The sequence below is a fragment of the Tinamus guttatus genome, unplaced genomic scaffold (assembly GCF_059628265.1).
Source record: "Tinamus guttatus ecotype Peru unplaced genomic scaffold, ASM5962826v1 Tinamus_guttatus_pri_ptg000610l, whole genome shotgun sequence".
Lineage (NCBI taxonomy): Eukaryota > Metazoa > Chordata > Aves > Tinamiformes > Tinamidae > Tinamus > Tinamus guttatus.
The window spans coordinates 59875-324322 of record NW_028289144.1 but is presented as its reverse complement, the minus strand read 5'-3'; the positions used below and the strand labels follow the sequence as shown (position 1 = coordinate 324322).

At 62.3% G+C, this 264448-nt stretch overlaps 22 protein-coding genes across 27 annotated transcripts in view; 11 read left to right on the top strand and 11 right to left on the bottom strand.

Moving 5' to 3' along the window:
- Positions 1-1373, top strand: part of RAX2 (retina and anterior neural fold homeobox 2) — a 1665-nt gene extending 292 nt beyond the window's left edge. The window contains exon 2 of the mRNA XM_010221773.2: positions 930-1373. Coding sequence (XP_010220075.1) covers positions 930-1373 — 444 coding nt within the window. The remainder of the gene's footprint in view (positions 1-929) is intronic.
- Positions 1374-4143: 2770 nt separating this feature from the next.
- Positions 4144-9766, bottom strand: LOC104574517 (mucosa-associated lymphoid tissue lymphoma translocation protein 1). The gene is made up of 16 exons (XM_088535055.1): positions 9622-9766; positions 9249-9415; positions 8594-8724; positions 8214-8367; positions 7688-7866; positions 7514-7610; positions 7119-7166; positions 6983-7018; positions 6523-6726; positions 6139-6316; positions 5891-5965; positions 5284-5411; positions 5064-5213; positions 4804-4961; positions 4568-4702; positions 4144-4434 (listed from the first exon to the last, which is right to left on the bottom strand). Exons 1-16 carry the CDS (start codon positions 9756-9758, stop codon positions 4144-4146), a joined length of 2268 nt encoding a protein of 755 aa, XP_088391181.1. The 5' UTR covers positions 9759-9766.
- Positions 9767-11227: 1461 nt separating this feature from the next.
- Positions 11228-12346, bottom strand: MRPL54 (mitochondrial ribosomal protein L54). Its single transcript, XM_010221778.2, has 3 exons — positions 12262-12346; positions 11764-11920; positions 11228-11381 (listed from the first exon to the last, which is right to left on the bottom strand). The coding sequence occupies exons 1-3, from the start codon at positions 12344-12346 to the stop codon at positions 11249-11251; spliced, it is 375 nt and encodes a 124-aa protein (XP_010220080.2). The 3' UTR covers positions 11228-11248.
- Positions 12347-13093: 747 nt separating this feature from the next.
- APBA3 (amyloid beta precursor protein binding family A member 3) lies at positions 13094-18332 on the top strand. The gene is made up of 10 exons (XM_010221779.2): positions 13094-14116; positions 14469-14508; positions 14818-14963; positions 15133-15219; positions 15816-15974; positions 16318-16497; positions 16728-16940; positions 17041-17160; positions 17857-17997; positions 18240-18332. The coding sequence occupies exons 1-10, from the start codon at positions 13094-13096 to the stop codon at positions 18309-18311; spliced, it is 2181 nt and encodes a 726-aa protein (XP_010220081.2). The 3' UTR covers positions 18312-18332.
- A 1060-nt stretch (positions 18333-19392) lies between these two features.
- TJP3 (tight junction protein 3) lies at positions 19393-28852 on the bottom strand. Of its 2 annotated transcripts, none has more exons than XM_088535060.1 (20): positions 28766-28852; positions 26309-26365; positions 26085-26209; positions 25872-25974; positions 25000-25453; positions 24654-24757; positions 23619-23781; positions 23456-23546; positions 23098-23156; positions 22911-22989; positions 22658-22814; positions 22425-22533; positions 21787-22006; positions 21346-21542; positions 21094-21189; positions 20782-20852; positions 20352-20663; positions 20013-20255; positions 19793-19845; positions 19393-19560 (listed from the first exon to the last, which is right to left on the bottom strand). In XM_088535060.1, exons 2-20 carry the CDS (start codon positions 26354-26356, stop codon positions 19461-19463), a joined length of 2784 nt encoding a protein of 927 aa, XP_088391186.1. In that variant the 5' UTR covers positions 26357-26365; positions 28766-28852; the 3' UTR covers positions 19393-19460. The 2 variants fall into 2 exon arrangements, with proteins under 2 accessions (XP_088391186.1, XP_088391187.1); XM_088535061.1 differs by having other exon boundaries at positions 20031-20255; positions 22911-23017; positions 23120-23156; positions 28766-28851.
- Positions 28853-45962: 17110 nt separating this feature from the next.
- PIP5K1C (phosphatidylinositol-4-phosphate 5-kinase type 1 gamma) lies at positions 45963-65404 on the top strand. Its single transcript, XM_088535059.1, has 18 exons — positions 45963-45986; positions 47533-47619; positions 47960-48090; positions 48696-48813; positions 50635-50787; positions 52174-52473; positions 52993-53198; positions 54137-54220; positions 54723-54771; positions 55735-55819; positions 56075-56236; positions 56396-56425; positions 57230-57371; positions 57666-57698; positions 59688-59792; positions 60057-60186; positions 64202-64285; positions 64641-65404. The coding sequence occupies exons 1-18, from the start codon at positions 45984-45986 to the stop codon at positions 64641-64643; spliced, it is 1905 nt and encodes a 634-aa protein (XP_088391185.1). The 5' UTR covers positions 45963-45983; the 3' UTR covers positions 64644-65404.
- A 3180-nt stretch (positions 65405-68584) lies between these two features.
- Positions 68585-73538, top strand: CACTIN (cactin, spliceosome C complex subunit). The gene is made up of 10 exons (XM_088535052.1): positions 68585-68817; positions 69169-69640; positions 70087-70182; positions 70602-70747; positions 70824-70986; positions 71106-71223; positions 71480-71672; positions 72003-72125; positions 72291-72583; positions 73024-73538. Exons 1-10 carry the CDS (start codon positions 68585-68587, stop codon positions 73512-73514), a joined length of 2328 nt encoding a protein of 775 aa, XP_088391178.1. The 3' UTR covers positions 73515-73538.
- Positions 73539-80436: 6898 nt separating this feature from the next.
- TBXA2R (thromboxane A2 receptor) lies at positions 80437-81772 on the top strand. Its single transcript, XM_010221783.2, has 2 exons — positions 80437-81266; positions 81487-81772. Exons 1-2 carry the CDS (start codon positions 80442-80444, stop codon positions 81754-81756), a joined length of 1095 nt encoding a protein of 364 aa, XP_010220085.2. The 5' UTR covers positions 80437-80441; the 3' UTR covers positions 81757-81772.
- Positions 81773-82352: 580 nt separating this feature from the next.
- On the bottom strand, positions 82353-84790 carry GIPC3 (GIPC PDZ domain containing family member 3). Its single transcript, XM_010221784.2, has 6 exons — positions 84533-84790; positions 83975-84160; positions 83373-83553; positions 82844-82956; positions 82565-82646; positions 82353-82492 (listed from the first exon to the last, which is right to left on the bottom strand). Exons 1-6 carry the CDS (start codon positions 84785-84787, stop codon positions 82353-82355), a joined length of 957 nt encoding a protein of 318 aa, XP_010220086.2. The 5' UTR covers positions 84788-84790.
- Positions 84791-86613: 1823 nt separating this feature from the next.
- Positions 86614-91128, bottom strand: HMG20B (high mobility group 20B). Its single transcript, XM_088535069.1, has 7 exons — positions 91091-91128; positions 88918-89023; positions 88367-88570; positions 87937-88110; positions 87685-87760; positions 87139-87354; positions 86614-86750 (listed from the first exon to the last, which is right to left on the bottom strand). Exons 1-7 carry the CDS (start codon positions 91126-91128, stop codon positions 86614-86616), a joined length of 951 nt encoding a protein of 316 aa, XP_088391195.1.
- Positions 91129-96131: 5003 nt separating this feature from the next.
- Positions 96132-104360, top strand: MFSD12 (major facilitator superfamily domain containing 12). The gene is made up of 10 exons (XM_088535058.1): positions 96132-96471; positions 100612-100822; positions 101665-101788; positions 102002-102199; positions 102301-102393; positions 102494-102586; positions 102700-102870; positions 103055-103149; positions 103494-103624; positions 104275-104360. The coding sequence occupies exons 1-10, from the start codon at positions 96132-96134 to the stop codon at positions 104358-104360; spliced, it is 1542 nt and encodes a 513-aa protein (XP_088391184.1).
- Positions 104361-106831: 2471 nt separating this feature from the next.
- LOC148592412 (GRAM domain-containing protein 2A-like) lies at positions 106832-109465 on the top strand. Its single transcript, XM_088535051.1, has 11 exons — positions 106832-106938; positions 107056-107149; positions 107448-107517; positions 107584-107687; positions 107762-107860; positions 108078-108149; positions 108218-108292; positions 108603-108666; positions 108841-108903; positions 109075-109165; positions 109354-109465. The coding sequence occupies exons 1-11, from the start codon at positions 106832-106834 to the stop codon at positions 109463-109465; spliced, it is 951 nt and encodes a 316-aa protein (XP_088391177.1).
- Positions 109466-110158: 693 nt separating this feature from the next.
- Positions 110159-111019, bottom strand: TEKTIP1 (tektin bundle interacting protein 1). The gene is made up of 4 exons (XM_088535050.1): positions 110946-111019; positions 110670-110856; positions 110389-110581; positions 110159-110313 (listed from the first exon to the last, which is right to left on the bottom strand). The coding sequence occupies exons 1-4, from the start codon at positions 111017-111019 to the stop codon at positions 110159-110161; spliced, it is 609 nt and encodes a 202-aa protein (XP_088391176.1).
- A 2525-nt stretch (positions 111020-113544) lies between these two features.
- On the bottom strand, positions 113545-121919 carry FZR1 (fizzy and cell division cycle 20 related 1). Its single transcript, XM_010212770.2, has 13 exons — positions 121747-121919; positions 120210-120335; positions 119876-119939; positions 119424-119551; positions 118865-118947; positions 118323-118506; positions 118056-118121; positions 117238-117340; positions 116442-116626; positions 115378-115611; positions 115196-115300; positions 114297-114389; positions 113545-113746 (listed from the first exon to the last, which is right to left on the bottom strand). Exons 1-13 carry the CDS (start codon positions 121813-121815, stop codon positions 113705-113707), a joined length of 1482 nt encoding a protein of 493 aa, XP_010211072.2. The 5' UTR covers positions 121816-121919; the 3' UTR covers positions 113545-113704.
- An 8546-nt stretch (positions 121920-130465) lies between these two features.
- Positions 130466-133043, top strand: LOC148592410 (uncharacterized). Its single transcript, XM_088535048.1, has 2 exons — positions 130466-130621; positions 131925-133043. The coding sequence occupies exons 1-2, from the start codon at positions 130466-130468 to the stop codon at positions 133041-133043; spliced, it is 1275 nt and encodes a 424-aa protein (XP_088391174.1).
- A 2732-nt stretch (positions 133044-135775) lies between these two features.
- Positions 135776-137958, top strand: DOHH (deoxyhypusine hydroxylase). Its single transcript, XM_088535046.1, has 4 exons — positions 135776-136096; positions 136442-136518; positions 136719-136956; positions 137641-137958. The coding sequence occupies exons 1-4, from the start codon at positions 135823-135825 to the stop codon at positions 137955-137957; spliced, it is 906 nt and encodes a 301-aa protein (XP_088391172.1). The 5' UTR covers positions 135776-135822; the 3' UTR covers position 137958.
- Positions 137959-139256: 1298 nt separating this feature from the next.
- SMIM44 (small integral membrane protein 44) lies at positions 139257-139998 on the top strand. The gene is made up of 2 exons (XM_088535047.1): positions 139257-139545; positions 139775-139998. The coding sequence occupies exons 1-2, from the start codon at positions 139257-139259 to the stop codon at positions 139996-139998; spliced, it is 513 nt and encodes a 170-aa protein (XP_088391173.1).
- Positions 139999-148677: 8679 nt separating this feature from the next.
- Positions 148678-187209, bottom strand: NFIC (nuclear factor I C). Of its 4 annotated transcripts, none has more exons than XM_088535064.1 (11): positions 187067-187209; positions 170693-171224; positions 157819-157890; positions 156794-156868; positions 156538-156661; positions 156069-156193; positions 153499-153627; positions 153209-153393; positions 152172-152331; positions 150278-150363; positions 148685-148785 (listed from the first exon to the last, which is right to left on the bottom strand). In XM_088535064.1, the coding sequence occupies exons 1-11, from the start codon at positions 187067-187069 to the stop codon at positions 148768-148770; spliced, it is 1509 nt and encodes a 502-aa protein (XP_088391190.1). In that variant the 5' UTR covers positions 187070-187209; the 3' UTR covers positions 148685-148767. The 4 variants fall into 4 exon arrangements, with proteins under 4 accessions (XP_088391192.1, XP_088391190.1, XP_088391189.1 ...); XM_088535063.1 differs by lacking the exon at positions 187067-187209 and adding an exon at positions 183954-184224; XM_088535066.1 differs by lacking the exons at positions 150278-150363; positions 152172-152331; positions 187067-187209 and adding an exon at positions 183954-184224 and having other exon boundaries at positions 148678-148785.
- Positions 187210-201875: 14666 nt separating this feature from the next.
- UNC13A (unc-13 homolog A) lies at positions 201876-227783 on the top strand. Its single transcript, XM_088535067.1, has 46 exons — positions 201876-201975; positions 204731-204760; positions 204978-205077; positions 205328-205445; positions 205594-205717; positions 205839-205912; positions 205991-206045; positions 206149-206184; positions 206387-206597; positions 206929-207054; positions 208252-208815; positions 209431-209521; positions 210413-210462; positions 211282-211369; positions 212332-212337; positions 212464-212535; positions 212640-212859; positions 213102-213329; positions 213658-213799; positions 213943-214112; positions 214205-214320; positions 214404-214567; positions 214661-214823; positions 216453-216521; positions 216653-216742; positions 216893-217027; positions 217163-217296; positions 217585-217670; positions 217925-218051; positions 218140-218236; positions 218359-218502; positions 218671-218754; positions 219030-219107; positions 219373-219461; positions 219557-219709; positions 219861-219984; positions 221459-221464; positions 222804-222842; positions 223717-223746; positions 224398-224454; positions 224541-224621; positions 224737-224884; positions 225471-225527; positions 226807-226899; positions 226976-227135; positions 227486-227783. Exons 1-46 carry the CDS (start codon positions 201954-201956, stop codon positions 227772-227774), a joined length of 5340 nt encoding a protein of 1779 aa, XP_088391193.1. The 5' UTR covers positions 201876-201953; the 3' UTR covers positions 227775-227783.
- A 3401-nt stretch (positions 227784-231184) lies between these two features.
- On the bottom strand, positions 231185-246467 carry LOC104570800 (unconventional myosin-Vb). Its single transcript, XM_088535062.1, has 37 exons — positions 246441-246467; positions 244224-244334; positions 243948-244110; positions 243716-243860; positions 243369-243525; positions 242778-242918; positions 242392-242473; positions 242044-242151; positions 241691-241803; positions 241254-241519; positions 240946-241027; positions 240481-240621; positions 240279-240401; positions 240053-240136; positions 239563-239712; positions 239221-239318; positions 239004-239090; positions 238820-238931; positions 238376-238587; positions 238108-238264; positions 237469-237708; positions 236594-236803; positions 236252-236345; positions 235920-236065; positions 235644-235757; positions 235270-235503; positions 235100-235197; positions 234250-234436; positions 234023-234120; positions 233514-233644; positions 233277-233428; positions 232877-232966; positions 232539-232689; positions 231888-232158; positions 231622-231796; positions 231426-231506; positions 231185-231343 (listed from the first exon to the last, which is right to left on the bottom strand). The coding sequence occupies exons 1-37, from the start codon at positions 246465-246467 to the stop codon at positions 231185-231187; spliced, it is 5190 nt and encodes a 1729-aa protein (XP_088391188.1).
- A 2033-nt stretch (positions 246468-248500) lies between these two features.
- Positions 248501-254798, bottom strand: MEX3D (mex-3 RNA binding family member D). The gene is made up of 2 exons (XM_088535053.1): positions 254390-254798; positions 248501-249709 (listed from the first exon to the last, which is right to left on the bottom strand). Exons 1-2 carry the CDS (start codon positions 254796-254798, stop codon positions 248508-248510), a joined length of 1611 nt encoding a protein of 536 aa, XP_088391179.1. The 3' UTR covers positions 248501-248507.
- Positions 254799-260840: 6042 nt separating this feature from the next.
- The window catches only part of MBD3 (methyl-CpG binding domain protein 3), a 12624-nt gene continuing 9016 nt past the window's right edge, over positions 260841-264448 (bottom strand). For both annotated transcript variants that reach the window (XM_088535056.1, XM_088535057.1), the window contains exons 4-7: positions 263589-263679; positions 263019-263196; positions 262620-262817; positions 260841-261455 (exon numbers count right to left, since the gene is read on the bottom strand). In XM_088535056.1, the coding sequence (XP_088391182.1) occupies positions 262625-262817; positions 263019-263196; positions 263589-263679 (462 nt within the window). In that variant the 3' untranslated portion in view covers positions 260841-261455; positions 262620-262624. The remainder of the gene's footprint in view (positions 261456-262619; positions 262818-263018; positions 263197-263588; positions 263680-264448) is intronic.

Here is a 264448-nt window from a genome sequence, read left to right as displayed (position 1 = left end):
ACCTCTGCTGGGCAAGGGCTTTCTCAGCACTGAGAATGAACAGAGATGGAACCCTGATGGAGACAGAGGAGTTAGAGGCCGGAGGTGGTTTCTCTCTTCCTGAGTTGCCAGGATCATCCTTTGGCCAAGGGGACACAGGGAGGTGAGGTTGTAAAGCCCCTGATCCCTCCTGCCATGGGATGGGAAGCCACGAGGACAGGGACAGGCTGGTAGCTGCCTGTGAAGCCAGAGCAGCTCATGGTGCTCAGGTTGGACAGATGAAGGGCGGAAGGAAAATGGAAGGAAAGGGAAAGGAAATTGAAGAATGACTGGGAGAAGGACAAAGAATTGATCTCCTTACAAATGCACTGAGTCTTCTAGGCCTCAACCTCATCCCTTCTGGCATCCACCTGGGAGGTCCAACAGGGTCTCCTCCATGGAGCAATCTGAGCAACAATCAGTTTGCACCAGTGAATCCCAGTACCTGTGATCTGCCTGTGGGAGATAGCCCCCACCTCTACCCAGTGGTTGATATTTCCTGTCTATTTGCATTACGGGATGGAGGACACCTCTCCCCTTGCTTGACCTCGGCTCCACGTCCCTGTGGGCTCTGGGGATGCGGTGGCCAGCACATGTCCTGCTGGTGGCCCCATGTGGTCTTTGGGCTCCAGCTCTCTCTATTCCTTTCCCTGCAGGAGGTCGGATCCCTCAGGGATCCCCGCTAGGAGCCAGGAGTATGAAGGCGGAGCAATGTCATGACAAGTGTCATAATAGCACAGGGGACACCTGATGTAGGGGCACCCTCCAGCGAACACCCTGTATGGGCCACCCTGCATGGGGTGAGGGACAGTTCACAGAGCGGGGGACACTGTGCCTGGGCCACTGCACACAGGGCACACTGAGTACAGTGCTGCCTCCCCTATGTCACCGTCCCCGCTCTGCCTTTGCAGGTCTGGTTCCAGAACAGGAGAGCCAAGTGGCGGCGGCAGGAGAAGATGGAGGCAACTTCCATGAAGCTCCATGACACCCCCGTGCTCTCTTTCAACCGACCGCCCATGACGGCCAACGTGGGCCCCATGAGCAACTCGCTGCCGCTGGACCCGTGGCTCACATCGCCCATCGCCGGGGCCACCTCGGTACACAGCATTCCTGGGTTTATGGGTGCCCCGCAGGCGCTGCAGCCACCCTATGGCCCCCACTCCTTCCTCAACGCCCCACCAGGCATGGCGCAGGGCATGGCACCCGTGGCCCCCACCGCCTACCAGTGCGGCCCCCCCTTTGTGGACAAGTACCCGCTGGAGGATGTCGACCAGCGCAGCTCCAGCATCGCCGCGCTGCGCATGAAAGCCAAGGAGCACATTCAGACCATTGACAAAACCTGGCAGCCCATTTGATGAACGTTCCCTTCCGCCCTGTGTGGCCTGACCCGGTCCCCCACCCACCCAGCCTCTGGTCCCTGCCATCTGCTGTGGGTCACCCCCAGGGTGGACCAGGCGGGTGACGTCAGGATGGCCACGCGGGACAGTGCTGAGGGCAGAGATACTGTCACCAGCAGCGACAGGGAGGCCAAAGGCTGGAGACACCCTGGCAGCCTTCCAAAGCCCCTCGGTGGAGCCTCTGGGCTCCTTGGACCGTGCTGGAGGGTGCCGAAAGCATCCGGAGCCAGAATGACGGCCCCATCTGTGGACCAGTGACACCTTCTATCCGAGTGTGTCCCCCTCCCCGGCCACCAGTAGTGAGGGAACAGCACTGATCTGGCTCAGCCCTCCTGGAGCCACTAGGAAGGGCGGGATTTTTCCCTTCCCCCTCCCTTTATTATTAATTTTCTTTTTTTTTATGCCGCAGATTTCAACAAAAAATGAATGAGAAATGCTCTAGTTTCATAGGGAATCCGGGGCAGGTGGTGGCAGTGGGGGTTATTATTTTTTTTAGCAGTGTCGGGGCCGGTAGAAGCAACGGCCCCGCGGTATCGATTGTATCCAGAGTAAAGAGCTGAGAGGATCCACCCCGCGTCTCTGCGCCGGGGCCACCGGAGCCGGAGCTCCCGGCGGGGGGGATGGTGAACCCCGGCGTCCCCCCCATGTCGCGGCGGGGGGGACGCGCCAGCTGCGGGGCGCGGGGGCCACCGCGGGAGTCACTGCGACGGGTGAGGGGGGCGCTGACGGGAGGGGTCACTCTGCAGCACCCAGTGTCCCCCCCCCGCCCCGGCTCAGCAAGGTCCCTCCCGCCTCCGCGCTGGGGGCGATGGCGGCTGGGGGGGAACATGGGGGTGGCCTTGTCGTGGCCGCTGTCACCTCGCCGGCTGCTTGTCAAGGAGAATCTGCCCGACCGTCACTCTAGGGCGGCGCGGGGGGAGCTCTGCCCTCCCTAATTGCTGCGCGCTGTAATTACTCCGGGACCCAGCTGGGGCGGCTGGAGGGGCCCCGCTGCCATTGGGGCGGGGGATGAGGGAAAAGCCCGACGAGACACGACTGTTACGGAGCGAAATGCAACGTTGCCCCCCGTAAAATTTTCCAACTCAGCACCCAAGGACTTGCCAGCTCTGCACGGCCCCCCGCCTCCATGGGTTTCACCCCTATCTCTCACCCTGAGGAGGCGGGGACCCAAATCCCGGTGGCCTCGGGGTCGGGCAGGAGAGCCAGAATGCCACCAGGTCTGGCACGCCACTGACCCCAGTGAGACCCGGCTCCTCGTCCCTTATGTGCCCCGCCTCCCCCGTCCCCGTCCACCCCCCCGCTGGTGTTCGTCTGCTTCGTTAGTGACAATTAAACCCTTAACAAGTCATTAGACGCATAATCGATGGTCGCCCTGCTCGACAGAGCTTGGCGGGGCTGCGGCAAGAGGCGCGCGGCAGCGGTGGCAGCAGGGACATAATGCAGCAAAGGCCGCGGAAGTAATGGGGTCTGGGGCAAGCAGGGGCCGCGCTCGGGGGAGGCTGCCGCCTTCACAGGCCATAATTGGAGCGGCCGGCGCCGGACAGGGCGCCCCTCGGCCGCCAACAAAAGCCGCACAGCGCAGGGACCCCCTCCCCGCATCCCTGCCCCCATTAATTGGTGCCTAATTGGGGCCGTGGACCCCCCCGGCCCAACCCAAGGGCACAGGGTTGCACATGGGGGAGCGCAGGGATGCAGCTCCCGCCGTGCCTCTTGGCAGGTTGGGGGTTTATGCAAATTATTCAAATGAGCTAATTTGCATGGGGCAGAGCAGGGGTGGTGGCAAAGTCATACTAGGGTGGGGGAAGCCTGGCTAGGGTGACATCGGAGACGTCCCATCGCCACCATCCTCGCACAAGGCTGGAATCACTGTAACGTCAGGTCCTCCAGAGGAGCTAATTAGTGCAGTCATTAGCAGCTCCGAGATGCATCCTCTTAATGGGGGTGCCCCAATGTGACAGATAGGGCCACATGTACCCCTGTCCCAGGGACAGCCCAGCTCGGTGCAGAGACCTTCATTCTCTTCCATGGCAATAAAAGAAGTTTCTTGCTCCGGGGTATGAAGCCAAGTGTCCTGCAGCAGTCTTGTTTGCTGGTGGGGGCACCCACTCCCTTCCCAGTCCCCACAGAGCTGAGCTGTCTGCCTTGCACTTTTATTGACATTCTTCCCCATTTTGGCGCCAAGTAAGCAGCCCCCAGGCCCTTTGCAACATGCTGGCACAGACGCACGTGTCTCGTTCCTAGGCGGGGAGGGCACGCACTTGAGGAAACCCAACCCCAAATACTTTTTTTTTTTTCCCTTGCATTCTGCCCTGGCCCAGTCCTGCCGTCAGGGTCTTACTGGGAGCTCTGGGGTGTCTGACACCTCTCCCAGCCTCAGCTGCTGGCATCGTGCACTCACAGGGCAGGAGCCTCCCCGCTCCCACCCCCTTAATCCCCTCCCTTGGGTTTTGCCCCCTAATCTGATTATTTCTCTCTATTTCTCCTAGGCCTTAAAGACCCCAGTCTCGCCCCAGCGTGGCGCCTCATGCGCCGCTGAGCTGCTGTGCTTGGGCACTCTGTCCCGCTGCACCCACAGGGACGGTCCTGTGTCCTCAGCTGCCCACCCACCTGCAGGAGCCCTGTGTCACCTATGCCATGTGGTGCTAGGGGACGCGGGGCTGCAGATGTCCCATGCACGGGGCTGACACTGGCCTGAGCGTCACCGTGGGGTGGGGGACATGCTGTCCTTCTACAGGGAGTGCACGCCGGGGGTGTCGGGGCTCGGGGTCTCCTCAGGGGTGTTCAGCCAGTGAGCACCAGTGGCCACCCAGCTTCCTGGGAGTGAGTCGGACAGGGGGCTGCCGGAGGCCTCGGAGCCCAGCGGTGAGACGGATGCATCCCGGGCAGCGTCCCCATCCCCAAGCCGCAGGTTGAGCTTGGCGATGAGTGGCTTGCCCACATTCACCATCCGCCTCTCCTCCACAAAGTCCTCCATGCCACAATACCGGTACTGCAGGCACACGGTGAACGCCAGCTCCTGCTGCAGAGCACCAGTGGCACGGAGCTTGTGGGGACAATGTGGCCCTGACACTGCCACCAGGGCTGGGACAGTGTGAGGACTGGCAGAGGACAGTGACCAGGCGGTGGCAGTGTCACTGTCTCCCAGCCCTTACCCGCAGTTTCTGCAGACCGCAGAGCCGGCTGTAGAGGCAGCAGGAGGGGACATTGTGGCTCCAGGTTGGGGACAGCGGGCTACCCACCTCCTCAGGGCTCTCCTTGTTGGTGAACTTGAGATCCGCGTCCAGCTCCTGCCGCAGACAAGGGTTGGCCGTTACAACCACTGAGGGACAATGGGGCCCTGTCCAACACCATCAGTGGACAGCCACGTGGTTCGGAAGGGAGCTCCCACCTCCGGCATGTCCGTGAGCTTGGCCTCGCACTTGGCGATCTCCTTCGGGGTGGCCACGATGCGAGTGTAGATGATCATAATGTTGGAGAACTCAGCAGCAAAGCCCAGCTGGACAGTGATGCCACAGTCGAAGCGGAGGTGTCGGCTTTCTGGCAGGACTGCAGAGACGCCAAGCGTGGGGCCAGGACCTCCAGGGATGCTCACGGAGACCTCGTGGCTCCCGGCTGCACACACTGGGGCGAGGTGGCTATGACACTCACCGTGGGCCTTGGCCCACTGCAGATTCCTGACGGAGGACTCGTCCTGGCCCTCAGCTGGCCGGATGGGGTCCGTGAGGGCCCGTCTCTCCGAGAGGTTGCTGCGCAGCTCCAGGGCTTGCCGGCCCCGCGTGATCTCCAGTGTGCCCATGTCTGCAGGGGGAGGAGACAGTTGGAGGGGCCATGAGCCTTGCCGGTTGCTCCCCCATCTCTTGCCACTCACCCTCGGCCACCTTGTCCAGCAGCACTGTGATCTTCTCATCTTCCATCAGCCAGCGCTTCAGGAAGCTCACGAAGATGCCGTTGGAGAGCTCGCCCTGGCTGAGCTCGTAAGCTTCGGCATCAGCGCAGCTGGGAGAGCAGTGAGCAGGTGCAACTTCCATCACTGGGGCCCTCCTGTCCCCATGACATTACCCAAGGAACCAACCCTTGATCCGGAGCTGCGTCCCCAGCATGAGGCTGGATCCAGACTCAAGCCCCAGAGCTGGACACATCACATCCAACAGCCAAGCCAGGATGAGGTGGGAGCCTTGGCTGGATGGTGGACACTTACAGCACTGTCAACCCAAATCCTTATGCTCCAGAGGACCCTCGCTACTGAGATTCCCTTGGACACCATCAACCCAAGCACCACTGTGAGCTTCTCCCTTCCTACTAAGAAATTTCGGGCCAAGACTTTCCCTCACCCATCCTAGAGTCAATGCTCTGACCAGAAGGGAGCCAGTATGACCTGGAGCACAGAGGATCATGTCCCACCAGCCTCAAAACAAGGCAGGACCCAAGGAAAGCTGCCTGGACTCAGGTATCCTCGGGGGATGGAGGAGACCTACGTGGCATAGCCGAAGACAATGTTGGCCGTGACTTGCAGCGCCCCGACCTGTGGGATGATGTCGTCATTGAGGTTCCTGGAAGAGACAGGCTGCTGAGACTCACACAGTGGGTGGTGAGACACCAGGGGCATCTACAGCCCCTGGATGCAGCAGGGCAGTCCCTTGCTGGCTAAAGCAAACCCCAGGACAGGCTCTCATTTGCCTCTCATTTGTCCTGCCCAGGTGCCCCCGCAGGCAGGACGCGTCACCTCTTGCGGCACATGTCGAGCAGGAAGATGTTGAGGGCTGTGTGGCGCTGCTGCATGCTCCGCAGCACACGCTGCACGCACAGGCAGTGAGCTGACGTGTAGGAACTGGGCGCGTCGATGGGCACCATGAAGCTGTTGCCGAAGTTCTCGTAGCCATGCCCGGCATAGTAAAGCAAACCTGGCAGAAGGACAAGAACCTGTTTGTTACCCTCACTCCTCTCATGTCCCCATTTTTCAGGACCTCCTTCAAAGGCCTGATGCCACCACATATCTCAGCAAACCACTCTGCGATGCCATCCCTGTTCCCATTCCATTATCATGGAAGAGTAACGTCCATCTACCCCGAGCCCTTGCCCCTACGGTATGGTTCAGGAGCCACCATACCGTAGACGCCCTTGTCCAGGAGCAGGAGGAACTCGTTGACGGCCATCTGCATCTCAGCCTTGCACAGGTCCAGCAGCGAGACCACCTTGAAGTCGAGCTGCCGGAGGAGGTTGCTCAGGGCGTGCACGTCCACCATGGGTGCCTTCAGGTGCTTGTGGTGCACGTAGTGCATGTTGCCGATCAGCAGTGCCACTTTGTCGGTGGCTGGCAGGGCAGGAGAGGGACACGTGGGGGACAGAGTCAGGGAGATTCCCTTGTCCCTGCCAAAGTGACACCTTGTTCTGTCTGGTACCCCTGTACACGGCTCTCTGTTCGGGTCTCCCCAGGGTGCTACACCCAAAGCTCTGCATGCCCAAGCCCAGATGAGCAGATGAGACCCTGCAGCATGGGCAGGACAGTGACAGCCCCAGCATCACCAAACCACTTGGGATTGGTCGTTTCCTGGAAGAATTTCTTTTACCATACAGCTGGCCAGGGTTACAGTGCTCCGGAGCACCTGGAAAGACAGAACCATGGGTGACACCGCATCCTTGGGGGCTCTCCTGGAGGGGACAACCATCCGAAGATGAACCAGCAGGGCCAGAGCCTGCGCCTACCTCCATCCCCATCCGGCCAGGACCCTCCGGAGGTGAAGAGCCGCGGGCCTGTGGTGATGCAAAGCGGGAAGTCAGGGAGTGTTGAGGGGCCGAGGGGCACTGAGGAGGCCGGTGGATTTTGGGCAGACCTCGACACTGCATGGGGATGTGCTGGAGCAATTCCGGCACTGCACTGTGCATGGTGACCGTCATGTCCCCAAGCGCGGCTGGAGCCCCTCACTGAATGCAGAGCACCCAGGGGAGGCACTGGGGGAGCTTTGCAGGGACATGGGGCGAGCTCGGCCAGGCACACGGCCAGCATGTTGGAACAGGAGGGGATGGAGGTTGTCACTTCTCAGAGGGGGCTGTCACCCCGCTGGGAGCCTGCCCTGGCTGTGACCGTGCTGAGCCCTCACCGATCTCCACCTCCACCTCCCGGCTCCACACCTCGTGGAAGAGGTTGAAAACGCGGCACGAGTAGCTGCCCCTCTCAGCCGTCGTCACCAGTTTCACCTGCCAGAGCAGACAGAGCTGGGGCCCTCCGACTGCAGGGCACAGCCCAGGGTGGGCAGGGGGCTCTGCAGGGGTACCTGGAGCTGGGGCGCCCGTGCACCCTCCACAGGCTGCCGGTTCCTGAACCACTGGTACTGGGGGGGCGGATTGCCCATGGCTCTGCACTCCAGCAACAGCGTGTCCCCTTCGGCCAAGCGGCACGGCTGGGGCTGCCACAGGATCTGCAGCCCCACCATGGTCGGGCAGTAGCCACTCACTGGAGAGGAGATGAGGCACCAAATCAATCACTCGGGCACAGACGGGCACAATGGAGTCCTTGGGGTGTGCTGGGCTCCCTGGCTTGGTGCAAGGATGCTCAGCGTGTGAGGCAGAGCCTCGGGCTGAAATGCTGGGGCACGTCCATTCAGGCTCCAAACGCCACCCAGGGGTGTTGGGACATGCCATGCCAGGGCTGGCCACAAGTCAGTTGGCACTAGGAGGACATAGGACGCAGCACAACCAGCTCCACCATGGCACCACCGTCCCATCAAGCCCCATGGCTGGGGCTTGGCATCAAGCAATGCCCACCGGGAAACACATGGAGACGGAGATCTCAGGACCCACCTGAGCTGGGGCTGCTGCTCCTCTCAACCTGGACGTGGGCCCACCTGGAGAAGGTGTAGTTGACCCCACAGTTGACACGGCAGATGTACCAGCCGGGCTGGCCTTGCGGGGTGCCCGTGTCAACCACTAGCTCTGGGGCTGTGGCTCCGGGCAACTAGAAGACACCAAGGAGACACCAGGGACTAAGAATTTAGACAGCTCCGGTCAGGTGCTCTATCCCACCCATCCATCCATCCTGTCAGAAGCTGGTCAAGAGAAGACTGAGGAGCCTTTCCTGTAGCTTGGGCCCAGGATCCCCGGGGGAACTTGCCCAAAGGCACTGTGTGTGCCAAGAGTGAGGTTGAGCCTGTCCCGGTGTCCCCAGCCCCGGGCGGCCTCACCTCCTGCTTCCCGCAGAACCACTGGTAACTGAGCCCTGGGGGGCCGCTCGCCCAGCACATCAGAGCCACCCGCGTCCCCTCTGCCACCGTGTGCGACTCCGGCTGCACTGTGATGCGGATTGTGTCTTGGACTGTGGGAGAGGAGAGGAGCATCTAGGCTGGCTGAGAGCTCTGCACCATCCCACGCCATCCTGTCACCTGCTGCCCCATCCCAGCTCATCCTGGGGTCGGACTTGGCCACCTTGCCTGGGACTAGATGATCCCTAGAGAACCCTTCTAATCTCAACCATTCTGTGATTCTGTAATCCTGTCCCACCCCATCCTGTCCCATCCTCTTGTACTCCATCCGATCCCAGTCATCTCATCCTATGCTATCCCATCCTGTCCCATCGTGTCCTGTCCACATGTCCTCCTTGTCCTATCTTCATCTCATCCCATCCTGCCCCATCCCATATTTTCCCATCCCATCTCACCCTGACCCATTCCAACCATCCTATCACACTCTGTCCCACCCCACCCCATCCCAATCCCACCCCGTCCCACCCCAGCGAGGGCCCCATCAGCAGGAAGAGCTGCCCCTCCTCTATCCATCTTTCTTCTGCCAAAGCCCCATCCCCACGTCCAGGCTCCATGAGGCCCCACGAGCTGTCCATACCAGCACTGCTGAGGACCTGGCAGGCCTGTGTGTGCCCCATCTTGTCGAGGCAGCCCAGCAGGTACTTGAGGCTGCAGTCCCGCTCGGCCAGCAGCTGCAGGAGACACTGTGTGGGGCTGCCGCGGGGCTCCAGCACCTTCAGCGAGCACATCTCCAGCTCCTCCTCACTGCAAAGCCCCAGCAATCAGCACCCACGGGCCCACACAGGCACCTGGGCAGGATGGGACCCTCCATGGGGTCCAGCAATGCACACACACTGTTTTTTGCATTTTGCCACATGGAGCTGGGACAGGCTGGAGTCCCCAAGCCATCCACGAGATGTCACTCGTGCAGGGATGGACCTGGCTGCTGCCCATGGTCCCCGTGGCCCTACCTGCATTTGAAGCGCTTCTCGGCCCCGGCCACCTCTGCCAGCTTGCGCCAGCCCCGGCTGGCAGTGTCCAGGAGCTCACAGAGCCGGGCCACCACGTCCTCGCCCAGCGAGCCCACGGACATGCTCCAATCAGCCATCTCGGCAGGTACCCTGCTCCAGCACCACGTGGCACACCAGCCACCGGCTGCCTACGGCTGCAGAGGGAATCATGACCAGGATAACGTGACGGGCACCTTCACCCTTCCTACATGGAAACCACCCTGCTTGGCCCCAGCTTGGGGGTGGCACCGGGGACTGGGTTCCTTCCTGCCCCTGGGTCCCTTTCTCCCTCCCCACCCACACATGCTGGTGGTGGCAGGTGGCGTTGGAGCCAGGGAGCAGCAGGGGCTTGATCAGGAGGGCAGAGACTCACTTGCCACCCAGCACAGTGCTTTAGTGGCCCAGGGGGAGAAAAGGCCTGGGCGCGGGGGTGGGGGTAGCAAGGGACGGGCGAGCAACAGCCCAGGGACAGAGGGGACAGCGGACTCACCGGTGGACACAGCCTGGTCCGAACCTGCAGGGCAGATCCCAGTGGAGCCTGTCTGGAGCTGCAGCGCGGTGTGGGCCGAGCCCCGTGCAAAGGAAATGAAGGTTAAAAGCAAAAGTGTCCCCCCCCGCCACCGCGCGGCACTTCTGCTTTCGGGAGCCACTTCCTGCGCTGCAGCGCGTGGGCGTCCGCCTGCTGCCACCAGCCTCCCGTGGACCTGGGGGAGCTGCCGCCTCTGGCCACCCCCAGACCAGGACACCCTGCTGAGACCACGGGCCACGCTGTGGCTCCAGCAGCCCTTACTCGTTGAAAGGGGACATGGCTCCTTCTCAACCTTCTGCACACACCAGGCCCAAGATTGCGAGTGGGAGAGGGTCTCAGGGAAGCCCGTGGGCTTTGCTGGGTGGGGACACGCAAGGACAGGGCAGCCACAAAGGCCTCGGTGCCTCTGGGGGAGATGTGGCCAGGGACGTTGCTGTAACCACACAAAGGCAAGCTGGGAACCCCGAGGGTCCCGGTCACCGCAGTCCCCCGTAGCCCCAAGACGTCCCCTTCGCCACCAGGGCCACGCAGCGCTGGCGGCGATGGGGGTACCTCCACCATCAGCCCCGTTTTGGGAGGCTGAGTGGGAGAAGTGGGAGCGGGGGGCAATAGCACCAAGAGTCCTGGGGAGAGAGCCCATGACCCCACCAGCAGGGACCACAATGTGCCTCATCGCTGCCCCCACAAGGCACCAGATCCCAGGGAAGGAAATGCTCCTGGGACCACCAGCACTGGCAGACACAGCGATGCCACAACACCCGGAGCTTGTGGCCTACAGGTAACCCACAGCAAGGGACCCCATCAGCTAGTGGCAAATGCCATCAGCTGATCCTCAGTGCAGGATGCGACGCACACGCCAGGGGCAGGCACCGGACACTGAGGTGGGACACGCAGGACACTCGCAGGGTGTCTGCACTCGCCCCAGCTGCCGGAGGGAACAGACATCAGCACAGCCACAGATTTATTCTGTTTTTAGAAAGAATAAGAGACTGAGAGCAGGGGAAGGCAGCTCAGCCCGGTGCCATCCACGCAGCTCCCAGGGGATGGCTGGGCCCAGGCCTAGAACTTCCTGCCCTTCCTGAGCTTGTTGCGGCGCCACGTGTCGTACTTCCGCAGGCGCCTCCAGTATTCCAGCGATTCGGGGTCCATCTCCTCCAGCTTCTTGGGGGGATTCAGGTTGATCTTAAAGAGCCTGGGAGTGAACAAAGAATGAGTGACATTGGAAGGGGACAGGCAGAGGACAAAGTCATGACTGTGCGCGATGAGGTGCCCAGGGTCCACCACAGCACAACTTGCTCCTCCTCTTCGCATCCTCCTCCTGGGATGGGGAGCAGCTCCCATCTCCTACACCCGCCTGCGTCTCCAGGCCTGGAACGGTGCCGCCTTGCCCAGAAACTCACCTGCATGGCTACAGAGGACACTTTGCAGGATGAGCACCCCAGCAAGCCACTTATGGGACCTTCTAAGAGCATGGTGTCTTGCAGAGATGACCCTTCAGGCCAGCACCAGGACATCCAGGTCCATCAGCTGCTGGCCATCCCAGCTCCAGGTCTGGGTGCCCTTCCAGGACTCACCAGTCGGGATACTCGGAGTCGGGCTTCAGAGCCACCTCGGGGCCCTCCTTGTAGATGTTGACGCCCATGGCATAGGTGGTGAGCAGCACGGGGTCAGTGCACACGGGAGGGCCTGTCACCTCCTCCTTGGCCATGCTCTTGCCTTTGGTCTTGCCAGCTGCGGGGACAAGGAAAGGGTCAGGGACAGGAGCGGGGTCAGCCATGGGGCCGGCCATGGGGGACACGGCTGAGCAGGACACAGGGGACCCTGGGGCAAAGCAGAGTGGGGCACAGGAGACACAGGGGACAAAGCGGAGGGAGACATAGGGGACAAAATGGAGAGGGACATGGGGGACAAGGTGAAGCGGGGCATGGGGGACATTGGGAGGGCACAAAGAAGCAGGACACAAGGGACAAGGTGGAGCACAGACATGGGGGACACGGGGGAGACCGGGACGAGTGGCCTGGGGCGAGCCCGGGCCGGGCGCCGGTGCCGGTGTCGGGGCTGGCCGCGCTCACCCGGTTTCTTGGCGTAGCCGCGGGCCGGGCCGGGCGCGGGGCGCAGCGCGGGGCGCAGCGCGCGGAGCAGCGCGCGGGCGGCCATGGCGGCGCGGGGCGGTGCGGCGCGTGCGCGGCGGCGGCGCCCGGAAGCGCCGGCGCTGCCCGGCAGCGAGACCCCCCGGCCCAGCGCGGCCCGGTCCGCTGCGGCCTGGTCCGGCACGGCGCGGCACGGCCCGGTACAGCGCGGTACAGCCTCGTGCAGCCCGGTACAGGGCGGCACGGCACGGTGCGGCGCGGCGCAGCCCGGGACAGCCCGGTACAGTGCGGCACAGCCCCGTGCAGCTCGGCACAGCGCGGCACGGCCCGGCGCGGCGCGGTGCGGTGCGGTGCGGTGCAGCCCGGGGGGCCAGGTCGCGTCCTGGGTCCCTCCGCTCGCCGCCACCCCCGCCGTGGTCCCCGCCGGTCCTCGGCTTCCCCGCGCCCCCTGCCCCGCCCCCAGCCCCGTTTTAACTCCCGCAGCCCTCCGTGTTCAGCCCCTCGCTGCTTCCCAGCCCCACTTCAACCCCCACCTCCCCCGCAGCCCCCCCCCGGCTCTCCCTGCACGCCCCGGACCCTCTGTGGCTCCCTGGCTGCTCTGCAGCCCACTGCTCTGGTCCTCTGCACCCCCTTAACCTGCTCTAGCCCCTCCAGTGCCTTTTCAGTCCCTCCAGCCCGTCTGCAACCCCCCTCAGGTCTCCCTTCACCAGCCCCTCTTCACTCCCCACTTAGTCCCCTCTTCACCCCCCCAGCTCCTCTTTGCCCCCCCCTGCAGCCCCTCTGTCCCCCCAGGGCAGCGCAGCCCGCCCAGGCCATGGAGAGCACCATGGATTTCCAAGTGGACGCCCCAGTGGCCCCCAGTTTCAGCAGCGATGACACCATGGAGCCGCCAGCCATGGACACGGAGGAGGACAGGCCCACGGCACGGCCCAGTGTCCCCAAGTGTGACACGCAGCCGGGGGAACCCCCCTTGAGCACCCTCTGTCCCGGCTCCGAGCGGGACCAGCCTCTCCCCAAGACTGAGCAGAGGGACTCGGGGACAATCCTGGTGGCTCTGGATCCTGCAGGTGGTGGGGATGCACAAGTGGAGCTTTGCTGGGATTTGGGAAGAGAGACAGAAGAGGCGGATGGCTGGAAGTCGCGTGCAGGGAGCACCTCGCAGCACACGGAGCCTCCCTGCGCCCCCAGCAGCGGCGACCTGGCGGGCATGGAGCTGGACAAGGAGAACGCGGAGGACGAGCCCTCGGAGCTGCAGGGCCTGCTGGCCCAGCTACGGACCCTCGACACGAGCCCGCGCGCCGCCTCAGAGCAGGGAGCGCCGCTCTCCTCAGCCGCCGCTCCAACGGACACACGGAGCCCGCGAGGCTACCGGCAGTGCCGCGGCAAGTGCCGGCCCTGCCCGCTGCACGTGGCCACGGGCAGGGGCCTGGAGACGCGGCCCTGCTGCGCTCAGCACACGGCCTGTTCCCGGCCTTGCCATGGGCTGCTCTTTGCCGAGGCCGAGCGGGAGGACTTGCTGAGCCTCCTGCGCTATGATGGGGGGCTGCCGGAGGCCCCTTCCGAGACACCCCTGGCCCACTCTGATGTCCTGGCTGGCACCAACCTGGACAGACTGCAGGATCTGGAGAAACCGGCCACTCTGGATGCCCCTGAAGTGCCGGGCAGGCTGCGGAGCTCGGAGGAAGGGTGTTCTGCGGACTGGTGTTATGGAGAGGGGCTCTGCGAGGTCAGCTCCACCTGCGAGGACGACCAGGACGGCTGCCCGGAGCCAGCGTGGGTGGCCCTGTCCCCTGCCCCTGCCCAGGAGGCAGAGCAGCTGCCCCAAGGCAGCCCGGCCGTGAGTGCGGGGACGCGGGGTGGCAGCAAGCTGGGACGTGTCCCTGCGCTCTGCGTGGGGCAGAGGGCAGCAAGGGTCCTCCTGGGCCTTGCACTGCTGGGCAGGGGGGCCCATCGAAGATCCCCAGTACTGGCTGCAGGATGCAGCTGCTCCAGGGGTGCTGGATGCACTCGCATTCCCATGCGATCTTTGCATCCTTTGGGAAACAGACCAGGCCCTGGTCACTGTGTGGCTCAGGAGTCTGGTCACAGCAGTGCCAGGGCTTGGCACCTTCACCCAAACACCCTGGTTGGAGGCTGAAAATGTCCAGGCTCCCCTCCAGGCTCTCACCTACCCTCCTGTTGCTTTGCAGAATAAGGAATTCCTATCCTCTCGTCCAGCCTTCAGAGACGGTGAGTTGTTTCTCTGCTAGAATAAGAAACAGAAATAGAAATCGTGACCCCTCCTGCCCCTGCTCTGAGTGTTAGTCTCAGGGGTGGCTGGTGTCCGGGATCCCCAGCAGGGAGGGAGCGCCCAGCTCTCCAGCCAGGCTGGAAAAGGGGCTTCTCTAGGGGCAGAGGAGCTACTTCTTTGGGGGGCAGGAGGGGCTGCCCGCTCCAGAGGCTGGTTCAAACCCCACTCCTGCTTTGTGGGGTGTATGGCAGGGATCCAGGTGTGCCCTGAGGGCATTTTCCACTGCTTAATCCCTCCTGATGCCTCAGTTCCAGGCCCCTGTGACCCGGAGGATCTGCTGGATGGTGTGATCTTCGGGGCAAAGTACCTGGGCTCCACACAGCTTGTCTCAGAGAGGAACCCCCCCACCACTGTCCGCATGGCACAGGCCCAAGAGGCTGTGGACAGGATCAAGGTGAGGTTGGTTGCCACAGCTCAGCCACAGCTCAGCCCCTTGTGGGCATCAGGCAGCGTTCAGGCCTGGGGGCTGCAGGGAGGGCTTTTCCCAGCTCTCTGCAGAAGTGGAGCAGGAGCCCAGGACTTCTGCAGCAGCAGTAACCTTGCCTGGACACTTCACCCTGCAGGCACCAGAGGGGGAGTCCCAGCCCATGACGGAGGTGGACTTGTTTGTCTCCACACAAAGGATCAAGGTGCTCACAGCTGACACCCAGGTGAGCGGGAGCAAGGGTAGCTGTGTTGCGCTGGGGCTGCTGAAACCTTTCTGTGGACCTGGGTACTTCACCCTGGTGCCCATGTGGGCCCACGCAGGTGGGTCATGGCCCGTGGGCAAGGGCAGTAAGCCAGGAGCAGATGTGTCACTGCAGGCCTCCCGCCTGTGCAGGTGTTTTGTGCGTCCTTTGGCTATCCTCGTGGCTGCGTGGCCCTTTTCGTTCAAGCTGAACCATGCAGGCACAGCTAGGCTGCCAGGTCCAGCTCAGGGGAAGCTAATCTTGACGTTTCTGCAGGTTTGTCTGTGCAGAATAAATTTATTCTTTACAGTAAGAGGTAAAGGCTCTATTGTCCCCTGGCAGAGATGCAGATGAGCCATCGGTTGAAGGAGCTGCTTGTGTCTTAACACAGACATGGTTTCTCCCAGGAGTGTGCTCCGCATTTGTGCGGAGTTGTTCGCTGGTAGAGCCGGCATTTGAATCAGACTGAACACAAACTCTTCCCTGTTTGCAGAGTGCCTGGCCGGCTCTTGGGCTGCCCATGATGCCCGTCAAGCCAGGAGGGTTGGACATTGTTCCATCCTTGTCCCCCTTGCCAGGAGGCCATGATGGATCACTCCCTGCAGACCATCTCCTACATCGCTGACATCGGCTCCCTTGTAGTGCTCATGGCGCGACGGAAACTGCCCCGGCAGGTGGAGGCTGCGGAGCAGAAGCGGCTCTACAAGATGATCTGCCATGTCTTCCACTCCGCTGATGTGAGGCCGCACTTGAGCCCGCGGGAGGGGGCGGTGGGGTCCTGCTCTGCTATAGCAGTGTCCTAACTGGGAGCCCCGGGTCTCTGCGGAGGCAGCTGGGCTACCCTGTGCCGACACCGCACCCAGGGGATGGGCACAAGGAAGGGGAAGGTGCCCTCACAGACACCCTATCCACATAGAGGGCTCAGCTGGAGAAGGGGGATCTGTGCATGGAGAGGCCTGGCCAGGTAGGGAAGGAGCTGGGAGTTTCCAGACTATTCCATCCATCCAGCTGCTTCTGCATTGAATTTGGCCACGGCACCCTGATCCAGAGCCATTGGCACAAACGCCTTCTCCTCCCTAGGCGCAGGTTATCGCACAGGCCATTGGCCAGGCCTTCGGCGTGGCCTACCAGCGCTTCCTGGAGGCCAACAGCATCGACCCAAGCGAGCTGAGCCCTCGGCAGTACAGCCATGCCCTGGAGGACCAGGAGCACTACAACGCGGAGCTCACCCACTTCTCCAGGCAGGAGAACTGCAAGGATGTAAGAGCAGCTTTGGAGGGGTGGGTTGGCATGGGCACAGGACAGTGCCTGCCAGGTCCTCCCTGTCTCCCCACGTGGCTCTTTGAGCAACTGTGGTGGCTGCCGACTGAGTACCTGGGTTCCCAATCCCAGCTGGCTTGGGGCACAGGACCCCCATGTGGAAGCCGGGACAGATGGCCAAGGCCCAGGCTGCTCCTGCTGGCGCCTGTGACATGTCTGTGTCCTGCCAGGTCTGCATCCGGAAGCAAAAGGGGGAGGTCCTGGGCATTGCCATCGTGGAGTCAGGCTGGGGCTCCATCGTGCCCACCGTGGTCATCGCCAACCTCATGCACGGGGGCCCTGCGGAGAAGTCCGGCGAACTGAGCATCGGGGACCGCCTCATGTCCGTCAACGGGACGAGTCTGGTGGGGCTGCCCCTCACCACCTGCCAGAGCATCATCCGGGTGAGCAGGGGCCATCAGCCACCCCTCCTGTGAGCAGCGTCACCGCGTCGCCCCCCTGCAGCCTCCCCAGGCTCTCATGCTCGTCCTTCCTCCTTCTTAGGAGCTGAAGCACCAGACAGAGGTGACACTGAACATAGTACACTGTCCCCCTGTCACCACAGCTGTTATCCGGCGCCCCGACTCCAAGTACCAGCTGGGCTTCTGCGTCGAGAATGGCGTGGTAAGCGCCTGGGGCGGACAGGCCATGGCCAGAGCGGGGTTGCCAGGGGCTTGAGCGGTTGCTTTGACAGAGGGAGATGCGGTCCTGGCTAGCGGTGCCAGGACAAGCCAGCTGCTTCCGTGCTCCTCGCTCTTCCGTGGCCGTCCTGGCACCGAGCTGAGTCCTGGCAAAGGGCCCTCGTAGCTCTCCTGCAGTCAGGTTTATCTCCCCGGTCCTGCTTAGCTGTTTGCCTTGGGGGTGGGGAATTTCTTTGTTGTGTTTGGGTGTCCTTAGTGACATTTGTCACTGTCCCAGCACCACTCCCTGCTCTGGGCTCTGCAGTGACTGCTTTGGACAAGCCCAGGAAAGGCGGAGGAAGAAGGTTCTGGGCATGAGTGGAGGAGACGGTGGGTGGGAGCGGAAGACACTGCTGCGCAGGGCACCCATTGGTGCCAGCTGTGCCATGGGAGACATCATTTTACTCCAAAGACACGTGGGACCCGCTGCTGTCCTCAAGGGCTAGATGAGGGGAACTGCGCAGGGTGTGAGCAGGGTGGGTTCCCCACTTGTGCTGGGCGCCTTGGGCTGGAGGAGGTGGCCCCTGTGCCCAGAGCTCTTGAAAGGAGCCTGCCTGGGTGCCGGGGCTCCTGCGGCGGCTGAGCGCAGCCCTGGACTGCGGGAATTGCTTGGCTCTCAGCAGCTTGCCCTGCTCTCCAGATCTGCAGCCTGATGCGCGGTGGCATCGCGGAAAAAGGTGGCATACGCGTGGGGCACCGCATCATCGAGATCAATGGGCAGAGCGTGGTGGCAACGCCACATGAGAAGATCATCCAGATCCTCACTCAGGCTGTCAGCGAGGTGAGCAGGGCCCAGGCTGGGCGGCAGCTGGGGCTCCTGTGTCCCTGTGTTCCCTGCGACTGCCCCCACGGCATCCAGGGACACCTGGACACGCTCGCACCCTTGTCCATGTTGCCAGCGTGGGGATGTTTGGGCTGGATCAGCCTGTCTGCAAAACCTGCTTTAGGGCGAGGGACGTTCCGCCTGCCCGAACCCCGGGGTAGCAGGTGGTGCTTGGGGCTAAGCTGGTGCCTCTACCTTAGGTGCACATCAAGACGATGCCGGCCTCCACGTACCGCCTGCTGACGGGGCAGGAGCAGCCCGTCTTCCTGTGAGCCGCTGCCGGCGCCGTGGCAGCCCTGCCCGCATCCGGCCAGGAGGGAGTGTGGGGCCGTGCGGGTAGCGCCGCCCCTGGCAGGGCCCAGTCCTGTCCCTCTCTGTTTTACTCAGGACTGGGTGGGAGGCTTGGAGAGCCCGAGGCCCGAGCGGGGTTTGGGCCCGTGTCCCTTCTCCCCCGCCTGCCTTCGCCCCTCCTGCAGCCGCCCGGCGCCTGGCCCACTGCTCTGCGCTGCCCTCCCCTCAGCGCGGGCACAAGGCGAGGGGCACCCGGCAGGACGCGCTACCCTCGCCCCCCCGGGCTCTGCTCTCACCGATGGTGCCTTTCCCGGTAAAGGGACGGTGCTGGGCACAACTCCTGCAGCTCATCAGGGCCTGGTGCCACGCACGGGCACCCCCAGCTTGGCTCTCCAGAGCTGCAGCCTGATGCACAAGCTGGTACTTCTCACCCTCAGCCTTACCTGGAGCAGGGCCCCAGCCTCTGCGTCCCCTCCCCACTAGATCTGTTGTACTGAGCTGGAAAACTACCTCTGCCTCCCTGGCCATGCCTTCAACCCCTCTGCACCACAGCCTGGTGCCCCCAGTGCCACCCTCGGGGCTGTCCCTCCGCGCAGTGAGAGGGACGGGGGCACTGCTCTTGTCCCAGAGGGTGACGTGAGTCCCCTGCCAAGGCCACCTCTTCCCTGGCTCTTTCCCTGGACCTGTGTTGCTGGGGCAGTGCTGCCCCCGCCGCTTTGCGCGGGTGCTTGGTTGATGCAAAAATAAAAGTCTGGGGAGATGCTGCTGGAGACTGCGTTTGTGGACCAGGCGGAGGCAGGGAGGAAGCTCCGCATGGCAGCAGATGCAGCCCCGGTTCTCCATGAGCCCAGGTGCCAGCTCCCCTGCCTGCTGCCACCCAGCACACGAGGAAGGAGCCAAGGAGCCTGTGCTAGTGGAAATGGCCTCTTTATTGCAGCAGCAGAGGCAGAGCTGGGGCTGGAAAGGACAGAGGCACTCGGAGGTGCTGGGTGGTTATCGCTGCAGCAGTTGCAGGAGGGCAGGTGACACCGCCTGGGTTGTCACTTGAACAGGCTCCCCAGGCTGCTGCAGGGCTGCCCAAGGGGCCCAGTGCCCATCGGAGGTCGCAGAGTGGTGCTTGGCCTGCCCTGCTACACGTCTGTAGCCGGGCCCCACTCGTAGCCATCGTCCTCGTCCGAGTCATCCCGGGCCCGTGTGAACCTCTTCCTGACGGCATCGCGCTCGTATTCCCTAGGGAAATAGGGTGAGAAACTCCCGTGATGCCACTGCAGCCTGAGCAGGACGGGGGCAGCCCCTGTCCCCACAGCACAGGCTAGGCTGGGCAGAGCAGGAGCCAACAGCTCCCGGAGCTGGGGGCAGGACCATGCCAGGCCCAGCAATGTCCCCTCCCTAGGTGCCACCAGGGATGCTGCAGGGGCAGGAGGGGCACATTAACTCCCGGGCGTCCTGGCACACAGGGTACCTGATGCTGTCGTAGTGCTGTCTCCGCTGGCCCTGTGGCTGCTCCTCTATGAACTGTTGAAGACAGGAGAGACTGGGATTGGAGGCAGTGGAGCTGAGCTCTGGAGAGGTAGCGGCGCTGGGCACAGCTGGCCCTGCTCCTCTCTGTGCCCCCACAGGATAGAAATTGCCTCTGTAGCAGAGCTCAGGGCCACCCTCTGTCCCTCCCCAGCCCCTCGTACTGGCGCAGGGAGATGCGCCTGCTCCATCAGGCTGTTTGCTTGGAATGGCTCCGCTGGCTCGGAGGAGCGGGCTAGCGCGGGCTGGTCATAGTCATCCTCTGCCTCGCCATCAGTGTAGGGGCCTGTCTCGCCGTCCGTGTCGTCGTAGTCGCTGGTGGCGTGGCTGTCACAGGTCAGGTAGCCAGAGGTGGCTGCACTCGACGGATTCAGCATGTCCAGGCTCTCTTCTACTCCCACGTCCACCTGCAGGAGGGAGACGAGCAGAAACCAGGACCTTGGGCGCCGTGGGGACAGACCCTGCCCCACAGGCCTCGCCCCAGCGTCCCCACTGCCACATACCTGCTCCTCCGCCGTCCATATGGGCTGGTTCTGCTGCATCTTGATGATGTCCTTGAGCTCTTGGTACCAAGCGTTGCCGCTGCCGCGGAGGGCGATGGTGGCGGTGAAGAGGTGGCTGCAGTACTTCCTCATCTTGCTGGCCTGCGCGCAGAGGCGCCGCGAGCTCTTCTTGGAGTCGGGCGCCAGCCACTGGCGCATGGCCTTGATGCCCTGGCGGCTCTCGGGCTCGCAGAACACCACCACGGGGTAATACTGCACGTAGTTGAGGCGCTCCACGGCTGAGGGGGTGATGTCCAGCAGCGCGTGCTTGCCCTGGGGCAGGGGAGCAGCCCCGTTGTGAGCAGGGACGGAGGCAGCATTCCCTAGAGGTCCGCCCCACGCCGGGCCTGTTTGGCGCCCGGAACGCCACGAGGCGCGCTCAGGCTCTCACCTTTTCTGCAATCAGCCGCACCGAGTCCAGCTTGATGACCTTGGACGATGCCCCATCCCGGGGCACGCTCTCTGTGGGATAAGGAGATGTGGCATGAGGGGCTGCAGCAGATGTGACATCCCCCATGGCCCTGGGCTGGATCTGGCCATGCCCAGGCCCAAGGAAGTGCAGAGAGGGAAAACAAGGAGGGGGGTTCTGGGGAGACGCTGAGGAAAGAGCAGGACAGGGCCCTCAGTAAAGAGGCACCTGCAGGCCTGGGCATGGGAGCTCCAGCCTCTGAAGAGGTGTCACCCCACAGCGGAGGGCACTTACGAGCAATCTCAAATAGCTGGGGGCACTCTGTGCTCAGCTTCTGCATGGCAATGTCTGTGATGGGGCCCAGAATCACCACGGGCCGCTTGAAACTGGCTGTGGAGAGAACAGAGGCTGTCTTGGGGGAATAGGGGCAGGGTTTGCACCACACCGGTGGCTGGGCCTCCACCCCGAGGTGCCCGTAGGACTGCAGTCGCTCACAGCACAGGAGGATGAGGACAGAGGCACTGGTGCCCTTGGACGGCCACTCACCTTCCTTCATGACCACCCGCTCGTACGGGGGGTAGCGGCCCTGCTTCGTGAGGGCAGACAAGTCCTCCCGGCTCTTCTGCAGCATCTTCTTGGCTCCCCGCAGACCCCGCAGCTTCCAAAACTCAGCGCGTGCTCCGGAGGGATTGGCACCAGCCGTGGCTTTCAGTGCGGGTTCCAGGCTGGCGATCTGCTCAGCCCTGGGATGGGAGAGGGCTCAGGGCCCTGGGCCTCTGCATTTATCCCTACTGCATTTCTCCCCAGGGAGCAGGGCAGTGGAATTGCCCTGTCTCCCTCTGGGCGCTGAGAAGGGATTTTACCAGCTCACACTTCCAGCTGCAACTCCACCTTAGTGGAGCCCTACACCTTAGTGGGACCATCACCTGGGTCCCTGCCCAGCACTGAGGAGCCTTTCCCTGCCTCTGCTCCTGGCTGCTTCCCTACCTGCTCTGGTTGGGGATGATGCCCTTGTCCAGCTCCTGCAGGTCCTTGCCCATGCGCACAGCCAGCCAGTTGCCCAGCTTGCCCCGGTACATGGTGTCTAGCACATGGAAGACATCACCGCGGACGAAGCTGAGCCCCGACGGAGTGTCCTTCTCGAAGTCAAAGTGGGTCCGGATGTAGAACGAGTCGCCCACGTTGGATGAGATCATCTTCCTGTAAACTGGAGCCCAAGGAACCATTAGGGGAAGAGGTGGCTCGGGAGGAATTTGGGGGTGCTGGAAGGATTTGGATAGAAGCTGAGCTGGCCAGAAGCCTCCAGAGCAGCCCTCACTGCAAGGAGGGTGTTGGAGGCTCCATTTCCTCCCCGCCTTGCTGGTAGCAGCAGAATTCAACCCCCCTCCCCAGCACACATGGGTGGCTCCAGGCTGAGCCGGGGGTGCCAGGAAGCCCCATGCTACAGGACTCAAGGCATAATCAGCCCTGGGAGGGCCTGGTTCCCTCCCATCACCTCTCAGGAGGAAGAGGAGGGTGTAGGGAAGAAGGACCATGTTTGCAGGGAAGGAAGAGTCCTGGGGAATTCAGCAGGTCCGATGCTTGTCGGGAGAGACGGAGGACAGAGACACAGCTCAGTCACTCACTGTCCTGCTTCCTCTGGGTTTGCAGCGTGACCTCTTCGCCCGGGGGCAGGCTCACGAGATACTGCACAGCCTCCTCGCGCGTCACGTTCTGGAACCGCACGTCGTTCACCTGCCCGGGAGGAAAGCACTCGCAGAGCAGCAGGGCAGCAGCAGCCCCAGGACGGCAGCGCCCAGGGAACCCTCGCAGCAGGGCAGGAGAGGGAACCGCTGCCACGGGGCCCTGCTGCAGGTACCTGCAGGATCTGGTCCCCTTCCTGGATGCCCTGGCTGTCAGACGGGCTGCCCTCCTGCACGCCCGACACAAAGATGCCCACGTCGTTGCCACCAGCCAGGCGCAGCCCGATGCTCTTTGCCTTCACAAAGCGCACGACCCTGGCGTCGGGACTGTACCTGCCAGTGGGAAGGCCATGCTCAGCCTGGCAGCGAGGCAGTGGCAGCAGCTCCACGAGCCCAGCCTGTCCCTGCCACCCCTTGCGGGGCCGTTACCCCTCCGTGCTGGCAGCCCGGGCAGCAGGGCTGGTGTAGTGGCTGTGGGGACCATCCTCCTCCGCAGCGCCCAGCAGGTCTGTGGTGAGACAGGGTTGGCTGTGCCACTCACTGGGCAGAGACCTACACAGCCCTGGCGGGTGTATTTGGAGAGGGGCTCCACACAACTCGATCAGGATTCACTTACCAGGGTCTGGCGCATCGGCTGCATTTGTGTCAGGGTCCCTCTTTGTCCGTCTCCTTTCTCTGGAACAAAGTCAGGACAGCGTTAGGTAGATCACAGGTGGTGGCTCAGCACAGACAGGCTGTGCCTGCAGTGCCAGGAGCAGGGACAGCAGGGCCAGTTAGTGCCCAGCAGCTCCAGCTTCGGCTGGGCACCGAAACGCAGTCCCACTTCCAGCGTGAACCAGCTCTGGCCACCAGCAGAGGGGAACCCCGGGGAAGCGTCGCCTCCAGACTGGCAGGAAGCACGGGGGGACTCGGTGATCGATGGGGAGAAGGCAAGTTCATGGGCAAGCAGAGGGGCAGGACGCAAGGCAGCTTACGGTGGTGAATTCATCCTGGTGGCAGCTGCAGGTGGTGGGGAGCTCACAGGAGATGGTGGATGGGACAGTTCAGAGCCGATGTCAGAAATGTCTGCGGTGATGAGACACGTTAGTCCCCTGTGCTGTGTATTGGGCTCTGGGCCTCGTTGCCGTGTGCCCTTACCATCCATGTGGGAGCTGCCACTGTGGCTGTCTGCCAGGTCAGGAATGTTGACCAGGAACTGCCGGTGGTCCCGGAGGACGAGCAGGGTCAGGATCCCCTCCGTGCACTCAATGAGTTGCTGGGTATCAGCCAGGGACATGTTCTCACTGGCCACCCCGTTGATCTGGAGAGGAGGACACAGGAGGGTGTTTGCTCATGGGGAAGCTGTCTCTTGGGAATAACTCTGCTCATCCAGGAGCTGCCGTGGCAGGACCCTCAGCTGCAGCTCAGCAGGTCCCGTCTGTGCCCTCCTGCCTCCCGCTCCCCTGGCTCTGCACGTTGGGATCTGTCCCCTTTCCCAGCTGCCTCCCTGCGAGGCCTCATCCGTGTGCAAACAGAAACCAACGGAGCAAGGTCGCTGAATCCCCTCATTTGGCCAGATGGCACCACATGGGGACAGGAGCCGCAGGGCCCTGCTCGGATGCTATTTTAAGCTCAGTTTTACTTTAACCTTTGCTCAGTGCTGTTTTTCCAACGCACTGAACTAGTGCCAGTGAGAGTCAGGCTCACATGGGTGGGGGGGTCCTGGTCTCCCCGAGTTGCCCCTAGGTTCTTTCAGTTGGGCTGGGCCAGAGTGTAATCCCTGTCAGCCTGAGCCCCTTCGGTCCCTGCTCCCACATGGCCATGGGGCCACCTGGCCCATTCGTGCGCAGCCCTCTGTTTTATCTTCCCCAAATACCTTTCATCTAATCACTGGCCTGACACACCCTGAACATCCGAGCTCCTCTCGTCAGCTGCTCCGCGCATGCTGCGACGGGACCCCGTGGGAGCCGGCGCAGCTGAGCAGCTCCCCAAGGCCCCCGTGCAGCCACAGATGCGGGCACCAGATGGGGAGTCCTCCAGGTAAGCTGGCATTCCAGCCGAGGAAAACAGCCCTTTGGCCCATCCTTTCCTTCCCTGCTCGCTGCTCAGCCCGAGAGCTCCACCGAGCTGCCAGCAAGGGTCGGGAGAGGCCGATATCCCCCCGCCAACACTGGCCCCGCCAGGCGCTGGTACCTTCAGGATGAGGTCTCCCTCCCGCAGGCCGCCGCGCTCGGCCGCCAGCCCATCCTCGGAGATGTGCTTGATGAAGAGCTGGCTCCCCAGCTTCAGGCCGTACTCTGCAGCAGAGAGAGCCCATGACGGAGCCAGGCGGACACGGCCCCTCCTCACCACCATGGAGCCCGACGCGGCTCCTGCCAAGGCGCTCGCGGCCCCGAAGTTGAGCTCTGGGCTGAGGCCGGGGGGGCTTGGGGCGCACAGCGCCCTACGCTGCCCCCTGACGCTGGGCACAGCCACCACCCCCTCCCCAGGGAACACAGGGGCCACGACTCAGGCGGCAGAGGGAAAGGGAAGGCCCTACCCTCACTCTGCCTCCGTTTCACCAGCACTGACGTGACTGGCTTCGGCAGCACCTCCTGGCGCGGCAGCCGCTTGAAGCCGGACACCAGGGCCAGCCCGTCGGTGTCCTCGTCGGGGCTGAAGCCATTCGTGGAGCGGTGCCTGTGGTCACCCCCATGATCTGAGCCGCTGTCCGGACTCTGCCTCCAATGGCTGCTGTCCTGGCTTCGCCGCCGGCTCCGGGACATCGATTTGGAATGGCGCCGCTCATGCCGGTGGTGGCCGGAACTCTCGCTGGAGGAGTCCCCGTCATAGCCCTGGCTGTGGCGCAGGTCGTCCCGGGAGTGCTGGGTGCCGGACACGCGTGGGGCCGCCTCGGCGCCATGGCCCTCGTCATGCTCCTCATCCGAGTCACCCCGCGGGGCCTCGCGGCTCTTGCTCACGGGCAGCTGGACCTTCCTGGGCCTCTTGAGTGTCTGCGGGTGGAAAGGAGCAGAGCAGCGGGTGAATAAAGCTGCCTCTGCCAGGAGATGTTTCTGCGGCTTTTTCCAGGCCCATGATGGGAATCAGGGCTGAGGGGGAGCAGAGGGACGTCTGAAGCTGCTCAAGAAGGGACCCAGTCCTGAGACCCACGGAGCCCCTCTCAGTAGGCGCAGCCCCCTGTGCTCCAAGGAGGTGCCATGGCCAGACCAGGGAAGGGGGGTTCCCATCCTGGAAAATCCCATCTGGAAGCTGTTCCTCCAATAACCAGTGTCAGTCACCCTTAACGTGGCCCAACGGTGGAGCTGCTCAATCAGGCACCCTGAAGATGTCCACGGGAGACGAGCACGGACACGGCAGAATGGAAGGGAGCAGACAACGCCATGTGCGATGCCCCGCTACAGCCACACTCACGATGTTGGCGATCTTGCCGCAGGTCTTAAGCGTCTGGATGGCGAAAGAGGAAGCAACATTCTCCATGGAAAGGCCATTCACCATCACGATGTGATCCTTCAGCCTGCGGGGGAAAACGCGGCCTGGCCTGGACCCAAACGGGAACAATTTGCTGCCCGTCCTACGCCCAGTTGCTGGGAGCGATCCCGCTCTCCCTGCATCCTGCACACTCACTGGAGCCGGCCGGCCGCCGGTCCCCCAGACACCACATCCGAAACGAACACGGCTGTGTCCCCTGTCGTCTTGCTGGGACGGTCCCGGCCTCCGGAGACAGCGAAGCCAAAGCCTCGCTGAGAGTCCTGGCACAGACAGGCAGAGAGGCGTGAGGGGGAGCGGGAGCCGGGCAGAGCTGGAGAGGGAGCCGCAGCCCCTGGCGCAGCCGCGGCCACCGTGCTCACCTTGCTTAGCGTCACCGTGTGCTGCTCCCAGATCGTCATCTCCTCCATGGCTGCGACCTGCCGGGGAACGGGGAGGTCAAGGAGAACGCGAGGAGGGATGCGGGATCCCCACGCTGGGCTGCAGCGGGTGCCTTGCCCAGAGCCGCCCTCGGGCTTGGGCACAGACCTTGACCACATTAATAAAGCTGTGGAGCCCGCGCGGGGCGGGGACGAGCGTGGCTGCCGCTTTATGGCCTCTATCGCAAGGGTTGTCTGGGCACGGGGAGAACAGGCCGCGCGAGGGAGGCCGCTGCGGTGGCGGGTCAAGCCGAGCCCAGCCAGCCCCGGCCCCGCAACACAGCCCAGCCCAACAGCGGGAAGGGGCCCAGCACAGCCCGTGGGGCAGGGGCGGCACAGGGGGAAGGGGCCAGCAGCAGGGACACGGGAAGGGTCCTGTTTTATCCGTGCATGTGTGGAGGGAATCCCGGCGCAGCCATGAAGTTGCCGCTGGGAAGGGGCCGGGAAGACGACGGGCTCAGCGCAATGCCACTAACGCCTCCAGGTCCTCCCCTGTGGGGAGGTGACGGGACAGGGAGGACGGCGCTGGGTGGCACAACCACCGCTCACTGCCCGCAGCGGCCACGGCAGGTGCAAAGACCCCAGAAGCTGCAGAGCCCCAAGCAAAGGGGCTTCAGTGCCAGCAAGAGACCCTGCAGCAGCACGAGCCACCCGAGCAAGCAGAGGGGGACGCGGGTGCCCCACGACACCGGCCGCGGAGGAGCAAGGGGGCCCCGGGGTGGCCTTCAGCCTCGCTGCAAGGGGCCTGTGCCCCAGGCGCTTTTGTCCCGTACTTCCTGCTCCCCTGGGACCCCATCCCGTGGCCCTTGCAGCTGCCGCGGCAGCGAGCTGGGGACCCCGGCGCGCAGCGGAGCCCCTGAGGAGGCCATGGGGCTGGGGCTGGTGACGCACCTGGAAGCGCACGGCCATGACCGGCGGGGACGCGGGGCCGGGCCCGGCGGCAGCGCGGGGCAGCTGCCGCTTTGTCTGGCGCCCGGCTCTGGGGCTTCCTCCTGGTGGTGACGGTGGCAGCAGCCGTGGCCCTACCTGGCGTCCCGCCCCCGGGCCAGCCCCACCTCCGCGAGGCACCTGCCCTGCCCTGGTTCCCCTGGGCGCCAGAAGGTCCCACACACCCGTTCCTGGGTGTTTGGGAAGAGGTTGGCCCAGGCAGCGCCCAGCTGCCCCTAGGGACCTCCCAACCGGGGCCTGGGAGCTGGCTTTGACTCGGGCCAGTGAACAGGAGAGCCCTCACGGAAGTGGGTCAGGTTGGGGCAGATCAGGCAGCTGAGGTGGCCAGTGCTGCCGCAGCGCCAGTGCCAGCCCAGGCTCATGGGGTGCCTGGGCACCTCCAGACCACAAAGAGGAGCCACGGGTTGGAGCAGCCCCTGGGCATCCCCCAGGGTGATGGCTCAGCTGCTGCCCCCACGTGCCGGCTCCCACTGCAACCCCGTCACAACCCCCTGCGCTGCCGCCTCGCGGGGCTCCGAGCCCTGCAGCAGGGACGAGGTACAGGCCACGGCAGTCCCGCGCGGCTGCCCCCGCTCTCCCCGAGGCGGCCGGAGGAGCCGGCTCAGCCGGTTTCCCCGCAGAAACCAGCGCCCGCCGCAATGGCCCCACCAGGAGAGGGCAGCCCCGGGGCCGCGTTCCCTGCCGTGCCCGGCACCTGCAGGGCTGCTCTGTGAGTGCCAGGCTGCGCAGGGGTCGCGATGGGCCTGGGACAAATGGCCGGGGTGACCTCACTGCGTCGCGGGTGACCTGTGGCCACGCCGGGGACTGGGGGTTTATTGGGGCACCAGCAGCCTCTGCCCCACGGCCAATGCAGCACCAGGACCTCCTGCCCAGGGCCGCCAGGGGGGACTCGGCTGCTGCGTGAGCGGTTCCATGGCAATGTCCCCACGTCCCAGCGCGGAGTGTCCCCCGTGCGGTCCCTGCCACGCTGGGTGGAGCCCCCGCTTCCTTGAACAGTCCCCGGCATCTCCACCAAGCCACCCCACTGCGCCCCACCAAGCCATGCCGGCCTCCCCGGGGCCTCCGCGCTCCGGGAAGGGGAGCCGGGAAGGTGGGAGCCATCCCGGGTGCGGATGTGCCAGGACAGAGGCCCATCCTGCAGCCCCAGGCACCTGGGCAGGGCAGTGGCCCCAGCCCCGGGTCCCCAAGCCCAGGGTGACGCCGCTCGTTCCCAGCATCACCCCGAGCGGGGCTGTGCCCTGGCCCTCCTCAGGGGCCCCAGTACCAGCCCTCGGGCTCTGCCCCACGGTCCTTGCCCCTGCTCAGTCCCTGCAACGGGGACAGGAGGGTCCCCGAGCCACCTTGTCCCTGCAGACCATGCTGGGGAGCGATGAACCGCAGCCAGTTCCCTAGGGGAATCAGGCTTTTGTCTCCGTCCCTGTCCCCAAACAGAGCCTGGAGGTCGGCACTCACCGAGTCGTGGCCGAACCCGGCCGGGATCGCACCAGGAAGGAGCCAAGCGCCAGGGCTGGTGGCAGCCGTGTCACTCCCGGGCACTTTGCGTAACCCTTTGCGGGCCGGGCGCCACCTGCCAGGAGGGAACAAGTGGGAGGACACAAGGCCCTGGGCAGCCTCCCAGGCACAGGGGGGTCCCGGGTGACTGTCCCTGTCCCCCCAGCGCTGGCCGTGACCCCTCTCAGCCTGCGGGCTGCGCCGCAAGTGCAGTGAGTCCTGCCCCAGCCTGGTCCCAGGACCCTGTCCCCTTCCCGTGCCCGTCCCTGTGCTCCTGGGCCCCTCCGCTCTGCCCTCGCACCTCAGCTCCAGCCCAGGGCCATTCCTCTTTCGGCCAGGCTGCCTTGCCACAGGTTTGGTGACCGGAATCAACTCCACGCGTCGGGTCCTGGTCCGAGCCGCTTCCGGGCGAGGCCGGTACCGGGACCACAGGAGGTCCCCAAAGCCGCACGCACGGGAGCGGTGGGGGCACCACGTCCTCCTGAACCTCCCGCCAAACAGCCTCCATCGCATAGCCGGAGACATGAGCACGCGGGGCGCCGATTCTGCCACCGCTCTGCTGAGACGGAGTCATGGAGCCTCCCCGAGGCCCGGCGGTAGGCTCCAGCCGCCTTGTCTGCCTCATCCTGGCTGCAGGGCACATGCTGCCCGCCCCAGCACGTGGCCTCCAGCGCCCCGGGGGCAGTGAACGCACCCTCATTATCGTTCCTGGACGTGCTGAGGCCGAGGCCAAACCCTTCCCAGAGCCCCGCTCAGGACATGCTCGTGTCCCCCATCCCCTCGGGTCACCCGTGTCACTGGGGTCCCCCCACACCTCTGCCCAGGGCCCGGACCCTGTCCCGGGGCACGGCGCCCCGCACACACTCGGCGGCCCCCGCGGCAGGGTCGTGGTCGCCCCGGGGGCGCCTCAAGGCCCGCGGCCTCCGCCGCGAGGCGGCGCCCGGGGCCTCCGCCGGGCTGAGCGCTGCCATGGCAACGGCCAGGCCCCGCCCCCGTGGCTCTATGGTGCCTCCGAGTCGCCTAGAGAGGACGCGGTGAAGCGGCCGCTCTATCCCCCGTGAGGCGCCACTCGCTGCTCCGCGCCGTTCCCCTCCTCCCCCCGCCGCCGGCCATGGCGCCGCTTAGTCCCTGCGCGGCGGCCAGGTTCCGACGGAAGCGGCCGTGCGTCACTTCCGTCGACGGGCGCACTGGGGAGTGTCTAGGCGCGGTTCCTCCCGCGCTCTATGGTGCCGGCGGCTCGGCGCGGTTCCCAGGCTCCTCCACGGCGGCGGCGGCGGCATCGGGCGGCGGGCGCGACCGGGGCCGGGGCCGCGGCCGCCGGCGCCTCCTGGGCGGCCATGGAGCTGGACGTGCCGGAGGAGGCGGCGGGCCCGGCGGCGGCGGCGGGCGCGGGGGCCCTCAGCCCGGAGGCTGATGCGGACGCGGCGGGAGGTAAAAGGGGCGGCCCGGTTTGGGGGGGCGGTTTGGGGAAACGGCAGTCCGGACTCCGCCACCGCGGGCGCCGCCGCCCGCCGTGACCCCCCGCGTCTCTCGGGGTCTCGGGGAGCCCCCCCACCGCACCCCGCGGTGGTAGCGGCCACCGGCTCCAACGACTTCCGCCCTCCCCGGTACCGGCGCCGTTCTGTCCAGCAGGGCCGTCCCGGCGGGATCCCGGTCCCGCCCCCAGGGGCGGCCCTGCCCCGGGCCCCGCGGGTGCCCCCAGCCCCGGGGCCGTGTCCTGCCCCCTGCCGGCGCCGCCGCTCGCGGGGGCGCGATGGGGGTCACCTCAGTGTCCCCTGTCCCCACCCCGGGACCTGCAGCGCCCCCGGCCGCGCCTCCATCCGCATCCCCGCTCTGGACCCTCCATCCATCCGTCCATCCTTATTCCCGCTGCCCGCCTCAGTCTCCCTGCAGCCAAGCCCCGTGTCGTCGTCCCTCCTCCTGTCCCCACCCCGAGTTCGAAGCTGGTTCCCCCCGTGCTGGGCACCGACCAGGAGGGACGTCCCGGCTGCCCCAGCCCAGCTGCCCGCTCCACAGGGCTGCTCCGAGCTCCGGAGCGCCCGGGGCCCCATGGCAGTGCCAGGGAGGTGCCGCTGCCGCGTCAAGCCGGGAGAGGCCGGTGCGGAGCAAGCGAGCCCCAGAGGCGGTGGGACGGTGCGGCCAGGGGCGTTGGGCTCCTCCATTGGCAGGATGGGGCTTGGGGGGCCTCTGCCTGCACCGACTATTTTGTAGCTTTTTTTTTGTTTTTGTAGCTAATTGTGGCTAATTTATAGCTTGTTAACAGCCTCCAAATTGCCAGCTTGGGGGACAAGGTGGCCCCGCTCTGTCATTGGGGTGACAAGTTTCATTGTGGGCCTGATTCAAGCTCCCGAGCAGGAAAGGGGTTTGGAGCCGCGTCCCGCCTGTGTGGCGACAGGGCTCTCCTTGGCTTCGCGCCTTTAAATTAGGCTCCTGCAACACTTTTTTGTTATTATTTTTATTTCTTTGAGAGCCCAACAAATGACAGGGGAAACAGGGATGCTCTCAGAGATGTCACTCACCGCCTTCAAGGGGCCCCGTGTGACCTGCGGTCTCTTTGGAAGCTGCTGAGATTTAGAGGAGCAGGGAGCCATCCCCGCGCTCTCTGGGTCAGCTCCTCGGTGCTGCAAGGAAAACGGAGGGGGCAGCTGCATCCTGATGGCTGCTTGCGGGGCTCTCCCGCCAACCCCCTTTTTTGGGTTGCACGGAGCACTTCTTGCCCATGAGCAATTTAATTAGTGTTTTCTCTTCTGCTTTCTATGTCACCTTTCTGGTTTTGTGGGAGTAGAGGGAGCTGGTTGATGCTGGGAACAAAAGAAGGTGGCGAGCGCTGCTCAGACGGGCCTGAAACCATGAGCCGGTGTTTTCCTTCCGCGCTGCAAGGAAATCCGGATTTGGGAACCCGTAGGCTGCCTTACCTGCTGTGCATAACCCGAGATGAAACGAGCCAATAATCTGGCTGCCGCCTCCATTCCCTGAGGCCAGTTGCTCACTCCTCATCGCTTATGTGGCCTCGGTTGCAACTGTGCCGGCACCGGGGCTGCCGGGAGCGCTGCGGCTGGCGCGGAGGACAACGCGGGAGCGATTCCCGAGGGAAACCCAACCCGACACTGATGGAGGTGCCCTGGGTGGCTGCGCCCGGGGGCGGGGGGGTTGTGCTGAATTTCCTCCTGCCCGGTCAATGCTTTCTAAGCCTAAACGTTGTTTGAGGGAGGCACCGCACGCAGCACCGGTGCTTTCAGCGCTCCTTGGAGCGGTGGTGCAGGCCGCGGGGCGAAAGGCTCGTGATGCCGCTGCGCAGGTGCCCGGGGCTTGCACCCCTGGGGCGGGATTAGCGGCACAGCTCCAAAATCCGCGTTCTGGCTCCGTGCCGCGGAGCGGGGACGGCCATGCTAAGCGAATCCGACGAGGTTAATCCGGCCTCTCGGCCGGGTCAGCACAGGCCTTTCCAAAGAGCGCGCAGGGAAATGCCGCGGCGTAAACAGCAGCAAGGGAGGGAGCCGGTGAGGCCAGCACCAGGAGTAAAACAGAAATTTCTGGGTGCAGGAGGCGGACCGAGAGTCAGGGAACTGTCCCAGCAGCAGCGACGCATAAGGTGTGGTGATTTCCCTAAGGGAGCTTTCCAGGGTCTCCCGAGATGTTCCTGGGCAGAAAAGCTTGATGGGGTCCTGCAGGGCTACCTCATTCGTGAACACACTGCCCAAATTCTCTCACTTTGGGAGGCTTTAAGGTTTTTAAATGTTTTGCAGCCCCCGTGGTTGAAATGGGAGTTTCAGAATCTTCTACGTCCACACTCACTTACCGGTGTCCCCAGAAATGGCTGGGTGACGAGAGAGCATCACGTCCCTCTGGGCCCTTTTCATCACCAGGGCCCAAGTTACGGGGCAGCCCTCAGTGAAAGCTGGAGAGTGAAGGCTGGTTTCCAGCCTCCTTTTGCAAACTCGAGGTCAGGAAATCCTGAAGCCCAGCAGCAAAACAGGGGCAGCTGATGCTCTGCCTCCATTCCTGACGTCTCCTCTCATACATGCCCCTGGTTTCTGGCTCGCAGCCTAAGCAGAGGCCTCCAGCGCGTTCTTCAGGACTGGATCCTGCCCTTCAGGGAGCAGAAACGCTTTAGCAGAAGTGTCTTATACTCGTTCAATACTTGTGCCATCGTGCCCAGAGCTGGGTGTCTCCAGAGCAGATCTCAGTCCTGGCATGGGACTGTGTGATTGCAACGGATAGAGAACAGCGTCCTTCTTCCTCCCTCCTTGCAGTGGTGACTTCCAAAGTGGCTTTTGGAGGGTTGCTGAAAGCTTTTTTGTCTTTTTTTTTTTTTTTCCCCCAGTGAGCAGATTAGAGATAAGAGAAGAATTCCAGCCCGCGGGGCACAAGCAGCTCGATCCATCCCACCATGCTGGAGAGGGAGATTGGAGAGAGCTTATCAGCTTGAGGAAAACTCAAACACAACCAGCGTCCCTGGCGTGCTTATGGGCCCCAGCTTTGTTGCGCATCGTGTGTCCCTTTCCCAGGAACGGTGGTAGGGAAGGTGGTGACAGAAGGAGTCAGCACCCACAAAAACACCCCATGCCTTGAACTTCTACAGACCCCGCAGTTGCTTCACGGTCAATAAGTCGCAGTGCAGCCATGGGGAGGTAGGGAGGCACCAAAAATAGAACTTGGGCTGCTCCAGCAAATTAGCTCTCCTTTAAGGAATAAGTAGGGAAGCTGCACTTAAAAGGGGTTGGGAGCCGAGGACAGGCAGTGGGAATGTGTAGCATGGGGTGTTTTAGCCCTGGAAGAGGTTGAGCCCGTTGCTGTTGGTGTCAGGACAGCCTGGAAACGAGTGCCCGAGAGCCAGGCGAGAGGGATCCGTCTCGTCTTGGTTAAGCAGCTCTTGGCCTGGACCCTGCGGAGCCGCCTGGGGCGGCGCGGCTGCATCGGGCGGGGGCAGAGCTGCAGCCAGCAGCTCCCCTCTCTGGAAGGGCCCCTTGGGGAGCAACCTGAATGGTTTGGTACAAGCAGGGTGTAATTTGGGAACGATTATTAAAGTGATTCGCTGACATGACCATTATGGGCTCTTGCCAGATGCGCAATCTTATTAAATATGATTTTCCCATCTAGGGTGGTTACCGGCTGGACGCAGAAGCAGGATTTCCAGGACAAGTTTCTTCAAGAACACTGGTAGAGTCCACAAATAGGTCTGCACAAGCTGACCTGGGCGCGGGGAGCTGGTCTCATCACGTGCCACCAACATCTCGGTCGCGTTTTCTTATTCCTGTCCATCTCTTAGGGCTGCCAAGCGGATTCCTTTAGACCAGGATGAATCTCCTGACGTTGCCGGTACCTGCCCGCTTTGGCAGACCCGCTCATGCCTATGCAACCTGCACGGGCAGCGTGGCCTGGCGAGCTGCCGTTGTCAGAAATCACTGTGTTGTTGGCAGTCTTGCCCCTTTTTTTGAGGCCTCCTCTTTAGACTCTGGTGAGTTTGGAAGTTCCCTGGTATCTCCTTTGCTTGAGGACGTGTGTATAGGCAGGGCTGAGGTTTGGTTATGTTTGAACACATGAATAGTAGCAGAACAGCAGAAAAAGTATTAAGTGGGTTTCATTTTTTTTCCATAAAGTCTTCTTGGGTCTGTAAGAAAATGCTGCTAGTCTCCTTTAAATTGATTCTTTATTAAATAATCCAGTTGACAGTAGTGCGCTCTCTCACATATTTCCCTAGGCTTACTTCCTAGGCTCGCATGTGAATGTGCCCAAGAAGGGAATTTCTCCGTCTTGCTCACGCCGGGCAGAACTTCTCCGATTCCATGTGTGGGGCTGCGCAAGGACGGGTGTTTGACGGTGTCGGGCTGGTGCAGAGCCCTGAGTACTTGGTGCAGGTTGCAGATGAGCAGCTCCTGTGGGGAGCAACACCTCCGTAGGCTGTTTCCCCATTTCTTAATCCATCTGTGGCTGCTGCAGCCACTCAAAGGGGCAAAATTTTCTCTAAGTCTTTTTCTACAAGGCGGCGCGCTTGTGGCGGTGGAACAGCCACAGTGGGCAGAGGGATCAGTGCAGACCGAGCGAGTGACCGAGAGCCAAGGGGCGTTTGATGCTGACGTGATAGCTCAAGAAGGGAGAGGGTCACATAAAACATCTGAGCAAGGTGAGCGTTGTGTGGGGCCGTGTTGCCGCCGAGGGTCTGTGTGCTGAGCGCCTGGGCTGCGTCTCCTGGGCTTTTCATCTCCTTTTGGGATAAATAGCAGCCTCGGGCCCTGGAAGGGGTGCCTGGCCTCTCTGGCAGCCCTAAGAGAGCCAATGATAACAAGATGATGTTGTGTTTTTTCCCTCTTTAGGTAGATCTCAGAAATACTCCGTTCCTCTGCAGCCTGGCACTTGTTTGTTTGAGTTTTCCAGCGTTGCCAGTAGCCAAGTTAATCCTGGGACTTTCTGAGGAACATTTTCCACAATTATAAAGCTATAAAAGTGATTGGAACAACTATTCTATCTACCCATCCCTTCTCACCCACGTATCTAAGCAGAAACTCTTGTGTCATCCCCTAGTTACGCGGTGCTGTCTCCCGTCGCGTGCTCCTGCGGCTTCCCCAGCTCACGTGTGGGTTTCGCCCCGGCTTGCGGTGAGTAACCCGGGCTGAGTCAGAGCGAGCGCCGTGGGGAGATCTGGAGGCCTCGATGTGTTCCCTTGTCCCAGTAGTTAACACCGTGTCCAGCAACACCCGGTCCGACAAGTCCCGGTGCCGGGAGCGCCATGGGCTGGTTGTTGGTTTTCCAGGAGAATTCGCCTCTCTGTTTCTCTCCGTGCATTCTTTGAGTGAAGTGAAATGGCTGTTTTCTTTAATTCTATTTAGATTAAAGTTGTTCCTGGTATGAAATAAATGGCTTAAAGGTGTTGCCAGGTATTTTTTAAGACAGGGTTCTTGGTTTGTCAGTGGAACTGATCTTGTGTAAAGGGTAAGTGTAAGCATCCCGTGTTGGATATTTACTCGTTTTTTCTCCAGTGAAGATGGGATGGCAGCACAGTTACTGTGATGCTTCAGCTGGTATATGAATGGCTGGATAAACGTCTTTCTAATACCAGTCCTTTCAGCCTTCCAGTAATTAGAGGTTAGTTTAGGAAGGCTGCGTGTGGATTATCATTTGGGGCCCTGCGAGCTCAGGTAATTAAGGTCACTTAACGCCAATTTGTGCAATTTGAGCATTAGGAACGATTCTGCTTGGCGCGTCCACAGAGCTCGTGAGGGGTTTTGAACATTTGAGACATTTTCATGTAATTGGCAGGTTTTAAGAGATGCGTCTGGAGCTCTGGAGAGATTTCACAAGTCCTGCGCAGCCCACGTACTTTATCAACGTGCATTTTAGCCATGGAAATGATTATATCACTAATGCTCTGGGGTGCTCACTTGCTGTGTTGACAGAAGCAATAGGATCGTGTGGTTACAGCGGCGGAGAGGAGATGCTGCCGGGAAGATGGAGCTGCTCTTGGACCCTTCTGGGCAGCTTCTGGCCATGGTGATGCTGACACGTCGCTGAATTTAGCCTCCGGCATCAGTTGGTGCAGGATTTTATGGGAAAAACCCTTGTGCTTTGTGTAAGGCCTAGAAAACAGGTCTCTATTTTGCAAAGAAAAACGAAGGTGATCAGCTGGAGTCTCTGGCTGCTTTCACTCAGGTGGCCTGGTTTCATTTTGCAAAATCCTTGACTGTCTCTTAGGTACAGGGTTGGGAACCGAAGTTCACGCTTTCCTCGCACTGTTTGTGGGCTTTACTGCATTAGTTAAATGTGTCACAAGGACAGGCTCTGATGTGAGGCAGTAGCGACTGTGCTTTGCTGTTCCCCTTCAAGGACAGGGAGAACTTGTCTGTTCTTGAGCTCTCGTGTTGTGTTAGGGGCTTTCTATGGCCCGGGCACTAGCACGCACAGAATGTTTTTGATGTCTCTAGTGAGGGCAGGATGCAGGAGCTTGTGGCAGCGACGCTGCAGGAACTTTCTTTCTCTGTTTTATAGGTGCAGAACTACTCACTTGGGCTCCTGGGTGTCTTGCAGAATTAAGTTGTGGAAGAAAACTAGAAAGTAAAGAGAAGGTCAACATTTCCTAGTGAGTTTGGTTGTTCGTGCTGGGATGATGTGAAAAAAAAAAACCTGATTTCTAGATCTCTACCACCCTATTTTCTGGTAGTGCATCCCAACCACCAGCTCCAGGCAGTGGCTGCAGGATGGGAGCGTGGCACCGCTGCCGCTTGGGGAGAGGCTGCTCTGCAGCACGTGCTTGGATCTTGCTCCTCTGTAGTCTCCCCGCGTCGTGGGCTGAATCTGAGGGACTTTCGTAGCAGGTTGTGGTGCTGCAGGGGAAGCGGCTGGCGAGCGTGGTGCGGCTGGGCGCTCCAGCCCTGCTTCCGTCACTCCCTTTCGATGCTCAAGCGCTTTTTGCCTCTTGGGTTGCTCGGTCTTGCAGTCCTGCCCCGTCCCGCTGCTCTATGGCGGGTCCATCCCGTGCAGCGACGGCCCAGGATGGTCCTCAAAGAGGAAGAGGTAACGTGGTCAGAAATCCTGTGTGTTCTCAAGGGGGCAGAGGCCATCCCTGCAGCTGCGATCTCCTTAAATGTCACTTTTAAACTGGCATCTTTTAATGGCAGTTTTCCTTTCTGTATGTGCTCGACGATGCTCTCGCCATCTGTCTGGCTGCATGTTTGATGGGGGCAGAGTACAAAACCAAATAGAATTTGCTGGCGAAAATGCAGCTTGTGCAAATGTAAAATATTCCCCGGTTTCAAAGCTGGAACGGAGGCAAGAGGGATAACGACACCTTCCTGGAACCAAAGCTGTCGGAGTTCAGTGACGTGCCCTCTGGTCACAGAGCAAACACCTGCCTAGGCGGAATGCAGAAATAAGGGTAATTTTTTTTTCCCTCTACTCAACAGCTGATTCTTTGGAGGGTTTAAACACCATGTGTTATTGGATAATTCCAGTCTTGGTGTTCATTAGGACTGGCTGTTCAGGGATCAAAACCGAAATCTGGAAGTCTTACAGTTGCCATTGCTTCATTTATTACTCTTTTGCCTGTAATGCCAACTCATATGGTGCAAGATAATTAAGTTCTTCTAGGGGATGCAAATTCGTATAATTTGTGTGTTTCGTGTGTGTGTGTGTATATATGTATGTTTCTTGTGTGTGTGTGTGTGTGTATATGTTTCGTGTGTGTGTGTATATGTTTCGCGTGTGTGTGTATGTATTAAAACTCTGCTTGGGAGAAGTTGAAAAATTAATTCTCCCATTAAAGATGCTGTTTTGATACGCTTACTGTTTTTTTTTTTTGATTCCAGGCTACTTCCCCTCAAACAAGGCATCTCTTTGGGCTGAAATTAATTTTGATGGAAGGAAACCGATGACACAGTCTTTCTCCACCTTAGTCCCCAAGGGTTGGATGTTTGTTTTTCATTTCAGTCTTAAGAAGAAGTCACTGGTGGATTAACTATCTAGGACACCCTTTCTCAAAAGAGGCTTCTAGGCTGGTAATGCCAGAAAGTGCTTATTAAAGAAAATGAGAAGCCGAAGGAGCAAACATCCTAAAATTGCTAATTGCTTTTTGCGGCTTCTTCGCTCACCAGCCGCCTGCGTTCGTTAACGTAAAGCTGTAGTCACCTCTTTGCTGCGGATCCCTTGCAAAAGGCCTCCGAAGTCCTGACGAACCCAGGCCTGCACCCCTAAAAGGGAACCAAAAGGCAGGGTGTGATCGGACGCGACTCTTCTCTTCCTTAAAGAAAGGAACTGCGATAACTGTTTTGCTTCGGTACAGCAGGAAGCCTAGTTTATTGTGGAGCAGATATAGAGATGGCCCAGAAATAGTATTAAAGACACCACAAGGTGGTTCTTGAAGCTTTTTGGCAGCCTTTCGAGCTGCTCTGAACTGCCTGCTCTGGAGCTGGAAGCCAGCGGAAAAGCTACCCAAGCCGAGCTGCTTCTGCCCTGTGCCCTTCCCTAATTCAGGAGCTTTTGGGAGCTTTGGGATGACTGGTATGCAGGTGCTTCGGTTCTGCTGGGGTGGCACTTTGAGAGCGGGGGTGCATTTTGCTCCCCTTCTTTTGCGTCTTTGGTTTGGACACGTATCTGCCCGCAGTCTGGAGGGGCCCTTGTTCTCTCACCGAGCGGCTCTTCGCTGAGCAGGAGCATGGAACAACCTGCCCTGGCATCTGAGTGAGAATCCTGCAGCCTGGGCAGGAGCAGGCTGCTCTGGTGCCCTGGCTTTGGGCTGAGCTGCAGGTCTGTGCTGGAAAGAGCCTGTTCTTCCGCCTGTTCCTCTGCCTGTTCTTCCGCTGCAGTCGCCTGCAGTGGAAGGGATGTCCGTGGTCTTCGGTGCAGCCCGGCTGGCCCGTCCGTGTAGCCCAGCACGGGCACCGGCTGTTCCTGCCGTCCAACGCTTGTCTCGCCTGTTGGTGGTTTCTACTTGTAGCTCTAGCAGCAACTATAAACATCTCATTGATTTTTTTTTTTTTTTTTTTTTAGTGACTTATTTCAGCTAATAGCTGAGTCACCAGCTGCCACTCTGCAGCCAGGATTCCAGGGGGAGAGGAGCCTTTTTGCTGAGCCTTTCGTGTTTGAATTACATTTTTTGGCAACACAGTTAATTTTGGAGTTTATTCGGACCTGGCTTGTTTGGTTCCAGCTGTTCGGGGGGTCTCGCTACAGCAGAACAAGAGTGTAAGTCAAAACCTCTCTAGTCTCAAAGAGCAGAAATGGCCTTCGTGAGGCTTAATGAGGAAGGGAACATAGGGATGAGTGTTATTTAAACTTATTTGTTATCTCTCGCCCTCCTCCCAGGGCTTGCAGCAGGGTTTTGTGGCCTTGGAGGTTATAATGTGTGTTGTGAAACCAAGTACATGGCCTGACTGAAGCAGGGCTCGTAGCTGAGGTTTGTCACTCGTGAAGGACTAAGGAAGGGGAGATCAGAGAGTTGCTACTGCTCCGGGTCCAGCCTCTTGGACTGGGGGAAGAACGGGTGGTGTTGACAAGTCTAGGAACAGGTGAGATCCCCTTGGAAAGGGTTTCCCGTTAGCTGGGATGGACTGAGCGGAGTTGGCCCGTGAGGAGCTGGTTGCCCCCAGCACGGCTTGCTGTAGGGTGCAGATGGGTTGTGCTGAGTCTGGGCCCTTTCTCCAGGGGCAAATCCCACCCAGAGCCGCTCCTCTGCCACACGCGACTCGGGGTAGTTAATTTTGAATGAGAGCAGGAAGTTGCCGAGAGCTCCGTGTCCTGACGAGCTCGGCTGAGGCGCGCGCGCAGCCAGGGGGTAGCGATCGCCCGTGTGGCAGCAGCCCAAGCGCCGGCTCCTTCGGAGGTGGCTCCCTCGGCTGGGGCGCACTGCAGGCCCTGTCCCTGGCGTTGCGGGGCCGGCTCCGCGCGCACCCGCTGTGGCGGCGTCTCCAAGGGGCGTCTGCTCCGCCTGGCGCTGCCTGGCGGAGGGACCTTTATCCGGTGACGCACGTTGTGCTCGGCCCCACTCCCAAATCCGCTTCTCGTCCTCGGTGTTTGAGCACCCAAGGAAAATCTCTCTGTCAAGTGATATTAGCAAGAGCAGAATTAAATCTTAGAGGATTTAGCCGAGCAGCTTTGACTGCAGAGTAAATGGAGAAACGCGCTGCTCCTTGTGGATCCCGGTGTGTGAGGGGTGGTCGTTAGGAAACTGCTTTTGCTTCGGTCTGGGGCCTCTCCGCCTTGGCCGTGTGCTCTTAGGTGGGGTGGGATGTTGGCTCTCATGTTCCTACTTGATTTCCTTGACTTGGCCTCGTGCAGCTGAACCAGGCCCTGTGTATGCAGGGGAGAGTCACTGCTCCGGGATGGAATCCGCAGGCTAGATACGGTTAGTTTGCGGAGCTGAATCAGCTCAGATTTCTTTCCCTTTATTAGTGGTACTGGAAGCGAAGGGTACGAGAGGATGCAACTGAGCGTCTGTTCCCGGCACGGAGATAGGATGTTGCACCGTTAAAGCTGCTGCATCCTGCTCCGAGGCAGCAGTGCGTAGGCAGGGAGATGGGAGATTAGAAAATCAAGGAGGGAAGGGAATTCTGAGGTGAGCCTTCGCGATGGGGCCTCGTATGTGACTTCTCTGAGGGAAATGGCTCCCCGGGGCCCTGTGGCAGTGGCAAACTCCAGCTGGAAAATCAAAATGAGTCCCCGTGGCTGTTCTGGTGAGCAGTGCCGTTCCATTGGGATGTCCTGGTGGGGCGCGAGGACCAAATCTTGCCCTGGAGCAAAGGAAGGGGGCAATCAGATGTGGCTGTGGCTGTTCCGAAGGATCGTGAGGAATGCAGCTCCGAGTCCTCCAGCCTTTTATGGCCTCGCTCTAAAGGAGCGTCGTGGTTTTAGCGCGGCGCCTGGGTATCGTCACAGGCGGGAGGAGCTGCCTCTGGCCCGAGCGGGCCCCGCGCTCTCATTAATCCCAACCAAGCCTCGCTTGGAGTCTCGCAGACCGACCAGGTGCGAAGGTTGTAATAGAGAGAGAGGCCGGGCCGAGGAGGGGGCTCACCCTGGTGGCAGCGCCGGCGTGGCCGACCTTGGCCACGTCACCTCGCTGCTCCGTGCGCGAGGCAGAGGCTGCCCGGCCGGGAGCGCTGTACTTCCCTCCGCAACCCTGTGGCCAGCGGCAGGGGAAAGGAACGCTGTGTTCGGAGTAGACGGCACCTTTCCCCATCCAGCAGCTGTTCTTCTGCACATCCCCCCGGACCGCAGAATTCCGGAGCTGAGCGGCTGCAGCGCGTTCCACTCCTGGCTGTCAGCTATTGCGTGCGCCGCTTGATTAGATTTTTGGTTTGTTTTTTGGTTACGTGTCATCCAGGTCGGGCTAAGCTCTCTAAAATTGTCTTACATGTGTATATATATACATTTTTTTTTTTTCCCCTACACGCAGCTGTTGTGCAACAAGGCAGCGAATCAGCCCTTTCCCAGGTTCCTCCCGCTGGGCTCGTTCTGCTCCGTCCGCGCTGTGACTGGGCCCCGCTGCCGCGAGCACGTTTCTTTTCGGGCTGGTCGTCAAGGCGACGTTTCCAGCGCCCCACGTCTCCGCACCCGAGGCAGAAGGAGCTTCACCAGTAAAAGCTTAGATAGCTTTTACCGCGGAATCACCCCGATTGCAGCAGTTCTTTGCAGCAGTGGCGGCCCTCAGTGAGGGGGCCGTACCAGAATTCTGGACTGCCCCCATGTACAAGTGCATCAGGAGGTGGTTTTGGCTGTTTTGTGTTTAAATCAGCGTGAGTTTTTGTGTAGATGACCCCAAAAATCTTTCACTCTGCAAATGCTCCAGGGGGGAAAATGGATTCATTCCAGCATCAAAAGTTTGTGCTGCTCTTCAAAAGCTCTTCTAGAGGCTCTGGGTAACGTGCAGAGTTTAGCTGGGCTTGCTTTATTTCCCTGTGATTTCTGCAGCTCTCCGCCGGCAGAAGCAGCTGGCAGGGCCCAGGGAGCGGAGCAGGCGGCTGCGTCTCCCTGCAGAGAGATGCTGCATTTTAAATCCAAGCCAACACAAAACCCTCCCTCTGTGTTTAGGATGGCGTCTTAGCTGCTGTTTCCCATCCCAATCGAGCCGAGTTGCTTTGTGGGCAGAAATTCAGCTTCCTAACGAGAAGTAGGTCACCCTGCGTGCCCACGCGGGCAGGTCGCTCGAGCTCCTTCCCCGGGAGGCTGCTCCTGAGTGCCGGTGCTGCTCCCTGGTCCTTGTCCTTGTCCCTCGTCCCGGCTGGGCGCTCGCAGGGAGCCGCGGAGCTCGGGAGGCTCCGTGGAGCTCGGGAGGCTCTGCTCTCCGGAGCGGCCTTCCTGTTGCTGCTCCCGCTGCCGGGGCCGCTACAACGCAGCTGCTCCGCTCAGACACGGTTTCTGGCATCTTCTCCCAGTGCCCTTTTATTTTTTTCCCCTTAATTTATTTTTATTATCAGTCCCTTGCAGAAAATAACAGCTGTCTCTTTTGACTGATATGGTTCATTTCCAGCCTTTCTCTCCGTGTTTCTCCTGCAGCATCTGCTAAGCGTGCGGAGCCATTGCCTTTTACAGCTCGTGCCTCCGCGCTCCGCTCTTCCCTAACACTTCTGATCGTCACATATTGACCAGAGCAGGCAGCGCTCAGGGCTGTCGGATCGAGCAATAAATCGTAGCATTCCCATTGAGGTCTTGGCCTCCTCTTTGTTTTTTCCACCCAAATGGGTGAGGGGACATAGGTGGCTACTCAGGAATATTGTGTCTTGATCAAGTAATTGTAAAATTGGGTCCAGACCTGCTTCAGTGAGTGTACGCACAACCAGCTCCATTTTCACAGCTTTCCAGCACGTTACAGGGGTTTCATATTAAATATCTGTGTTGCAAAGGCTGCCATCGTGCTGGTAGGTTAAAAACAAATAACCCCCCTAAGCAGTGAACTCAGATTGTCCCAGTGTTTCAGGAGGTTGACTTGGAAAACTAGCCGTGTCCCATTGCAAGAGCGACGGTCCTGTGGGGAGGTCGGGGCAAATTGCAAGAGGTCTTTAGCGCGTTGTGTTTTTTGGAGGGGTCCTGTTGGTACAGAGCTTACGTGATGTTTAAGTACTCCTGTATTTTTAGTCCCAAGAGAATTATGTAACTCTTGATGAGCCTTTAATAGAGGAAGCTTTTATGAATGGCGCAGCAATTCTGCAGGTGAGATTGGTGAAAGGAGCCGAGGATCTGCTCCGGCTGCTTCTCCAGAGCACAGTAAAGGATTTGGTGCTGCATTTGTATTTTTGTACATGTGCACGTGCAAGCACATCCCGCACACCAGAGCTCTTCGTCAAGTCTTACATAAGACTTCTGCAGGATGGGCCTTAGCTTTCCTAGGAAATTCCTTCTCAGTAGATGGAACCTCTCGCGGCTTGTCCAGGTTTACAGGGAAGGCTTTTTGCTCGTCAGCTTTTTAGCTGATTTTGAGAGCTTGAAGCATCTTTTTTCTTGTTTAGATTTTTAGATTTATTCTTTGCACGTAGTTTGAAACCCAGGTTTCGAAGCTGTGGGCAGCAAGGGCACCTTCTGGGCGGCAGGATATTTATTTTTAAGCCCAAAGCATCAATGGGTTTGGGCACTTCCTAACTTGGCTGTTCGCGCGTCGCCGCAGCAGGACCTCGGGAGCTGGGGGGGTCCTCGCACAAGAGACCCATGCCCAGTCGCTGCTTCTGCCCTACAAAAGACTGGCGTGACCTCTTAAACTCACCTCAGAAAATAAGTACCAAAAAATGTGAAATTCCAGGCACCTTCCAAACCTAGAGCTTCAAATTTGCTAAGGAGACAGGGGAAGCTGGTGGAGATGAGGGGTTTCTTTGCAAACCCGAGGCCTCCTGCCTGCGTGTTGGCAGCAGGGATGGTTTTGTGCCGTGCATGCACAAGTGGGGACTCGGGTGGGGCCTACAAAAATCTGAGCGTCGATTTGTTTGACGTGTCGTGTTGCATAAGAGGAGAAACGGGTTATCTAATGTGCAGGTTTGCGCTCCTTCGAAGCGGCAGAGCTAAAACCAGAAGCTAAACTGGAGAATCCTCGTGTGCTTCGGACAGCAAATGTGCCCGGGGTGGCTGGGGATAAATCCGTGCCCGTCCCACCCTGCGCGGAGCCCACGGGCAGGGCTCATCCCACTGCTCCTGGGGCCCTTGGGCGCCTTCGCGGCGCTGCCGCGTCCGAGCCGTGCCCAAGCGGGGAGGAATTGCCCCCAGGAGCGCGGTGGGGATTGGGACCTGCCAGCGCAGGGCCGCGAGCCCCAGCGCCGCCTCCCGCGGCTGCGGCGCCCCGAAGCCGGAGCTCACAGGCTTCTCCCAAGGCCATCAGTCCCCTCGCTCAAGACGAGCAGCCGGGGGGGCATCTATATGTTTTGCCGAGACAAGTCGATTTGCTAGCATGGGATTTCGGAGGAGGCTTTGCTGGCGATGCTCCCGCGCATCCCAAAGCATCGTTCTCCCCCGGAGCGCTGTGGCTCCTTGAGCACCGTCGCTCCGAGCAGGCAGCAGTGGCGATTCTATGGCTGCTACGTGCACAGCAGCAGGCACTGGAATGCCGAGAATGAAAGCAGCTTGGGGTAATTATCAGAAAATTAAAGCTAATCTCCTGCTCTGGAATCGGGACAGGGTGCAGAGGAGAGATGAGCGCGACTCGTCCCGGCTACGCCGCATTCCTGGCGCTTCCCAGTGCTGAATACGGAGCAAATCTTGTCCCTTCGCGTTCCTCGGGCTTCATGGACTCACTGCGGAGCATCACAGGCTGGAAGGGCTCCGCAGCCAAACGTTCACTCATGCCATCGCTGCTGTAGCCACAGCCATCGCCATGTCTTTTTGTTGAATGATCATAAAATTGTGTTCTCTTATAGCAGAGAACTGATTTTTCAGCTCAACCCTGAGTGTGCATGTTTGTGGGATGTGGTGTTTGAGCTGTTAATGGCCTCCTAGCAGCAGTGCAGTGTTTTCTGGTCTGAATGGTGGAATTGTTTGTGTGAGCCCCATAACTTCATGAAGACTGGGCAAAAGTGGCTGCTTTGAAGACTTTTCTGCTTACTTGAGTTAGGCTCTTCTGTGGATTTTTTTTTTTTATCTTGTGTCCCTATTTGTCCTCATGTTCTCCCCTTCTCTCCTCAGGTCTGGCACTGAAGAAGGCAGCAATCACTGAGGTGAGATGTGTAAAGTTGGTCTAAGAAATCGGGTGCTGAGAGATGAGAACGCAGAGCCCTGGGAGATGCTTCAGTACGACCTTCTGAACAGAACTAGGTTTTAAAATACACTTAACACTACTGAAAATTTGGTATCATTTTCTTGGGAGAATGAAAATTAGCAGCAGCTCTCCAGAGTCTTTGTCCTGGTGTGACCAGAGCCATGAAGGGGATGTGGAGGGATTTTGCCCCTTGTGTGGCCAGGTTTAGCTCCACGATGTCTTTTGGCAGCAGGTGGATCGTGCCCAACACGCCGTGTCCGACTGTCCTCAGGTGATGGCGTGGAGGAGGTTCGTGGTTTGCAGCAGGGCCCGTGGGCACCCCCTGAGCTCTGTTCTGGGTCTCACCCACTTCTGAGAGAGGGTCGAGGTGGCTGTGATTTGTGAAGCCCTAAAATGGGGGCATCTCCAGGGCGTTTCCTTCTTTCACCCCTCATCCACGTTGCAGAATTCCTCGCTGTTGGTGGCAGGAAATCTGGGAGGAGGGTCTGTGCCTGAAAGCTGCTGCTGAAGCCCACGCTCATGGTTAGGGCACCGTGTTCAAATGATCTCTTTTCATCTAATTTTCTGACTTATCCATTTCTATTACTCACCCGGGATGATGAACATTCCTACATACAAATAGTAACATCTTTCCATAAAGCTGCCCGAGGTTTGACACTTGAACCGTTTTGCCTCCCCAGGAATTTGCATAGTTAGAAAACTCCAAAGTTCTGTAAGAGCTAATTGCACAAATAACCCAACCTATTCTTGCCCCAGGAACAGTTATGGTTAGTTAAGGAATAGAGTTGTGGGTTTTTTTGGTGGTGTTGTTTTTTTTTTTTTTTTTTTTGATTTTGATATGATAGCAATCTGTCTCGCAAATACCTGCATCTGCTAATCACTTCATGAGAAGTCGATGAGCCTCATGGAGGCGCGGGGCTGTCCAGATGGAATTTGCTTGTCATAGGATACAGCCTCCTAGTAAGAAGGTGCAAGGGGAGGATAAACGATACAGCTAGTCACGACTGCTTGGAGAAAGACTGCTTGGAAGCAAGCTCAGCTGTGCTCATGTTTAAAACAGAGTGAGAAGTAAGAGGCTTTTTTGGAGGGAAAAATCAGACAGCCTTAGATCCAGAAGTTCAAGCCCCTTGACCAGAAATAGCTACAAGCTCTTGATTAAAAACTAAAGCACTAAGAACTTCTGTAGTCTGAACAAAATTAGATATTGTCTGCTCCAGACATCAGTTCTGAGAGAAGGCCCTGCCTGCGGGAGCCGGTGATAAAATATTGTCGCTTGGGAAGTGACCTTGGGACTCTCTGCACGCTGCTAAGGAAGCATCCAAAGCCTGGCTGTTGGAGACTGCAGCAAAGCCCAGATTTAGTTGGTTGTTCCTCAGCATCAGCAGCTGGGGAGCAGGTGGAAGTGCCCCCCTGTGCACAGGGCTGCAGGAGGAGGTATCTCAAACTGCGTCATACAGGGCTGGCTTCCCTTGTAAAAGGGTGTGTTCCCGTTCCTCATAACTCTTGGATCAGCAGCGAAGACCCGGAACAGCTTAGGAGGGGAAGAAATGGCTTAAGGAGTAGATTTGCTCCCTCTCTGAAGGTCCTATAGCATTTCTGCAAAATTTTGCCAGAGCTGAGGAAGAGCTGTTATTGCAGTTCACCCTGCGTGGGCTTATTCGTTGAATTGTTATCAAATGAGATCTTGCTTAAATGGATTAGCTCCATGTGAGCACAGGCGTGGGGTTGTGTTATCCGCGTTATGTGTCTCTGATTTCTTCAGAGAAGTGTGAGGTATTGCTGTGAAACCGGAGGGCATGGGCTTTTCAAAAATAGGCTTCTCCCTGTTTGATTTAATAGCTCTCTATTTGTAATCAATGAGAACCCAAGGTTAAGCACCTGGGGGGATATGGCAGCAAACCTATCTTTCCTGCCATCTTTACTGCTGGCTCTGCTTTTTAGTGCTGTGAGTTTTGAGTGGAGAGGCTGGGAATCCTCAAACTTGCAGGGTGGATGTGTTATCCAAATTGCCTTGGTAAAACTCATTGGTGCCAGTTAGAACCATTTTCACCATGTTTTTCCATTGTAGGGACCATCGCTTCCAGGACAGCCTGGCCAAGGAAAGAAGATAGGCCATCGAGGAGTTGATGCTTCTGGGGAAACCACCTACAAAAAGGTTTGTTTTGGGGGTGCGGGGTCCAGTAGGCAGCAGACCGAGAAGAGAAGCCAGGTCCCAGGATTGGTTCCAGCACTGCTGAACTTCCCTGGGTTAGTTTGCAAATGTGCTGCCAATCACATTTAGATTTTATGCGGTATACTCTTGTATAACCTTGCTGTTTGCAAACCTCCTGGAAGCCTAAATCCATGTATCCAGCAGCTGGTTGAACTTGTTTAGCAGAACATCGTGTCCTGAGCAACTCCTTAAGAGTCTCAGCGGGGCTGTGCTGTAGTGCAGGGAGTGTATTTGCAGCAACCTGCTGTGCAATGCTTGTTGGCTGCTCTTTTATTTCCACCAGACTACTTCGTCCACCCTGAAGGGAGCCATCCAGCTAGGGATTGGATACACGGTCGGCAATCTGAGCTCCAAGCCAGAGAGGGATGTCCTGATGCAGGACTTCTATGTGGTGGAGAGCATCTTCTTCCCAAGGTAAAGAGGACTGGGAAACAAAATGAAAGGATGAGTTAATTCTCCTCTCACCAGTTTTTCAAGAGAGCTTCCATCTGTCTGTGGATCACAGTGATGGATGCTCTGAATGTTTTAAATATGCATCTATTTCATAGAAAAATACAACAGTGGGAAGTGTTAGATTCTGCAGTGTGCTGGCTGGCGAGGAAGTACAATGTGAGATGCAGAACTGTATCCCTGGGTTTTTTAGGTGTGTTTCTTCCTGCCGGTCTGCCTAACTTTTTTTCTAGAAACTACACCCCATTTGAGATGGAGAAAACTCTTTCCGGAAGCTCCCTGATCATGGGGGTAAACAAAGCTCATAAAACCCATGTTTTGTGGTTAAATACACTCAGCTTGGCAAAAGCTATTCCTTGCACCCTTTGGATATAGATTACTGGATTAATACTCTATTTCCATGTCTTCCTGTCACAAGGGAAAAAAGAAAAACACAAAGGTTGTTTTGTTCCTAAGATATTTTTGCAAGGCTCAGTTTATCCGTAATACGCAGCAGTCTTGATGTGAATGTGTAAATTTGGTGGAGGTTGACACAGGAGCCGTCCTCATCTAGTGTCTGTTCTGTGCAGCGAAGGAAGCAACCTCACTCCGGCTCACCATTATGCAGACTTCAGATTCAAAACCTACGCGCCGGTGGCTTTCCGATACTTCCGAGAGCTCTTTGGGATTCGTCCGGATGACTACTTGGTATGGATATACTCCTGGATTTCTGTCTTCCCTGCTTTGAGTTGGTCGGGGGTACCACTAAATCAAGGCTGTTAGCTAATCTTGCTGAAAAGAGGACAGGGAAGAGTCCGTAGCTCTGATCCCAGCAAGGAGTGGGAACAAGCTGTGGCTTTAGAGCCTCTGCTCCTGTTTGGAGGGCTTCCAGTGACAGTCCCAGCAGGACTGTCACCTGGAACCAAAATCCTCATTTCCAAAGAGGTAACTGCTAGCTTTCGCTGGGGGGAAAGGAAATCTGCTGTAAGGGAATGCAATCTGCATTACATTACAGGGTTCCCTCTCTGTTGCTTGTGGTGACAATAACTTGCTTTGTTTACAAGCCAAAGGAGCCTTGTTCTGCGGTGCAACCCTGTAATGTCCACTGGGCCTCTGAGGACAAAGATGGGAATTTTTCCTCACTCAAGAACTATGTGCATGTAGGTTAGTTAATCATCTTACGAAGCCGGAATAGAGTCTAGCCTGTTGTAGCACCCAGGAGGTTCTCCAGAGCTAGGAAGGCTGTTTTAAGCATAGCCAATAGGAAGGGTGAGGAGACTTGGGATACTCCAGCATCGAATTTTGTCCCTTGAATATCCACGTGCGCGCACCCCTTTTCAATAGCCCTTTATTTTTCTGACCCCATCTGTACCCAGGGGTGGCTGTGACTGAAAACATGTGAGTTCAAAGGGGTCTGTCCATGGTGGCAGTGCCCCATCCGCCACCCCAGATAATGTTGCCTCAAAACGTGCGTGAGGCAGAGCCAGCCTCGCTTCCAAAGGTCACAGCTCTGATTTGTTGCTGCTTCCCCTGATTCTCTCTTGCCTGCCACAGCAGCAAATGCCTTTAATTATGCATGAGATAATTAACTTGATAAAGTCTTGGATCATTAATCTGTGCAGTGCTGAAAGCCGTTTTCAGTACGTAATGATGAGCATTTAATTTATTGCTCTGATTATGTCCGTTACACATCCCACCACCCTTCTCCCTGTCTCACCTCTTTGGTGGCAGCTCCAGCACAAAACTGCCGTGAACCCCCTTGACATCTGCAAATATTTCGGGGTCGGTACCTAGCTGCAAGGTGTTGTGCACTCATGTGCATGCGTGTGCATTCTCTCTCTGCTGCCAGGCATGCCCAAGGATCTGCTGTTTGGATCCTGATGTCTATAAATGGCCTTCCAGGCTAAAGCCACATAAAATACACCTTGCTGCTCTAGATTCCCCTCCTCGTGTTTGGGGACCCAGTCTGATGCTTTCCACGTGCTCCTAACAGTGCTGAGGAGCCGGGACGTGGCTATAGAGCAGGTATCTAACCGGGGAGCTCGAGGCCAGTGGCGGCTGCTACAGAGAGCCTGTGCATTTTGTCCCCCCCGGCACGGTGATCTGCAGTACCCCGAGCAGCCTGGCAGATCTCGAAAAATCCGAGCTTTCCGCCAGCGCCGGCGGTAACATGCTGGAAGAAGCCCAAATGTGAGCCGTGTCCCCACACAACGGGGAAGGATCAGATGTCGCTATGCGGGTGTCATTATGCGTCTCAGATGTTGCTGGAAGCAGAAGATTAACTTGATTCTAAGCAGTTGGGATGCTCTGAACTGTAATCTCGCTCTCTAATTGTAAACTGTCCATCAGCTGTGCTGCTTAGACCTAACCTATAATGAAAATAATTCTCATTTAAGCTTTGCTGCCTCTTAAGATCTTGCAGAGAGATTGCATGCTGAGGAAGGCCTTGAAGGAGGTGGAGCTTGGTATGCAATGACTTGGGGCTAAAGACACTTTCTTTTTTTTTTTTTCTCCCCTTTTTGTCCTTAGTATTCGTTATGTAACGAGCCTCTGATAGAGCTGTCGAACCCTGGTGCCAGTGGCTCCCTCTTCTATGTCACCAGTGACGATGAGTTCATCATAAAAACTGTGATGCACAAGGAAGCGGAATTCCTACAGAAGCTCCTTCCTGGCTACTACATGGTATGTATCATCCTGCAGCTTGGAGCCGGCTTGGCTTTGTAGTGCCGGTGTTTCTGTACTCAGCTTTGCATAGGGCATGTCACCCACATGGCACTCTGGTGGCCTGTTGCCCTGTCCCTTGACTACATTAACAGTGTGTCATGAAGCGTGTCCCAGAAGCACAAATGCTGCCGATTATTTGTAAATCTAAGGCAGATAATTGTGTCGTAGCTTGTGGATATGTTCTGGCCTGAAAAAAGACTTCCCAGGTGTCTATTTTGAGGGTCCTGAGATGACAAATAGTAAATCAAAATACAACTCCAGTGCCTAGAAAGGTGTATGAACCAGCACCTGTGTCTCTGCATAATTATGTCAAAGAATCCAGCTCTATAAATGTGGGCGTTGAAATCTAGTTAGGGCTACCCTGAGCACCAGGAAAGTGATACCTGCTCCAGCGTTCAGAGTGTAGCACCCCAGTGACTCACATGTCACCTCTCTGCTGCTTTTGGGAAACTCATCAGTGTAAAATGAGCTAGTGAAAAGGAAGCAGGATGGTTATGTCCTTAGTTAAGCTGGAAGTGGCCTTTGCTTTTGGTCTTGGCTGCCACTGTGAGGCTTTTAGTTCATGCCGTGTTCAGCAGCGCACAACGAGCGCTCACTCGTGTGCCCAGTTAGGCAAGGTGAGATGAGGGGCGTGAAATTTTAATGCAGTTTTGCTTCTGACGCTTGTCAGAGGATCTGTCAGTTCTGTCCTTTCTTTTATAGCATGCAGGGATGTTTTGTTTCCTTCCTAAACTTCCCCAAAGCTGAACAAGCAAATCACGCCTGTCATGTCATTTCTAATAATACAACTGCCTAAAAAAGGACTTGATGGCAGAGCAGGATATCTGTGCTCTCTGGCCAGTTGTGTTTTGTAAGATGACTCTAAAAGAAGGGGAAACTTGGTGGTGGTTTGTTAGGAATATTGTAGCCCTGGTTTATTCTGGGGCACAGAACAGCTCTTGATTTTGGACACTCCTAAATGGATGAAGATAGCTGCTATTTTTAAACTTGAAGTTCCCACTTATTTGTATTTATTTCTCTTTCAGTTTACTTGTCCATTTTTAGCTGCTATTGATGGGAAAAGCAGGGAATTTCCGGACTTGGTTATTTGCCCAGAGAGATCTGAACATCTGATTGCATATATTGAAGGCATAGTGGTATTTTCAGGTCCTAAAGCCACTGAAAGGCAAAAATTTGTCATATTTATGCAGTGAAATTTCCTACAAAGTTCAGAAAAATCTCTAGTTGAAGAACCCCTAATCTGCTGACAGTTCCAAGATCCATTAACATTGACTCTTTATTGAACACAACAGGAGTCTTCTGCCAAAATGACCTTTTCCTGATGCTTTTCCAACCCTGCTGCAGAACCTGAACCAGAACCCACGGACGCTGCTGCCAAAGTTTTATGGACTCTATTGTGTGCAGTCAGGGGGCAAAAACATCCGTGTGGTCGTGATGAACAATATTTTGCCTCGTGTGGTGAAAATGCACCTGAAATTTGACCTGAAAGGCTCGACCTACAAACGCCGGGCATCCAAGAAGGAAAAAGAAAAGTCCAGCCCCACGTACAAGGACCTGGACTTCATACAAGACATGCCCGAGGGCCTGATGCTGGATGCAGACACCTTCAGCGCACTGGTGAAGACGTTGCAACGAGACTGCCTGGTAAGGAGGGGTCTGTTTGGGAGCAGGGTAAGAAGTTCATGGCTCTTGAGCACAAGGAATTGCTGATGACTGAGGCCCTTGCTAGCCTGCTAGCCCTGAAGCAGGGATAAGCCCCTGCAGTGCTCCTCCCTCTAAAAGCAGAGCACTGAAGTTGAGTCTCATGGTAGTGTCTGAGAATTAAGGTCGTTCATTCCTCTGATGCATCCAGTTGTGGCAATCTGCCCCCCCCCCCGCTTTTTTTTTTAAATCTGGGCTGTTTGGGTTAAAACCAAACTATTTGATGTGCAAGAGATGCCTGGTGCAACTGTGTTACTTGTGAGCCCTCAGCCCTGTGGGTTGTGGGCTGGCTAAAATCGAGCTTGAGCGAGTCCAGAATCGCTGTAGCTCTGTCGAAGGCGCTGCTCACCTGAATGTGGAGGAGCAGCTCCAGGCTTTGGGGTCTGTGCTGCGTTGGAAGATGCTCGTGAGCAATTGCTGGCCTGATTTGTCTTTGTTCTTAAACTCAATACTAACCTGTAGGTGTTAGAAAGTTTTAAAATCATGGACTACAGCCTCCTGCTTGGGGTCCACAACATAGACCAGCAAGAACGGGAGCGACAGCAGGAGGGAGCGCACAGCACGTCGGATGAGAAGCGTCCAGTGGGGCAGAAGGCCCTTTACTCCACGGCCATGGAGTCCATCCAGGGTGGAGCTGCCCGCGGGGAGTCCATAGACACAGACGACACGTGGGTGAAAATCTCCTCCTTTGCGCTGCTGGGAAGGGTGGAAGTGGAGGCCGGAGTAGTAGGTCCCTAATTGTGGCTGATGTGGGAACGGGGCAGCTCTCGGGGAGAGCCGCTGCCGGTGACGCAGCGCGTCGTGGAAGCTGCACGTGGCACTCGCGACCGTCCCTCTGGCTCCACAGACCAGGCTGGATAATAAATGCTGGCATTTGCCACCGGCAGCCGTGCTGCCTGAAAGCAACTGCTCCAGGTCCAAAGGAGAACAGTGTGGCTGGGGCTAGGAAATACTTTGGTGCTCCCAGTCTTTCCGATAGCTCCGTAATTGCAGTGGTCAAACGCCCACAGGCTCCTGAGCTGTTCTGGCACTAGCTCCATCCTGGTGCTCCGTCCACAGGATTGTGGATTGTGCGGATGGCCGTGGAAATACCCTCATCCTTAAAGATTTGCTGCCCTCGTAGGCAGCCGGCTCATGCTGACTTGATAAATAGTCTGGTCCCCAGGATGAAATAGGATTTTATGCTCCAGGAATCTCGGATACCCAGCGCAGAGAAACTGCTAATGTCTGGTGCAGGGAGCAGCTTTGGTGTGTGATAGGAGCTACCACCCAGGTCTGGTCCTTAGGTACCATCTTTGTAAACTGCCCTGGGACACGTTCCCCTCCCAACTGTATTTTAAGTATTTTATGGTGCTTTTGCTGTGAGACTGACTTGAGCCTCAAGCTTGCACTCATGTCCTGGAACCAGGAAAATCCATGCAATGCTTTTCTGGTCCAGGTAGGACTATTGCCATGCAACATGTGTCCTTGTCCTGCTGTTTTGTGTTTGGCGATCCAGGGAGGCAGTCGCTTCAGTTACACCTTGCCGAGATGGTCTGGGTCAGCCTGGGGGACTTGCCAGGCTCTGCACAAGGCTTTTCTCACTGGGGTTTTGTCTCACCCACAGAATGGGAGGAATCCCAGCAGTGAACGGCAAAGGAGAGCGTCTCCTGCTACACGTAGGAATTATAGATATCCTTCAGTCATACAGGTGAGAGCTTTGCAGTCCTCTGTCCTCTAAGTCTCTTAACATCTGTTTTAATGCTGGATGAAAGCAGGAAGGTTTTCCTCTCCTGAAGAGTTTGGTAATGAGTACGCAGGCTGCCTAAAGCAGCGTCCAATGCATGTCGGGGCTGTGAATTTTTATCTTGTCCTTAGAACAGCTGCTGGCACAGAGCCGTTTTTCTAAGGTATAATGAGTTGCTCATAAAGTAGTTCCCTACGTCTGAGCCTAGAATGAGTAGCGTTTCCCCAGGGCCGGGAGACGCTTCTCTGCCCCCATGCAGGCGGGCTGCTCGTTGCCGGTGGCAGTGCTGACCTGCGCTGCTGCCTGCACAGCTGCCCCTTCCTGGCCGGAGGGAAGCTCTGCTCCGCACGAAGGAGGGACTGTCATCAACTCTGTGCCCTATCCTGTGCAGGGCATGAAAAGTGGCTTGGATATTGAGGGCAGACCTGAGTCTAATTCTTTCTCTCCGCTTCTCCTCTGAGATTAGGTTCATCAAGAAGCTGGAACATACCTGGAAGGCCCTTGTCCATGATGGGGTGAGTCTGTACAGAGGAAAGAATTGTGGCGGCCTTGGCGTCTTCTATACTAGCTGGTGCCAATTATGTCACTGTTGTTAGTGCTGCAGCTGGCTGAAGTTGATGAAAGGAGTAGTTCTTACCCCTGATTCCTGCACAGTGGTGCAGTGCCACCGATTTCCAATGAGGTTTTCTTGTTTACGCCCCCTCCTCGCATGTTTAGCTGCCGTGCGACCGCCTTTCCTCCCCTGCTCCCATCTGTCACCCCGCTCCTCCCCGTGCCACCTGGAGCTGTACACAGTCCTGCGCCTCCCGCGTGTGCCGCGGAGCCCTGTCTGGGCTCTCTTTGGTGGCTGACTGTGTTTCCACCTCATCACTAGGCTATTTGTTAGCAACTCCCTCTCAATGTTCCTCTGCGGTCTGGTCTCCCGCAGCAGCCAGGTGCATCTGTAAAAGAGCAACTTCAGATGTGGAAGCTATTTTTTTCCTCCAGTAATTCATATCCTAGCTCCTTTTAAATAACAAGGTAAGGGAAATGTGTTGCTGCCAAGCCATAGTAGCACAGTAGAACATCAGAAGAGCTTTAAACTGAAAGCACAGAACACTCAAAGACCCTTGGCTAAATTCTGGTGCCCATGTCAAATGCAGATATATCCAGAGGTGCTTTGAATGGCAGCCAGCAAAACGGGAGGAAATTTGACAGGTGTGATCATGCCAATATTCCAAATATCTGGGAGGCCTATAAAGGATTAAAATTGCCAAAATCCATTATAAAATTGTAGTGAGAATGTAATCAAATGCAATCAAATCAGCAGCAACGCTTCAGGTTTATATATAGTATTAATCAGATCATTTCAGTTAAGCCTTTCCATTTTAAGGATCTATCAGTGCTAAATGCTGCTATACAGGTTGTATTGATTTGTTACAGAAATTCTGTCTTGGGGGATGAGTTTTAAATGAGCCATTTGCTTCTTGCCTTTGCAGGACACGGTGTCAGTACACAGACCAAGCTTTTATGCAGAGAGATTCTTCAAGTTCATGACCAACACGGTGTTTCGAAAGAATTCCTGTGAGTGTCCATGGTCCAAGAAGAAATAAAAGCTGGGGAACTGTAAAGCCCCGGGGTTGTCGCAGCTTAATTTGTCCTGCTCAGACTGTGGCCTGAAGCTCCCTGTGCAGGCTCGCGGGAGATGGAGCCTGCAGAGCACACACGCATGTCACAGGGCAGAGACCTCTCCCTGCCCAGGGGAGGCTGCATCACAGAACAAAGTGAAGGTAGTTGCTAGGGGTGGTAACTTCTTCCTTGTTCCCTCTTCTCGTCTAGCTCTAAAATCATCCCCCTCGAAGAAAGGGCGCAGTGCCTTGCTAGCTGTCAAGACATCTGGTCCCACCGCTGCATTTTCGGCTAGCCAGCTTCCCTCGGAGAAGGATGAAACCCAGTATGATCTTCGTGCAGCCAGGAGTTACCCCACGCTCGATGACGAAGGTAACGATCTCATTTGGTGGCTGATGACAGTGTGATTCCCCTCTCTCTCCTAGCAGTTCCTTAGGTCCTCCCCTGTTCTCGTTCAGTTCCCCACTGTGCACCAAACACACATCATCTTTGATGGATATTCTTCATTCCATGTCTTGCTGTGCTTTGCAGGTGCTAAACTTAACCAGGGCAGGGGAGAAGGTAAGAGTATGTTGTTTTGTCACAGCACTGGCAGTTAGTCTCTGCATTGTGGGGAGGTGGGAAAAAAAAAAAGAAAAAGCAAATCTCTTCTCTGCAACACTGTGTAGTTCTGCAGTAAAAATGGGTGTTTGCACTACAGCTGCAAGGCAGCTGCTGCCAACTGGCACCAGCCTTCATAGCCCAGATGCAGGCAGAAAGTTGGTTCACTGAATTTTCCACCCTTAGAGAAGGGGGCCTGGGAGCTGCAGGACTCTAATGTCGGTGTTTGGGTAGTTATAAGGGGCTAAGGTCTTGTCTTCGCAAAAAGGCAAAGTGGTTTGCTGCTTTGCTGTCTTGTCATCACTTCCATCTGCGCTGGATTTGCAGATGAGTGGTGAGAGGCGAGGTCCTTGAGTGTGTAAGTGTTAGATTTCTACCTGTGCAAAGCAGTGAGCACTCAGTTCATCTCTTAATTCACTTGGATATTTATCTCTGGCAGCCCAAGCCTTTAATCCAACTTTGGTTACCAGTGAGATGTTTTCCTTGGCCTTATGTTTCCAGTAGCGTTTTTAAGCTCCTCCCCAAGGGTAACCTGCTGTCTGTCGGGCAGGACATGGTGCTTAGTGGCCACCTCTGGAGGAAGCCTGTTGTCCTAACCCGCTGTGGGACAATCTGCTGCAGTCCTGAACCCAGCGACACTTCCTTTGTGTTTGTAGTTTAAGTGGCCGGTGACAGTGCAGTGGCCCAGGCTGTAGTTAAGGTGTTGGCGTTTGACTACTGATTTTCTTCCATCCTGCACCTCTCCCTGCCCTCTGCTTGGGCCAGCAGGCAGGCCAGACCTGCTACCCTGCACGCCACCTTCCTTCGAAGAAGCTACCACGGCCTCCATAGCCACAACGCTGTCTTCAACATCCCTCTCCGTTCCCGAGCGATCCCCCTCGGAGACGTCTGAGCAGCCCCGGTACAGGTGAGGACGGCGCCCGCGTCCCGCTCCCACCACAGCCGTGCGGGCGCCACTTGTCTTCACGCCGCGGATCTCGGCAGGCTGCCCTGTGCTCTGCAAGGCTAATGACCGCTTTTAATTAAATCTCTCCTGGGAGCAAGCAGACACAGCTTTGATGGGATTAATTATTGCTGTGAGAAGTGTCAGCTGTTAAGTAGAACATCTCCCTCATGGGGTGAGGAATTAGATTTGGGGGCACTGTAGGATTTCTCTCTTAAATTGCTCCTCAAACTCCACTGTTTTGCTTTCTTTCTGCAGGAGGCGCACGCACTCCTCGGGGCAGGATGGCAGGTGAGAAAAGTCACATTTCCTCTTAAACTACTGCACAGAGACCTCATGTTTGTCCCTGTGCAAAGGACAAGGAAGACTTGGAAGGCTGAGTGTGAATCTGTGCAGATCCAGGACTGGGGTGGTCCTCTATGGCATGATGAGATTCATGCCAGCAAATGTTCCCATTTTTTATGCGGAGTTTTCCTCATGTGCAGGTCTCTGAGATCACCTGTAATAGGTGGCTTCAACACAGCACCAAAGAGTGACAAAAATTATAGAGGTGTCTGGATTTAGAAGCGCACGTCATATAATTAGCTTGTATAATTTTGCACCAGTAAAACTGATTCCATTACCTGTGTATCAGAGGAATCTGAATGAGGACCCTGCATTTTTTTCCCTGATTTATTTTTTTTTCCCTGATTTTTTTTCCCTGATTTTTTTTTTTTTGGCCATGGCTTCCTAGGATATCTTGTAGATCCTATAGATCCAGGTTTTGAAATGCGCTCCAGAGACTCTTTTGGGGGCTATGCCATAGCCAGAGGAGCTGCTGGGCAGACTCAGATCCTCTTTCTGCAATCCGTGTCTGGTGCGTTAGAGAAACAGCGGCTTGCAGCACCTTGCAGACACGTCATTCTCGTTTTTAATGCGGCCCATGATGTTTTTCACCTCCTGCACAATTCATTGCCTGCAAGTACTGCAAATTGGAGGCTTAAACTCAGGCATCTGTGACGGGACCTGCCAGGCAAAAAGCAGCAACTTCATCTGAGTCACCCCGTGCTCCCTTTGTGCTTAATGGAGGAGTCGCTGTCGGACGCAACTGCTCACCCCAAAATAGGCCAGGTGAATCGTGTCCTACAAGTACTTGTCCCTGGACAGTACAGGGAGGTGGGTGATTTCCTCGGGGGCAGATGTCTCTGTCACAGACTTGCCGACTTGCCACAATAACAGCCCCCTTGGGGATGTGCATTTTTTTTGGAGGGGGGGGGGTTGATTTTTTTTCCCCTGTGTCTTAATTTCTGGTGCTTTTCACTTTCTTTTTCCCCTAGAAATTTCACTTTTAGGGGAGCAGAGACCTGCATATTTGTAAAGAGCTTCATGATCCCCTGTGAAAGCCCCTGCAAGAACAAAGCTATTAACACACACGATTTGTGGGGAATTTACATTCCTGAGCTGCAATGAAAAAGCCCTTATCCAATTTTCTCAAGCCTGGAATGTGTCACACCTCGGAATGATTCTAATCTGCCGGGGAATTCCCTGCGGGCTTCTGAAAGCCGCCACCGCAAGAGGTGGCAGGCGGCGCTGAGCAGGGCTGCCGCCTGCTGGCCCCGGCCCCACAGCTCCTTCCCCTGGGTTGTGCCCTTGGCTTGGCAAACGCCAGGTCCTCCTTCCCATGGGGAAGCTCTAAAACCAGCCCCACTAACATCAGCAATTACTTTAATAGCCTGGGATATTAAAATGAAGGCAAACAGCTCCTGAGCACGCAGAAAAATCTTGCATTAGTGCTGGAGCAGCTCGATGTGGTAGGAGCTTCAGAAGAGGTCAGAGGCTTTGGTCCTTGCATTGCTGATGGACACCAGGATATCTCTGGGCAGGGAGGTTTTTCCCAGAGACCAATTCTCTCTTTTCCTCCCGTGTCCAATTTGACATTACCCATCTTTTCTGCAGCACTGGCAACCTAATCCCTTTCTTCTTGTCCTCTTTTTCTCCCTCTGTGGTTTCGAGAGCTGCAGTTTGAAAGGACTGGCCCTTTTGTCTGGGAATTTGGGTCATCTGAAATCTCAGCTCTGGGAAGTCCTGAGCTTCAGTCAGAGGCTCGGTCCCTGCCGTGGGCATCGTGCTACGAGCGGCTGCCGTGCACTGAGCAAAGCAGCACAGCACGCGCCTGCGGTCAGCTGCGGCGTGAGAGTTTCAGGGATGATTTATCCTGACCTAAAATTGAGAACTGTGCACGAGTAGAGGTGGCATAGTGCCAAACTGAGCAATTGGGCCTGTGTGTCTTCGGCTTTCCAGGTCTCAGGAGGAGGTGCGGGTTGAAGAAGAGCTTCAGCAGATCAGCGTCGAGCTGGAACCCAAGTGTGACGTGGAGATCGTAGCTCCCGAGGATGAAGAGAAAGAGTGAGTGAGGGTTTGACAGCAATGCAGAGCCCTGCCTTGTCATGTAATCTGGGGGTTTTGTGCTGGGAGCCGGCTTGGCTTTGTAGGCTGCCACCTTTCCTGCGCAGAGCAGTGCTCTTCTAGACTGCCGAGCACTGCTGCTTCTGGCCTGTCCTCATCCAATCCTTCTGGATGTGGAAATGGGCCATCCGTGTACTAAATCGGTCTTGCCTGCTGCTTTTTTTGATCACAATGACTGAACTCTGTCATTTCTTCCCCCTCCAGAGAGGCAGCGTCAGCCTGTGCCATTGTCACTTGCGCAGCTACAATAGAGGTGGAGACGGCCAGCCAGGCCTCCGAACCGGCCAGCCAGGCCTCCGATGAAGATGACGTGCCAGTCACAGATATATACTTTGTAAGATACCTTCTCTGCCTGGTTATTAGGGGCGTAATGAATGATTGGTCTGAATTCAGCAGGCGAGCAAGGGCAGTAACTGCCCTGCGCCATCCTTGTGTCGAGCACCTCAAGATTTTAATGCTGGACAGGATTTTGAACCCAGGGAACTGGATTAGTCCTTGAAGAACTGAAAGCAGCAAGTCATGGTGCCCAAAGGGGTGGCTCTGCTGATGCAGATGAAGCAAGACGTGCTCCGCACCAGCACGGACAGGCTTCACTAGGCCAGCGTGTTCACCCTGGGTGAGCCAGGGTGCATCTCCTTCCCTCCCTAGGCAGAGCGCCCTGCTGCGGTCCCGCACGCAGCGGGACCTAGAGCCAGGACGGAGGCTGTTGCAGCGTCGTTGACCTCGGGCTCTGGTGAACTTTGGCTTTTCCTTTCCCTGCAGGCAGATGCATTAGATGATGCAGTGGAAATCTAGTACAGGGAGTAAGTGAGGTTGGTTGGCAGCAGAGTGCGGTGGAGCCTGGGGCTGGGTTCCTCAGTCAGCGCCCGCAATGTCCGAGCAGCTTCTGCAGCCTGGAGAGTTGCTCAGCAACGTGAGCCTGTCCCCTGGGCTCCAGACCCTGCGGGGTTGAGGGCTGTCCTGCGGCAGCTCTTCCCCTGTGTCCTGACACTGGGACCTTCTCCCTAAGAGCTGGTCAGCTCCTCCCTGCTCCAGCCCATTGCTGTCAGATACGTGGCAGCAGAGCAGAGCCGAACCCTGTGATAAGCTCCTTCAGGCTAACCTAAAAACAGCAACATTTGGCTTGCCCTGCGCTTGCATGGCTCTGCTGCAGAGCTGCTCACTCATTGCCGAGTCGTTTAGAGGCTCGTGGGAGCTGTGGAGGGAATCGGCACCATTTTAAGAGCTTGTCTGTTTTGGGTTTTATGCATGCTGTTCAAAATGCAAACAGCTCCCTCTAACACTGGCTGCTCTTTCTTTGCCTGTGGACGGCAGTTGTGTGCAAGCTGCCTGCAGATACTGCCTGCTCCACTGGCAAGTGTCTTCTAGCAAGGGCCAGCTCCTCTCCCTCCTGTCCCTGGGCATATGGACTCCTCCTGACTTTCCAGGGCTGCTGTTTTTCTGGAGGAAGCCGTCTGTGCACAGTGTGTGCTCATAGAGAGCATGACTGACTGCTCATCAGCATTTCATACTTCATCTGAGCCCTTGAATTTTGCATTAAATGTGTGTCGTGTGCTGTGGACTGTTTCCCCCGCTGCTGGGATGAAGGGAAAAGCTGATTTGGGTTCCCTGTCTTTGGAAAATCACTTGAACTGCCACTCAAGTGAAGCTGCAGCCGAGTGCAGTGGGGCTTGGACCACAGCCGCTCTATCAGAGCCTTCCAGGAGCAATGACGAGAGGCTGCGTGCCGAGAATTTGGCAAGTCCCAGGGGACTGGGGTCTCTGGAAATCCGCTTCGGAAGGGGAAGCGCTTCACCCTGCTGCTCACCCGGGGGGCATGCGGGAGTGAGCCTGTGCGGGGCCCGGGGCTGCTCTCCCCACGCACGGCTTTCCTGCCTGCCCATCCTTCCAGGCCTGGAGCTGCCCAGCCCCTCGTTTTGCTTTCTCTTTCATCCTCTCTTTCACATCACCCTTTTCTCCTCTGTTTCCTTTCTCACCTCACTTGCCCTCGGGCCATTCCAGTTCACAGATGGGAGGTACTGGATTTACTCTCCCCGCCAGCGCAGACTCCGAACCACCTCGCTTTCCTCCGGGACTGTAAGTGAACATGCTAGCACATAGGGGAGCAGAGCTGCAGCTTTGAAACACTGGGGCTGACAGCTCCACGTCCTCTGGATGTCCTGGCTCTGGGTTGGGTGGATAGGAACCAGCCCAGTGAAAATGGGAAGCAGAGGAAAAAAGTCCACAAGTGGATCTCGAGTAGGATCTTGAAGAAATGAGAACTCTACCCCACTTGTCTTCAGGCCAGCGACACAGTTCCTGGCATGGGATGGTATAGTATCATCATATATACCAGATATAGATGATGTAGGGTCATCTAGCCCGTGGGCAAACTTGCTGGCACCAGACCTGGCCAGAAGGTGAGAGGCCTCTCTATGTTTGAGGTAATGTTAGGTTTAGCTCCCTTAGCCCAGGAAGCCAAATTGAGCTCCAGGGGGACCTGCAAGATGTTTTGTAGAAAAAAACTGTGATTACAAATACGACCTTTTAGGTCTCTGGCTGGTCTTTTTTCTTCTGCTTTCTGGGACCCTGACCAGCTTTTAAAGCCCAAGGAGCTGAGAGAGACACTTGGATTAGGGAAGGTTTGTGCTCCCCAGCCCTCGCCAGGGTGGTACTCCTGCTCCCTCCTCTGCAGGTTTTCTGCAGGCTCTAAGGATTTTCCTTTGCCCCTGAAAGATGCAGGGAGGAAGTTTAGCACTTAAGGGCCCGAATCCAGAGCTCAGGCTGCTCTGTGTTATATTTCTCTTCACAATTTTGCAGAGAGATGATACCTTCCTTGGTGGGTAATGACAGTATTATCAGGGCCTCAGCACAAGATGTGTGTTCTGTGGTCCTGTCACTCCCTCCTGTCTGGAACCATGGGGTGGGCAGGGTGCACGGGAAGCAGGGCAAAGCTCAGAACTACTTCCCAGCTTGGCTGATGCCTTGAGAAAAGCGTCGTCCCCAGGTGGGCAAACAGCCTCTCCTTGCAGCTCCTCCTGCCCTCGCCTGCTGGGCTTGGCTGCCCCAGCACCGGGAGGGTCATTTCCAAGTCCTGGATGTCATTTAGTTCCATGCTGGGTTTGCAGCTCTTGCTCTGCCTGCATCTAGGCTGCCCAAAGCCTCTGGAAGAGCCTGGCTGGAGCATGGAGCTCAGAGTGAGTGGAAACAGGGTGCACCATGGGCTCAGTGCAGGGCCAAGTGCTCCTCCGTCTCTAACAGAGCCCTAGAAGCTTCAGGCAAGGGTTTCTTTTCCTTCCTTTCTCCCAGCTGCCAACGCAGTTACAATTATTGTTAGGGTTCAGCATGTGGAGCCTAGTGCTTCAAAGCTCCTCTGGCTTCTTGTAGTTTCTTGTCCATCCTAGACAGCTACTGTTGGTTCCTGGGCTGGGAACCTTCCCAGCTGCTTCCAAGTATCCCCCAGTCCTTTCCTTTGCAAGCCTGGGTTCAGTCAAAGGGGAGATTTCCTCTCCCCTCCTGACCTGTGCCCACCTCTAGAGCAGCCAGAACTTCTCCACAGTGGAAGTAGATTCCCTTGGGAAACACTGGACCCCAAGCCTTGGCCCTGCCTGGGTTTCTGCGTTGTTGGAAGTGTTTTGTCATGTGTTGTGAGAGCTGGCTCCCCAGGGGCACATCACCCTTCCCTCCTATCCACGAGTCACCTGTTTTCGCCTCCTTCGTTGTACCCATTCCCATGTCGCCACCAGTCTCATTGCTGACCGACCGGCTCCTCTCTGACCACCGTCCTCGGTGATCCCGTGTGCCGCCCTGCCCGGGCTGCAGGGAAGGTGCCGCAAGGCGGGTTCCTCCCTGAAGCCCTCTTGGACCCTCAGGAGCTGAGAGCTCGTGCCCTGTAAGGGCTCAGGGAAGGGACTTGGTAGCTGGGACGGGCTTGGGGGGCAGGAGCCGAGCCCTCCGTCGCAGCCCTTGGGTAAGTCGCTAGCGCCCGCTCTGTCTTGCCCCCTCTGAATGAGGGTGAGGAGGTGGCAGGGAGCTCTCCTGCTTTCTCTGTCAACTCCAGAGCCCCAAAATCTGCCCTGATAGGTGCCGGGGGAAGGTTGTGCTGCTCCCGCTGTAGCCGGAGCAGGATCTGCTGCCCAAACTGCTGTCCGAGCTGGTGGGAGCAGGGACGTCCCAAGGCTGAGGAAGGCTCCTTGCTGACGCCTGGTGCTGAGCTTGGTTCTCTCCCTCCAGGTGGATAGCTGTTCTTACTGTGTTGTTTCCTGCTCTTTTTGTTTTTCTCCTTTTATTTTCTCCTCTTCTCTCCTTTGCTCCCTGCTCTGCTGCTGCTCTCCTTGCATTCTCCCCGCCGTCTCTGGCCACTCTGGCAGCCGACAGACGAGAGGAGTTGGGTTTACTCCCCGCTCCACTATAGCGCCCAGCTCCACTCTGTCTCCGATGAGGAGAGCGATACAGTAAGTGTCTGAGCAACGTGTGCCGGGTGCCCGGGGTCCCGTTTGCAGCTCGAGGGATGTGGCCGGCGCGGCGGGGGCTCTCGCATGGCTGCGGCAGAGCCTGCTGCCCCTCCGCTCAGGGAGGCTGCGGGCGAGACCCCAGCTCAGCTCAGCGGCGCTTGTGGCTCGTCCTGAACCGTTCAGTGCAATGAGAGCTTGGGCGTCCGCAGTGCTCCGCTCGTGCCATCCTTACCGGAGGGTGCAAAACAAGCAGGCTTCTCTCTCCACGTTCGTTTTGATTCGGGGATTTAGCTGGGCTTGGATCTGGCTGACCACAGAGCTCAGGCACTGACTGTCTCCTCTCTGCCTCTTGCAGTAATCTCTATGCAGACACAGAAGCCCCGGAGAGCAGCGATTCCCTCTGCAGGTCAATGTGTTCCCTTTTCGTTGATGCAGCCGTTCCAGCGGGATGGGGAAGAGCTTCCTGACACCAGTACTGCTGCACTGCAGGATCCCAGGCACTGCATTTCAGAACGGAGCAAAACTAACTGTGTATTTCTACTTACCCCAGACGTGGGCAGCAAAGAAACCACCCACTCCCCCGCAACTCCCAGCGGAGACGTCCAGCTGCATGTCGAGAATCCTGGGTAGTAACACAGTGTTTTCCAAGCGTGCACTACCGTAGCTACCTATCCATGTGTGATACTGTGAACCTTTTTAATTTTTTAATCATGTATTTATTTCTTTTATCTTTGCACAGAGACAGCACAAATGTGCTTTTTTAAATATTTAGTTTACTGCACTTTTTTTTTTCTTTTTTTTGGGTTGTCACGTATTTGTGCATCAGAAGGGAGCGTGAGACCTCACTGGAGAATTGGTAGAAGCACGATGCTGGGGAGGGCAGGGACCGGAGCGGCCTCCTTGGAGCGTGGCCTAACCAAGCACTGGAGTCGGGAGCGTTAAGGCTGTCCAGGCTGCGCCGCGGTTTGGCCAAGTGACCCGAGGCAAGTCACGTAACCGCTCTGTGCCTCCGTTTCCCCCGTGCTAAGGGGTGTGCGGTACCCGCTTCCGTTAAAGCACTTACACCCTGGGATGAAAGGTGCTATGTAAATGCAATGTATTAAAGGCCATTGAATAGAATCGCTCCCATGTTACGAGTCCAAAGCAGCCCTGCCACTTTACTTGGATTCCAGAATTGCTAATGACTTCTCGTGTCTGTGACACCGTGTGGGGGAAGCCGATGGCTCCTGGTTCTCGGACGTGGTGGCCCCAGCCGTCGCGATGGCTTCTGCCTTCAGCAGCCACTGCTCTGCGTCGCCCTGGCCCCCGCGCTCGCAGCGCTCGCTTCAGCCTGCGCCCACCGCACCGACATCTCCCCACGCATGGACAGAGGAGAACTGGGTGTCCCTATGGAGCAGCGTCGCCACACGGAGGATTCCCGAGTTTGCCCGGATGCTGCATTCGCCGGAGCCACTTGGCACCATGCGCGTTCACGAGCGGATCCAATGGACGAGTAATCGGGATCACAGGACACTGGGTGCGCTCGTATCCTCCCTCCCGCAGGGCGCCAGGGAGATGCGCACGCGTCCGTGCGCTGGAGGCTCTGACGGAAGCACGGCCCCGGATTGCACCAGGCTCCGTTGTGTTCACGGACTCTCTGTTGGACAAAAAGCTGGGAGACTCGTGCTGCCTGTTGGAAAACTGCTGCTTTGGATGTCTGTGTGGTGGAGGGTTTGCTGTGAGGGGCATGGAGACAAGAAGTGGGTGTCACCCAGCAGGATAAGCCTAGTCCCAATGCTGCCGGGTGCAGATGTTCTGACAGCGTCTTCAGTTCCGCACCGACCCCCTTCTCTTCCCTGAGGGAAGAGGAATCCTTTAGAGCCGCGGGAGCGAGTTGGGGTGTGCATGTAGGCCTTCCTCCAGAGAGGCTGGCAATGGTCTCTCCATTCCCATCCTTCCCTCTTCAATCCATCCCCAGGATTCCTTGTGGAGGAGTGTGGAAGGGGAATGCTGCTCTAGGGGCTCTATCCCCTCTCATCTGTCCTCTACTCGGGCCTGGTTAATCGGGTCCCGGAAGGACAGGGCTGAGAGGAAGCTCTTCCCCTCTGTGCGCTGTGGTGAATGCGGCGGGGTTCTCCGTGGTGTCTTACCCAGCAAGGGGGACCGAGTGTAGCCCCCCGCGCCTGCCGGTGCCCGAGCCCAGGGGCTGCGCTGCTCTCGAGGACAGGCTGCCCTTAGAGCTAATCCTTTATTTACCAGACTGGTCCATCAAAAATCTAAGGAAACTCCCTGTTCAATAGCTACTTGCCAGCTCATTCGTGTCCCGAGGAGCGTTGCTCCAGGATCGCCCCGTTGGCAGGCTGGGAAAGAGCCCGTAAACCGGCACGTCTTGTGGTAGTGGTGAGGGACCAAGGCGCTGTGGAGACCGGGATCTGTACGGAGTCCCTCGCCCTGGGGCTGCGAGCAGGAGGCTTCCAACAATGTGAAAAATGTTGTTCGTCTTTTCCTCCGGAAGCGCAGAGCAGCCACCGGGAGGAAAGAGGCCAGGGGGAGCTGCATCCCGAAACGCCGCTCTCGGGCTCTGCACAGGAACAACCGCAGTTCTGGGGAGGAGGCCAGGACTGGCTGAATTCTGCGGTCCCCCTGCCCGGCTACACCACAATCATGGTGTGGGCTTCTGCCTCAGCTGAAACTGAGCGTCTCTCATCGTTTAAGAGCAGGGACTGAAACTTTATCCCTTCCCTTATTCCAGGCTGTCTGAATATGCTTGGCCTTGGTGCAGGAAGCAAAGGGTGTCGGTGGATGAGCGTTGCAGGGTGGAGCTGTGCTTGGTCCCCAACGCAGTGGGAAGCCCAGGCCATTTTATTTCATTTTGATTTTTTGCAGTATGTTCATCCCCAATGTTACCCCTTGGCAGGCGTCCTGGCTTTTCGAGACAATCCTTGCACGGGTGGTTTTGTAATGCTGAGCACTTTGCAACGAGGCTGCCGGATCCACGAGCTCTCGGCCTCACGTTGGTCCGGTGCAAGGATGTGCAAAGGGACTAGGACAGCTCTGCCAGTGTGAGGGGACCTTCCTAGGAGCTTCCTTCACGGAGCTCCTCTCTGAAATGACAACTGCCCTTTCCAGGCCCGCACACGCGGTTATCTCTGTGCTAAGGAACTGCCAAAGCTCCGCGTCCCGTAGAGGCTGAACAGCAGAGCTGGACGCTTGTTCTTTGTCCGTCGCTCGGCCTTTGGCTCCTTACTGCCCCGATGGAGCAGGGTGACAGCTCCAGCGAGCCTGGGGCCAGCTCCTACCTGCTGCAGCTGCCCTGGGCAGCCCAGGGCAGAACGGGAGGAGGGAAGGGCTGGGGAAGAGCCCCCAGGAAGCGGCATCAAGCCTGGCCGGCGCTTGGGCTGCGCGTGGCTCCTGCCCTCGGTCGGCAGCGCTGCCCCTGCTCCTCCGCTCGCCCCGGGAGCCGCCGCCAGCCCCGCTGTGCGGGGATACCCCATCCCGCGCGCGGGGTCGGGCCCGGGCCTGGCTCCCTGCTCAGGCCGGGGGCTCTACGCTTGGGCTGGTGACAGCGGAGCAGCCGTGGGGCCCGGGGGACAGGGCCGGAGGGGTCCGGCCACCACGCGGGGGGCTCGGGCGCCCTCGCCCGGCCCCTGCGCACGGCCAGAGCTTCTTGTCATCCTCCTCGTCCACCTCCTCCTCCTCCCGGGCAGCTCCCCCTTCCCGCGAGGCAAGGGCAAGGGCGGGGGGTGGCAGGAGTGGCCCTGTCCCCTCTGTGTCACCCGCGCGCCCTGTAACGAGTGTCCAGGGCCGGGAGGCACCTGCTGCCCGCAGGGCTGGGGTCGTGGTTCTCGCTTTTTTTTTTTTTTTTCCCTTCTTTTTTTTTGGGGGGGGGGGGGAGGGGGAAATGTCGTGAAAAGTTTTGCCCTTTTTTTTTTTCCCCTTTTTTTTATTCCTGTGGGGAGCCCGTTTTTCCAGAGAACTGTAACTCGATGCTCTGTGTCCTCGCGCCGTGATAAAGCTGTGTGCTACCCGCGCCGGAGCCCGAGCCTGCCTCGTGCCTTCAGCGCGCTCCCGCCGCCGCTGCCCCGGGCTCGGCGCCAAGCGGGGCTGCGACCTGGAACCGGGACCGGGAACCGCGATCGCGACCGGGGCCGCGCGGGGCCCCGCGCCCTCTCCCCCGCCCCCTGCGGGCCCTGGGGCCCTCGTGCCGGGGCTGCCTGCGCGGCCGCCTGCACCGCCCGCCCGTTTGCGCCTGCGCAGGGCAGGCGGCGCCGGGGCAGCCCGTGACGCGCCGGGCGGCGGTGGAGGCCCCCAGCGGTGCCCATGGGCTCGCGGTCGCGCAGCCCCGCGCGGCGGCACCGGGAGCGGAGCCGGGACCGGGGTCAGGACCGGAGCCGGGACCGGTACCGGGATCGAGACCGAGACCGGAGTCGGGAACGGGAGCGGGATCGAGACCGGAGCCGGGAGCGGGATCGAGACCGGAGCCGGGAGCGGGGCCGCTCGCGCTCCGCGTCCGGCAGCGATGAGAGGCGGCGGCGCCGGGAGCCGAGCACCGGGTGAGTGTGGGGGGAGGGAACGGGAACCGGGTCGCGGTTTGGCCCAGGCTGCCGGGGCGGGGGGTGGAGGCCCCGCTGCGAACGGTCCTTTCCCGGCTTCGGCGGCCCCAGAGCTCAAGCGGTTCCTGGTGCGAACGGGGCTCCCGGGCCAGCGTCCCGCACGGGGCAGCTCCTGACGCCGCCCCGGACCCGCGGCAGCTCCTGCCGCTTCCAAACCGGCCGCTGGGCTAGACCTACCGATCCTGGCCGAGCAAGCGGCGCCTTCACCGGGAGCCGCCCTGGCGCGCCCGGCCAGGACCCACTCCTGTCTGGCTCCGAACCCGGGCGTTACTTTTAATCCCCTCCCCCCAGCTCTGACTCGGGAGATGAGAGGCAAAAATGGAAGAAGAAGAAGAGTAAAAGCCGGGAGCGGCACCGTAACGGCCGGAGGAAGCATCGCTCGCGCTCCCGGGGCCGCTCTTCCAGCTCGAGCTCGGAGATGGAGTGCAGCAGGAGGAGAGCGCGCAGGCAGAGGGGTGGCTCCGCTTCCTCCGTGTCCTCGGTCACGTCCCCGTCCCCGCCGCGGTCGCAGGGCAGGGAGGAGCCGCCGCAGCTGAGCCTGCAGGAGCGCCTGAGGCTGAAGGAGGAGAAGAAGAAACAGGCTGCGCTCCTGAAAGCCTTGGAAACGCCCGAGGAGAAGCGCGCCCGGCGCCTGGCCAAGAAAGAAGCCAAGGAGAGGAAGAAGCGGGAGAAGATGGGGTGGGGAGAGGAGTACATGGGCTACACCAACACCGACAACCCCTTCGGGGACAACAACCTGCTGGGCACCTTCATCTGGAGCAAGGTGAGCCCTCCCCCACACACTGTCCTCCTGGGGGACACTGTCACTGCGCGGTCCTGGGCAGGGACATTTCGCAAGCGGGAGCACTGGAAAGGCTAAAAGCAGTGACACAGGGGTAAAGGTGTCACCTGGGGCGGTTGGTTCTGCTTGTTCAATACGTTTTGTTCCTCTGACTTTTTTTAAAGAGTTATGTCGCAGGTGAGGGCAGAGGGTTCCGAAGCCACGGGTCGCCAAGGGGCGATCAGTGGGTTACCCCGCGTCAGGTGCACGGCGAGATTCGGTTCTGCTTGGGATTGGTTCTGTCGAGAGGCCGTGGGAGCAGCACTGGAGCGAGGGAGCTCCGAGCTTCCCACCGCAGCGGGGACGGTGGCTGTGGTGGCGTTTGCCACCCTGTGCGAGGCCGCAGAGGCTGCTCTGTTTCATGGTTTCTCTTGACCGTTCGGTTTCAGGCGCTGGAGAAGAAGGGGATCAGCCACCTGGATGAGAAGGACCTGAAGGAAAGGAACAAGCGAATCCAGGAGGACAATCGCCTGGAGCTGCAGAAGGTGGGGATGGACACTGTGCTCCCTCCCATGGACAGCCCGATTTTCCCGGTCCAACACATGGGAGTCACCTCCTCCTTCTCAGAGGGGTTGCTTGCAGGCTGTAGGATGGGCATGGGGGTGCCACACTTGTGGCCTCCGCAGGGAAGCTCTTTTCTTGGGGCTGAATCCAGCTAGGGAGGTGCTGAGGGAGGGCATGTGCCAGGCCACGAGTGGCCTGAGGGCAAGGGCTGAGGCTCTTTGTCATGCCTGTCCCCTGCAACGAGTGCCCAGCCCCCACCTAGCCCCACTCTGGGGAGCCTGGGGCCAATTCCAGGGGCTGAAGCAGCTTGACAAGGATGTTCAAGGCCACCTTCTGGGGCATGTGTCCTTCGTGGGTGTCACAGCCTCTGCGGCCTCACGCTTTGTGCTGTCCTGAGCAGGTGAAGCAGCTGCGGCTCGAGCGGGAGCGAGAGAAGGCCATGCGGGAGCAGGAGCTGGAGATGCTGCAGCGGGAGAAAGAGGCAGAGCACTTCAAAACGTGGGAAGAGCAGGAGGACAACTTCCACCTGCAGCAGGCCAAGCTGCGGTAGGCGCCGGCTCGCGGGCGTGCTGGGCAGCCGAGCACCGCGGGCACCACTCACCCTCCCTCTCCTCTCACCCAGCTCCAAGATCCGGATTCGGGATGGGAGGGCCAAACCCATTGACCTTCTGGCCAAGTACATCAGCGCAGAGGACGACGACCTGGCCGTGGAGATGCACGAGCCCTACACCTTCCTGAACGGCCTGACCGTGTCCGACATGGAGGACCTGGTGGAGGATATCCAGGTGCCAGGCGGCTGTGCCCAGACTCTCTGCCTCATCCTTGTCTCTCTCTGCACTCCCTCGCCCTTGGTGGAGCTCGGCCTATGTTCCACATGCCTGATGTCCTGTTTCCCTGCCTGCAGGTTTACATGGAGCTGGAGCAAGGCAAAAATGTGGATTTCTGGAGGGACATGACCATCATCACAGAGGATGAGATAGCCAAGCTCCGCAAACTGGAGGCCTCGGGGAAAGGAGGAGCTGGTGAGCGGGAGGCTAGAGCCCACAGCACCGAGGGGATGCGGGAGGCTGTGGGAGGAGTGGTTAAAACAGGGCACAGGGTTTGTCCTCTGCTTTCAGCCTGGGATAGGTTCCCTGATTGCTCCTGGAGGAAGTGTTGGATAGAGGATGTGGATCTGGGAGCTGTTTTCTGCTGGGGTCCAACCTCGCGCTGTTCAGTGCGAGCCAGGACCCGCTGGGTGAGCGTAGGCTGACCAGCTGTCCATGCCCTTGTGCGCAGGGGAGCGTCGCGACGGCGTCAATGCCTCCGTCAGCTCGGACGTGCAGTCTGTGTTCAAGGGCAAGACGTACAACCAGCTGCAAGTGCTCTACCAAGGCATCGAGAGCAAGATCCGCGCGGGGGGCCCCAATCTCGATATCGGCTACTGGGAGAGCCTGCTGCAGCAGCTGAAGGCCTATATGGCCCGGGCCAGGTGAGAGCAAGGGCTCGTCCCTCAGCCAGGGGCCTGGCCGGGAGCGGTGCCGACCTGCCAGGAGCAGCATGGGGTGACAGTCCTAGAGTTGCTGATGGAGGTTTTTCTAAGCTGGCGGTTTACTCCAGGAGAAAAGCCTGGCTGGACACTCCGTTCCTCCTCGAAGGGTTATGTTTGCAGCGAGGTCTCTGTAGGGGAGGGTTACTGAGCCCAGTCACCCTACAAAACCCAACCAGCTTCTCTCTGCTGCAGAGGCTGACACGGTGCTGGGCACTGTCTGGGCACAGAGCGCTCTGGCCAGGCCTGACCCGGCAGCTCTTCTCCCCACAGGCTGCGGGAGCGGCACCAGGACGTGCTGCGCCAGAAGCTCTACAAGCTGAAGCAGGAGCAGGGCGTGGAGAGTGAGCCGCTCTTCCCCATCATCAAGAGGGAGCCGTCTTCCCCCAGCGACAGGTACCCAGCCCCTGCCAGGGGCAGCACGGCCAGCCCTGTGGACACCGGGTGTCTCCTGGCCTTAGATCCTCCCAGACCAGGAGGGCAAATGCAGCCTGGTGCTCCCATCCCCCCTGAGACAAACCTCACGGGGGCAGAGAACTGCAGGTACCATCTCCGTCCTAGGTATCTCTTCGCTCTTGCCCCCAGGCTGGAGCCAGAGGAGACCCTGGCAGTGCAGCCAGGACCATCCTCGGAGGCGGAGGCCGAGCCCGAGGCAGAGGCCAAGGGGGACGCAGAGGGGGAGGCCGTGCTCATGGAGGAGGACCTGATCCAGCAGAGCCTGGACGATTACGACGCGGGCAAGTACAGCCCCCGGCTGATGGGCACCAGCGAGCTGCCCTTCGATGCCCACGTGCTGGAGGCCGAGGAGGATCTGCAGCGGCTGCTGCTGCTGCGCCAGCAGCTCCAGGTCACGGGTGAGTCGTGCAGCCGGGCTCTGCTCCTGCTCCGGGGTTGTGGGGCTGGAGTGGGGAGCTCTACGAGAGCCAGCTCTGCAGTGCCCGTCCACAGCGAGCCGAGCACAGGGGTCCCCAGGTGGCCAAGGGGGCCGTGGCCTGGCCTGGGAGCACGGAAGGCGCCTCAGGCTGCTACTTCCTTCGCCACTTCCTTGCCGAAGCGGGGACTTCCCCGTTCCCAGCACTACCACAAAGCCCTTCCAGAGGGCTGTGCACAAGTAGGAGGTGTTTTGGCCGAGTGCCCCAGCGTAACTCACTGCAGTGCCCACCACGAGGGCACGAGCGTGTCCCCCATCTCCCTGCCCCTGCCCAGTGCCCGCTGGTGCCCTCCGAGAGCCGCATCCCCGGTGGCCGGTCCCGGCCGGCGCTGCAGGAGCGGCCCTCGCTTCTCCTCCCTGCAGGCGATGCCACTGAGAGTACCGACGACATCTTCTTCCGCAAGGCCAAGGAGGGCATGGGCGCAGACGAGGCGCAGTTCAGCGTGGAAATGCCCCTCACGGGCAAGGCCTATCTGTGGGCTGACAAGTACCGGCCCCGCAAGCCCCGTTTCTTCAACCGCGTGCACACAGGCTTCGAGTGGAACAAGTACAACCAGACCCACTATGACTTTGACAACCCCCCGCCCAAGATTGTGCAGGGCTACAAGTTCAACATCTTCTACCCTGACCTCATCGACAAGCGCTCAACGCCTGAGTACTTCTTGGAGGCCTGCCAGGACAACAAGGACTTCGCCATCCTGCGCTTCCATGCCGGGCCACCCTACGAGGACATTGCCTTCAAGATCGTCAACCGGGAGTGGGAGTATTCCCACCGGCACGGCTTCCGCTGCCAGTTTGCCAATGGGATTTTCCAGCTCTGGTTTCACTTCAAGCGTTATCGCTACCGGAGATGAGGGGCTGCTGCTGCGCTTCCCTCTGGACCGCTGCCGTAGAGGGGAGAAGGGGGGGCCTGTTCCCTGTTCAGACGTCCCCAGGACCTCCCCTGGCCCGGGCCCTGTGCACAGGCTCCCGCTGAGGCTTTTCCCTCTTCTCCTTCCTTTTATTCTAAGGGACCCTGGGACTTGGGCACAAATAAACAAGGGTTATTTAAGCCATGGTGGGCACTGCAGCAGCCCCTTGGGGCAGTCCTAGACAGGGTTGGCAACAGTTACTCCCTATTTTTGTCCCTCCTCCTCTGGGCTCTGTGAGGGGTGAGGGTGGCCTCCTTGTCACCCCTGCAGGCGCTGTCACCCTTTCCCGCTGCTGTCACCTGCCCTCCCAGTGTTCCCACCAGCCGTGCCAGACCCTTCCCTGCGGGATGTTCCCCAGCTGGAGCTGCGCGCTGGCCTAGGCCCTGCATGCTCCCTCGGGAGCTCATTTCTGGCAGGTCCATGCTGGGATCTGGCTGCCTCCGGCTGGGAGCACAGCCCTGGCCCTGACCCTGGCTGCGGGATGAAAGGGAGCGTGGCCGGCAGGGCGTCAGCCTCGTTGGCAAGCCACAAGCGGGCGTCAGATGGGACTAGGACGTCACTTCACAGAGCAAAATCCCTTCCCCTTGGCCGGCAGCATCGCCCCGGGGGCCCGAGCGGCTTTTGCTCCTGGGTGTGTGGGGCCGGGCTGAGCTGGGAGACTCCCTGACGCTGGGAGCAGGAGCTCAGGGTCTCGGTGAGGACAGGGCCGGGCTCCAGCGCGCAGGGAGAAGCCGGTAATGGCTCCGAGCGGAGCCCCCATGAAGCCTTGTCTGAGGGTGCAGCCACGAGGGAGTTTCCTCCTCACCAGCCTCGCTGGATCTGTCAGGATTCGGCCCCGCTGCTGCCCACGAGGGGAATCGCGCACAGGGGCATCCCCATCCACACGGCCCCGGGCGCTCGGCCTGGCTGCAGGTGCCAGCGCTGGGACACAGCGAGCGGCGAGACCCCCACCAGGGCCCCCACGTGTCCCCGTCTCCATCCTGCCGGACATCCCCAGGCTGGAGTGGAGGCTGTGACAGGCCGTATCCCGCAGCCTCCCCTTCCTGCGCGTTTCATGGAGCCGTTTGCCTGGGGTTATTTTGAGGTGCCGGAGGGCGGCGCAAGGAAGCGGTGAAGGCCGGGCCAGAGCCGCCTGCGGGGCCGGAAAGACAAAAACAGCTGAAATGGGGGCTGCAGTGCCCTCCCCGCAGGTCCCCCCTCACGCCTGCTGCGCGGGTGCCGCTGGTCCCCAGCCCTCGTGCGCACCGCGAGGCTGAGCAGGTCCCACAGCCACCCCCTGCGTCCCCGCAAGTGACAGGCTCTCCCAGAGCAGCCCAGCTGGAGCTCCCGGTGGTGCCGGAGCTCAGGGCCTCAGATGGGGCTTCCCAGGGCGGGAGATGGGGCTGGTTCCCGGTCCCTGAGGGGCTCTGTGTCCCCTCCTCCAAGCCGCGGGTGACCCTTGCGCCCACATCCCCCTGCGCAGTGGCAGAGAGGGACAGGGACACCTGGGTGGCACCCACATAAGAGTGCCTGGAGGCCACTCCAGCAGCTCCTCAGCTGCGTTCCCACCTCCTCCCGGCCCTTCAGCAGCATCCTCTGCTCTGGAGCAAGGGGAGAACAAACTGGATGTGCGGCCAGGCAGCTCCCACCTCCCGCTCCAGCTTCCCCAGCGTCGCTGCCCCGGGCTCGCTGGTGGGAGAGGGGATACCGGGATGTTCCCATGTGCCAGAGTCCCAAGGATGCACCATACCACATGAGTCCAGCATGGTAACAACATGGCGACAATGCGGTGAGACTCCGGACATGCCGGACTGGGAAAGCCCCTGGATACACCCGGGGCAGGTCGTATCCTCTGGGATGACCAGTTGGCTCCGGGGATTTTGGGGACATCTCTGGCCAAAGGAGTCCCCCCACCCAAGGAGGCTGCTGGGGGGGCACCCGCTCGCTCCCGCCCGGTCAACACACCCTTCCCCAGCCTTTTCCTGGGAATCTCTTCTCCCACACACTGTGGGTTTGAGTGCAAATGTTCCCAGGCCCCGAGATGCCGGGCAGCGCTTGGGGTGGGGACAGCAGTGACGTCCCCTGTCGCTGGGTCTAGCACACGGGTGGCCAAGGCGGGAGCTGTGAGCCTGGCCCGTCTGTGCCGGTCCCCCGGGATGGCGGCATCGGAGGCACGGCAGGAATGACCCCCCCTCCGGCTGCTGGAATCCAGCTCCATAAACAAGTGAGTAACCCGGATAAGAGCCCGGCCCCGCTAAATATAGCGGCGGGCAGGCTGGGGCGCGGGGCGTCCACGCAGCCCGCGCTCCGGCGGCCGCTCCGGTGCAGGTGAGGCTGGCGGAGGCGTCCGGCTCATCCCGGGCCTCCCGTCAGATCCAGACTCGGAACCGTCCCCTCGGGCTCGGCAGCGCTGACTCAGCGCGGGCTGATACTGCTCTGGAGGCGGAAACCGGGGCTCCCCCCCGCCCCGAGCCGCAGGGCTGCCGTGGGGACGCGGGGGGAAGCGGCTCCCGAGCGGCCGGGCCAGGGGGTCGGGGCCGGGCCGGGCCGGGCCGGGCAGGGCAGGGGGGTCGAGGCGGTTCTGCCCCCCGGGGGGCGGGTTCGGGCGGAGCCGCGCGGAGCGAGTGGAGCCGAGCGGAGCGGCGCTGCCCCCGGCGCCCCTCGGCCCCACGGCGGCCTCGGCGCGGTAGGTCCCGGGGCGGTGCGGGGGGAACGGGCCGGGGGGAGCCGCGGGGGCGGCGGGGAGCGGCCGGAGTGGCCCCTCGACGGGCTGGGCCGGGGGTGGCGACGGGGGGAGATGGGGGGGGTGAAAGGAGGCAGCGACGGGGAGGTGGATGGAGCGGCCGGGAGCGCTCGGGCGGCGCCGGGGCTGGGATGGAGCCTGGGAAGGAGGGACGGGAGGGCCGGGCGGCAGCGAAGGCCGGCGGCGCTGAGTGCCGCGGGCCCCCCTCGCTCCCGCCTGGGTCGCACCAGAGACCCCAGAGCTGAGGCCTTGCGGGGGGCGATGCCGCCGGTGCCTGCGGGAGCAGCCGGTACCGCAGCCGGAGCCGGGAGGCCCCCGGGGCAGAGCCAGGATCGGGGCTGGGCTGCCCCCCACTTCACTCCGTCTTTTCGGGGGGCTGCAGCCAAGCTTGAGCTGCGGGTCTCAAGCCGGGAGGTTCTCTGACCGCAACTTTCTTTCCACCCTTCCTCTTGGGCCAGGATTTACCCCAATTTTTATCCCGGTTCTGCTGGCATGTCCCCCCCCCCCAGCAGCCCCTATCCTCCCCCATGCTGGTGTCACTGCAAACGTTGTCCCTGCCCAAGAGCTGCTGCTGGGAAGGGCTGGGAAAGGGGCTGTTTTGACTGGGTGAGTGGGCGGCCGCTCTGAAGATGGGGGATGCTCCAATGCTCCATCTGAGGGCATCGGGCCAGGCAGCAGCTGAGACACAGGGGGACAGGGCGGTGACACCAGCAGTGTCCCCCGGCCATTTGCATTCGCACAGGGCACCCTCTGCTGCCTCTGCTCCCAGGACCCTGGGGACAAGATGAGACAGGGAAGGTGGCCCAGGCTCTGGGAGTTTGGGGGCTGCAGTCCCCAGCCGTGGCAGGGACAGACAGGGACAGCCAGCACATCTAGCCAACACAGTCCCTGGTGGTCTGTCACCACAGATGTCCTCTTTCCTGGCTGTCCCATGGATTTCCCCCGCCAGGCAGTGCCAGCTACCCTGGCAGCAGATCCTTCTGTCTGCTGAGCTCCTTGGGTCCCACCATGTCCCTGTCCCCATGACGTGGCCGCTGCTCTTCCTGCCGGAGCCATTGTCCTTGAGCCCATCTGCCGTGCGGAGAGCGAGGTGGCTGCGCCGGGCTGCGTGTCCCCATGGGACATTGGGTGGGAGGGTGGGATGGGGGCACTAGGACATGGGCATGGGGCTGCCCTTGTTCCCACACAGCGCTATCCCGTCAGGAAGCGGCAGCTCCAGAGCAGGATCCGGTCTGATAAGGAGCCGCAACTGGGGCAGCTCCAGTGCAGGCGGCCAGGACATCGGAGCGTGCGCGGCCTGGCGCCCTCCCCATCACCCTTTTCCTTTCCAGCCTCGGAAGCGGCGAGGGCAGGAAGCAGCTTCCAATGGGGGAAGCACAGTACGGGCAGGATGAGCTGCCAGGGAGCCCCTTAGGCACCGAGCGCAGGCGCCTCATGCGCCCCGATGCCGCGCGCGGGAGCTGCCGCCTCCTCCAGGCCTCGGGCTCGGCAGCGACGCCCCTTGTGTTCCATCCGCATCCCCCTTTGGGGGTCTCCCTGGGGGAGGCTCTGTGGAACCAAACCCGGGTCCTGTCGCATGCCAGGAGCCATCGCCATCCTGGGGGCTCAGAGTGTCGCTTCTGCAGGTTCTGCTGCTGCATCCCCACGCGAGGGCAGCGCTGGATGGGAGCGAGACGAACCTCTCCCCCCACCCCAGCCAGGGGCCTCGGCCGCCCATGAGTTTCTTCCCGTAAGCGGCCGCATGGTTCGGCTCTGAGTGCGCCCTGTTTAATATTTCATGCGGTTCTTGATATTTCTTTAATATTTGATTCTCTCTAAGTGCTGTGCAGCCCCCACAGCGGGAGCCAGCTCCTGTGTGCGGCATCCGGCTGGTTGGAGGGGCGGGATTGCCACGGAGCCGGGAGGAGCCCGGGCGCATCCTGTGGGTCCAGAAGCGCCTGGTGCCCGGCTCCAGGCACAGTGAGGACGCGGGCCTGTCTCTGGCCGTGTGACAAGGTGCGTGGCCAGCACTTTCCCAGCCCGGAGCAGCTCCCGGCATCTCCAAGAAAAACAGTGAATTCTTCAGCACAGTCGGCCGGGCACTCCGGTCTCCCCGCGCAGGGCTGGGTGATGGGCACTGTGGCCAGGGAGGGACCCTGCAGCGTCCCAGGTGCTTCCGACAGCTCCTGGGGCTGCTTGTGCCACTGGGTCGGGTCCTGCGTGCCGCCCCCCGCTGCCCGGGAGCCGCTCCGGGGCATCTGGCAGCCTTGAACCCAACAGGCAGTGGATGCAGCAGGACTGTGCTGCCCCCGCCCCCCCGCCCCCAGCTTCGTCCCCTCCGCAGGGCATTCAACATCCAACCCCTCCAGGAGCTGCCGCCTCTCGGGATTCCCCCCTGGATCCAGGTGGATTTGGATGGGGGGGAACACGTTCAGCTCCGGTGGGGACAGTGCCCCCCCCCCCCTTGTTCCGCTTTGGGAGCCCCTGGAAGCAGAGTTCTCGGCTGCAGCCGGGGGCCGACGAGGGCCAGGCTGGCTCCTCCACGTGAGTCGCTCCGGCCCCACGGAGTTGCTCTGGCCCCCGCCAGGGCCCGGCACAGGGGTGTCCCCACCAATGCCCCCGCAAGAGCTGCTGCCTTGGGGACATGGGGCTCCTCTCGGGGCGCTGCGGGTAGGGAGGGGACAGCCAGGCCCTGGCTGGTGTCTCCCGAGGCCTTGAGCTAGGCTGGCGCTGCAGCCGGGAAGACCCAACTCCTGTCCCGAAAGCGCCCGCGACGCCTTCCCGGCGTGCTTGGGCCGCTCCTGGCGGGCTCCCTCCTGGTTCCGTGTGTGCTCCCCGCTCAGGCCCATCTCATTCTCCACCTGTTCCCGGTGCGCTCCGCACTCGCATCCCACAGACTCCCTCTCTCTCTCCCATCTTCCTCCCCACTCGCTCAAGCCTGGCCGTAGACCCAGCCCAGGGTTTTGCAATCCCTGGCCCCGTCCCAGTGCTGGAATCAGCCTCAGGGAGCAGTTCTGGGCGCTGATGAGTGCCAGGGCCCGCTGGCCTGTGCTGCAGAGGGCCACAAAGGGGGTGGCCGGCCCGGCCCTTGCAGCTCCATGACGTTGAGGCCGGTGCCGGAGGCAAAGGGGATCTGGATGCTCTGGCAGCTGCTGCGTTCACCACCGACCAGGGCTTGAGGTGGGAGCTCGTGCGGGGGACAGGGACCCCCCCCATTGCCAAGGGTGAAGTCCTGGGGGTTGTCCCCAGGCTGGGTGCAAGAGGCAGTTGCACAGGGGACCCGCGCAGGGACACAGGGTGTCCTGAAGAAACAGCTGGAGCTGAGAAAGCTACTGCAGGTGGCTGCGGGTGCCAGTGTCCCCTGCCCCGTGGGGTGTCCTGGCTGCAGAGGACACCACGCACAGGACCATGTCCCCCAGCAGCACGGGGACAGGCAGGGACATGCTCGTCCTGGAGAGATAGGTGCCGTGGGGGGGGCTTGGTGACGCCAGGTTGATGCCCCCCGCTGCCTGCTCCCCCGAGCTGCTCGGCCACCATCCCCATCCCAAAGACGGCAGTTTTTCCCCGGTGCTTTTGGCGGCGTCAAGGCCCCCCAGCCCAGGGCCTGGCTTGGAACGGAGCTGCCACCACGGCTCTTCTTTAAACAGTGGCCGAGGGGGATTAGGGCCTCGTGGCAACAGCCCCGGGCGGCGCCGCGCCGGGTGACGCGGGAGCCGGGAACGGTTAATCCCAGCCAGCTGCAGCCCATCCATCCGGCCCTCTATCCTTGGGCCGGGTACCACGGATGTGTCCGTGGGAGCGTCCGGCACCAAATCAGGGCGAGAGGGGCAGGGATGGAGGAAGGGATGGAGAAAGGAATGGAGGACGGGATAGAGACAGGAAAAAAGAAAGGGATGGAGGAAGGGATGGACAAAGGGATGGAGACAAGAAAAAAGAAAAGGATAGAGGAAGGGATGGAGACAAGGCTGGCTGTTTGGGCAGGCCGGGCTGGGAGGGGGCAATGGGAGACAGAGGACTTTGCCATGAGGCCCGGTCCTGAACCTGTCCCTTCCCCGCCAGGCCCAGAGGGACACGTGCTGGGCAGCAGGGCCGGGGGCAGGAGCGCCCACAGGCAGGACCCGCCATGGAGCCGAGCCGGGAGGGTGCCTGAAGCCACCGCGGGGACCACAATGGGGCTGGGAACTGCGGGGCCCCTCAACGGGAGCAGGGGCGCCTGGCCGGGCTCCTGCTTCGGGGCCTTCAACAGCAGTGCCAGCCTCAACGAGACGCGGCCCAGAGCCATCGCCTCACCCTGGTTCTCCACGGCCTTCGGCCTCATCGGCCTCTGCTCCAACCTCTTTGCGCTGTGCGTGTTGCTGAGCTCCTCACGCCAGCTCTCCAGCCGGGCCCGCTCTTCCTTCCTCGTCTTCCTCTGTGGGCTCGTGGTCACGGACTTCATGGGGCTGCTGGTGACAGCCTCCGTCATCATCCCCTACCACTTCATCAAGTTCAACTGGGCCGAGGTGGACGCCGGCTGCCACCTCTGCAACTTCCTCGGATTCTCCATGGTCTTCTTCGGGCAGTGCCCGCTGCTGCTGGGGGCCACCATGGCCGGCGAGAGATTTGTGGGCATCAACCGGCCCTTCTCGCGCTCCAGCAGTGTGTCCAAGCGCCGCGCGTGGGCCATCGTGGGCACCGTGTGGGCCTTCTGCTGCCTGCTGGGGTTGCTGCCCGTGCTGGGGCTGGGCCGCTACACGCTGCAGTTCCCCGGCTCCTGGTGCTTCCTCACGCTCCTGCCTGACACGGGCAACATTGTCTTCTGCCTGCTCTTCGCCCTGCTCGGCGTCTTCTCGGTGCTGCTCTCCTTCGTGTTCAACACGGTGAGCGTGGTGACGCTCTGCCGCGTCTACCACGACCGCGAGTCCGTGCAGCGGCGCCGTGACAGCGAGGTGGAGATGATGGTGCAGCTCGTGGGCATCATGATCATCGCCACCATCTGCTGGATGCCCCTCCTGGTGAGGCCCCCGCACCCTCACTGCCCCCCTGCCCACAGGTGACAGCCCCAGTGGGACTCAACCCTCCAAATGGGGGGAGGGAAGCAGGGAGGTTTGGGGACATCTAGGAGCCTCCAAGCTGGGCCCAGCCCCACTGGGCTCCCATCTCCAAGGGTGCTGGGCAGCCCTGGCTGTGGTGCCTCCTCAAGGCCCTGCTGATCCCCTGTCCCCCTCTCTGCAGATCTTCATCATCCAGACGGTCCTGCAGCAGCTGTGGGCGCCCGAGCGGCTCCTGATGCTGCCCACGGAGACACAGCAGCTGCTGCTCATTTACATCCGCATGGTCACATGGAACCAGATCCTGGACCCCTGGGTGTACATCCTGTTCCGACGGGCCGTGCTGCGGCGCGTCTACCCCAGCCTGCGCGCACGCCCCTCCATCGTCTCCCTCTACCCCGCGCTCAACCCCTCGCTGCGCCGCAAGCTCACACAGGAGTCGGTGCTGCAGTAGCGCCCGGGCGCCCAGACCCCGGCCAGGGCAGCTCTAAGGAGTGGGTTGGGGGGACCAGCCACAGCTGGGACATGGGAGGCAAAATGGGACTCCCTCAGCTCAGGCACAACCGGTGTCCCTGTCCCCAAGGGGTGGCATCACCCTGGTGCCCAGGACTGCAATGCCAAAGATGGGGGTGGTTATTGAATTGGTACAAGGTGCACCCAGGGCTGTGCCCTTCACTGCCCCCTCACCTTAGCAGCTCTCAGGGAGCTGGGTGGGATGGGAGGGTGCCAGGGCCTGCTGGCACTGTGGGGGTTGGTGGGTGTCACCGAGATGCTCCCAGCCGCCGTCTAGGAGCCCCTGCAATAAAAAGCTGCTTGTGCTGCCATGGGAGCCAGTTTGCTGGGGGGTCCGTGTCGGTCCGCACACCCAAGGAATGACTCTCTGTGTCTGCTCTGCGCTTTAATGAGTTGCTGCGCGCGGTGCCCAGTGCGGTGCCTGGCATCAGCCAAGCCTGGGGCGTGCAAGGACCCCACCCGGGCCCGCGGCTGTTCCCGAGGGCGAGGAGGGGACGGCACTGGCACGGGGCGGGGGGACAGTGTGGCTGCCCCCAGCTACTCGTGGCGCCCCGCGGCCGCCCACAGCTGGGCCACGAACTCCTCAGGGAAGGCGAAGTCGCCCAGCAGCGTGGCCAGCCCGGTGGCCAGCGCTGCAGCGCTGCCCGCGCCCCTCGCCGTCTCCACCATGCTCGAGGCTGCGGGGACAGCGGGGCTCAGCGGGCAGCTGCCACCAAGGGGTTGCCACCCGTTGGTCCCCACACGCTCACCCAACTCGCCGTCGCGGATGCCCATGTAGCTCTCGAGCAGGTCATCCACACGCCGGGCGGCCGTCTCCTCCGCCGCGCTGGGCTGCGGGCGAGAGGCACTGTCAGCCCCACGGGGCACCCGGGGCTTCGGGGTAGAGCCGCATCCCGAGCGGGACGGGGATGCCTGGCTCTGCCCTTGGAACATGCTCGGCACTCCGTGGCGGATGCAGGGATGGTCCAGGGGACTGTGTCCCACCCACCCTCAGGGGGTGCGGGGCGGGCGGCCCCGGTGTCCCTTACCCCCTCCTCGAGGGTGGCAGCGCTCGTCGCCCGCAGACGCAGCGTCTCCTTCCCGCTGGCCACCCGGCCCTCGGCCGCGCACTTGCTGGTCCGCGTCCTCTGCCCGATCATGTCTGCGCCCCGGCGGGGACAGGGATGGGGTGATGAGGGTGCAGGTTGGGCGTCCACCCACCCGCCCCGCGTCACCGCCCACGCCCAGGACACAGCAACCCGGGGCCCAGAGCAGGGAGGTCCAAGGGACACGGGGACCTCACATGCAAAGAGAGAGGACACCACGTGCAAAGAGGGTGGCTCAAGGGAAAGGCAGGCGCAAGGGACACCCATGGGTGCAGGGTGGAGGTGCACAGAGGTGCAGGGATGGCGCGCTGGGGAGTGATGGGGATGCTCAGTCCTAGGGATGAGCTCACAGCACCCATTCATTGCTGGGGGCAGCATCAGGATCCCAGCGCCCTCCAGCCCCGGGGTGAAAGTGGTGGCACCCAGGGGTGACACGTGGCCGGGGTGACATGGAGCCAGCGCTGCTACTCACCAAAGGCCTTTTTGGGCTGCACCAGGCGGAGGGTGAAGGGCTGCGCACGGGGCAGCTCGCGCAGCATTCGGGCCACCTCATAATGGCGGCAGCCCACGATGGTCTGGTCGTTGATGGCCTCAATGCTGTCGCCCACGCACACCGTCTCGATGCGGTTGATGATGCTCCCCTCCTTGATGCGCTGGGGACAGCAGGGACACGGTCACACCGGTGGGGGGGATCACATAGAGCTCCTCATCCCCATGGGAAGGGTGGACAGGTGCAGCCCTCACCCTGTGCCACACGCGGACACCTCCGTGGTCCAGTTTCCCCAGCACCATCTCAAGCAGGTGAGGCTGGGAGCTGCTGGTCAGGCACATCCAGACCAGCTTCCACCCTTGGGGTGAGGGGTTTGGAGGTGGAAGGAAGGGGGGAGCCCCCCCCCAAGCACAGCAACCACTTCCTCCTCCTCCTCCTCCTCCACAGTGCAAGAAGGGCCACAGTTTCGGCTAGGGTGACAGGGGGCTGTGCAGCAGGGCAAGGGTCTGGAACCACCAGCGGTGGCAGGATGGGCTCCCGCCCCGCATGTGTCCTGGGTGTCCCCATGTCCCTGCGGCCCTCACCTTGATGAAGGCATAGCCAGCGCCGTTGTCCGTGATGGTGAGTCCCAGTGCATCCTCCGTCTTTGTCACCTCCACCTCCTTGGTCTCGCCGCGCACGTGGGCGAAGATGAAGTCCTCGAGGCCGATCTGCCCCCCCAGCAGCTTCTGCATGTCCACTTTGTGCGTGTTGAGCGTGCAGAAGAGGATCTGCCCCAGGCAGCCCTGTCATTGCCAGCCCGGCGCTAGGGACACCGCGCGGGGGGCACCGCGCGGGGGGCACGGCGCGAGGGGGGACACCTATGCGCGGCCCCAGCGCCCAGTCCGCAGCTCTGGGCTGGCCAAGCCCTCAGCATCACCCGCGATCCCTTTGCCAGCTCGCGGTTGCACAGGGCGGGGAAAGTGAGGCACGAGCAGCCCGAACCCGCTGCAGGGGAGCGAACGCCCCTCAAGGTGCCTTTAGGGAGCACATTCGGGGACACGCAGCGGGGCCAGGACACGGTTGGTGCCACAGGGCCGGCGTTGAGGCGCAGGGTGGCAGAGGCAACGCAGAGCAGGGCCCCCTCCCCGGCAGCCCCTCACCTCGGTGGGCGAGATGCCGAAGACCTCGGCGATTTTGGCGTAGAGCTCCCTGACGTTGGTGAAGCCCTCGATGCGGCCCGTGGGGCTGCCGTGGGCCAGCTGCGTGTGAAAGACCAGGCGGGGGCGGGCGCGGGGGGGCCGCGCCGCCGCCTCCGGAGCCTCCGGAGCTCCCGCGGCCCCCGGCTCCTGCCCCCCACCGTTCTCCATGGGCCCGTCCTCCGGGGGCTGCCTGCGGCGCCCGCCCGCCCGCCGCATCCTCCCGCTGGCCCCACTGAATTATAGATGGGGGACGGCTCCCCGTGCGCCCGTAAGGCGATGCCGGCGCGTGGGAACCCGATCCGGCGGCGCAGGGCGCAGGATGGGGATCGGATGAGCGCAGGCGGCGCTGGCAGAGCCCGAGGAGGAGCTGGCAGGGGCAGCCCCCCGCGCCGCAGAAGCTCCGCGGGCCCCCTCGGCAGCAGGACGCGGCCACCAGGCAGCCCTCGGCAGGAGCGGGCACAGGAGCACAGACCGTGGGGCCGACAGAGCAGCTCCAAGCCCCAGCTGAAGCCCCCGAGGTGCCCGCGGCCCCCGCGGGCAGCACTCCCACACACACACACACGGAGGCCAAGCTGCTCCTTGCTCCCGAGTTTATTTGCTCCCATCTCCCGCCGAGGCCAAGCAGGCACCACGCGAGGGTGGCAGAACCTGCGCTGGGGTCAGGCGGAGCGAGTAAGAAAATAAGACTCTAATTAAAACAATCTGAGATTAGCGGGAGGCAGCCGCAGGGGGTCCGGCCCCGCAGAGCACCGCGAGGACACGGCTGCCTGCACAGTGGTCCCACAAGGCAGGGGGGACCCCAGGACCCAACGGTCCACCCTGCGGGAAGGGCTTGGTCCCTGTGCCACCCCCAGCAGCACCAGGATTTTGTCCTGCTGCCAGCATAGGGAATGGGTGGCTCCCAGGCTGGGCGAGAGGGACACGTGGGGACAGCGGGGGCTGAAGGCACCTGCTCGGGTGCTCGGGAGTGGTGAAGGGAACGGGCAGGATTCAATACAACAGGCCAGGAAGGAAAACTGCCAACTCGCCCCCCTGGAACCGAGAGGGCTCCCAACCTGACCAAGGGGTAGGCTGGGCACAGAGGCACCTGCAGAGTGCCCTGGAGCACCCCGCTGTCCCCCACCGTCAGCAGTGTCCCCTCATCCAGGCCTCACTCAGTGAGGGACAGGGCAAAGGGACAGGAGCCTTGAGCTCAACATTTTGAAAGGCTGCTTTAAAATGAGGTCACATCCCTCCTGACAGCGAGGGAAGAGGCTGAAGGAAGGCTGGGGCGGGGGGGGGGGTGGTCAACATCCTGTTTTTTTTCCTTAAAGGCCTTTTATAGCTGCCGGGCAGCCTGGCCATGGCCGTGGAAGAGGCCGGTTTGCTCCCAGGCCCTGGTGCCTCACTTGGCATCAGGTGCCCTTGGGAGGATCCGGATCCGTGAGCAGGAGCTGCCAAGTGAGGCCCGGCCAAGGCCGCAGGCGCTGGGGAGCTGCGGCCCCTCTCCACGCCGGGCACTGGCTCCCCCGGCTGCGGCTCCGCTCCGTCCTCGGGGACGCGGCCCCGGGAAAGGCCAGGAGCAGCTGCCCAGTCACTGCTCCAGGCAGACGCGTGCCGGGGGGCCGGGGAGGCAGCCGGACCCCCTGCGGAGACTGTCCCTCGTGGGAGCTCCAAGGGACAGGGCCGTGGTCCGGCCGGCCCCAGGCTCCGGGAAGGGCTGGTCCTCTTCACAAGTGCTCGCTGGGCAGGAAGGAGAGCAAGGCCGAGTGAGGTCTCTCACGCAAGGAGAGCACAGACACCAAATCCCGGCCCGAGATGCAGCCCAGCCTCCCCACTCCTGCTCCCACACCTGGGAGCACCAAGGGCACCTTGGTGTCACCTGAGGAGACACGGCCACCCCCCAGGCCCATGAGGAGACCCCAGACAATCCCCAGAGCTGCAGCAACAGCTCCAAGCCCTTCTCTGCACCCTCTTTGCTCCCTTCAGCCCCCGGGTGGGCGCTCACCAGGCCCCAAGGCCCCCAGGCTGCCCGAGTGAGCTGCAGGGCTCTCCCTCCCGGCTTACCTGGCTATCCGAGACAGGATCTCCTTGATGCGAACCACCAGCTTCTCGTGCTGCAGCGGGTTGCTCTCGATGGCGCTGTGCAATTTGGCCATGTAGAAATCCAGGGTGCTCAGTGTGGGGGTCTCCCCGGTGCCTACAGGGCAGCAGCCCCGTCAGCCACAGGCAGGGCCCACGGGGCACAGAGCTCCAGCCCTGCATGTGAGGCTGGAGGCTGGGAAAAAGACCCTGGACTCCGCAGCAGGGCCCAGACCACACCAGTAAAACCCCAGGAATCAAAGGACTTGGGATAATCTCTGCTTTGCAGGTGCATCTGCGACTATGGCTGGACACTAGGAGACTTCCCAGCCTGTCCTATCCCAGCCATGGAAAATCATCTGGTTGGTGAGCTCCCAAAACGCTCCAGGAGCCTTTTCCACCAGTGGAGGGGCAGATGTGACCATTACACGCCCGAAACATCCCCGTCTGCACCAGGTTTAGCCACGCGCAGATCCCGAGTCACCCCAGGGCTGCCCGGGACTCACCGGGGATAGGGAGGGAGGCGAAGCTGGTGGCGAGCGCCTGCCGCACGGACTGGAGCTGCTGCTGCAGGGCCAGCGTCTGCCGCTCCTCTTGGGCCAGCTCCTGCTCCAGCTTCTCCTTGGCGCAGTTCATGCTCTCCGTGTGCTTCTGCAGGATGGCATTCTGCTCCTCGAACTCCGTGTTCATCTTGCGCAGGCGCCGCAGCTCGGCCTCCCGCGCTGCCCGGCACGCAGCGGGGTCAGCACAGGCCGTGAGGGCGATTCCTTCCCTGCCCCATCCCAGACTCAGCCCCTTCCCAACTCCTGCTTCTCCAAGAGAGGCTCCACGTCACCAACCCCTACGCTGCAGGCAGGATCTACACCCTAAACCCATCTTCAGCAGGGACGTGGCACAGCTTGCGTGTGGCACCCCGCGACAGCCCTGCTGCCGCCTTCCCGGCTGCTCCAGCAACCGCCCCGCTTATTGCGGTGCTCCCCAAGGGCCAGGGCCCCCTGCAAGAGAAGCTGCTCTGCTGGCAACGGCCCCTTCCCGGCTGCTCAGCCCCTCACCTTTATTCTGGTCCAGAAACTCCTCCGTGAAGATGGGGACATCGAAGGTGGAGAAGGTGTCGCTGCACTCACCAGCCTGGCAGAGGACAGAGAGGGAGAGGACAGATGGGGCAGCCCACACCAGCCCAGCGCGACAACGTGTCCCCGCCCCCCAGCTCGGGGCTGCGAGGCCCTTACCTTGTGTGGGTGCCCGTTCAGCAGCGTGTTCACCGCTGCCGCGGTAGCATCCTCTGCAGGGGAGAAGCAGGTCACCCCTGGAGCTGCCCAGGACCCCCCCGCGCCGCCGAGCCGCCGCTGGCACCTGCCTTTTTTGATCTTCTTCTCCTGGATCTTCTCCGTGCACATCTTGTAGGCCTCCGATTGCTGGTATTCCCGCAGCTCCTTCATGTACTGCTGCTTCTCCCGCTCCGCTTCATCCAGGTACCGCTACAGGCACAGCGGGGTGCTCAGCCCAGCTCAGCCCCAGCCCCCTGGGTGCTGCAGAGCCCTCCCGCCCCTCAGGCTCCAGCTTCTCACCGACCCACCAGCGCTGGGACAAACTCTTGACAACCACCATCGTTTCGGGGCCCTGACCCTGCCCACAGCAAAGGTCTTGTCTGCCACAGCACCAAGGTCTCCCACGCAGCCAGGCTGCCTGCGAGCCCAAGCGGGAGGAATGAAGGTCCCTCCAAGGAGCTGCTACCTGTTTCTCCGAGAGCTGCAGTTTGCTCCACTCAGCCCCCAGCATCTTGGTGATCTCCGGGAAGGGCAGGTCCGGGTGCTGCATGCGGATCTGCTCGCGCCGCTCGTTCAGGAATCGGACGTAGCCGGTCACAGGGGCTTTGGGGCCATTGGGAAGGATCTTCTTCCTTTTCTTGCCCTTGGGCCAGCCCCTCTTCTTCACCGGCTGGCACCAAGAGAAGGAGAAGGGACAGTCCAGCACGAATCGCAGCACGTGATGCCATTGCAGGGAGGGAAGCCACGCACAGACCCACCTGGGCCTCACATCCCTTGGGAGAGAGGAGGGCTTGGCCTTTCCTCAGGCCACAGCGGTAGCCACAAGTTGGCCCAATTCTGTGGCACCGCTGGGCTCGGGATACCGAAGGGCAAGCGGAGGGAAAACCCCTAGACAAGGCCTAAATATTACGAGAGCAGCCCTGTGACACACGTGTGGCGCAAGGGGGACAGGGACGGACAAGAGCCGCCTGCTGCCACGCGGCAGCCGACGCGCGGGGCCCACGCGGCCACTCTCACCTCCTCCTCGCCCGGCGCCTTCTCGCCGCTCGCCCGGGCGCCCTCGCCCTTCTCCTGCTTCACAGCCACCAGGAAGCCGCCGTGCTGGGCTTTGCCTGCGGCGTGTCTGCAACACAAAGCTCCCGTCAGGCCCAGGAAGCTCCTGGGATTGTTCTGGGAATGCCCCCCGGGACGGCAGCTCTGTGCTTGCCGGAGCCCCTGCTCCTGCTCCACAGCAGCCTTCAAACCGCCCACAGCAGCAGGGGAGCCGGGTTGAACCCCAGGCAGGCCCGGCTGCCCAGTCCCGCCTGGCGCAGATCACTCCGTGTATCCCATGGGAGACATTTGCCTTCTTCCGGGGTATCCAAAGCCGGATTCACCCACCCACAGCAACAGCTGCCAGGACAGCACTAACATATGGGAAGCAGCCGCGCGGAGGAGAGAAATCCGAGCAGGGAAATGTCCGCAGAGCAGCTCGGCAGCTACGGAGCATCCGGGAGCACTGCGACGCTCCCGCGGGACAGGGCGGCCACAGGGACGAGGGCCCTGAACCCGCAGCCGCTGCGCCAGGAGCCCGGCCCTTCCCTTCAAACCGGGGCCAGGGCAAAGCACGGGCTGAGCGGGACACAACCGCGCGCGAAGGCTGCTCCGGGGCGCCGCGATCAATCCCGGCCTTTCAGGGACTTTCTGGGCTGCTCCCCGCGCCCTTCCTGGGGTGACTGCAGCGTCCTCGAGCACCTCCAGGAAAGCAGAGAGGCCCAGGAGGGCCCAGAGCGACCCCCTCCCCGCCAGGGCCGTGTCCCAGGGGCAGGAGCACAGCCCGGGATAACAAAACGCCGCAGGCCACGAGACGGGGCAGGGCGGCCACACGGCTATTAGGGCCCTGCTAGACTCGCTGGGCCCTCCCCGGCCCCAGTGACAACCGCTCCGGCAGGTTCCCGCCGCCCGCGGGGCTGCGCGGGGCCGTGCGCCGGGCGGCCTCCCCGTCCAACGTCTCATGTGCGCAGGGCGGCGTCGGGCTGGAGCGGACAACGCGGCCCCCCGGCTCCCACCAACACCTGCAGCCGAAGGGCAGCGGCTCCGCGGGGCTCCTGCCCCCACGATCACCCGCCGGCTCCATCTGGAAAGCCCCATCCCGGCGACCGCCTTGATCCCGGGCGCGGGGCCCGGCTCCCGCTCCCTGGCTGGTGCCCAGCAGGTCACACACGCGGCCACACCGCGTCCCTGGACCGCGACTCGCACGAACACGCCGAGTTTTGGAGCAAACTTCATTAGTTTGAGCTTTCATCAAGGTCACAAGACGCCTCAAGCAGCGACAGGGCCCACAGAGCTCGATAAAGCAAACACCATTTCCCTGCACACTAAGAGCCAGACAGACCTTGACTCACTTGGGGCACACGCATAGACTTCACATCACGTGCTATTTCTCACACCACAGATTTGGTGCAAAATCACCTTAGAAACCCCAGCCTAGCGCTATCCTGTGATTAATTGTGCTGGCCGCGCTCGTAATTCATTTGTCTGGCTCCCTTTCCGCAAGGACACCACGTACCGCCGTGTTTTGGCCGTTAACGCAGCAGTGCCCGGCCTGGGCTCTTGCTTTGGGCTCCAGGTTAACCAGCCCCCCAGCACTGCCGCCAGCGCCTCGGGAAGGCGGGAGCCCCCCTTTCCTCCAGCCTGCCGGGACCGGAGTTCCCGGGGCTGCACAAGAGCACGGCCCCGCCGGCCCCTCTCCCTCCGTGCAGGCGGAACCGCTCATGGCGCGGCGGGATCAGCCCATGGCGACGTCCCCCTCCGCAGCAACGGCCCGGGATGAAGGCCACGGCCTGGGCTCCTCTCCGGCCCAAGCACAGCTATTTGAGGCAGGATTCTGCTTATCTTAACCACCCTTAAGCAGCTCATCCTGACGCTCCCTCCCCTTTCCGCACAAGCGTTTCCATTACAGGCAGCCCTGCAGGATTTCGCTGCCTGGCACCCATCAGCCTCGACAGGAGCCCTCACTTCAGCTCAACCGAACGTCCTTCCCCGTCCCCGCGCAGGGTCCGTGTCCTGCGCTTAAGTTAACAACTGAGCAGCGCAAATAACCGCTGGAGGCCGCGGCGAGGGGACGGCCTCCGCAGAGGACCGGGGAGGCCTCTAGGATTCCTCAGAGGAAAGGGGGAGCTGGGCCGAGGCGGCGCCGGGCGGCACTTACAGCATCGCCGCGGGCAGCGGCTTCGCGCTCTGGGCCATGGCGGCTCCCGCGGAACTGCGGCGCCGTCGCCGCCCGCGCCGGGACCCTGCAGCGCAAGGGGGGCCACTGGGGCCATCAGCAACGGGGGTGGCGGCAGCCCGGGGACACCCCAAGCCGGGCGGGAGCGGGATCACCCCAGGAGCGGCTGCCCGCCCGGGGAAACCGAGGGGCAGCTCAACTGCCCCCAGCAACTCCCAGCGACCCCCATAACCCCCCCCAGCCCCACAGGGATCCCCATAATACCCACAGCGACCCCCATAGCCCCCCCAGTCCCACAGGGACCCCGATAACCCCACAGCGACCCCCATAGCCCCCCCCCAGCCCCACAGGGACCCCCATAACTCCACAGCGACCCCCACAGCCCCACAGGGACCCCCGTAACACCCACAGCGATCCCTAGAGCCCCCCCCCAGCCCCACAGGGACCCTTGTAGGCCTCCCAGCTCCATAGCAACCCCCATAACACCATAGCGACCCCCGTAATCCCCCCAGCCCCACAGGGACCCCCCCCATAACCCCATAGCGACCTCCATAACCCCCCAGCAACTCCCATAACGCCCCCAGCCCCACAGAGACTCCCGTAACTCCCCAGCGACCCCCATAGCCCTCCCAGTCCCACAGGGACCCCCCATAACCCCATAGCGACCCCCGTAACACCCCGCCCCCTGCCCCGCCCTCCCTCAAGGGGGCCCCTCCCGGCCCCATGGCGCCCTTCACCCCTCCAGAGCCCTCCCGCCCCGCCCCATGGCGCCCCCCGCGCCCCATGGCGCCCCCGCCCCCACCTTCCCCGGCGCCGCTGGCGGCCGCTCCACCACCCGTCCCCGCCTGGCCACGCCCCTCTATTATTATGCAAATCGAGAACCCGCCACGGGCGCTCCCGATTGGCCTTCGCCCGGCGGGTCGCGCGGCGACGATTGGCTGCAGAGGAGACGCGTCAGAGGGACGCGCGCCGCCAGGGGGCGGGGCGAGGGAGATGGGCGGGGCCGGCAGCCGTCGCGCTCCGCCGTGCGCCGAGCTCGGCGCGCGCCGCTGCCCGCGCGGCCAATCAGAAGGCGGCGCGGGGGCGGGGCGGCCGCGGGGAGGGGGCGGAGCTTTAAAGGGGGCAACGACAGATTTTGGGGGGACACGACACGACACGACACGACACGACACGACACACCTGTCGACACTGCCACGACACTGCCACGACACTGCCACCCCCGATCCCGGAGCCGTCCGGAAAGAGCTGCTGTGGCCCGCAACGTCCCGGGCGCCGGGGGACGGGACCCGCCGGGCGGCGGAGCGGGGTTTATCCCGGAGGGGACCGCCCGCCCCGGGCTCCCGGGGCCGCGCGGATCGCAGCCCCGCACCGCGAGGTCTCCGCCGCGATGCGGTTGGAGCATCTCGGGCCATTGGGCCCTTTCCGAGCGGGGCAGCTGCCGGCGCTGCGGGCGCCACTTTCCACCTTCGGGAAGAGAGATGGAAGCCAGAGCTCTGGAGCGGGTGCCGGGAGCGCCTCGGTGCAGCTCCGCAACGCGCCAGGCTCCCGACCCGCTGCCGTCACTGCTGTGCAACAGCGAAACCGGCAAAGTGAGAACATGGGATACACGCGGCCAGCAGCACCTGGCCCCGCCGAGGGCGTCGCTTGAGCACCAAATGGGCCCTGGGGTCAAAGTCGGGTTTTCTTGGTAAAACGGCGTGTTTTTTGCGGCTCCAAAGCCTGTGGAGGCTCCTGCACACAACTGGTGCTCTGGGCAAGGGAAGGGAGCTGGACTTGCTGGGCAAGCTGGCTCGGGAGGTCGGTGTGCCTCCTTCCGTGAAAAGATGCCCGGGAATTCACGGATTCAACCCCAGCCTCAGCCCCTTCCTTGTGCATGGGGTATCCCCAGGGCACACAGTGCATCACGTACTGAATCCCCAGGGTGCAGGATGCCCAAAGTGCAGCATGCCCAGGAGGCAGGAGACCCGGGACACACGTGATGCCCAGCGCACAGGGTCCCCAAGGTGCAGGGTCCCCAGGGCACACCATGCCAGGCGCACACCATGCCTAGGGTGCAGGGTCCTGAAAATGCTGGATATCCAGTGTATAGGATCCCCAGAGCGCAGGATGCGGGATACCCAAGGCACACAGTGCCCAGGGTGCAGGATCCCCGGGCGCACGATCCCGGTTCAGCTGAGCTGCCCAGTGCCGGGCAGACATTCCCAGGACCCCTGCTCACCCCGTGGGCACTGGAGCCCCCATCCCCAGCAGTGGGGCTCCCCACGGCGCCGACGTCAGGGCAGCGTGACGGGTGGCGCCGCAGCAGCGATCTGGGCCTGGCAGCAGGAGGCAACGCGCTGGCAGGTGCCCTCGCCCGCCCTGGCAGGTGGTCCGGTCACCAAGGGAGATGTTTTGCAGAAGCAGCTTCTCCAGGCAAACCAGGCAGGTGCTTCTGCCCCTCGGAAACCGCCGGTGCTTTCACAGCTCGTCACTGCAGACACGAGCCGGGGGTGACGGGGACCCGCGCACAGCCCTGTCCGCTGGTTCGGAGCTTCTCCTGCAGACGGACCCGCCGCTTTTCCCTCCCGCCCTTCGCAGAGGCCTCTCCAGCTCTGTTTGTCCAAGCACCGTTTTTGTTTTCGCTTCCTCTCCGCTTCACTGATTCACCCACTCTGCCTCACATGACGGGGAGGAAACTCGGCTGGGTGATGCAAGGGCCCTGGCCTCCCCTGCAGCCTCAGGGACTTTCGGCAGAAATCACAAGACTCTGCGATAATGCAAATTGTTTGCTTGGAGCATCCCGGAGCGGGGCTCATTTGGCCGCTCCAGACATCCTAGCGGATGCATTGACGGGCATTTCCCTCCCAGTTGCCACAGCAGAGGGTACCGGAGGCCAAGGCCAGCTGCATGGTGTGATATGGGAAAAGCTTCAGGATGGAGCATCCCTGGAGTGGAGGCCTCAGCATCCATGGCCTCTTGCACCATGGGCTTTGCCTGGTCGATCTCCATGAAGGTGGGAACATGCCAGGGCCCCTCCTTCTCCGCATCCCGCCTGTCCTGGGAGCGCAGCCCTATCCCAGGTGGCACCAGTGCCCAGGGTTGCACCAAGGCACCAAGAACAGGACCCGGTGGGCACCACGGCTCAGGGTGCTGAGCAGGCGGCACAAGGCCCTGTCTACCGAAGGGTATTTAGGCAACCAAGAGCATCGCCCAGGACACCCCGAATTCCCACTCGGGTGCCAACCGCCGTCCCAGAGGAAGCAGGGCCAGGCAGGGACTGGCGTCAGCCCCAGTCTCCAGCCTCTGATCAGCCAAGCGCAGCCTGTCCCCATTGGCATCCCGGGGGGGCTCCGGATACCGGGGCAGGAGGCCACCGGAGGAGGTTTATCCCGCTGCCCACACAGGGGAAGCACAAGGAGAGATCAGAGTCCACCAAGAATCCGCTTTAATCAGCTCGATGGCTTTGAACTTCCCTGTGATCACCAAAAACCTCCCCCCAAGGCCTCTTTCTCCCCAGCCTCTGCTGCGGGATGGGGCTAAGGGGCCAGCTCTGCCCCAGGACAGCCTTGGCGCTACGTGATCACCCATATCCTGTTTCCAGGCTAGAAACCCCCATCACCAGCAATTCCCACACACGGGCAGGCAGGGGGATGGGGCTTCGGAGCCAGCAGCCGCCCGGAGCACATCCTGCTGCCCAGAGATGCCCCAGAGGAGCCATGCCAGGCTCTGCATGGATGAACATCCCAGCAGTGCTGCGGGAGAGCCAGGGGTGCCCTGAGTGCCTCTGCAGCCCCCAGAGTGCAGGGACGTGAGCTGGTGCAGAATGGAGCTGCTGTCCCTGCGCCCCCACGGCTCCCCATTAATAATCCCCCGGGGACATGGTGACTCCCGCGTGTCCCCGGATCCTGTGCGTAGATCCGGGCACCCGAGGGCCCCGGCCCGCATGGGCAGGAGGGAGGCCCGGGGGGCCCCGGACACTCGCTGCTGGGGCGCTCTGGACATATCCGTGGGGCTGCTCTGCTTGCAGGGGCATGATTAGCAGGTTTGCACCGTGCTCAGGCAGCATTTGGGTGCCCCAAGGCACACAGGAACATGGGGTGGAAGCAGCGGGCACACTGATCTGCGGGGGATACCCAGGGTAGCCCCTGCAATGTTCCCTGCAAATCCCTGTGCCCGGAGCAGCCGCGAGGAGTTCCCCAACATCCCCCCTCTCCACAGGGCTGTGCACGGGGGAGCGAGGCCAGCAGTGCCAGGGCTTGGAGCTGGGTGTCCCAGCACTGGGCTGCCGCACCGGGCCGTACCGCCAGCACCGGTCTGGGTCTGGCCGGGCGATGCTGCCCTGGCCCTGGGCTCTGAGCCCGGCCTGGCCGCGCTGACCCTGGTGGCACTGGGGGAACTGGGCTGGGCTGCTTGGGTGGAAGCAGAAGCACGAGGCAGGTCGGGATATCCTGGCAGTGCCAGGGAATTGGGCCGCCCTGGGCAGTTCCAGGGCACCAGGCTACCCCAGTAGGTACCAGGGATCCAGGCTGGGCCACCACAATTAGTACCAGGAATTGGGCTGTCCTGGGAGAACTGGGATTTGGGCTGCCCTGGGCAGTACCGGGGAGGATGGGTCACCCTGGGCAGCACTGAGGAGCCAGATGGGCCACCCCGGGCAGCACAAGGACTTGGGGCTGTCCTGGGTAGCACTGGGATTTGGGCTGCCCCGGGCAGCACCGGAATTTGGGCTGCTCCGGGCAATACTGGGGATTTGGGCCGCTCCAGGCAGTATCGGGACTTGGGCCGCTCCAGGCAGTACCGGGTCGCCGCCGCCCTCGGCGCTCTGGAGGCGCCGCCGGGACGGTCCCAGCGGGCCGGGCCAGGCCGAGCAGCGGGGCGGGGGGGTTCGGGCCAGGCCCGCCCCGCTCCGTGTCCGTCCGGTCCGGGCAGCGCCATTGGCCGCGGCGCGGGGCCCGGCCCCGGGGCGGGCGGCGGCGGCGGGGCTATAAGCGGGGCTATAAGCAGGGCTATAAGCGGCGCTGCAAGCGGCGCGGCCGGGCCGGCCATGGCGGAGCCGCGGCCCGCGCGGGAGGCGGCGGGCAGCAGCAGCAGCAGCAGCAGCAGCAGCAGCAGCGAGGTCCCCGGCGCGGTGCCGCCGCTGTCGCTGCGGGAGCGGCTGAGCTTCGCGGCCGGGCACTTCCTGAACGACCTGTGCGCCTCGCTGTGGTTCACGTACCTGCTGCTCTTCCTGCACTCCGTGCTGCGCTACGGGCACGCGCTGGCCGGGGCGCTGCTGCTGGCCGGGCAGCTCGCGGACGGGCTCTGCACCCCCCTGCTCGGCATCGCGGCCGACCGCGCCGCCCCCCGCGCCTGCTACGGGCCCAGGAAGGGCTGGCACCTCGTGGGTACGGAGCGGGGCCGCGTGGGGAACTCCCGGGGATGCGGGTGTGGGGCGCGCCCCATAGGAAGTGGGAATTCTCGGCGGTGCAGGTGTGTGATGCTCCCCGTAGGAAGTGGGAATTCTCGGCGGTGCAGGTGTGTGATGCTCCCCGTAGGAAGTGGGAATTCTCGGCGGTGCAGGTGTGTGATGCTCCCCGTAGGAAGTGGGAATTCTCGGCGGTGCAGGTGTGTGATGCTCCCCGTAGGAAGTGGGAATTCTCGGCGGTGCAGGTGTGTGATGCTCCCCGTAGGAAGTGGGAATTCTCGGCGGTGCAGGTGTGGGATGCTCCCCGTAGGAAGTGGGAATTCTCGGCGGTGCAGGTGTGGGATGCTCCCCGTAGGAAGTGGGAATTCTCGGCGGTGCAGGTGTGGGATGCTCCCCATAGGAAGTGGGAATTTCCGGCGGTGCAGGTGTAGGGTGCTCCCCATAGGAAGTGGGAATTCTCGGCGGTGCAGGTGTGGGATGCTCCCTAAACTGATAGAGAAGGCCTGGGAATGTGCTGTGGGATGCTCCCCATATGGAGAGAAGCCCTGGGGAGGTGCGGTGGGATGCTCTCTATATTGTGGGGGAGAAGCCCTAGGGATGCAGGGGTAGGATGCTCCCCATGTGCAGGGGGACAGCCCTGGGGAGGTGGGTGTAGGATGCTCCCGGAATTGATGGAGAAGCCCTGGGGATGTGCTGTGGGATGCCCTCCGTAAGGGAGGAGGGGAGCGCTGGGGATGCGGGTGTGGGGTGCCCCCCATGTGGAGGGGGGAATTCCTAGGGATGCACTTGTGGGATGCTCCCTGTATTGTGGGGGAGAAGCCCCAGGGATGCAGATGTGGGATGCTCCCCATGCAGAGGGGGCAGTCCTGGAGTTTTGGTGTAGGATGCTCCCCATATGGAGTGGAAATTCTTGAGGATGCAGTTGTGGGATGCTCCCCATGCGGAGGGGCACAGTGCTGGAGATGCATTTTTGGGGTGTTCCCCATAGCAGGGGACCACCCTGAGCAGGAGGCTGGGGTGCCCCATAGGGAGGGGGGTGGCTCTGGGTGCTGAGGTGCCCTGCGAAGATGCACCCAGGAGCAGCCCCAGCACAGCTGAGATGCCCCATATCGATGGGCAGCAGCCCCTGTGGGGACACCCTGGGGTGCCCTGCACAGAGGGGGACAGCCCTGGGGACAGCGATCTGTGATGCCCTGGGGGCTGGCTCGGAGGAAGAGGGTGCCCTGGGGCAGGGGACAGCCCAGGCTGGAGGGGAAGGAACGCTGTGACAACCCTGTGCTGGTGGCAGGGGCTGCCTGGGCAGTGCCAGCCCTGTGCCCAGCAGTGAGTGGTGGCTTTGTGGTCCCTTGGGCTCCCTGCATGGTGCTGTGGGGGGGCCCTGCACCCCCAGGATGTGTGACATGTGGCACTGGGCTGGGGGAAGAGGTGGTTGTTGAGCTGGGTGGCGCTGCAGCAAAATGAGCCCTCGAGTGGAGCCCGGGCTTTCCCCGGAGCCGGGGCTCTCCCTGGGACTCGCTGGGGCTGGTGTGGCCCTGGCTGCGGGCGACCTTGCTCCCCGCTGCCAGGCATGGGGTTCGTTGCGCCCTGGGGACCGTCTCTGGCGTGTGGGGACCGAGCAGCTTGGGCGGCGCTGGCTGCTGCGGGTCGCACTTGTCCCCAGGCCACCTTTGCAGCGGCTCTTTTCTCGGTGGCAGCAGCATCCCCGGAGCAGCGGGGCCAGCGCCGCGTGGCACCTCCCTGGCGCGTGGCCGGCTGCAGGCCGGAGGAGGCCCCGGCTCTGCGTGAATTATTAACAGTGCCGCGGAGTCCACAAGAGAGGAAACGCTGGGGCTGGCGGCGCGCCTGTGTCCTGACAGTGCCCTGTGCCTCCCGGAGGGCACAGCGCCCTGCAAGGGTCCCCGGAGCCGTGGGGAGGCCCAGGGCTCTGCCCTGTCTCACGTCCTCCTGCACTGCCGGTGTCTCAAGCGGGGGACAGGGCAGTTACTGTTGAGAAACATCTATCGGCAGCCCCAGATAAGGGCCCGAGATGCTTCCCCAATAGCAGTTCAGTGATGGGAGAGTGCTGGCCCCTGTGGCAGGAGAAGGGGACCTCTGCACAGTGGAGGCCGTTATCTTGATACCGAATTTATCTCGGCCAACCGCTTCATGTAACCGAAATATAGTTGAGGGCTGATAAGGCAGCTGATTTCTCAGCGTTTTGTGCCTTATGGGCTTTCAAGCTGCAGTTGCCTCGGGGAAGGTCTCATTTTCAGTGCCGAGACCCCAGCCGGGGCTGTGCTCAAGGCTTCAGGAAGTGCGGAGGCCGGGCCGGCTCTCCCAGCCCCACCGTCTGCTCCAGCCGCCTGCGCTCGGGCGGCTGAAAGGGGAAGTTCTGAATCACTCCTTGAAATGGGGCCGCGGCGGCGCCTGCTTCGCTCGGCTGCTGCTGCACAAGGGCCCGACCGAGGGGCTCTGCTCCGGCCCTCAATCCCATCCCGCCCTCTCCAGGGAGAGGGATGGAGGCCGGAGGTGCAGCTGGGCTCTGCTTCCCAGCGCCAGCTACAGACAGGACTCTTGTCACCCGCTGCCGCCTCGTCCAACCGCAGCGCGGCCGTGCGGGGAGCGGGGTGACAAACCAGCCCCGGAGCCGGCGCTGCGGCTGCGTCCCCCTGCGGCAGCGGGGCCCGTCTGGCAGCGGCCCACGCTGCGCTCGGCGGAAACGCTGTGGAACCGCAGCCCGGCGGAGCCACCGCGAGCTGCTATCGCAGCATCTCCCCTCCGCGGCGGCGGCCGGGCTCGCTGCAGAGCTGCCGGGGCCGCCGCTGCTCCGTGGGTGCCGCTGCCTGTCCTTGTGCCTGTCCCAAACTCCTGTCTGCAGCCCCTGTGCTGGGCTCGTCCCTGCCAGCCTTGTGGCCCTTTCGTAGGAGGCTTGGTGGCTTCGGGGACACAAGGCTGCGAGATGAGAGCTTGGGCCCAGGGATGTCTTCCTGGGGGGCTCCAGGAGTCCTGTGCAGGATTTGGGGTGTCACCTTCCTGGGGGGCTCCAGGAGTCCTGTGCAGGGTTGCAGTGTCACCCTAGCAAAGAGGCTGGCTTTGTCCCTGGCTGGGGACAACCAGGCTGGGCTCTGGGCCTCCTCCCCGTGGCGGAGGAGCCACCCTGGCCGTGCCCTGGGGGGACAACTTCCTTCTGGCGCCAGCAGCTGGGGCGGCCAGCGCTTCTCCAGCTTCCTCCCTGGCTGGAAGCGGCATGGAGGAATTTGCCGTTTGGGGGCGGTGAAGGGAGAAGCAGCTCCCGAAGGAGGATTGTGCAGCCCACGGAGAGGGGACCTCGCGGGGCTGCAGGGTCCCCGGGCTCCGGCTGCTGCAGCGGGGGACACGGTGCCCAGGGCACCCCCCGCCTGGGCCTTGGCAGGGGGGCAGCATCTGGCTGGAGGTGACGCGTGACCTTGAGGGCGCAGAACGCGTCCCCACGCGCGGGGAGCCGCCACATTCGGTTTCGCTGCCTCGGCCGGGAGCTTCCCGGGGCTCCTGACGCTGGCAGTGGAGCCGCGCGTGGCGCCGGCACCGCGGCGTCCCGGCAGCCGCAGCACGAGCAGGGCTGCTCCGGGACGGAGGCCAAGCTGCCAGCGGGGACCAGCACCGGCCAGGGTGCTGGTGACAACTCCTGCAGGAGGAGGGACGCGGGGACCCGTCCCAATCCGCGAGGCCCTTATCACCCGCAGGCAGGCGGAGGGACCCGCGTGTCCTTGGGACTGATAACGTGCAGGCCCCGACAGGGAGAGAGAAGCCCTTGGTCGTGCTGGGGAGCCCCTGCTCGCAGCGGTGGCAGAGGGACAGTGCCCTGGCAGTTTGTGGGGCAGAGGCGAGGTGGTCTGGGGGGTTTGGGGTGCTCTTGCCTGGGCAAGGTCACTGACGAGCGTCTGTTTGTGCCATGTTGCTGGCTGCTAAAGGGAGAGGGTGAGGGGAGCATGAGGGTTCCCTGTGGTTCACGCGGCCTGAGGAAGGTGCCGGCCTTCCTCCCAGCCTCTGGGGGTGGCAGGGGGCTGTGGCCGTCCACCTGCCCTTGGGATGGGACGTGGGTGCAGGAGGCACCGGGGTGCCAGCACTGGCAGCCTCTCACTGCCCGTCTCTGCCTCGCTAGGTACCACCTGCGTCATCCTGTCCTTCCCCTTCATCTTTAACCCCTGCCTGGGCTGCAAGGAGAACACCCCGCCGTGGGCCGTCTTCATCTACTACCTCCCCTTCATCGTCATCTTCCAGTTTGGCTGGGCAGCCACGCAGGTCTCTCACCTGTCCCTCATCCCCGAGCTGGTGACCAACGACCACGAGAAGGTGGAGCTCACAGCCTTCAGGTGAGCGCCCCATGCTGAGGGTGTCCCCGGGCCGAGGACAGCGCCGGCTCCCCTGTGCATGTGGCAGGGAGCCCCGCGCTGCCCCACGTCTGGTGCTGCCCTGCCCCGGGTGCAGCGGACGGGCATCCCGCAGGATGAGTCCTAGCGATGCTGCTCGTGTGGGTCCACGGCCCAAACTGCTTGGGATTGGGCAAGAAGGTGCCAGCGATCCTGGTGGTGCAGCCATCACCAGGCTGTGCCGAATGTCATTCAGTGCTGTCAGAAGGAGACCTGGAATCATTCTGATTCCAGAGGGGTCTGTCATGAGGTGCTGGTGGGAGAACCGGGGCTGTCTGAGAGCTCCCTTCCCAGCCTGGGCTATGGGGATGCCCTGGGAGACCTGGCTGGGGGGACAGGTCCAGCCCTCTGCATAGACCCGGGGGTGCATTCAGGCACGAGCCCATTCTGCGCTGTGCCCTGCTGCTGGCTGTACTGGGCAGTGCCCACCTGGCACTACTGTGAGCAGGGGACGCCTCTTTGGGACTGGAGAGTGATGGTCACCGAGGAGGAAGCACCTCCTGGAGGGACACCAGGAGGTGGAAACACCTCAAGGGACAGGAGCACTGGGCTGGGCAAGGGACAAGCACTGAGGCGCCACCCTGGCTGTCCCCTCAGTGGGAATGGCCCCTGGGGACAGGCCGTGACGGGATGCATGGAGTGACCCCGAGGAAGGGGGGGCTTCATCCCAGGCTTGCCCCAAGGCTTGGCTGGAGGAAGCCGGGAGGAGTCCCGGGCCAGGGCTGCCGCTTTGGGGCTGCTGTTGTGCCCAGCCCCGGCGTCACCAGGCCACCCTGCCCCTCCAGGTACGCCTTCACCGTCATGGCCAATATCACCGTCTATGGCCTGGCCTGGCTGCTGCTGAACCTGCAGGTGGAGCAGCCCGAGAGCATGGAGCACCTGGGCATGCAGGATGTCCCTGTATTCCGGGTGAGTGGCAGGGCCCTTCCCTGAGCAGGACGGGGCTGAATTCAGGGCGTCGTAGTGGGTGCTCCGAGATCCTCCCGGCCGCGTTGGACAGGGGCAGCATCAGCCTCCCCCAGGGCTTTAGGGACCTGTTTTTCCTCCCCTGATCTTCTGGATGGGGCGGGTGGTGCAGAGGAAGGGGCACCCTTTGCTCTGCTCAGCTGCTGTCCTCATCAGAACCTGTCGCTCGTCGTGGTGGGCCTGGGCGCCATGTTCTCCCTCATCTTCCACGTGGGCACCAAGGAGAAGCCGCGCGTGCTGGACGGGCCGCCCCAGGTGGACGAGAGCAGCCCGCTGCTGCGCAAGGAGCCTGCGAGCGCCGCGCGGCCCCTGCTGCGCTGGAGGAACTGGCTGCGGGAGCCCTCCTTCTACCAGGTGCGCAGGGACGGCAGCGCCCATCTGGGGGCGCCGCCCGGCCCGGGGGCCGGGGCTGGGACCTCCTCCGGCCCGGGGACATCTGTGCTGTCCCTCTGCAGGTGGCAGTGCTCTACATGGCCACCCGCCTCATCGTCAACCTGTCCCAGACCTACATCGCCATGTACCTGACCAACTCGCTGCTGCTGCCCAAGGTGGGCGCAGGGCACGTTCCCACCCGCATGCCAAAGTTGCTTGGGCACGGGGCTCGTGCTGGTGGCCTAGAGCTGATCTCTGTGTCCTCACCTCTCCCAGAAATACATTGCCACCATCCCGCTGATGATGTACATCAGTGGATTCATGTCCTCCTTCCTCATGAAGCCCGTGAATAAGTGGATAGGCCGGAATGTGAGTGCTGGGGCTGGGGCTGGCCCCAGCGCGGCCTCACCGCGTGTGGCTGCGCGTGGAGCGCGAGCAGCCCGCCCTGAGCTCTGCCCTCTCCCTGCGCCACCGCGGAGCAGCTCACCTACTTCGTGGGCATCCTGGTGATCTTGGCCTTTGCCTCCTGGGTGGCCCTGACCAGGCGGATGGGAGTGGAGATCTATGCGGCAGCTCTGCTGCTCGGCGCCGGCTCGGCCACCATCCTGGTGACGTCCCTCTCCATGACAGCCGATCTCATCGGGAGCAACACGGTACGTCGTCCCGAGGCGGGTGGCACGTCTGTGGAGATGCGCCTTGGGATCCAGTCCCGGGTGCCAAAGCCCTGCTGCTCGTGGGCTCTGCTGCAATGTGGGCTCTGCCCATGAGAGGGCACAAGGCTCTTGCTCTCCGCGTGCTCCGGAGCGCGTGGCACAGGCGCTGTCCCTCCCCTTGCAGCACAGCAGCGCGTTCGTCTACGGAGCAATGAGCTTCACGGACAAGATGGCCAACGGGCTGGCTGTCATGGTGATCCAGAACATGCATCCCTGCCCGTAAGTGTCCCCGCAGAGCGGGAACCTTCCTGGCGACATCTTCAGCCAGGTCTGCTCGAGAGCATGAGTTCATGTTCCTTGTTTGGAGCATGCACTTACACCCGTAGTGAGAAGCACCAGCAAAAGCCAGCTCTAATTTTTCTCAGCTCCTCCTTGACTTCTATTTTGGCCCCAAAAGCTAGGAGATGGGGGGTCAGGATGCCTAGGGTGCTGCCCCGCTCCTTGCTCTGGACCTGGCCCCCGTGTCCAGGTGTGAACTAGCCCTTGTCTGCACCGCAGAACCGTTTGGGACAGCGGGCAGGCCGTGTGAGGGGGTCACGGCCGCTGCGCTCCTCTCCCTGCAGGACTGAGCTCTGCTGTCCTGCCTGTGTTGGCTTCTACCACTGGGTGATGGTGGTGGTGACTGGCGGCATTGGTGTGGCGGCCACGCTGGCGCTGTGCTGCATCATGATCTGGCCCATCCGCGTGCGCTTCCGTGAGTGTCACTGGGGCTGGGGGCACTGGGAGGGGGCAGGCGTGGGGCTGGGGTCCCTGGGAGTCCCCTTCCCCATCCCCTGCCAGTTTGGGATAAAGGGAGAGTGTCTTTCCAGATGGCCCTGGCTGCAGTGAGGTGCCGGGAGCTTTATCCCGGTGGGAAGTGCCGGGGCTGCAAGGAAGCTCTCGGTCCCGCCCGCTGGGAGCTGGGTGACCTGCATGGTAGGCGCACAGGCCGGCCCAGCTCTCTGTGCTCTTGCTTGTGCTGTCCTTGTCGCAGAGGTGGCGCTGTCCTGGGCTGTGCCAGGGCTGGCGGCTGTGCCTGCTTGGTGCCCTCGCAGCGGGGACAGGATCTGTGCGAGGGCTGCGCCGAGCCCTGCGGCCCCGGCTGGGCAGGGAGGGCCCGTTAGCTGTCCCAGGCAGTAGCCAGCGGTGAGGGGCTGGGGATGCGGTGCCCTGCGCCGTGCCTAGCACCCGGCAGCCGGGGATGGTGTCAGCCCGTGAGCCGCATCGCTGCCCTGTGGGGTGCCCGGGTCTCGCTGTGCTCCTGGGCGAGCGGGAAGCACCGAGCTGGCTCCACGGCACTCGCCAGCCTTGCACCGTCCCCGCGCAGCTCCAGCGGCTCCTAACCCCTCCCTTGTGTCCCCACAGACGACGTGTCCCTGCGGGGGCTGAACGGAGAGGGCGCTGGGGCGAGCGAGACGGACACAAAGAGCCGGAGCAACGCAGTGAACTGAGCTGGGCAGGGGGACACCCTGCTGCATGGGGCAGCGCGGCCGGCACGGCGCACCCACGGCTGCGCCACGGCCCCGCGTGGGACCGGCCCCGCGGGAGCCGGCGCAGCACGGCCGGCGCTTGCACGAGCATCACTAACACTAGGAGGCCGGCGCCGGGCTCGCCCGGCCCTCGGTTTTAACTTGCTTTCCTAAGGCCAGTGTCTTCATTGAGCACTTTTTTAAAAAACAAGAAAAAGGAGAAAAAAAAAAGAAAAGAAAGAAAGAAATAAAGAAAGAAAAGGAGGAGAAAAGAACCCCCCACACATACTTGAATAAAGGTTGTTGGTGTCAAGGCTGCTTTGGCCTTTGGTCCCCTTCCTGCTCTGGGGTGATGGTGGCCTGAGCGGGGCTGTTCTCCTCCCTCCCCTTCCCCCCGCCGGGTGTCAGCCCCTGCCGGCTCCTCGGATCACGTTTTTTTGACCCAAAACCCTGCCCGGGTACGGGGAGGGGAGGGGAGGCCAGAGAGGGCGCTGCCCTCAGCAAAGATGGCGGCCACGGCCTGGTCCGCCGCGGGCTGTGCCCACGAAGAAAATGGCTGCCGCGCTCTTCGTTTGATTGGCTCCTATTCCGCTGTATCCCACCCATGAGGGGAGAGCAGCCAATGAGAGCTGTCGCCCCCCTTCCTGCCCCTGCAGCCACGAGGCTGATTTTGCGCCGCGGGCCGGGCCGGGCATGGCCCTGGGGGCCGCGACATGGGGTCCGTGGGGACAGGGAGCCGGGGGGTCCCGGCGGGTCCCGGGGGCGGCGGCGCTTTGCACGGACGGCCGTGCCGTAGCCCGGGGTTTATGGCCGGGCCCTCGTGACGGTGGGAAAGGCCGCGGGTCCAGAGGGCGCGGGCAGAGGCGCCCTTGGACCTGCCCCGGTGCCCGCGCGGCGCCGCCTCTGGGCGGCGCTTGGGGACTGTTATTATATATATATATGTGTATATATAAATATATATATATAATAACACTTTTTTTTTTTCCCCTTGCTTTGACTCTTTTCCTTGCCTAAGGAAGCCAGGGGGGTCACACACACCACGTCGGCCTTGCCCGCCCGCCCCAGTTTCCCTGCTCCCTGCATCCCGAATTCCCAGCCCTGCACGAGGCTGCAGAGCCAGAGGGCCCATCCCGGAGCCCCAGGGCTGATCCTGGAGATGTCCCGCGTCGTGGCCACGCTCCGCGCTCCCGAGTGGGAGCCTCTGGGGCCACGCGGAACCCCGTAGCCCCGTGCGCGGGCACCGAGTGGAGCTCCCTGTCCCTCCCGGGGGCCTGGCTGTCCCCTCTGTGTCCGCCGAGACAGAGTGTGGGCAAGCAGAGCAGACATGGGCATGTGGGTCGGGATCCTGCTCCTGCGGGATCCAGGGATTCAGCTGCTGGCGCCAGCACTTGGCGAGGCCGAGCGCGGCGCGGGGGAGCGGCGCTGCCGGGCACTGCCTTTCCCGACGCCTCCCCAAAGGGCTTGCTGAGGCTGGGCGGCTGCCCGCCCTTCCTCGCCAGGAGGAGGAGGCGGCAGCGGGCGAGAGGCAGGTCTCGGATCGCGTGCGAGGGAGCCGGGCTGGCCATGGAGCGCAGCGGAGCCGGGTGGGAGCAGGACCCCGACGCGGGCCGGGGGCACCGGGCTGAGAGGTAGCGACAGGCACGCGGGAGCCGGCCTCGGGGGAGCCTCCGGCTCTGTGAACCTTGAGCTCCCGCCTGCCCTGCCCGTCTCCTGCGGGAGACACCGGGCACCCACGCGGGCCTGGAGGGACCCGTCTGCCTCCCCACGCTGCTCGGGCCCCCGTGGGATATGGGGGGGGTCTCCTGGCATTGCAGCCGCAGAGCAGGAGCTGGGCAGGGAGCTGGGGGTCCTGTTGCCCGCTTGGCTGTGGGTGCCGCGTCCCAGCCGGCTGCTCGTGGGGGCCCAGGTGTCCTGTCCCACTCCCTGCGCGCGCCGGAGGGGCGGCGGGAAGGGGATGGCCGTGAGGGCGGCCGCGGGCAGGGAGGCAATGGGGCAGGAGCCCGCGGCCGGAGCCCTGGGTGCGGCTTCTCCTGTAAACGCTCCGCGTGCGAGAGCGCTGCCGCGCTTGGGGCGCCCTGCGCGGGCGCAGCAGGGCTGCTGAGGGGCAGCGGGAGGCTCCCTCTGCCCCAGCCTGCCCGGATTTCACATTCCCAGGTCAGTTTTGGGGCTCCTTGAGTACCCTGGCAGTCGTCTCGCTGCTGCGGTGCTGCCTCTGTCCCAAGCGAGCAAGCCTTGGGGACCGCAGAGCATCCCTAGGGATCCTGCTCGCGTGGCACGGAGCCAGGCACAGGGAGCCAGCATCTGTCCCGCCATCTTCGTCCTCCGCGGGGAGCCTGGGGAAGAGCCGGGCTCCTGCTCGGGGATGGGGACGGGGACAAGGACTCGTGGCTCAGGGCTCGCAGAGGGCTCAAGCCGCCCTCCTGTCCTGCAGCCACCCTGCGTCCCCGTCCTCCATGGCCGGGAGGCGCAAGAAGAGCAGCAAGAAGATGCTGGAGAGGAGATGGCAGAGCCTGGAGGAGCCGGGCAGCATGGGCGCGCGGAGGCTCCCGGCGCTCACCAGGTGGGCGCCGCGCACCTTGGCCTTGGGGTGCCGCACAGGCAGCCCCAGGGCTCCGCGGGGCTGGGGCACAGCGCGGTGCGGAGCAGCCCCCACTCAGCACCGCCACCCTCGCGCCAGGTCCAGGACCTGCGACGCCACCTTCTGCGAGGAGGGCGACGAGGAGGCCGCCGCGGAGGCCGCCGCGGGCAGCCAGGGAGGCCCGGCCTCCGCGGTGAGTCCGTGGGAGCCCTGGGCGGCCGGGGCCGCAGCACCGTGGCACTGGCAGCAAGGACAGATTCCCCCGGGCACGGGTGGCGCTTTACGGGCGCTTGGGCACATCCTGGGGCCGGGGCAGATGGAGCAGGGGGTGCGGGGAGCCCTCTGGGCACAGACCGAAACATGGGAGGGTCGGTCCATGATGAGGAAGCCTTGGCGCAGAGCCTGGTGCGTTTCCTCCTCTGGAGACACCCGAAAGCCGTCTGGGTGCCGCCCTGGACCCCAAAGGCCCAACCGCCCGGTGCTCTCCGCAGCTCGGCCGGCGCGCTGCCAGCTTCCACAAGCTCTTCGGGAGCGTCGCCGCCCGGGAGGCACTGCTGGCCTGTGAGTGCCCTCGTGCCCCGTGCCCGCGGCCCACGCGGCCCCCACTGAGCCCCTGCTGCCGCCCAGGTTTCTCCTGCGCCTGGCAGAAGGAGGTGCCCTATCCCGGGCGCCTCTACATCTCCGCGGGATATGTCTGCTTCCACTGCAGCCTCCTGCTCAAGGACATCAAGGTGGGTCCTGGCGGGCGGCGCGGGGGGCGCGGGGCGGGCGGCGCCGGGCCCATGGTGGCTCTGCCCTTGGCCAGGCGGTTGTCCCCGTCCTGTCCATCTCGGCGCTCAAGAAGACCAACACGGCGCTGCTGGTGCCCAACGCGCTCAGCATCCGCACGGCCAGCGGGGAGAAGGTGAGCGGAGAGTGGGGATGCGGGATGAGGAGACGGGAGCCTCGTCCCGGGATATGGAGGCAGCCGGAGCGGGTGCCGAGGCGGAGCAGCATCAGCTCCCTCTGGGGGCTGACCCTGTGCTGCCACTGCCCCAAACGACCCCCAAGGGACAGGCAGGCCCCGAGCAGCCCCAGGGCGCTGTGGGGGCTCCAGGCCGACCCCTTTCCCGCTCCGGCAGTTCCTGTTCGTGTCGCTGCGCCGGCGCGAGGCCGCGTTCCGGCTGCTGCAGTCGCTGTGCAGGCACCTGCAGGTGGGTGCCGCGCCGCGGCCGGGGCACCAGCGCCCACGCCGCCCCATCCCGCTCCTCTCCTCGTCCAGGATAACGGCCCGGCCGGCGGCCCCCCGGCCTCTCCCCTCAGCAGCAGCGTCCGGCAAGTCCTCAAGAAGCCGCTGGTAAAGAGGGGCCATTGCTGGCGCGGGGTCTGGGCTGAGGGACGCGGGGCTGCCGCGGTCCCCGTCACCCTCCGGCAGGGCCGGGCAGGAGCCACGCATGGGGCCTGGCTCTGCCTTGGCAAACGGGGGGGGGGGGTGGCAGCTCTGCCCCAGGCGGGTGGGCACCGGGGAGGCCCTTTGGGGCAGGGGGAGGATGTGGGGTTCAAACGTCCCAACCTTCATCTCAGCCGAGTGTTTGTGGCTCCCGCGCGTCACCCGAGGGGCAGGGGGCAAAGTGGGGGCTCTGCAACTGGCATCTCTCCCATTCCAGACCTGGAGCCAGGCGGAGCTGGAGCAGAGCACCCTGGAGCTCAGCAGCCTCCCGGCGGTGCCCGGTGAGCAGCGGCCCTGCAGCCAGGGCCCCGCCATGCGGTCCCTGCGCGGGCGCTCGGAGCCCTCCCCAGCGCCTCCTGCGGCACCGGGCAGCGCGGGATCCTCCTGCTGCATCACCGGGACCCGCGTTCCCCGTGTCCTGGGGTGCTCGCTGAACGTGTCCCCGCTCTGTGCAGATGGACTGAGCCGGAGGCCAAGCCAAGCGGAGGATGGTGACGAGGTGCCCGCACCAGGCACAGGTGACTTTGGACCCAGCAGAGCCGCATGCAGCCCCGGGTGGACGAGTGGGACAAGGGACAGGAGACCCTGCCCAGGCTCGGGCCTGGCTCCAGGAGCTGTCCCCGCTGTCCCCGCTGCCAGCACAGGTCAGAGCCAGCCTGGCTGGCACTGACAGCGCCTCATCCTGCCAGGGGGACCCTGCACCGCAGCGCACACGACCGTGAGGGACTCGCTGTCCCAGATGAGCTTCCTCAACACCATCATCATCATCTACCTGCTGCTGTGAGTGCCCTGCGTGTCACCAGGCCCTGGCACAGGCTGCTCTGCAGGGTGGCCCTGGCTCCTCCACCAGCCCTTGGGCATCCGCCCCCATCACTCCCGCCCCGGCCTCCCCACGGGAGCGACCGGGAGCCCTGGCGCTGGCAGCGTGTCCCAGGTCCTGCCCCTGCCTGACACTGCCGTGTCCCCAGCATGGTGGCCCTGCTGCTGTCCTCGGGCTACATCGGCCTGCGCATCGCGGCGCTGGAGCGGCAGCTGACGGCCCTGGGCGCCTGGCCCGAATGCAGCTGGCAGCACCCGTGAGGCGCAGGGACAGCGGGGACAGGGGCGATGGCACCGGCGCGGAGCTGCCCTTGCTCCTGCTGGGGCTGGGAGCAGCCGCTGCATCCTCACCCCGGCTCCCCTCGGCCCCTCGAGGTACAAGAAAACATGAGGCCAGCGGGGACATCAGCAGGAGGACAGGGGCCACACGGAGCCCTTTCACGGGGGACAGCAGGACACGGGTGACACAGGGGCTCAGCCCCCAAGCATCCTCCAGCCCCGGGACGGTGCAGCGGGACCGGCAGTGCCGCCGCTCCTGCCCCACGGAGCCCTCGTGGCCCTGCGCAGCAGCGGGAGCAGCCAGGGCCACTCTGTGCCCGTGGCACCAGGAGGGCGGCGCGTGGCCGCGCCGCCGTCTGGCCGCGGTGGCACCATCGTGGTGGCACCACCACTGCCAGTGGCGCCATGGCGACCCGAGCCCGGGCCCCAGGGGTGCCGCGGGGTCTGCGCGGGGCAGGGATGAGGGGCCAAACTGTTTTTATGAATAAAAATCCATACCTGGACACTTGGGACCCTCTTGGGTGGTGCGGCCCACCCCAGCTTGTCCCCTGAGGACTCGAGGGCCATGGGGAGCAAGGAAGGGCAGCTAGAGCCACCCCTCTGTGTCCCGCTTGTCCCCGCTGCCGCATCCCCTGTCCCCAAGAACCGCACGAGGGGCGACCTGCAGGGCAGCCTTTACTGCAGGGCAGGGGGCGGGTGGCGGAGGTGGCTCCAGGCGGCGACGTCCCGGGCGGTGAAGGGTGGGCGGCAGAAGGAGAGGCCGGGGACGTAGCCGGAGCCGGAGCCTGGGCTGCCCCCCGGCTCCTTGGGGCTCCGCGTGCGGGTGACAACTGCAGGGCAGAGGGCGGAGGGTGAGGGCAGGCGGCGCCGGAGCCCGCGGCCACGCGGCCGCCCCCAGCGCTCACCGAACTCGCGTTCACGGCGGGGCCTCTCCCGCCACAGGAAGGCTCCCCCGTGGGCTGGGCGCGGGGCGGGCAGCGCGGGCGCCCACCCCGCCCCGTCACGCAGGTGCTGGGCAGGCGCTGGGGGCAGTGAGCGGAGCCGGCGGGATGGGGGAGGCAGCGCCGGGGCCCCCCAGCCGGGCCCCAGCGCAGCCCCCTGGCCCCGGCGTCCCGGGGCGGCTGCAGGGCCCTCCTGCCACCCCCCAGCCCCGCTCCTTACCTGGGGGCAGCCGCTCGCGCCCGGCCTGGCCCTGCTGCCAGCGCTGCAGCGGGCGCCCGGCGGGGCCCGGCTCGCAGGGGGCCGCGCAGGGGCTCAGCCCCGTGGGCCAGAGCCGGCCCCGGGCCTGGCGGCCCATGGGGGTGAACGCCCAGCGCAGGGCCTGCTGCAGCACCGGGGGGCAGTGGGGGCCGCGTAGCATCACATACTGGTCACTGCACACAGGGGACAGGGGACAAGCGCGTCCAGGCGCTGGGGACGGCCCCACCAGGGCCCGGTCCCTGGCGCGGCCGCGGGCTCCCACCTGCACAGGGGCTGGGGGAAGTCGCTCTCCAGGGTGCCCTGCGGGACATAGGGCCGGTGCCACTCCAGCTCCATGGCCGCCTGGGGCCACTGGGCCCTGCGCTTGCGGCGCCGGAACCAGAACGCGGTGACGGCCCTGGCAACGGGCAGGGGCTCCAGTGCGGAGGCACCCACGTGCCCTCCCGGCTGCCCCTTCCCGGTTTTCCAGCTGCAGGAAGGGCCCACGGGCACCGGCGGCAGCGGGGAAGGGGGCACAGCCACAACGGGCGCCCGAGCCAGGGCCAAAGCAGCTCCTCGTGTCCTGTGTGGGCAGTTTTGCCGCGGGGACCCTGGGGCTCTAGAGCAGCCGGAGGCTCCGTGGTGGAAAGGGAAGCTCCACGGCAGGAGCCGTCACCGCTCGCGCGAGGACCCCGCCGTCCCCTCCCTGCACCAGCCCTCCCACAGACGCCATTTGCAGACAGCAGCAGCCTTAAATTCACAACGTGTTTAATGCCAGTTAAATCGCTTTACAGGGAAAAAACAGTTACACCGCTCTATATTTTCTCCACCATACGACGCCTTTGATATATAACAAATGCCACGAGGTCGCAGACTTCAGCACAGAAACGCCGGGAGGAGCCAGGGCTCGACCCACCTGCCTGGGGCAGCGCTTACAGATCACACACGAACAGGGAAGAAATAACAACAATAATCACAAGTGCGCAGGAGCGCGGCCCTTCCGCGGGCTGCGCCGGAGCAGAGCGAGGGCTGAGCGTGGGGCTCCCCGTCCTGCTCCCCGCAGCAGCCCTGGCGCCTCCGGCTCCGCGGAGGCCCCTGCCTGGGGATGCCCTCAAGGAGGGAGCGGCGGCTCCGCACGTGGCCCAGGACACAGCCCAAGCAGCCCCGCTGCAGCAGCCGCCATCCCCCGGGTTAAACCGGCCCCTTCCTGGCCCTGATGGGCCAACTGGGGGGATTTGCAGGGGACAGGCCCTGCCGCCGGCCCGGCTCAAGGCCACTTGCCCAACTCAGTGATCCCACTTAATTCCCAGCCTCTCAGTGCTTTCCCGTGGCCCTTCCGTGCTATAGGGACTGCCACCACCCGTGAACGCAGTGAGAGGAGCGGCGAGGCCGCAGAACCAAGGGGAAGGAGCCTCGTGCTCCCGTGGGGATCGTGCCGAAGTCGTGGTCAGAAGTTACCCTCAAAGGGGGTGACAGAGGCGTGGGGAAAAGGGGGGGGTCAAGGCCACTCTGGGGACTCTGCCCCGTGCCAAGGGGGGCCACGGCAACCCCGCGGCACAACCAACCCCCCACAGCGACCGCGGGCGGCCTCAGGCGGCACCGGGAGCATCAGGCGGCACCAGGCCCGCACCGCCCTCCTCCCGCTCCTGGCTCCCCGCGAGGGCCAGCACCGGGGAGAGGCGGCTGCGCTGCCACCTCCGTGCGCTCCCATTGCAAAAGAAATCAGGGAAAAGCAGCGCTGACTCTACAGCAAAGGGCTATATACAGAGCAGGGCGAGGCGAAGGGAAGGACGTTCCCGTCCGCAGGCAGGCGGGCAGCGCTGGCACCTGTACACAGTGAGGCAGGAAGGGGCTGCTGCGAGCAGAGCAGCTTCTCTTTAAATTAAAAGCAAAAACACACACACAAGCGGGGGGCAGGCACCCGGGCAGCCACCCTCCTCCCATACGGCTTTAAAAATACAAAAACAAAACAAACAAAAACGCGGCAGGTCCCTGGCGTCAACCTGGAAGAGAGAAAAAAGCAACACTCCTTCCTGGCGTCGAAAAGAACCCCCCTCGCCCAGCCACAGAGCTTCCCCCTTCCAGCTCGCCTGGAAATAACAGGTCCACGGTAGCGGTTTCACCACATCTCAACTGCTTTATCCTCAGAAACACTCCAGCTTGCAATGAACTGCACGGGGGGAAAGCTCCCAAGAGATTTTTTTTTTTTTTTAAAGACATTGTTTTTCCTCTTCGCTAACTAAAAGCTTGGAGATCAGCCTGGAACATGCAATAGCAATTTGGAAAGTCTTTGAACAGGCTCCCCCAAAGGTGGAGCCTCTTAAGTCACCTTGAAAGTTCAGAGCCCAAAAATGTTTTGGGTGGGAGCCAGTTGCTAAACGCGCCAACATTACTGTCTTACGGGAATGAGCGTGCCGAGCACCGCAGTACCTGCTTTATTTGGAAAGAACGCAAAGAAAAACAGGCAGTTCTCCAGTTTCCTCATGGAATGGACATCCCGGGCTATCGCCACTGCCCCTGGCTCTCAGGAGAGGCTCCCGGCCAGGCTGGAGTGCAGTCCTTGCCCAGCTGCACTGGGCAGCCTGGCTGGCTCCTACCTCCAAAGATGTCCATCCCAGGACAGAGGGGCCCCGCGCAGCACGTTAGGGCTCTGCTCGCAAAGGCGCTCGTCCCTCCTAAGAGGGGGCAACACAGCAGCTGGGATGGCCTCGCTCCGCTCTGAACTGTCCGTATCCCACGTGTTTTCTCCAGCACATGGAACGAGGGGCGCAGGGCGCTGTGTTGACATCTCTTGTACCCATTCCCCTTTGCAAAGGAAAAGTCCGTAAACCTTTGGCAAGGCCCGGCCCTCCCAAGCCCATCCCAAGTACTGTCCAGTGTGGTTCACAAGCACATATTTAATTAGCATCTGTTAGATCCATCCTCAGCTCCACGGACACTCACTCCCCTCCTGGCTGATCGTTTGGGGTTCCATGCACACCAAGTTAGTGGTTTTATCCTGGTACGTCGGACTGTGGCCTCCTGGGTGGTAATACAGAGGGTTTATCGTATCCTGGTGAAGAGGTTTAAAACGGATACGGACTCCTGAAAAGGAAGGCAAATAGTAAGTCCGGAGCTCCCTCAAGGTGAGCCCTAGCAGAATCCCATTCTCCGCCGCCTCTGAGATGTCCAAGAAGCTCACGGAATTTCTGGCACCTGCTGTCACCACGAGCAAGTTTTTAGGGGTCCTTCCCAGGGCATCCCCACCCGAGCCACCACTCTCAGCGGTTACGGAAGGACCTGAGGATAATTATCCTCAAGGACCCCGGCAGCTGGGAGCAGGATGCCGGCAGGGAAGGCGGCAGGCGGAGGGGGCTCCCCGTGACGCTCCCTCTGGAGCGCCCGGCGCTTCCATTGCTGGGGTTAGTGGCCCCGCACCAGGCAGGAGAGCGGCGCTCTGCCCGCTCCGCGGGGCAGCCTTTTCTGTCGTTTGATGGCTGAACACCCCCTTCTAGCTCAGTGAGGCTTAACCCTTCCCTGCAAACGTCCCTCAGCCCTGGGAGGGAGTGGAGAGCTCTGCAGAGGAGCAGAGCAAGCCCAGGACAAACCCCCACGCGAAGGCGGCGCCGGCCTGCGGAGCATCCCCGTTCCTCACCTTCGTTGAGCGCGTTTTGCTGAAGACGTTCCAGAACCGCAAGGTTTCATCTCCGGCTCCCGTGACTATGGCCTCCCCATCAGGGGACATCGCCTAAGGCCGAGACAGAACAGCCTTGAACGACTGCTGCGATGTTAAGGGTGGAAACCTCCAGGGAAGATTTATAGCTCTCCTTCCCACTTGGCTGGCGGTGAGAAACCAGACAGCTACCTCTGCTTTCATGTGCCTTATTCACAGCCTCAGTAGGTGCCAATCCGAGCACTTGCTTCTTATTTATGCAGTTATGGAACACATGGGTGGAATTAACATAAAGAGGATTCCTGCGCTAGGGAATCCAAGCCAGTTGCAACTGAGGCTATTCCTCCCTGGATTATAAATATGTTCTAAGACAGGAAGCGTGAGGGAGCTGGCAAACGCCAGCAGCATTAGTCACTTACACTGGAACCCACTCACAGATGATAAATACGCTGATACTATTTTGTAACGACACCCCTCCAAGCCCCACGTAATGGTAACAAAGCCACATTTTAATGCCACATTGGGAAGGCTGAAAGTGTCAGATTCTTCCCCTGCATGCAATCTCACCAATGAAAAAAACAGTGCAAAAATCTTGAGAGAATAAGAAGATGCTTGTGTTTCCTCAGAAGAGTTTTGGCAGGCTTTGCTATTCATTACCAAAGCCTCACATTTCCATAGCAGCAAATCAAAGTATCCCTCGCAGGCAGGAAAACCAGATACAGGGTTTTTTCACTGCTCGCAGGGCAACATTCTGATCTCTGCCTAGACAACAGGCAGCTCACGGTGCCACCGTGCGGTGCTCCAAGCCTCTTCCCGGCACGCGGGCACGGGACAAATCCACGGCTACGAGAGTCACCTGTGGAGACGCGGCCAGGGCTTACCAGGTATAAGACTCGGTATGAGTGTCCCGTTAGCTTTGCCACTTGTGTTAGCGAGGGGTATTTCCAGACGAGGATCTGGTTCTGTGAGTATCCATGCGTACTCACCTGGAAGGAGAGAAGGGGATGGGAATGCTGCTCCCTCACCCAGGGAGTGCGGCGGCGCACTGAGAGCGGGAACTCACCAGCTCGTTGGCGTGCTTGGACCAGGCCAGGTTGCACACCTGGGAGCCAGTGTCGATGCACTGCAGCGGCTGCCCTGTGAGCGTGTTCCAGAAGCGGATGCAGCGGTCGGCGGTCCCGCCACCGGAGGCGAGGAGGCCGTGCTGGTGCGGGGACCAGGCGATGGCCTTCACGGCTGCCAGGTGCTCCGTGTACTGCTGGACAGGGCTCAGGCTGGAGTGGTTCCAGACAAGAAGCTGGCGGAGAGGGGAGACGGGCTTGAGCTCGCGCTGCCGTCACGCGTGCTCAGCGCCTGCAGACCGCGTCGGCGCGGCCGGCGGCGCTTGTGCAACGCGCAGCTTCCCGCAGCTCTGCCTGAGCGCGGGTATCGCGGGGAGCCGGGCCCTCCCTGTCACCACGCTGCCGAGGGGCCACTGGACCGCTGGCTAATAAGGAAACAAAACAGCTCCTCGGCTAAGCGTACAAAGGCACGGGGTCACCGAACACGTAGCCAAGACTTTCTTTTGTCTTTGGGACTGGATTATTCCAGCACACATTTGGAAATGTGTTTGAGTTTATTAGAAGATATTCTGAGCAGGAAGAACTGTCTACAGCTGTCACTGAAACCTCGGGCAAGTTCACTACCTAGCAACCCCCTCCGAAGGGCTCCGAGCACTGCTGCTTCACAGCAGGTGCTTCTTCCATATGGGATTCAAGAACTACAAGCCTGAGTTATAGGTATTAAAACTTATAAAGGCTTTTAAATTCAATTTGCTTCCACTCACATGAGCGCTATTACGACCGAGCTGGTTATACATTACCTAAGGTCAGGAAGTACAGTTCGGTTGGGCTCAAAACCTTATAGTTTCAATTAGCCAAATATGGAAGCAAAATTAAAAATGTCTTTTGATTTAAAGAGGGAGATAAGAATGAAGAGAAGTTTAGCAAGACCAATGGTAGGGAACAGCCTAGGGATTGGAACAGTGGCTCTTTCAGGGAGACTGGCTCTCTCTGGAGGGAGAGCGCGGCCTTTGCTGGTGACGCCTGGGGACGCTGCGCCACGCACGACCCGCGGCAGCTACCGCACCTTGTTGTCGTTGCCCCCAGACGCCAGGAGCTGGTGGTCCGTGGACCACTTGAGCCCACAGACTTCCTGCCTGTGGCCCTGGAGCCGGCGCTCGGACTGCAGCGGAGGGGTCCGGATGTCCCTCTGGAGGATCATCCTGTCGCGGCTGCCGGAGGAGAGCTGGTCGGCGTTCCACGCCAGGGCACCTGCGCAGACACAGCCAGAGCGTCGGGGACGTGCGGAGGGAGCGGCAGAGCCGCCACCACCGCGGGGGACAGTGGCGGAAAGCAAGTGCCCGGGCGCTCCCTCCTTCCCACTGGGAGGTCCTGAAACCACGCGGAAGACCAAGCCCCACGTTGCCTCTAATCCCCTTCCGCAGTGCAGGAAAGTGCCGAAATGGAACGGGGAAAGTGTCTCGACTTCCCCAACCTAACTGCAGCCATCAGAGCACCATCACCCCAAGCAAAACAAACAGTTCCTGAAAAACGAGGGAACCGAAAATCTCAGTGTGAAGCAGCCTGTCTGGAGGCTGAAAGCAGAAGGCAGCAGCAGGGAAGAGATGCTGTAACCAAGCCCAAAGCGCCCGAGACCGGAGGAAGCACCTGCAGCGGCGCCGCAACCACCGCGCCCAAGAACAAAACACAGCGGCTACCAAGGGATAACATTTCCAAAGAGTGCCCAAAACGCAGCCGGGGATAAATGTCAATCACTGCAATTTTGGAATGCTGCTATTTCAAGCAGACCCTCCTTTACAGGAGGAAAAAAAAGTCACTTTTGAAGGCAAGACACACTCGAGCCCTCCTGCTCATCTCCTTACCAACTCTAGCCGTGTGGCCCTCCAGCATGGAAAGCTTTTTTCCTGCAGCTGCATCCCAGATCTGTACAAAGCCCTTGTGCGTGCCAACTGCCACCAAGTTCCCCTACACAAACAGAAAACCCATGATCAGTAGAGACATTAAGTGGAGGTGGACACAAAACAAAAGCCACATGTGGAGAATAAAACCCACAAATTTTTATATATATAATATATATTATAATTTTTATATATTATATAATATATATATCAATCTTATAAATTAAATTATATATTATATAAAAATATATAAAAATAAATCTTGTGGGAGATTGAAAAATGGGAGATTATATATAATATATATAAACTATATTACATTTACACTTATACATTTATTACATTTTATACATTTTGCATTTACATTATATACATTTTATTACATATATTATATATTATATATTATATATAATATATGTAATATTATTTTTCAATCTCCAATTTTTCCCCTGCTGGGGGAACCAACCAGTTTAGCTAGGACATGTTTACATGGTATTTTCTTGTCCAGAGCTGGATAAGTGAACTGTTTCTTTCCCCTTCTCTTACATCTTACCAAATGCCTACAGAACCTCCAGCTGGAAGGTCACCCTCCATCCCCTCCCAATCAGCAGAGAAGAAATAAGCGCAGACAAGCAAATACATTTGCTCAAAAATGTGCAGAGAGTTTGGAGGAAGACAGAAAAAAGACCCAGGAAGTCACAATTCCTTAGAAAGGCTTATACAGCTCCAGTGATAGCATCTGGATTAAGTCCTTCAGTTCTTATGGTTGACAATCTTGTACTGACCCGTTCTGACCAGCCCACGGACGTTACGGAATCTCCTTCCACAGACAGATCGCACAGCCGGGTTACCTGGAAAATAAGACATTGCAAAGGAAGAAACATCTGTGAGCATCATACCACATTATTAGCTGCCTGACAAACTAAACACTTGGGACAGAGCATTACAAGTGCTGAATTCCCTCACACAGGAAATTCCACTGTTCGGAAGGACGTTACGGCTGGGAAAGCACCGACAACTGCTACTTCCCTCTCTGGACAGGAGTCGTTTACCTGGCTAGTGCAGGCGCTCCATAGGTAAACACAAGTCCCAAGGCCAACACTGAGGACATTCAGAGAGGACCAGTCGACCAGGTTCAGGTAGAAGTCATCCTGCAGCTCCGGGGCATCCAGCACTTTGAAAGGAATCTTGGAGATTTTCCGCGTTGGTTTTCGAGGTGATCTGAGCAGCTTCTGGCTGTTTACAAGAGGAAACGCAGAAACAACTACAGGCTTTTACCTACTGCAGACGGCTGTACAGACTGCTGTAGCCACTCCTCAAAGCAGCACCGCATTTCTACAGAAACACACAAACAGAAAGTGCAAAATTCCTTCCAACGAGTAAGACTGGAAGGAATTAGATTTGTTGAAGATTGTTCGAAAAGCATTAGGTATCTATGTGAGATCCTTAGAGAGATTAATTGTCCCTACTCCAGCCCCCAAGACTTCCAGGACTAATTCGAATTGCTATTTTTGGTTGCCATAGAACCCCCAGAGAATGTCAACCCTCTGTCCCAACACTTCTCTCCACCCAGCTTGTTATGAATCTTTATTACCTTTTGTTGCTGACGGGAGACAAGGAATACGGCGACACTTCATTGCCATCGTCCGGGCTGGAGCGCTTTGTGCTGAGGGAATACTGGGGAAGAAAACCCATGGAATAAGAACCTGAGCACGGCTGGGACCTAGGAGGTCACTTGCAACACAGCAGCTGGCAGCCACTGCCTAACTAAACCCAGATTTAGTTTTTGGATTTGGGATTTTTTTAGATTTTTTTTTCTTTTGGGCAGATTTCCTAACCTTTTCCATTCCTTCCTTTTCCAGGTATTTCAAAACAATACTAAAATTCTCCTTAAACCTTGAGGTAGTCACTTAAGCACAGTTTTAGGGCGCCCAAAGGGCTTAGTTCCAACTCAGCTTCACTGCCAGCATAAGAAAAAGGAAGTGTGCAGCCATTCATCATCATTCTACAGGCCACCAGATTTTCTTATCACAGTTCACATTAACAGAGTGACAACAATAACTCTCTTGCACTAGCAACGTGACAGAGCTCCAGGCTTTTTCCTCATGACATTAGCAAGTCTCATTGATTCGAGTGCAACGCGCTTGGCTTACGGTGAAGAGGGACTTCTTCTCCGGGGTGGACGGCTGCAGCCTCCTGTCCTCCGTCTGCGGGTCCTGAACTTTCTCAATCCCTGCTCCCAAGAGCTCGTTCTTCAGCAGGGCAGAGTAAGCGAGGCCATCTGTGAACCCAAGCAAGCGTTTGGGCAGAGAACTCCAATTATTAGATCGTTAGCTTGGATTGGCAACAAGTTTCCCCTCCTTCCGCTCAATCAGAAAAAGCCTTTCCATGACATAATACCTCAAGGGTAGAAGTAAACTCTTGCTTTCCGGTTGCTCAGCCAGCAGCTTGCTGAGATGAGCACTCCTGGATGGGATCATTTACCTCACAAACCCTTTTTGCACAAGTACAGAAGTGTGAGGGTTCACATCTGCTTTCCAGCTTTGCACCAGGCTGAAACAAAAAGCTGTAGGCACTTCACAGCGTAGTGGAAAGAGGGTCTCACCTTTGCCACTGTCAGATGTGGCATCCTTTGCTTTCCTGTTTTGACTTGGTGATTTTTCATTTTCCTGAAAGGAAGAAACATGGTATCACCATATAGAAAGCTCTCAATATATATACAAAATTCCAAAGTGAGAAGCCTGCCTGCAGGCTGCCCCTGCGGGCCAGGACAGGCACATTCAGAATAACTCTTCCAGGACAGGGAAGACCCCGATACAAAAAATAAGCAGAACAATTGTGCTAGGCACATGGAAATGCACCATTGCCTCCATTCCAAGCCTTTGAGCTTTAAGAGACAGGAGAGAGAAAGGAAAAAAAATCCAAAAAATAAAACTTACATTTATTCTGTGGAAGTTAATGCTCCAGTTGGCCCCAGCTCTTGAGGGAATAAATCTGTCTCCATGTTTACTAGGAGAAGACATTGGAGAATTGGAAGGCGTCAGTGTTCTTCTCATCTCTGCTACCTAAATTGAAGAATAAAAGACATGCAAGAACAAATGGTGATCACAGTGGGGGTCTGAAAAACATCAAACTGGCTCTGTCCAAGCTCAATAAGGCTAGAAGAGCCAATATGGGCTTATTCCCCTAACAGGGCTAATGAGCATGCCATATTTCAACAATTGCCAGATCTTTTGGCAAAATAAAGAGCAAATTAAGCAACCTCTTTCTCACCAACCCTTCTCGAGTGAGAACTGTCGATACCTGGAAGCCTTGACCTGGGGGGGCTCCTTCAAGGTAAGCTGCACGTTTCTTGACTGTGGTCAATTTATTTTTCTTTGATAGATTAAATTACGTGGAAAGGACCTTTTCTCGGAACAAGGCTGATTTAAAGCTAGATTAAGGGGGGCAGCTTCCCCGGCTGAGTCTGCAGTATCGCCAAGGATGGAGACTCCTCAAGCTCCAGGATGCCACCTTGGTGGCCTCTGCTGGGCTTGCTCTACCTTGTCACTCTCGTACTGTGGAACCCAAAGCAACACACAGTACTCCAGAACACTCCAGAAAATACTCTAGAGTACTCCAGAAGTCACCTCACGGGGAGGACGGGAATCGTTACCTTCCTTGGATTGCTGGCTAACCGTCACGAAAGCAGCGTGACACAGATAAGCCTCCTGGCCACAGGGACACCCCGCTGACTCACAGCCACGCTGCCACCACTCCTCTTCCACAAAGCTGTTTTATGAATACTCGGTAACAGCCTGATTTGCTGCACAGGATCATTCTGCCCAGGGTGTGGGACTCGTGTTTGTCCTGCCTGAGCCCAACAGGCAGCTCCCGAACCGCTGCCCACTGCCACGGGCCCTGCCCGATTCTCACCCACCCTTCGTTTGGCTGCAGGGATAGCGGGTAAGACTGGCAAAAGCCTGGCTAAAAATCAGTGGAACCAACACCTCTCTCCACGCCTTTAGCTAATCAGCTGTCTCAGCAGGCTGATTTGCCCTTGGTGACTCTGTGCTGACTGCTCCCAAACACCTTCATATCCTCCACGTGTCCTGAAGTGGCTTCCAGGAGGTTTTGCTCCATAACCTTCATAGGGAACAAGATACATTATCTTCCCTTCTCTTTAAAGCTTCCTCTCTGGATACTTTATTCTCCAATTTTGAAGCTAGTTTCTTTGTTAGCCTCCAACTCTGCGTTCCATGTGTACTGGGACACCACTACAGATTAAGATTAAGTTATTTCAAGTCCAATAAAGCTTTCAAGCACAAACTCAGTTTAAGCTGCAGAAGCTGCATGAAGTTATCGTCAGGAACCCAGTCACAGCCCCAAGGTTTGCACAGACAAGGCTCTACGCCCTTCAACTGCTCAAGTTAAAAACACACAGGACAGACAACAACTTAATAGGTAGGCCAAGAACCCCGACACATTTGTACTCACGCAAGGCATCGTGTTTTCATTCTGTATATTGATTTGGCGCAGGAGACGTCTCTCGTAATCCTGGTCCATGGTGGAAAGGACAGGGGAGTTGGGGAGGTCAGCAGGCCCAGGAATTTATCTTCATGAAGCCCAGACAGTAACTAGTCTGCTGCAAGAGTGAGAAGGAAGTTACCAAAATATCACACCTTTGCACGAAGAAGCCACTCTCTAGCAGCTCTTTTTCTACCGCTGACCAGAGAGGTTCAAGGTGCTTTTCAGATGGTCAGTGAATGAAAGCACAGCAGAAGAGCAGCACTGCAGCACAGCAGGTTTTCCCTTGCAGCCCTTCAGCCCCTCTGCCCATTTTGCAAGTTGCCCACACGCACAAACAAGTGCTGGAATCTCAAAACAGAAATCTAAGGCCGTTCTTCAAAGCTGAGACCACCTGCAAGAGCAGCGGTACCAAAGTTACGTGGCAAAACCCAGCAGCAGGCTGCTGCTGAGGGCGTTTCTCTGCATTGCTGCCCTTGGCCGTTGATTCACACGCACAGGTCATTGGCATTTTGTGTCCAGAGGACCCAGGCTTACGAGACCCACACAGGAGCACACACACACACACATATATATATACACGTATATACACACACATATACACACACACACCCCTTAACCTTTGCCTAGAAGGGGGGAGACCTGACAAACAGAGCGGACAGAGGGCAGCTTCATCCGTGTAAGCACCTTGGCTGCATCCAACCCCAAAACTCGAGAGAACAGAGGGGACCCTAAGCATGGTGCCAACTGCCTTGATGCAAAAGGCACCACCGGAACGGGCACGCCGGGTAGGCATCTCCGAAGGGAAAGGTGGAATCTAGCAAGCATTCCGGAGAGACAACCGCAACACAGAGGCGGGAGCAGAGCACGATCTCCGCTCGCTGCTGCTCTATAAACGTTTAGTGCAGTTGGCTGGAGTCCCAGCAACACAAAGGAAGTTGCCTCGAGACACAAACTTGTGGCAAAAGCAGGGAGGCAACTGCGCTTCGAGAGCCGTCCCAGGAGCAGAGCACACAGGAACGGGCTACACTGCCACGTACAGGGCCCGCAGCGGAACTGCCTGCCGCTCCCAACGGGATTTGCTGCGGAAAGCGCCACCTCCCACAGCGCAAACCCTGCCCAAGGGTCTCCCTCCAAATTGGGCACCTACTGCCGAGGCAGAGGGGTCGCAGCAACATGCGAGGCAGGGGGACGCGAGTCAGCACTGCGGCGTTTGCAAAGTTAGAACAAAAGCAAGACGAGAAGACACAAGAAGTCAGGGCCACAGGCAGCTACTGGCTAGCAGAGCTGCTTTATTTTTATCAAGCTGCTTGTCAGTAGTGGATCTTGAACACTTCAGAGCTGCTGAAACTTAGTGCTCTTTGGTTTTCTTGCCATAAAATGTGCTAACACTTCCACAGGAGCATTCCTTAAATAGCTAATGCCAAGCTGCTTCCGAGCACACCTGCTTACACCTCTCCCACCCTCCTCCCCAACTATCATTTGTAATTTAGGCGCTGTCTCCCGTATGCTCTTTCGGAGGCAAGACTGGAGAGAGCTGCTAAATTTGATGGCAATCGGTTTCTACCGAATAAAACGAGATGTTGGAGATGGGGCATATGGAGAGTAAAGAGTGCGAGAAGAGAGACTGCAAAAGCAGAACACAAAAATAATACTAATAAGCCCCAAACAACCCTTTACAGGCTCCAAGTGCTTCCAAATACAGCATCAACAGAGCATTAATTGTGTTTGAATTATACCAAGATTTCCTCCACTCCCTTCAGGCCCATTTTAATGTAGGAATATACTGTACCCATAGTCCAGCTGCCTTTGGCTTTCCTCCGGATCCCAGATCCGGATCCTGAGGTCTCCAAGCAGCATCTTCTGTGTTTAACATCTCCACTAAGGACCTGTCCGACTCTTGACTTGCTTGGGCAGATCACACCAAGACACAAGGGCTCAGTGAAGATGGAAAACCCTCATGTGAGGCCACAACTTCAAGCCTAGCAAATCTGATGAATCCAAACTGGTCCAGGTCGCCCCTCCAATGGCAAGCAAACAATTTGCGGGATAACTGCATCCATTTCCCTGCCCACCGCCCATCATTCTGCAAGCGGTTTATTAAAAGCAGCTCCATCCTGTGAAAAACACATTTATGTATTTGAATACGTTAAAGTTGGGGCAATAAAACGAACAAAACGCACTTTGATTCGGCACCCCCACTCAGCACAGAATTATTGTTCTGCAAGAAATGCTAGCTATGATAAAATCCAGCCAACCCCAAGATAAGCCTTAAGCTACCTAAGAAAACAGTAAAAGTCACAATACTCAAGTTCTTCTGCGGGAGTTAAAAAGCCTTTCCCCTCCACGCATAAGCCAGCTGGTTAATTAGTAACAAAATATGTATTCCAGAAGAACACCCGACTGCCTCGGCTCCTTGAGATCCTTTGTTTCCTCCAGATAACTTGACTGTTCTTGAGAGAAGGGGGCGTTTCTTTTTTCTCCTCTTTCTGACTTCCAGAGGAATTAAAACCCATCCACTTCCATACCTGAGCGTAAGAATGGCAAGAGCCCACCCCGAGCCCGGGAGGCTGCCTGCTCTTTGGGCTGACACCTAACAGCAGCCAGTGCTACCCTGGAGAGAAAACACTTCATTACTGAGCTAAAAACCCACAGGAAGAACCCCATAATTCACCAAGGGGAAGAGGCTGGAGAAAGTAAATCACATAGGGTTTGACATCTCAGTTTGGCTCACTAAAATCACAGAAAGTTAACTCAGCCCAAAAGAGCAGAAGTTTTGCTGGTTCAGTCAGTTGGATCCACTCACCGAGGGCTGGCACGGGGGAGCAGGGAGGAGAGCAGCCAGGAATGGCCCTTCCCGGCAGGAGAAGCTGCTGGATCAGGGAGCTCCTGCTGCCTCACCCGCAGCATCGCACGGCATTGCCAGGTGTTACAGAATCTCTCATTTTCTAGAGCTTTGAATAGGTATTTTGGACTTTCTTGCAGCTAAAATACAGCCCAAAGCAAGTCTGCTACAAATACATGCTGAACATTAAAAACATTTTGCTGACATTAACTTCTGGAAGGAGCAAGACACCCTGCTCCTGGCCAGCGCGGAGGAGAGCTGCTCCGAAGGGAAGGAACGGTCACAGCATTCACCCATCACGCCAAACCACCATTTCCAGGCAACCAACCTTCTCTCAGCAGCACAAAAAGCTAAAGCTCTGTGTAAATTTTACCAGTGTTTACCTTCTAAAAAATCATTACGCAATCTCTTGTCCAATGATTTACAAAGGTATGCAGTAAAAAATAAATAAATTTACAGAAGTAAGCCTTATATGTAAGCAGCAGATTAAGCATTTTTTTTATTATGTCAAAATAAAACACAAGCTTCACTGCCTCAAACAAGACAGTTCTCTACGCGGAGGTACTACCAAGAGACTGTAGCATTGAAAATATTGCTGTATGCTGGTGACGTTCAAGATCTGCCCCCTTGCTTTGCTAGCCGGCGCTCTCGGAGGCCGCGGAGACTCCCCGTTCCGCAGATACGGCAGGACCTCGCGCTAGCGCCAACCCCGTCCCATCGCACGGGTGTTTCGGAGCGTAACACGCAGCGACGCATCCTCCTTCCCGCAGGCTGCTGTGAGGATCCACAGTGTTTCTGCCTTTGCGAGGGCTGCACAAGGCCAAGCACTCTGGGCAGAGCCTCGTCCTCCACGGGGAGCTAACAGCCCTCCTGCGCAGTCACCACCATGGACTCCACAAGGTTCAAATCCCCCCAAAAGGCAGCTCTTAGGCGGCCGAACAGGCTGGGGAGAAATCCGAGCTCCAGCTGAAAGGCGAAGCGACTCAAAGGACTTTTCCATCTCCCGCCTAGACCCGCCCTCCCGATTCATTTGGGGAGGGCAGAAACTCATGCTGCTACCCCGCAGCACCAAGCCCAAAGATCAATGACACCCGCAGCTCTTCATGCTTTCTTTGGCCTCCAGTGTTATAAAAACACCATCCCTTCACGCAGGCAAGGGCCCAACCTGTAATTCAGACCGCAGGCGACAAATCTGCAACTTTAATTCATTCTGCCACTCTGCTCAAAGTGCGAGCGTGTTTTCCGCTCTCCCAGCCATGCTCCAAACCTCCCGCAAAGCTCCGCGGCGCAGCCGAGGCCGGCAGGACACACAGAGCCCGCGGCGCGCACGGCAGCCCGGCCCCCGGCTGCAGGATGCCCAAGTTTGCTTCAAGCTCCGGGTAATAAATTAAGCACGTTGTATGTTTGTCACTCTGTCTTCAGGGATCGCCTTCGCATTCAACACACATCTCAATGCAGCTGGCAACGGTCTATCAGGAGTGCGGTCTCTATCTGAGCAGACAAGTCGTGACAATCAGGCAATCAGCAGGTGATCTCTCAAGAGCATCACCATTAAACCCTTTTTATTGCCTACATATAGCGATTATTTCTGCTTTTCTCCTTTTTTCCGCAACTCCCCTCCATAAATCAGAGGGATGCCTGTTCCCAAGGAAGTTGAAATAGGGAACAAAGTCTTCAGCAGGACAGGAACCCCTCGCTGGGAAACACGCACGGTGCCGCAATGTAAACACACTCGGGGCTGGGGCACTGCTGTGCTGGCTCTCGCCCGTGGGTCAAAAGGCAATTTCGGCGCCTAATTAAGAGGCAGCCTCATGACGGGCTCATATATTATGAGGACAAAACAATAACAGGCAGCCCATAAAAAGCCCTCCCCAGTTTTAGGGGCACGTTATTTAGCAAACGTGCCTTGCTTGGACAACGAGCAACTCCCCCTTTCCTGGCTGCTGCTCAGGCTTAATTAAAGTTCTGAAGGTTGAATTAAAAATCAGGTTCAAGGCGGGCAGATGATGCTCTGGAGATACCGAGGCCCAACCAGGTTGTTCCCTCATCTGCTCCGTGGCTGCTGCTGTAATGGAACAAGTCACGGCTGCCAGGGCTTCTGTGCTAGGGCAAGACAGGTATGAAATGCAGGCGGCAAAGGATATTCCCAATGGATATTCCCAAAGGCCAGGTAGGGAAGCGGGAATGATTGCCTCAGATTACAGGGGAGTAGGGGATGCGAGTTAATCTCGCAGCATTTTGGGATCTCACCCCAGTCCCTGTGGCAGGCGGGTAAGGCTGGACGCTGCTTCCCGGTGTCCCACAGGCAGAACCTGCCCCGTTTCCGTACGTTCCCCCAGTGCCGCATCCTTACGGAGACACAAAGGCTGAGCTATAGCAGCCTCTGCACCTGCAGCCTTTGGCTTCTGGCAGAGCAGAGGACCCCGTACGCCCCGAGCGACCTCGAGTTGTCACCTGAGGGTCACTTTGCCCACATAAATACAGGTTTTGGGAAAGCTGCTGGACAGCTGGGGGAAATAAGGGGATTTACTGCGGCTGGAAGAGTCCACAAGCGTATGGTCATGTTCACTTTGGTGACTCCCTAGAAGATATTGAGTATCTCCTGTGTTTACTGCACGTACCACAAGCCACACAGCGGGGTAGGGATGCAAGGAGGGCAGTACTGAAGCTTCAGGGGTAACTCAACCAGGTAAGGGGGCAGAACTGCCACGTTAAACGTTCTAGGCTCCGAAAAAACTTACGTAACAGCAAACAAAAGCATCAAAGAATGTACCCTGCACGTATTTCATAAAATTTTACAGAATCTTTAGGGTTTTGTTTTGTTTTCCTTTCGGTAGTTTGTGTACTCTGCCCTACTGCGCATCAGGCTTTGATAAGCAGAGGAAAAGCAAGAGCATCTTCGAAGCACGGCGCAGGAGACGCCCCCTCTCCACGGAGCCGTCTCCCAGCCGGCACGTTCCCGACACGGAGCTGCCCTGCGCTCGGAGCCGCTCCAGAGCCCGTTCTCCATCCGTGTGCCAGCACCAACCCTCGTGGCAAAGGCTCCTTCCACAGAGACACAAGGCCCCACGAAGCACCCTTGTCTGCGTATTCTTCCTAATGACTCAAACCAGCTGTTAGGAGCATCAGCTCGAGATAGGAGGTCCGCTTTACTGCAAGTCTTATCGGAAGGCACTGCGCTATGAGGCAAGATTAAGAATTCGCCAGCAGCTCTGCCTGCGGAGCTTTACCGGCCACGCCAGGCCTTTCCAAAGGCCCGGGCTTTATCAGGAGCTTTAAGCTACCGAGGATGCGATGGCACCCACAGCCAGGTCACAAAAAAACCCTAAGTCAGAGAATCTCCAAACTGTGGGGAGCTCCCCAAGCAGTCCACAAAAATTCCGCTTGTGTGTTAAAAATAAAAATGGTCTTTTATACAAAATGAGCTCGGGGAGGAGGCCGAGGCGCAGAGCTCCAGGCTGGCGTCGTCGGTCACAGCAGCCCGAGGAAACCCGGCGCTTGCCGGGCCGGCACGGAGCGACCCCGGGAGCCGCGGGGCACCCCCGCGCCGGACACGTCTGGGCTGTGCCCGGGGTCCCCGCGGCTCCCCGGCCGCACCTGCCGCTATCTCGCAGCCGGACGTCCAGAACGGCCGGGCCAAAGGCACGGGAGCACGGCGGGCCCGGGGACAACGGGCGGCCCGAGCTGGCCCCTGCAGCGCGGCCGCCGCCTGCGTCACGGCAGCGCCCGGGGCCGGCGGCTCCTGCGGACCCGCGGCGGCGCGGGGCTCACGGGGCCCCGCGCGAGGCGGCCGCGGCACCGGGAACGGGATGAAGGGGAGGCGGGGGCAGGGAGCGCCCGGGGCTGCGGGTCACGGCGAGAGGATGGGAGGGAGCCGGCGGCCGCACCGGGAGGAGATCCGGCCCCAGCCGACCCGCGGCCGCGGCCCCGGTGCCCGTCGCCCTCCTCACCTGCGCGGCTCGGTTCGGCTCGGTTCCGCTTAGGTCCGCTCGGCTCGGCTGGGCCCCGCTCCGCCTCCGCCGCCTCCTGTCACTGCGGGCCGGCCGCGGCGCTGCCCAATATGGCGGCCGCCTGCGAGCGGGCGGGCCCCGCCCCCGCGCGGGGCACCACGGGAGCGCCCGCTCCGGCGCGTTCGAATCAATACAGGAAGCGGCGGCTGCGCCGGGCCGGGCCGGGCCGGGCCGAACCGAGACCGGGACCGGGACCGCGACCGCGAATCGGCACCTGGCCCTGGCCGGGACCGGAACCCTGATCCTGCCCCCAGCCCCACCCCCTCGGGCTCCATAGGAACCCGTGGAGCGAGATGCAGCACCAAGAGGACGGGGCTGGGCAGGGGCAAAACAAGCTCGCGGGCCTGAAAAATAATGATTATTATTATTATTTTAATCAAAATATTTCAGGAAATCAAGCATCTGAAGCCCCTTTTTTCTTTTTCTTTCTTTTTTTTTTTCTCTTGGCCAGGGGGCTGGCTCCGATTCCCAGACATCACCTAGGAACTCGGGAATAGGGAAATCCCCTTGCTCAGTCCAAAACCCTTTTGAGGCACAAACGCACTTTTTATTTTTTTCCCCTAGTAGCTCAGCCCATTTCTCCAATCTCTCCTGCACACGCAGTCAATTAATTGCAATGGGCCACACAACAGGCAGGGCAGCATCCGCGCACGGGGACATCCCTGCGCTGCAAAGCAGAGGGGTGTAAATAAAGTCAGTGCGGACGGAAATAACAGAGCGGGCGTGGGGGAGATGTAAATAAATGAGCGGGGTGTAAATAAATGAGGGGTGAGGGGAGGTGCAGGGGACACCAGGCTGGTGTCACCTCCCCTTGTCCCAGGTGGAGACCTGTGCGTGGCCACGGGGGGCAGGAAGCAGCCAGGGAGGGATGGGGATTTGGGAAGGTTTCCTGCCAGGGAGCAGGACACGGGCTCAGCTGGAGCTGTGGGACAGCAGCGCTTGTCCGGAGGGAACGTCCCGGCTGTGGCTCCGGCTGATCCCGGCTGATCCCGGGGCTGCGGCCAGCCAGGCTATGCCAGGATGGGGCCCGGTGCTGAGCTGAGCTGGGTCCAGACAGGCCCTGGGCTGAACGAGGCCAGTTCGAGCCAATCTGGTCCAGTTCAGGCCGAGCCGGGCTGATCTGAACTGGTCAAATCCAGTCTGATCCAAGCCAGTCCAAACTGGTTCTATTCGGGCTGAACTGGTCTGCTCCAAGGCAGGTTGAGCCAGTCCGATCTGGTCTAATCTGGGCCAATCTGGTTTGGGCCAATCCAGGTTGGTCTGAGCCAGGCTGAGCCAAGCCAGTCTAACCTGGTTCAATACAGGCTGATCTGGGCCAATCCAGTCTGGACTGATCTGCTGCGGTCGGGGCCAATCCAAACCTGTTCGGGCCAATCAGGTCTTATCTGGGCCAATCTGAGCTTGGTCCAATCCAATCCAGACTAAGCCAGTTCAAACTAGTTCTATCTGGGCCAATCCAGTCCAGTCTGAGCCAAACTGATCTGACCTGATTTGGGCCAATCTGGGCCAATCCAATCCATTTGGGCCGATCTGGGCCAGTCTGAGTCAAGCCAAACTGGTCCGACCCAGTCTGATCTGGGCCAAACTGAGCTGGGCCAATGTGATATGGTTTGGGCCGAGCCGGCCCGATGTGACATGGTTTGGGTCAGGCTGGGCTGATATGATGCAGGCCAGACCGATGTGATGTGGGCCGAGCCGGGCCGGGCCGGGCCGGGCCGAGTCAGGCCGATGTGATGTGGTTTGGGCCGGGTCGGGCCGGGCCCCTCGAGGCGGTTCGCTCCGCCCCGCGCGGCCCCGGCGGCGCCTCCCCTTCCCGGCAGCTCCCGGTTCGAAAATGCCGGGGCCGGCGGCGCCGCCGCTGCTGCTGCTCCCCGCGCTGCTGCGGCGGCGCGCGGGCGCGCGCGCGGACATGGCGGCGCGCGGGCACGAGGCGCAGCGCGCGGCCTGGCTGCGCCTCTACTACGCGCAGCGCCAGAAGCGCCTCATGACGGTGACGGCACCGGGACCGGGCGGGCCGCGGCGGCGCGGGGAGCGCGGAGGACACGGGGGGGGACAGCGGGGCGGGGTCCTGGGGGAGAAAGGACACAGGGACACGGGAGGGTGGCGAGGGGCACGGGGGGACATGAAGCATATGGGGACATGGGGAGGTGACGAGGGACACGGGGAGACACAAAGGATACAGGGACATGAGGGATGGTGAGGGACAGAGGCACACGGTGGGTGGGGACAAAGGGCGTGGGGACACGGCGGGGATGGTGAGGGACACGAGCGGGATGCAAAAGACATGGGGACATGGTGGGGGTGGCAACAGAGGGACACAGGGAGACACAAAAGATATAGGGACAGGGAGAGGGACAGAGGGACATGCTGGGGGACAAAGGATATGGGGACACGGGGATGACAACAGATATGGGGACACAAAGGACATGGGGACATGGAGAGTGACAAGCGACAGAGGGATATGGGGACACAGAGGACATGGGGGCATGGTGGGGGTCACAGCAGACACAGGGGGGGCACAAAGGACATGAGGACATTGGGGATTGCAAGGGACAGAGGGACATGGGGGGGCTGTTGTAGGATGGAGGGACATGGGTGGCAAAGGACAGGGTGTATGGGGACATGAAAGACAAAATGTAGGGGCATCGTGGGGACAGGAGGGACTCGGGACGTGGGGCAAAGCAAAGGAGGGATGGGGACGTGGGGGGCATGGGGACAGAGTAAATAAGATCTGGGGGACATAAAGGGCATGGGGATTCTGGCAACACAAAAGGACATGGCAGGGGACAAGGGGATACAAAGGACAGGGAACACAGTGTATAGGGACATGGAGGAAAGATCTGGGGACAGAGGGAGACACAAAGAATGGGGGGTGGATGGGCATGGCAGGGACATGGGCGCCACGGTCCCACAGGACATGAAAAATACAGGGAGAGAGGGGACACAAAGGACATGGGAGATGGAGGACAGACACAAAGGATGAGGGGTGACAAAGGCCACAGGGAACACAAGGAACAAGGGCCACAGGACCATGATGGACAGGGGGATGTGAAGGACGTGGGCAGCCTGCAAGTGGGGTGACAAGGTGGACACGGCAGGTCCATGGAGGGACACGAAGGGCAGAAGGAAACAAGGGACGGGGATGTGGGGTTTGTGGGTGGCAGACACGGAGGACAGGGGACAGGAGGGACCTCGGGGACCCGGCTGGGGATGGGAGCTTGGCTCTGTGGGTGGCGCTGGGGGGTCTCGCGGGCGCCGCCTCACGCCCGGCCCGGCCCCCCGCGCGCCCGCAGCTCCTCATCGCTCGCCGGAGAAGAACCAGCTGCTACTTCTACCCTCGTGCGTGGCCCAGCCTCCGTGGCGCGGACTGGTGGGAACGGGTGGTCCTGAAGGAATTCGGGCCCCAGGACTGGCTGGAGAAGTTTCGCATGTCCAAGGAGACCTTTTTCTACGTGTGCAACCGGCTGCGGCCGGGGCTGGCGCCGCACGGCGCCCACTTCCACGCCGCGCTGCCCCTGGAGAAGAGGGTGGCCGTGGCCCTGTGGCACCTGGCCACCAACGTGGAGTATCAGACCGTGGGCCCGTTGCTGGGCGTGGGGCCCGCCACGGTGCAGGCGTGCGTGCGGGAGGTGAGCTACGCCGTGGTGCTGCTGCTCAAGCCGCTCTACCTGCGGCTGCCCGGCGAGAAGGAGCTGGACACCATGGTGCGCGTGTTCCGCACGCGCTGGGGCTTCCCGCACTGCATCGGCGCCCTGGACAGCCTGCACATCCCCATCCACCCGCCGCTGCGCCTCGGCGCCGACTACTGCAACGGCCAGGGCTGGCACTCCATGCTCACGCAGGCCACCGTGGACGGCCTGGGGCAGTTCTGGGACGTCTCCACCGCCTTCCCCGGCAGCATGGAGAACAGCGCCGTGCTGGAGAGCTCCAGCCTGTGGGTGCTGGCCAAGGAGGGCCGGCTGTGCCCCAACCCGCCCAAACCCTTCATGGGGAAGGCCCAGAAGTACGTGCTGCTGGGTGATGCCACCTACCCCTTGCAGGACTGGATCCTCAAGCCCTACCAGGAGGACGACAACCTCACGCAGCGGCAGCTGCAGTTCAATTACCGCCTCAAGCGGGCGCACAGCGTGATCGAGAACGCCTTCCTGCGCCTCAAGGCTCGCTGGCAGATCCTGCTCAAGTGTGACGACTGCAGCCTGGAGCTGCTGCCCACCCTCGTGCTGGCCTGCTGCATCCTGCACAACGTGTGCGAGGCTCACGACAACCCCTTCAACGAGGAGTGGCTGGAGGGCACGGAGCCCAGCGAGCTGCCCAAGCCGTGCCAGCCCGCGCCCGCCGCCATGGAGGACGGCCGGGCCGAGCAGGTGCGCGAGCTCATGTGCCAGTATTTCGAGACGTGCGGGGAGGGCTGAGCTCACCGCCGTGCACGCCGGTGAGCAGTGATCCCGAGGACAAGGACCCGGATGGACAGGGACCCCATCCCCTTGCCCCCGAGCACTGCCGGCAGAGCCGGCACGGCTATTGCAGGGGTGGATGGAGCAGCCTTGCCGGCTCGGAGGAGGCCGCCTGCGTCCTGCCCATGCCAGTTTTGCCGCGGTGGTTCAAGGCAGGGGAATGTACTTCATGCCTGTGTTCTCTGCCAGGATTTCAACACTCCCGTGATGTGTTCTGTGCTGGGTAAATAAAACGGGGCTCTCGATTCGGCTTGGCGGCCTGGCGGGTTTTCCCTTTGCAGGATAAATGCGGGTCTGCAGAGTGCAGGGCGCACGCAGCTGTGATGGAGCTGTCACCACTGGGTCCCCGCGGCCTCAAGGAAGGAGCAGCCAGAAGCCAGATCTGCCTCAGGTGCCCAAGGCGCTTCTGTCGTGGGACGTGCCTGGACTGCCAGCGCGTTGGGCACACGGAGGTGCTGAGGCAAAGGGCCAGGGGCTGGCAGCCGTTGGTCACGTCGCAGCACCGCTGCACAGCCGCGCTGAGCTCCACAGCTCGCCGCAACGCGCTGAGGAAGGTTTTGTCCCAAGGGTGCTCTGCTCAGACCCAAAAGAAGGGAAAAACTCCTCTGGGGACACGAAACGTGTGAACGCGTCTGAGAGGGCAAGAGAAGCTGCCTGGGGCGGACACTGGCATTGGGCGTGAAATCCCCCCTGCAAACTGCTGCTCCGGAACCTGGCCCAGAGCGTCCCTGCCCGGCAGCGCCTCCGAGCTCCCGCGGGCGCCATTCCGGCAGCGGGAGAGACGGGAGCGGGGGCGGCTGCGGGAGGGGCAGGACCCCACGGGGTGGCCCCGTCAGCCCTGGGCCCGGATGGAGCCTCGGCTGGAAGCCCCAGTCTCCAGCCCTCCGGCAAAAGGTGTCGGAGTGGCCGGGCGCGCGCGGGCCTGTGCCGCCTGCCTGCTCCGCACGCCCGCGCTGGCATTCCCTGTGCTGCTCTCCTGAATCCAGTGCTTCCCTCTGCTTTGCATCCCATGGAAAACGAAGGTGCCACGTTGCCCGGAAGACCTGGTGGTGCCGGCGGCGTGGGAAGGCGCCGGGCCCCACGGCAAAGGGCGCCGTGGGCACCACGCGCAGCCGCTTCCAGCCCAGTGGCACCGCCTCGGGCAGCCTGTGCAGGCGCTTCTGGGACCAGCCGTTGATTTTTAAACATAACCATGGTTTTTCTTTTTCTTTTTTTTTTTCTGTTTTTCTTGGTTTTTCTTCCCTCCCTGGCTTCCTCCCACACTGCCAGGTGGGTGCCCTGCCATCATTGCACAGAACAAGGCAGTTCACAGCTTGCCACAAGCTCCAGCAGGGCCTTCCCAAAGCTCCCAACTCCCTTCCCTGGTCCAGAGAAAGAGATAAGGGCTCCCTGGAGCTGGGAATTGCCCAGCCCCCGCCTCATTCTGGCTGCATGCTGGTGAAAATTGCCAAGTCGGGGAGAGCGCAGTGGAAAATCGGGATCACCAGGAGCGGAGCGGGCAGGAAGGAGCAGCCAGGAATGCGTTCCATTCCCATTTGCAGCCTCAGGGGTGACAGAGCAGCCTTGGGGGGCAATGGAGCAGACTTGGGGGAAAATGGGCCAGTTTTGGAAAACACTTCGGTAACTCTGAGGCCAACGGGGCAGCCTGGGGGGCGGTGGGGCAGTTTTGGGGGGCAATAGGACAACTCTGAGGGCAATGGGGCTGCCCTTGGAGGCCATGGGGAAGCCTGGGAGCAACCGGGCACTTCTGGGGGTCAGTGGAGCAGCCTGATGGGAAGCAGAATAACTTCGGGGGGTGACGGAGCGGCCTGGGCGTGATGGGCGCCCATGAGCAGCCGCGGGAACGCGGGGCCGCCCACCATCACCGCAGCAACCCGGGCCTGGCCCGCGCCAGGACTGCGCACGCGCCGGAGGGGAACGCCAGCACTGCGCACGCGTGCGGGGGGGGGGGGGGAAGCACGCCAGCACTGCGCACGCGTCAAGACCGCGCCAGGACTGCGCACGCTCTGGAGGAGGGGCCGCGCCAGCCCTGCGCACGCTCCGGAGGGGCCGCGCCAGCCCTGCGCACTGCGCACGCGCCGGGGCCGCTCTCCGCGGCAGCGCGGGGGGCGGTGCCCGGCCCGGGCCGCTCCCACTCGGCGGCGGCGGCGGGGGGGGCTCCCACGTGGGCGCGCGGCCCCGCCCGCCCCGGAGCCGCGATGGTTTGGGCCGGCGCGGTCACGTGGCAGCGGCGGTGATGGCGGCGCCCGGTGAGCGCGGCGGGGCGCGGGGCTCGGGGCTCGGGAGGGGGGTGTCGCTCCGCGCCCGCTCGTGGCCCGTCCGGAACGCCGGGCCTGGGGTTCCCGGTTTTCCCTGTCCGGGGCTCTGCAGGGACGCGGCTCGGTCCGTCCGGCCCGGCCGCCTGGAAGGGGCCGGGTCCCGTTCAGCCTGGCCCGGTGCCGGGAGCCGTTTGGCCTCGCTTGAGTCGGACCCGGTGTCGCGGGCCCCGCCTGGCTCCATGTGGGCTCCGCTCCCTCCCGTTCCCGGCGGTGGCTCCATCTCCGCGCCCCGCCCGGGGCTCCCCGAGGGGAGGCGGGGGCCGCGCGGGGGCTTATCCCGTTTCCCCGTCGCGGGGACGCTCCCTGCCTGCGCCCGGCCCTTCCGTGACCCCCTTCCCCTCGCAGGTGGCCGCAGAGCGTGACCGGAGGAGCTTCCCCCAGAGGAGCTTCCCGCGCGGCAGCCCCGCGCCGCCGGGAGCATGGTGACGGAGCAGGAGGTGGAGGCCGTGGGGCGAGCGCTGCTGGACGTGGCGCAGCCGCTGCCCGCCCGCTTCCGTGCGCTCTTCACGCTGCGCGGCCTGGGCGGCGCCGCCGCCGTGCGCTGGATCAGCCGCGGCTTCGATGACAGCTCTGCGCTGCTCAAGCACGAGCTCGCCTACTGCCTGGGCCAGATGCGCGAGGCCGCCGCCATCCCCGTGCTGCTGCGCGTGCTGCAGGACCCGCGCCAGGAGCCCATGGTCAGGCACGAGGCGGGTACGTGGCGGCCGGCGGGGCCTGCTTTGGGCCCTGGCGCCGAGAGGGAGCTGGGAGGCACCTCGGAACCTCCATTCAAGCAGAGGCCGGGGCCTGCGGAACGTCACGGGGAACGTCACGGCTTGGGAAACCCTAACGGGTGTCAAGAGCCCCCAGGCTGAGCAGCCCTACTGCCCCCGCCGTGCGCGAGGGCCTGGCCGTGCCCCGCGAGAGCTGTCCGGGCCGGGGCCGTCACCGATCCCGAGCAGCAGGAGGCCTGGCTGGAGCAGGTCCCCGCTTCCCTCAGTGAGGACGGGCCCCCGCCTCCTTAGGTACCTTCACAATGTCCTGACGTCCTTCCTTAAGGTGAAGCCTTGGGTGCTATTGGGAATCCGGAGGTGCTGGATGTCCTGAAACGCTATTCGGAAGACCCCGTGGTCGAGGTGAGGCTCCCTGCGGGTGCTCTCCTATGGGATTCGGTGCTGGGGGGGTCGGTGCAGAGCAGCATCCGTGCTGGGCGCCAGCACCGCGTCCTGCGGCCGGGACTGTCCTGCGTGGGCGGCAGCTCCTGGAGCCGAGGGCCAAAGCGGGGAAGCGCGTGGAGCCCGGTTGCCCACGGAGCAGCCCGGACCGGTCCCCGCAGGTGGCCGAGACCTGCCAGCTGGCCGTGCGGAGGCTGCAGTGGCTGCAGGAGCACGGGGAGGAGGCGGGCGGCAGCCCCTACTCGTCCGTGGATCCTGCTCCGCCCGCGGAGGAGACGGACGTGGCCCAGCTCCGCGAGGCCCTCCTGGACGAGTCGCGCCCGCTCTTCGACCGCTACCGGGCCATGTTCGCCCTGCGCAACGTGGGGGGCCGCGAGGCAGCGCTGGCGCTCGTCGAAGGTAAGGGCAGCCCCACAGAGCCCCGCGGAGCCACGGGGCAGGCGCTGCCATGCAGGGCCCCGCTTAGAGCTGCCCTCCTGGCGCTCGGGAAGAGCTCGCTGCTCCCCAGGGCCCTTTCTTGAGCAGCGGAGCATCTCCCATCCTTTCCGGTGTTTCACAGCACCCTTTTTCAGTCCTTTCCCCATGGCTCCTGCTGGGAGAGGCCCTGGCCCATCCCATCAGGGTTGGATTTCCTAGGGGGACCCGTGGGTTTGTGCCATGGCCCCTCGATGCCACAGGGGTTTCTCTGCGACCCCTGGGGCCTGTGCTGCCTTCTGTGCCTTAAGCTCCTAGGAGGTGGCCCAGGGGTCCCACCGTAGGCACGAGGGGGCTGTCACTGTCCCCCACGCTCATGGGGGCTGTCACCTGCACCGTGGCATGGAGCAGTGCCGCAGGCACCCACTCGCAATGACGGGGGCTGCTGGCCCCTGCAGGCCTGGGTGTCCCGCTGAGACGTGGACTGGGAGGGAGCAGTGTGGGGTGGGCACCCTGGGGGACAGCACGTCCTGTCCCCAAGGCCCTGGCGTGTCCCCAAGCCCCTGTGCTCGGCCACCAAGCCCTTTTCACCGCCGCCACTGGGGCGCGGAGGCTCTGCTGGGCGTCCCCGCGGGTCCCCACGGCGTCACCGTGGCCCCCTCCCCGCAGGGCTGCGCGGCGGCAGCGCCCTCTTCCGCCACGAGATCGGCTTCGTGCTGGGCCAGCTGCGGCACGAGGCGAGCGTGCCGGGGCTGGTGGCTGCGCTGCGCAGCCGTGCCGAGAGCCCCATGGTGCGGCACGAGTGCGCCGAGGCGCTGGGCGCCATCGCCTGCGAGGGCTGCCTGGAGCCGCTGCGCGCCGGCGCGCGCGACGACGAGCGCGTTGTGCGCGAGAGCTGCGAGGTGGCGCTCGACATGTACGACTACGAGTGCGGCCCGCAATTCCAGTACGCCGACGGGCTCGCCAAGCTGCAGGCGTCCGCCTGAGCCCCGCGGGCGCCAGGAAGCAGCTTTTGCTCCATCCCGACCCGTCTGCTCCTCCTGAGCCCGGCTGAGCTGCTCCATGACCTCCGGGCCGGGGCCGGGGGGCTCCTCTCGGGGCTCGCGGCAGTTGCAGCTCCGCAGCGCCTGGAAGCGGCTCCCTCGGCACCACGGCTGCTCCGGCCTCCTTGGCCCTGTGCGGAGGTTATTCCGGAGCCAAGCCCAGCGGATTTGCCCGTGGATTTTCTTTCCGCAGGGACCCGCTCCGTGAGTCGGAGGGGGAGGCAGGGCCTGCCCGGACCTCCCAGGGCCCCCGCGGTGCCCGTAATAAAGCCCCGTCCTTGAGCGCTGCCAACCGAGTTGAGCTGTGATTTCACCCTTGGCGCTGTGGGCACAGGGGCCCTCGATGGCCCTGGGGCAGAGACCTCTCCCTGCAGGGCAGCTGCCCAAGGGGGCTCACGGCTCAGGTGGTGGGAGGGTCACTGTGGTGGAGTGGCCGCCTTGGCGTCCCCAGGGCTCTGGGCACAGGGCTGCTCCTGGCCCAGGTCTCACGTGGGATCTCAGGGGAGAGGGTGACGGGAAACAGTGTTTTTAGTGACTGTCCCCCCTGCCAGAGCCTCGGCGCAGGGGCCCGAGCACAGGGCGCTCCACCCCGGCTTCCCCCCATTGCAGATTGCCTCCTTCACGCTCCTTTGGGCCCGAATTGGAGCAAACCCAGCATTTCTGGGGCTGCTATGTGGCTGGGGCAGGGGCAGTGCCGCAGAGCCCCCACCGCCTGCAGCCCCAGCACAGGGATCCCGGCATGGTGATCCAGGCACAGGGATCCCAGCACAAGGATCCTGGCACGGTGATCCCAGGACAGGGGTCCCAGCACGGCGATCTGGGCGCAGGGATCCCAGCACGGCGATCCTGGCCCCGGAGTGGATTCTGTCGCTGTTGTTTCCCCGTGGTCACTGGGGCAGGGGGGACCCAGGACGTCATCCTGGTGACATCAGGGCTCGACTCGGAGGCGGCTGCAGCGCTGCGGGCTCCGGGGCCGGGGCTCCCTCATCGCAGGGGCGACGCCAGGCCCGGCGGTGCCGCCCGGGGCTGCTGCGCCCCTCGCACGGGCTCCCGGCGCGGCGGGTGGCCGCCGTCCTTGGAGCAGGGGACAGAGCGACCCGGATTTGGCGCCATCTGCTCGGGGCACTCAGGGCCACGCGAGGGATTTATGCGGGGCCGGGGGGGCTCCGCGCCCTCCCCGTCCCCATGCGCGGCTCAGTGGGATCCGCTCCCGGCCCGCCCCGCTCGCCACCCAGGGCCCCGATGTCCCCGGTGCCCCACGGGGCCGTCGCAGCAGCGGGGCCGGGGGCCGCCCGGCCGTGCCCATGGCCCCGGCGGGGGACAACGCGCCGCTGCTTCGCGCCGCGCCGCCTCCTGCAGTCGCCGGCGGCCGGGGACGGGCTGCTCTACGTGGACTACAGACCGCCGGCGCTGGACAGCATCCGCCTGCCCCGCTACGTCCTCTACCTGGTGATGGCCGCTGCGCTCGTGCTCGTCGTCGCCTATGCCATCGTGGGCCACCTCATCAAGGACCTGGTGCACGACTTTGCCGGTGAGTGGCAAGCGAGTCTGGGGACCGCAGTGGGGACCGCAGCGGGGTTGAGCTTTTGGACTCCCTGTGGCACTGGAGAGCTGCGGGGGGCCCCCTGTCTGATGGGTGGCCCTTTTTCAAGGGTCCCTCGCAGGGAGGTGGCAGGAAATGCTGGGGACGGGGACAGGGATGGGGTCAGGGATGGGGACAGGGACGTCCCTGTCTCAGGGCCTCATCTCCTCCCTCGCAGACTGGGCGTTCGGGCCCAAGCCCGAGGAGGAGAAGGCTGTGATGGCCGACGACAGTGGCAGCGTCCTGGAGCTGGAGTGGCCCGAGGAGGAGGGCGCTGCGGTGGCGCACGAGGCCGAAGGCTCCGGGGCTCTGCCGGGCATGGAGACCCCCCCGGCGCTGCCGTGCGCCACCCCCCGCAGCTCCGTCTCCTTCGCCGGCTCCCACAAGAAGAGGCTCTTCTAGCGCGGGCCATCCCCAGCGCGTGTCCCGGTGTCCCCTGTCCTCCTGGCATCTCAGCTGGCCCGAGCTGAGGTGGCCCCAGCTGGAACCCCTCAATAAAGCGCTCTGGCTGTGCCCCGCTCCTTGTCCCCTGTGTGAGCAGCTGCATGTGGCCGTGCCACCTCCCGGGGACAACCAGGTTCACCATGCCCTGCGCTGGTGGCAGCAGCACCGGGGAGCCCCGATCCCTGCAGGATGCGGCCCCCGATGTCCCTGATCCCTGCAGGATGTGACCCCTGAGGTGCCCTGAGCCCCGATCCCTGCAGGATGCGGCCCCCGATGACCCCGATCCTTGCAGGATGCGGCCCCTGACATGTCCCTGCTCGCTGGGCACCAGTGTTGCTGGCTCACGCGTGTGCACACACATGTGCGTGGCCATGCACCCACGGACAGGCACCCTCACCCCCATGGGAGCGATGCACAGCCCCGGGCACACATGTGTGCGAGCGCACGGGCACAGAAGCGCACAGGAAAGCGCACGGAAGCACAGATACATGCACGCGCACGGCACGCGCGCCCGTGCGCACAGTACACGTGACACACGTGCACGAACAGCCGCCTGCTTGGCGTGCACACACATGCACGCAGATGCTCGCGCGTGCGCACACGCTGCCAACCCTGCCTGGCACGGCGTCGCCAGCTCCCCGCTCGCTCTGCCAAGGCCTTGCTGATAGCGCTATTAATATTTAGCTCTTTACAGGCACCTGGCACTCCCCGGGCAGGTGATGGGCAGAGGCACCCGCTGGGTGAGAGCTCTTGGGGGGGCCGCATTGCCCTGCCAGGGCCTGGGGCAGGGGCACTGGGCAGGGCGAACACTTCCCATCTCCGTTCATCCCTCCCTCCATCCCTCCATCCATGTCTCCACCCACCCATTTATACACCCATCTGTTCTCTCACCATCCCTCCATCCATCCCTCCAACCATCCACCCACTCGCCACCCACCGCAGAAGGCTACAGGTCCCCATGGCCCCCTTCGGTCTCCATGGTCCCTCTCAGTGCCCAAGGCCAGGCCTGAGAACCTGCGAGATGCAGCTGAGCTGCAGAAGAGACCCGAGCCCCCAGCAGCAGCAAGTCCTGCTCCCCTGGGGCCAAGGGAGACCACCAGCTGGTTTCCCAGGAAAAAAAAAAAAAAAAAAAGAAAAAGAAAAAAGAAAGAAAGAGGAGGAACCCCAAATCTCTCTCCTCTGGCTCCAAACCACATGGCTCCCAAGCAAGGGGCATCTCCTGGTGGCCGCATCCCCCTTCCCAAAGGACCCGGTGCAGCCCGTGCTGCCTGGGGGCCTGAGCCCGCTGGGAGGAGCTGCCACCTCCCCTGGCTCAGGGAGCCCCGTTGCCATGGCACTTGGTGGCACTGGGTGGCACTTGCCCTCCTGAGCCCAATAAAAGCGCCCGTTGGCCCCACGGTGCTGCACGCAGTGGGGACCAACCCTCCTCGGGGTCCAGGGTCCATCCGTGCCCGCCCGCCCGTCTGTCCATCTGTCTGTGCTCCTCTCCAAGCCTCGCACAGCCCAAAATGCGGAGGCTGGAGCCCCGCACGGTGCCGCTGCCCCTCGTGCTGCTGCTTGTCCTCACGGCCACCGCGCAGGGACAACAAGGTAGGTGCTACCAGGGTCCCCCCATGTGCCCGCACCCTGGGGACCAGCCCGTCCTGCCTCATGGAAATGATCCCGGTAGGACCAGCCCTTGCCAGTGCCCACAGGGTAGCACCCAAACAAGCATTTTGGGGTCAGATCAGCAAGATCTGGGCACCCCATGGTGCCCCCCATGCCACACAGCCCCCCGTGACAGACCCTGGTCCCACAGGGACAGGGGACAGCAGTGGCAGCACCAGCGGTGGCTCTGGCACCCAAGGAACAGTGCAGCAATGGGTGGCCACCGATGTCCCCCAGTGTCCCCTGTGCCCCTTCCCCCTGTGTCCCTTGCAGGATGGCACCCCTCAACTTGTCCCCGTTCCCCTGCCTTGCAGCCACCGGTTCCAGGGAGCTGCAGCCCTGGCTCATCGGCCTCACGGCCGTCGTCGTCTTCCTCTTCATTGTCTTCGTGGTCCTGCTGGCCAACCGGCTCTGGCGGAACCGGGAGCGCAGGTGGGTCCGTGCGGCCGGACCACGAAGGATGTGGGGACAACCGGGAGGCACATGGCACCCTGGGGGACGTGGCCTGGCTGTGCTGCCAGCGCGTGTCCATGGGGCGAGTGGGCAGGGGACAGGGCTGCCACCCGGCACCGTTCAGCCCCTTCTCTCCCGCAGGAAGCGCGACAAGTTCCAGGACATCCAGGAAATCCACAGGTAGCGCATGCCCCCCTGCGCGCTCCCTGCCTCCGCTCCCCAGGGCCGGGTCCTGCCAGGCCGGACGCACGTGCCCAGGGCCATGGGTGGATGCCCGGGGCATGGAGATGGGGTTGCCCAGGTCCCGCTGATGCCCCCCCCGTCTCGGCAGGGTGGAGAAGGCCTCGTACGACAACCCAGCACAGGAAAAGGATGAGCCGAAGAGCAGAGCCACATCCCTGTGACCCGCTGCCACACGGCCCTGCCACCGCGCGGGGACACCCCGCGTGGCTGCGCTGTCCCAGGGTCCCCACCGCTCCCCCTGCTGGGCCGGGTCCCCCCGGGTCTTCCCCACGGGGCGCCCTGCGTGCTGCGGTGTCCCCAGGGCTCGCCCCGCTCCAGCCCGGGCGGGCAGGAATCCAGTCCGGGTTTTGCCGCTGCGGGCAGCAGGTGAAGCGCCAACGGCGGCGCCTACGGCTGCCAGCAAGACCCGGGGTGGAGTTTTGGTGCCCGCTGGAAGGGATCGGGGAGGGCAAAGGTTGGGGCGAGACAAAGGTCGCGGGGGGGGCTCTGTCCCCCCCCGCCGGCGCCCCCGCCCCGCCGGGCACCGGGACGCGGCCGCGGGTCCCGCTGCCGGGAGGGCCCGGGCGGGGTTGGGGGGCCCTGGGGACCGTCCCCGCGCTGTACTCGCGGCCGCCAGTAAAGGTCTGCGCAGGGTGAAGCGTCTGCGGCTGCCGGCGACACGTCGGGGCGGGGGGTCCCTTGGGGCCAGCACCGGGGTCCCAGGCGTCCTGCCCCGCGGGGACGCCCAGGGAGGGTGACAGGGCCTCACGCTGCGGGGGGCGGGGAGGAGGGTTTGGGGGGACACTCGCCCCCCAGCCCTGGCTCCCTTCGCTGTGTCCCTTGTCCCATGTCCTCCCGTCCGTGTCCTCTGACCCGTGTTCCGCTGTCCCATGGGCACTGCCCCATGTCCTCCTTCCCCTGTGCTCCCTTGTCACCTGCCCCATGTCCCCTTGCCCGTGTCCCCCTGTCCTCCTGCCCCGTGTCTCCACGCCCCACATCCACCGCCCCGCATCCCCTGCCCTGTGTCCCCAAGCCCTCTTGCCCCATGCCCCTTGTCCCCCTCCCCAGGGCTCCCTTGTCACCTGCCCCATGTCCCCTTGTCCCATGCCGGGGAGGGGGAGCTGTCCCATTCTGCCCCCCGTTCTGTGGGTGTCCCCGTGTCACCGCACGCGTCCCTGTGCCCGTGTCCCTGCCACGACGCATCCCCCTGCCCTGCGTTGGGGGCAGCCCCCGTCCCGCCGCGGCGTCACCGCGGGCACGCGAAGGAGGCGGACGCGGCGTGGAGTTGAAGCATAGCTTGTTTAATTTTTATACATTTTTCTTATTTTTTTTCTTTTCTTTTTTGTCTTTTTTTTTTCTGTCCTGTAGTTTTTTTCCTTTTTCCTTTTTTTTAAATTTTTTTTTCCTTTTCTTTTTCTTTTTTCTTTTTTTTTTTGCATAGGGAGGGGGGGAGGGGGGAAAAGAACAACAACAACAACAAAAAGAAAACAAAACAGAGAAAATAAAAATAAAAATAAAATCCGTAGGCGCGTTCAGTACACGGTACGTGGCAGGCGGGAGCGGCGGCTAATGGGCATCGGCTGCGTACAACGTTATATCGAGTATCGTGATGCGCCAGGGCGAGCGGGGCGGGACGGGGTGGCATGCGGGGGGGCGGGTTTTGGGGCGGGACGCGGGATTTTGCTCAGTTTTGCCGAGAAAGGCACTGTCCGGGGGGGTCCCGCAGCCCTGGCGCTCCTAGGTCTGTGTTTAATGAGCGAAGCGCGAAGCGAGGGGCAGTAACTATGGCCCTAATGTAAAATATAACCGGGGGGGGGGGGGGGCGCTTCTCCGCGCGGGGCGGGGGGGGGGGGGCTGGGAAGAATGGGGTGAAAAAGGAAAAAAAAAAAAAGCAAAAAAGGAGTAAAAGCCAAGGCGAAGCCAGGCGGGGCCGGGGCCTTCGTCCCGGGGTCACTGCGTGTCCCCCCCAGAAAAAGAAAAATAAAAAAAGCGGCGGGGGCAGCCGGCGCGAGAGGCACTGCGGCGGCGGCGTTTTTGGTATCGACGTGGTCGTGGTCCCGCCGGCTGCTCCGGCGCCGCTTTTTTTTGTTGGATTTCTTGGATTTCTGCCCTTCCCCCCCCCCCCCCCCACCAAATTTCGCTTCGTTCAGCGCCCGGCCCGAGGAAGAGGATGGAGGAGCCGGGCCCCCCCCCACATCGATATGTGAGTCAGAGAGAACAGAAAGCAGCAACTTCAAACTCAGAGTACAAAAGAAATTACATACATATATATATAAATATATATATATATATATGCGTTCGGGGGGATATATATATATATATATTCCTTACTTTGCGATTTAAAGTACCTTAACTGTGGTGGCCCGCGGGACGCGCCGCCCCTGCCCCTGCAGCGCCATATATATATATATGTGGATATATATATATATATATATGTACAGGTTATTTAGTTTTATTTATTTATAGGACGCGAGGACGCTCTTTTTTTTTTCTTTTTTTCTTTTTTTTTTAACCTCTTTTACGCTTTTCTTCTCAAGAATCGACGACAACAACGACAACGACAACGACGACGACAGCGACGACGACAACGCAAACCGCCACCCCCCCTGGGGAAACTGTAGTGCATGAGAGCCCCAAGCGAGCGCGGGATTGTCACCCCCCGTGTCACCCCCCGGGGTCGCTGCTGCCCGGCCTGATTGTCTGGGGGCGGTGGCGGGACCCCCCCCCCAATTGCGTGGCCCTTGGGGGGGGCCTGGGGATGGCGGGGGGGACCCGCTGCGGGCGGCGCTGATTGCGGGACCAAATCACGGCGGGTGGTTAAAAAAAATCTGTAGAATGACTGGAAATGCCCCCCCCCCCCAAATAAAAAAAACGAGGGGGGGTGCATATTCCCTGCAGGGGGGCGTTTTGGGGGGGCGATGCCCGGGGCGGGGGGGCTGCGGCCGGGAGCATCCAGTGCAAATAGCGGGGGGCCCCCCCGCGGCTGGGACCCCCCCACGGGGCCCGGGGCGCTCCGTGACTCCCGCGGGACTTTTCTGCCGTCTCTAAGGTGCTTTTCTTGCCGAGGGCGGGCGGTTTGGCTGCACTTTGACCGAATCGGGCGCTTTTCGGGGCTGTTTCGCAGAGCCGGCCGGGCCGGGGGGGCGCGCCCGGCCCACCCCCACGCGCGGTCCTTGTCCCAGGCCCGAGAGGCGCCAGCGCCCCTCGCCCCTCCGCGCGCCTCGTGCGTGAAAACTTCCGTTTTTTTGCTTTAAGCTGAATCTTTTCTATTCTTTTTTTGCAGTTTTTTTTTATCTTCTTTCCTTTTTTCCCCCACTTTTTTCCCCCCGTGCTGCAGTGTCCTGGCGGAAAGAATCCCGCTCCCTGCGCGGAGCGGCTTCTTCCAAGGACCCCCCCTTACCCCCTCCTCCCCAAAACAGCCTCCCCCCCCCAAAAAAAAAATATACTCCCCCCGGAACTCCTTGTTCCCAGCCCCGTTGGAGCGGGAAACGCACAATCAGCATCGGAAAAAAAACAAATGGGGGGTTTTGTCACCGGGAGGGGGGACAAAGAGGGGATGTCCCCCCCGCCCTCCCCCCCGCCCGCCACCGGGGAGCGGACGACAACGACGGGTCCCGTCAGAGGGGCAGCCACTGGCACCGGGGGGGCACCCGGGAACGGGGGCGGCTCCAGGCCACGTTCGAAGCAAAAAGAGGCTTTTTTCGTATGGCCGGGAGGGCGCCGGGAAGCTGGAGTTTTTAAGGCAAAAGTCCCGGGTTTGGAGCGGCCTTTTTGCCCCGGTGCTTTAAGGGCCAAGGGCCGCCCCCCCCCCCAACCCCGGGCACCCCCGCGGGGGGGCGCAAAGGGCTTCTCCGCCCAAGCCGGACGCCTGGGCCCCCCCGGGCGGCCCCGAGCGCGACGCGGGGCAGCGGAGAAGCGGCGGGAGCGGCCTGGCCCCCCCGCCACGGACACGTATTGCATATTGGCGTGGGCAACTCCCGCGGGCCGCGCTCGGGATCGACGCCTGGAAGACGGTTACGAGGGGGAACTGCCAAAAAAAAAAAAAAAAAAAAAAAGGAAAAAAAAAAGAAAAAAAAAACGAGAGAAAAAACCAAAACGGGGGACGTCTGCGGCGCCCCCGCGGGGACATCTCCGACATGCTGCCACCACGGCCACTGTCCCCACGTCCCGGCCTGGCGCCCGGTGCACGCGGTGACACGGGGGAGGGGGGGGGGGGCGGCCGGCGCGGTTCCGTTTTCCTTATTTTTTTTTGTCCCTATTCCGGTAATACTTGAGTCTTCGAAGGCAAGGCACATCATGTGGTAAAAAACGTTCGTGCAAATTAGGAAAACATGGATTTTTCTTTTTCTTTTTCTTTTTTTTTTCTCCTTGTGTTTTCATGTTTTTTTTCTTTTTTTTTCCTTTTGTACAGCTTTTTTGTGTGTTTTTTTTTTGTCCGTTTTTTGTGTTTTCTCTCTCTTTCCATAGGGCAGGGGCCGGGGGGGACGGTTAATACAGTCTGCCATGCACAGCATCAGCCATCACTGATGGGTCGAGCCAGGTCACGAGATCCTGTTAAAGCACCATGCAGTTTGTCTTTTTTTTCTGTGTATTTTGTTCTTTTTTGTCTTTTTTTTTGTCTTTTTTCATATTTTTTTTCTTAAAAAAATGTTTCCCTCTCCGCCAAGCGCTTTTGTTTTCTTCTCTTTTTTTTCCATATGTGGGTTTTTTCGCTCTCTTTTTTTGTCCTTTTTTTCCTCCTGCGTCAGCCCTTTCTTGTCCCCCCGCCGTCTCCGGTGCCGCTCCCGACGTGCCGGGCATGGAGCGGGATGCGGCCCAGAGCTCCGCTCGGCTTCACTGCTCCCATTGGGGAGCATGAGGTGGCAGCGAGGAGGGACGAGGCGGTGGCAGCCGCAACCCCTGGGACAGCGACTCCGGGTGGCCTGGCCTCTGTCCGGTGTCTCCGGTGGGGACAGCGTCTGGAGGGTCCCCTCTGCCCCGTGGGGACGGCGACCGGAGCATCCCGGTGTCCAGGGTGTCCCGGCTCTCCGCTGGGGACGTGTCCTGGCTATCTGCCGGGAACGGCTTCCGGAGCAGCCCGGCCTCCTCTGCCTCCGGATCCCGCGGCCTCTCCGGGCGGCTTGTCCCCATCCCGACGCCTCAGCAGCGATGTCCCCGTCGTGCGCCCGGCTTCTCTCCGGCTCCATCCTCCCGCGCTCCCCACGTGCCTCCGGAGCCTCCCACTTCGTCCCGCACCGCAGCCGGCCGCGCGGCTGCTCCGCAGGCCCCCAAGGCCCCGCAGCTCCAGCGCCGCTCCGGGCGGGATGCGGTCTCGCTCCAGGTGCCCTTCCCGGGCCTCCTGCCGGCGCCGTCCCAGCCGCCGCTCAATTCAGGCACTTGAAGCAGCGGCTGCTCTGCCCTGGGAGCGGGAGCTGCCGGGGGCTCTGCTCTTCCTCCTCCTCCTCCTCCTCCTCCGCTGCCTTTTGCCTTCTCCTCGTGTGGGGTTTTCAATTAAAAAAGACAATCCAAACGGGCCGCCCCGACAAGCCAGTGCCGGGGGCTCCTGCTTCCTCCTCCTCCTCGTCTTCCTTTTTTTTTGTGTGTGTGTGTGATTTTTTTTCCCCTCTCTCTCTTTTTTTTTTTTTTTTTTTTTTAGGATTCCCTCCGAAAAGTGCATTTCCTACAAAATGTGCAACACAGGCGAAGCGCCCCGGGCCGCGCGCCCCCGCGGTACCTGTCCACAGGAATGCATAGCTGGATGCGCGGGCGCGCTCCCCGTGCCGCCTCACGCGGCGTCCCTGGCCCGCGGCGGCGGCGGCGCTCGGGGCGTCACGGAGCGGCGGCGGCACCGGGGGGGCTCCGCGCCCTCCCCCCGCCAGGCTTAGCTTGCAGGATCGCGGCCCCCCCGGCGCGAGCGCGCTCTGCCCCGCGGCGCGGGGTGTCCCCTGGGCGCGCGGAGGGACGGGGACGCGCTGGGGGGGTGCGGGGGGGTTTGTTCTGTTCTACTCACACAGAGGCAAGAGCGACCGAGCGGGGACAGTTCTGCGCACGGAGCCCAGGGCGGCCATCGCTGCCACGAGCTGGGTCGGGTCTCCCGCGCGGGCTCGGCCGACGGGGCAGATAGTGTTTTTTGTTTTTTTTCTGTTTTGTTTTCCGGCAAATTGGCCGCGTCGCCTCGGCGGTGTGGGGGGGGGGAAGGTCTTTGTAGTTTGTGTTTTGTTTTCTTCTTTTTTAAAAACAAGCAAACAAACAGAAAACGAACCAAGCTGGAATCTTCTCCTTCTTCCTCTCGCTGTCTGTCGCCCGGGGGTGTCGTTGTCGTGGTCGGGGGCCGCGCGGGGGCTCAGGGACGGGGGGCGGCTGCTTTGTCCTCTCGGGGCGCCTAAAGCAGAGGAGGAGGGAGGCGAAGGGCCGGCCCGGCTGCGGCTATCCCAGGTACCAGGACTGCGGAGAGAAGGGGAGAGGCGCCGTGAGGGCCCTGCAGGGTCAACGCGTGGCGCGGTGCGGCGCGTCCCCTCCCGCGCGGGAGCAGCCGGTGGCACCGCAGCGTCCCCGGGCAGCGGGCACTGCTCTGAGCCCCGTGTCACCAGCGCGTGGCCGCGCCGTGTCCCCCCCGACGGTGTCACCTGAATCGGCGCACGGCTGCGGTGCCGGGACCCCCCGCGCCCCCAACGTGTCCCCAGCCCAGACCCCCATGTCGGCAGCGTTCGCGGAGGCCGGGAGAGCCCGAAACGGCGCCCCGGGCCTGGCAGGGACGGGGACGCGGTGGCGGCCGGGTCCCGCACGCAGCGCAGGGCGACGGCACCACGGCGGGGCCCGCGGCGGCCCCCCCACGTCCAAGTTCATCCCACGATGACCTCATGTCTGGTTTCCGCTGGCAACCAGACAGCGGGGCCGCCCCGCCCCCGGCCCGCGCTTCCCTTAACCCCGGCGCCGCCGCGAGCGCGGCCCCGCGTTGAGCTCCCCACACGTGCCCCGAGCGCGCCGGGTCTCAGCCACATAGGTGGCATCAGCGGCTGCGCCCTGTTGACCCCCCACACATGCCCTGAGCGCGCCAGGTCTCAGCTGCGCAGGTGGCACCAGCGGCTGTGCCCCTTTCAGTCCCCCACACGTGCCCCGAGCGCGCCAGGTCTCAGCCGCAGAGGTGGCACCGGCAGCTGCCCCCGTTGAGCTCTCCACACATGCCCTGAGCGCGCCAGGTCTTGGCCACGCTGTCCCCATGGGCACATCCCGTGGCCCCCAGCACCGCTCAGGCCCCCCCAGGTCCTCATCCCCAGCACAGCCCCGCGTGCCCCCCGCCAGCTCGTGGTACCCAGGTGCCCCCCCAGCGCAGCGCAGCACCCCAGGGTGCCCCCGGCGCCCCTGGGCAAAGAGCCCCCTCCCCGGCACCCGCAATGGGGCCATGTTCCCCCGGCTGCTGCGGCCCTCGAAGCGCCTCGTGCCCCTGTGCTCGGCAGGGGACGGATTCCCACGCGGGCAGTGCCCGGCGCCATCCCCTCCAGCGGGGACCCCATCCCCGGGGGCCTCCTGCTGTCCCCGCTGCAGTGCTGGCTGAGGCCGGAGCACTCGTGACGCATGTGAGGAGCCGCTGGCAGGAGCCACGCGCCAGCCGGGCACTCGGGGCCATGGAGCAGATTTCCAGGCCTGTTAGCTGGGGTGGGGGATTCCCAGAGCAAGGGCCGCGCAGACGACGTTCCCGAAATGCGGAGAGCCCCCGCAGCACCAGGAGAGACGGCGGCTGCTCCGCGCCTGGCGGCACCGGCCGCCTCTGTCCCCATGCCCTCCTGGCAGGTGCCCCCGGCGCAGCCCGGCAGAGCCGGGGATGCCCCGCGGTGCCCGAGGCGACGCTGCGGCCCTCCCGGCCCCGCGCGGGGCGGCGGCGGCGGCGGCAGCTCCGGGCCCCGCTCGCTGCCCCTGCAGCATCCCCGGCTCTCACCTGTGCCTGGTAGATGCTGCCGGGGTCCCGGGCTCCTAATCCCACGAAGGGGCGGCTCGCAGGGGGCGTGCCTGGTGCAGAGTAGGCTGGGGAACAAACGAGAGGCCGTTAGGGAGCGGGGCTGCGGCGCCAGCGCCACGGGCACCGCGGGCACCGGCGGCACCGCGGGCACCGGCAGCGCCACGGGAACGGCGGCGCCACAGACTCAGCTGGCACCGCGGGCACGGCCAGCAGCACAGCGACAGGCAGCACCACCTGCACAGGCGGCACCGCGGGTACAGGCGGCACCATGGGCACAGGCGGCACCACGGACACAGGCAGCACCACAGGTACAGGCAGCAGTGCAGGTACAGGCAGCACCGTGGGCACAGTTGGCACCACAGGCACAGCCGCCACTGCAGGCAGAGCCGGCACTACGAACAGAGCTGGCACCATGGGCACAGTCGGCACCACGGGCACAGCCGGCACTGCGGGCACAGGCGGCACCGTGGGCACAGGCGGCACCGTGGGCATAGGCAGTACCACAGGCACAGTCAGAACCATGGGCACAGCCGGCATCACAGGCACAGGCGGCACCGCGTGCACAGGCAGCACTGCAGGTACAGGCAGCACTGTGGGCAGAGTTGGCACCGTGGGCACAACCAGCACCATGGGCACAATCAGCACCACAGGCACAGCCGGCATCACAGGCACAGGCAGCACCGTGGGCACAACCAGCACTGCAGGCACAGGCGGCACCACGGGCACAGGCGGCACTGCGGGCACAGGCGGCGCGGGGCACTCGGCGCAGTGGGGGCGCCAGGACGAGCGTGTCGGGAGCCGCGGGCAGCGCCGGTGCCCGGTCCCATGGCCGACACGGCGGGGTCCAGCCGCGGGACCCCTCCGGCTGAGCCGGGCGCTGCTCCATGTCCCTGCGGGCACTGGCCCTGGGGCCCCCCTCCTCCTCCGTCCTCTGTGCAGCCTCCTCAGCCTCCCACGTGGCCCAGCCCGGCCTCGCTGTTCCCAGCCACTTCCTTATGGATCCAATGCCTCCCGGTGCTCTCCAGCCCTGCTGGTGCCCACAGGGCAGCTTCTGCCACCTCGGTGGCGTTTGGGACCAGTGGCCTCAAGGAGGCACAGCTGGCAGTGGCCAAGGGCACTACCCGGTACCCGGCAGCGCCTGGGCCCCTCCTTGGGACTCATCCCTTGGGACAAGGGCCTGAATGCTGGGGACCAGGACGTCCCCCCGGTGCTGCAGCAGTGGCACCGCGTCCCTCCCTGCAGCTCCGCGCCAGCCCCAGCCAGTGGGCACCCTGCAAGGCCCCAGCACCGGGCTCTGCCCTCCGTGGGGTCGGGTGCCCCGAAGCGTCACCCTGTGCCACGTGTTAAAGCCACGCAAGGCAGCGCGGAGGGGACGAGTCCGTCATGGCCGCCGCCACCTACCAAGTCCCTGCCAGGCGTCACCCCAAGCCTCCCGGGCCTGGCGCTCGCTCCATTTCACAGGTGCCCCGAGCAGGTCCCAGGCCCCTTGGCTGCCCCGAGCCCTCCTGGCACCGTCGTCACCACGTGTCCTTGTACCCTGCCTGCGCTGGCTGGTCCTTGAGGACATGGGCCCGTGGGCTCTGCCCTTCGCCACGTGGGACTGGGGGACGAAGCCGCCACGCGGAGCGTCCAGCCGGCCCCGCTCCCGCTGCTCCAGCCGTCTCCGAGGCACCGGGGCTCCGGCCGGTCCGTGGGACCGGCCCGTGGGCCCTCCGTGCCGCCCAAGAGGGCAGGAGCCCAGCAGCGGGCGCTGCCGCCCCGACCGCCGCAGCCCCAGCAAAGCCGTGGGCGGCCGCTGCCGCCGCTGGTGCCGGTGCCACAGCCCCGCGGCGGGAGGAGGCCGCGCCAGCGGGTGGGCGCCGCGGGTGCTTACTGGGTGACGTCGGCGAGGTCGTCCCTCCCTCGGACGTGGTCGTGGCGGGTTTGGTGTCAGGAGAGACGGCCAAGCGGGGCACGCCGGGGGGCGGCGGCGGCGCCAGCATCTGAGCGGGCAGGTAGTGGCTGGGCACTTTCACTTGACCACTTCCATTTAACTGGGGACACAACACAGAGAAACAGCAGAGCCATTAGGAAGCGAGAGCCGCCCGGCGCTGCCAGCCGTGGGAACAGGAAGGCGCCGGCACGGGGGAGCGGCCGCGGCGACGGCGCAGTCGGAGCAACCCCCCCCTCCAGCACTGCGACGAGTCTGCCGGGTCTGCGAGCGGCGCCCGCGCGGCAGGAGCGGCACCGGGTCCCCTTGCTGCGGTGCCCGCGGGGGCTCCGCGGCCGCCCCTAGCCCACCTGCTCCTTCAGAGGCCCCTTTGCCACCTCTCTCCACCCAGCCCACCCCAGCTGCCTCCTTCCTCGGCGGCCTCCTCTTCCTCGGGCCAAGCGCGGCCCGGGGCCCCTCACGCCGGCCTCAGGCCTGGCCGAGCGGGTGGCACCTGGGGTGGGTGCTCTCGACGAGACCCCCATGCAGGACATGTGCCGCAGATGGGCAGGACGCACGGACGCCACGCTGGGGAGCGCCCGAGGCGCCCGCGGCACCCCAGGGACGGCAGCGCTCGCTCTGCTGGTCCCCGCGGCCCCCGCGCGGCCGTACGGCTCAACCCCCGGCCCGGCGGAGCCCCGTTCTCACGGACACGCGCTGGCCATGTGAGCGGCGGCGGCGGCGACGCTCCCGAGGCGGCCGACACGCAGCCCCAAGCGCCGGCCCCTCCGTGGGGACCGTGCGCAGCCCCTGGCGCAGCCGCCCCGGCCTGACCCTGCGCTCCTCCGTGTCCGGCTGCACGAAACGACACTCCAGGCGGGAACATGCCGGGAGCTGCTGCCTCCACTGGAGCGACGGGAGCACCCCCGGCGCGGCGACGCAGGTGGCCAGGCTGGCGGCGCCGCCGGGCCTGGTGGCGCCTGTCCCCGCGGGCTCCTTACCGGTCCGGGCTGCTGGTTGGACGGGTCGCAGGCCAGCGAGACGAGATCTTTCAGAGGGTCCTGGGGGTTGAGATGAGGCGGGTACCGTATGGCCGTGTGCGGGAAGTAGGTGGAGGCCGTCTGGGGGAGGATGGAGGTGGTGGGGAAATGCAGAGCCGACGACGGGTGGGGGCTGCGAGCGATACCTGGGGGACAGGGGAGGGAGGGCGGGCGTCACGGCGAGGCTCCGGCATGGCCACCGGCACCGCGCAGCCCCCGCGCAGCCCCCGCGCGCCCGGCGGCCCCCTCACCGCTGTGCACCGCGATGACGGGACGGTGGTGCTGCGTGAAGCTGCTCAGCCGTGGCGACGAGTCCTGCGGCGACGGGCTGTTGAAAGGCGACTTGTCCATCTCCGTCTTCTTCACGGTGGGGGAGATGCCTGGCGAGAGCAAGGCAGCGTTAGCGGGAGTGGCGGGAAGGGCCCTGGCGTCCGGGCAGCCTGGGAGGCATAGAGGGGGTGAGAGCGACGTGGCTACGTGTTCCTGCACACGTGGCCGCGTGCACGGATTTCTGCATCAGCCAGCGTGTGCATCACGCTTGGCACGCGTATGTGCATGCGTGCACCCATGTATGTGTGTGCTTGCACACGTGTGTGTGCAGGAGGGTGCCCGCATGGGCATTGAAAGTGTGTGTGTGTGTGTGTGCGCGCACGTGTGCGGGTGTGCACTGCGGGCACGCGCCTGCGGTGGGGCATGTGGGTGCACACACGCGGGGGGCACAGAGGGTCCCAGGGGCATGGGGTGTGTGTGTGCATGTGCATATGTGTGCATGCGCAGGTGTGTGTGTGCGTGCACGTGTGCGTGTGTGTGCATGCGCATGTGCGTGTGTGTGTGCGTGTATGTGTGTGAATATGTGTGCGTGTGTGCGCGTTTGCACCCTCAGGCAGGTAAATGCACCTGGTGAAACCACAGCCACTGCTGAGCCAAAGCACCCGACATCCCCGCAGCACCCGTGGGGCCGGGAGACCCCCTAGAGCGGGACAACAGGCTGCGGGGCTGGGGGGACATCATGCGCGTGCAAAGGGTGCCCGGGAGGCAGGGATGCCCGGCCCCGTGCCTAGGGAGGCCTTGGCGCCCACACCGGGGCTGTGTGCGGCCATGTGGGGCCGTTTCAGGGCCATGTGGGTCTGTTTCAGGCCCACGTGGGGCTGTGAGGGGCCATGCAGGGCTGTTTCAGGCCCGTGTAGGGTTGTGTGGGGCCATGCAGGGCTTTTTCAGGGCCATGTGGCGCTGCGTGGGGCTATGAGGGGCTGTGCGGGGTCGTTTCAGGCCCGTGTGGGGCTGGATGGGGCTGTTTCAGGGCCGCGCGGGGCCGTGCAGGGCTGCCCCTATGCCGGGCAGCCAGTTAATCCCCCCTCGCCCCCGCTTTAGCCGTGGCCATTTGGCCCCGCGGCCGCTAATGGGTTTAGGCCGCTCTCAGCCGTCCCCTTAGGAGGATTTCCCAGAACATCCCGTACGGGATTGCAATAAACCCCCCGCTGCCACTAAGCCGTCCTGACGGCGACTCTGCTGCGGCCGCCGGCTGGGAGGAGGCCACGGGGAGGCCCCGGCAGCCACCCGGGGCGGGATGAGGCCAGGAGCGGGATGGGCCAGGCCCGCGCGCGGATGCGGCAGCCGGGGGGCCCCTGCGCCGGGAGAGCTGGCGCAAAGGAACAAACCCTCGGAGCGGGGCAGGAGCTGCCGCATTTAAAAATAAAACCCAGGGACGTTTCCAACAGGAAAAAATTCCTCTGAAATGAAAATCCCATTTGTGTGTTTTTTTTCCCCTTTGCACAAATAAATCTGGCAGAACCGGGCTGATTCTCCCGCGTGGCGCCGGTGCCGGGGAGCCCTGCCAGGGGCTCCCGCCAGGTCGCGTCCCAGCGGTGACGGCGCCTTGGGGCGCTGCGACTGTCCCGGCGGGAGCAGAACGCGGAGCCTCCTGCTCTTTCCATGAGCGACTTCCCAAAAGGGACTTTGTGCCCAGGAGAAACTGGCTGCGGCTTTGCTGCTTGGGCTTCCCCGGCCACTGGGCTCCGCGGCCTCCGACCCGGAGCGTGCGGAGTGGCGGGAAAACTTGGGATGTCCCTGGCGGATGTCCCTTTGCGGGGGGGGACACGCGCAGATGGGGCTGGAGGGGCTGTGAGGCGGCACTGGCTCCAGCTCCCGCTTTTGGGAATGGAGAGGCGGAATCAAAGCGGGGGATGAATAGAGGCGAGCGGCCCCGCGCGGCGCCCGGGGCGCGGGGGCCTGGGAGCCTCCGTGCCAGCCCCGGCAGCATCGCTTTAATTAGCCCAGCCCGCCCCTGCCCCCCTTCTTCTTAATGAACAGCTAATTGGGGCTGTCTAGACAGGAAGGGGGAAAGAAGAAAAACGCCGAGGCAGAAAGGGGGTTGTCCGAGCGAGCGGGAGCCCGCGGGCTGGGAGCGGCTGGCGGCGGCGGCGCCCGCATGCGGCGGGTGCCCGCGTGTGCCCACCGGGAGAGGAGAGAGCGGTGCATCGGCCGCGGGGGAGCCGCAGCAGCTCCTATAGGAGCCTGGGCTTTCGCAGGGGACCTATGGCTACAGCACAGCCCCTATAGAGAGCTGATGCCTTAAAGGAAGGGCTCATCTAAATCCGATAGCACCTGTACAGGCTGCGGAGCTACTGGGGGGTCTATGGGCACCGCCTTGGGGCACCTATAGGGCTGCACTTTGACGTGGTGGCCAAGCGTGGTGGCCTATAGAGATGCAGTGCCTTCATGGGGGACCCTATGGCCAAGGCCGGGTTCAGCTGGCACCCTGCGAGCAGGGCTGTGTGGCAGCAGCCGGTGCCTATGGAGCCGAGGCCGCGCCGGTACCTACCCCCTTCCATGTCCTCTGTCCAGTTGCGGCTGCTACTCGTGGGCGAGTTGGACGAGGTGTAGTACTCGCCGCCCGGGCTCGTGTCTATGTCGTCCTCCATGGAGCCGGACTTGTGCCGCTTGCTCCTGCGGGGCCAAGGAGCAGGCAGGGCTCAGGCCAGCCCGGCCGCCGCCCGGCCGCCTGGGCCCCCGTGCCCGGCTCCAGCGATGGCTAACGGGGAGATGCCCCCTGGGCACGCGCTGCTCCCGCTGTCATGGGCCCTGCGCGCCGCGGAGCCGTCAGGGGCTCTTTGCAGCCCGGGGACTGCATCTGCACGTCCAGCCCGTGGGCAGGGGTCCCAACGCGCCAAGCGGGGCCGTGTGCGGCGAACCCGGCACTGCGGAGCAGGACCCAACCTGCCTTTCCATTCCCGCCCGGTGCCGTGCCCAGGCTGGCACCAGCATGGCCCCGGCATCGCCCTGGCACCTACCCGCTCGAGGAGGTGCTCGGTAGCGTCCTTCTCATGCCCGTGCTCGAGGGGTTCAGGTCGTAGGCCAGGTGGCCCTGCAGCTCCCCCAAGGAGAAATTTGGCCCCGTGCCCGTCACCACCGGCGCTGCAAGGAGAGAGGGGTGTCGGGAGGGGCGCCAGGAGGAGCCCGTGTCCGGCCGCGGGGACAGGGACACGGAGCCAGCCCTGCCCCGGGGACGCCGGGGCTCTCTGGGCACCGTGCTGGAGCCACACTCACTTCGGGACACCTGGATGAGCTCAGTGACGCTGAACACCCCCGAGGTCACAAAGCTTTCCTGGAAGTCTGTTGAATCTGTGAGAGAGAGGGGAGAGCTCTGAGCAGCAGCGGGACACCCGTGTAGCCCTGGTACCTCTGACCCTCACCTTGGGGTGCCCCCGCACCCAAAATCTCCCCGCTGGCTGCTGCTCGCCAGGCCATGGGGTGGCCAGGGCAGCCTGGGGGATGTGGAACCCCACCCAGGTCCCCCTGGAGCAGCCCGGGGCTGCGCCAAGTCCCACAGGGCACCCTGCGTGCTGGCTGCTCCGGGCGCACAGCCCCGGGCATCGCGGGAGGCGCCGAGCCATGCGCGGGATGCAGGGGGTGTCCGGATGCGTGTCAGCATCTCCAGCACTGTCCTTGTCCCCAAGTGGGAGGGACAGTGGGGACCTGAGCGCCGCTGCCGATCCCAGTGGGGCTCTGCAGGGGCTCCTTGTGCCACCGTGGCCACATCTCCGGACCTCACATTGTCCCCAAATGATCCCACCTGCTCCTGCCCCAGCCCCGCTGGGGCTGCGGCCGAGCGGGAGTCGTCGCGCACGGGGCGCGGGGCGGCAGGCGCCGCAGCCATCGCTCAGCCGCGCGGCAGCCCTGCGTGCTGAGTCAGCACTGCGGCGGCGCGGGCCGGGCCGGCTCCTGCGCGCGCACAAAGCCCCACGCTCAGCACTTTCCTCTCCACAGCCGTTTTGCATTCGGCACAAACCCGTCCTTCCCTTTCCGCTCCCATCCTGGCTCTTCCTGCCCGAGGCAAATCCATCCTGCGCCTCCTGCCGAGGCTGTGTCTGCCACAGGGTCCCTGAGGATTTTGCATTGGGCTCCCCTGGTCCCCTTGGGGCACCCTGCTCCCACCCTGCCGCCTGTACGTCCCGCTGCAGACCCAGAGCAAACGGAGGCTGCTGAGGGCAGCCGGGGGCGCTGGAGGCTGTTCCAGATCCCGGGCAGGCAGGGCGGAAGGGAGGGCTTGGAGCTGCCGTGGCCCCGCTTACCCAGCGTGATGGGCTTGCTGTCCTCCTGGTCGGAGCCGATGCCCGTGCGGGGACTGCCGCTCTGCTCGGAATCTGCAACGGGAGGGAATGGTGTGAGGCACCGCGTGCCGCAAGCGCCGGCCCCGTGCTGTGGGGCTCAGCGGCACCCGGCCCCCATGGCTCTGTCACCGCTTGGTGCTGCCCCAGGCGGGACGATGGGGCTGCTGGCACAAGTGGGAAACTGAGGCCCGGCTCCTCGGAGCGCTACACGCAGCCCGCGGCCTCGCACGTCCCCTGCAACGGGCCGGAGCAGCGCGGCTGGCGAGGGCTCCGGCGGTGGCTCCGCGTCCCCCTGGCTGCCCCTTCCCTCACACAGTTAAAACGGCCCCGTGTGGCCGCCGGGGTTCCCATGGCGACAGCCGAACGCTGGTGGCCGCGTTAAGTAACCGGCTTCGGGGCCCTGGAGCCGCCACTGGCAACAGGGGAGCCCCACCGGGGCCATCGCGGCCGCTCACGGCCCAGGAGGCCGTGGCAGCCTTGGGCAGCCCTGCGATGGGGCCGACCCACTGCATTTGCACCGGTGATGCGCTCGGAGCATCCTGCGGGATCGCCTCGCTCTGGAGCCCGGGGTGCCCTGTGCCCCTCAGGTGTCTGCATGCGTGGGAAGCAGGAATCGTTTCCTTGCAGCTCGGAGTTCCCCCCTAAATTTCACAGCGCCTCGGGAGGCCTCTCCCTGCGGCGCCTCCACTCCCGTCCCTCGCACTCGGCTCCGTGCAAGGGCAGCGCTGGGAGCAGCCGGGAGCACCGGCGGGGAGCAGGGAGACGGTCCCTCCGCTGCGCCCGGTGCGCGGGGGCACAGGTCCAGCCTGAGCCGTTGGCGGTAGGCCGTGCGGGAGCACGCGCCGGGCCGGCTCCGGCAGGATATGTGGCAACTCTCCGCTTCCTGCAAATGTAACCCTTGGTGCTCCGCTCGCGGCCGGACACAGTGAGCAGGGCAGGTGGATGGATCCACCCCGGCCAAGCCCCGCTGGGAAGGGAGTATCCAAGACCCCCCCGCCCCAGTCGGGTTTTCCACGTGGGAGAGCTGCAGTGCCTGGGGAAGCCTCGCGTGGGGCGGGCGGCAGCCCGGCACGGCCTGTCCCCGCTCCATCTCATCTAAAAATACCCGGGCTCCTCGGGAGCGGTGCAGACGCTGAGCTCAGCGTTATCGGCCTCTGCCGCATCCTGCGCCGCAGCGGCCGCCGGCGCTCGCTCTCCTGCGCCCCCAGCCCCATGGTGCAGTGGGCGCCCGCAAGCAGGGAGACGCGAGTCCTCGAGCCCGGCAGCCCGCTCGCCCGGCCCGGCCACTTCCCGGCTTAGCAGCCAGCCTCCCGCTCGCCCCGGGAGCTGCTGCACGGCCGGGCCGCTTTCCGAACCCGTTCCAAACCTTGCGTGATACCGGGGGGTTGTACTGGATGCCTCGCTTTGCTTCCCCCTGCTTCCCTCCTCCTCCTCCTTCTCCCTTCTTCGCTCTCGCTCCCTCCATCCGCCGCCTCCTCCCGCCCGTTTGGCCTTCGGCATTTTTCTTTCGCAGCTTTGGCTGATGCCGGGAAAAGGCTGAGACAGTCCAAACAACGCAGTCAAAACAGCGCGGCCCGCGGCTGCCAGCCCGCCCGCCGCCGAGGGCTTTCTCCCGCCATCCCTTCTTTCCCCCTTTCTCTTCGCTCCTCTCACACATTTTTTCTGATTCCTCAAACCCACCACGTGCAGGCCCTTCTGCTGGCCCAGCGAAGCCCGTGGGGGCGCGGGGCGGGCGGCGCGGCCATTTTGAGGGCCTCCCCTCGCAGCGGCCCGTCTCCCCCGTGCCGGCCCGACAGCCATTTTGTGCCGGCGCTCCCACGGCGCGCCTTGGCGCGGGCGCCGGGCCAAGCCGCGGGGGCGGCGACGGGAGCCCGGGGAAGGCGCAGGGGGGCCCGGCCCCCACCGCCAGCCCCCAACACTGTCCCCCCGCGTCCCCCCACCGCGGCCAGGCCTCCATCTTGGAGCGAGGCCCAGGAGGAAGCGCGCGGGGAGCGAGGGGGAATTTTTTGGCCCGGCGCCGCCGCCCGCCTCGTCGCTCTCACTCACGTGCCGCCCCCTCTCCCTCCTCCCCTCCCTGCCTTGCACGGCGGCCGCCATTTCGGGCGCGCGAGGGCAGCGCGCCCCGCGCACCCCCCGCGCCCGCCGAGCTTCCTCCAGGCAGCCATTTTAGGGAGCGCGAATTCCCGTGGCGCCCGCAGAGGGATGGCGGACCTGGGCGGCCCGGGGAGGGGGGGACGCCGGCCCGGTGCCAGCGAGGCCGGCGGCGGGGCGAGGAGTGCGCGTGTTGCGCGTTCCCCCCCCCGCTCCACACTCTCCGTCTCTGTTTTCCCTTTTCTTTGGAAACACGTCACTCCCGCCGGCAGGCAGGGAGGGAGGCGGCGGCCCCGGTGCGGCCACGCGGATGGTGGCGGGTGCCAGGAACGCGGCGCCGGTGGCCATGGCCGGGGCCGGGGCGTGGAGGGGGCGCACGGGCAGCGTTGGGGGCGCCCGCGGGCCCGGGCGCCGCTGCCCGCCGCGCGCCCTCCCCTCCGCGCCTCTTGAGCAAACAAATCTCGCGGCGGCTCTGGAAGTGGTTAGCGATGGCGCCCTGCCAAGGCAGCGGGGCGGCGGCTCGCGGTTAGAGGCCGCCGCGCGGCCCCCGCCTCCCCCGGCCCGCGCCGCGGCCGTGGCTCCGCGCGCAGAGGCAGCCCCGGCCGCTCGCGTGGCCCCGCACGGCGTCCCGGCTCTCGGTGCTCCCCTTTGCTCACCCCGAGGGGGCCCTCCGTGGTCTTTGTTGGGCCCAAGGTGCTCCCTGCGGCTGTGTGCACGCCCTGGGATGATCCATACGGTCCTTTGGCCACCCCAAGACACTCCAGCCAGCCCTTCGCTCATTCAGGGTGCCCCACGGGGCCCTTCGCTCACCCCGAGCTACTTCACTCAGCCCTTCGCCCACCTCATGATGCTCCACATTGTCCTTCGCTCAACCCAGGACACCCTACGTGGTCCTTCACTCGCCTTGACATATCCACGGGGTCCTTCACTCACCCCAGGACACCCTACGTGGTACTTTGTTCACCCCAAGGTGCCTGAATGGTCCTTCTACCATCCCCAGATGCCCGATGCTCCTTCACCCACCCCAAGACACCCCCCACAGCCCTTTGCTCGCTCCAAGATGTTCTCCACAGTCCCTTAACCCTCGGAGACACCCTGGGGCAGCCCTCACAGTCCCTCTCCCCACTCGGTGTAACCTGCTCGGCTCCCGCGGCCCTCATGGCCACGACACCCCCTTTCCCAGCCCGGGATGTGCTCGGGAGCGGCGCGGAGCCGGGATGTGGAGCGCAGGCGGCAGTGCGAGCTGCCAGCACGTTGCTGGCTGCCTCCCGCCTGGCGCCGGGGCCAAGCGCGCGCTCACCGCCATGTGACGGCTGCCTGCGCAGGGACGGCGCCCGCTAAAATGGCGAAGGCCTCGCCGGGCTGCGGCGTCCGGCCTCAGAGCGGCGAATGCCCCGGGTGGAGCAGGCGCTTCCCTGCGGAAAGCCCCGAGGTGCCGCCACTGCCGCCTGCCCCAGGCCCGGCCGAGCCTGCGAGCGGGCGCGGAGATGAGGGCGCGCAGGTGTGCGCGGCAGCGGCAGCCACTTCCTGCAGCCCGGCCCCACGGCACCGCGCGCCACCGCGGAGGCGGCTGCTTTGCATGTGCCGGCTGCTGCGGCAGCCGTGCCCCCGAGCGGCCGCGCGCCGGGGCCCGGGTTCACGCCGGGTCTGCGCCGCCCGCGCGCATCCCCCGCCGCCGGCGGCTCCCCCGCGCGCCCCGCGGCGCCGCCGCGACCCGGCGCCTTCCACGTCCTCGGCACGGGCCCCTTTCATCTCGGAGCGCAGCTGCGCTCCCTGCCAGCTCACGCGCGCCATGGCCCTGAGCAGCCCCGGAAAAGCCGTGGTCTGGGATGGGCTTTCCCAGCCCAGCTCCCATCCGGCGCTCCGAGTGCCGGAGCTGTATCATTAAGGGGGTACGGAGGAGGCGAGCAGGGACACGGGGGGATGCACGGCGTGAAGCAGCACCCCACGGTGCTGGGGAAGGAGGAAAGGGACTGGGACGAATGGAGCTTCCCCTCACCCTGGCATCTGGGCTCCTGGTTAGGATGTGCTCCCAGCAGCAAGAACCAGGGTCTGGAAATCCATGCGAGTCCCAAAGCTGAGGATTTAGGGAGAAATAACCCGCCCAGGGCAGCCCGTGCCCCAGCCCCGGTGCCGGGGCAGTCACAGCGAGTGCGGAGGGGCCGAGCGGTCAAGCGGCAGCTGCGCCAAGGGGGACCTTGGGGCCCAAACGGGTCGAGCACTTGTTCTCTGCAAAGCACAAACGTGGGGCCGGGGGTGGCAAGGGCTGCCCGGCCGCGCTGGCAGCCTGGAGCGATGCCACCCGTGGAATGACGGATCCCTGGCACACAGGGCCCGTTCCCAGGCTGGCCGGGCTGGCACCGAGCTGCTGCACGGTGACTCCCTGCCCCTCGACCCACGGGAATGGCCCCCCTGCCGACTGTCTGTGCGCGGGGAGCCCCCGGCAGCGCTGGGATCCCCACCGCGGCCCAGGGGGCAGGAGCATCCCTGGGATGCTGATCCCCTGTCGTGGCTCCCGGGGCTCCTTGTGGGCCAGGCTGAGCCCCGGTGGCTGCCGGCTGCCCCCAGCCCCTGGAGGCTCCCAGCCCTGGCACGCGCTGCAGGAGAGCCCTGGCTCGCTGCCCGTGCACTGACGGTAACAGGGCACGGATGTTACCGGCAGCAGCGCAGGCGCGGAGACGCTGCAGCATGCTCAGGAGCGGACAGAGCAGGGGGCGAAGCGGGCCTGGGGGACGGCACCTTCCCGCTGTGCCTCAACCACGGCGTGTGTCACTAGGGCCCAGAGTGAACAGCCTAGTTGGGACAGAGTGTGCACAGAGAGCTATGGGAGCCTGCTCCGTACGGACTCAGCACTGCAGGCGGATTAGCCCTGGGGTCCTTCTCCCTGCCCCGCTCCCCCAGGTCCTGGTGCCCGCGGCCACTCGCCTAAGTGGCTCTGCCTGTCCCGCTCAGCGTGCGGCCCCGGCAGCCCTTACATAACCCCAGCCCAGACCCACTTGTGTAACCACCGCTTATACAACGCCCCGAGCAGCCCGAGCGCTCCAGGCAAACCCCGGCCCCACCGGCCGCGCTGGGATCCCTCCGTTCCCCTGGAGGCAGGCAGCCCGGCCCGGGGTGGGACGAGCTCGCTGGGTCTCTGCCCGGCCCGCTGAGGCCTGGGCGGGCGCAGGCGGCGCCGGGCGGCAGCCTCTGCACCCAGCGGCCCGCAGAGGTGGTCAGGACCCTTCTGCCTCCAGAACTGGTTCTCCCGGTCGCTGCCCCTCCACATCCCCATCCTGGGGGGCGCATTTCCCACCGCCAGGTCCCGCTGCAGCCCCCCCAGGCCTTGCTGGCACAGGGGGGCGGTGGGTGCCAGGGCACTGCCGGGGAAGCGCGCAGCCCCAGGGGAGGGCGCAGCGCGTGGGAGCTGCTCCCCCACTGCCACGTCTGCCGGCTGCAGCCAGCTGGCCCGGGCGGCGCGAGCGGAGCAGAGCGGAGCGGGCGCGCGGGGTGTCCTCGCCTGACCCGGCACCGCGGGCAGCCCGCGACGGCTGCGCCGGGCGCGCGCGGGGACAGCCCGGGGACGCGGGCGGCCAGGGCCCCGCGCGGGAGCTGGAGCGGGGACGGAGACGGGGCTCGGGGTCAGTGCTGGGTGTGCGGGGGGAAAGGGGGAAAAAGAGGGAAAAAGAGAGAGAGAGAAAAGAAGAAAGAAAGGAAAGGAAAAGGAAGAAAGGGGAAGAAAAAAGAAAGGGAAAGGGAAAGGGAAAGGGAAAGGAAGGGAAAGGAAAGGAAGGGAAAGGAAGGGAAAAGAAGGGAAAGGAAAAAAGAAAGGGGAAGAAAAAAGAAAGGGAAAGGGTTAAAAAGAGAGAAAAAGGAAGGAAAGAAAGATGTAAAGGGGAAAAAAGGAAAGAAGAAAAGATAGGAAAGAAGGAAGGAAAGAAGGAAGGAAGGAAGGAAGGGAGGGAGGGAGGAAGGAAGGAAGGAAGGAAGGAAGGAAGGAAGGAAGGAAGGAAGGAAGGAAGGAAGGAAGGAAGGAAGGAAGGAAGGAAGGAAGGAAGGAAGGAAGGAAGGAAGGAAGGAAGGAAGGAAGGAAGGAAGGAAGGAAGGAAGGAAGGAAGGAAGGAAGGAAGGAAAGGGGAAGGGAAGGGAAGGGAAGGGAAGGGAAGGGAAGGGAAGGGAAGGGAAGGGAAGGGAAGGGAAGGGAAGGGAAGGGAAGGGAAGGGAAGGGAAGGGAAGGGAAGGCAGGAGGCAGGGAGAAGGGTCCTGGCTGGAAGTCCCAGCTGCCCCTGGCACTGCTGCCGCATGCCCCGCGCACCCACGGCAGCTGCAGGGGCTGGCACCGCGCCGCCTGCCCGCGCCGAGCAGAGCCCCTGCCGCAGCTGCCACCGCGAGGGGCCGCGGGCACTGGTGCTGCTGCCAGCCCCCTCCCTGCGCCACGGTGCTGCCCCGCGCCATGGCCGGCATGGGACACGGCCGGAAGTGACACGGCCAGCACAGGGCACAGCCGGCACAAGGCACGGCCGGATGGGACATGGCCGGCACAGGGCATAGATGGCACAGGGCATGGCCAGCACAGGGCACGGCCAGCACAGGACACAGCTGGCCGGGCCCTCCGCCTGCCTCCCTGTGATCCCCACACGCAGCCACTCGCATCCCTCTCAGGGCATTGTGGGAATATCCTAGTCTTCATCCGCACATCCATGGGCACATGGAACACGACGGCACCTCCGGATGCTCCCCGGGCAGCGCCACACAGGGCGGGCACAGAGCGAGGGGCTCCGGTGCTGCAGCACCAGGGCCTTCTGCGTTCCCTGGCGCGGGCGGCTGCGGCGAGCCGGCTGGCACGGGACAAGCCGTGAGGCCGCGGGCTCCAGCTGTCGGTGCCAGCCGCGGCACCGGGAAGCGGCGCAGCGGGAGCGCGAGCGCGCCGGGGGCTCGGCGGCGTCTGCTGCCTCCGTGCCTGGGAGGGAGCGAAGCGCTGGCATCTGCTGCCCCAGCTGTCCCCACTCGCGCGGCGCTGGGCGCCCAGCCAGCGTGGCAACTGCAGGCCCCAGGGAGGGCACGGCGCTTGCCAGCACGCGCTGCGGCTGGGGGGGACGGCGCGGGTGGCGGAGGTGGGGGCGGCAGGTGCCAGCGAGACGAATTCCCGCTCATCTTTTATTCATGGGCCCTGGGAGCAGCTCCGTGCCAGGCGGCTGCGGGCGCCGAAACGCGCTGCCCCCTTCCCGCCAGGCCAGGGCTACCAGGCATCGCCCCTTGGCACGTGGCAGCACCCCCGGCGCCCTGGCTCCCTGCTCCGCGCTCCCGGCAGCAGCGCAGTGTTTCCCCGGATCAGCTCCCGGGCGGCTCGTGGAGCCGCAGCCGGCCCCGCGCCGCCGGAGCGCGGGGAAGCCCTGACCTCCCAAGGTCGCGCGCGGATCGATGCGGCGCGCGCCGCAGCGCGCCCGGCCTGCCGGGGCGTCTCCGCCGCCGCAGCGGGGGACAAGGCTGCGGCGGCACCGCAGGACTCCCTCACCGGGCACCGCGCCTGCCGGGGGGCAGCTTTCCTGGCGAGGGGGCCTCCCGCTGCGGATTCTCTGATGTCAAATACGGTTGTGCCGTTCTGGGGGGGATACCAAAATGGCACAACTATATTAGACATTGGAGATCCCCCGGCCTCCCGTTCCTGTGAGGCTGGTAGCCTCTGCCTATCTCCAAGGCCTTGCCCGCCCCGCACAGCGCAGTCGTTTAGCTGGGAGCAGAGATACCTGGGGGGGGGGCACGTGGCTGCTTATCTGCCCCTCGGAGAAGGGGGTTATCGGGGCCACCCGCCCACGAGTGCCCGGTGCCCGTCTGCGAAAGGCAGAGCCCAAATATTGTGCGCCCTGTCAGTCTCCTCGCCACTGCGCTGATAAATATTTGCGCGCGGGTTGGCGGAGCGGGGCTGCCCGGGGAACCGCCTGGGCCTCCATCTGGAGGGCGCGCGCAGACGCTTGGCACGGGCGCCCTGGCACGGCCGCGCGGCGCGCTCGGGACGAGAGCCCTGGCACGGGCTCTGCGGCAGATTGGTGCCATCTGCCTCGGCCGCCCGCGGCCAGCGGCAGGGCTGGTGAGGGGCGATAACGGGCTGCCAGGCTGCAGACGCGCTGGCACCGAGCGCCGCTCTGGCCTCCCGGCGCAGGAGAAGGGCCTTCGGTGCCAGGGCCGCTCTCGCTGCGCCCATCGGCCCGGGCCATCCCACGCTGCCTGGGGACGAGCCACGCGGGCAGCGATGTCAATGTGGACACTGCGGGGGGAAGCTCGCAGCAGGCAGGGCCCCTGGGCACACGTTGGTCCCCAGCGCCCGCGCGGCACCCGGGGGCACCCCCAAAGGGCAGAGAGGCTGGGAGCTGCCTCCTCTGCCCCAGGGCCTCCCCCTGGCTCCCTCCTGCTCCCAGAGCCCATCTGCTCCCCTGGCCCAAATCCAGTGCCGGGATGGGGCGTAGGGGAGGAGGGAGCACGGGTGGGTGCATCAGGATGAGGCAGCAGGGGTGGGGGTGCCAGGTGGGGGTGCAGAAACGGATGCCTAAGGATGGGGGACAGTGAGGGGGATGCATCGCTGGGAGGATGCAGGGATGGGGCAAAGGGATGGGGTTGCAGGGATAGTGTGCACAGGGCTGACAAGGCACAGGGATGGGGTGCAGGGATGAGAGATGCAGGGATGGGGTGAAGGGATGGGGTGCAGGGATGGGGGAAGCAGGGATGGGGCGGAGGGATGGGGTGCACAAGGCTGAGGTGCAGGGATGGCAGGATGCAGGGATGGGGTGCAAGGATGGCAGGGTGCAGGGATGGGGTGCACGGGGCTCGCAGGGCGCAGGGCTGCGGGGCTGGCGGCTCTCGCCGGGAGCAGCCGGCAGGAATCTCTCGCAATGCTTCGAAGGCCCTGGCGCAATCGGCTGCGAGATTGATTACCATTTTACTGCAAAGCTTTTGACTTTCACCAGCGACCTCCCAGCCTCCCCCCGCCCCCCCCCCCCGCGTGCCCAGCCCTGGGCTGCAGCGCCAACCCCTCCCCCACTGCAGTGCGCACAACCCAGCCCTGCACCGAGCCCTGCACCCAAACCTGCACCCAAACCTGCAATGAGAACTGCACCCATATCTGCACCCAAACCTGCACTGAGCCTTGCACCCAAACCTGCAATGAACCCTGCATCCAAACCTGCACCCAAACCTACACCGAGCCGTGCACCCAAACCTGCACCCAAATCTGCAATGAGCCCTGCATCCAAACGTGCACCCAGTCTTGCACCGAGTCCTGCACCAAAACCTGCACCGAGCCTTGCACCTGGCCCTGCACCCAAACCTGCACCCAAACCTACACTGAGCCCTGCACCAAGACCTGCACCCAAACCTGCAAGCAAACCTGCACCCAAACCTGCGCCCAGCCCTGCACCGAGCCCTGCACCCAGTCCTGCAATAAGAACTGCAGCCAATCCTGTAACAACTGCACCCATACCTGCACCCACTTCTGCGACAACCCCTGCACCCAGCCCTGCGCGCTGCCTTTCCAGGCCGGCACCCAGCGCAGCGCCCGGCCCAAGGCGGGTCCAGGCTGGCACCGAGTGCTGGCGAGCGGGCCCAGGCGGTCGGCGAGCGGAGCAGGGGGCCGAGCAGGGCCCCGCGTTGCCCCCCAGCCCGCTGGGCACCCCCAGCGCCCCATGCCCAGCTCCGACTTCCCCCTTCCCCCTTCCATCAGGGTGCTGATGGTGCCCGAATAGCCGGGACCTGGCACAGAGTGACTGCAGGTGCCCCCCAAGTGCCCCCCCGTCTCCATCGGGATGGATTTAACCCCCCCTCGGGGGGTGCTGCTGCCCCTTATCCCTGGGGCCGGGCACTCATGGGTGCCCAGAGGAGCCCCCGCTCCACAAGGACCCCAGGAGCAGCAGGGGACACGGGAGCCCCTTGACACCATCGGCGGGGGGGGATAGGGGGAATTTGCTGCGCTCCCCCCGCGCCGCCCCCACCCCGCGCGGGGGGGGCAGCACTGCAGGGCACCCCGCGCCCCCCCCTCGCGTTGCGGCGGGGAATTCTGCTGACGGCAGCGGAACGGCGGGGGGAGCGCGGGGCGGCGCCGCGCGCCGGACTCGCACCGGGGGGGCCGCGGCGCTGCCGCAGCGCCGGGGGGCGGCCGCGATGGCGGGGGGGGGCCGGGACGGGGGAGGTGGGTCCTGCCGTCCCGCTCCGCGTCCCGCCCGTGTGGGGGTGCCAGGAAGGGGGGGGTCCTGCCGTCCCGCTCCGCGTCCCGCCCATTTGGGGGTGCCGGGATGGGGGGGGGGGGCGCTCCGCGTCCCGCCCGTGTGGGGGGGACGGGATGGAGAGGTCCTGCCGGAATGGGGGTGGATCCTGCCATCCCTCTCCGCGTCCCGCCCGTCTGGGGGGCCGCTGGGGGGGGCCGCAGAACCGTTGGAAGGGGTGGAGGGGGGGTCGCAGCGCCGTCGGGGCGGCCCGGACGGCGGCTCCGGTCGTCCTTAAGCGGGGAGCAGAGCGACCTTAAGGGCGAAAGCGCGCGGCGGCCCGGCCTTATCGGAGCGTATTTACGGCCGCCGTGTTCCCGAGCAGCCGTCAGGTGACTCCGCTGCTGGGGACCAGGCGCTGGGGTCAAGGTCGCGGGCGGCGGATGGCCCAAACGAGGGGTGTCACCGGCTGGGGACACCCGCCGGTGCTGCCGGCTCCCCCCAACACGGGGTCCCGGTGCCACTCTGCGCCCCACGTGTCCCCATCCCGGGGATCCCCATCCTGGCTCCCCCAGGCTGGGGTGTCCCCAGGCTGGGGTGTCCTGTCCTCATCCCACACAGGGCCCGGGCGGATGCAGGTGGCCCGGGGCTCCCCCCACATGGACACGTGCTGGGGAACTCCAGGCCACCTGCATCCGCCTTGGTGGGGTCAGACTGGGCGTCCCCAGAGATGTCTCCCAGTGTCCACGTGCCCCTCACCCTTCTCCCCTGGCCACCGCTCAGCTCCTTCCCTCCCGGCTGGCGCTTTATTGCACATTCCCAGTGCTCTGACGCGGGCAATGGGGATGCTGCCGAGCACTGCTGCCATGGGCCTTCCCTGGGCACCGCGCACAGCGGGCACCGTGCCAAGGGCTGCTCCTGGCCTCCGGCTGCGCCGCGAGGCCACAGCGGCAAAGCTGGGGCTAACATTTTGGGGAGCAATTCCCTGCATTGCCGTTGCAGCCCTGCTGCCCGGAATTGGGCATCCAGGGGCAGCTCAGCCCCTGGAGCAGGAATGGGGAGCTCCGGGGGCCGTGGCAGCTCCCCAGGAAAAAGGGGTGACCCGTGGTGCATCCGCTCCGGCAGCGGCTCCGGCTGCCCTGCGCCTCGTGATTTATGGCCCTGTCAATCCCCTTTGTTGGAATCAGAGCCACTGACCTGCCCCCCTCAGTGGCATTATCTGTTCCTGGGTCGTGGCCAGTGCTGGCAGTGCAGGGCGGCGGAGGCCGGTGGTCCCCGCATCCCTCCCCGGATGCTGTGGGGACAAACCGGGCCCTGCGCCTGCTCTGGGGATGGCAGCACCTCGAGGAGACCTCAACCTCCTGCAAAATGGGGTGATCCACCTATAAACAACCTCTGTGGCAGGACGCCGTGCGCCGTCTCTCTCCCATGCCGGGCATCCCCGCTCCTTGCAAGGCGGCAGATGCCGTGCGCGATGCCCACCCGGACCGTGTGGAGCAGCTGGCGCGGCCGCCGCTGGGAGCCAGCGCGCAAGAACATGAGACCTTTTATTGGCCCAACAAATCACTCGCAGCCCTCGAGCGCTTGGGCCAAAAAAGGCCCTTTGCGCGGCGCGCTGCACCTGCGCCCCGAGCCAGCACGCGCACGCCAACCCTGCCCGGGTAAAATAAGATCCGAGCCGGGCGCTCGCGAGCCTTGTGTGCCCGACACGCACGGAGGTGGCGTGAGCTGCCAGCAGGGCCGTGGCTTAGGGATCTATTCCCGGCGTGGCCGGAGCCCGGCGTGCCTCAGTTTCCCGCCGCGGAGCTGCTCTGCCCGTGCTCGTCCTAGCGACGCCAGCCACATTTTCCCAGTAAGGGCACTGCAAGGAGCATCTGCCCGGGCTGCTGGCACCGCAGGGGACTGTCCCTGTCCCCTGCGTGCGGAGCCACAAAGCCGCCCCCCCAGCCCCGGGGGCTCAGCCGGCCTGAGCCTCTCCTGGCCTAGTTTCCAGGCGGCCGCGGGCGACGTGGCCGGGCCCGGAGCCCGGCTGCTCCGGCAGCAAACTGTCCCCGCTGGATGGCTCCCAGCTCCCGGCGCTGCCGGGAACAGCCTGTCCCTTTCCCGGCCCACGCCGCCCACGCGCTCCCCGCACGCGGCTCCGCACCCCGCTGGCTGCCGGCGCGGGGCGGGCAGGCACAGGTGGCCATGGCATGTGCTGGGGACATGCATGTCCCCAATGAACCCCTCCGAGGGTGCCCGGGGCCGAGAGCATCCTCAGGGCGTACTCAGCATCATGAGCATCCTCCGGGCAACGTCAGCACATGGAGCATCCTGGAGGATCCAGCACCGCAGCACCCTCCCCACTGACACATGTCACCTGCTGGGGGCCAGGATCTGTCCCAGGGGGACATAGGAGAGGGGAAGGGGGATATTTGGGTGGCAGCAGGTTGGGGATAGACGTGATTCAGAGCACTGGGCTCCTCTTTGCAAGCTCTGAAAGAGCCAAGAGGCTCACGCCAGCTGGAAAACCAGCAGTGGCAGGGAGCGACCCTGGCTCCGGCACTGTCCCCAAGCCCCGTGCGGGCACCCACCTCTCTCGCGCACGAAGTAGGCCAGGTAGAGATCGAGCTCCTTGACAGAGACGCTGATGTGGTGGGGCTGCACGCAGAGGATGGGATTGGTGCACTGGCCCGACTTGACGAGGCGCTCGCCGTCGGTGCTCTCCAGCGGGATGCCCTTGAAGAGGATGACCATGACGAGGTCGAGCCGCCACACCTTGTCCGCCTGGCGCAGGCAGTCGATGCGGCGCATCTTGCCCTTCTGGTCGGGGTTGGAGAGGACGCAGCACGAGGGCTTCTTGCCCGTGATGGAGAGCACGAAGTCCTCGCGGCACTCGGGCCGGATGTCCTTGCGCAGCTTGGCGAGCAGGCGGGATGCCCACTTCTGCTTCACCTCGGGCTTCTCGCTCAGCAGCTCGTCCTTCACTGCGCGCTCCTCGTCCTTCGTCATCCTCTTCTCGTGCTTCTTGAAGTACTTGCGCTTGCGCGCCTGCAGGTTGAACCAGGTGTAGGCGAAGGCGCGCACATGCGGCAGCAGCGCTTCGATGAACGGGTGGAACTCATCCTGCGGGGACAGGGACACGTATCACCCATCAGCCCCCCTGTGCCACATGCCATGGCCTCGCGGTGCCCCCCACTCTGCCGGGCAGGACGCCTGGGCCCACTCCCCCACCCGCCGTAGGGCTGGCTCCATGCGAGGTGCCTGGAACCAGGACCCTTGGGTGTTCTGCCCGGTCCCATGGGTGCGCGGGGCTGGGAGGTGGCAGGTCCCTGCCCTGGGGCCGCTTTCTGTGCTCTTGCATGCACCACCATGTGCCCTGCTGGGCTCCAGCCCAGTTCAACCAGCACCGGCAGCCCAGAGGCCAAGCCGACTGACCCAGGGGACCCGGAGCACGCAGCAAAATGGGGGCGAGGACACAGCAGGGCCACGTCCCTGCCACCCCTCTTCCCACCCATTGCGCTCCAGAATCCCTTCCCGACTGGCACCCCAAGCTGGGGCAGGCATTTCCCTGCAAGCGCGCCAGGGGAAAGCGGCATTTCCCCACGAGCATCCGCCAGAGCACACCAGGACCTGTCCCCGCAGTGTCCCTTGTCCCCAGGGACCCCCGCAGCACCCCCAAGGCCGAACAGCAGCAGGACGCCCCGTGCACTCGCCCTGCTTTTGGCCGGCCTGGCTGCTGGCTGCGGGCCCGGCAAGCAAGGCGCGCTCTGACGGCCTTTTTCCATTCGGCCAGCGGTTCTGAACGCGGCCGTCCCAGAAAAAAAACAAGGAAAGCGCCTCCATCTCCCGCCGCCAGCCACCTTCGAGCCTTCCCGCAGCCCAGATTTTCCCAGTTCGGAAAATCCGTGCTTCCTAATTGGTGTGGGGGGGAACTGCATAAAAACACCCGGGAGGAGGGGGATTAATCGGGGTGCAGGGCTTGGAAAAACCCTGCCGCTGGCTTCCCGGGCGCCTCGGCGAGGCCAAGATCGCAGCAACGCGAGCAGCCGCGGCCGCACGGTGCCAGACCTCCCTGAAACTCCGGGCTCGCTGCTCACTTCCAATGTGGCTCCCATTAAGGATAATTGGACTTGCAGCGGGAAAACAGCCCGGGCGCCAGCGCGGCCCGGCCGCCGCCAGCACCGCTGCGCGCCCCGGCCGGCATCGCGCAGGCTCCGCGTCCGGCCCTTCTGCCACTCTCCCTGCTCCGGAGCAAGTGGGAAGCGAGTGGGGAAGGAATGCGGGTGAGGAGAACATGGGAACTGCACAAAGCGGTGTATTTGCCCCCGGATTTGCTTCATGCTGAGACACAGGGTGTCAACACGCCCCTTTCCCGTCCCGCCATTCTCCGAGCCCAGGAATCCAGAGCCACGCGGAGGCGGCGGCGAGAGGGACGGATCTGTCGGGTTTAGCCTGGCAGATGGATGAGCGGTGACAGTGGCTGCCTGGGCGGCCTTGGGGCAGGCGCTGCCCTTCCCTGTCCCCAAGTGACCCCGGCTGCAGCGGACAGTGACCCCGAACCCGCCTCCTGCCCCGCTTAGGCCTCCTGATCCCAAAGCAGCCCTATTCTGGCCAGGGGATCCATTTCAGCCTGCAGGGACCTCTCCTGACCACAGGGATTCATACCTGGGGGGACCCAGCTCTGCCAGGAGACCCATCCTGCCAAAGGGAACAATCCTGCCATAGGGATCCATCCTGCCTTTTGGACTCATCCTGCCATAGGGATCCATCCTGCCACAGGGACTCATCCTGCCATACGGACTCATCCTGCCATAGGGATCCATCCCTTTCCCAGGGACTTGCGGTGCTGGAAGAGCCACCTCCACTGGGTGCATCCTGTCCTGTGCAGGGACTCGATCCTGCCGGCGGCTCCGGGGGCATCCATAGCCCCAGGTCCTTCCCCAGCAGGAGCTGCTAATTCAGCACAGCTGGGCAAGGGCTGGGCATGTGTCTTAAATCAGGGAAGAAGGTCAAAGAAAAGTAAGACAGGAGCCGAAAAAAGAAGCGGCGAGTTCCAAAAACAATACTTGGCCGAGGCGGTGGGCGGCTGATCTTCCTTGGTGGCCGGTCCTTCAGACCAAGCTACAAATTGCTGCCATATCCCATCCCCGATGCTGTCCTCGGGCACGGCCGGAGGGCAAGGTGGGAGCATGGCCCCTCCTCTGCCCCCACGCCGGGATTAAGGCGGCATCAGAGCCTGACGGAAAGCCGGGCAGCTCCTGCAATCCGATCAGCCACTCGACAACTTTCCCTCCCGCCCGGCTTATCCCGCACGGAGATGCTGCACGGAGCTAAGCTGCTTTAGCGGGGCCAGGCCAGGCCAGGCCGTGGGGACAAGGGGACAGACGGTCGCGTGGCTTTGAGGCGGCCGTGGGCTGGTTGCCATCCTTGGAGGTGGCAGGGGGACGCTGGGACCGTCTCCGTGCTCTGCATCCCCGCGGTTCCCTTCCCTGCCTGTGCTGGTGCATGGAGCTGCGTGTGCCTGGGCATCTGTCACCATGTGTGTCATTGCTCGGGGTGACACCGGGCTTTGCCCTGCTTCAAAAAGCCAAGACGCTGCCTAACTGGGGCCACTGTCACCAGCTCAACCCACTGGCGCCCACCAGCATTGAGCCGGGAGCAGTGCAAGGCACAGGGAAAAGCTCCGGAGGAGGAAGCGCGCGGGGCCACACGGCCAAGGCAAGAAGCGCCCGGACGCCAGGGTCCCCTCTGGGACGCAGGACCCCCCTTTCTGCGGCCTCTGGTTAACGTGCTCTGCGCGCCGGCCTTTTCTGCGCGCGCTGCTGAGCCGTGCGGGCTGGGAGCGGGGACGTGCTGCAATCCCGCAGCGCAAGGCTCTTCTCGGGGCATTTCCGGCCGGGAATCTGGCGGCAGAGCTTGTTCTTGGGCCCCTTCCAGCCCGGGCTCGCACGGGGGTTGCAAAAGGCCAGCGAGGCTGTGGCGCCCGGTGCAGCCACACGCAGGGATGGTGACACGGGAGCACTGTCCCCACGCAGCCCTTGCACGAGTGCAAACAGGTGGGGCTGGGCCCGAGAGCCCCAATTTTTCCAATGAAAAACAACCCCCCCCCACACACGTTTCCTCCGGAAATTCCCGCGCCGTTTTCCCCGGGGGAGGAGGAGGAGGAGGAGGAAGGCGGCGGGGCGCCTCGGCAGCGGGTTTCGCTGCCCGCCGGCAGCGCGGGGCCGTTGCGGCGGGTGCGCGGCCCCCCCGGGGACCACACAGCGTTGCTTTCATGAAAGGATGCTCGGGCTCCAACCCCCCACGCCCCGGGAGCGCTGCCGGCTCCGGCGCTGCCAGGTCCCGAGCCCCGCGGCCGCACGAGCCCGGGCAGGGGCTGGCAAGTCGGGCGCTCGGCGCCGAGCCCGCCCGGCGCTGCCGAGCCACGGCGCTCCGGGATGGGGGGTTACGATCCAGAGGGATCCAGTGAATGCGGCGGGGGTTAATCCGTGCGGCTCGGCCTGGTTTGGCCTAATCCAGAGGCTGATTTCCCTTTGCCCGTGCCGGAAATTCAAAAGCAAAATGCCACAGCAGTGGGGAGCAGTGATTGCAGCAAGGCACAGCCACCGGCTTTGGCTCTCCCTAACGGGACTGTCCTCTGTCCCCAACTCGGGGCCTCGGTTTCCCCTCTCCACTGGAGCCCCTTGCTCCCATCGCACGTGCACACCCGCCGGGCACCACTTATTAACTGCTCGCAGCAATGGTAACAAGTTAACCTGGTAACGAGACCTGTTGCAGAGACGGATGCAAATGACTTGAGTGCTCATTAGAGGACACGGGAGGAAGACGCTCGGGCCCTGACATCCACCGAGCCCTTCTCGGGGCCCTCCCTGCTCCACATTAGAGCCCATTTTGCAATAATTGCTCCAGAGGAGGAAATCTATTTGGATTCATCATGAAATATTTATTAACGAGAGCTTATTGAGGATTCCTGCTGCTCTCCGGCATGGCGCGGCGCGGAGGGGAGCAGGGCAGGGAGGCGGCGGCGGAGGGGGCGCCCCGGGGGCGGGCGGGCGCTCGCTTGCCCGCGCGCCTACGTGCCGGGGCGGCGGGCGACGGCAGCGCGCGCTGGCGCAGGTGCCGCGGGCGGAAGCGCGGGGAGCTCTCGGGGCCGCCGCGCCGGGTCGCGGGAGGCCACGGCAGCCGGGGATCCTGCCAGTTGCTTTGGGAAGGAGCGGGAAGAAAAGCCGCTCTCTTCGCAGCCGGGGGCGGCGGTGCCAGCGCTGCCTGGGCCCCCCGCCAGCCGCGGCCCCCGCGCAGGGGGGGCTCGTTCCTCCCTGCGCGGCGAGCCCGGCTTCGTCTTCCCGGCAGCCCGGAGCGCGAGGCCCGGAGCCCCGCGAGGCGCCGGCTGCCGCGGCTCCCGCCTGAGCAGCAGCGTGGGGGCCAGAGGAGACCCCCGGCGGGGACACAGCCCCCCCAACCCGGGACCGGCCCGTGGCCGGCAGAGCCAGGGCCACGTGGCTTCCCAGCCAAGCCCCCCCGCCCCCCCGGGTTCGAGCAAGGGAAACATTTTATGGAGCTGGAAAAAAAGCCGCTTGGCCAGGCGGCCCTGGCGCTGCCAGCTCCTCCCGGGGCTGCGTCAGCGCCGCGGGGCCCCGGGGACGCGGCCCGGCCCCGACAGCCACGTGGCGGCTCCCAGCGACTCTCCCGGACACCTGGGCCCCGGGGGCTGCCCGGCCCAAGGGTGCCAAGGCTGCGCGGAGGTCATTCATGGAGAGGGGCTGCAGCCCCCCCCAGCCTGAGCGCCAGATTTTATTTCCCTCCTGACGTATTTTTAGCCCTGCCAGCTCCATCGTGGCCTTTCTGGCAGGATTAACTCCCTGCTCGCCTGCGCGACAGCACGAATGGGGGGGCGCAAAGATGGGGCACCTGCTGCAGGGACCCCCAGGCTCTCATTGGCACCGGCACGAAGACCCCGGCGCCTGGAGCAGCCATGCAGCTCCCTGCAGCACCCGCGCAGCGGCCGCGCTCGCCCCGTGTCTGCAGGTCCCCAGTCACCGTTTAAAAATAACCCGGGCCTTTGGCGGCCGAGCGGGTGACCTGGCGCCCGGCCCCCGGCCCTGTGGCGCGAGGTGAAGAGGTCAGTGTCCCCCCCGGACGCTGCTGGTCCCCCTGTCACCATTGCAGGACATGCACCCAGGTCCTCGTTCGCACCTGCGGTCTCTGCGCTGCATCGGGCACCCACAGGTGCCACCGCGGTCAGCACAGGAGGCTTTGGGACCTTCGACCACGTGGCCCCTGCTCCCGGCGACCTCGCGCCTGTCCCCAAAGCCACCCGGGGCCTTTCAAAGGCTGCGCAGGGCCAGGTCGCGTTTCGGGAGGGTTTTGGCAGCCGCCCAAGCGCTGGGGGCGGCCGGGGCACATGGTGCTCACAAAGAGAGCCTGTTCTTTATGCCGGGTTCCTCTCCGGTCATCCGATGAGGACATGGATCCAGACCCGAACGGACCTTGCCATGATGCCACCGTCACCACGAGCCCCTTTTCCCATCAAACAGAGCGAAAGAGAGGGACAGAGCCCGTCCCGGCATGTCCGGCCTCCCAAGGCACCGCTGCCACCGCTAAGTGACAGAGCCGCTGTCCTGCCAACCGGCCTCGTGACATGCCGTCCAGCAGCCACCAGCCCTGGGCCACTTGCCCAGCCTGGCCCGCGGCCCAGCCTGGCCGCCAGGACCCAGCGTGCGGGACACGGACGAGGGAGAAGCCCGAGGTCCCCACAGCCGAGCCAGGCGCTGGGGAGGGAAGCGGAAGGAAAACGCACAGGCTGCTTCCCGCCGGCTCCGGGCCAGCCCGAGGGAAAGGACACGGCGCTCCCAGCTGATATGAGATGAGCGCGCGGGTCTCTGCTGGCTCTGCTGCTTCGCTCGCCCGGCTCCAGCTGGGAGCCGCAGGAGGAGAGGGATGGGGAGCTGCAGGGATGCTCCGTAGGGAGCGCAGCTTGGAGAGCGCAGAGCACAAGGCGGCAGGAGCAGGACACGCGGGGGCCGCTCCGACGTTGCGCTCTCCTCCGGCGGCACCTCGGGATGCGGCGCCGCCAGCACTAATGCATCCGGGCTCATTTGCCGGGATGAGAGCTTCCAGCTTTCCCACAAAGTCCCATTAAGATCCCAGCACGGCTCTATTTTTAGAGCCCTCGGCAAGGGCGCTGTTCCACACCGGCAGGCCGGCCGCATGGGCACCCAGCCCCGGCGCTCACCCCGGAACCCGACAGATGCGACAGAGCCACCGGGTGCTTGGGTGCATTAGGGAGCTGGGAACAGGGCTGTCCGGTGTCATTCAGTGTCCCCCCAGTATGTCCCGCAGGGCGCACCCTGCTCCGTGCCAGCCTGGGGTGGCCAAGCGGCGGTGGCAGGGGAATTTCCCCGGCTTTTGCTGCAGCGAATGCCCGGGCTGGTGCTATTAGAGAAATTTGTTTAATGAACTCCCAGGGGAGCGGAGCGGCCAGGGGGGCAGCGCACGGCAGCTCCCGCGCGGCCTTGGGCGCACTCCTGCCACAGCGCCCGCTGCCCCGCGACGGGCAGGGGACATCCCCGTGGCACGACGGCCACTGAGCGTCCCCCACAGCCACCGAGCAGCCGCCCGGGCGCCAGCGCGCGCGGCCCCAAGCGCGGCAGGCACCGCTGCTGCTCCCGCGCTTGCAGCCGTGGTGCCGTTCCCAGGCAAAACGCCGGAGTCGGCACTTCGGGCCCGCGCCGCGGCACTGGCGCATTGGTATGCGCGCCGCGGCGCGCCCGGGCGCGGGGCTCGCCGGGGAGCTGGCGCGGCCACCGCAGGTCACGTTACGCTGCTCCTCGTCTCACCTTCCCCAAGCGCCAGGCAGGAGCCCGTGGCCGCGCGCGGGGTGGGAATAGCCCCTGGCTCCGGATGAGCCCCCGGGCTCGGGGCGCGCGGGGTGCTCGCCGGGCGCACGGGTGGCACCCGGGCAGCACTCGCAGGTCCCAGCACTCCCTGGCCTCCCTCTGCGCCTGCTGGGGGCCCTGGTTTTTAGGGGGAACAAGCGAAAACATCTTGCTTGGAAAACCAACATTTCTCCCTTTCTTTTTTTTTTTCCCTTTTTCTTTTCTTTTCCTCCCCCTTTTGCAAGCGAAAATATTTCTTTTTTTTTTTTTTTCTCCTCTCTTTCGTGATCAGAAACACGTTGGGGGTTTTTTTTGGACAAAAGCCGGGCAAAATACCGCTGCCCTGGAAGGGGAATGCAGGGGCCCTTTGCAAGGAGAGCAAAACCTATTAAATATAAGAAAAAGAAAAGACGACGACGACGACAACAAAACCGCATTTTTAAGAAAAAAAATAGAAATAAATGTTTAAAAAAAAAAAAGTGGCAAAAGCGTGGGGGCCTTTAGCACCGCAGAGGGGGCCAGGCCCCTGCTCAGTGCCAGGCAGCGCTGCCCGGTGCTGCCCGGCCTCTCCCGAAACCTTGGCCTGGATGTGGGTGCCCGGAGAGGGGCGCCCCGTATGCAGCTGCCCAAATCCCATGGATTTGGCCCCAAAACGCTGCTGCTGGCAGGCGAAGGGCAGATCGAGGCGCTCGCATTGGACAGATCAATGAAGCCCTGGCGCTGCCCGCGTGCCCCCGGCGCGGGCTCCTGGCCACCTCAGGGCCGCGGGATCCCTTCCCAGCTCCTCTCCAGGACTTGGGAAGAGCCCGGGCTTGGCCGGGGCCGCGCTGGGTGCCGGCCAAGCTGGCACAGAGCGCGCGGACGCGGGGGATGCCGGCCCGGGCCGACATGATGGATGGAGCCGAGCGCCCGGGCGGCTGCCAGCCGCGGGCTGCAGGGACGGCCTGTGCGTGTGCCCGCCGTGCCCCGGCGCCGGCATGGACCGCGGGATGCCCACGGTGGGGATGCCCACGGTGGGATGCCCATGGTGGGGATGCCCATGGTGGGGATGCCCACAGCGGGATACACACAGTGGGATGCCCGTGGCAGGGATGCCCGTGGTGGGGATGCCCACGGCGGGATACACACAGTGGGATGCCCATAGTTGGATACCCATGGCAGGATGCCCACGATGGGATGCCCACGGTAGGTGCCTGCAGTGGGATGCCCGCAGCGCCTGCCAGGCCATGCACGGACGCTCCTATCTCCAGATCCTCCGGATATGCTCTGGCAACCAAACCCCACAGACACCAGTGCCACCTCGGCCCACGCTGCTCCCTAATGCAGTGCGCCCGCTCCGTGCCCATCGTGCTCATCCTGCCCAACACTGCAGCACTGGCCAGGCTCAGCCCCGTGGACCTGGCACCAAGCTGGGGGTTGTGGGGCTGTGCCCGCGCCGTTCCAAACCGGCACATCCATCCGCGCAGGAAGGGCCGCGGCCGGCCCGGCACTGCCTCCCTGGCTGCAGCAGAGCCCGGCAATGTCTCCCGACTGGGCCACCATGTCCCCTGCAATGGGGGGGACACTCTGCCCTGAGCACGTGCGAAATGAGGCCCGTTTGGGCCGCAATGACCTGGGCTGCGCAGGTGCCCTCACCTGCTCCTGGCTCCGTCCCTCAGGGGCTGCACGTGTCCCTTTAGGGTCACCAGCAATAGTGGCAGGGGACTCTGCCCCCCTCTTTCTGCAATCTCCCCAGTGCCCCAGGGGACCTGGGCTCCTGCTGCGGCTCCAGATATCCGGCACTGGGGTCAAAGCGCGCGGGTAGGGGCACGATTTGCTGGAAAAGCCCAAAACTGAGGCCTTTCCGACAGCGCTCGGCGCCCGAGGTGCAGGAGAAGGATCCAGAGCAGGGGCAGCTTTGCGCCGCCTCGGCTCCTCCCGGGGAAGCCTGTGCTGCTGGCGCTCCAAAGGGCCCGTCCCCATAGGGAGGGTGACAAGGGGACAAGGACTCACTGCTTAGTGCCCCAGCGCGGTGCACCCCAAAGCAGGGGCTCCCAGGGGGAGCGTGATGCCGGGACAAAACCTCTTGGGATCCGGCCGCGACGAAGCCAAGCGGCTGCCACGTGCCCGAGCAGCACGCGGGCCTTGCCGGGGTGAAGCTGCCACAAGCTGCACCAGCCTCAGCCCCCGACCGCACTCCGGGGCGTGAGACGCGGCCGAGGCCCCGGGCCGCAGCTCCTGCAGCCTTCGTGGGCCTCGAGAGCGGGCAGCGAACCCAGCGGCCCCGGCTCGCACGCCACTGCTGGCCGGGATTTCGGAGCAGCAAGCGGAGGCCACGGAGGCCGCTGCAACATCTTGGCCTCTCATTTCCCACCTCCCGGCATCCCGTGAGCGGGAAGCGCTTTGGCACATGGCAAGGGGCTTATCCTTGGTGCCCTCCTCAGTCCCTGCGCACGGTCCCCCGGCCTCTGGGCACCCGGCTGGCCCGTGTCCGCGTTCACAAATCACACTTAAAAAAAAAAAAAAGATCTATTTTTACCGGCCGAGGATTTAAAATTAGAGCAGGGAGCAGCAGCGCGGAGCTCGGCGGCGGCGCAGGCGGGCACGGCCCAGGGCGCCTCGCGGGCACTGCGCGCCTCCCCTGGCGCTCGCGCTCAGAGAAGGGCCTCATTGTTCCTTGCGAACAATGCTGCGCGGACGCGAGCGGGAAGCGCGCGGCGACCTTCCCGCGCTCCCCCCGCCCGGCCGGCCAGAGGCTCCGGCCTCCGCACCCGGTGGGAGCCGCCGGCTGGAATCCGCCTCCCTGCACCTCCCGGCGCAGGGAAGAGCCACGGGCAGCAGCCGCAGGGTCCCCTCCGCTCAACCCGGCTGGGACCCCAGAGCAATTGGGAAGAGCCGTGCTGGGCACGGAGCCACCGCTGCGCCGGAGCTGCGGAGGCTCTCTGGGATAGGAGATTTGTCCAGACGTTTTGGGGGGCCTGGGGCCCTGTGGTGACCACGTGCGCAAGCAGGTGGCAGCGGTTGAGCAGGGGCACAGCGAACTGGCCTCGATGGCAGCCCCTCCGCACCCTGGAGCCACCCCGGGGGACCCTTCACTGCCACCCACATGTGCGGGCTTTGCACCCATCACGTTCCCAGCAGTTGCCAAGGATTCCCCTTTCCCCCAGTCCTGGCAGGATCTAGTCTTGCAGCACGACTGGCACTTGGCTCCTGGCTCCGACAGCCTCCACAGAGGCCTCCACGTGGAACGTGGGCGCGGGACGCTTGTGAAAATGCCCCCCTTTGCAGGCACAGGAACAGGGGGTGACACTGGCACCAGGCTCAGGATGCCTTGCGGATCGTGGGGACACCGAGGGGCGCGCAGCCCTTTTGGGGCAGGGGTGGCCGGGGGCCGCACGCGTCACGCGCGGCCACACGCAGCCCTCGGCCGCCGCCGGTGCCGCTTCCCTGCTAATCTGGGCAGCTCCATCTTGACTTCCTGCCCGGTCCCCGAGAGGGGACAGAGGGGAGCTGGGGGAGGGGAGGAAGTCCCTGAGCGGGGACAGACAGACGAGGCCAGTGCCCAGCGCCTGGTGGCCACTTTGCATTGGTGGCGCGGGGCACGTGGGGACGGCCGAGCGCGCGCGGCGCACGGGGCTGGGGCTGGCGGCGAGGCCGGGGGCCGCGGCGCTGCCGGGGGGAGCGAAGCCGACACAGGGCGGATCCCGCGCACGTTCCAATGTATCCACATCACCATCCGCGCGGCTCCCCGGCCCGCGCCAGCCTCCCTTCCCGAGCGTGTGTGGGATGGGAATGGCCGGGCCAGCGGCAGCGCTTGGCTGGGACGCGACTGGGCGTCGTGCGGGGGGGCTGTAGGTGCTGATCCCGTCGGAGCGGAGCTTGGCTGCGGCGATGCTAGGGAAACCGGAGCCTTCCCAGGGCAAACGCAGCGGCGGGGCCAAGGGTTGCTCCTGTCCATTGCTCGCTGGGAAGTATGCAGGGCTGCGAGCGGAACCGGGCAGCCTGCGAGCACTCGGCTGCCCGCGCGCTCAATGGGCACAGCCCAGCTCAGCAAAGCCACCCGGGGACGGGCACTGCCGTGGGGGGACGCTGGGGTACCCAGGGTTGAGAAGCGATGGGCTGGGGGAAAGAGAGAAAAGAGAAAAGAAAAGAAAAGAAAAGAAAAGAAAAGAAAAGAAAAGAAAAGAAAAGAAAAGAAAAGAAAAGAAAAGAAAAGAAAAGAAAAGAAAAGAAAAGAAAAGAAAAGAAAAGAAAAGAAAAGAAAAGAAAAGAAAAGAAAAGAAAAGAAAAGAAAAGAAAAGAAAAGAAAAGAAAAGAAAAAAGAAAAAGGAAAAGAAAAAGGAAAAGAAAAGAAAAAGGAAAAGAAAAGAAAAGAGAAAGGGGAGGAAAAGCAGCAGACCAAGGTGTTACACTCGAAACAGAAAATGCCAAGGAGTTGCAAAGTCACAATGCATCTGAGAGCACCTTCAGTGGGGTCACTTGCACAGCCCAGCCCCGCACGCCCGTTCCCATGCCCATGCCTGTGCTCATGCCCGTGTTTGTGCCCATTCCCATGCCCGTGATCCTGCCCGTACCCGCCTCGGCGCACGCAGCCCCGTGCAGCCGCCTCCGTGCTGCTTGGGACAATGCCCCGCTGGCTTCAGGGTCCCCGGCGGTGCAATCGCCCTGTCCAGCACCAGCCCCAAGTGCCACCAACGGCCTCGGCCACCTCCATTCCCGCAGAAGCCGCGGACTTGCTGGCACAAGGCAATGAGGCCCTCAACAGCCGGGGACGCGGGCGCAACGCCCGGCCTGGGCGAGCAGGACACGAGGCCACCGAACCGCACAGGTGCCACTGCGGTGGCTTCGGCCCCGTTGGGGGCTGCTAATCCCTAGGGATATCCCGAGGTGGGGCCGCATTCCCACTGCCGGCTCGGGCCTAGGGAACAGCATTGGCAGGAGGAAGGCCGCTCCGAAGGGCACAGCGTCCCGCAGCCCGTGCTGCCAGCGCCCCGGTGGGGACGCGGGTGGCCAGTTTGGGGACACTGCGTGGCGGCACAGAAGAGGTTACGAGGCCGGGGGAAGGCTGCTCAATAATTAAATAAATATCAGCGATCGATAAGGACAGAGCAAAGGCAGAGCTGCAAACGCGCAGCCGCCCGGCCTGCCCACCACGGCCACCACCACAGGGACCCCTTGGCCACGTGCCGCCTGCCATGGCCACCTGGAGTGACACGAGGGTCCCCCTGCATCCAGCTAGTGGCCTTTGCCTTGACAGCCCTGAATATGAATGTGAGAGGGGACACGGAGCGGGGCTCGCGGGTCGTCCCACTGCCAGCGCGGCAGCATGGGCACCGTCGTCACCGACTGCGGCCTGCGAGCGGGTCACAGCATGGCCGCGTTTGTCCCCAAATCGGCGCATTTGGAAGAAAACACTAGTGCCCCCCCCTCGCCTCCCCCTTTTCCTTGTGCCAACATGTGCGGCAGCGCTGGGGAGGGAAGGGAAAAGTTTCACGCTCCGTGAGAGGCGGCAGAGCCAGAGCAGAGCCCCCCCTCCGCTGCCACCGCGTGTCCCCCCCACACCCGGAGCCTGAAACCGGGTGGCTTCCCCGCACCACCCACCCCCGGGTGCAGCCGAATGGAAAGAAATAAATCCCCCCCATAATAAGTAAACAAAACGCAACGCACCCCCCCTCCTGCCCCAACAGCCTCAAGTGAAAGCGGCAGCAGAGAAAAACCAAAAGCGCCAGAAAGAGACCGAAAAAAAAAAAAAAAAAAGAAGAGCCAAAAGGCGGCGGCGGGGAGGATGGGGGGGGGAAGCGGGGGGGGACGCGCGGTCCCAGCCCGCCCTTTCGGATCTTTTTTTTTTTTTTTGCATTTCGCCTTGCAAGATTAAAAGTGTTTTTTTTTTTTTTCCCTTTTCTTTTTTGCACGGAAGGCGCAAAACGGCGGCGGGGGGGGTACGGGGGGGGTTGCGGGCCGGGGGCGGCGGGGAGCGCGGGGGGCCGGGGCCGGTTACCTGGGTCAGGCAGAGAGGAGACGAATACATGCCGAGCCGCGCTGGGAAAGTGGCTAATTGCAGGGCTGAGACTCGAGGCGTAAAAGTTACTGAGTCATTTCGGAGGCTGGAGCAGTCCGGGCGTTTTTTCTCTTTCTCTCCTCCGGCGCAGCTCTGCGGGGCCCGGGGGGAGGCGGCCGGGCAGGGGGGGGCGGCCCCGCGGGCGGGGGGGCCGAGGAGGAAATAAAAAGGGTCCAACTTCCAAAGGGAAAAAAAGAAGAAGAAAAAAAAAAAAGGAGGGGAAAGGGGAAAAAAAACCTATTTTCTCCCCCCTCCCCGAAATAAAGCGTTTTTAATTTTTTTTTAATTTTTTTTTGCGTTTTAAAACGGCGAAAGGCTCATCTTCGCCGGGGCGGGGGGGCTGGGGAGGGTCGATCCGCGCCCAGCCTCGAGGCAGAGGCGGCGGGGGCAGAGGACGAGCGGGGAAGTTAGAGGGGAAGCGGCTCCATCCGAGACCCGGGCAGCGGAGAGAGGGGAGAGGAAAGAAAGAATGAGAAAATGAAAAAAAAAAAAAAAAAAAAAAAAAAAAGGAGCGAGGAATGAAGTGACGTTATGAAAAAAGCCCATCCCAAAATATTACATCCCATTTAAAGATGTAGGAACCCCCTTTGGCTCGCAAGGCCGAGGCGCTGCGGGGCACGGTGCGGGAGGGGCGAGGGGGAGGGCATGGCCGAGGACCCCCGCGATGGGGCTATTAATAACCCCCCGGTGCCCCGTGCCGGGACGTGCGGACAGAGCTGGCCGAGCTCCGCGATTTTTTTTTCAATATATATATATATATTTTTTAACGGAGCCAATACGGCGAGGGGAAGGGGAGAGAGAGAAAGGGGGTGAAAGAAAAAAAATGCAGATTCATGTGCAACTTCTGGGCACAAGCCAAGGGAGACTCTCCGTCCGCCGGCGAGTGTCGCCGCTCGCGGAGCCCGGTGCGCGCCCCGCGTCGCCACCTCCGCCGCGGCGGCCCCGGAGCCTCCCGAGCTGCGGCTCGGAGAGGGACTTCGGGCCGGCGGCCGAACCGCTTCGCCTTCCCTCGCTCCCTCCCTCCCTCCGAGCCCGCGCACGGTGCCCGGCGGCTCCGCGGCCGCGGGCGGCTCCGCGACTCCCTCCCCGCCGACCGCGCCGCGCCGCGCGCTTCCAAACGCCGCTAATTCCGGCGGGCCGAGGCGCCTTTTAAAATATATTTTTCCCCTCGTGCTTTTTCTCCTTCCTTTCCTCTTATTTTTTAATTCTCATCATTATTTTTACGCTCTTCGCCGGGGCCGCGGGGGAAGCGCCAAGAGCAGCCCCGTTTCCCCGCGCGCAGCCCCGCGTCCTCCGCACCCGGCCCGGCCTGAGCGAAACCCCTGGGCTCGGCCGGACCCGACCCGGCCCGAGCGACCTCCCTGGGCCCGGTCCGACCCGGGCCGCTTCTCCTCCTTCCTCAAGCCCCGAGTGCTCAAGAAAAAAAATAATTAAAAAAAAAAAAAAAAAAAGAGCGAGAAAAGGAAAGAAAAAGCGGAGCCCCCGCGCCCGGCAAACTCCAAACCGCAAGTTCTCACTACAGCAACAACAACAACAACAACCAATTCTGGAGGCTTTAATAAAACCTAATTAGAGAGCGAGAGCGGGAGAGAGCCACGTACAGAAAAACAAAGGGAATCCCCGGTTCCTAATTGTGAAAGTGAGTTGCAGCCCTGCAGGATGGCGGATGGCTCTCGAGGGCTGCGATTTATTTATGCCCGCTCTCACCTCCCTTCGGAGACGTATATGCGCATATAAATACATATGTATACATATATATAGGCGCTGTTAATTGCTCCCTGCAGTGACCTGAAGCACAGGCAGCGGCTGCTGCACATCGCGGGGGTGCGGGGGGGCTGTGCCCCCAGCCTTGCCTCGCTCTCCCTAAAGCGGCGCGGGGCTTTTTCACTGCGCAGGGCTGTGCCGGGGGTGGGGGACACACGGGGGAACACGAGGGGACATCCCCGCGCCGCCGCTGCCCGCGCTCCGCGCGTCCCGAGCGCCCCTCCGCCTGCGCCCCCGCTCCGCGCTCCCAACTTTTCCTTGCTCCCAGCGGAGACTCCTAGGATTTGGGGCTTTTTTTTTTTCTCCCCCCCCCCTTTTTTTTTTCCTTCCTCCCTCCCCACCCCAGCATTAAACCCAGCCGCAGGCGGCCCCGCTCCCGCAAGCGGCTCCGCGCCGAGCGCGGCCCGGGCCCCGCTCCCCCCGCAAACTTTCGCAGAGGTGCCGGAGTCCCGGCCAGGGCGGCGGCGCGGACCCCCTCCCCGCGCCACATTATTCCCTCCCTCCCCCGCACCCCCATCCCGCTCCGGGGACCTAGCAGGAAGCAAAGCCGGGAAAACTGAGCACTGCGGCCACTGGGATTTTATATCTATATATATTTTTTTTGTCCCCCCCCCCCCAAGCTGCGTTTGGCGGCCGGGGTGGGTATATATTTTTTGTCCCCCCCCCCCCCCCCCCAAGCTGCGTTTGGCGGCCGGGGTGGGGGGGGCGGCGGTGCCCCGGGGCGGGCGGCAGCAGCAGCGGCGACTCTCGGGGCGGCCCCCGCGGAGCGCGGTGCGGACTTGGCTGCCGACCCTCCCGGGGCGTCACTTCCAAGTTCAAGTCGGCTGCGGCTGCCAGGCCTCTCCGCCCCTTTTTTGAGCGGCCATTTTCAGCTGCACATCCAGCCCTCGGCGGGCTGCGGAGGCCCCCCCGCGCCGCGACCTCCCCGCCGGGGCGGCTCCCCGCCCGTTCCCCCCCCGTCCCCCTTTATACCGCGGCGAGGGGGTGGGCAAGGGGGGAGGAGAGACGGCGGCAACTTCCCTCCGCCACCCCGGCACCCCTTCCCCTCCCCCCCGCCCTTCCACAGACATCGTATTAAAAACTCTGCTCCCGGCAGCGCCCCGTCACTCCGCACCGGCACCGCTGCCCGTCGCCCCCCTCCCCAAACGCGGCCCGCGCCCCCGCCGCCCCCTCCCCGGCCACCAACTTTGGCTCGTGGGTGCGCACGAGGAGGGGGGGGCGGGTGGGAAGGAGGGAAGGGGGGGGGAAGAGGAAAGTAGAAGAGAAAACGAAAGTGTCATGGGACCTACCATAGCCAAGTGCAATTAACGGGCTTCCAAGTTGCTGCGGAAAGCAAAGCAAAGAGGGTGGTTTGGTTTGGTTTGGCTTTTTTTTGGTATTTTGTTCTAAAACGTGTGTTTTCCACTGAGCCGGAGGAGGAGGAAAAATTAAAAAAGAACGTTGCCCCCGGATAAAAAAAAAAAAAAAGAGAGAGCTACTTCGACCCACACCCCCGCAAAAAAAAAAAAAAAAAAAAAAAAAAAGCCACCGGCAAAGTGTCCGCGGTCACCCTCGCTCGGGCTCCTTGCTGCCGCGGGCCATGCTCCGGCCTCAGCGCGGGGCCGCGCCGGCCTCCGCGCCTCGGGACACGGGCCGGGCCGGCTGTCCCCGGCGGCCGGTTCCGGAGCGGCTCGGGGCGGCGGCGGGAGCGGCGGGGCCGCCGGGCGGCGCGGGGCGCCGGGAGCGCGGGCGGCGGGAGCGCGGAGCCCGGCCCGGCCTCATGCGCTCCGCGCGCTGCGGGTTTGGGGGGGTGAGGGGGGGGAGAAAGAGGAACGGATTGGGGGGGGAATGAGGGTGATTGTTTTTGGAAAGGCCAGAAAAAATAATAAAATTAAAATTAAAAAAAAAAATCCCCCAGTTGCGTATAGGATGGATAGCGATGTGTGGCAACGGGGGTGGGGGGGCGAGCGCTGGGTGCCGGTGCCTACGGAAAATAAAAGCTCACGTGCCCCCCTCCCCCGCCAAAAAAAGCCCCGCTCCGGACGGGCTCGGCTCCTCCTCGCAGCGCCGAGCGCCCCGGCCCCATCGCAGCCTCCTCCTCCTCCCCTTCTTCGCCCGCACTGCCTCCTCCTCTTCCTCCTCCCCTCGCCCAGGGCACCGGCGGCGCTGCGGAGGGGAAGCCTCCCCGGTGCGGGGGCGGAGAGGAGGAGGAGGAGGAGGAGGGAGGGGAGGAAGGCCCCGCTCGGCCGGCAGCGCGGCGCGCAGCGGCGATGGCCCCGGATGGCGGTTGCTGGTAGGTGGTGGGGGCTGCGCTGCGTCCCCCCCCCCGGGGCTGCCGGCTGGTTGCGGAGGGAGGTGCCAGTTCCCCCCCCCCCGCCCCATTCCTGCCCGGTGCCGGGGGGGGGGGGGGGGCGCGGCCCCAGTGCGGCGCTACCGCAGCGCGGGGAGGAGCCGCGGGCAGCGCCAGCCCGGCCGCCCGCCCCTGCACCGGGCGTCACGCGGCGCGTGCCCGGCCCCCCCGCATCCCCCCAGCTCGGCCCCCCCCGCACATCCCCCTTCTGCGACCCCGGCACCCCCAGCCCTGCATCCCCCCAGCTCTGCCCACCCTCGGACATCCCCATCCCACGGACGTCCCCATCGTTGTCCCCTCCCGCTCCCGGACACCCACGTGCTCTGGACACCCCCATCCTTACCCCTCCTCCCGGACACCTCCGTCCCTTGCCGCCCCTCCGCCTTGTCCCGACAGCCCCATCCCTTGGGCAGCTCCTTCCCCTGGGCATCCCCAGCCGTGTCCCCCTCACCCCCTCCCCGAAGTGCCATCCTGTCCCGCCCCCCCAGGCAGCTCCCATCCATGTGGCACCCCCATTTCTGCCCCCCCCCCGCACGCCCTTCAGCCTTGTGCCCCCTCCCCCCCCCCGCACCTCCTGGTAATCCCTCTGCCCCCCCCCCAACACCCCCATCCGCCCCCCCCCCCAGCACAACTCTCATCCCCCTCCCCCCAGGTCTCTCTTAAAGGCACAGGCCACCCCAGGACGGCAGCGGGGGGGGGGGGGCAGTTAGAGCCGCGGTTGGAGCGGGGCGGGGGGGGGGGAAGCGCCGCGCACCCCTTGGGGACCGCGGGGGGGGCACCATCACGGGGCGGCCCCATAGGAGGGGTCTCGAGGCTGGGGACACCATGGCAGGGGCAGGGGGACCCCGAGCACTTCCCACCTGTCAGCGCAGCCCTCAGGATGAGGGGGGCATGGGACCCCCCCCACCAGGGCCAGCACCGCTCCCCCCTCCCTGGTGCATCCCCCTTCCGGATCCCACTCCCGGATCCTCCCGCCTGCTCCGAAAGTTGGGAGCCGCTGGTGCCCCAGGCAGCGGCTTGCGCCAAGCCCGGAAAACTGCTTTTAGGAACATGCATTAATTTTGTGTTCCTCCCCCCACCCCGCTTTTCATTTCTTCGTGTTTTTAACCCTTGTTATCGTGTGAGTCGTTAAATCTTTTAGTCCATTTTGATAACTGGGGACGTCCGTACAAAAGCAGCCCCCAAAGAGGTGGATTTTCCTCTTTTGGGGCTGCTAAGGGCAGCAGGAGGGGGGGAATTTGCTGCCCGCCCCAGGTCTTCCTGCATGCTAAGAAAAAGATTATACTTTTAAAATAAAATTAAAGCCAGCCATGTAGAGCCTCGCTATTTTTTATTCCTTATTTTTTCTCCTCTCTTTTATTTATTTTTCTCTTTTTTGCTCCTTCCTCCCCCCGTTCCTCGTGCCAGGCAGCTCGGCGAGCCCTGCTCGTTTTCACAAGGGATCAGCTCGATTTGAACAGGGATTTTGTGCGCGTCGGAGGTTTGTTTTACACGTCCCCATGTCCCCTCCGCCTGCTAAGCCCCCTGCGCCCCCCCCGCCATCCCGCACGGAATCATTTGCGCGCTCCGAGCCGGGTTATTTTACAGCCATCCGAGTCGTTTGCCAGGCGCCCGAGCACGGCCTTATGTAAAACCAGAGCTCATTTTATTCCATCTTTCTATCATGGAATAATAATAATAATAAATATTTATATTTACAAGCATGAAAACTTTCTATATTTTTTTATATGTATATTTTTTCCCTTCCATCTGCCACCCTGAAAAAAAAGCCACTTCCCTGTTTGAAGTGGGAAAGAGTCTCCAGGCCGTTCCCTCGTCCCGGCTCAGTGAGCCTCGAGGAATGTAACCTCCGGAGCGACTCCGCGCGCGGATATCGCTTTCGGTTTGACGCTGCCAGACGCTGAAAAGGGAAGGAGGGGGATAAAAATAAAAAATAAGAAAAAAATGCAGGGAAGAATTTGGCAGTTTAGCCTCTGCTTCGGCGCTCCGCTCCCCGCTGGAAATGTTTTCCCTCTTCCCAGCGCTGCGAGAATTCCCTGGATCCGCGTCCCAAGCGGCATCGCCTCCCGCCAGCGCTGCATCTCCCCCTTCCTGGCATTTATATTTTTTGGGGGGGAGCAGAATGATGCTACTGGGGAGCGCAAGCTGGATGGGTCCCAGGACACTGGGATGGAGCCGATGCTGGAGCTGATGCCAATGCCCAGGGCTGGGCCAGGTGGCCGGGAGGGCCCAGTGGCACCGGCAGGGGAAAGAAACGGGGAAAGCGGAAAAACAGGCCGGACTTTTTTTTTTTCGTTTCTGCCTGCAGCTGGTGCGGTAGGGCCTGCCCGCCTGCCAGCCTCGCTTATTTATTTCTCTATTTATTCATTAAGTTTTGGGTTTCTTTATTTAAAATCGCTGGTGAATATTGCCCAGTGCTGCAGGGCTGGGGGCTCTCCGCGGGGGCAGTGTCCCCCTGTATCCGCACAGGGATTTTGCCCGCTGTCTGCCGTGAGCCGCGGCAGCATCCCGGGAGCTGCCACCGCAGGTGCCGGTGGCCTTGTCCCCATCCCGGCCCACGCTCCATTGTGGGGGGCTGCAGGGCTCCAGCAGGTGCCATGGGACCAGGATCGAGGGCAGGAACCAGCCCCGCTCCCATGTCCCCAGCAGCCCTGGTGACCTGGAACCATCCCAGGCCCGGCCCTAACCTCTAGTGTCAAATGCAGAAAAACATGAAGAATAAAATATAAAATAATAAAATATCTTTTTTAAAAAAATCGTTTTATTTATTTTATCTTCTTTTATCTTATATTTTATTTATTTTTATTTATTTTATTTTATTTTATTTCATTTCATTTCATTTCATTTCATTTCATTTCATTTCATTTCATTTCATTTCATTTTTATCTATTTTTTAATATTTTTCCCCATTCCTTATTTTTTAATTTAATTTTTATTTTATTTTATTTTTCCCAGGCAGCCTATAACCATCATTCCAGAGAGGAAAGCCAAAGAGTAAAAAAAACCCAAACAAGCCCCGATCCTAAGTCCATGTCCCTGCGCAGGAGCCAGCCCGGGCGCCGGGAGCTCGGGACGCGGGCGGCCTCCCCGCCCGGTGCCAAGGCCAGACCCATCCTGGGATTTCTGGCAAGGATTTATAGCTGATCCCAACGCTGCTCCGGCCCCTCTGGATCAAACTGGCACCGGAGTGTGGCCGGGGCAGCCGGACCCCCCCTCCCAGACACTATTATTTTTATTTCTCAATATACAGAAAGGGCATTTCATGCTTGGCTGCTGCTGCCAAGGCTCCTTGGTGCCAACGCGGGCACGGCCGGCAGCGATTCCAGCTCCGTGCCGGATAATACCCCCACGGCGCCGCATGCAGGAAAACCTCCCCAGGCCTCAATAACCCTTTTCTGCCTTTTTTTTTTTGGCTACTGGGGAGGCGCGGGGTGAGAGTCAGATGCTGCTTGGGAGCTGCAGCCTGGGCACAAAGCGGGAGAAAAGGGGCAAAAAGCTGCACGGAGGCAGCTTTGGAGCTGCCTCTGCTTTAATTTTCAAGCAACTTTTGGGGAGAATATGCTGATTTTGAGCAGAATTTCCTGATTTTCTTGCTGCGCACGCAGGGCTCCTGGCCCAGTGCCCGGCCAGGCAGCACTCGCGCCTGGCTCGAGGAAAAGCCCAACGTTGTTAGGGAGAAAAATATAAAATCGTGGTATTTTGTCTTTTTTTTTTCTGGCTCTGGAGAGTGGCTTTTTAACAGGCAACAGAGTTAAAAAAATCGGAGTTTAAAAAAAGTGTGGCAAATTTTAGCGAATAATTTTGTAATTTTTTTTTCTGTGATTCTGTTTCTTTCTTTTTTTTTAGGTTCTCCACCTGTGATATTTTCTACCCACTTCTCTGTCCGTCCGCTCAAGCATTCCCTTTTCACTTCATTTTGGGGTAAAAACAACCTGCTTTTGCGTCGCTGAGCCTGAACTTTCCAGGGTGAAACGTGGGTATTTGGGCCATGAGTGAGCGCTGCCGACCGGAGAGTAAGCGAGGACTGGGAGGGCGCTTTGTGGGATGGCTTGGGTGAGAGGAAGGAATTTTAAGGCCTGAAACCTCACAACTGCTGGCATTTTGCTCTTTAAAACAAAGGACGAAATAAATAAAATTAATAAAATAATAAAATTAATAAAATGAAATAATAAAATGAGCAAAATAAAAAATAAAATAAAATAAAATAAAATAAAATAAAATAAAATAAAATAAAATAAAATAAAATAAAAGCAATTGGGAAGCATTTTCTCACATTGTTTTTTGTCAGAGGGAAAAGAAGCGCTGCTATTCCTGGGCTGCCCTGGAGTGCAGTGATGCTTATTTTTAATGCAAATATTTACCAATTTATTTCTTTTCTTTATTATTCTTCTGCAATTTCAGGTGAAATAATGTGAAATGTGTGTGTATGTCCTTTGTTTGTTCCATTCTAAAATGTCAAGATTCGGTGTTTTTGCGCTCCCTCCTGCCTGATGCTGAAAGCTTCCGGGCTGCCCCACTGCCAGAGGGGCTGAAATGTGGTGTTTGAAAATTGGGGGGAAAAAGCAAAAGGAGGGAATGATAAAAATCATAACAATAGTAATAATAATCCTAAAATGGGCCTTTTGGTTTCGAATGGGCTTGGTACCTGGCTACCTGCTGCTCGCTCACTCGCCTCATCCGCATGGCTGGGACCAGCTCTTCCCGCTCCCCCATCCCTGCGTTTGTCCCTGTTCAACGTTTGCTCTGGGTAGGGGCGACATAGGAAAAGTGGCCCAAAGCATCCAGAGGCGATGCCCACGTGCCCAGGAAGGGCGCGGGCTCGGATGCGCCGATGCCTCCAGCCTCGCACCGGCCCCGTTTTCCAAGGCCGTCGCTCCGGGAGGAGACGGTTCCTCCTCCGCTCGCTTCACTGGGACAAGGAGGATATTGCAAAGGATCCTGCTGTGCTCTCCGGAGCAGCTCTGAGCCCTGTGGGGCCACGGAAGCATGGAAAGAAATGAAATAAATAATGAAAAATATAAAAAAAATATAAAAATAATCGCCCCCCCAAACCCCAATTTTTTTTAAGGTGCGTGGAGAAACACCCCTAAAGATGCGCTCCGAGAGCAGAGCGTGCACCGGAGCACGATCGGCCGGTATTTCCATGGGAAACGTTTCATGGGTCCCCCCTCCATCGCCAACATCCTGCTGGAGTTAGAGGCAATTACTGCCGACAAATTGGCACAGGAGCTGCCGCGCCAGCGCCCTGCGTGCACAAAGGCCTCCCTTTTATTTTATTTATTTTTTTTTCCCCCTTTTTCCCTTCTATGATTTTTACGAGAAAGGAAAATGATTCCGATGCCGAGCGCGCCGTAAGGAATTAAATGCAGCTCGCAATTAAAGCGGGCAGTGCCGCTCACCTGGATTTTAAGCGCGTAGAAAACTTTTACTCCGCGCTCAGGCGTTTTGGTCGCTGGGTTTTAATTTATTATTTTTATTTTTGTGTGTGTGTGAAGATTGGCTTTCGCTCTTGCAATCCTGGATTTTATTTGCCTCCCCCCACCACCACTGCCGCCAACCCCCGTCCGGGGTCTGCTTCGAATTAGCGGAACCCAAATCCAAGAATCTGGAAATGGATATTATAGAATTTTCCATGTCCTTATTATTTTTTTTTATTAGCAGGCCGAGGTGGGGACGAATACGGCTGCAGCGGTGCCGGCGCTGGGGGGAATCACTGGCGCCGGGGCCTGCTCGGAACGGCTCCGGGATTGCTTTTCCGGAGGCTCCGGCTGTGGGGAGTTGGGGCTGCATTCCCGGTTGATGCAGTGGGTTCATCCTGGCTGCTCGGGGTTCTGCAACGTCCCTCCAGGGTGATAAGGCCGGGGAAAGGGTTGGGAAAGGAGCTGGGAAGCAAACGTGGAGTGAGGGATTGATGTCCCAGTGGAGCGGCACATCCCAGTGTAGCAAATCCCAAGGGACAAATCCACATGGAGCCGAGAGGCCGGCGGGTCCCCGTGCGCGGTGGCAGTGCCATGCCTGCAGCTAAGCGAGCGGTGGGACAACAGAGTGGCCGCGATTTGGGGTCCTGTGCGCTGCCTCTGCCTCTGGAAAAACCCTCAAAGGCCCAAAAAGCCTTTTGGGGCTCATTTCAGCCACCTTTCCGGCAGGATTTCTGCACTGCGGCAGTTGGCACGTGGGGACAAGGGGGCTCCTCCTGAGTGGATCCTGCCGCGGCGGCGCTCGCTGACCCTGGGATGTGGCACAAGGTGGTATCGGGGTGGGGGGGACATTTAACAGGACCCATCCTGGTTTTGACCGAAACAACAGAATTACGGCTGGCAAAGCCTCGGAGTGTGAAGCACGGGAGGGCCCGCCAGCCCCGGCACCTTTCACCGCCTGGTGCCTCGGTTTCCCCCAGCACTTCCCGGCTGCCCGGTGCTTTTCCGAGCGGGAGTTAAAAGCGAGGACCCCCCCCCGGGCGAGCACGTGCCCTGGGCGGCCGGAGCCGCGGCAACAACGGGTGCTATTGTGCGAGCCGAGGGCACCCAGCTGCTGCCGGGGCGGGCGCCTGCGCCACAAGCGGACTTTGTATCCGCCGCTGCCTCCCCGCTCCTGCGTTTTATTATTTATCTTTATTCTGTTTTAGAGGACCCGCAGGGAAACGGGGTGCCCGGCTCCCTGAGAGCCGATGCGGCAAAATATTGCAATGGCAGCAACGCCGCAATTGCGAAGATCTTGCAATAAGGCAATTGCACGCGCTTTGTTTATTTATATATATATATATATATATTTAACCCCCCCTTCCCATTCTGCTCCAGGGACACCGGGCAGCTGCGTCGCCCTCAGTGGGGCACCGTGGGGTGTCAATCCAAGCACTCCCAGCACAGACGGGTCTCCCCAGGGCACTCCTGTCCCCAGCCTCTGTCCCCTTGTCCCCTGCCACCGCAGTGGCACCGGGTTTGTCTCCCATCCGCCCCCAGTGCCGCTACCCGGGCAAAGGGCACCGGCGCCGCTGGCCCAGCACCGGCAACGGCTGCCGATGCCTCCGAACCGGGAAGTCCGTGTCCAAACCAGTCCGACTCGACTAACTGGGAAAACAACTGTGGTTTCTTTTCAGGAAAAGAAAAAAAAAAAAAAAAGATCTTGAAAAAGAAAAGAAATGAAACTGTTTTCATTTTTGCAAATATATTCCTAGACATTTTTTTTTCCTTTTCTGCACGTTTTGCCAGCGCACAAGAGCATTTGCTTTTCATTTCTGCTTTTTTTTTTTTCTCCAATGAAAACCCAAAGAAATGTAATTGGAAATGATGTTTCCCCTGAAAAGAAAAGAAAAGAAAAGAAAAGAAAAGAAAAGAAAAGAAAAGAAAAGAAAAGAAAAGAAAAGAAAAGAAAAGAAAAAAGAAAAAGAAAAGAGAAAAGAAGGCAATATGGATAAAATCCATTTTGGTGAAAACAAAGCAACTTGGGGAAGGAAAACTGCTTCCCAAGGATCAGCTCTAGCCCCAGGAGCTGGAGCCGACCTGGAGCAGCGGGTGTCAGGGTGCAGCCGAGCAGGATCTGGGGGACCCAAAATCTGGTGTAGGGTCCTGGCTGTCACTCGTGTCCCCTATTCCCGTGCCAACAGAGGCACGGGCCATCTCCATGCGGGTGCCATCCCAGGGATGGAGCGAGCGGGGAGAGTTGGGCAGTGGGATGTGGCCGGATGCGGGATGCAAGTGGGAAGATGCCGGATCCGAGTGGCTTTGGCACCCCCGCAACTGCGCGAGGGGACAGGTCCCTCGTGGACCCCCTCGTGCGGCGCCCGCGTCCCGGCGCTTTGGCGCAGGGTGCGAAGTGAAGCTGAGCCAGGCTCAAGCTCTCGGTCCCATGGTGCTTTTTGGCCGGGTGATAATTAAATTCAGATTTTTTTCCTTTCAAAAATGCCCTGGAAAAATCCAATCACTTTGCAAATCAAAATAAGCATTTCCAATTAATGCTCTAACTCGAACCACATGGCTGCCGGGGAACGTGCTCGCGCTCTGCCGAGACGCTATTTTTAACCCGGTGACGGCTCGGGCCGTGTTCCGAGCGCGCTGGAAGGGAGCGCGAGGCGGCCCCGCGCTCGCCGGGCCCGGCCGCTTGCCCAAGCGCCTGCACTGTGGCCGGCCTGGATGGGGATGGGGGGGTGAAACGACGATGGGGGATGAGTCCCGGCTTTCCAAGGCTGAGATCGCCGAGGTCTGGCCTCCCTGCACGTGCGCTGGGGGCTGAGACCGTGCAAATTCATTGCAGGCAGAGGCGGAAGGCTGGGGGCTGCAGCCAATGGTGCTGGAGAAGGTGTAGGGGGGTGAAATCCCTGTCTGTGCCCAGGCCGGATCCTCCCTCCCAAAGACACTCCTGGATTTCCCGGGGAGGGAATAACCCCCCTCCCCAGCCCTGGCGCCCATCCCAGTGCCGGGCTCCACTGGGAGGCACTGGGGAGGCCGGAGCGCAGGCGAAGGGCAGCGCCGGGTGCCTGTCCCGTGCATTCCCCCCCCGGCAGCAGTGGCGTTTCCAGGCCCCGGTGCTTCCGTGCCAAGGGCGCTGCCACCTGCCTGGCGCGGGGGGCTATTTTTAAGCCTGCCGGGGGATTTGGGCGCTGAGCAGCCGCCACCTCGCAAGCTGCTTTGCGTGCTAAGCTGCAAAGCTGGGGACGGGGCCAAGACAGGCGCGGGGCCCCCAGCAGCACCCCGGGTCGCTTGGCGCCGCGGGCAGAGCGAAGGGGATGTTGGCAGCGGGACCCGCGCGAGCTCCCCGCTCGCCGCCAGCCGCCTCGGAGCTCGCGGAGCAGCGTGTTTTGGCACTGAGGAGCCCATGTCTCTTAGCAACTCCAGCTGGGTTGGGAAGAATTTAGTTTTTTTTTTTGTTGTTGTTGTTGTTGTTGCGGGGGGGGGGGCAGATTTGGGGGAAAAAGGCACCAGGAAGTGGCAGAGATGCCCGGATCCATGCAGGGCATGAGCCCACGGCTGCGATTGCCGGGCCGGGCATGTGGCTGGCGGGGAGGTCGCGAGGCCGCCAGGGACACCCCCAGTGACATGGGCCAGTTAATGGCCAACGGCGCCGGGGAGCGTGAACGGGAGGGGAGCGGAGGGGTGACAAACGAGCGCGGAAGGTGAATCTGCAACCGCAGGAAGTCAGTTATTAATTCAAGTGAGACATTTGCCCCTTGGTTTCCTGCAAGAGGCCTTTATGCAACAGTGGGGAAGGGCGGGCGATGCCAGGGGGGCATGTGGGGCCGTGCACCCCCAAAGTCAGCACAGCAGCTGGAGCAAGGGTGTCCCCCTACCTTGGGGAAGCGCAGTGATCTGTCCTGCCCTTGGGATGTGTGTCCCCATGTCCTCGTGCTCCTGGCAAGGGGGCAGAGCTGACACGTGGGTGCGTGTGCATGTGTGCATATGGGTGCACGCTTACATGGATGCCATGCATGTGTGCATGCACCGTGCTTGCACAAACCATGGCAGCAGCCACCCCTTTGCCTGCCAAGGGCTTGTGCCAGGCGTGCGGGGTGGCCACTGTGCGGCCGGCAGCGGGCAGGGGCACCCGCCACTCCCCTGCCTTCAATTGGCTGCGCGGTAAATAAATAAAAGGGAATTAAATAAATAGAGGCGAGTCGGTTTATATAATCGCTGGTACAGTTTGTCCTGAACCTCTGCACGGATTAGAGAGCTGGCACCGGCCGTGGGTCATTAACAGCTGGGCTGAGCACCCCCCCGAGCGCGGCCACCGCACCGGCCACCCGGCCAGCGGCCTCCCCCCGCCCTTGCACGCTATTTACCTACCCGGGTGTTTTTTAACAGGCAACCTTGGGGAGGTCTCTGTGTGTTTGTGTGAATGCACGTGGGTGTGCAACCCACACGCCTGTGCGTGCAAACACGTGCTTGCGGGTCTGCGCGCAAGCACGCAGGGGTGCTGGAGTGCTCGTGTGCATGTGCGTGCACACACGGGCACATGTGTGTGCGTGTGGGTGTGTGCATGCACATGTGGGACTTTGAGTGTCTGCATATGTGCGAGTGCGTGGATGTGCGTACGCATGTGGGACTGTGCGTGTGCAAATGAGTAAATGTGCACACGTGTGTGCAAGCACATGCACGACTGTCCATGCCTGCATATGTGCAAGTGTGTGTGCGCGCACACGTGTGGGGCAATGCATGCATGTGCACATGTGTCGAGTAGTGCATGCAAATGCACGTGTGAGTGTGCACACATGTGGGGCAGTGCATGCATGTGCACGTGTGTATCCACGTGTGGGTGTGTGCATGCACGCATCGGGCCGTGTGTGCCTGCGTGTGCGCTCGCGTGTTCACACGTGTCACCTTGGGCGTGCATGCGCTGCACACGTGTGTGCCCGCGTGCCTTGGCTTGGGCCACCTCCTGGTGAGGCCGTGGCACCCAAGGTGCAGGCGGGGACGGTGGCAGAGGGGGTGGCTGTGACAGCAGGGCCCGCGCTGCATCCCGCCCCGCGCTCGCGGGGACCCACGGAGGAGACCCCGGCTGTCCCCACGCTGAGCCCGGGGCGGGTGACGGCCACTCCGGGCCACGGTCCCCGCCTTGCTCCGCGGCAGCGCGTGGCCGTGCGCGCTCTTCTGCTGCCCCCTAGCGCTTGCCAGGCCCCGAACCGCCGGCCGCGGGGCCACCAGCCGTGGGGACAGCGCGGAGCTCGTCCCCGGCCCTCTCGGTGCCCCTCCGGGGGGTGCACGGGGATGGTCCCTGCGTTCCCCGCTCCAGCATCCCCCTCCCCTGGGCGCACGGAGCTACCCCCCGCCCGAGTCCATCCCCGTGGCCTGTGGGCAGCGACTGAGCGCTGGGCTGCTGCCAAGGCCTTTTCTGGCCGCCCGCAGCACCGGCCAAGGCCACGGCCCCAGGGAGCAGCGCGGGGCGGGAGGGCTGCTTCCAAGACCCACCTCTTGTCCCCGTGAAGTCCCGCTCTGTTTGGGGCGACCGCATGGGCGCTTGCATCCAGCTCATCCGGGGAAGGAGAGGAGCTGGGGACAGGGGCGGTGACCCAGGAGCCTCTGGGATGCAGCAACAGGTGGGTGATGCAAGGTTGGATCTGGACCCACCTCCCCCCCTCACCGTCCCCTGTCCATGATCTAAGTCCTGGGATGTTGGATATGACCCCACTGCATCTGGACATGGGGTAGAGGCAGGCAGATGGATGCACAGACTTTGCAGGGATAGGGAGCAGCCCCCAGCTATGCTCTTTGCACATGAAAATGGCTCAAACGAATGCAAAAAAGTCCCATTTTTCCCCAAAATTGGCCCTAAGATGGAGTGGTTTCTGCCACCCCGCCACCACCCACCCACTGGGTCCCCACTCACCATCCACCAAGTCCCGGCCACCATGTCACAGCACAGCTGTGCTCTCTGCCACCGCTCTGCCCATCCCCGTGCCCTCTGTCCTGCTCCTAGTGCAGGAAGCATGTGGCTTGCGCCAGCTGCTCCGCTCCCGTCAGCACCATCGCTCGAGACCCTCCTCTCCCAGTCCAGAGCGGAGCCGGAGCAGAGCCCAGCTGGGCACCGTGTCCCTGCGCGGGGGCACCAGGCACACAGCCTGGGCTCGTCTGTGGTCACTGCATCCGGGGAGGCCATCCCAGCGCTGCCTCTACTGCTCCACAGTGGAGGCTTTCGGGAGGGTGACACCATGGGGACTTGTTGCAGGGATCTGCGAAGGGCAGAGTTAAGGGAACAGAGGCGCCTGCCTCTTTGCAGCAGCAAATTGTCTGCACTGAAGTCCCGTCTTGGCTCTCAGTCTCCTACACACTTAACGGTCACTCAAGGGATGTCACCATGTCCCCCAGGGACAGAGGCCGGGATGTCTCCCCCACATCCGCCCTGGAGTCGGGCTGGGCACCAGGCCCAGCATCCCTCTTTTTGCAATTGCAATGGAATTGCAATAGTCTCCTGCAGTCCCAGCTCACGCACATGGGGCTAAAACACGGTTTTGGACACCCCCCTGCCACAGTAAAAAAATTCCTGATTTGAGGAGGCAGGAGATGTGCTTGGCCTGGCCTCAAGGAGAGGAGAATAGCAGCGACAGTGGCTGCAGGAATTCAGCTGCTGGAGATAATTTATTTCAGGGTCTGGAAGTTGCTTTTGATTTAATTTCATCCCATTTTTTATCCTCAGTTTTGGGCAAAAGCCAGGCATTTTTGGGAAAGGACCCAGCAGCTTTTTGTGAACATTTCCCATTCAGACAAGCATTGGGTATGATCCGGAACAGCGTCGCGGGTGGAAAATAACGCCCGGCGCGCGCAGCGGGAGCCACTCGGCAGGGTGACACTCCAGGGGCGCCGCTGCCGGCGGTGACAAGGACGAGCGGGGGTGGCAGAGCGGGTGGCGGCAGTACGGGCTCCTCGGCAGAGGTGGGGGACAGATGGGCCGTGCTCAGCAGGGAGGAGGAGAAAAAAAACCCTTATTTAAACATTACATTTGGCTCAAAAGCGCTGGGCCCGTGGACGTGCACGCCTGCACGTGCGGGTGCCTGCATGGGACACTGGTGCACATGAGCGTGCACGAGCATGCATGAGTGTGCACCTGCGAGCACAGCGGCGGGTGGCCTTGCACTGCAGCTGCGGCTGTCGGGGCTGCGGAGACGCTGCCCATCCGTCCAGAGCAGGGTCGGGAGGAAAGAAGAGGCTGCAAGGAGACAGCCTAAAGTGCATCCACAGCTGGGGACATTTCTGGGGTTGTTCAGGGTTGTTCAGGCCAGCCTGGTGTGTCCCAGGTCCTACCTTTGGCCCCTGGGACAAGGGGCACCTGCCATTTCCCTGCATCCTGCACTGGGGTCTCTGCTCCGGTGACAGCATCAGGAGGCCCCAGGGTCCCTTGTCCCAGGATGTGGGACTAGATGAGGCCACCCAGGTCCCCCAGGGCCTTCCCCTTGTCCCCTCCTTCTTCTGCAGGTGCCTGGGAGATGTGACAATCCCCAATGGTGGCGCAGTGCCACCTTCACTCACACTACAGGCTCCACCAGTGAGTCTGAAACCTGCCAGACTCATCACATCCCAACGTGAAGACCCAATCCGTCCCTCTATGATGAAGATGGCTACTGAGGCCATGTCCTTGGGCCACCTGGACCCCGGACCCGGGACCTCTCCTCTGCACCCCGTGCGTTCACAGGGTGCCTCCAGGGTCCCAGCTTCCCCGAGGGGGTGGGTGGCCACTGGCCCATGATGAAAAGGGGACCGAGCCCCTGGTCGCCCCCACTGCCAAGGGCTGAGTCAGGGGCTTTGGGATCTCTGTCCATGTGGCAGCAGGTCCCAGATGAGCCAGCATGTGGGTCCTGCAGGATGGTGGGGGCTCCACCAGTGCCAGGATCGGGCTGCCTGGGCACCAGCATCATCCTGGGATCTGACACTGGGGAGATCCCCCCATACCGGTGCCTTGCAGAAGGACAGACCCACCCATGTCCCCAATACCAGGGACGTGAATGCAGCACAGACCCCCCAATACTAGTGCCACATAGCAGGACAGACACTCCCCCCCCAATATCAGTGCCATGCAGCAGGACAGGCGTCCCCCTCCCCATCCTGGTGCCATGCAGAGGGACAGACCTATAGAGCGCCCCCCCCTCCCCCCACAGGGGGCCCCTGCCTCAGCACAGACCCTTCCCCGGATCACGCATGCGCAGCGCAGACCTCCCCACCCGGTGATCCCCCCCCCGCGGTGTCCCCCCGCCGTCCTGCCCGGGACCGCTCTCCGCCGCGGCGGAGGGGGGGGGCCCGGGGGGGGGGGCGGCTCCTTTAAGCGGCCGCCCCCGCGGGGGCGGTGGCGGCGCTGACGTCAGGAGCTGTCCCCGGTGCTGAAGCAAGATGGCCGCCTGCTAGCGGTGCCCGGGCCGCGCCGGGACCATGTCCCTGCTCTGCGTCGGAGGTAACGGGGGGGCCCCGCGTCCCGCCTCCGCCGCCGCCGCACCGGGGAAACCGCGTGCGGGGAGGTGGGGGGGGATGGCTTCTGGGGGGCGGGATGACTTAGGGAGGGGGATTGATTGGGGGGGGTGATTTGGTGGAGGGCATTTGGAGGGGTGATGTGGGGGGTTGATTTGGGGAGCGTGATTTTGGGGAGGGGGGCGCGGCCCCGGTGCCGGCGCAAGGAGCCCGGCGGAGGGGGGCGGCTCCCGGCCCGGCTCCATTCACAAAACCGGGCCGCGCCGGGGGACCCGCAGCGCGGGCGAGGCCACCCCGCGGGGGGAGGGGAAGAGAGGGAGGGGAGCGCCGGGACCCCCCCCGGAACAAGGGAGGCGGGGGGGGAGGTGGAGTGAGAGCAGGAGCCCCGAGACCCCCCCACAGCGCTCCCGCAACCGGGGGGGAGGGGGCGGCCGGGAGCGCCGCTGTGTTTGAGCCCCCCCCCCTCCACCCCCCCCTGCCGCTTGGCGCGTGGTTCGGCCCGGGCGGGGCCGGGCGCGGCGCGGGGGGGGGCGGGGCGGGGGCGCGCGCGGAGGCGCCTGGATTTATGAATGAATCGGCGGGGGCGCGCGCGGGGCCCGGCCGGGCGGGGCCGGCGGGGCGGGGCCGGCGGGGCGGGGCGGGGCGGGGCGGGGGGGAGGTGGTGCCACCGGCTCCTGCCGCCGCCCCCCCCACCCCCCCCGCCCCGGCGGAGCCGCCCGTTTTGCGGCGGGGTCGAGCGGCGGCGCGGGGACGCGCCCCCCACCGCTCCCTCTGCCGCGGGGCCGCGCCCGGCGTCGGGGGGCTGCTTGGAGGGGGGAGGCGCTCCCAGGACCTGCCCCCTCCCTGTCCATAAGCTGCCCCTTCCTCCCCTCCCCCCAAAATAAAAAGCAGCCCCCCCCCCCCATTGCAGCCACCCACATCCCCTAAGACTCCCCCTCCCCGGGCATCCCCCCCGCCGGGCAACCTGGAGGTCGCCAGTGTCCCCCATTGCTTGGGGGGGGCTGGATGTGCCCCCCTCAGCCCAGCCGACCCCCTCCCCGGCAGGAGCTGCCCCGCTCCGTCATGGCGGCGGAGGGGGGCGGGTCTGCGCAGCCTCGGGGGGGCGACGTCCCCGGCGCTGCTGGGGAGGAGGGGCAGCACAGTGACATCCCCCAGATGGGGGACAGCAAGCGCGGGGGGCTGGTCCCCCCCGCCCCGAAATGTGCCCAGCTCCGCGCTGGGATGAATCGTGCGGGCTCCGCGCTCGCCCTGGGCTGCACCAGCAGCCGCTCCTGCTTCGCACGGGGGAGACTCGGGGCGGGCAGGATGGTACCTCTGCCCCCGCGGCCTCCCGGCACCTCTGGGCACATCTGGGAAAGAGCTAAGGACGGGGGAGGGGGCGGTCGGGGCCGGGCCAGCGGGAGAGGTGCCCAAAGCAGCTCGTGAGGGCGGCGGGAGCCAGGGAGGGGCCTGATCCAGGACCTCCCCCGCCTCGTCTGCATAGTGTCCCCCGCCACGGGGTACTCCTGCCTGCAGCACCCGTGGCAGGTCACAACCTTCCCCGGCCTCAGTGTCCCCGCGTGTATGGGGAGGGGACAGCCGCCCCCTCCCCCGAGCAGGGTAGCGGGGGGGGGGCCCTGCGGTGCCAGGCGCTGCCCTTGCTCCCCAGCCCCCACCCCAGACAGGGGACTTTCGTGGAGGGGACGGGGCCACGCACGCGCTTTACAGCGTTGCCGCGGGGGATCCTGCCTTTAATGGCGCGACAGCGGCTCGGGCGCTGCCGGGGACTGTCACGCGCGATGACACCCTCGGAGCCGCTCGGAATAGCGCGGGGAGCTGCTGGGGAGCCGGGGGCGGTTGGCAAAAAATAGCTCATTCCCGGCTGAAAATAGGTTGGGGGTGCGGGGCGGGGGGCAGCCCCACGGGAGCCCGCTGCCCCGGCCCTCCCGCAGTGCTTCCCGGGGGCAGGCGTGGGATGGACGGAGAGCTAATGGGATGGGTGGACAGGGGGATGGATGGACAGACAAGGGGTGGGGTGGCCGGGCCATCCCCTTCTCTCAGTCCCGCTCTTTGCGTTCAGCCTTTCCCGAGGTGTCCACATGGGTCCTCAGGGGCTCCTGCTGGAGCTGGTACTGGTACCAGTGCCGGTGCCATCAGGCTGCTCCTTGCTGACGCCTGGGAGAGCCCTGTGCTCCCGGTGCTCCTCTCCACCCGCGACTTTTGGAGCTTTTCCAGCCTTTTTCTGGTAGCGACTGGAAGTCCCTGCCTGGCCCGGGGGTCGCTGTGCGGAGGTGGCAGAGGCCCCAGTCCGTGATGTCGCCTGGGCTATTTTCAGCCTTGGCCGTCACAGTCCTCCCGCCGGTGCCCACGTCACTTACCCGGGTGCTGTGTCATCCCCCCCGCCCCCCTCACCCCAGTCCCCTCCTCCAAGCCGGTGTCATTGTACTATGGGCAGCTCTGGGGGCTCTTAGCCTCCCCGTCACCGGCAAAACCTCGGTGCCCAATTGCCCCTGGCTGCACAGCTCCCAGTACCCCCTGCCCTGGTGCCACTGGTGTCACTGGTGCCACTGGGGCGGAGATGGGGATGGGGGCAGTGTGGGGTCCCCGTGTCCCTCCAGTGCAGTGAGCCCAGGTCAGCAGGTGTCTGGACGGGGGCAGCTCTGGGGGTCCTTCCCCCACCATGGGGACCCTGGCTGGGGGTCCCCAGTCCCCCCCTGTGCTGGCCCCCGGGGTGACTCCCTCCTCTCTGTGTCTCTCTGCAGTTAAAAAGGCCAAATTTGACGGGCCCCAAGGTGAGTGGCCCCATCCAGGGCAGTGGGTCTGGGGCAGGGGTCTCATTTCATGGGCTGGGTGGTGGCAGGGGGGTGCCAGGCTTGCTCCCAGTTCCTGGTCCCTATGGGGGGGGTCAGGGGTTGGGACTCCCGTGGACACTGGGAAATGGGGCCGGTGCCGGCGGGGACCCCTCGTGCCCCAGCAAGGGCTGGCGTCACCCTTGGCTTCTTCCCGCAGAGAAGTTCAACACCTACGTGACACTCAAGGTGCAAAATGTCAAGAGCACAACCATCGCGGTGCGGGGCAACCAGCCCTCCTGGGAGCAGGACTTCATGTTGTGAGTGCCCCCCCCCCCCCGGTCCCCTCCTCACCCTGGGGCACCCTGGGGTCCTGCAGAGCTGCCGGCTTATCCTGGGTTCCCGCCTTCCCCGCCACGGAGCATCGGTGGGAGCTCCGTCCTGGGAAGGGTGGGAGATCTCCAAGCCCCCCAGGGCTGAGGTCCGGAGTAGGGGGCAGCAAGGGGGCAGGAGAGGGGGTCCCTGGGGACTTGGTGGGTTGGGGGGTGACCGCGTGCCCTTTCTCGGCAGCGAGATCAACCGGCTGGACCTGGGGCTGACAGTGGAGGTTTGGAACAAGGGGCTTATCTGGGACACCATGGTGGGCACCGTGTGGATCCCCCTCCGGACCATCCGGCAGTCCAACGAGGTAGGCAGCAGGGGGGCCGTCCCCAGGCTGTGCCCCCCCACCCTGGCCCTGGCTGCCCTGGGCTTTGAGGTGACCATGGGGACCAGCCTGGGCTCGTGCGGGCGGCCTTGGCGTGGGCAGTGCCCCTGAGCCCCCTTTGCCCCTGCAGGAGGGTCCCGGGGAATGGCTCACGCTCGACTCCCAGGTCATCATGACAGACAATGAGATTTCGGGCACCAAGGACCCCACCTTCCACCGCATCCTCCTGGACACCCGTTTCGAGCTCCCGCTGGGTAGATACCAATGCCCGCATCCTCCCCCAGCCTAGGGGTGCTGCCAGGGCCCACCCCGGGCAGAGCCAGGCGGGATGTGCTGGGGACCTGTCCCGCAGACCAGGAGTCTGTCCCCTTGCAGATATCCCCGAGGAGGAGGCCAGATACTGGGCCAAGAAGCTGGAGCAGCTCAATGCCATGCGGGACCAGGACGATGTAAGCGAGGGCCGGGGGACTGGGGGCTGCGGGGGGCATGGGGCACATCCCACCCTGATCCAACACTGTGTCCCCCAGTACGCGTTCCAGGAGGAGCAGGAGAAGCCTCTGCCCGTCCACGGCTCCCAGTGCTGTAAGTGCCCGGCATGAGGCCACCGACCCCACAGCCTCTCCCGCTCCCGTGGCTGCCCTGGTGTCACCTCCGTCCTTATCATCTCCGCCCCTTTCCTTTGCAGGCAACTGGAACTATTTTGGCTGGGGAGAACAGCAAAGTGAGTATGCGGGGGCTCTCCCCGGTTTGCTCCACCATGGGACTCGCTGTGTCCTGACTTCAATCCTGTCTCCCTTCCCTGGGCTCTGTCCCTATGGGCTGTCACCCTCCCCATGCCACCCAGCCCCAGCCCACGGAGCAGGGGCGGTGGCAGCAGCAGGGCTGTCTCAGCTCTGTCCCCATCACCACCTGCCCTTTTGCAGATGATGACCCTGACAGCACCGTGGACGACCGGGACAGCGATTACCGCAGCGAGACCAGCAACAGCATCCCACCGCCCTACTACACCACGTCGCAGCCCAACGCCTCCGTGCACCAGTACCCTGTGCGGCCGCAGCAGCAGAGCTCCCGTGACTCCTACACCGACTCCATGCAGAGCTACGAGATGGACTATTCGGACCAGCGCCCCATGAGGTAGCGCTGGTGCCCGGCCCCGGGGACACCAGGGGACACCGCTCTGGGGCAGAGGAGGACGGAGCGGCAAGGAAGAGGGGCAGGAGGGGACACTGTGTGGGCATGCGGGGTGTCCCTGCTGCCATCACCAGCGATCCTGGGGGTGGGGGGTTCAAAAGGCAGAGATGTTTCCGTGCTCCGTGGGGTCTCCCTTTTAAGTCCATCCTTGCCGGGAGGTGGCCGGGCTGCAGCAGAGCCGCAGGGATGCTCCGTCCCCAGCGCTTGCAACCCGAGCGCGCCGCGGCGAGCGCGCGCTGGGACCCGCTGACCGTGTTCCTCTCCTCCCCGGCAGACGCTACGGTAGCGTAGACTCTGCCGCCCACGGGCGCAGCGACGCTGAGTCCGCTTCCGAGTCGAGCAGGCGGACCAGCCGCCAGCACTCCCTTGAGAGCAGGCGGTCCCTAGACCTATCGGATAGGTGGGTCCTCCCTCGCCGCGTCCGTGTGCCGTGCACAGTGCCGTGCTCCGCTCTCGCAGCCGTGGTGAGGCCAACACCAGTCCCGGCAAGGGTAGCCCCGCTCTGCCGCTGCCCCGGCCCAGCCTCGGGGTTTTTTTGAACCTTGGCAGCAAGTCTGTGGGGAAACTTCCTCTGCATCCCCATCTCCCTTCTGTGCTGGCCAGCCTGGATCATCTGAGCTCACAGCTGGATTGCAAAAGCAGCAACACGTTTCCCACATCTGAGCAGGCAGCAATTGCAAAAGCAGAAGCCCTTTCCTCATTTCTGAACCAGGAGCACCTGCAATGCTCCAGCCCCTTCCTCACATCCAACTAGGAGCAATTGCAAAGCAGCAGCCCCTTCCCCATGTTACGGCCAGGAGGAATTGCAAAAGCAGCAGCCCTTTTCCCATTTTCAAGACAGGAGCAAGTGCAAAGCAGCAGTTTCTTCCCCATGTCCGAGCCAGGTGCAATTGCAAAAGCAGCAGCCCCTTTCCCATATTCAAGACAGGAGCAATTGCAAAGGGGCAGCCCCTTCCCTGCAGTGCACAGGGCGGTTACCCGGGCTCGTCCTGCGCCGGCCGGGGAGCCCTGGGCTCTCCCTGGTGCTGGGGTGCCAGCAGGAGCTGCGTCTCCTGCTCCCTCCCCAGGACTCCTTTCCTGAGTGCCCCATCCTGCGGCTCCTGCCTGCGCCCCCCTCCCTGGCACCCACTGCCACCCTCCAGCACTCTCCTTCCCGCTGCGTATCCGGAGCCGTCCTGTCCCGCCTGTCCCGGGCCCCGGCTGCCGGTGCTGGCGACGTGGTGTCGGCCTCTCCCCTGGCTTGTCCCTGTCCTGTCTGCATGCGCGTTTCCGTGAGCATCATCGCGCAGCCCCGCGCGCTCGCCCGGCCCCGGCCCCGGAGGAGGGAGCAGGATGAGGAGACCCGGGAGCTGGCAGGGAAAGCGGGGAGGCGGAAAGCGCTCTGGAGCTGAGCTGGGAAGGGCACATGTGGCGATGGGGATGGCTGGAGGGGTTCCGGGGGGTGCCGGACGGGGGGAGCTCCCCATTGCCTCTGCCGGCATTCCCGCGCGGGGATCCATCCCTCTTCCTGGGACCGGCTCCCTCACACCCCCCTGCCGCTGCGGCGGGCTCCCGGACGCCAGGGCACCCTGCTCAGCAGCGTGCCTGTGTCCCGCAGCCCCACAGGCAGCAGCCGCTACGCATCTTCGGCTGAGCTCAGCCAGGGCAGCTCGCAGCTCAGCGAGGACTTCGAGAACGAGAGCCTGCGGGACTCGGAGCTCGACGAGCGCGACGGCGACTCCTACCACTCGTGCCACAGCTCCGTCAGCTACCGCAAGGACTCACCGCGCTGGGACGAGGAGGAGGAGGAGGAAGAGGAGGATGACCTCTACCTGGAGGAGGAGGAGGAAGAGTTCAACGAGGACTATAGTGAGAATGAGGAAGGCTATGCCAAGGAGGAAGAGGAGGAGCTGCGGGAGCGGGAGGTTTATGAGTCGCAAGCCTTGGCGCAGGACACCTACCCCGCAGCAACACCGAAAGCGCCCGGGCAGCAGCAGCCCGTCCCGCAACAGCCGCAGCCGCCACAGGAGAGGAAGGAGGAGAGGAAGGAGGAGAGGAAGGAGGACAAGGATGCGGCCGCCCCTCAGGAGAGCCCCGAGTCCCTCCTGGCCCAGCGGGCAGAGGACGAAGCCCCTGCGCCCGAGGCGGCGCCTGAGCCCGAGCCCCCGAAAGCCGCCGAGAGGTAGGAGGGACCGGGAGGGAGAGGGGTTCCCAGCGGTGCCCACGGTGCGGACGCGACCGAGGTCAGGGGGATGTCACCATGCAGGGGTCACCAAGCACCTTGTGCCATGCCTGGAGCGCTGGGCACCGTCCTGGGCTGAGCGGGTGAATTACTTGGTGGACGCATCCCCACTGCCACCAATAATTTGGGGTCGATCTTGATCTTCTGTTATTGAGAGGCTCTGCCTGGAGGGGATGTGGCTTTTTCAGGGTTTTGGTGGGGCTTAAATTACAGCCCGGAGTCAGGGGAACCTCTGATTTAAAAGAACTCATAGTGAGAGAAAAAAAAAAAAAAACAACCTACATGTTGAGGGCTCTGTGCAGGTGGCCTTGCTTTGGGTCCACCAGCGCCTCTTCCCCGAGGCTGTGATCACAGATTCATGTCATGTCAGGAGATGGGGATATTCTTTCCTCCATTTTTCCCTCCACCAAAAAAGAGGAAAAAGAGGGAAAAGAAAAAACACATCCAGGTTGGAGGGGCATCCCCGAGCCATCTCCTTGCCCGCTCCAAGTGCGCTTCCTGGCGCCCTCTCCGCGGGGACATTCCCGGCTGTGACGGGGCTGTGTGTGCTTACAGGGAGCAGGCGGCGGAGGAGCAGGACCCCAAGGCGCGTGCCAAGGCCAACTGGCTGCGAGCCTTCAACAAGGTTTGCATGCAGCTGCAGGAGGTGAGCGCGCCGCGGGGCCGGGCGCGCGCTGGGGTCCCCGCCCGTCACCCCCAGCGCTTGGGCATCTCGCAGCCGCGGTTGCTCCCCCCGTCCCGCATGAATCCGATGCTCCTGGGGGCAGGCGCCCCAGACCCGCGCAAGGGGTTGGGGGTGATGAGGACCTTCCCCCCCGGCATGTGCTGCATGTGCCTCCTCGTCGGTTGAGTTGACCGTTTTCTGTTCTGTTTTTAGACTCCATCCTCCATCTTTTCTTTTTGTTTTGGCTCCGGCTGCACCTTGCCCCCCCGGGGGCTGCCGCCCCCCTTCCCGCCGCTTCTCTTTTCAGTTCTCCACCACCATGGCCCTTGCGTCCGCGTCTCCCCTTCCCGCAGGGAAGGGCTATAGCCCACCCGCAGGTAAGCATGCACCGCGCGCGCCCTACCCAAGCGCGCGGCCGCGCGCAGCCACGGCACCCGACCCCGGCAGGGGTAAAATCAGCCTGTTCCCCCTCAAAAAAGCCCCTCCGTTGGGCGGGGGCGCCGGGCTCTGTGCTCGCACCGTGTTCCCCACGTCCTCTGGCTTCCCCCGGCTTTGCTCCATGCCCGGAGCCTCCCCTGTGATGCCGTGGCCATCCCTTGCTCGGAGTGCCTGGAGAAACCTGGCTGCTGATTTTCCAGCACGTCTCCTAACTCTCCAGGGTTTTTTGTCTTCCCAGGACAAACGCCGTGCTGGAAAGATCCCAGTCATTTTAGGAGTGTGTATTATCCATAATCCCTTTCCATGCTTCCCGCTGTCTCAGTGCTCATTCATTCCTAAGCAGAGCAATGTCCCCAGGATGCTGGGGTGCTTCCTCTGCCTTTCTGGAATGGGGATCAGCTCCGCAGCCCCTGACCGGCACCGTGTGTCTTGCAGGCCCGTGGAGATGGCGACGGAGAAGCCAAATCACTCTGGTTCAAAGGCGGGTGAGTGAGGGACGGGGCGACAGGCGAGGAGGTGAGTGGCTCGGGGTGGCACTGATCCCTGGACCGAATGCATCGGGTCACCTGGAGGCATTCGGAGGGGACCCAAAATCCCCCCAGAATCGCACTGAGCCCAGGGTGTCTGCGCAGGAAACCTGGTTTTCCCGCAGGCCGGAGGCTGCGGATCAGCATCTCGCTCCAAGCACGGCCCTGGCCCTTCAGCAGAAAACCCCGTCTATTCTGCTCTGTGCCACAAAGCCAAAGCAAAATGAGCCCCAAACGCTCCTTTTTAGAAGCATTTCACTGCCTCACATTGTACAAGCCATGGGGACGGCGACAGCTCCCTGACAGCATCCATCCCCTTTTCCTGCCATCCAGCATCCCAGTCCCTGCCCTGGTGGGCGGGCGATGGAGCCAGGCGGCCTTGAGCTCCCGGCAGGCGCCGCCGGATGCCGCATCCCGAGCAGGGGCCGGTGCTCGGGGGTCCCTTGCGGCTGGCACTGCCCGCGCCCCGCTCACTCTCGTCTCTCTTGCAGGCCTGGCGGTGGGCTGATCATTATAGACAGCATGCCGGACATACGCAAGAGAAAACCCATCCCCCTAGTTAGCGATTTGGTGAGGTTCCTCCTAACGCTTTGCACCCGCCAGCCGCCGGCTTCGCTCCCGCTCCGACCCGCTGGACTCTGCCGCCCGCTCCGGAGGCGGCTGCCGCCCCGGCCGCTCCGGGCGCGCGCGGCTCGGGCTCGCCGTGCCCTGCTCCCCGGCTGCCTCTAACATGCCTTGTGTTTTCTGTTCTTCTTTTCTGGCCGCCCCCGGCTGCAGTGGGGCGGCGGTGAGGTTTCTGCGCTGCATTGACAGCATGCCCGACATTAAGCTTGGACGCAAATCTCTCCCTCTAGTGCGAGACCTGGTGAGCGCCGTGCGAGGGGTTAAAGAGAGAGCACCCTTGGGTGCCCAGCCTGGCCGCCTTGGGGATGCTCGGCCGGCGGCTCCGATGGCAGCACCGGGTGCCCCAGTGTGGCGCCTCGGTGCGGGGACGCTCTCGTCCTGCATCCCGGGATGCCCGGGACGCGCGGAGCGGGGCGGGAGGGGGCTGCGAGGCCGGCTGGGCCCCCCTCAGGGTGCTTCTCTTTAACGCGCCCCGTCCCCGCACGGAGCATCAGTCCGAGGCGTCCCGTAGCAGCGGCTGGTTTCCCATATTTGCTGCCGGCGGCTTCCGCACGGCCCCTTCATCGCCACCCATGGACTCTGCTCCCGGCGCCGCTCCCATTAACAGGGCAACTTTTCTTGTCCCTGTCCCCACCGGACTGTGCCCGGTCCCGTCCAGCCTGGCCCTGGTTTGGGATGCAGGGGATGCGCCAAGCCAGGCTCAGCAATATTGGAACCCAGACGCCCATTGCACCCCCAGGAAGGTGCCCTCTGCCCCCACCTCCCTTTACCCCTCCTGGCCCCACTCTGTGCCCTCCCTGGGGTGCTCCCCCCTGTCCCCAACCCGCCTCCCCCTGTGCCCCCCAGCCTCAGTGCTCTCCATCACCCTCCCTGCTGCGGCAGCCGCTGATGCTTCTGCGCTGAGTGTTGTGTCGCGGGGGGACGGGGACGGGGGACGGGGACGATGGGCTGCGCGTGGCCACGCTGGGTCCCTCCAGGCCGCTGCCTTTCCAGGCTGGAGGGACTCGCTGCGGGGCTGCAGATTTGGGGAGCCTGGCTCAAATACCCGCCGCTAAGGGGGACTGGCCCCATGGTGGCCAAGGTGGGGGGTCGCTGCCACCTTGTTCCTGCTGGCGACAAGGGGCAAAAGGGGAAGGGGATGGGAATTGCGATGCCATGAAACACTAATGCCTCTCGTTCCTCCTGCTGCCGCTGCTGTCACAGGCCATGGTAAGTGTCCTCTGCGGTGTCTCCTGGGTCCCAGCCACACGGCCAGAGGCTTCTGGGGACAGGAGGAGACCCTCCTCCTCCAGCTTCCACCCCACATGACTCGAGATCCGCTTTTCTCTCCGCCAGTCGCTGGTGCAGTCCAGGAAAGCGGGAATCACGTCCGCGCTGGCCTCGAGCACCCTGAACAACGAGGAGCTGGTAGGTGCCAGCGCGGGGGGCAGCAGCAGCGAGGACAGCAGGGATACCGCGCTGGCATGTGGGAGCTCCCCCTGCCTCCCTCCCTCCCTTCCTTCCCGGCACAGAAAAACCACGTTTACAAGAAGACCCTGCAAGCCTTAGTGTACCCCATCTCATGCACGACGCCGCACAACTTCGAGGTGTGGACAGCCACGACGCCCACGTACTGCTACGAGTGCGAGGGGCTGCTGTGGGGCATCGCGCGGCAGGGCATGCGCTGCGCCGAGTGCGGCGTCAAGTGCCACGAGAAGTGCCAGGACCTGCTCAACGCCGACTGCCTGCAGAGTAAGGAGCCCTGTGGGTGTCCCCTGCTGTCCCCTCCCCACCTGCCGTGCAGCTGGTCCAGATTTCCAATCCTAATTCCCACTCTGTGCATAGCGGGGATGCACAGGGTAGTTCCTGACCAGGGTACAGACCCTTCCAGTTTGGAATTTGTCCATGTCTGGTGCTGAGCTCAGGGATACTCAGCCCATTCCTGGGTGCTGCCTGTGTCCCTCATCCCGCCTGTCACTGTTGTCCTCTCCCAGGGGCGGCGGAGAAGAGTTCCAAGCATGGAGCGGAGGACCGGACCCAAAACATCATCATGGTGCTCAAGGACCGCATGAAGATCCGGGAGCGCAACAAGCCCGAGATCTTCGAGCTCATCCAGGAGGTGTTCGGCGTCACCAAGACCACGCACACGCAGCAGATGAAGGCTGTGAAGCAGAGTGTCCTGGACGGCACCTCCAAGTGGTCGGCCAAGATCAGCATCACAGGTAGGCACCTGCGTCACCACTCAGGTCTGTCCCCATGCCACCACTGTGGGGGAGCCCTATGTCCCTGCGGCTCTGGATGGAGCGCGTGGCATCGTGCCGGCATGGCCCTGCGGGCACATATTCTCCTCCCAGCAAACTATACCCTCTCGCTGTTGGCAAATTTGGGGCAATCTGCATGAGGTCCCTGGCCCGTGGGGGGCTCGGGGGTGCCCTGGCGCGCGCTGCCCGCCACCCACGCCCGCGCCGCTCACTGCTGTCTCCGTCTCTTCTCTCCGCCGTGTGCCGTTTGGTGCCCCGCGCGTGGCCGGCTCTGCGTGCCCTGCTGCAGTCGTTTGCGCCCAGGGTCTGCAAGCCAAGGATAAGACGGGTTCCAGTGACCCGTATGTTACTGTCCAGGTTGGAAAGACGAAAAAAAGGACTAAAACTATCTACGGCAATCTCAACCCGGTCTGGGAGGAGAATTTCCATTTGTAAGTTGGGCTGTTGCCCCCCTGCTGCGGTTTTGGGCACCGTCTTTCCCCTCTTGAGCCCAGAGGATAGAGGTGGCGGGTCCCTGGGGGGAACGTGGGATGGTGCCAAGGTCCCTGCTCATGGTGTCCCCTTCCTGTCGCAGCGAGTGCCACAACTCCTCTGACCGCATCAAGGTGCGCGTGTGGGATGAGGACGACGACATCAAGTCGCGCGTCAAGCAGCGCTTCAAGCGCGAGTCCGATGACTTTTTGGGCCAGACCATCATCGAGGTCCGGACCCTGAGCGGCGAGATGGATGTTTGGTACAACCTCGGTGAGCTCCGTGGCGGCACCGCGGCGCCGCAACAAAGGTTTGCTTGCGGGGGGACCCGGCGCCTCATGCCCGCCTCCCCGTGCCTGTGACAGACAAACGGACGGACAAGTCGGCCGTGTCGGGAGCCATCCGGCTGCACATCAGCGTGGAGATCAAGGGTGAGGAGAAGGTGGCCCCATACCACGTGCAGTACACATGCCTGCATGAGGTGAGCGCCACGTGGGCACCGCCACCGTCACGGGTCCCCTGTGTCCACCGGGGACCTCACGGGACCCTCTTGCCCTTTCCCAGAACCTTTTCCACTTCGTGACGGACCTGCAAAACAACGGCGTGGTGAAGATCCCCGACGCCAAGGGTGACGACGCCTGGAAGGTCTATTTCGACGAGACAGCGCAGGAGATCGTGGATGAGTTCGCCATGCGCTACGGGGTCGAGTCCATCTACCAGGCCATGACGTGAGTCTCTCGGTGCCGCCGTCCTGCCCGTACCCTCTTCCCTGGCTGTTGTCAGCACTCGGATCCTCATCGTTTTCCCGTGTTCCCCACTAGGCATTTTGCCTGTCTCTCCTCCAAATACATGTGCCCGGGGGTGCCAGCAGTGATGAGCACCCTGCTTGCCAACATCAACGCCTACTATGCCCACACCACGGCCTCCACCAACGTGTCCGCCTCCGACCGCTTCGCCGCCTCCAATTTCGGGGTAAGTCCGATGGTGCGTAAACCCTCCTTCCTTCTTCTCTCTTGTGGGGGGTGGCGGGTGGGGGGCTCGGGGGGCGGACAGGGGCCGTGCAAACCCCCCCGCGGCGCTCGCCCCGCAGCCAGGCCGCTGTGCCTGGCCTTCAATCCGCCTCCTGTTTGCCAAGGAGGGAATTTCCCCATCTAAATTTGCACCCTGAATGCTCATGCGAAGCTTTGCAATCCACCCCGGCCTGCACCGCCGGCCTGCAATATGTCGCCCCCTCGGCCCGGCCAACCCCGGGCACTGCGTTCCTGCAGGACGTTGACATTTCTCATGCCTTCTCCCTTCCCTGCTGCTAGCAGGGCGCTTTGCACGGCCCTGAGCGCGTTGGATGCAACCCGAGTCTGGTGCAAACCCCTGGCGGCTGCACCAGCACCCATGGGTGCACGTGGGTGCCCAGCTTCGCACCATGCGCTGCAAGGAGGCGAGTTTGCACCGGGGCCGGGCTGCCCCTTGGGGTGAGGAGGAAGAGGACGGACCGGGCTCCCACCCCAGCGGCTCTGCTTTTGCACGGAGCGAGCAGGGACGGGATCCCAGTCCCAGTAGGAGCAGGCAGGGGCCAGCTAGAGCGGAGCTGAGCGCCAGGTCCCGCGGGCATGAGGGCGCAGGAGGAAACCACACGCGAAGCCTTTGCTCTGCCGCGGAGCATGTTAAAAACTTGTTTCTTTCTCTTTTTTTAGAGAGCCTAAAGGTCAGGTCCTAAAGCGCCCAGCATTAAGGCCGAGCGCGGTTGTAGCAGCCGCCGTGTGCCGGGGACGCACGGTCTCGCCCCAAGGCGCCCGGAAGGTTTGCGGTCGGTCGCCCAACACAGGCTCTGGCACACGGTTCCCCCCGGCCCCTTCCCTGCATCCAGGCCGGGATGCGGGGGAGCAGCAGCCTTGCTTGCAGGTGCCCCCGGGAGAGCCGGGCCCTGCGTGCTTGCCGCGCTCCCCGCCAGCCTCCGCGCGCCCTTCTGCAGCCCATCGGTCGCTTTTCCTTCGGCTCTGGCACAACGGCCCAAGCGGTGCCGGATCAGCATCCTGCTACCCGTCCTGAGCATCCAGCTGGTTTGGAGCCCCCAGCCCCGGGGCATCGCCCTGCCTGTGTCCCTTGGATGCCCACTCGGGCAAGGTGGCTTTGTCTCAGCGAGGCCTGAAGCAGCTTTGTTGCTAAATTTGGGCAGATTTTGTGAAAGCAGCTCTTTCCTTGGCCACTTTTTTGGGGCATTTGGAGAAATTCACCATCCTGAGCCACCACACTCTTCTCCCACCCGGAGCCCTGGCCTTGGGGACGTTTTGGCCATCTTGTCCCCACTTGTCCCCTGTGGCGCTGCCACCTTCCTGGGCACCAGTGGGGCTTCAGGCTCCTGCACTGGCCACCTTCGCCAATCCCATCCCAACCACTGCCGTCTGCTCCACACTGCCCGCTGCCGACCCCCGGCGAGGCCGGGTGTCCTTCCCAGCAGGGCACAGCCCGCAGGAAGGCAGGAGATGGGGGACAAGCTGGGGAGAGGGGTGGCACAGGGTTGGGGGGCCCAGAGAGCCAGGAGAAGCCGGGAGGAGGGTGGGATGCGGCGCCGGGTGCTCTGCCCCCGTTTACCTGCCCCGGGGCATTTCTCCGCAGAAAGAACGGTTCGTGAAGCTCCTCGACCAGCTGCACAATTCCCTGCGGATTGACCTCTCCATGTACCGGGTAAGCACCCTCCGTGCCTCGGTTTCCCCACTTGCCTAAGGAAGAGGTGGTTGCGTTCTCCTGCCGGGAGAGCCGAGTGGTTTTCCTGGGTTTTGCTCCATGTGCAACTACTTTTCCTCTCCCTTTTGCAGAACAACTTCCCTGCCAGCAGCCCTGAGCGGCTTCAAGACCTCAAATCCACAGTGGATTTGCTGACCAGCATCACCTTCTTCCGCATGAAGGTATCGCCCTCGCTGGGGACCTGGGCAGTAGCCACAGTGATGCCCTTGATGGTGCCACTCCGGCTGGACCCCCGGGGCCTCGGCCGGGCTGGTGGCTCTATCCCCAGCGGTGGCCGATGTGGTTGACTCCACGTCTCGCTCCATGTGCAGGTCCAGGAGCTGCAGAGCCCTCCACGGGCCAGCCAGGTGGTGAAGGACTGCGTGAAGGCCTGTCTCAACTCCACCTACGAGTACATCTTCAACAACTGTCACGAGCTCTACAGTCGCGAGTACCAGACGGACCCGGTGAGCAAGGAGAGCCGGGAGCCCCCGGCCTCACACCTGCGGCCACCCTTGGGCACTGGGGCCAGCGTGGAGCCCCTGGATGCTCCCATATGCCCAGTGTGGAGGTGACCAGAGCCTGCCGTGTTCCCCATTCAGAGCAAGAAGGGTGAGGTGCCCCCTGAGGAGCAGGGCCCCAGCATCAAGAACCTGGATTTCTGGTCCAAACTCATCACACTGATAGTTTCCATCATCGAGGAGGACAAGAATTCCTACACACCCTGCCTGAACCAGTGCGTAGCCGTGGGGAGCGGGCGTTGCGGGCAAGGGGCGATGGGGGGGACACACCATGTGGGCCGCTCACAAGCCACCAGAACCCCTTTCTGGACACAACAGGCAAAAGGGTGTCACCAAGTGTTTCCTGAGCTCCATGCACCAGCCCCAGCAGCTGGGGGACAGGCTGGGGACAGCCCAGACACAGCCACGGGTGACACAGGGCCCCACTGTGGTGTGGCCCTGGCCATGGGGGCTGCTTCTCGGTGTGCGGTCCCCCCGCGAGCGCCCTGTCCCCTCGTCCCCAGGTTCCCACAGGAGCTGAATGTGGGCAAGATCAGTGCCGAGGTGATGTGGAACCTCTTCGCCCAGGACATGAAGTACGCGATGGAGGGTGAGTGCCCCCAGGCGCCGCGGGGCAGCACCGAGGCTGCGGGACACGGTGTGGGGCTCCCCATCGCCTCCAGCAGCATCGCGATGAGCTCAAATCCCTCCCTACAAACATCCACGGCCCAAGCTGGCCCTTTGTCACCTCGGCACCCCCAGAGCCACCGCAGGGCCCTGGCGAGGCTCCCGCGCCGCTGCCCCGTGGGACACGGGTGGGCTCGATGTGGCCCATCCCCACGGCGCTGTCGCCTTCCCACGCAGAGCACGACAAGCACCGTCTGTGCAAGAGCGCCGACTACATGAACCTGCACTTCAAGGTGAAGTGGCTCTACAACGAGTACGTCACTGAGCTGCCCTCCTTCAAGAGCCGCGTGCCCGAGTACCCCGCGTAAGTGGTCGCCTCCGCGGGGAGCTGCCCGGCTGTGCCGCGTGTCCCCGGAGCTGCCGCCCTCACCAGGCATGCGCCCCTCTCGCAGCTGGTTTGAGCCCTTCGTGATCCAGTGGCTGGATGAGAACGAGGAGGTGTCGCGGGATTTCCTGCACGGAGCGCTGGAGCGGGACAAGAAGGACGGGGTAGGAAGGGAGATGGCCTTGGATGGAGCTCAGTCAAGGGGACTGCAGTGGCCACCCGAGGTGGGTGCCGGGGGATTGTCCCCTTGGCCGAGGGAGGCTCACGGTCCCCATCCCCACTGCAGTTCCAGCAGACATCGGAGCATGCCCTCTTCTCCTGCTCCGTCGTGGACGTCTTCTCCCAGCTCAACCAGAGCTTTGAGATCATCAAGAAGCTCGAGTGTCCCGACCCGCAGATCGTGGGGCACTACATGCGCCGCTTTGCCAAGGTGGGGTCCTGCCTCTGCCCGCGTGGCTCCCAGCGCATCCCAGCGGATCCCAGCGCTGGGTTCCTTCCCTGCCGCGAGACTCACTGTGTCCTTCCCTGCCGGCTCTTTCCCTCCCTCCTCCTCCTCGTTGCTGTGCTCCGGGCCTGTCCCATCACTTGGGGGGTGCAGACCATCAGCAACGTGCTGCTCCAGTACGCCGAGATCATCTCCAAGGATTTTGCCTCCTACTGCTCCAAGGAGAAGGAGAAAGTGGTGAAGTATCCACTCATCTCACTGGCCAGGCACTGCCTGGTCACCCCTGTCCTGTCCCAGGGCTCAAAGGGGCCTTGGTGTCCCCAAACTGCTGCCTTGCGGGGTTGGTGGCCTGGGCGTCCCTGCTGATGCCCGAAGGAGCAGGCGGGTGGGCGAGAGGTGGCCACGGGGTGTTCCCAGGGTGGGGGGCGCTGGCGGGGTGGCCACATCGTCCCCGCGTCCCCACGATGCTGTGGTCGCTGGTGCTGACCCTGCTCTCCATCCTGCCCTTCCAGCCCTGCATCCTGATGAACAACATCCAGCAGCTCCGCGTGCAGCTGGAGAAGATGTTTGAAGCCATGGGGGGAAAGGAGGTGAGTGTCGGGGTACCTGGGGTGGGGAGGATCCCCATAGTCCCATCTCCCTGGGGACAGCCCCTTCCCCAGCTCCACAGCCCCTTTCCCTCCCGTTTTGTGCCTGCACAGGCCACCCTGTGTCACCCCATGGCACCCTGCTGTCCTCCAGCTCCCACTAGGGCTGGGCTTTACCCTTCCCCGTGGTGCCTTTGGGGTGCAGAGAGCCCCCCGGGACTGGGAGAAAGTCCCCCCATGTCCTCTCCAACCCATCCCCTGTCCCCAGCTGGACACAGAAGCCAGCGACATCCTCAAGGAGCTGCAGGTGAAGCTCAACAATGTCCTGGACGAGCTGAGCCGAATCTTTGCCACCAGGTACCCCCGGGTGAGGGGATGAGGGCCAGGGGCTGTTGGGCAGGGGGGACCCTTGGCCCTGTGGCCTGGGGGATGCTGAGCGCTGCGGTCCCCAGCTTCCAGCCGCACATCGAGGAGTGCGTGAAGCAGATGGGTGACATCCTGGGCCAGGTGAAAGGCACCGGCAACGTCCCCGCCAGCACGTGCAGCAGCGTGGCCCAGGACGCGGACAACGTCCTGCAGCCCATCATGGACCTCCTGGACAGCAAGTGAGTGTGGGGGACAGCAGGGCCTGCATGGGGACCCCTGTGACACCCCAAGCCTCCCTGGGAGCGATGGGGACTTCTGCCAATATCCCATGGGGATGGTGGTGGCTGAGCTACCAGAGGTGCCATGCTCAGCCCTATCCCCTCTCTGCAGCCTGACACTCTTTGCCAAGATCTGCGAGAAGACGGTGCTGAAACGGGTGCTGAAGGAGCTCTGGAAGCTGGTGATGAACACAATGGAGAAGACCATCGTCCTGCCGCCACTCACTGACCAGACGGTGAGGGACAGGGGACGGGGCCTGGGGACCCTGGAGCTCACCTGGGCCTGTGCCCTGTGCGCGGGTGGCCTGTGGGGGACATCACTGAGGACTTGGGGGCTTCGCTCAACCCCCCAGCTCCTGGCTGGAGAGGGCACGGAGGAGGGAAAGGTCCATGCTGGGGTGCCCAGTGCCATCAAGCACATCTCACCGAAGGACTGTCACCCTCCTGCCACCCCCATCGTGGCACCTGTGGGGGGAAATCGGTCCTTTCCTCCCCATCCTTCCCCTCCAGGCTGTGGGTGCAGCATCCCCTACTGTGGAATATGCGCCGGGAAGTGAATCCATCAATCCGGTGACGCCGCGGGGCTGGGATTGCTCCACGGATCAGGGAGTGGCTGCTCCAGACTCAGGCGTGATGGGCTGGGCTCAGTCCCTGTCCATGGCCTGGAGGGGTCCACATGGATTCGGGGGCAGAGGGAAGCGTAGGGAATTGTCGGGCTCCTTGGAGAGAGACTTTCTGAAGGCTCCGTCTCACGCTGCTGCGTGTCCCCGCGCTCCTGCATGTGGCAATGTCCCCAAGGCTTCGTGGGGCAACTGCCACTGCCTGGCCTGGTGGCTTTTGCTGGGGGCACTTCTGAGCCCTTGGCAGCCTAGCAAGGAAAGGGATAGTCCCCCTCCAGTGGGACCAGTGACACCAAAGGCTGTCCCTGTCCTTGTCCTGCTTGATGGCTTCCCCTAGAGCTGGGATCTGGGAATCTTGGATGGGCTCTACCAGGGGGTCCCCAGACCTGCTCTGTCAACGTCTCTCGGTCCCCCAGGGCCCTGGGGCTTCCCACACTGGGTGTCTAAGGGACAGTGTGACACAGGCTGCTTCTCTGCAGCCCTCGGCACCGAGGTGGCCCAGCGAGGAGCCGCCTGCGTCAGCGCGGAGCGACGGCAACGCTCCGGTCTGGGGGCTCTGCGCTCTTGGAGGAGCCAGACCCAGGGCCCCATCGCAGCCCTGGGTCCTGTCCCTTGTGCTGCGGCAAGAAGAGGCTCCCATGGGCGTGTGGGTGGCTTAAAATGCAACAATGGGATTTTTTTTTCCCCCAATTCTGGGGAGTTTCTGGCTGGAGGCTGCTCTTGGTGCTGGATAGGGTCCAACTTGGGGAGTGTCTATCCCCAGAGCAGCACCCAGAGCGGCTGGAGGGGCGTTTGCTCCGCACTGCGATCCGGGCGGGCAGCAGCAGCTCTCATCCCGGCGCGTCACCGCGCCAGGGTCACTGTCACTGCGCATCACCCCACACCGTGTGTCCCGCTGGGACAGACCTGCATGGGTGGCAGGGGCCGACGCGGTGCCGTGCAGGTCCGGGGTGCTGGAGCACCGGGATCCTGGTGCCGGATGCCCTCGGGGAGGGCGGCCGGGGCTGCGGGCAGCCGGGGGTGACAACGGGATGTGACACTCATGCGATGGTTGTTCTCTCCACTTGCTCCGCTCGCCTCTCAATGGCAGATGATTGTAAGTACGGCGGCTCCCGGGGTGTCTGTCTGTCTGTCCGCTGTGTGTCGGTCCCGACCTCGCCGGTTCTTGTCTCGTGTGGCTGTCCCCTCCTCACCCTCCGTGTCCCCTCGTCTCCTTGCTTAGCACCGGCTCCTGGTGGGACACCCAGCTGGGCCAGGGCTGGAAGGGTTCCGGAGGCACCCGAGGCCACTGGATTTGCCGGGCTGTGGCTCAGGGATGGGATAGAGGGACGGAGCTGCCGGCACTTGGCAGTGCCACCTATTCGGGACCAGCCAAATCCAGGCTGATCCCCTCATCTTGCTCTGCCACGGAGGGGACAGAGCTCATGAGGAGCATGAGAAGGAGCAGGATGTGCTGGGCAGATGGGGGCTGCTCTTCTTGGTTGCCTTCGTTTCCCTATGGGATTGTGGCCGTGCTGGGGAACGGCGGGTGCTGAGGGCAGAGGCTTTTGGTGACAAGGATCTCGCGGGGACGCGGAGGTCCCAGCTGGGGTTGTGGGGTAATCGGGGCAGGGGGCAGCTGCCCAGCAGGCCTTTCCCTGGGTCGGGATCCATGACTGGGATCCTGAACTCCTGTGCCCCCATCTCAGCGCTGCTGCCGTTTCCTTGCACGGCTTCGACCAAGGGATTCCCTTCCATTGTCTCCTGCTCCATCGGGGACAGCAAGCCAGATCCCTGTGCGACATCCCTCGTCCCCCCGACCAACCTGCGCGCCCCGAGGCCCTTGGCACCTTCCCAGGGTGCCAGGTCCTGGGTGCCAGACACTTGCCTCTCTGGTCCCTGCAGGGGACAAATATATGTCCTCTCTGTCCCCACACCTTCCTTTGCAAATAGAAGCATTTGGAAAGACCCTGGCAGCAGCCCCCAGACCTTGCGGGCACCGATGTGGGTGCCAGGCTCCAGCCCAGGTGGCCTTTGTCTGTGCTGGGCCACCCGCTGTCCCTGCACCGGGACCAATGTCCCCGCTGAAGCCATGGGGACAGTGGCAGCTCTGCCCAACCCCGGGGGGATCCCAGGCAAAGGGGACCCCCCCAGCACCACGTGCCTCAGTTTCCCCTCAGGACAGGACCCCCTCCGTAGCCCTAAAGCTGCTGTTTGCTCAGCTGTGCCCCCAAAACCCCCGAGGCTGGTTCAACCCCGCCATGTGCCACATGTGTCCCAACTTGTCCCCCCCACCAAAGCATGGGGGCAGCGAGCTCTGCACCTTGCCTGCAAAATCCCAGCGGGGGCTGCACCCCGGCCACGCAGCCCCCTCTCTGTCCCCTGTTATCCCTTGTCCCCGAGTGCCGCCCCCGGCCTCTCACGCCGCCGCTCACCCTCTGACGTTGCTTCTACAGGGCACGCTCTTGAGAAAACATGGCAAGGGGACAGAGAAGGTAAATAGCCCGTGGGCTGCCGCGAGTGTCGTGGCCCTATGGCCACCCGTGTCCCCCTGCCCCCCCGCAGCCAGCGCTGGCGCCGCGGGGCCGGGCTTGTCCGTGCTACCTGTCGTGCTGTCTGGATGTGCCGTGGGTGCTGTCGTGTCCAGTTGTGCCGTGTTGTCCGCGCGGGGGGGTGCCACGGCCGGGGCCTGTTTGGTGCTGGGTCCGGGGTGGGGGACGTGGCCCATCCGGGGGGACGCAGGGGATGTCACTCTGCACGGGTGGAGGCTCCTCTGCAGGCTGAGCCAGCAGGCACCAGCCTGTCCCCAAGGCCATCGTGTCCCCCCCCCCCAGAAGAGGTGGCACCCCAGGGCTGTGGGCAGTGGCTGCAGAGATCCCCTGGATCTCCCAGCTGCTTCCCACCACCCATGGGTGTTCCCACCACCTATGGGAGCCTCCAGCACCTCTGGGTGCCCCCAGCCCCTCCTGGTTGCTTGGAAATGCCGGGGTTTCTTCGGGCTGCTCAGAGCTGCATCCCGGGAAGGGCAGCTCCAAAGCGCAGCCGGGCGCTGCCCTGGGGACAGCAGGGACACCAGTGTGCCCAACATTCCCTTTGCTCCCGCTGCTCTTTCCCTAGAGCCAGCCGAGGCTAGGAGCAAAGCCTTGGTGGAGGGGAGGGGGGGCAATGGCAGCAGAGACCTAGCACGCTCATCACAAGGTGGGCCTGGCGGGGGCATTAAGCAGCCGCGGGGAGGCCGGATGCCAGCGAACACCCCGGGCTGACGCTTTGCAGCTGCCAACTGGTGCCAGTGTCACCAGCGGACACCAGGGCCCAGACGCGGGGGCTGCCAGGGCCACCAATAACTGTCCCTTGCTGTTCTCTTTGCAGAGCAGGGTGAAGCTGCCCAGTCACACTGAAGTAAGGACACAGATCTTCTCCTCCCCACTCGCCTCCGCTCCCGCCTCCGCCGTCCCTTCGCCCCGGCCGCTGTCCCTTGCTCTGCGGCGTGGGGGGCAGCTCTGTACCGTGTCCCATCGGGCTCTGTTCAGGGGACACTTGTGTCCCCAGCTCCCAGCCTACTGGGGGACCAGGGCCAGCAAGGGGGTGGCGGTAATGGGAACCAAAGGAGGGGGCAGAAAGGAAAGATTTAATGGGGGGCACAAATGGGCACCGTGTCGCTGCCCAGCCCTGGACACCCCTTTGGGTGCTGTATTCCCTGGGCACAGGGGCTGTGCAGGTGGCACCAGGGGCTGTGCCCACCCCTGCCCTCCTGCCCGGCCGTCCTCGGGGGTCCCTGCCGGGTCCCCGTGTCCCCCCATGCCCGGCTGCGCTGGGCGCCGCGGCTCCGGGCACCGAGCGGGACCCGGAGTGGAGCTGCTCGTGCAGCATCCCGGCTGGCGGCTGCTCCGGGCTCCCGTCCTGGGCACCGAGCCGCAAATGCAGGTGTTGGGCGGAGGTGGGGGATGCACCAGCGCCCTCCAGGTTGGCACGGCCGGCGGGCAGCCCGGCTGCTCCCGCTCGCACCCGCGGTGCTCACCGTCCCTGTCCCTGTCTCTTTGCTCTCTGCAGGGCACCCAGATGATCTTCAATGCGGCCAAGGAGCTGGGCCAGCTCTCCAAGCTGAAGGTGAGGGCGGCCGGCATGGTGCCAGCGTGGGAGAGCAGCGGCCTTGTCCCCCGCCGCGGCTCTGAGCGCAGCCTTGTCCCTTGCAGGACCACATGGTGCGGGAGGAAGCCAAGAGCCTGACCCCCAAGCAGTGCGCGGTGGTGGAGCTGGCGCTGGACACCATCAAGGTGGGACCCCGGGCATGTCACCCCCGAGCATGGCACCCACCTGGGGCTCGTGGTGGCCCTGGGGGCTCCACAGGGACCCCGGGGTGCTGAGCAGCCTGCGGGGCCCTTCTTGCAGCAATACTTCCATGCGGGTGGCGTGGGGCTCAAGAAGACCTTCCTGGAGAAGAGCCCCGACCTGCAGTCGCTGCGCTACGCCCTGTCCCTCTACACGCAGGCCACCGACCTCCTCATCAAAACCTTCGTGCAGACCCAGGCCTCGCAGGGTAGGACATGCCACTTGCTCTCGGTGTCCCCTTGGGCCACCAAGGGCCCTGTCGCAGTGGGGCTTGGGGACAGCAGCCAGTGTCCATCATGATGGGGCACAAGGGACAAGGCGGGGGGACCAAGGGGATGTTTGCCCCCCCCCCCCCCGCTGCTGTGGTTGCCACCAAGCAGCCCCGTCACCGTCCCCATGTCACCGTCCCCATGGTCTCACTGCCAGCCCCCGTTGTGGCCCCAGGCACGTGTCACTGTCCACGGCACGTGGTGCCACCTCCCCGTGTCCCTCGCCCGGGCTTGTGTGCGTCTGGGCGCTTGGCTGTGTGTGCAGGGTCGTCCATGCTGTGTGTGCCGCCCGGCGGTGCCGCGGCGCCCGGCGCTTCCGTCTTCTGCAGTGTCGTCCGGCTGCTCGGCCGTGCGTCTGTCTGCGAGATCTGACCTCTCTCTTTCTCTTCTCTGTGTTTTTCCTCCCTCTTCTCGCTCTCTTCTCCCCGCCGCTCGCTGTGTCTCTCTCTCTCTCTCTCTCCTCCTTTTTCCTTCCACTGTTTTTTTGCCCTGTGTCTCTGTCTCTCTCTCTCGCCTTCCTACTAGTGCACGGTGGCAAAGGGGTTAGGTTTACCCTTAGTGAAGAAATTTATCCTGAGAAGGGTACGTGTGACGCTCCCCCGCGCCAGCCCCTTGCCTGCTGCCGTCTGCCTGGGCTAGTACCCATCCCAGCAGGGCTAGTAACTGTCCCCGCAGGGCCAGGCAGAGCCGCGGCCCCACCGGGTCCCCCATGTCCCCACTTCGGAGGAATTGGGCACGGGCGATGCCACCTGGGCTGGTTCCACCCGCTAGTGCCACCACATGGGGCACCCAGGGACCCTGCGTAGGGGGCACCCTCCCTGGTGGCCAAGGCCAGCCCCGTGTGGCCCTTTGGGGTGGTGGGTCCCCCCCACCCGGGGTGGCCAGTGTCCCCCCTCGCCGTTGCCCACCCCTGTTGCCAGCAGGACCTTTACTAGCCCTGCTCTGTGCCCTTCGTGCGACTGGGGCGCCCGCTGGCCCTGCGTGGCCACCCCCGCTGCAGGGGTCTCTGCACCCATGCTTGGACCCCCCTCCATCGCCTCCATCTCGGCTCAGCATGTGGCACCGGCCGGGGGGGGACAGGGTGCCCACTGGGGATGGGGTGACCCCATCAGGCAGAGGATGGAGAGCAGAGGGTGCCTGCCCCGCTCCAGGGACACCTGTGTGTCCCCGGGCTGGTGGCACCATGTGACGCGCGGGGACGTGGCCTCCTTCACACTGTTATTTCCTTCCCGCTGGGGTCTTTTCCTTGCCCCATTCCCCAGCGCGGGGCTTTTTTGCTGCTCTTGGTTTGATGTCCCCACCTTGGCCTGACTTGTCCCTTCACCCGTCCCTCTGCCTTGCCGCCCTCCTTCACCCATGGCTGCATGCACGGCGCGGGGTGGTGGGTGGGAGGATGCTTCTGGGCGCAGGTCACCCAGGTGTCCCCTACACTGGGTGCACGGGGAGGGGACCAGGGCTTGGTGTGGCCCGCCCCCGCCCCGAGATGGAGGGGACCTGGGAGAGGTCCCTGGTGGAGTCATGGGTGGCACGCGTGGCATTCGGGTCCCTCCTGCCCAGCGCAGACCTGGGGCAGAGCTGGTGGTGCAAAGAGCACCAACACGCCTGGGTGCCATGCGACATGTCCCCGTCCTTGCACTGAGCGGTGACAACCAGCTGCAAGGACTGGCACCTGCCACCGTCCCTGCTCACTGCCACCCAGGCAAGGGGGCGCTTTCCCAAGGCCAAAACATGGGATGGGGAAAGAGGGGCCCTCCCAGCAGTGCGGAGAGCAGGGCCACCACGGGGCACCTTGATGCCACCTTGCCTGGTGACCTGTCCCCTCCGGCGCCATCACACTCACGCGTCCCTGCTGGCCACGCAGGCTCTGGTGTGGACGACCCCGTCGGCGAGGTCTCCATCCACGTGGAGCTGCTCACCCACCCGGGCACCGGAGAGCACAAAGTCACCGTCAAAGGTGGGCGGCGTAGCAGGAGGGGCCGTGGGGCCGTCCCCTAGGGCCCTCCTGCCTCTCACCAGCCTCTTCCTCGCAGTGGTGGCCGCCAACGACCTCAAGTGGCAAACGTCGGGCATCTTCCGGCCCTTCATCGAGGTCAACATCATCGGGCCCCACCTGAGTGACAAGAAGAGGAAATTCGCCACCAAGTCCAAGAACAACAGCTGGGCGCCCAAGTACAACGAGAGCTTCCAGTTGTGAGTGGTGGTGCTGGGGTGGGAGGGACAGCCTTGGCCTGGGGGGGATCCCACATCCTTGGGGGAATCTCGTGTCGTTGGGGGGATCCCGCATCCCTGCGGATGCTCCAGCCCAGCATCCTCCGTGCATGCGGCAGCACTGGAAGCGTCCGGGTTTTCTCCCTCCAAAGGGAAGTTTTGGTGCTTTCCACTGGCCAATGCCAAGCAGCATTTTGCAGCCCAGCAAAAGAAAAAAAGAAAAAAAACATGCATTCTGGGGGGGTGGAAGGGAAAAAATGAGGAACAGTGGGTGTTTTCCTTACCTGGACGCCCGCCGGTGGTGCCCAACGTGCATTTTCCCCCCGCCGCAGCACCCTGGGCACGGAGACGGGCCCGGAGTGCTACGAGCTGCAGGTGTGCGTGAAGGACTACTGCTTCGCGCGCGAGGACCGCACGGTGGGCATGGCCGTGCTGCAGCTGCGCGAGCTGCTGCAGCGCCCGGCCTGCGCCTGCTGGCTGCCCCTGGGCCGCCGCATCCACATGGACGACACAGGGCTCACGGTGCTGCGCATCCTCTCGCAGCGCAGCAATGACGACGTGGCCAAGGAGTTCGTCAAGCTCAAGTCGGACACGCGCTCGGCCGAGGAGGGCAGTGGTTAAACCACCCCCCCGCGTCCCCATCTTAGTCCCCCCTCACCCCAACGGGCCCCTTTTCTATAGCGTTCTCCAGCTGTGGATAAGCCATAGGGACCAGCCGCCCTCCTTCCCATCCCCAGGGCAGCGCCATGGAGGGGGACACAGGTGTCCCCCGCTGTGCGTCCCCTGAGTGCCACGCACGTGCCCCTTCTTTGGTCCGGCAATGCAGGGCACAGCCAAGCCCCGCTGGGGGGCAGGGGACACAGGGACGGGACGGCCCCGTGTGACCGATGGGGCAGATGAGCCCCTTCCCTGCATGCCTGGGGCAGGGGGACCTCAGGACGTGCTCCCAGAGCCCTGAACCCCATTGCAAGGAAGGTGCCAACCTGGGGGGGGGTTGTGGCTGGCTGGGACAAGGGTGCCACCCCTCACGGAGGACACGGGGCCGTCTCCTGCCCGCTGGGCGCTCTGCACACGCAGCTGTAGACCCCGGGGTGGGGGACACGGCGCAAGGGCTATGGGGGCTGCACGGCCCCGCTCCCGGCCTGGCTCCCCTCTTCCCGTCTTCCCCGCTGCCCCCACGAGGGATGCGGCTCTAGGATGCCATGGCCAGAGCAGGGGGCATGCGGGCACCTGGCTCCCTCAGCTCCAGCCGGCCCCTCGGCCCTGCAAGGTCCTCGCAGCACCCAAGGGTCCTCCGTGGCACAAGCCACCTCCCAACACCCCAGCCTGGAGGCCCCATGTCCCCTTTGATGTCATTTCCCTGTGACCTGTGGTGTGCGTGTCCCAAGGGGGCAGCCGGGGAGCGCGGGGACAGCAGGGGACAGCCACCAAGCCCCATTGAACCCCCAAGTCAATATACCTCTCTCCTACCCTCCCACAACAGGGTTGCCCAGCCCGGCCCCTCTCTCCGTCCCTGTTTCTAGAGGATGCGCCTGGGACCAAAGGGTTGAGCCGTTCACTCGCGTTTCTGTTCAATGTTTACACCCCTTTTCTAACTGCTGCTCCAGCGCGGCCGGGGCGCAGCCAGACCGCGGCCCCTGTCCCCCCTCCCCAGGTGTCCCCCCACCCTGAGATGTCCCCTTTTGGCATGTGATTGACCTGACACCTCCGCTCCCGTAGCACATTCGTTGACGATGCCCGCGTGTCCGTAAACACCCTCCCGGTGCTGCTGCCGGCAGGGACGACCATGGATGCATGACAGTGAGATGTTTTGCACTATTTTGACTTTTTTGGGCTCTGTAAAAATATTTTATTATATCTGACATTAAAAAGCACACCCTTCACTGTGTGCCAGGGTGCTTCGGAGAGGGAGGGCACCCAGGAGCCCCAGGTGAGCTGGGGCAGGGAATCATAGAATCACAGAATGCTTCAGGTTGGAAGGGACTTCTAGAGGTCATCTAGTCCAACCCCCTGCACGCACAGGGTCACCTCGAGCAAGTGGCACAGGACTGCATCCAAACAGGTCTTGAATAGCTCCAGAGTAGATTCCACAAGCTCTCTAGGCAGCCTGGTCCAGTGCTCTGTCATCCTCACTGTCAAGAATTTTTTCCTTAAGTTCCTGTGGAACTTTGGGTGCTTCAGTTTGTGGCCATCACCTCTAGTTCTGTCAGTGGCCACCAGTAAAGAGAGGCCAGCACCATCCTCCTCACTGCCTCCCTTGAGGCACTTCTAGACCCTGCTCAGATCCCTCTCAGCCTTCTCTTCTCCAGCTGAACAGGCCCAGCTCCCTCAGCCTCTCCTCATAGGGCAGATGTTCCAGGCCCCTGATCATCCTCATAGCCCTGCGCTGGACTCTCTCCAGCAGCTCCACATCCCTCTTGTCCTGGGGAGCCCAGAACTAGACACAATACTGCAGATGTGGCCTCACTAGGGCTGAGCAGAGGGGCAGGATCACCTCGACCTGCTGGAGACGCTCTCCTTAACACACCCCAGGATCCCATTGGCCTTCTTGGCCACGAGGGCACCCTGCTGCCTCATGGTCAGCTTGTCATCCACCATGACACCCCGATCCTTCTCTCTTCAGAAGGTCAGTCCCCAGCCTGGACTGGGGCCTGAGGTTATTTCTCCCCTAGTGCAGGACCCTGCACTTAGCCTTGTTGAATGGAAGGGAAAGTCTCCCAGGCCACAGCTCTCCCAGGGGAGGTGACACCAGGCATAACCAGTCATAGAATCATAGAATGCTTAGGGTTGGAAGGGACCTCTAGAGATCATCTAGTCCAACCCCCCTGCATACACAGGGACACCTAGAGCACGTGGCACAGGACTGCATCCAAGCGGGTTTTGAAGATCTCCAGAGAAGGAGACTCTACAACCTCTCTGGGCAGCCTGTTCCAGTGCTCTGTCACCCTCACTGTTAAGAAATTTTTCCTTAAGTTCCTATGGAATTTTTGATGTTTCAGTTTCCGGCCATTTCCTCTAGTCCTATCAGTGGCCACCACTGAAAAGAGACCATCCCCGTCCTCTGCACTCCCTCCCTTGAGGTATTTATATACACTGATTTATATACACACACTGATTAGATCCCCTCTCAGCCTTCTCTTCTCCAGGCTGAACAGGCCCAGCTCCCTCTGCCTCTCCTCATAGGGCAGATGTTCCAGGCCCCTGATCATCCTTGTGGCCCTGCGCTGGACTCTCTCCAGCAGCTCCACATCCCTCTTGTCCTGTGGGGCCCAGAACTGGACACAATACTCCAGATGCGGCCTCACCAGGGCTGAGTAGAGGGGCAGGATCACCTCCCTCGACCTGCTGGAGACGCTCTTCTTAATGCAGCCCAGGATTCCATTGGCCTTCTTGGCCACGAGGGCACACTGCTGCCTCATGGTCAACTTATCATCCACCATGACACCCAGGTCTTTCTCTGCAGAGCTGCTCTCCACAAGGTCGGTCCCCAGCCTGTACTGGTGTCTGGAAACCTAGAGTCCTAAGCCTCTGCCCCTGCCCAGAGCACGAGCTGAAGGGGAAGGAGAGCCATGAACATGCATCAGCCTCCTGCAAAGCCAAGACCTTCTCTAGGAGCAGGACAGCTCAACCCTGTGTGCACCAACCTCTACACCTCCACCCAATAAGTCCCTATTTCACAGCAGCCTGTCCTCAGACGTAGCTGTGATCCCACCCCCCAAGCCCTGGGGACAGAGCCCCAACTCCCTCCTTACTCTTGGTTGTGGGACCAGGGGACAAGAGGCCCCCCTCCTGCCACCCAAGGAGCAGAGCATCCTCCAAAGACAGTCTGAGGCTCCAAGTTATCTGCAAAGACTTTTATTTGACTCCAAAGGATTAAAACATGTGGTTGAAGCCCTCAGCACAGGAGCACCCCTGGCTGTGCCACCATCCATGCACATGAGTTTCAGTAAATAACTTCCCAAAGCAACAGGACACAAGTGCTGCCCCCAAGCACTTGGGACACTTGGTCCCAGGGAGTTGAGCCTCGTGACTCACACGTGGGGGAGGAAGAGCAGGCCCAGGCTCTCAGGGATGCAGAGCTCATCCAGGTGCACAGAGGAGGCGGAGAACGGCAGGTGCACAGGGAAGAGGTGACACACGTCCATGAAGAGCTGGCTGGGCGCCGCAGGGTTCTGCTCCTGCAGGCGTTTCTGCAGGGAGGCAGCGCTGCTGTACGGCCCCCTACCCCGGGGCAGGACCTGCAGGCGCCAGGGCAGGCGGCATTGCACTCACCTCAACGCTGCTGATGAAGCTGGGGCTCACCCGCTCCTCCAGCCCGGCGGCAGGCGTGTAAGCCCGTAGGATCCTCACGACCTGCAGGGATGGAGGGGACCATGAGCCCCATGAGTCAGGCCCAGGGCCACCTTCAGGACTCAAGGAGCCCAGGGCTGCAGAGCAGGGCCGGGCAGAGATAGGAGCCTGCAGGTACCTGCTGTGGGGACAGCACAGTGCAGAGGCTACAGATAGCCCCAGCATCCTCCTCGGTAGCCTTCTTCACCTGCAGCAGCTGGGCAGCCTGCACAAGCGGCTCGAGCTCCTCACGGGCTCCGCTCTGGTGCAGCCCCTCTGCCCGCAGCCACTGCTCCAGCTGGCTGATGTTGTACCTGCCAAGGAGAACGAGTCATGGGGACATGGGCACCACGCCAGGTCCCCATGCACCATCCCTGCGTCCTTCTCCCCAGCCAGCCGACCCACCGGAGCTGGATGCCACGGTTCCAGGAGCAGGCGTCCTTGCGCAGCAGCAGGTAGTTGAGGGTGGTGCCGCTGATGAAGAAGAGGAGCTGGCGCAGGGCCTGCTGACCCAGTGCAGCAGGCAGCGCATGGCGGCGCAGCGCTGCGCGCACCGAGCCCAGCTGCTGCAGCAGCTCCGGCAGCGCGTGGCCCACAGCAGCCGAGGGCCAGCGGGAGCCCATCGGGCGAGCAGAGGACAAGCCCTGGATGGTCTCGCTTTCCAGCATCGCAGCAACTGGAAGGACAGAGAAAGCTCAGGGTGGCTTTGCTGGGGGACCCGGCTTGGCCAGGGTGCAGAGGAGATGCTGGGTGGCAATTGGTGCATCCAGCGCCTCAGCTCTGGGGGACTAGTGGCAACAAAGGGGCTTCAGCCCTTGGGCACAAGCGGTCCTGATGGAAGGTAGTGGAGCTGGGCATGACAAGACTGAGCATCCCAAAGGATCCTTCTTCCAAGCCATCCTGTGGGTGTTTGCCATGGAAGGACCATGTCAGCCCATGGCATCTTGCATGGTTCACACCAGAGCCATCCTTGTCCCCCCTGGTATAAGCTGGAAGGGGCAGTCAGTGCCAGCTCGCACCCCACAGAGCACCTCACACCCCCAGACCCGGCCATACCGATCACGGGCTTCAGGCCCTTCTGGGCTGCCTCAATGAGCTGCTGGTAGAGCTGGATGGCCAGGGCACTCAGGCTGCGGCAGGCGCCCTGTGGGTCCACGTGGCGCAGCCGCTGCTCGTTCTGCCGCGCTGTGTTCGCCTGCCAGTAGCTCTGCAGGGCACAGGACAGATCAGGGGAAGCCACTGGGTGCCCATCCAGGACCACCAGAAGCTACAGGGTCCAAGCAAGGAGCAGGGTCAGCCCAACACACGCCCAGACTGTAGGTTCAGAGCATGGAACCCTAAAGCCCAGGCCCAACTGGTCGCCCCATCCTTGTTCAGCTCCCATCACAACGTACCTCGTCCCTGCCATACTGGCGCAGGCAGTTCAGGAGCCGGTAGGTGTTGGCAAGCCACAGGGCCATCACATCAACATCATCACCCTGCTTCTGCAAGAGGGGACAGCAAGGGGCAGGGTAAATCCCAGCATAGGGTCAGTGGGACTCTGCTAGCAGGAGCAGCAGGTCACACAGCAGCTCTGTGAGCTATTACAGTCTGGTATGGGCTTGCACTGGTCCCCTAAATGCAGGGAGCCACATCCTCCCTGTCCCACAACAGGACACCTCAGCTGGGGACCAGCAATGTCCAGTTAGGCCTCCTAGCAAGAGCCAGCAGCACCCAAGGAGACCCTGGCAGCACCCAAGGGTGCCCTCCTACCCCAGGAGGGAGCCAGCGACAAGCCCACCCTCTGCCCAGCACCTTCATGACTCTCTTGATGGCACCGATGGCAGCATCCAGCAGCACGCGGGCCCTCGGCTCATCACAGCAGTGGTCCGCGTGCCGGTAGCACATGAAGAGGACGTAGGCTGGCAGGTCCGGAAGCACCCCGGGGCTGCTCTGCGCTCTGTAGTCTGAAGAGAAGAGACCCATTAGTATCCAAGGAGCTATGGAAGACTGAGGTGTGGATAGGGGATCTGCCCCCCTTCCAAATCTTACCTGTAATGACAGCCTTGGTGATGCGCCCTTCATCCCCTGCTCTCCATGCCAGCATGGCCCAGGGCTGCCCAGCTGTGGATGAGACCTTTGCAGGACCTGCTGGCTCCTGTGCTGGCCAGGAGGCCTCTCTCCTTGCTGAGGAGAGGAGCACAAGTCAAGTCTTGCCATGGGACCACGACTGGATCCTGTCCCAGAGAGGGAATTGGGAGCTATTAGCTACCACTGGCTCCAACTGTCCCCTCTGAGGGACTTCAGGGTGGCTAGCCATCCACTCCAAGGCTCAACTCCTCTAGCCATGGTGGAAAAGGGGAAGGATCCCCAGCCCTGTGCCTTTCATGCCACAAGTACATGAGAGCAAAGGCCACCACCTGGGTGCTCCCATTAAGGGACACAGGGTGACATGAGCCCCAGCAAAGCAGCAAGAAGGCCCCATCCTCCCAGCCCCAAGCAGAGCTCTCAGCACCCAGCTCTGCAAGGGGCAGCTCCCCGGCTGCTGCCCAAGCAGCTACTTGCCCACAAGGTCCTGGATCTGCCTCGCGTAGACTCGCAGCTGCTTCTGGAGCTTCAGCGTGGTCCTCTCCTCCTTCTCCAGCTTCTGGGCCAGCTCCTGGGCAAGGACAAGGCATGAGGCTCAGGCAGCCTCCCCCAACGCCCTCCCGATGGGACGCAGCATGCGGGGCCTGGTGGGGGAAGCCGCCCCCTGCCCTCTCCCAGCATCCCGCTTTGCCCTCCTTACGCAGTTCTCCTCCTTCAGGCGCACAACGTGGTGCTGCAGCCCCTCCTGGCCCTGGTGCCGCTGCAGGTCCTGGATCAGAGCTGCCTGCTGCTGGCTCAGCTGCTTGAGGGAGCTGATGTCCAGGTGCAGCCCTTCCACCTCCTCCTCGTGCTGCTGCTTCTTCTCCTGCAGCTGGCTCGCCAGCAGCCTGCAGACCACAGGCCAGGCCTCAGTTTCCCTACCTGGCCCATGCACCAGGCTGAGCCATCACCCACTGCCCAAGCACCACAGCAGCTGATGAAGAGGCCTTGGAGAAGAAGCTCAGTCAGCCCTGAGGTAGCATTTGTCCCTCAGTGCCTCTGAGCTGGCGGCTCTTCCCTGCTTGTGCACTGTGGGGTGGCAATACAGTCTTAGCTGACCCCTGGAGGATCTCCCTCCCTGCTCTTGTCTTCCTACATCAAGCCTAGAGCACAAGGTTCATGCAGGTTTTTGGGCCAGCCTGGCTGGAATGTGTCCTCACAGCATGGTGACCATGGTGGGCTAGTGGTGGCCAGCTCCTCCAGACACAGGAGGAGCCACCTGGGGGGTGGTGGCTCAGCAGGGCATCCTGAGGTGGCATATTCCCACCTTCAGGGCCAGAGCATCTTCACCCTGTGCCCAGGAATGGGGCTGCAGACTTGAGGAGGGTAGGAGTCCCTCACCCAACAGCTAGCGAACACGTGGGAACGCACAGGAACACACGGTTCCTGCCCACCCTGGAGAGCCCATCCGTGCCCCCCGGCCTCCCACCTGCACCAGCTCAGGGACCAGATGCTGGATATGACCCAGCTTGGCTAGAGGGTCTCCATGGAGGTGCCCCACCAGCACTCACCTATTGGCAACCTGCACCGCATCATACGCGTGCTTCAAGTCATTGCCTGGAGCTGCCTTCTCGGGGCTCCTGGCCAGCCCCAGCATCTCAGCAATGTTCTGTGAGAGGAGGACAAGTGAAACAAGCTGCTGCTGTGGCCAGCCCTGCGCACAGCGGGGACGGCAGCTCACCCTGCGCTTGAGGAAATCCAGCGGTTTCTTCTCCTCGGGCTCCGCGTGTGCCCGGGCCCTGTGCAGCTCCTCGCGGGTCCGGGCCAGCTCCTCGCTGACGGCGTTGAGCTGCGCCAGGAGCAGCAGATAGGCCTTCTCGAAGGGGTGCTGGCCCGCGCCACCATCAGGCGCCACTTCATTGCCTGGCTGGGATGGCTGGCCCTCCTGCCCTGGCTGCCAGCGCTCCTCGGGCCCCTGGCCACAGGGAAGGGGACAGTTTGGCCAGGAGCCCCCAGCACATGCTGGGGCACCAAGGGACGTCTTTCCCCCATAGGGCATGGTAGAGAAGGGACCGGCCGCTTCCGTCTCCCATTGCCACTAGTGTCACAGCTTGCCTCAGCCTGAAGGTCGGAGTCATCCCGAGATGGAACCGTGGACACTGAGGACACGTAGCTGCTCTCAGAGCCCAGGAAGCTCTCAGATGAAGGGGAGCGTCTGAAGGTGCTTTGCTGTATGGGGAGAGAAGCACGAGGCTGTTTTACCCCATCCCAGAGCCCTGCTCAGCTCCCACAGGCAGGATAGGACCCCCCCCCACCCTGTGGGGCAACAGCTGGAGGGAAGATGGTTTTGGGCAGCCCCAGGTTGGCTCCACCGGCACACGTAGCCCTCACCTTGTGGAAGGCGACCTCATCGCGCAGGTTGTCGTAGCTCTGCTCCAGGCGGGCGTACTCCTTCACGAGGCTCTGGTAGCGAGCACGCTCCTCCTCGAGCTCCTGCAGCAGCCCACGGCTCTCCCTGGCTGCGCGCTGGTGCTGCTCTGCGGGACGGGCACGCACAGGAGACGCTTGGGGCTTGCTCTGGCCCAGGGATGTCCCACAGGCGGGAGAGGGGATGGGTGGCTCTGGGCACCCACCAAGGGGCTTCAGGGACATGAATGAGCCTGGAGGACCAGCCCGTCCCCCCCCCACCCGGCTCTTCCCCATGGGCACAGGAGACCTTTTACCTTCGAGATCCTGCGACTGCTCCAACGTGCGCTGGATCAGGGCATCCCTCTCCTCGCCCAGGTGCAGTTTCACAGCCTCCACCTCCACTAAGCGCTGCATGAAGAACCAAGGGGCAGATGGAGCCAGAGCCCCATACGGGGCCAACCCTGGCTGCCACCCTTGCTCCTCAGCCCAGGCTTCCAGGGACATTCTGGAGCAGCCCAGAGCACTACAGCCTTGCAGATCCTGGATGGGCACGTCCAGGATCCAGGCTTCATCCAGGGCTAAGAACCAAGCTTGGAAGGCCAGGGCTGCCCCAAGGGACAAGGTGGCACCCGGGACCTTCTCCCAAGGCATCAGACCTGTCTGAGCTCCTGCACCTCACGGGCCAGGCTGCTCTCGGCGCTGTGCTGCTCCAGCTGGGCCAGCCGCTCCTGCAGGTGCTGGACACGCGTGTCGCAAACTGCCTCCTCGCACAGCCGCCGCATCTCGGCCCGCAGCCCCTGCACCTCCTCGGCATGTGCGGCCGTGAGCGCCAAGAGCTGCTCCGACAGCCGCTGCTTCTCCTGTGCCTGCAGGCAGAGCACAGCAGGGCCGGGTCAGGACACCAGTGCCCCCACTCAGACCTTTTGCAGCAAACGCAGGAGTCTGGGTACTCCATTCCCCACCCATCTGAGCTGTCAGGACCCCCGAGTGTTGTCACCCAGTGTGGGGCTCCCCTCCATGATGCACCAGCCCAGGAGAGGCCACACACAAGATCAGCTCTAGCTTTACAGCCCCTTCCTCACCACCTGGACCACCAGCTTTCCCAACACCCAGAGCCAGCATTAGACCCCTCTGCTGCCACCCCTAGAGACAGGGCAGCAAGAGCCGCTGGTGCAGGTGGAGATGGCAGAGGCTGCCAGCAGGAGAACGCAGCATGCCAGGACAGAGCCATTCCCAGCTGCACAGCACCTTGCTGTAAGGGTGCACCCAACGGAGCACCCAGAAGGGAATGCAGCCTAGGGATGCACAAAGCCGTAGGGAAGCACTAAACACCCAGGAATGAGCTAGACAGGTGACTTTTGCCTGGTGACACATGCCTGCAGGGCCAGCTCCCACCCCATGGCCAGGAGGGGACCCAAGACATGGAATGCTCAGATTCCAGTTGCTACCTTGCAACTAGGAATTGTGGATGCAGAGGTGGAGGTGAGCTGAAGCAGCACCCTGGGACTGCTGCACCACCTGTGACACCCACCTGCTCATCCAGCCTGCACTGCAGCTGCATCACCTTGATCTCCATGCCCTTGTGCAGCTGCTTGTAGTGCTCAACGGAGCGCGCCTCGGCCCGCAGCCGCCGCAGCTCCCGGCGTGCGCGCGCCCGGCGGTAGCAGCACTGCAGGTAGATGGTGGCCGCGCGCAGGCGAGCGTAGCGGCCGCGGGCCAGCCAGCCACGCACGGCCGCCTGGAGCACCACGGCCTTGCGGTGCCGCAGCAGCTGTGGAGGGAGACACGGGGTGGGAGCACTGCCAGGCAAGGGGACACTAGGGGAAGCCAGGGCAGTGCAGCTGGGGATGCTCAGGGTTGGTCTGTGCCAGCACCTGGAGGTGGAGGGGAGTCCATCCCCACTGCATTGCACTTCCCGCAGGCAAGGCGCAGCCTGGCAAGCAAGCACAGCTTGTCACAGGAAGGTGACAGCATTGCAAATAGGGACCAGGGTGACAGAAAGGAGCTCCCAGCTCACCCCAGCACAGCAGGGTGAGGAACCCTACGTCCCAGCTCTGCCTTGCAGCGGAGAAGGAGCACATCAGGGCTGTGCCACGGCCACCCTCAAGGCTGCAGCTTGCCCCTAACGCAGCCAAGTCCCCTCCTTCCCACTGTGCCACTGGGCTCCTACCTGCTGGTACAGGCGTCGGGCAAACATGCCGCGAGCAAAAGCCTGGATGGTGAGGGCAGCCTGGCGTAGGCGCAGATAGGAGCGCCGGGCCAGGGCCATGCGGACGCTCCTCTGCAGCACCACGGCGGCCCGCGTCCTGCGCAGCCGCTGCACGAGCCTGCGGGAGGGCACAAAGCGGGGAACATCCAGGGCAAGGCAGAGCCGAGCACAGGCTCAGCCAGGGCTGCCCCGCTCATTGCGGGGGTCTCTGCACACTGGCCCTGCTCACCTGCGTGCCAGCAGGCCGCGGGCGCAGCGCTGCAGGCAGAGGGTTGCAGCGCGCACCCGTGCCAGGCGCCGCCGCACCAGCCAGCCACGCAGGTGCCGCTGCAGCAGGACGCAGGCCTCGCGCAGCCGCCGCGAGCGCAGCCCCTCCAGGTAGGCCACCTGGCCTGCCCGCAGAAACACCTTGCTCTTGCCGCACCGGTACTTGCTGGGGTCCTGCGTGCAAGCAGGGAGAGGGGACCAGGGTAAGGGACAGTGCAGCCAGTGCCCCCCACGCCACGGGGCGCTGGGACTCGGCCTTCTGGCTCGGCCTCCCTGGGGCTGCAGCATCCCTGTTTCCCAGTGCACCCATTCCTGGCAGTGCTGGACCAGCCCAGGAACCCAGAGGGGATGGGAGAGCATCTAGCAGGGATGCTCAGGTACCAGCACCCACAGGGAGGGCTCTCACCTGGAGCAGCCTCTGCAGGGCCTGGTTGCAGATCTGCCTGGCATCGGTGCCCAGCAGCTCCTCCCTGCTCACCAGCACCCGGTAGCGTTCAAAGAACTCCTGGTACGTCCACCTGCAGAGAAGGAGCAGGTCTGTGGGCACCGCAGCCAGCAGGAGCCCTGAGGGCTGCTGGGGCAAGGGGTACCTGGAGGGGTAGCCCAAGGCGCTGATCCTGATGGTCTCCAGCACCCCGCAGGCTCGGAGCTGCTCCACTGCCCGCCTGGAGTCAAACCTAGGGCAGGGAGGGACACATGAGAACAGGCAGGGACTGCCCAGCATGTGGGGCCCTCCTGGGCTAGGCCAGGCAGGACACAGTGTGGGGGTGACGGTGACAGCCGCCGTGTCCCCAGCCAAGCACTCACACGAAGGGCTGTTTGCTGTCGTTGGGCTTGATGCAGCGGACGTAGTGCGGGGTGGTGCTGCCCAGCGTGCCCATGAGCTTGTGCAGGGACGCTTTGAACTGCGAGGACAACACGAGCGTGGTCAGGCCCTGCAGCTGCATCCTGGCTCCTACAACACTGCAGCTTGCAGCTGCACAGAGCAGGACAGAGCTGCTCTTCCCCCAGGTTGGGGCAGAGAGTCCAGGGCTGGCAGAGCAGCCTGGGGACCCCATAAGTCCCCTCATGGCTACCACATCCCTGGGCATCCATGTCCCTTGTCCCCCTCCCTGCCTTGGGGTCAGGGCTCAGGTCCCCAGGCCATACCTGGCTGGCAACAGACTTCTTGTTCTTGCTGTTCCCAGGCAGTGACCTGCGGCCAGGGCGACTGGCCAGCCTGGCCCCACTGGACCTGCGGGGCTGAAGGGACCCGGCGCCGTCCCCATCCTCCAAGAAGAGCTCAGCGAGCAGCGGGGACTGCAGCAGAGCGGAGTCAGAGTGGGCAGAGCGCACACAAGCATCTCCCCACCAAGGCCACCCAGGAGCCAGCACCAGGAGATGGAGCCAGCTCCATGCATGGCCCCTGCTACAGGGCACTGCTCCCAGCTGTGCCTGCCAGATGTGCAGGAGCCAGCAGTGCTTCTGCCTCCTGCTCCCCTCCTGCTTGTCCAGTGCAAGCCCTGGACACCCTTCCTGGGTGCACTTGGGACCTCCCCAAGCAGAGCTCTTGGCATTAATCCCACTCCCTGGAATCACAGAGGAATCGGGCAGGGATCTGACCTCCTCCCACAGGGGCTGTTCTGGGCACAGCTCTCACCTTGCTGGCTCGCAGCAGCCCCACCAGCTCCTCGGGGACAGTGTCCCTGTTCTTCTCCACAAACCCATGGCACTGATATTCCACCTAGCAGGGGACAGAACCAGCACCAGCATTAGCCTGGCCAGGGCCCTCAAAGGGCTACCAGCAGGGTCTGCTTCCATAGTCTGGGAGGTGCCTGGACAGATCTTGGGGCAAGATCCACCATATCCATCATGGTTCTTCCTACCTTGCCAGCAAAGTGGCAGACAACAAAGGCATCCGTGGGCCTCTTGGGCTTCTGGAAGTGGGAGCTGCCAAGATGAGTCTGGTAAAGCTTCTGGGCCCAGCTCCCATCACTGCCTTGGGGCATCTGAAAGGGCAGGTGCATCAGAGGGTCACCAGCAGCTCCAGGTGGTCACAGCCTCCTGCTGCCAGGATCCTTTGCCCACCTTGCACTCCTCATTGAGCAGGTCCAGGATGCCCAGCCGGCCCTCGATGAGCTCAATGCATGGCTGGTTGTCACAGAAGTCAACAAATACCCAAGGGATCTCCTCAGCCACGTACTCTTCCTGCTCCAACTTGAAGACATGCTGGAGAGGAGAAAGAGCAAAAGACTGAGCTGGAAGGGGTGGAAGTGACCAACCTCCAACACTGGCTGCCCTTCTCCTGGGCAAGGGAAGAGCAGGCAGGGGCACTTTTAGCCATGTACTGCCTGGAAAAAGGAGAAGGCATCTCAGCCTGGTCCATGCTCAACTCCAGCAGCCTTCCAGAGTCACATCTGCAGCAAGGGGAACTCAGTGACTTGCTGTGTTCCCAAGGCAGAGAGCCAAAGGCAACAGCAGGGCTGGGATGTGCAGGGCGCCCTCAGTAGTTCCCAGTGTTGTGGGGAGCATGGACATCTTTGTGACACCTACCAGGTTGAAGAGCTGCTGCAGCTTCTCGTTGGCATAGTTGATGCAGAACTGCTCAAAGCTGTTGAGCTCAAACATCTCAAACCTGAGAGACGGAGAGGACTGACCTGAGGTAACCACAGGGCACAGCCCCCCCATCCAGCCTACAGCTCCACAAGGGCGAGGAAAGTCCCCTGAAGGTTGGCACAGCCACCCAGGTGACACCAACGGTGACACAGCCCAGCCCAGAGGAGCGCTCCCTGCCCAAGGACAGGCTGCCATGGCCAGGCTCCCCACTGCAGAAGAGCTGGCTGGAGCACAGCTCCTCTTACCCATAGATGTCCAGGATGCCAATGGAGGTGTGGTGGCCCTCTGGGGACCGCAGGGCACGGTTGACCCTACTCGCCATCCACCTGAAGACTTGCTCATACATGTGCTTGGCCAGGGCATCGCGGGAGTCAAGCGCCTGCTGCCTGGACAGGGGTTTCATGTAGGTCTCCCCGGTGGCGACCAGCTTGCGGTAGCAGAGCCAGCGCGACACCTGCGTGGCCTCGACGCCCAGCAGCGCACAGAACAGGCCCAGGGCTGCGTCTGCAGACTGCACACAGACAGGGCCCCGTCACAACAGGGGACACAGATGCAACCCATGCTCAGGTGGGATTCCCGCAGCCAGAGAAGCCCAGGGTATCTGGATCCAGGGTCATGCCCCATGGATGCGGCTGGGCACCCTGCCAGGGCACAGGGACAGCAGCAGGGGGCTGTCACCCACCTCTACAGAGCAGCCATCGCCATGGCGGTCCCTGGCTCTGATGGCGACATTGCCCAGGTGCAGGATGGCAGCCAGGACACGGAAGAGCTCCAGCTGCTCGGCCTCCAGGACCCCTGTGGACACAGGCATGATGTGACAGCCCCCTCCAGGCCTGGGGCCCTGTGCATTGCACAGCTGGAAGGGAACATCTGGAGCAGCAGGGAGGGGGTGCCCACATCTGTGGGGGGAGGGACAACCAGGCTCTTCCCCAGAGCCCCCAGTGCTGCTGCCAGCAACGGGGTGAGGGTGGTGGGCAAGTGGCTACGGGGACCAGCCCAGCCCACCCGAGAGTGCCCCAGAGTGTAGGGCAGTACCCAGGAGCAAGAAGGCCTGTCGGGTGCTGTCCAGATCAGCGGCATCATCGGTGCCCTCCACACGGGTGCACTGGCCCTGGCGCGTGTAGTGGAAGGACTCGGCTGCACCTGCAGGCGAGACAGCAGCCCCGGCTCCCGCAGCCGCCCCCGGCTCCCACCACCCCGACCCTGCACCAAGCACAGGGGTGCCCGCGTGCAGCAGCAGAGCTGGTCCAGGGTCACCTCCAGCACCCGCTGGCAGCAGGAGGGACCCCGCACCAGGCCACCCCTCTGGGATGGGAGGCAAGGAAAGGGGGATAAGCACTGTGCTAGGATGCAGCTGTGCAGGGGGGACATGGTGGTACTCACGGAGCCCCAGGCCTTGGAGCTCCGGCAGGGCTGCTGATGCACAGAGCTGGTAGAAGATGTGGTAGTTCCTCTCTGATTTTGCCTATGGGGGAAAAAAAAATAGTAAAGAGCTTTGAGTGGCCTGGTCACCTGAGGGCATCAATTGCCAAAGAAGAGGGGGACCCTGGCACTGTGCCCACCCACTGCAGTGCAGGTGTCCTCAACTTCTGCATCCAGGACACTGTCCCCTTTCCCAGCTCAAGGCAGGGCACCAGGGTTATTCCCCAGGATGATGCTAGGACATCAGGGTTCAACCCAGCTTCCCACAGGAGCTGCAGGACACAGGGGACCTCAGCAAGTCTCCAAGCTCCTGGGGCTCCCACACAGCCCTGTCCCCAAAGACCCACCTGGAAGGTGACCCGGGACTTCTCCAGCAGGTAGGTTTTGATGGTGGCCCCCGTGACATAGGCCTGGCTGAAGCCAATCTCTATGTACTTCCCAAAGCGGCTGCTGTTGTCATTCCTGGTGGTCTTCGCATTCCCAAAGGCCTGGTGGGGAGGAAGGTGGGTCAAGTTAACCCCGTGAGCTCTCTGCAGAGAGGTGTAACCCCCAGCACTTGTTTTGCAGTTGTAGTATCACCCACCAAGCCTGCAGCAAAACCAGAACCACCCAGGTCCTCCGCCTCTCCCACGGATCAGCCCAGCAGTGCTGGGAGCCTGGATAAGGCCATAGGGTAACCAGGGACAAAGACCCTGTCCTCAGTGTGGGACAAGAGCTCCCTCAGCTCACGCCAGAGCTGTCACAGCACAAGGGCATGGACATCTAAGGAACAAGATATCCGTGCAGCTCAAGGGAGCAGAGGCCTAAGATCTATTTGAGCCTTTCCAAGCCCAAAAAGGCAGGAGGGATCAGCCAGGGCTATGAGGAGCTCAGCAATGCAGGGGCTGCCCCTTGTCCCCATGCAGAGGCAGCCTTGGGCACAGGGGCAGCAGACCCACCTCCATGATGGGGCTGGAGGCCAGCACCTTCTCCTCCATGCTGCAGTCGCCCGGGCTGCCGCCCACCGCGGTGAAGTAGCGCATGGCAAACTTGGCCGACGCCGTCTTGCCTGCGCCTGACTCGCCGCTGATGATGAGGGACTGGTTCCTCCCATAGCTGCGGGAGGAAGGTGCCACGCTGGGACAGCCCCGCAGGAAAGGCTCACGGGGAGACACCGCGGTCCAGAGCACATTGCGGCCTCCAAACACTTCTATGCTCCCAAGTTGGGTTCATCACCCTGGGCAGTGGCAGCTCTCCCTCCATGCCAGGGGGGACAGTGCGGGGGACACCGGGGAGGGTCTCTCACCGTGTCATCTGCTTGTACGCTTCCTCGGCCAAGGCAAAGATGTGGGGGTCCATGTCCCCGACCTCACGGCCACTGTAGGCGTAGATCACCTCCTCCTCATAGATGGGCAGCGGCTTGTATGGGTTGATGGCAACAAGGATGATGCCTGGGGGCAGAGGGATGTGCCGACCCGCTGCCACGCTGGGGCAGCACGGTGCGTGACAGCAGTCCCCGGGGGGCCTGTGGGACTCACCGCAGTAGGTGTAGATGGCGTTGGCCTCCAGGAAGCGCATGCGGAGCGAGTGCAGCACAGCCGGCTCGTGCAGGTAGCTGAGGGCCACCAGGTCATCCTCGCCAGAGAGGCAGTCGGGGTTGCAGAGAGGCGGCAGCTGGGACCCCACGGGGTAGACCAGCTCCTGCAGGGATGCACGGAGGGGAATCAGCACCAAACCGGGCAGCACCAGCCCCACGGGCAGCTCTGCGGGTCACAGGCGCTGCCAGCCCAGGGGACATGCAGCTCCAGCCCTACCGAGGCATCATCCAGGCGGAGATGGAGAACATTGTCTCCTTCCCTGTAGCCCCTGGTTACTTCTGCCACCCTCCAGACCTCAGTGCAGTGCGGGATCCACACACGGGCACCCTGCAGGGACACAGCAAGGAGAGGAGCCCTGCAGAGCCCTTGGCCAGGCAGGGACAGTGACCACCAGGCCACAGTGCAACCTGTGCCTGGGGGGCTGCTCTGTGCACAGCATCACTCCAGTGCCCCCATTTGCGCCCCAGCAGGTAGAGCAATCCCAGGGGCTTCTCCCTGGGACTGGAAGGTTTCTGTAAGAAACAGCTCCCTAGAGCCACCACCTCTACCTTCCCAAGTCAGGGAAGATGCTCCTGTGTCGACCAGGACACAACCCCAGCGGCAAACAGGGCAGCGACTCCCATCCACACGGCACGTGGGTGGGTTAGAGCCCCCCAGCACCGCAGGATGAAGAGGGTCTATAAAAAGGTGCCTCCCCACCACCCGCCACGTACATCACGCAGTAGCAGCCCCGGTCCAGCCCCGCCATCTGCCACAGGCGCTTCCCGCAGTGCCAGCTGCTGCCTCCCCTGCGAGGGGAGCCAGGGCATCCTCTGCACCCCATCCAAGGCTCCTCTGCACGCACTCCAGCACCCCGGCTGTTTTCCAAGTGGGACACATCCCCCTTTACTTTTATCCTGACGCTTGCATGGCTGGTCACAGGGACTTTGTGCAAGGCACCCACCAGCATCTCCTCCTGCTGCGGGTGCCAGGCTGAGGTGCCCCCTGCACACACACCAGGTGCAAATGAAGACAGAAAACAAATGAAGACACCAGCTCTGCTCTGGACCCCTTGATTCCAGGGCTAAGACATGGGAAAATCCTTTCCCTGCACAGATAGGGCTGCTCAGCACTGGTGCAACAACCACGCAACAGCACCAGCCCCTTCCACAAGATGCAAAACCCAGGTGAGAAGAATCAGGCTGCAGATGTCCCCATGGAGGTAGGGTCAAAGCCTTGGCACAGGTGACACCAGCTGGTCCCACATCCCCTCGCTCGAGTCATCAGACCTCCCTCAAAAAGAAAACCCTCAAATCCCTCCTCCTAGAGGAGGCAGCTTCACTTCCAGGCAGCATTAGGGGGAAACCTGTATCCATTTCCACCAGCTCCAGGAACTTTTGCAGAGCAGCAAAGGGGCCCAAACCTCCTCTGCTCCCACCCCAGCTGGCACCACCAGCCTCTCACTAGAAACAGGGGCTAGAGAAAAAAAAAAAAAAAAAAAAAAAAAACAAACAAAAAAAAGCATTCCTGTTCTGCTGATTTTGCAAACCCAGGCGCCTTGACTGGCAGCAAAGGCTCCCGGGCCGCAGCGTGCAAGGCACATGTGCTAATGCATCGCTGAAGTTGATTAAACAAGCCCTGAACAGTCTGAGTCTAGCAGGGAAGGAAGGGGCCGCGCATGGGGCTTGCAGCCAAGAAGTCATTAGGAAACCCAGCCTTGGACTCCAGACTTTTTTTTTTTTTTTTTTTTTTTTTTAAAGAAAAAAGGAGCAGGATCAGGTTGCAGGGACTCAACCAGGGCAGCAGGAAACCAACGTTTGAGTAGCAGCCCCTGGGAGGAGCAAAAATTGCCCAATCTGCAACAACGCTTGAAGGCACCAGCCCAAAAGCAACACCAGGAGAAGGAGCATCCCCAGTGATCGCCTCACCCCGGGCTCTCTGCTCCAGCCACTGCCTCTTTCCAAGGAAGCCGGGAGCTACCAGGCATTAAGGAAACCCCCAGCCCAAAAGCACAACCTGGGAAAATTCCAGGCAGCCGCTGCAGGGCTCCTTGCAGGAGTTTCAAGTGCCACCAAGGCAGGCAGGGTGTTTTGCAAGGAGGGCCACCCCCGGCCTGCCTGGCCCCATGCACGGGGCTGCCGGGGGCTTTGGGGACCCCCGCGGAGGGACGGTGCCCCCCAGGAGCCGGGGTGCCCACAGCACGCACGGGAGCTGCCCAGCTGGGTGTCACACCACGCACAGCGCCCACGAGCCGAGCGGGGCAAAACGACCCCCGGGGCAGAGCCTCAGCGGGTCGCAGGGACCCCAAGGGCTCCCCCGCAAAAAGCAGCCGGGGAACCGCCCGCGAGCCCAGCTTGGCCATCGGGGCCGCTGCCTCGTGCAGCCCCGGGCGCCCCGCGGCTCCCGGCTGGATGCGGCCTGGGAAGGGGGGCCCCCTCTCCCCCAGCCCCTCACCTGCCCGTACAGCTCCGCCGCGGCCATGGCGGAGCCCCCAGAACCGCCGCGGCCTCCCAGGGCCCTGCCCCGGGGCGCCCTTATCGGCGCTGCCGCTAATTGCCGCTAATTAGCGGCAGCGGTGGAGGGGGGGGCAGGACGCCTGGGTCCCCGCCCCGCGCGGCCGCTGGTGCCACCTCCCGCCCCCGGGGCCCTCGAGGACCCCCTCCCACGGTGCCCCTTGTCTAGGGCGCCCTAAACCGGGTCTGATGCAGAGACCCCCCCCAACCAGGTGCCCTGAGATTCCCTGCCTGGGACACCCAAACTCCGGACATCCTGACCCCCACCCAGGACACCTGAGTGTCCCCTGAGTCCCATCTCGAGCACCCCCAATCCCTGCTCAGGGCACCGCAGGTCCCCTCACCCAGAGCATCCCAAGCCCCCAGCACTTGGGGCACCCCGAGGGCCCGTTGCATCCCAGACCCCCTCCAAGCCCCAGGGCACCCCGAGCAGCCCCATCCAGCCCCGCTCCCCTCCATCCAGGGTGGCACCCGCAGCCATGATGCTTTGCAGGGGGCCCGTGGGTCCCTGCTGAACGTGGGTGCCCCACGAGTGGAGGGTCCATGTGGCCTGCCCACCTCCAGGGCACGGGGACCAAACACAGAGGCGCTGGTGACACTGGGTTGGCAGCAGAGAGAGAGGCCAGGCCCCATCCCCGCATTGCCCCACTGGGATGGGGACAATGTGGAGGGGACGTGGCAGTGCCCCGGGCACCAGCTGGCTGCAAGCGGAGTCCCCAAATCCACGGCAAAGGAGTAGGCGAGGAACAGTGATGGAGCAAGGGGGATGCAGCGGGGATGCAGGGGGGATGCAGGAGAGATGCAGGGCGGGATGCAGGGCAGGATGCTGGGGAGATACAGGAGGGATATGCGGGAAGCAGCCGCCCCTCTTCCGAGCTCCCCTTGCCGAAGCACCAGGAGCCCAGGGCAACACTGCAGACCGCGACACACCGGACACAGCCCGGGGTTCGTATATAGTAAAAAGTCTTTATTAAGAAGGCTTTGAAGTCAAAAAATAAAACTCTTGATACAATTTTCATAACCGTCAAGTCAGCTCAGCAAATATATAATCAGTACTTTAGCCATGTAAGGTTAAAGGTCCGTTATTTTCTTTTTAAAATAAAATATATTTTAGTTTTTAAAATTTATTCAATAAAGTACATATTTTCCTATAAATTCCCTACATATACATAAAGAGGTAAAAAATAAAAAAATAAAACTAATAAAAAGAAAACGACCACAAAATAAAAAGGATATAGAAATCTGTCGGGGTTTTTTTGCGATATGACATGTTCATCGCGCCGTCTGTCCCCAAGGCGCCCCCAGCCCCTCCAGCCAAGACTCACCCTTGTCCTTTCTTAACATGTTTTGGGCAGTTTTCACATTGGCAAAATAGAAGCTAGACCTGCGTTACAAAAAAAAATATATATATAGATATATTTATAGAACCATCGAGACTCATCCAAAAAAATAGCTACATACAAAAAGAACGGATGACAAAAAATAAAAGACAAAAAAATTATAATAATAATAGAATGCTTTTAAAAAAATAAAAGACAACCCTTGCGTGTCCTAAAATAAAAAGTGCAACCGGACCTTTTCTTTCTGTTTATTTAACTTTGCAAACTGAATACTGTTATTTGGAAAGGACTGTTGAAGAACAGCTGGGCTTCCTCCCCCCAGCCGCCACAGCCGGGTTAAGAGTTAAAGCTATTCTGTAAACATTTGATTTTTTATCATCTTCCTCCTCCTCCTCTCTCTGCTACTTGGTGCCCCTTCTCCTGGTGTCTTCGTCGGTCCCTTCATCCCCGTCCCGAGCCCGCTCTGTCCCTCCCACTCCTGCTGCCCCCCGGCTTTGATCCGGTGGGAAATAAGTCCTCAATTTGTTTCCTTTTCTTTCCATCCCCTCCTGCCCCGTGTTGCCCGATCTGCTCTGTTAAATGAAAAGGTTGCTCTGAACCGTTGCAGGTCCTTAGACAGCCGTGTTGTGGGGTGGTGGGGACGGAGGGGCCGCGGCGCCGCCGGGCGGCTACGAGAAGATGTGGATGGCCTGGGTGGCGGGCGCGTGGCACGCGGGGCACTGCGGCTCGGCGCGGCCGCAGATGCGCAGGGCGCACTCCATGCAGAAGAGGTTGTGGCCGCAGGGCACGAGCGCGGCGATCACCTCGCTCTCGAAGCACACCATGCACTCGCGGGAGCTCTTGCGCGGCCCCTCCGAGCTGCTCGAGTCGGTGGGCGAGCCCGAGGCGGCCGAGACGCTGCCGGGCAGCGAGGAGGACGACGAGTAGCCCGTGCTGGTGGAGAAGGACGAGAGGGAGCCCTGGGCGGGCAGCCAGGGCAGGGCGCCCGCGGGCTCGCTGGGCACGCGCCGCGCCAGCGGGTGCTCCAGGCCCTCGGGCAGCGGCGGCGAGTGGCGCGGCGTGGCAGGGCCGCTGCCGCGGCGCGGCGGGCCCACGGCGGGCAGCGCGCCCGCGCGCTCCAGCGGCGCCCAGATGGCGGCCGGCGCCGTCAGGTCAAGGGCCAGGAAGTCGAAGCCGAAGTCGCACTCGTCCGCACCCGGCGGCGCCTCACCGAAGGGGAAGCCGCCGCCACCGCTGCCGTAGGGGCTGCCGGGGCTGCCGTCCGCCACGCGCCCGCCGTAATAGGGCTCTGCGGAGCCGCCCAGGCCGTCGTGGCGGGGCCGCCGCGTTGCCGCCGGGGCCTTGGCCCAGAGGGCGGCCGCGCCGCCCTGCAGGTCGAGACAGACGTCGGTGCCGTTGGAGTGGAAGTCGTTGTCGGCGTTGACGTCGACGAAGGAGCCTGTCCGCATGGTGATGTGCGCCTCGATCTCCTCGCGGGCCCGGTCCACGTTCTCGGGCATGCCCGTCACCTCGAAGACGGGCTCCTTGTCGCGGCTGGGCGTCACGATGTACGTGTGCGTCTGCTGCTGGATCCGCTTGATGGTGGCTCCCTTGGGGCCCACCACGAGCCCCACGACGCGGTAGGGCACCCGCACCTGGATGGTGGTCTGGCCCGGCAGGTTGGGCGGCCCCTGCATGGCTCCCGCCAGCCCGTTCACCTTGTTGCGTGTCGCCCGGATCATGGAGAAGTGCTCGGCAGCCGAGAGGATCTCCCGCTTGGCCATCTCCACGTCCTCCTTCCTCCCAGTGACGATGAACACGGGCTCCTCGCCCCGCACGGGCGTCTTGATGTACGTGTTGGTCTTGGCACGCAGCGCTTTGATCTTGCAGCCTGCGGAGCGAGGGGGGAGATGGAAAAAAGCAGCCGTCAAAGCCGAGAAGCCGCCGGGCGCCTCTGCCCATCGCCCGGTTCGGCGCAGACCCCGCTGGTCCCTCCGGCCACCCCCGGAGAAGCCCGCGCTCCTCTTCCTCCTCGGAGGAAGGGCAGGGCCGCGCCAGCCATCGCGGATGGGAGATGTCCAGAAGCCTCAAGGGGCTGCAGTGACCGAGCCGGGGCCACGCGTGGACGTCCGGGCAGCCCCGTTCCCTCCAGGGGCAGGGGCCGCGCTCCCTTGCAGAACCCACACGGGGCCGTGCTCTTCCCGGAGGCCGGAGCGCAGCGCGTTTACCAGGGCATTAAGTAGCATGAATAATTTACAGTAAAAAAGTTGCCAAAGTCAGCGAGCAGCAGCCGGGCTGGGTGGCACAACCCGGCTTTCTGGCTGCGCTGACCCATCCACAAGCCACATCCAGCCCTTCTGCTCCGCGGATCTCGGATGTGGGAACGAGACCCAGCCAGGGCTAGAGCCTCAAATCACCCCTTGGTGCAACCTGCCGGACACGGGAGGAAGCGTCGACTTGGCTGCCCCTTCCCAGCCCTTCCTAAGGGCAAAGCCAGGAACCTGGGTTAAAAATTAGAGGGGTGCCCGGCTGGGCCAGCTCCACCCTCCCCAAACCAGCGGAGCCGGAACGACGCAGGCGGCCACGACTCCGGTTGTCCGTGGTGGAGCCGGGAAACGGGATAGGGATCCCCTGCCCGTGGGGATGCTCGTGGGGTCCCCTGGCCGCCTGCAGCCCCCAGGGCCCTGGCAAGGGTCACACAGGGGGGTCCCAGCCTCAAAACGCGCAGACCGGGAAGGGGAGGCAGCTGGGATGGGCGGTGGGAGCAGAGCATCACGCGGGACCATCCCGTCCTGATGCCGCTCCCGGGGAGCGGGGGGCTTCCCGGCCCGAGAGGCCCCGGGAGAGCAGGGGGCAGCTCGGCGGCGCTCCGGCCTCGCCACGTGCGGGCGCAGCCCCCCGCGCCGGCGGGACCCCGGCGGCTCCGAGAGGACCAAACCCCCCGACACACGTCCGGGGCACCACGCGGTCCAGCCTCACCCACCCGATGGAAGGGGCAGCCTGTGAGCGGGGCAGGGAGCCGCAGCGGCACGAGACGCTTCCCTGCCCTCCCGAGTCTCAACAGGGCCCCCTGCGGAGGCGCCGTGGAAGCCCCCAAGGCCCCCCGTGAGCGGCCGGGTCTGCACTTGCCCTGGGCTGGCGCGTGGCCCCGATCACGCGTGAGGAGGGGAACGAAGGGACAGACTTCGCTGCGAGGCGGCGCTGAGAGCGCGGGGCAGCCGCATCGCCCCGTCCCAAGAGGGGCAGCGCGGCGGATGCTCCCGCTCAGGCGGCACTGGGGCCCGGGAGATACCCGGTCTCCGAGTTAGGGCCCTTTGGGAGAGTCCCGAATGCGCTCGGGGCCAGATTCGTGACAAGCGGAGGCTCGTGCTCACTGCAGGGCACCAGCCTCACCCTGCGGGTTGAGACGTCCCCGGCCCTGGGGACGTGCAGCAGGACCCTCCGCGCAGCCAGGACGCTGCGGTGACGGAGGCAGCAGGGACGGTGCCAGCCCTGCTCGCTGTGACGCCTCCTGGAAGGCAAAGCGGCCCATGGCTCCGGAGCAAGGAGGAATGAGGGGCACGAGGAGCTCCCAAAGGAGCAGTGCCCTTCCCGAGCCAGGCTGCGATGGTTGGGGGAGCTGCCGACGAGGGTCCCACCAAAGACATGGGGCGAGTTCAAGGCTTTGGGACGACCCCTGCCCAAGCTGCCACCCCAACGCATCACCCATGGGCACCTACAGCAGAAGGGACCCCAAGGAAGAGCCAGCCTTGGTCCCGAGTGGCCTGAGCAATTTGTCGGAGCAGGTGGAGCCGCCCGGAGCTGCTCCCAGTGTGAGCGCAGCCGCTCCCGTGGGAAGCGAGTGCACGGAGGCGGCTGCTCTCCCCATCCCCTCCCAGCACCGCGGCAAACGGGAGGCTCAGCCGAGCCAGGACACAGCCCCCAGGAGGCTCCCCCAGGCCCGGGGCGGCCAGGAGGGGACCTTGGTACCACCAGCTGCTCCTCAGCCCCAGCGCGGCCTGACACCTTGCAGGGAGCCCGCGGGAGCGGAGCCTGCACCGGCTCTTGCCCAGGCCCAGCCTGAGCTCCCCGGGGGACACGCGGCGCCTCCTCTCGCCGGGCTCCTCTTTGCACCTCTCTGCAAGCAGCCGAGGGCCCCTCTGCTCCCGGAGCTCCCAGGTCTTCTGGCAGCAGCGCCCATGTGAGCAGCAGCCGGGGCAGCCCGGGCGCGACGGGCAGAGCGGGGACCCGCTGCAGCCCAGGGCCCCGGGAGGAAGCGCTGGGGCAGGAGCAGCCCCGCACGGCACCTCGAGACGCTCAGGTCGCGCCAGAAACGGGGACCACGGGGCTGCCGCGGGTACCGAAACGCCCCTGTGCTCTGGCTGGGAGGGGAGCTGCTGCGCTTCATCCTTCCCTGCATCTTCCTTCAAGCGGCCTCCAGAGCGGCAGCTCCCCCGAGCCCTTCGCAAGGCCGAGAAGGTCCCTGCTCCGCAGACGGAGACGGGCAGGCGGGAGCAGAGCGACCGCCACCCTCGTGGCCCCAGCGTGGCAGATGTTGGTAGCCCATCGCCACCTCAAGTACCGCGGGGGACGCAGCCCGCACGGGGACAGCCCCGCAGCAGCACCCATGGCTGGGTCTGCAGCACCTGCGCGGCCGGCCCGGCCTGGGGCTCACGGCTCCCTGCCTCGACCGAGGGGGAGCCGGTTTCTCCTGCACAGCAAAAACTTGAGGAGCTGCTGCTGGAAAGCATTAAAGATCTGGGGGGAAAAGAAAAGCAAAGGGGGAAAAGAGAACCCTGAGGGAGGCCAGGGCCACCGCCCCGTGTCGCACGGCCAGGACAACCCGCGTCGGGCTCATGGGGAAGCTCTGCCCACGGCGCGCAGCAGCGCTCATCCCGCGGGAAGCGAGGGCGGACACGTCCCCCGAGCATCCTCGGAGCATCCAGCCCTCCGGATGGCTCCTTTGGCACCCAGGGGAGGACATGGGTCCCAGCCCTGAGCCGGGTACCTGGCAGGGCTCCTCCAGGGCACCCAATTGCGGAGCCTTTGTCCCCTCCTAGGCGTCGAGTGGCTACGCTCGGCCCCGGGACACGACCCACTCTGTGGATCACGAGAGAGCCGGGGCGGCAGCAGGGAGCTCCGTCCTGTCACTGTCCCAGGTGTCCTGTGTCACCCCTGCCCAGGGCACGCAGCACCCAGGTCCTGTGCAGAGCTAGACCCCACATGGGACAGCTAACTGGCCGGGGTCACAGTGGGATCTGGTTGAAACAACTAATCCGGACCCGCTCCGAAGCGGGGTCTGCTGCTCCGGATTCACGCGACGGGAGCCATCGGCGCCAACTCGGTGGCCTTCCCGGACTGGCCCTTCTGCAGGCGCGGACCCTTTTATCGCTTCAGCTTTGAGCTCCCGGACCCTGAGGTGTCCCCAGGCCGCTCGTCCGCGGTCCCAAACCCGCGTTCCCATCCCGCACGGAGAAGAGCGCCCCGGCGCCGTTCCCCAGCGGGACGGCAGCGACTCGGCACCCTCCTCGGTGCCGATGGCTCCGGCCGGGACGCTGTGCTGCTCCCTGTGGCTCCGGGGCCCGGCAGGAGCCTGGGCGCAGGCGGCTCCGCGGGCAAAGTTGGGCGTCCGGGGCCGGCCGGCGTGCGCGGCGCTGGCTCCGGAGGCGGCACAGGCCAATGGGAAGCGCGGAGCATGATGTCACCACGCTAATCACAGCGTGGCTCTGGCTAACAAAGAGAACAATGAGGCGGCCCGGCCACCCCGCTTCCCGGTCCCGGCCACCCCGCTTCCCCATCCCGGCCACCCGGATCCCTGTGCCGGTCCCGGCCGGAGAGAGCCCGGGCAGCGGCTGCCAGGGGCGTGCGGGGACCCTCCGCCCCTGGGACCAGCTGCCCCCTTGACCAAGCCCTGGATTGCTGTCCTCCAAAAAGTGCCCCCCACACTTTTTCCTTTTATTTCGATTTTTGCCCCCGAAATAGGGGAGGGTCTTTGGCTCTCGGATTCCCTGCACAGCCGACTCGGGGGTTCCTGGGACGCAGCCGCCGCTCGGCTCCGCACCGGCGGGGGGCCTTATGTGACAGGTCCGTGCAGGGAGGGGACACGTGCCCCCGTGTCCCCAACATCCCCCCGAATTCCGCCCATTGCAAAAGAGCCCGCAGAAAACCCGGGCGCCCTTTATGCACGGCGAGCCCGAAATGCCCCAGTTACCCCGATTTGGGATGGGGGAGAAAGAATAAAAAAAATAATGGAAGGAGGGGAGCAAGTGCAGCACAAATTCACGCTTCCTGCCCCGTCCCGGCTCCCGGCGCTTGCAGCGGTCCCGCAGCCCGGACAACTTTGGGCACCGGGACGGGGGGGTGTCACCCCTCCCTCCCCCCGCGCCACGGGCCCGCAGCGCTTCATTACCCTTTGTAAAGGCTAATTAAGAGAGCGGGAGGCTGCCCGGGGGGCGCTGCAGCCACAAAGGGACAAACGGCGGCGGCGGGACCCGAACCGGCGGCCTGGGCGGCGCGGGCGCGGCCGGCGGCGCCGCAGGGAGCGCGGACAAAGGCGGCGGGTCGGAACCGGCACCGGGCGGCGGGGCGGTACCTTGTCGTCCCACGATCTCGGCGACGTGCTCGGAGCTGGGCACGGGCACGCACTCGGTCATGTTGACGCTCTTCTTCCTGGCGCCCAGGGCGCTCATGTGCTCGGCCAGCAGCGCGCCCGGCGCGCCCAGGTGCGGCGCGAAGGCGCCCAGGGCGGCGGCGGGCGGCGAGGCGGCGGCCGGGGGGCTGCCGGGCTCCGCCTCGGCCTCGCCCGCCTCGCCCGCCTCCTCGAGCGCCAGCAGCGAGAGCTGGTCCAGGGCGAAGCGCAGCGCGGCCGCCTCGTCCCGCGGCGGCGCCTCGCGCTCGGGCGGCTCGTGCGCGGCGGGCGGCGGGGGGCTGAGCAGCGCCAGGCGGCGCGGCGGGCGGCGCGCGGCCTCGCCGCCCTCGGGCTGGTAGATGGAGCCGGGCATGGCGGGCCGCGCCGGGCCGGGCCGGGCCGGGCCGCGCCGGGGGGCGGTGCCGGTGCCGGTGCCGCGGACCCGCCGCGCGCGCCGCCTTTGTGCGCGCGCCGCCCGCGCCCCCCGCAGCGCCGCGCAGCGCCCCGCGCCGCCCCCCGCCCCGCCCCGCCCCGCGCGTCACCCGCCCCCACAATGGGCGCGCCCCGCGCATGCGCGCGCCGCCGCCACGCCCCCCGGGCGGCACCGGGCGGGACCGGGGCCGGGGGGGCGGGACCGGGAAGGGGGGCGGGGAGGGAGGGGCTGCTCCGCCCCGGGGCGGTGAGACACCCCCCCCCCCCCCGCTGAGACCGGCCACAGCTCGTGACACCCCAGCTCCGCCCACCAGCACCCTGCTCCGGGGGGGCGGGAGCGACCCTCACCCGCCCCCGGGCAGAGCAAGGGCCGCCCCGGGCCGCTGTCACCGCCCGGCCCGGGGCGCTGGGACCATCCCGCCTGTCCCCCCGCTCCGACGGGGCTCCCGAGGCCGCACGGCCCCGTCCCCAGCCCGGCCACAACCCCCAGCCACAGGGCCGGGACCTGCTCGGCCCCTACTCTATAGATACCCTGTAGATACCCTATAGATACAGACCCCCAGCGCCTGGCAAAGCAACTGCCTCTAACATCTCCCATTCCAAGGAGGCTGCTGCTTCCAAGGGAAATTCCCACAAAACTGCACTTTAAAAACCCTCTCCGGGCCGTGTCTGCACCGAGTCAAGTTGCTGCAAGTTACCAGCAGGCTCTTAAAGGACCCACTTCTTCAAGGAAAAACAGAGGGAAATGCACATTAAACTGTTTTCTGGGGAAAAAAATCAACACAGCTCCAGCATAATAACTATTCCCACCACAGCTGTGCAAGTGTAGCCCCCTCAGCTACAATTCCACGAGTCCCTTTTGCTCCAGATCAAGGCACGCAGAGAAGTTAAAACCCTCTAGCCACAATATTTGTATTCCTATAAAGATCATCCTTTTGCAGGCCTAAAGAGGCAAAATCCCAGTGCAACTGGGGGAAAAAGAAAAAAAATATATATCTTTTCTACACACAACCCACTAGCCAGATAATATAAATTACATGCAAAGTTTAGGGGGAGATGCATTTAGAGACTTATTTCATCAGTTCCTCTCACTTTTTAGGAGGTCAGACTTGATTTCTGCACTGTTCTTCAAGCACACGGCAACATAAGCAAAAATCCCCCTTTGCAGCGGGTTACTGCACATGGGAGTGCAGAAAAAAATGTGGTGCAACTCATGGTAAAACTCTAAAAGCGGAGTCCTTACTCGCGTGTGGGAAGGACTAGGGGAATATTTCGGCACATCAGGAGCTGAATCACCGCATGGAGGTGGAGCCAGACGGATCGACAGGATCTGGGACTTGAAAAATGACCCAAATCAGAGATCGATCATTTTGGGAAGTCGCTGATGGAGGGAACACGCGGAGACGGAGCCAGGTGACAAGAGTCAACGATGGCGTGACATTGAAAAAAGAGCAAGTATTAGATGCACATGCAACAACTGACCAGCTGTTATTTAGAATACGAACAACAATAGTCTTTTTAGGCCAAGCAGTTTTTTTTCCTGTTACTTTTAGTATAACCCACAAAGTTTTCCTAACATATTTCCCCACTAAAGTATGAAAAAGGTCCTCGAGGAGGAAAACCACTAGTAAAAGTCTGTTTTTTCTTTCCGATGCATTCAGATAATGGAGTATCTGGTGCTCAGGTAGCGCCTCCCAAAAGTTGTGCAGCAGCCAACTGCCACTAACCTGTAAATTAACTGCATAACAGATAAAAGCATGAAATGGAAAGATTGCACACAAGCTTTCAAGTTTCCCGGCCCTTCGGATCACTAAATGCCAATAAAATGTGACTGATAGGCTAATCTAGGGCATAAAGCTGCACTCAAATGACAAACACGGGTAATAACTTGGTTACTCACCTGCTTCAGATTCTACTGATCCAAAGGGCGTTATTTTATGCCTGCAAATAAGACCAGGTGTCTATAGCTTCTCCCTTTGCTAGCACAGACCACCTCTGAAGGGGCCACTCATTGCTCAGCCATTGCAACTCTGCACAGTTTCAAAATATTTCCATCTGTGATTGTGTACAACGTGAAAAAAAACAGGAAACATTAAGCCTTTATAAGAATATATTGATATATGATATTAATAAATATTGCTAGCAGTTAGCATTGCCCCAGTACATACAGACATTAAACGGAAAAGGCAATCCACACCCTGCAAATGGTCATGAAGGAGCAGCCTGTAAAGGAAGCGATTCAACCTCCAGCCGAGAAACGTCTGCCCCAAGTGACAATGGCCAAGAACAGGCATTTGATCCCCTATGGAATACCTGGTACTTTCCAAAGGCTTCCACAGGCACCTGGACTCTTGGAGTTTGGTCTTTCGCATGCAAATGGCTCCATCTGAGGGGATATTTCTCCTGAAAAACCTGCCTTGTCTTCATTAGAGCTCCGTGGTTTGGGGGCTGCTTCCTGCGAACTGGGAAAGCACCGTCCCCAGTGCCATCCGCAGCCACCTGGAACACAGGAATTGCCACAGTGTTCTCCCACGCACAGACCTCTGCCACCTGCTGCAGAGCTGGCGTTTGACCACGGACATTCTTAATGAAATGGGGATTTGATGCATCTCTCCTGTATCCCTCACCAAACCGCTACGGTCGGCTGGTACCAGCTTAGCTCTCCAGGAGACGGCTGCAAAACACAAGTCATTTTTTATTTTCACTTTCATTCCCATCCAGCATTTTCTTAGATTATAGGAAGGAGCAACAGGACAGCCTCAGACTTGCACAAAACCAGAATTACCTCAACTGGCAGCTGATAAACCAACCCTGACTAAAAGCTTTCGTTCATGGGGCAGTTCACCTTGTACCAGTAAATGCTTTTAGTTCCCAAGTACAGCTATTTCACTGATGAGAAGAGATGTGTGTGGTTTGGAAAGCTCACTCCGAGTTAGCCTCCTTCCATAGGGGAGGCAGAGGAAGAGCACACATTTATCAGAGGCTCCTACTTAACTTGGTAGTTTATTCCCCTTTTTATCACCAGAAAAAATAAAATAAAAATTGAAGTTGTGGCAGAAAAGGCTCCATGTGTAGAACGTACCACACTGTATTTGGGAGCCCAACCGTATCGTGCACGAGCGTTTTCCCTTTCTCACAAGCTCCGTTTGCAGGCAAGACGACTCCTCCCTCTCTCTTGCTCAACAGCCAGTTCAGCAAGTTGAGTTTCAGGTGCGAATCCAGCTGCACCTTCTTCAGACCCGTCCACAAAGCTCTGCAGCCAAACCCAGCCCGTGCCACTACCCGTCTGCGGCGTCCATACTTCTGACTACACTTTAGCCAGTTGGAATTTTGTAAGAATAATGCTGGTAACACAAAACCAGAAGAAAAAAAATAACTGAATTAACCTTAACCACACGGGAGCTGCCACAGAGCTTATTTTGGTGCAATTATTTTTTGTGGAAGACGGTCACGCGGGGCCGTCACGCAGCACGGGCAGTGGCAGGACCAGGCTGTGCCTCGCCACTTTGCACAGAATCACACAGAATCCCAAGAGGTTGAGGTTGGCAGGGACCTCTAGGGACCGTCCAGTCCAACCCCTGCTCCAGCAAGGACACCCAGAGCACGGGGACAGGGTGGCATCCAGGCGGGTTGGAGATCTCCAGAGAAGGAGCCTCCGCAGCCGCTGGGCAGTCTGTGCCAGGGCTCCGGCACCCTCAGATCCCCCTGCACGTGCCCGCTGCTTCGTGAAGGACAGACCGCCGAGTTTTCCCCCCCACTTCCATTCAATTCCCACCTCCTTGTGCTTCGTATTTCCTTGACTGGCCTCTTTTCACTGGTGGCCACGGACAGAACTAGAGGTAATGGCCACAAACTGAAACACCCAAAGTTCCACATGAACTTAAGGAAAAATTTCTTGGCAGTGAGGGTGCCAGAGCCCTGGAACAGGCTGCCCAGAGAGGCTGTGGAGTCTCCTTCTCTGGAGATCTTCAAACCCGCTTGGACACAGCCCTGTGCCACGTGCTCTAGGTGACCCTGCGTGTGCAGGGGGTTGGACTAGATGATCTCTAGAGGTCCCTTCCAACCTTCAGCATTCTGTGATTCTATGATTCTATGACTAATCATGATTAATGCAACATACCCCGAGTAACCACCGCTCCTGCATCTTGGGGATTTATTCAGTGATGCCCAAGCACTGTGTGCCCATCAGTCATGTCCACGGCACTAAGCTGCGATAAGACCAAATAATCCGATTATTATTGCAACAACATCATAAAGACAACAGGCTAATTTAAAAAAGAACCTTTTATTTACTTACCCGTCTTAGTAGGCAGTTAAAAGTTATTTTAGTTTCTTTGGGATAGGGATCTTGGGCCCCTTTTTGGTACTCTGAAGGGTCAACTCCCCCATGTGAGTGAAAATATTATTAAACTTTTTAAAGTTTCCTTTTTTCAAAGGAAAATAGAAAGCTGACAGGAACAGCACACGTGCTGAAAGTCAAAGAGCTGGCAGAGCAGTTGGCAGTACCTTAAACTTGATCTTTGCTGCACCAAAATCCTATGAGCTTCTCAATCATCTAAATACTTGTGCTGCATATGCTTAAAATAAACTCGGATTCAAGTAACAGTAAATAGAGACGTTACAAGATAACTGACAAATCTTCAAAAAAGGAAATCAGAACCCGAGTGTTGTGGTGAAAGGATGCAGGGTACAACCTGCTGGGGTAATGCACAGGGCTCGTCAGCAGCTCGCCCTTGCCCGATGCAGACCACAGGAAACGCTGCTTTGTGAGAAACATTTAATTCAACACAATGAATTACAAGAGGACAGATTTACAGAATCAGAACCGTAACAGACTGTTCAAAAAGGAAAGTAATTTTCACTGGCAGCTGGACCAGGCCAGGTTCCCCAAAGCAAATACCTGGTAGAGCAGCAGCCAAGTACAATTCAGTGTTCTTGCAGTACTCCAGATGAGCAATATCAAAGAGTTTTTGCATTTTCACATCTTCAAGAAAAACGTGAACGTCGTATCAATCACTTTGGCGTGGGATGTTTTTCAGGGAGCTGGCACCTCTTCAGGTCCCTAAGCTGAACTATTCCCAAAGGTTATTACTTTCCAGGCAATTCCCCTGGCCCCTTGCTGTTCCTGCTAATCATCCTTACATGATAAAGGCTCTGGGAGCTACTTTCTTCCCCAAGTTTTGGGATACCAACAACTTGTACAATTGGTTAGTGGCACAATATTTCATCCACCACTTCATACTGTACTCTCAACTGAGACTTCCATGCATACATTATGCAATGGATACCCTAAGACTAAAATCATTTTTGCGACCTAGTCGACGCACTGCCCAAGCTATAAATTCTGATCTTCCTCTTCTCTCGCTATCCTTCCTAGAAAAAGCTGGGTTTTAGCCACAAACTACCCCAATATGCTCACCGATGCACTGGAAGAGACTGAGGAGTCAATCAAGGTACCCATGGTGAAGCCAAATACTTATAAACACATTAAGGCAGGTTTCACATCATTTCATTTTTGGACACAAAATGCTGGTCACTTCACGGCACATGCAAATAAGAAAGATTTAATACTTAATAAAAAGCTTTAGATTCATTTTTAGATATCAATTATAGAAAAATCAACCTTTTCCCGTTCGTGTTTTTAAAAGAGGTCAGAATATTGCTGCACATGAGAGCAGAAGTGCAGACACACCTAGTGGAATGGATTCCCTTCCCTCCGCACAGAAAAACAGAGGTCAGGGTTCTTGGCACCAGAAGAGAAAGGAGGAAAAATTTCCTCGTTGTCGGTCAGAAATGAGTCATCCTTCCATTCTGAGCGGAAAAGTCCTTCTGACCAGGCTTAAGCCAAAGCAGGACATACCCCAGAGCGGGGAGGTTTCCCTTCGCAACGCTCAGGCTACGCTCGGACACCCCGGAGCCGGCGCCGGAGCGGGACCACATTGACGGGAGAGCGATCCCTCGCGTGGGGCCCTCGGAGCCCCGCTGGGAGAGGCCCTGGCAGTTCGTCTCGGAGACTACACGTCAAGACCAATGTGGTCTTGGGAGGAAAGTGAAATTCAGCGACCTGAATCGACGTATGGAATGACAATCCACAACATAAAATGACCTCCCTACAGTCTGGTACAAACAGGCAGCCTACAGCAGATAGCCAAGGAGCCAAACCGTGTCTCTCTCACTTGCGTTGGAGAGAAAACTGGTTTTATGGGTCACTGTTAAAAGTACTTTGATAGAAAAGCCTGAAAAACTTATCAGCTATCACTGACCCACAAAAAAAAAACAAGCAAAAAAAAGATAGGAAATTTGGTTCCTAGTATTTTCCCTCCCACTGTTTTAAAATCCCTCCCACTTTTGTATTCCCTATGACCCTACCCCTTTAGAAAAAGGAGGGGGAGTAGAGTTTAGTCAAGTTCCATCTTCAAAACCACCCAGCAATGAATGAACCGTCAGCTCCTCGGCTTTTCCTGAAGCGTACGTGGAAAATGCTCATAGTACAGGCGCGTCGGCGGGGCGGTTCTCTCCGCAGACACTCTTGGCTTTGTAAATTGTTGTGCTGACCCTGCTGAGAGGGTTTGTACTGGGAATTCTTAGATGGAACTCCCTAGAAGGAAAACAGAAGAGACCTGGTGAGTTAATGGGTGCTGACGGATCTCTGCAGCTCTTACAGGACCGGGTATCATCGCCGGCCGTGGGCCATAACGTTTCCATTTCTTTATCTCCTATTTTTCCACTGCCAGCAGATAATTTATTCTGGATCTTTACTGTTGCCAGACCTTTGTAGCACAAAGAAATGCAAGATATTCAGTGCCAGAATAAAGTCACTGTTAATCAGGCAGTAAGAGAGGCGCTTGAAGAGAGCCCAGCTGTAACAGGGTACCTCCCAAAAGCCAAACAAATATCAAAATTATGACCAACTTCCAGCTATAAGGACTGCTGAGCATAAATCACTCTTGATTCCACCTGATAGTGACGCAGAGCTGCCTCCCTCCGAAGGAGCTTTGCTGTCTTCTGCTGTCATCCCAAGATGCCTTTTTCTGCCCCTCACGTTCATGTCTCACGGGCAGGCACGATCGGATCCTGCCTAACGAAGCACTGAGGCTCTGGCTGTCCCCCTACTGTTAAATGAGCTTAAAAGGTTGTTTCCAGATTACAGAAGGTGCTTTTCTTTTCCTGTTACTTTCATCTTACCCATTTACACGCGGCACAAATTTGTTTCAGCAACTTCCCTCTTTGACACCGGGTTACCCTTTCTAACTTCTAAGAATATCGCTGTGAATTCCTACGAATGTGCCTTCTAAAAATACCATGTTGAACTTCTACGAATGTGCCCTCTACCGCGGCCTGCAAGAAAACGTTTGGTAATAAAGCAAAAGTCAGACAGTGAGGGGAGCTCCTCTCCCGTCCGCCCGCAGCATCGCCTTAGTTATCACGGGAGGTAAAAAAAGAAAGTTTGGAAAAACAAATCGCCATAAGATTATATTTATATATAAAAGATCCAATTCCAAGGACTTAAAAATGCATTCGGGCTATGCATTTAGCCCATATGATAGAATACTCACCGACAATACCACAGGATACTCACCTCACAATATAAACACCTGCCAAACATCATGTTTGAGAATTTTTGCCGATAAAATGGTTACTTTACTTAAAAGTGTGTGCTAGAGCACAAAATTTTGCCAATATATGCTAAGATTCCCTAGGAAAACATTTCTGCCTTCAGTGAAGCACTGTTTGGTACAGACGAGGAAGGAAGCGACGTTACCTGGACTATACATTCTCCATCTCCTGGTCATGGTCCTGCTCCTCCTCCTCCTCCTCCTCTTCGCCTTCTTCCTCAGCTGCTTCCCTCTCGGATGGGGCCTCCCCGTCCCTGGCGATCTCCTCCACGTGGGCCAGCATGTCGGCCATGAGGGCCTCCTCCAGCCTCTTGCGCACCTGCTGCACCAGCTCCTCCTGCTTCCTGCCCAAGGCAACGACACCCGCGGTCACTTCCAGGGCTCCTAACCGGAATCCCCGACGCACTGGGGGAAAAGGGACCTGCACTGCTCAGGGTTCCTCCCCACTCCTTTTTCAGGGGTGCTTTGACCAAGGTTATTCAAACCCAGACACTTTTTCCAACACAAGATGACATGTTTTGACGTGAAACATATCAGTTTAATACCTAATATCTTCATCTGTCACCATAAATGCTTTGCAAAGCGGCTGGGAGGTGTTGAGCCAGACTCCAGGATTCTTCTCCACGGCGGCAGAGAGCTGCCCGGTGATGGGCATGGTGCTGGTGTGCAGAGCACTGGCGATGGCAGACAGCAGGGTCTCATCCGTGCAACCAGGGCCAACCCCTAGATGGAGGGGGAAAACACAGCAAAGTTTACACAAGCTCAAGAACAGAAGTTCCTACAACACAAGGCTCAGTCCTAACCCTTCTAAGAGCTTTGGCACGACTGTCTCAAGGGATGTTTAAACCTAGACCAACTCCTCATTGGGTTGCAGGCAACCCAGCGTGCCAAAGGGAGCTGTTTGAGCTACTTATGGAAGATAAAAATGAAACTGCGCTGCTTGGCCTGTGCTTCAGCACGGCTGCGGGCGACGGGCACGTGAGCGCTGCGGGCAGAGGGGCAGCTGCCCCCGTCGCAGCGACGGTCCCCGCGGCGCAGGGCAACGCGCAGCTTGCGCAGCACCCGCAGCCTGGCACGAAAATGTCACCCCCGGCGCTAGGGCGGACTCCGGTTACCTTGCAAACCTTTGGGAAGGTCCATGGTTTTCACCAGCTCTTCTGCAATGTCGAAAGCGTTCAGGCCGCTTAGCTTCTTCTCCCAGAAGAGCTGACGTCAAAGAAAGCGTTTATTGGTCAAAAAAAACGGAGAAACGCATTTGGCAAGAACACAGAGCACCTGCTACTATATTAAAAAAAAAATCAAAATGACAGGGGGGAGAAGGGGAGGAATGCTGGGGCAGACAACTTGATATTTGATTCACAAATGGCATGGCCAAAGACAGGAAGAGATCCTCGCTGCTGACAGAGGATCGACCTCACGTCTCTGCCCTGATTTACTGCCTAAAAAAAGATGCTCCTTTTCCCCAGAGCTTGGTATTTTCACTGCTTCTTTCTGAACTACAAGAGTAAGGGAACCTCCTATCTCATAGAGCACATAGGAAGGGGCAGCTCTTTTAAACTACGGCTCCTCTTTTGCTGTCTCACATGTGCCACAGAACTGAGGTTAAAGAACGCAAAAACTGTGTCTAAACTCTTTCCAAAGTGGTAGTTTCTCATGAGAACAGCTGCGCCTACTCCTCTGTTTTTGAAATGCAGATTTTTCTCCAGTTTGTGCTCAAAATGACGAGTGAACCCTGTTCTTTTGTTGGAAGACTGGTACCACAAACAGATGCATGTTCAACTCGCAGTCTGCATGTATGGCAATGACCTCAGCGAGGAACTGAAGCGTTAGTTTTCTCCTGCGACAAAGCGACTTTACTGTCACTAAAATCTGATCATAACTCAACCCTTATTACTTTTCTGATTGCTCCTAACAAGGGAATAAGGACAGTGAAAGCCAGAAGAAACAGGCTGGGATACCCTCTAGCCTATGGCTT

Excerpts from the sequence above, each read along its gene's own strand:
- LOC104574517 (XM_088535055.1), bottom strand. The coding sequence starts at position 9,758 with ATGGCTGATTGGAGCATGTCCGTGGGCTCGCTGGGCGAGGACGTGGTG. Across the intron at positions 5,966-6,138 it reads CTCGACATGTGCCGCAAGAG|GAACCTCAATGACGACATCA; the intron begins GTGACGCGTCCT and ends TGTCTCTTCCAG. Across the intron at positions 4,962-5,063 it reads GCAGTGGGCCAAGGCCCACG|TCCTGCCAGAAAGCCGACAC; the intron begins GTGAGTGTCATA and ends GCGTCTCTGCAG.
- MRPL54 (XM_010221778.2), bottom strand. The coding sequence starts at position 12,346 with ATGGCCGCCCGCGCGCTGCTCCGCGCGCTGCGCCCCGCGCTGCGCCCC. Across the intron at positions 11,921-12,261 it reads CGGCTACGCCAAGAAACCGG|CTGGCAAGACCAAAGGCAAG; the intron begins GTGAGCGCGGCC and ends TTGTCCCCGCAG. Across the intron at positions 11,382-11,763 it reads GACTCCGAGTATCCCGACTG|GCTCTTTAAGATCAACCTGA; the intron begins GTGAGTCCTGGA and ends GTTCACTCCCAG.
- APBA3 (XM_010221779.2), top strand. The coding sequence starts at position 13,094 with ATGGAGAGCACCATGGATTTCCAAGTGGACGCCCCAGTGGCCCCCAGT. Across the intron at positions 14,964-15,132 it reads AGGCTGTGGACAGGATCAAG|GCACCAGAGGGGGAGTCCCA; the intron begins GTGAGGTTGGTT and ends TTCACCCTGCAG. Across the intron at positions 16,941-17,040 it reads CCTGCCAGAGCATCATCCGG|GAGCTGAAGCACCAGACAGA; the intron begins GTGAGCAGGGGC and ends CCTCCTTCTTAG.
- TJP3 (XM_088535060.1), bottom strand. The coding sequence starts at position 26,356 with ATGGAGGAGATGACGATCTGGGAGCAGCACACGGTGACGCTAAGCAAG. Across the intron at positions 22,534-22,657 it reads AAGGGGACCAGATCCTGCAG|GTGAACGACGTGCGGTTCCA; the intron begins GTACCTGCAGCA and ends CCTCCCGGGCAG. Across the intron at positions 19,561-19,792 it reads CAGCACTACGACAGCATCAG|GGAATACGAGCGCGATGCCG; the intron begins GTACCCTGTGTG and ends CTATTTCCCTAG.
- PIP5K1C (XM_088535059.1), top strand. Across the intron at positions 47,620-47,959 it reads GGGAAACCACCTACAAAAAG|ACTACTTCGTCCACCCTGAA; the intron begins GTTTGTTTTGGG and ends TATTTCCACCAG. Across the intron at positions 50,788-52,173 it reads TCCTTCCTGGCTACTACATG|AACCTGAACCAGAACCCACG; the intron begins GTATGTATCATC and ends ACCCTGCTGCAG.
- CACTIN (XM_088535052.1), top strand. The coding sequence starts at position 68,585 with ATGGGCTCGCGGTCGCGCAGCCCCGCGCGGCGGCACCGGGAGCGGAGC. Across the intron at positions 70,183-70,601 it reads ATCGCCTGGAGCTGCAGAAG|GTGAAGCAGCTGCGGCTCGA; the intron begins GTGGGGATGGAC and ends TGTCCTGAGCAG. Across the intron at positions 71,224-71,479 it reads CTCGGGGAAAGGAGGAGCTG|GGGAGCGTCGCGACGGCGTC; the intron begins GTGAGCGGGAGG and ends CCTTGTGCGCAG.
- TBXA2R (XM_010221783.2), top strand. The coding sequence starts at position 80,442 with ATGGGGCTGGGAACTGCGGGGCCCCTCAACGGGAGCAGGGGCGCCTGG. Across the intron at positions 81,267-81,486 it reads TCTGCTGGATGCCCCTCCTG|ATCTTCATCATCCAGACGGT; the intron begins GTGAGGCCCCCG and ends CCCTCTCTGCAG.
- GIPC3 (XM_010221784.2), bottom strand. The coding sequence starts at position 84,787 with ATGCGGCGGGCGGGCGGGCGCCGCAGGCAGCCCCCGGAGGACGGGCCC. Across the intron at positions 82,957-83,372 it reads GCAGCCCAAAAAGGCCTTTG|ACATGATCGGGCAGAGGACG; the intron begins GTGAGTAGCAGC and ends GCCGGGGCGCAG. Across the intron at positions 82,493-82,564 it reads CATCCGCGACGGCGAGTTGG|CCTCGAGCATGGTGGAGACG; the intron begins GTGAGCGTGTGG and ends CTGTCCCCGCAG.
- HMG20B (XM_088535069.1), bottom strand. The coding sequence starts at position 91,128 with ATGGCCCAGAGCGCGAAGCCGCTGCCCGCGGCGATGCT. Across the intron at positions 88,571-88,917 it reads AGGCGCCGGGCGAGGAGGAG|CCGGTGAAGAAGAGGGGCTG; the intron begins GTGAGAGTGGCC and ends TCTTGGTGCCAG. Across the intron at positions 87,761-87,936 it reads GGTCCTGGGCAGCTCCAGGG|GCTGGTGAGTGCAGCGACAC; the intron begins GTGACCTGCTTC and ends GTCCTCTGCCAG.
- MFSD12 (XM_088535058.1), top strand. The coding sequence starts at position 96,132 with ATGGCGGAGCCGCGGCCCGCGCGGGAGGCGGCGGGCAGCAGCAGCAGC. Across the intron at positions 96,472-100,611 it reads GAAGGGCTGGCACCTCGTGG|GTACCACCTGCGTCATCCTG; the intron begins GTACGGAGCGGG and ends CTGCCTCGCTAG. Across the intron at positions 101,789-102,001 it reads AGGATGTCCCTGTATTCCGG|AACCTGTCGCTCGTCGTGGT; the intron begins GTGAGTGGCAGG and ends TGTCCTCATCAG.
- LOC148592412 (XM_088535051.1), top strand. The coding sequence starts at position 106,832 with ATGGCCGGGAGGCGCAAGAAGAGCAGCAAGAAGATGCTGGAGAGGAGA. Across the intron at positions 107,518-107,583 it reads CCGGGAGGCACTGCTGGCCT|GTTTCTCCTGCGCCTGGCAG; the intron begins GTGAGTGCCCTC and ends GCTGCCGCCCAG. Across the intron at positions 109,166-109,353 it reads ATCATCATCTACCTGCTGCT|CATGGTGGCCCTGCTGCTGT; the intron begins GTGAGTGCCCTG and ends CCGTGTCCCCAG.
- TEKTIP1 (XM_088535050.1), bottom strand. The coding sequence starts at position 111,019 with ATGGAGCTGGAGTGGCACCGGCCCTATGTCCCGCAGGGCACCCTGGAG. Across the intron at positions 110,857-110,945 it reads TTCCCCCAGCCCCTGTGCAG|TGACCAGTATGTGATGCTAC; the intron begins GTGGGAGCCCGC and ends CCCTGTGTGCAG. Across the intron at positions 110,314-110,388 it reads CCGCCGTGAACGCGAGTTCG|TTGTCACCCGCACGCGGAGC; the intron begins GTGAGCGCTGGG and ends TCTGCCCTGCAG.
- FZR1 (XM_010212770.2), bottom strand. The coding sequence starts at position 121,815 with ATGGACCAGGATTACGAGAGACGTCTCCTGCGCCAAATCAATATACAG. Across the intron at positions 118,122-118,322 it reads GGAGCGCCTGCACTAGCCAG|GTAACCCGGCTGTGCGATCT; the intron begins GTAAACGACTCC and ends CTTATTTTCCAG. Across the intron at positions 115,301-115,377 it reads CCAAGCACGCCAACGAGCTG|GTGAGTACGCATGGATACTC; the intron begins GTGAGTTCCCGC and ends CTCTCCTTCCAG.
- LOC148592410 (XM_088535048.1), top strand. The coding sequence starts at position 130,466 with ATGCCGGGGCCGGCGGCGCCGCCGCTGCTGCTGCTCCCCGCGCTGCTG. Across the intron at positions 130,622-131,924 it reads GCCAGAAGCGCCTCATGACG|CTCCTCATCGCTCGCCGGAG; the intron begins GTGACGGCACCG and ends GCGCGCCCGCAG.
- DOHH (XM_088535046.1), top strand. The coding sequence starts at position 135,823 with ATGGTGACGGAGCAGGAGGTGGAGGCCGTGGGGCGAGCGCTGCTGGAC. Across the intron at positions 136,097-136,441 it reads CATGGTCAGGCACGAGGCGG|GTGAAGCCTTGGGTGCTATT; the intron begins GTACGTGGCGGC and ends TCCTTCCTTAAG. Across the intron at positions 136,519-136,718 it reads CGGAAGACCCCGTGGTCGAG|GTGGCCGAGACCTGCCAGCT; the intron begins GTGAGGCTCCCT and ends CGGTCCCCGCAG.
- SMIM44 (XM_088535047.1), top strand. The coding sequence starts at position 139,257 with ATGTCCCCGGTGCCCCACGGGGCCGTCGCAGCAGCGGGGCCGGGGGCC. Across the intron at positions 139,546-139,774 it reads CCTGGTGCACGACTTTGCCG|ACTGGGCGTTCGGGCCCAAG; the intron begins GTGAGTGGCAAG and ends CCTCCCTCGCAG.
- NFIC (XM_088535063.1), bottom strand. The coding sequence starts at position 183,983 with ATGTATTCGTCTCCTCTCTGCCTGACCCAG. Across the intron at positions 156,194-156,537 it reads CCGAGCACCTCCTCGAGCGG|GAGCAAGCGGCACAAGTCCG; the intron begins GTAGGTGCCAGG and ends TTGGCCCCGCAG. Across the intron at positions 150,364-152,171 it reads GACCTCGCCGACGTCACCCA|CCTACTCTGCACCAGGCACG; the intron begins GTAAGCACCCGC and ends TTTGTTCCCCAG.
- UNC13A (XM_088535067.1), top strand. The coding sequence starts at position 201,954 with ATGTCCCTGCTCTGCGTCGGAG. Across the intron at positions 223,747-224,397 it reads AGCTGCCCAGTCACACTGAA|GGCACCCAGATGATCTTCAA; the intron begins GTAAGGACACAG and ends TGCTCTCTGCAG. Across the intron at positions 224,885-225,470 it reads GCAGACCCAGGCCTCGCAGG|TGCACGGTGGCAAAGGGGTT; the intron begins GTAGGACATGCC and ends CCTTCCTACTAG.
- LOC104570800 (XM_088535062.1), bottom strand. The coding sequence starts at position 246,467 with ATGGCCGCGGCGGAGCTGTACGGGCAG. Across the intron at positions 244,335-246,440 it reads CGGCGGAGCTGTACGGGCAG|GGTGCCCGTGTGTGGATCCC; the intron begins GTGAGGGGCTGG and ends GTGTCCCTGCAG. Across the intron at positions 242,474-242,777 it reads AGTCCCGGGTCACCTTCCAG|GCAAAATCAGAGAGGAACTA; the intron begins GTGGGTCTTTGG and ends TTTCCCCCATAG.
- MEX3D (XM_088535053.1), bottom strand. The coding sequence starts at position 254,798 with ATGCCCGGCTCCATCTACCAGCCCGAGGGCGGCGAGGCCGCGCGCCGC. Across the intron at positions 249,710-254,389 it reads CGAGATCGTGGGACGACAAG|GCTGCAAGATCAAAGCGCTG; the intron begins GTACCGCCCCGC and ends CTCGCTCCGCAG.